The sequence below is a fragment of the Anopheles arabiensis genome, chromosome 3 (genome assembly GCF_016920715.1).
Source record: "Anopheles arabiensis isolate DONGOLA chromosome 3, AaraD3, whole genome shotgun sequence".
NCBI classification, from domain to species: Eukaryota; Metazoa; Arthropoda; class Insecta; order Diptera; family Culicidae; genus Anopheles; species Anopheles arabiensis.
The window spans coordinates 22,552,098-22,811,220 of record NC_053518.1 but is presented as its reverse complement, the minus strand read 5'-3'; the positions used below and the strand labels follow the sequence as shown (position 1 = coordinate 22,811,220).

The 259,123-nt window shown below is 44.4% G+C and overlaps 8 protein-coding genes across 40 annotated transcripts; 2 read left to right on the top strand and 6 right to left on the bottom strand.

The window, feature by feature from the left end:
* Window positions 1-11,952: 11,952 nt before the first annotated feature.
* LOC120901534 (transmembrane protease serine 9-like) lies at window positions 11,953-19,777 on the bottom strand. Its single transcript, XM_040309552.1, has 12 exons — window positions 19,497-19,777; window positions 19,270-19,311; window positions 19,000-19,207; window positions 18,768-18,932; window positions 18,558-18,643; window positions 18,073-18,473; window positions 16,674-16,766; window positions 16,257-16,357; window positions 15,868-15,993; window positions 13,261-14,166; window positions 12,935-13,096; window positions 11,953-12,368 (listed from the first exon to the last, which is right to left on the bottom strand). Exons 1-12 carry the CDS (start codon window positions 19,594-19,596, stop codon window positions 11,981-11,983), a joined length of 2,778 nt encoding a protein of 925 aa, XP_040165486.1. The 5' UTR covers window positions 19,597-19,777; the 3' UTR covers window positions 11,953-11,980.
* An 11,164-nt stretch (window positions 19,778-30,941) lies between these two features.
* On the bottom strand, window positions 30,942-65,509 carry LOC120901535 (zinc transporter 2). 4 transcript variants are annotated; one of them, XM_040309554.1, is made up of 10 exons: window positions 65,349-65,509; window positions 64,385-64,435; window positions 62,594-62,891; window positions 44,126-44,319; window positions 39,250-39,354; window positions 38,785-38,905; window positions 37,192-37,371; window positions 34,579-34,831; window positions 32,114-32,261; window positions 31,051-31,193 (listed from the first exon to the last, which is right to left on the bottom strand). In XM_040309554.1, the coding sequence occupies exons 3-10, from the start codon at window positions 62,626-62,628 to the stop codon at window positions 31,051-31,053; spliced, it is 1,179 nt and encodes a 392-aa protein (XP_040165488.1). In that variant the 5' UTR covers window positions 62,629-62,891; window positions 64,385-64,435; window positions 65,349-65,509. The 4 variants fall into 4 exon arrangements, with proteins under 4 accessions (XP_040165491.1, XP_040165488.1, XP_040165487.1 ...); XM_040309557.1 differs by lacking the exon at window positions 64,385-64,435 and having other exon boundaries at window positions 30,942-31,193; XM_040309553.1 differs by lacking the exon at window positions 64,385-64,435 and having other exon boundaries at window positions 65,269-65,509.
* A 2,660-nt stretch (window positions 65,510-68,169) lies between these two features.
* On the bottom strand, window positions 68,170-75,164 carry LOC120901847 (HEAT repeat-containing protein 1 homolog). Of its 2 annotated transcripts, none has more exons than XM_040310171.1 (5): window positions 73,861-75,164; window positions 73,523-73,785; window positions 70,952-73,450; window positions 68,641-70,909; window positions 68,170-68,523 (listed from the first exon to the last, which is right to left on the bottom strand). In XM_040310171.1, the coding sequence occupies exons 1-5, from the start codon at window positions 75,024-75,026 to the stop codon at window positions 68,331-68,333; spliced, it is 6,390 nt and encodes a 2,129-aa protein (XP_040166105.1). In that variant the 5' UTR covers window positions 75,027-75,164; the 3' UTR covers window positions 68,170-68,330. The 2 variants fall into 2 exon arrangements, with proteins under 2 accessions (XP_040166105.1, XP_040166106.1); XM_040310172.1 differs by having other exon boundaries at window positions 68,641-70,903.
* Window positions 75,165-77,461: 2,297 nt separating this feature from the next.
* Window positions 77,462-80,083, top strand: LOC120901800. Its single transcript, XM_040310062.1, has 2 exons — window positions 77,462-77,565; window positions 77,676-80,083. Exon 2 carries the CDS (start codon window positions 77,724-77,726, stop codon window positions 78,561-78,563), a length of 840 nt encoding a protein of 279 aa, XP_040165996.1. The 5' UTR covers window positions 77,462-77,565; window positions 77,676-77,723; the 3' UTR covers window positions 78,564-80,083.
* A 114-nt stretch (window positions 80,084-80,197) lies between these two features.
* LOC120901799 lies at window positions 80,198-102,258 on the bottom strand. Of its 4 annotated transcripts, none has more exons than XM_040310059.1 (13): window positions 102,122-102,258; window positions 98,843-99,113; window positions 97,821-98,710; window positions 95,290-95,422; window positions 95,020-95,183; window positions 93,362-94,456; window positions 84,973-85,111; window positions 83,555-84,906; window positions 83,156-83,476; window positions 82,940-83,087; window positions 82,618-82,826; window positions 81,580-81,763; window positions 80,198-81,152 (listed from the first exon to the last, which is right to left on the bottom strand). In XM_040310059.1, the coding sequence occupies exons 3-13, from the start codon at window positions 97,939-97,941 to the stop codon at window positions 80,882-80,884; spliced, it is 4,137 nt and encodes a 1,378-aa protein (XP_040165993.1). In that variant the 5' UTR covers window positions 97,942-98,710; window positions 98,843-99,113; window positions 102,122-102,258; the 3' UTR covers window positions 80,198-80,881. The 4 variants fall into 4 exon arrangements, with proteins under 4 accessions (XP_040165993.1, XP_040165994.1, XP_040165992.1 ...); XM_040310060.1 differs by having other exon boundaries at window positions 97,821-98,337; window positions 98,914-99,113; XM_040310058.1 differs by having other exon boundaries at window positions 97,821-99,113; window positions 102,112-102,258.
* A 5,365-nt stretch (window positions 102,259-107,623) lies between these two features.
* Window positions 107,624-113,311, bottom strand: LOC120899540 (protein deltex-like; the record flags this gene model as incomplete). Its single annotated transcript, XM_040305507.1, has 1 exon — window positions 107,624-113,311. A coding segment is annotated over one exon (387 nt), but the record flags the coding sequence as incomplete, so codon positions are not given.
* On the bottom strand, window positions 113,284-227,385 carry LOC120900080 (probable nuclear hormone receptor HR3). Of its 18 annotated transcripts, none has more exons than XM_040306644.1 (13): window positions 147,495-148,341; window positions 144,358-144,694; window positions 131,989-133,657; window positions 126,818-127,045; window positions 116,845-117,010; window positions 116,580-116,761; window positions 115,572-116,165; window positions 114,972-115,145; window positions 114,652-114,755; window positions 114,429-114,575; window positions 113,770-114,013; window positions 113,511-113,661; window positions 113,312-113,435 (listed from the first exon to the last, which is right to left on the bottom strand). In XM_040306644.1, exons 3-13 carry the CDS (start codon window positions 133,016-133,018, stop codon window positions 113,312-113,314), a joined length of 3,144 nt encoding a protein of 1,047 aa, XP_040162578.1. In that variant the 5' UTR covers window positions 133,019-133,657; window positions 144,358-144,694; window positions 147,495-148,341. The 18 variants fall into 18 exon arrangements, with proteins under 18 accessions (XP_040162582.1, XP_040162584.1, XP_040162585.1 ...); XM_040306645.1 differs by having other exon boundaries at window positions 144,358-144,691; XM_040306643.1 differs by having other exon boundaries at window positions 144,358-144,691; window positions 147,499-148,341.
* Window positions 227,386-233,346: 5,961 nt separating this feature from the next.
* LOC120901262 (histidine decarboxylase) lies at window positions 233,347-245,296 on the top strand. Of its 9 annotated transcripts, XM_040308966.1 has the most exons (13): window positions 233,347-233,404; window positions 233,493-233,588; window positions 233,676-233,889; window positions 236,032-236,160; window positions 237,208-237,494; window positions 237,578-237,979; window positions 239,626-239,855; window positions 239,948-240,038; window positions 240,127-240,559; window positions 242,009-242,154; window positions 242,237-242,408; window positions 242,702-242,731; window positions 242,891-245,296. In XM_040308966.1, exons 4-13 carry the CDS (start codon window positions 236,133-236,135, stop codon window positions 243,874-243,876), a joined length of 2,805 nt encoding a protein of 934 aa, XP_040164900.1. In that variant the 5' UTR covers window positions 233,347-233,404; window positions 233,493-233,588; window positions 233,676-233,889; window positions 236,032-236,132; the 3' UTR covers window positions 243,877-245,296. The 9 variants fall into 9 exon arrangements, with proteins under 9 accessions (XP_040164900.1, XP_040164899.1, XP_040164898.1 ...); XM_040308965.1 differs by having other exon boundaries at window positions 233,366-233,588; window positions 236,048-236,160; XM_040308964.1 differs by having other exon boundaries at window positions 233,366-233,588; window positions 236,035-236,160.
* The last annotated feature ends 13,827 nt before the right edge of the window (window positions 245,297-259,123 follow it).

Here is a 259,123-nt window from a genome sequence, read left to right as displayed (position 1 = left end):
CGCCCACTTGAGCGTGAACGAAAATCGCTTGTAATCGTCTTGCGGTGCGGATTATTTATTTGAGTTTGATAATAACTTTTCCCAGGGCTGGCGCGGCTGCGAAGGTGCTGTAATTAACAAAACATACCGTTCGGTGGCGCCGTAATTGTACCGATTGGGATGGGGTAGTGCAGGGAAATGAAATCTTAAAACCGAAGTGAACGAAGTCTTACCTTGCTGGTTGGTGGTGTCTACATTGCAAATGCAAAGCGAAGATATGATGTAGAAGCACTTCAACTCCATTTTTCTGGTGTATTATTTCCGATTTTGGGCCTGTTTTCTTGGATATTCTATTACTTATGCTGGGGTGTTGGTAAGCGGAAATAATTTCGTTCCTAATTGTTTTGCAGACAGCATGCTGAACACTTGTTTTACGTTAGTCTTACTGGTCATAAAATTTTACTATAATGTTGTTCTTGTAACATCAAATATGTTAAATGCATTTAAAGTCTATCGAACTAATTGAAAGCTTTTACTTTCTAGTTTGAAAAGTCAAAATTTTATTCTGTGCAGATGTTGTGAAGAACAATCTTGAATGAAGAACACTCATGAAAGAATAGTTATTCGTAATAATGGCAATTTTTGGTTTTTCAACCCATTATAGCTTAAGCTCCTATCCTTTATTCATGTATATGTTCTTGTCTCACACTGGGCCAAGGTTCTTGCCAATTTTCCATTCCAGATCTCTTTTGTGGCGTATGTCTGTATTGCTGTTCCAATCCCTGTCTTGTGTAGTATGTATATCGGTTTATGTTCTCGTCCCTGTACCAGTCTCTACGATATAGCCAGGTCAACCATGTCTCAATATCAGATACGGTTTTCTATCCTTACTTCACTCTCTAAATTTTGCACAGAGATCTCTTAAACGATCTTAAAATACGAGCTTAGCAAGCTTATTATTACTATACACTATATAGTCACTATATATTACACTATATATATATAAGAATATTCCGGTGTAATTTGCAATCGATTCTCTCTTCCCTTCTAGGAGCCGATGCATCCATCGCTAACACTAACTGGCCGGTATATTACATCTTACTTTAAAAAACCCTTTTAACACTAAAATATGTTGTAGCATATCTGCTAAACAGAACTTATAATAAACCACACTATCAGGTATAGACACATTGTAATACACTTCGGAATGCCAAACCACACTGTTGAAACACATTCTTTATAACACATCATCAAATCAATCCACATCATAGCAACACACCCAGACCATTATAAGTAAAATTCATAGAAAAAAACAAACAATTACACACTTATCTAAAACAACCAAAACGCGCAGCATAAGCAATTCAAGCGTTACTGTAGCAAAAAAGACAAACTGAAAACGCATAGCAACTTATCGCTAAAAACGCAGCGAATGCAAAGATCGACCAACGCACCCGTTCTTTGGCTACAACAATTGAAACTTTCCTGAACATTCGTAAAAAAAACACTAAAAGCCCAGTATAGGCACACAATGTCAGACACCTTACTCCGATACAATGGTTCAATAACCTTAAATTGGGACAAAAACACAATCCATAACATCTTTTGAGTATAAATAAAACCAACTCTGACCGTGGTAAGACAGATTCGTTCGGACTGTCAAGATAGGACGTTACGCTGCCTAAAAACTTCACCTTCCAACTTACTTCAAGAATTTAGTTGTGTCCCCCTACCCAAGGTAAGGCTTCTAAACTCCAACGTTTCCAGTAAGGGAAACTCCTTCTGGGTTTCTATGATCGCCTGGACGATCAAGGGTTGTAAAGTCCGCTTCGACCAAAGTATTATTCTACTTCGATACATGTTAGCGAAATACTGACCTACCGCGACGGCAATCGGCGTCTAGTTGTGACGTATGTACGCTCGAACTTACTACACATGGCGAACGTAGCTAAAATCGAACATACTATAACGTTATATTCCAGAAAAATACATGTTTAGTTCATTACAATACAGAATTTAGTGCGCACAATATGAATTAAATTGGACCATAAAGCACAGCAAAGCTTATTTGATATATTTGTAAAAGTTAGTTCAAGGTTTCGGTAGCGTTTTTCTGTTTTATATAGAAATAGTAGTGCAAATTATTTACCAATTCTGACTAACGGAATTCTTCAGGCAATATATTAAATTGTACAAAGTACAAAATGTTCAAAATAATTTTATAATGCCGTTGCCGATAAATATCCGCTCTAAGGTATCCATTTTTGTCTGTAAGTCAAACAATTTTAACAAAAAATGTTTTCCTTGAGAACAAAATTGATGCGCACTGTCATTGATTGATACCTTAGAGGCAAAAAATGTATGATTTTGTCCAAAGTTTTTACCTTAGAGAAAACAAAATAAGCAACAACAACTGTAAGTTGCATCGCATTTCGATAAATCGATTCAATGAAGAAATAAGCTTGCTAAATAAAATCATCTTCGTCTTCTTCTTTGGAACAACAATCGTTACCACTAGTGGGTTTAGCTTTCAGTGACTTCTTGATTACCCATAATAAGATAGTCAGTCCTCCACGAATAGAAGGAGGAAACTTGAACCCATGACGGGCATATTGTTAAGTTATGCCTCTATCCACTGATATTTCGTAAATTTCGTTTATCACAATTAAATAAGTTTGCATTCTATAAACAGGTAATGCTACCAATTACAACGTACATTGCCCCAGTATGGAGCGGAAACACGCCTCTGTAGACTACAGATCATGCCTAACAAAATGTTTCGCATGATAGCTGACACAAGCCGCTTCACAGTGAATGCAGATTTATACACCGTTGATAGTGTCCTTCCCTGCAAAGAAAAGTATTAAAAAAATCGGCAATCACGGTTCGGTCTCCAACTTCCTACTAATTAACAGCCTCATTGCATTGCGTAAAAGGAAAGACTCTAATTTCTCTAACACACGCTTACAGTACATTCTATAAAATATTAAAAATTAAAAATCAGCATCTCATCTTCTTGTTAAAATATCTCATACTTTTTCAAGTTATAAATCAGTAACAGCTTTCATACAAAAAAAAATACAAATATTTGCCATGTTTAAAAAAAAGTCGCATCTGTAACCACATTCATTCACTGCTCTCGTTTCATTTCGTGTGTAATCTTTCAAAATTATTTACACTCCAGACCGATCAAAAGTTGACACCGTCACCATTTTCTCATGCACACACACACACACGCTAGATCACACAGTGGGTGCTAACCATATGTTTTCTTGCAAATAATGTTTTCTTTCAAGTGGCAAGCCATCGCAAAACACGAAAGCTCATTAAAGAAAGCCGCACTAAGTACACCGAGCTTTGTCATGAATAAATAATCACTGCTAATCATTCGCCGCCAAGATCCGCTGTCTGCCTGCCGAGCCGTTCGTATGAATAATTTAAACGCAAGCCCCTTTTGCCGTGCAACATCTTGCCCATCGCATTCCCGCACTGATTAGCATAATCGTATGACAGTAATCGTAAAGTAATTCTATTTGCGCGACGACGCACAACCAGCCCGAAGATATGGTTCTGTTCTGTGCAGAGTGCCCTCGCAAAAAAACACAGTCTTGAACAGCAGCAGCATTCGAAATGATAAAAATATGTACCAGAAACTGAAACCCTATTCCCTCGTGCGCAGTAATTACACACACTCACAAACACGCTACCAAATCAACAACCACCACCACCACCGCCATCTCCGTTTCTGCCCGTGTGTGGGTGAACCTATGGCCATGATGTCACACCGAGGTGGCTTGTTTTCCCATCCATTTTCACACCTTTCACCACTGCTGCCTTCTGCCCCTGCGCTTATCATTGGCCCACGCTGCCCTCGCTGTAGGCTCATAGAAATTTTTCGGTGGCCTAATTTTTTGGCTCGTTCACATTCAGTGCCGCCCAGTGTCGCCTGTAAACAAACATGAACCGTCCGTGGTCGTCATCGTCGTCGTCGTCGTCGTTCGTGTCTTTCTTTGCTCTAGGGGGTCGCACACCGCAGTGCACCTCTTACACTGATCGCACGCTCGGTTTGCTTGGTTTTTTGCTGCCTTTCTTCACCCAACCATGTGCCATTCAAATCCCACACTTTGACAAACTTTGGCCGAAACAGTTTACCATCCGGGAAACGCAACGGATGTATGATGAACGCGGATGGTCATGTGGCGTGTTATCGTGTCATTCTGCCTGCTCCAAAACCGTACGGCGCCCGCGCTCACACACATACACTGAAACACAAATTTTGCCGCAGGACACACTCCGTACGCTCCCCGTCAGCTCACAATCTACCCCATACTGGCTCTGTTTGACACCCGTGACCGTGAGGGCGGGTCTTTTTTTTGCTCTCCTCCCCAGGACTAGGCCGCCACGCCACGGACGTCATGTGGACAGAGCCCAGCCCAGGTGTCGGCCCAGGTTCCAGGCGTGCACCGGCAGGGGTGAGCAAATCGACGTAATTATTTTCGCTCTTTCATATTCAGCGCTGGTTCCACATTTACTCCCGAGCACATGCTGCTGCCCAACGAGCACAACGTACCACCGTACAGGCGGCTCCTTTTTGTCCTGCACTCAACTCTCCCTGCTCCGGCTCCGGGAAAAATTATCAGCCACACCTTCTTAGGCCAAAAGCGGACACTTTTACCACACCTGCACGCATCCGTTGTGGATCCTCTCTTCGCAAACCGTCACCGCCGGGGAAGGCTTTTCAAATGAATAAAAGCGCTCTTTCTCTCCCCTGCCCGAGCCGTCCCAACCCCAACTGTGAACGTGCTTGCCCGATTGAAGTACAAGTTTTTACATCTTACAACGCCTACCAAGCTCCAACATACATCATACATCGTTCCAGAGCGGGTGGAAGATGCACGAAACATTCATTCCGGGATCCCCATTACCGTTCTCTCCAAGACTTACCAACTCGGATGGCCGGCTTTCGGCACGTGAGGACACTTCGTGATGGAAACGGTGCCGTCCGAAACGCCTGATCTGTGCTGATTCGGCCAAGGGGCCCCTCCTCGGCCGTCCCCGGTTCGCTAGCTCATCTATAATTCAGCGAAGCCTTCTATATTTCATGCCTCAATCTGCCCCTTCTTAATTTTCGACCTGCACCCGCCCAAGTTTACCCTTTTTTCGTGACCCTCCACACACACACACACACACACACACACACTCACATGTTTGTTTTGCTTTTTTTACGTTACTTCACTACTGCTATTTTGTGCTAGTCCGTGTCTTTCATTTGGCAAAGTTATGTCCACGGTTCGCTGAGCGAAGCTTCTGAAAAGGCGTACCCGGTGCTGTACGTGTGTAACGTATGGGACGAGCTTCGCCTGCACAAACTAGACCCCGCAAGAAAAGGGGGATTTTTAGGGGGAGGTTGGAAGGTTAGGGCACTCAAAGGACAGAGAGCCTGCTTCACCTGAATGGTGCTTCGGGTTTTACTTTCATTTTAAAGGGCCATCACACGCTACCATCTGCCACCGTTTCACTCCCACAGTCCATTGCCGAGAGCTGGTCTGTTTTTAACACCGGGTTAAACGAGCACGAGGCCCCTTTTGGTCGTCGACCCGGGGACGCTCGGCTGGCTTGGTATCGGGACCAGTGCAGGAAAACAAATATTGAGCTCACGCACATTTTAGAATGATGAGATGAAGATTGGAATATCGAAAACAATCTCCTGCCATGCTGCCTGCATGCATCACCACCACCACCAGCATCAGCATTCGTCTGACAGTTTCAAATCAGTAACAGCACAGCACAGCGACCGCCTTTCCCCGGTAACATAAAAGCAAAAAAATAGACTCGCAATCGATTCGACTGCAAAAAAGGCGAGCAAAAACGTTCAACCTGCGTCTCGATGCGAGAATGCGTGCCGACCTCCGCCTCGCAGCACGCCTGCCAATTCCCGCGTGCTTTTACGATCGATCTCCGGCACTCGGCAGTAGGTTGGGTCGAGACCTGCAGCATCTTGGGTGAATTTATGCATGTATGTGTGTATGTCCTTTTTCCCCCAAACGGCAAAGGATCGACTTTGATATGTTTATTTACATCAAAACGTTTGCAGCGCACCGCTCCCATGGCGCTTTCTCTCCTTCTTTTCTCCACCCTGTTTATGTGTTGTTGTTGCTACTTTCTCCCCCTCCAACCCTTCCCCCGTACAATTCTGGGTGTGTGAATTTGCACTTTTTTGTTGCCTCTTCCAGCGCACCGGGAGTGTCGGGCAGCAATCGAAGCAAGCAATGCTCGGTGCATGTTTATTGCAGATCGGATTGAAGTGGAGTGTTTATGGAGAGTCAATGATGTGTGTGTGTGTGTGTGTGTGTGTGTGTGTGTGCGAGGTAGGGACTGGCGGGGTGCGTTTAGAGAGGAAGCATAAGAAGGATTACGGTCGATTGATGCTGCAGCACCGGTGGACGTTTGAGCGGACGAGCTTGTGAGTAAATATTTTGCACATATTGACGTACACGTGAGGGAAGTGGGAAAAATACACCGAAGCGAACAACACACGAATGATTGAAGTCGAATATTTACATGGAGCGCTCGAACCCACATATGGGTGAGTGATTGAATGGTGTAGAAATGCAGCATTGCTATTGATTTCTATTGCAGGAAATGTTTATGCATCATTTTGACATATTTTGGAAGGTATTGGCGTAGAAGGGCGCGCATTGGACTGTGATGGATGCAATGAGTGTTATAGCAAACAGTCAATTTTCGATGGCAGAAGTTATTAATTTTGGAATATTTAGAAATTTGATGGAATCCCACATTTTTGAGGGGGAGTAGAATAAATCCAGGGTAGCATGAAGGTTTTCTAAAAATGAAGCATTTACCAAGGGATACTGGAGTTTATACAGACACCATACCAGGCCTGGAACTGATGCTAAGCTCGAAAATATTTAAGAATTCATAATGAACCTAAATAAGTCCTGAAACAGATCTGTAACTCATAACGATCCTGGAATTGTGATCGGTCCTGGAACTAATTCTAAACTCGCACCGGTCCTGGAACTGATTTCAAATCCTGGAACTTATACACATCCCATACAAGCCCTGGAACTGTTCTTCGACCAAAAAAGGGTTTAAAATTGATCCTTTACCTTCTGATGAAACTGTTCTTGAAGTTGAATCCGAACTCTTAATGGACGTGGAACTAATTCTGGTCCGATATTGGTCTGAGGACTAAACATGAAGTCATACTGGCTCTGGAACTAAACCTAAACTCATACTGGTTCTGCTACAGATTCTGAAATCATTCTGATCCCGAAACTAATGCTGAACCCAAAAAGATCCAAGAATATATCCTGATTCCCTACTGATCCACGAACTGATCGCGAGCCTATACCAAACATATAAATGGTTCCAACCCCTACTGGTCCAGGCACTGATCTTGGAACCATATCGATGCTGAAACTGACTCTGAACCCCCATAATGTCACAGAAAGTGATGCTGAACCAATACTATTTCTAGAACAACTATTGAGCTTATTTCAATGCAAGATCTTTCAAATCATTCCAGGTCGAAAAACCGATACAAACTAACAAACCAAATGCCTGTTACGCCTAAAGAGAATGTGTATAGCGAGATGCTAACATTGATTTAAATGATTTGCATACACAATTTATTAAAGCCAACCAAAGATTGATCCAAATTTCTATCCACAAAAAGTGCATCCCTTGGGACTAATCAGCCAAACCCTCCCATCAATACATCAATTCCAGCCGCCTACAGCAGTGCACATAATTTCCACAATTATCTCGGTAGCGTGAGCTAATTATAGAGTTCACTTTGAACCACCACCACTGGACCGGCATTGATATTGATTCGTTTAATTTACAAAGACCCTGGCATCCCTGGCATTATGAGTCGCCTGAAGGCATCGCTCTCGCCCCGTTTAAGGTTGAAGGCCTATTTTCCAAGCTTAAAGAATCCGCCGCCTATCTCAATGTATACCTTTCACCCTACCCTATCGATTGTACTGACCGGGACAGCCATATCGATAACATAAATATCGATTTTGGCATCACACAATACATCTGTCCGCCCTGCACGGCACGAGTTTGTCGCTCAATCGTTTAGGATGCCCGCTCAAGCAAAAGGATGCGGCCAGCCGCACCGGGGGAGGCTGAACCGTGGGACTATTTTAATTGCCAATCATGTAATTTGCTTTGATCAGATTGCGCTATGATACCGTCTTAAAAGGGATGCGTCGCATCGGACGATCCAACAACAGTCGCAATTATGAATAATTTCCTTCAATTTAATTTATCATTATTATTAATGCTGCATCGGATATGGATGGGGCTATTTCTATGCATACGCCCTTTCCCGCCACATTACAGGCCGCGACACCGTTTTGCACCCACAGACGGTGGTCCGGGCCAAACTAAACATCCGCTGCCTATTGGAACATTCTTCCGTGTTTCCATCAGCGATAACATCGCGCGCCCGAACACAATCGAACGTCTCAATTTGCTTGACACATAGTGGCCATCAATGTTGGAGCCAGGAGCTACGGCAAACCAAACGACAATCGTACGCTTTTCAGCACGATGCAATCAGATGCGATGGCATACGACGCACGCCACCGGTTACGGGGTTGGATGGTTATCCGCAATCAACTTCACCTGACCGCACCCGCCCGAGAATTCCTGCGAAATAATTATTATCCTTTGAAATGTTAATAAAGTAACACTATCATTAACCATCGGGGCAGATTTAATTTCAAACGGCAAACGGCCCTACCACTAAATTGACTACCGGCGCGTGGTATCAGCAGAAGCAGCAGGCAGCAACATCATTCTACTCAACGTGACGAAGAGATGACGGAACGGTTTCGTTCCCGACATCCGACATCTGACCGCAGCACCGTCGCTTGGTGCGAACGTGGAAGACGGAGCGTTATCTGCTGGGATGATACGGCTAAACATCAAACAGTTAGCTCAAGTGGTTGAATAAATTAGGATTCTACTGACAGAGATTTCTACCTCGCACTCCTACCTTCCGACCATGCTCGTCCCCCTTTTTGTCCAATAAATCAGAGAATCATGGAAGGAAAGACAATTCTCGTTCGCAACCAACCGACAAACGGCAAACGGATACTCGAATTAGTTGTCGTCATAAAATTATCCCGTTAAGAAAGATGGCAGAGTGCTTAGCACGGGAGAGCATGGAACCTTGTTCCAGGAAGATATGGATTCTCTGATGAAGAGATTTACTTCAAACAACGATCGGAGAAATGAAGAGCGTCCTTAAACGCATCTTGTCACCATGGTTGCTTGAAAATGTTGTTAGAAAACAGGTTTCAGCAGGCTACGAACGACGCATCCAAGAGCTTGCTGTATTTAACTACCGAGGGAGTTGTGTCACACCAATCAACCGGTATGTATGATAAAAATACAGTAAACAGTTTCGTAAATTATATTCAGGCTAAAACCATCACCAAGATGAAATAAAATAAAATTGATAAATAAGTAAATCATTTTTAAATCCAATGATTAGGTGTATCAAATGGATTCACAATCAATCAAAACCAAATAAATGCTTAAATAAATAACTTAAAGAAGTATCACAATTCAGCCAAATACAGTTTTTAGCGTTTTTCAATTGTTTGTCGACACAAGCTCAAGTGTTATCGTTGAGTGTCTGGTTGACAACTATCCTCGTTATCTACATTGAGAATCGTATTAGACCGCTTATGCTTCACTTAATCGGTGCACTCAACTGCTTTGCTCTACTTGTTATCTTAAAACTACAAAAGATTGTTCATAGAAATTGTTTTCTAGGAAAACTTGTTCTATTCCTCTGATGCCGAAACGTAACGACATAAAAGATAGAGATACGCATTGGGAAAGAATTCAATAAGTGAGTATTTAAGCCCTTTTATTATTTTTAATTATGAAACAATAATTGAATTGCTAAAATATTAACAAAAAAGGGTAAAAACTAACCACCGTTCCAGCTTAAAACTGTTTACATATTCAAGTAAAACAAACTTTAATAACGTGTCTTTTAAACCTTGAAAGATAAGTGAATGATAAGGGTAAATATGTAATATTAAAACCATTGCCATTAAATTTTACCTCTAAGCACTTCTTTTGACAGCATACTTTAATGTTTGCCTTTAACTATTATATGTTGTGGTTTATTAACTGAACCGATGGAATCGCAGCTGATATGGTCAAGAATGGAGGCGCACGACTAGAAAACGAGATTAATCAAATTGTTACTGAGGTGTGGGTTAGCGAAACGATGCCTTGTGATTGGAATCTCGGCATCATCTACCCCTTATACGAGAAGAGAGACAGGTTGGACTGCAACAACTACAGGGGTATTACGGTGTTGAATACCTCCTATAAAATATTCTCCCTGATCCTTCAGGATCGCCTTGTCCCGCGCGTCGAAGAGATAGTCGGAAACAATCAAAGAACATTCCGAAATCGGAAAATCAACCACTGACCAGATCTTCACCCTTTGGCAGATCTTGGAGAAGATGGCAGAATACAGACACGACAAGTACCATCTCTTCATTGACTACAAATTTGCATGTGATAGCATAGCCAGGGTAAAACTGTATGATACTATGAGCTCTTTTGGAATCCCGGCCAAACTGATAAGGCTAGTTAGAATGACTATGACCAACGTCACTTGCCAGGTGAAGGTGGATGGAAAACTGTCAGAGCCTTTTGCCACCACCAAGGGTCTGCGGCAGGGGGACGGGCTTGCCTGTCTCCTGTTCAACCTAGTGCTAGAGAGGGCCATCCGCGACTCGAGGGTGGAGACTACGGGAATCATCTTCTATAAGTCAACCCAGATCCTGGCATACGCTGATGATATAGACATCATTGTTCTGCGGTTCTCCTATGTAGCAGAAACCTACCAAGGATGTCGAGCAGGCGGCAGATAACCTCAGATTACAGATAAATGAGACAAAGACCAAACTGATGGTAGCAATATCAGCGACCGTACCAATAACAAATCCAACCCTATGTAGGTGTGACGTACAAATAACGCACTTTTGAAGTTCCCAGAATTCACCTATTTCGGGTCAAAGGTCAGCAACGACAATAGCATGATAGCTAAGTTACGTGCAAGGATACTGGCTGCCAACCGATCATTCTACAGCCTGAGAAAGCAGTGTACCTCAAAGAACCTGTCGCGATTGACGAAGCTGGGACTATATAGTACTTATATAGTGCCAGTACTCACATACGCCTCTAAGGCATGGACTCTGTCCAAATCTGACGAAACCCCGCGGTACCTTTGCCGCTTTCGAGGGGAAGATGCTCAAATGGATTTCTGGCCCCGGTATATGTGGAAGGACAATGAAGGAACCGCCGATTTTACTGATGCATACGCCGAATTTTACATGTATGCATCAGTAAATGTTCGTTTGTAAATGGTAACTTTTGTCACGATATTCTGATAAATTCACCATCAAAAAACCCGGTCTTAACAATCAACCCAAAATAGCCCAATTCAACGGAAGTCCCAAATAAATTAATCGGATTGTGTGGAACAGCTTGCATACCATGAAATACAAAGTGTTAAGAAAATACAAATATATAATTTTATTCCTGTCCATCTGCACGTACATCCACACGCCGTGATAAGGTTGGCCAAACCAAACCGAATTCCATCACCCACACGACATCACGGCTACGGTCCAGGCCACACGAGCAATCAACAGTCTTCCACGAAAGGACATGGCGCGTTTCTATTTGCGTGAATTTTATTGCCACGTTCAGGCTCACTACACCCATCCGCGCTAGAATTGGTGTAACAATTTAGCAGATAATTTTCGTCACATTTGTTCACGGGTGCCATGTGCGCCATGGGCGGTTTTGGACTGGGCGGTTTGATACCACCCTCGCTTTTGCAAATAGCAGTACAATTACGCTCACCACTGGCCATCCAAACCGCAACGCATGCAGCCCCCCCCCCCCCCCCGTAATGCTCTGCCCGGGCCCCCTACATGTACAGACTAATCCAATTGATGTAGGACGAGATGCGCGTGGCAACGATCGGTTCACCGCCGGCACACTGCCGGTCGTAGCTGTACAGCCCGACCAGATATGGCAAATAGATGTTGTTGGTGCGCTGCAGCGTAATAAACGGATTGCCCTTGCGCCCACAGTTCGGTGCGTCGGCACCGTCCGGTCGCAGCCGGAACTCCTGCCAGCAGAGCTGATCGTTCGTCAGCTCGGTGTGCGAAGTGAACAGCTGGCAGTCCCGGTTGTGTACCACGTTCTTGTCCCGCGCCGTCAGCGATTGACCGTCGAAGTGTACCTCCTGGCCGTAGTACGGGGTGCGGTTCAGGTCGCGCCACAGGCAGGCCGGAATTGCATTTTCGTTGACGCTGGAAGAAAGGGGATGGAAAAAATAAAACAAAATGTAAAGAAAGAATTTGAATTTGCCTAAAAATAACTAGAATTTAATGTGACTCCCACAAACACTGTTTAAAGTGTTGGGTAAAGGAACACATATTCTACCATAGGATTGTGTCCTTCCTTAATGCAATCAAACCTTGCCGTACGACCAGCCCCGTGCAACAAATCTAATCAAATATTAGCTTTGTTCCGTTCGAACTCGGCATTGGGTATAATTTATTTAAAATCTAATTTCAAGTATCATCCTTTTGCCCATGCACACACTCACGCTGGTCTGAACAAGGTCCGACACCATCGAAAGCTCAAAAACCACCGCAACACACAGTGCACAGTGCCCGTGAGCTTTGATCGTTTAGCTCTCGTCGGTGCATACCAGCACGCCTAGGTACGTTCGTCGCCACACCACACCAGCAATCCGTAGTCCGTATTATTAGCAAATGATTGAACCAACATTGATGGTGCATTCGCTTGCTTGCATTGCTAAGCCACCGGTTGTGTCTGTGTAATTGTGTGTTTGTCTATGCCTAGTACTTACAGCACGTCCGATTCCAGCTTCAGCACCGCAATGTCGTTGTCGTGCGTTTTCGCATTGTAACTCGGGTACCGGATCGTTTCCTTCACGCGTATGATCTGTGCCGCACCGTCGTAGATTCTGGCGACATTCGTTTCGCCGACACTGACCACTTCCGGGCTGCGTCTGGAATGTTGCACCAGCAACGAGAGACAGAAATCGAGGAAAGCGTAATTAAATTATCATCGCCTGACGGTCGAGCGAAAAACGATTCCCGGGGACACAACAGTCCCGGGCTCCGGGATTTACTGAGAGCTCTTGAAGAGAGCTCAGCCGCAACACACCAGTACCTTCGCACACTGTTAGCACAGCCCGCCGTCGTAAGCACCGTGTTCAGGTTAATTAACGTGCCCGTGCAGTGCCAGGCGGTGGCCGTCTTGTTGACCTTCCAGCCAATCATCACCGAGTGCGGATGGGCACCGTCCTCGAGCGGCAGGGCGGTCCCCCGGTCGCCTACAAAGTCGGCGTACTTCTTGCGGAACCGCTGGTAGTTTGTTTCGCACTCGGTCAGCAGCGGCAGGTGGGCGGTCGCGATGAAGGAATTCACCGGACAGCACACAATGGGGGCCGTCTCGTTCGTGCACACCTTCACCACATCCTTGGCGAGGGCCCGGTGCGAACAGTGGTCGATGTGGACGCACACGCCCGCCTCCCGGTCCGACGCCTCGCAGATGTAGTCCAGCGCCAGCTCCTTCTCCATCAGCACCTGCGGTACGGTCTGCACTTTAGTCGCCTTGTAGATGACCGTGTCCATCCAGTCGCGAAACGCGATCGCTCGCGAGGCAACGAGCGGCCGCCGTCCGAACCCGCAGTCCGGTGCGTACGAGCTTACGCCCACGAGATCCTCCGGGAAGGGGTTCGGGTCGATGGGCGGGCGGATCTCGCCGAGCACCTCGTTACCGTTCCATGGTTCGCACGCGCCCGGCACGAGATGATCGCCGCCCGAGCCGAGACAGAACTGGGTGGCGTTCAGTCCGCTCTTCAGTATACCGTAGCCCTTGTACGCTTCGGTACAGTTGGCGTTTTCCACCCGCTGCAGCGTGGCCGTTACGTAGCGTTCCGTGCCGTCCGCATTGCCATCCGTGCGCCCGTCGTCGTTCAGGTTGTACGGGCCGATGCCGAACGTTAGGTACTCGCTTTGATCTTCCTCGCCCGGTGCTCCGATGCATGACACCGCCTTCCAGTCGTATCGATTACTGCCGGGCAGTGCGCGGTGGTTTGGGGAAGCGGCAAATTTATGTGCGGAAAAAGGTAAAGGAAAGTTTAGGTTAAAATTTAATGCTTTGAAGTACGATGGAGCCATTCCAGAACCTGGAAAGGAATGCCAAATTCACGGGTTTGTTTTGGTCCTGCTCTGTTTATCTTTAATTGAAGCTTTTGATTCGAAAAAGAAAGTATCCTAGAAAGAAGACCCCCTAGAGCGGAACCTTTGTACACCCTTTTTAGTTAATCTGACTCTGATGACTTCAGTAAACGCATCAAAACTTGATAAATAATTTTAAAATTTTCGCTTATTGCTGGAACAATCTGTTTGCAGCTAAATTGTAAAACGATAACCAATACCATTGTCGTTCAATTTCAGTTCCAAAGCCAATAAAGGATCCTAAATAATTCATTTTTGAGGTGTCATCCCATTCTTCATCATTTTTATAGCTCAAACATACAATGAATCTGAATAAGAATGAGTTCATGGTCAACAAACTTATTGTTTGTTATTGGGATTAAATACACATGATAAGAGATGAAATAATGCTCAATGTATATTTATGTTTACGAATCTTTCCAATGCAACTGATACACCGGAATTATTGGCTAAATTAAAAATAACTGTCTGTCGTAGAATGTTTCATAACTACAATATACCGATTAGAACTGACTATGGAAGATGTGGTTATAGCGTGAAGTGTCGTATGACTGAGATTTAATCTAAGTTACACTTTTTTCTGTGGTTCAATCCTACCAATGTACACGAAACTGCTTGTTAATATAGTAGAATTCGTTTAATTTGCTATTTGTTGTGTCTCTATTTCTTACAGTAAGCTTAACTAAAATAATTATAAGGTTACATATTTAGTCTATCATTCTAATCAACAGTCAACAATACCTAATACAAAGCTAACTAAAATCATTGTCCCTGACTAATAGGTACTACCTTTCTGCTACCTTTAATGCCACTTAACTACAAACCAGTAAAGTAAATGATTGTTGGCAGAGCCTATTAACATCAGAAAGCATAAAATAGATTTCGCCTTAATTGTTATAAATTTGTTTGACGAATCAAGACAACCTTTTACAGGGTTTTACGAGTCACTTTATCATGTAAACTGAATAATTCATTTGTCATTGCTTTTTTATCCTTACTTAATATTTTGATGTAAAGATTTCCAAATTGTTAATACTGTTAAAGCAATTCTAGTCCAACATTATGGGTTTGTATTTTAACAAATTGATACATATTTCCTTAAACTTTCGTAAGCATACAACCAAAACAGAATGGCATAAGGTCGTCAAATTGGAAGAATGTTATGCGAAGGGAATAAAAGTCAACCACTGAACGCATATACACTTTAAGATATGTTCAAAAAACCCATCCCATCCTACCAAAGCTTGTTAAAAAATGTTATACTCGACGATCCCACCCAACAACTACGGACTAAAGCGACCGTTTCCGACATGGTTTTAATGGGCTTCAAGCAGCGGATACATCGAAACACAGCATAAACGCCATCAATAAACCCCCCCGCTTGTCTGCTTTCCACACCCGCCTACCGGTCAGCACACCGTTGCGGGTTGGTTGGCAGGAGCGACCAGCCAGAACAATCGAGCACAATGCACGACGGTCCAGCCGAAGAAAGCGGAAGGCGAACGAAAATAAATATAGCAACATCACAACTCACCGGTTGTCGGTTTGCAGCCGAATCAGTGCTAGATCGTTGTAGAGTGTCTTCCTGTCGTACTCCGGGTGGAAGATTACTTCGGCTATCTTTTTCCAGTCGTTGCGATAGTTCACCACATCGACATCACTGTCTCCAGTGGTGGTGGTGGTGCCCCCAGGGTCCAGGGTTTGTGCGATCGGGTAAGCCAGTTCAGTACCGAAGAGGACAGGATGCCGGCGGATGGATGGAAGCGGAAAACGAATGTTAGATAAAATTGTTAACATTTTCATTTGTACCCATTCCCAGTTTCCTCCCGTTTCCTGCCGAGTGGCGGAATGAAGCGGAGGGAACTTGTGGCAGGATTTGTCCGGAACCAAGATTCGGTTGCGGTCCCACGAGCTTCCACTTACACATCCTTGACGCATCGGGCAGACGTCAGTGCAAAGTCCTGTGCAACAATTGTGCAACCGCAAAGCCACTCCACGTTCTCACCATCCTTGCCCACAGCACACTGAAGTCCGGGAAGCGGGGATGCACCAGCATCGAGGCGTCCGTGTTGAGGGGGGGTCCGCAAAAATCGTACAACGAAAAGTCGAAAAGATGCTCTCGTTAGCTCCTTACCAGAAAACGCTCAAGACTCACCGTGCTGTGTGCTGGCCGTTGCTGACAGGGACGGTACGAGCAGATGTTTGTACAGGACGCACCTGTACCTGCACTGTGCTCAGAAGGAAGGGGAGAGGGGAGGATGTGGGAACTGCAGCCCGTCAGCGTCGTACCCACAGCCAGCAGGGGCCACCCGTGCCAGTAAATATCGTTGTTTAACTAACCTTAAATTCTTTGAATACGTGCAATTTAGCACGCAAAGGATTTGCCTCGACCGTTCCCTTCTTGCCGGTCAGATGAGTTTCCAGGGCGGTGGTCTGCAAAAGAGCACAGAGAGTCGAGTGAGCACAGCATGCACAACCACGGCGAAGTGTCTAGTGGGCGCGTGTCTAACGTGTGTACGTATCCCAGCAGCAGGAACACTGTACACACACACACACACACACACTGGTCGGACAGCTAAGCTTAAGAAGCGTAACATAACGAGCATTAAATCTGTTAACGAAGGGATCGATTTGTTACGTATCGTTTGCTTATCGTTTACACTGTGTGCCTGGGCCACAGTAGCGAGAACTTCCCTGGAAGCAAACGGGCGAGAACGAGAAGGTGCGGGGCGCGTGTCTATTAAAGATCAACAACAATTCTCTTACGTCACTGGTGCGTTCATTGAGTGTCCGTGCGCCTGTGTTGCTATAATTTCTCAAGCCGAAGTAAATAAATTCAATTAATTACGGGAAAACCGGAGGAGTTCTATTGAATCTCTTTCTTCTTTCTCTGTTGTCTTGAAACGCTTCAAATCAAACCAACTTGATTGCTGCACTGCTGTCTTGGGAGGATTGTTGCTGTCTTCACAGCAAACCGGGACACTCGATACGAAAGATGGGTTGCACGCCGGCACGATCCATTCATTGTCTTTTGCCATTACCGTTGATGCTAACTTGTCCCGGGCTTTAAATACAGGATTTTATCCGCACGGCTCAATTGAATTACACTAGATCTTTGTAAATGTGAATCTCGGCATTGCCAAGAGCATTACAGCAAAGCAGTTCAAATTACATCCAACACTCATCCTCATTCTATTACAGAGAGCGCAAGGTGATGGCAAGGTGTGCAACTTTATATTCTGCGAACTGTTCACCATCAATGAATCAACAACCATTATCTTCCAACAGCTCTATTTTTGCAGCTGGCTGAATTTTTGCTAGCTATTTTGATGAGGTTTTAAATTGCAACATAATCGAGTAACTGATACGTAGCATAATGTAGGGAACAATATACGGACGAACAGACATGGTAAAACTTGTTTGTGTATCAAATAACTTTAAGGAATAATAAAGGGTTCGTTGTCTATCAACGGATTTTAAATTATTGTTCACAGTCAAACATTGATTCAAGTTTTATTTTTAATTTTAAACTGCTCAACCACACCTATGATGTTTTCTAACTAAAGTTAACATGAAAAATGGAGTAAAATGCTTACTCCAATTGTTTAAAAATGGTAAAATTAAGAAAGAATTGACCTTAATAACATCATAATTCACTGCAAAGATCACTGAACTGATTTCCACTTGCGCGTCAATTTCACTCCACCACTTCCGACCAACTGCAATCACTCTGCCTTACCTTCAATTCCGGTGCAACGAGCGATGTGTCCAGCTCCCGCCGGGAGATGTGCCGAATGACGCACTCTGGCGGATGGTACACCAGCTTCGTCACGGCTTCTATCCACAGAATGTAGTGCGGAACCTTCGCATACACGCCGGGCGTTGTTGCACCGCACGGCACACCGAGCGCCGACACGCCGACAACGAACGGCGTGTACCGAGAGCTGGACAACAGCTTCACCTGCAGCGGACCGCCCGTATCGCTCGGGCAGCTCTTAAGCTGCTCATCACCCGCACACATCAGCATCCGATTGATACCCTTCCGAAAGGCTTCCTTATTGTCGCGGTACCAAAACTTGCAGCGATCTTGATTGATCGGATTGAGCGGGGTAGTTAGAATCGGTGGCGATACTTCTGCATCTAAAAAAAAGAAAGGCAAACCCAGGGCATAAAAATCAGATGCAACAAAACCTTCCAAACCCTGCCGACGGTGCGTTTACTCACAAAAGTCCCAGCCCGCAGCCTGTAGCTTGTCGAATGTTAGGGAATCGTTCGTGTACAGACAGGCCGGTGTGACGAAGTCGGTGACACTGAAACACAACAGCCAATGGATAAAACCGGTTAATTGGGTGGCTGTTGGTGCTTGTTTGCGTGCGTTCGCTTGTGCCGCCCCAGCGAGACAGACACAAGGCACCCGTGGCGGACCCCACTTACGTCACAGATTTCTTTAGCCGAAGCAGCGCTATGTCGTGGTACGCGCTGCTAAAGTTAAACTCTGGATGGCGGATAATTTCCGCTATCTCTACCTGCTGCGCATAACGATCATCCTTGGCGCTGTACAGATCGAGATCACCCATACGTACCACGGTGGGTTCAACGCTGCAAAAGAAAACGAAAGGAATCAGTTCTTTCCGGCACATTCGAAACACTGCACCCGGACACTAACCCTTCATCCTGCGTGCAGTGTGCAGCGGTTAGAATAAAGTTCTCCGCTATAAGACTACCACTGCAACGCCACTCAATGTCGTCACCACTTTTGGACTTCCAGCCTATCGCAGCCAGATGAGCGAACTCGCGAGAGTACGATGGAAACTCTTCCAACGGTGCTGTCGGTGGTTCATCATGAGCTAGCTTTTGCAAACGCAGTGAACAATCTGCAAAGAGAAGGAGAAATTGATCGTCTACTTTATCGCTTTGTTTTGTCTGCTTTACTTACCCTCGAGTGAACCGGAATCGGGAAGTGTATGAACGCTGAGCTCTGAAATGGAAGCCAAAAGCGAACCGATTACCGAGTAGAAAAGGGAAAAGGTGGAATCACTTGTACAATCGCTGTGTTGTAACTTTGGCACTACTCCCGTTACGGATTCTTTCCAAGCGCACTTCCTCGTGTGGTGTGGTTAGACCACTGCTAACCACACACTCACACACACACACTGAACTAACCTTCAAACGATTTGCGAAATGCCAGCACGGCCCACCGATCAGCTGACGAGACGAGCGCCAGCAACAGCCCCAGCAGCGTTATCGTTCCGCGTTCCAGCATGGTGCCCAAGCGACTGAAACGCCGGCCGTGCGGACCGTACGGAGCATAAGACGCACACAAGAACTTATGTAATGAAAAGGCCGATCGCACGCGAGCAAGTGAACGAAAACCAAAATAACGCACCACACCACGAAACGCACACCAAACAACGTGTGTGTGCGTGTCTTGATCGGGCACCGCGCAAGGTGGGAGAGTTCGTCGCTTGCTGTAGCCAGCGATCGCTCAAGTCTAACGTGCCGCGATTCCGCAGCAGTGGGTGCAGACTTCGATGCCGGCTTACTTTCACTTTTTCAAGCGACGCGCAAGGGGCGGTACGATACGTTGCAGTGTGTTTGGTTTGTTGTGCGACATGTTGGTGGAACTTTGAGCTGTAGCTGCGCGATGTTTATTCAACGCACTGATAACAATTTACAGGAGTTACTATGATGCTTCAAAATGGTGCTGTGCGATTAACAGCTTTGTCTGTTAACTTTAGCCAACCATATCTACAATGCATGTAATGCGTTAAAGATTTTAATCTAGTCTTTAGCATCATGCTTTGAAATTGTAGGTCTATATGTTCCAAAAGCGGGTTTTGCACACGCTGCGTCGAGTCAAAACCATCCCACGTGCTTATTCCCACGACCCTAGACGCGCTGCAGGTATCCAAAGATCGCACATGATACCGTGCAGGCAAACAGCATTATACTTACGATAGCATGCAATCATAACAAAGACATTAGCACAACAGACATCATCGAAAGCTAGGTAAATTAATAGTTCTAACCACAAACGATAGCTTGTTAATTCAGATTAGTTCAATCTGCACCTAGTTTCACTTGCAAAACCTTCTGATCAGTACAGATGAAATGTTGAATATCTTAAGAAAATTAAGAAAAAAAAAAACCAACAAACAGACAAATTACAACAAATAAATCTTAAACAGTTAACAACAGTAAACGATAGGAGGAAGTAAAAATCATTAGTTATTATCATCATTAGTCAGTCATCATTAGCCACTCTATTCAAAAGTAATTCTTTAGTATACTTCTTAAGAAGTTGGTCTGTAGATACAGAAGTCTTAATAAAATGCCCGCCATGGGTTTAAACCCAGAATGGCCCGTGTCCTTATACATAGGACGTACTATTCTGCTATGGGTAAATCAATAAATCACTGAAAAACAATCCCAGTATTGGTACAGCCCTTGACCGACAACAGTTGTAGCATGTGTTGTGTCAAAGAAGAAGAAGAAGATACTTCTTAGGATCTCACTTTCTCTCTTTCTCTCTCTCTATCTCTCTCTCTCTCTCCCTGTTTATACGTAAGAGTTAGGATCTGCGGATGAGACGATCTATTCGCACGAAACATTCGAAACAGCCATGCTATAATTAGAGTGCCATAATTTGGCGGCCATCAACTCGTTGGTTGGTGTGCGTGAGAGGGCAACAGGTGAAGGGTGATCGCCCGAATGGCAGGAACTCCACGAACGGCAACGGCCACGATCGGACGCGCGCGCTATCCGCATAGTTTTAAGTTATACGTTAGAATAAAATTAGTATACGAAGTAAAACTACCATAGCGTCCAGCCTTAGACGGATCACTTCCTAAAGCTCTTTCTCTTTCAGTTTGGTTTACTGTGCTCCCGATCTTCAACAGCTTTTGCTTCTTTCAGTTTGGTTTACTGTGCTCCCGATCTTCAACAGCTTTTGCTTCACCTGGTCCATCGAACTCGCTATGCACCTTGTGTAGATCAGAGGATTTCCTGCCACTGTCGTTGTCAAACCTTTGCCACCATCAGGAAATTGGGTCCATTCTTCACCTTCACTCACCATGCTCGAATACACCGCCAAAGATGATCAGGGCAATGCGTCAATAGAGCGCTTGCATCCTCTGCTCGGATGGTTCGAGACTTGTGTCCATAGAGGATCTTCGGTGGGACAGTGTGCCATATAGCTCACATTTCATGCGATATCAGCAGATTATAAGGACGGTAGTAAGCACGATTCTCCTGCTCAATGCTTCTCCGACCTCTCAATTGGGCCATATCACTGGCTGAGCGTATTAAGTACTAGTTAAGCGCTACAATCGAATGTTACAATTTTCTGTAATAACTTATGGTGCAAAGCCAATTAGTAGAAGTGATTGTACTTCTCAGGAATCGTAAACCAAGCAAAACCATAAATGAATCAATCAAGTTCATGTATTATTTCTTTATTTTAATTTATAAGTGGGATAGATTACACAATAACAATTCCTAGTGTTATGCAATGTTAGGCAACAAGCATACCGTTAAACTCTCACGAAAATTTCAATCTAAAATGTCGTCTCAAGGTAGAAGTAAAATTCAACTAATCGTCTGTCTTGAGAAACACTAACAGACTGTACAATTATGACACAACTCTTTTTGTTTTTCCAAATGTTAAAACTATCTTCTTCTTGGCAATCGATAGCAATCTATCACCTGTTTGCCGTAATTGGTCCCCGCTTTTCTTAATTTAGTCACCACTTGCAACGTGTGTGTTACGTTTTCTTTCCAGTGATACTGGTAATTAAAAAGTACCATGTAATTTTAACATCGACAGGGGAAATCAATTTTCCACATGAATTATCCAGCACACCCATGCCGGCAAACGTGTTGCCACGCAATCGTTCCTTCCTCCTTGCTGTACAGTCCCGTGCACAGTGTCTTGAATTTTCTTGCATACAACCATCACGCGGAGCGCTGTTTACAGCTCGGAATCTAATTTCAGGAAAGTGATTTTGTGCCATGTGCACAAGAAGAAAGCGGAACCGGGACCAAGCCCGGTGACGAAAGCCCGGACACAACCACCGGGTGAGGTGATACATAAAAAACATTCACACCAGCACGGTCCTCTAGGCGCACTCCGTGCGGGAACAACTAGTACACGCTCACTTCCGTTCGTGCGCTACGGAACACTGGCCGATTTCCGTCGAAAGTTCGCTGAAGTTGGAATAGTTACATAGCACCATACACCACCACAACCACACACACAACGGCACAACCCGGGAAGTAAAGAAGAGACCACTCTGCACGTGAGTGTGTGTGTGTGTGTGTGTGTGTGTGTGTGTGTGTGTGTGTGTGTGTGTGTGTGTGTGTGTGTGTGTGTGTGTGTGTGTGATGTGTCGGATCTGGTGAAGGTTTTTGAGCAACACTCCACAGTCAGATGTTGTTTCCGGTTTCCTGCTTTCTCGGTAACGTTGGTCCGGCTTTTTACCTTTCCCACCTTCTCTTTCTCTCCCGCTTTTTCTTACTATACACGGAATACCACCTGGCATATCGAGCGCTAAGCGATTCTCGTGTAAAGCTCTTTTGTGAAACCGTTTTTGACGCACCGTTAACTACGCGGGAAAGAATGGAAAATATTTTGTAACAAGATGCAGAAGCAAGGATGTAGCCAGCAAGCAGCATTCACTATTCACCATTTTCCCTGGAACGAACGTGTAGTGGAGCGTACTGCTTCCAAAAACCCCACCGGCGGATATTGTGATGCTATACAAGGCTCTTCCTCCGGAAGGTCAGCTTCAGGTGGGAAGGAAACAGGATACGAGCGGTCACGCCCGTTCTGCTGGACGACCTCGCTGCGGCTCCGAAATACTAGCCCCGAAAATGATCAAAGTTAAAAACCGCACTGTGTTCATCAAAACAGGTCAATGAACACAAGATGCACAGTGTTGCGAGACGGTGCCTAACCAGTCGTGTGGCAATCCTGCACCGTGTTGAGCAAGGTGCTTCAACTTTAGTCGAGTGCTTACGTTTTCAATTGTTGACTTCAATGCTGGTGCCGTTTTCAGTGCGTTATAAGCTGCACCAGAGACGTAGGTCAGCATTATGATTGTTCAACTACCAATATAGCTTCAAACATTGCCTCTAATTGGAGATGTGTGGTTTGCTCGATTGTGCAATTTTATTCACTATGAGAAGAATCGTAATATGTTGTACAATTAACATTCAGATATAACAAACGACAAAGAATCATTGATTCAAAACAGGGAAATTTTGTGAAATTGTATACATGACACCCATAAATTGCGTAACACTTTCAGGCTTAAGGGAAGGAATTTAGGAACTTTTAAGAACCATCTTTAGTAAGAATCTGTTATGTAATGTTAATAAATAACTAAATGCTCCAACAGCTGCAACTTTAAATAACTGCAAATCAGTTTTAACAACAATGAAACCAGTTTTTTATCAAAATAAAATCAAATTTATTCATTTTTACCAAATAAAATAACAACAAATATACCCCCAAGTTCTGGGTTTATGTTTAACACGTTTCATTGGAATACATTTTTATAAGGTGTGATAAGTAAATTCCAGAAACATTTCAATGTTACATTCCTTTTAATTGGGTGGAGGAGATAAAACAAAAATTGCGTTACGTAATTTATGGATGGTACCCTTTAAATGGGATTTACTAGATATTTTGAAAAACTGTTTTGAATAGAGCAACAATTTTACCGTTTTATTATATATAACAATTGTTTATATAATGATTTACAATAAATTGGAAAACTATCTGAAATGAAGAATGAAGAAAAATATCTGAGATTCAAATTTTTTAAATTTGTCTAATTTTGTTTTCATTTCTTTACACGTCCTTACAAAAGTAATGTAATATTTTAATTCGACACAAACAAAAAAGCAATTCAATTGCACAAAAGTTCATTCAACGTTGAGCGCACTCTCAGCAAAGAAACTAATAAGCTTACATCCTGCTCGGCAAAAGTACCATCTCAACCCCTGCCTCTCCCTTTGCCGACCTAAAATTCCGAACCTTACTATCAGATTGGCCGCTCTTCACTCTATTCACACGGTTGTATCTTCACCGCCTCTCATATCCATCATGCCCAAAGTCAAGAGTGCGCGGCATCATGGCATGATGCCGACCGCAACCTTGAAACATACTCCACAAACAACTACGCCCGGCACTACTACCAGCATAGACAACCGAAAACCGAGACAAAAAGAAAAGGAAGCCCACACACAGAGCTACACGATGCACTTCCGTCCCGATGCGTCACGTTCCTCTTATTATCCTTGAACTTCTCGGGTCACTGCCGGTAGGCGAACAGTGAGCCACGTGTGCCGCGAACGAACGCTCTCGCCCGCTCGTAGAAAATGGAATCAAATTGCTCTTCCAGCTTAGTGTTTCATCTGTCACTGTGTTGAGCTGTGCTGCACCACGGGATGGTTGCAACGCAAAAGAATTCCGCGACAACGCAGGCAACGATGTGTCGGTATGTCGGCACGAAGAAGTACCATTTTCCGTGCTTCTTCAGCTTGAATAAAAGAGAGGGCACAACACAAGTAGAATATTTGTTCGCCAACCGGCCGTGACAGCTGAAGTGAGTAATGGGAGACGACGAACCTGGAAAGACGCAGTTTCTACCAGCGAAGGAGATGCCGCGGTAGCGAAAGGTACTCGGTACGTACGTACACGGGGCCACTTTAGTGCATCAAAACAGTTTGCATGCTCGGTAAAGTCATTTGGAGATAGTGTTCCTGACCATGAGTGAGATGATTTGTTTTTGTTTCATTTGAAAATGTAGTAACAACGGGGGTTTCTTTCTGTGTGTCAATCTAAGCCTTGGTGTATAAGGCCAATTCTCTTGTGAAAAACCCGCATCTTCACTATGATAAGTATCAAACACAATAAACAGCAGAAAACGGATTGAAACTAACAATCCACTGTTTGAGAAGGCTTATTTTCAACCCTTGCGTTTCCAACTAAAGCCGCAATGTTTGTCGGGCGAACAATTCAATTGCAAGCAATCCTGTACTACACCGGCGTGCTGGCTTGGTGAAAGTTTGAAGCACACTCAAGGCTGAAGAAAAATGCCTCACTGTCAATTTACCCTGCCTGTGCACACAAGACAGCGCAACCCATTGCGCTTCGAACATCAAACCCACGGGTCGGAATTAAACGAATGTGTTAGTCAGGGAAGGGGTTTCTCTGAGCCTCCTGTTAGAGCGTGCCGAGCCGAGTTCTACATTGTTGTTTGTTTCCTTCAATTAGTCTGGCCGCTCATGCCGGAACACAGCACCAGATCTTCGCAAACCCTTAATAAGTTGTTCTATTCTGCCAACTACACTTCAGTGTATCCTCCCGTATCCCCCTATCCGACGGTGAATGCACGGCACTGCACGTGCCGTGGCAGTGTTCACGCAGCTAAAGCTTAGTACACGTAACGTTTAAGCAGCAAGCGCGCTGTTAGCTGCGGTCGGAAGAGGAATTGCAATTAATGTTTAACCTTATTAGAAAACCGAGCGACCGAGCGAACATGCCTGCACGTGTGTGTGTGTCTATGGCTCGGATGAACACCGCAGTGCCTCATCCCGACAGCGCCCAGTTTATTATGTCGCAAACGAGCAGGACGCATTGGGTGCGAACGAACAACTTTTGATTACCTGCGCTCGATGAACGCAGCGTAAGATTTTCAACTTCACACGAGTTAATCGACGGTGCTGGTTCGTCGTCCAAGTTTTCAACCCTTTTGGATGAGCACACACACACACACGTGAGATTGATTCTGTTCGATGGAAAATTAATTTATTTCTCGTGCAGTTTCCCCCACCACCGGTCGGAGCAATCTGCATGCAGAGCGGCAAATTTGCCACAGGTGCCCGACGAACTACGACGTCCCCACGTCGACGTGTCTCTCAAGCCGGGCGACGCGACTCGAAACAAATCGTCCCATTCGCTAGAAAGAAACGCCCAAAACCCCCTCCTCACTAGAGCAACCGCAAAATGGGGCTTTGGCCCAACAATGCTCGCCCAACTTCACAGATTACTTCTGGGAATGGGTGAAATTTGCGCCGGGACATTCGGCTGCACCAAAGATGCTGCTTTGTTTTTCCCACGCCACGAAAGACACTTCGCCCCGTGGTGGCCCTTTGAAATTTGGTCCTGTCCAACAGACCGAGCGTCTCCGTTCGCACCACAATTGAACACGCTTTGAACGAGGGAAGCGCAAACAACACACTCACCCAACGGGAGAGAGAGAGAGAGAGAGAGAGAGAGGAGCCCGGTTATGGGGAATTGGAATCGAAAAACAAATCGAATCCCATTGCTACACACTCACCTCTCCCGCAAAAGTACGTGCGCCCGTGCATGCAGCGATCCAGTTTTGCACCGCACGCGCCAAAGCGCCAAAAGCGTTCCTGCAGCGAGACTAATCTCGACGACGACGAATGTGTGTCGCGCTATCAGGAATCGAATCAATTTCGTTTCCCATGACGGGGCTTCACAAGGAAACGTGGCGGAGCACCGTGGCACGTGACTGACAACGGTGATAAGTGATTTTATCGCGCGCGTGCACCACCAAGCGCACCACGCCGATCCATCCATTGCTGCTGCCCTCCTAAATTCTTCGCCTTCGTTCGCTCTAGAGACTGACAGAAGGGCGCCAGGGACCCGTGGGTGAAAGCTTTGCGCGGGGAAACTTTGTTTATCGCAACAACAAGATGAAACGCTATCAATTTTCTTACACTTTTGCGTCGCATTTCTTTCCGCGTTTGGCCTGTGGGGGTTGAGGAAGGCGGGTTTTATTCGCATGCCGGACTGCAAGCGCGATGCCTCACTGCACACAGGAGGAGGGGCTGGAAGGGATGCGAGGACATCATGCGACGTTGAGCAGTTTGAGTCTTACGATCAGTTTGCTTTTGTGGACGGAAACGATTGAAATGAAAACTGTTGCCACGGGCGGACTGCCGACTGCTTCCTTTCTTTCTTTTCCTTGTGTCCTTCCCAACTGACGGAAGGAGCTTTATTAATCTTTTCCTTCATTGCCGACAAACTGTTCGCGCTAATAAACTTCTTCAAGTGTATTGTTGTGTTGTGTTTTAGAAAATAAAACGCACGAACCATCGTTCGCACGTGTTTGTCAAGGTTTTTTTTATGCCTTTTGGATATTTAAGCAAATGTTTTAACTACTACCATATTTTTAAGAATGGTGTTTATATTTATATGCCAAGCTTCCTAGAGCATAATCAGTAATATGTTCTATTTAAAATGGGTTTTTGCAGCATGTATAAAACTCAAAAATGTATATTTTTATAGTCCAAACGGTTTATTCATCAATGATTATTTCTTTAAAAAATTATTATAAATTAAGAAAAGAGGCAAAGCACAAAATGTAATTTTTTTGTTAAACTAGCCTACATGGTCTGCAAGAGCAACAAAAAATACTGTTTCGTCGCGAATAATTTTCGGATAAAGTTTCCTTTTCTTTCTTTGGTTTTTGCTGCTAATAATTACCGAAGCCGTTTTAAGAAATTGCTGGTGATGAAGAGAGAGAAAAAGCCTTTTCGCCCTCTATTTATTAATTGAAGATCGATAGAGATGTGTACATGAACGGGCACGGATGTGATCCGATCCGCAGTTCAAATCTGCACGATTCGCGCAGCTGCTCGAACAAATACTTTTAGTGTAAATTTAATTATATTCAAGTTTGATCCAAAAGAGCTTTAAATTTTCATTTTATTTTTTTTTATTTATCTACTTCTACAAATGTCCACCTCGAGGGCTTAACAATGTTACTTAATTACTAAGGAAAGGATAAGGATGAGGAAGAATGAAGACGAGAACGGAAGAGGGATAAAGGAGTTTTAAAATCGAAGAAATGATAGTATGAATTAAATGCAATCTGAGCTTTAAAGAATGGGTCTTTTTGAGGAATGGTCATATCGAGTTAGCCCGGTGGGAATATAGAGAGGTCGCCTAGCGCGAAGATGGCGGGAAGGGGCATAAAAGACAGTAAAGAAAGAAATTGAAATGCTTCAATTTTTAGAAACTAGTGAAACAATTTCAGGTCAACTTGAAAGATTCAATGCAACGCGGAGTTGTTTTCTAGTTTTTTTCGCTACAGTTATCTGTTTTCTTTACGCAAATAAATTGCCTTATTTTGTTAATTTTTTAAATTAATCTTGCTTTTTTATTATTATTTCTCGGTTTCCGTTTTCCTCCCTCTTCTCCTTCTACTTATTCTTTTTCATCTTTTTCTTCTTCTTCTTCTTCTTCTTCTTCTTCTTTTTCTTTTTCTTCTTCTTATTCACATTCTTCTTATTCAAATTTGTATTATTCTTCTTTGGCACATCAACCGTTGTCGGTAAAGGCTTTCCTGTAGTCCTAGCTTTCAGCGACTTATTGATTTACCCATAGCAGGATTGTTGCGTACGACCTCATTAGGAAGTAAAAGCATTTATGCGGATGTAGCGAAGTAAAACACTTCAAGATAAAACACCTCAAGTTAAAACAAAGTTCAAGCAAAACACGCCTCAAGCAATAGCGCGCGCTTCAGAAACGTAACAAACATAAACAGGTAGTCAACCGTTCTCACGGTTCAAACGAGGAAGTAACTTACGCAATTCATAAACCATAAACATGTCACATGTCGCATTAAATATAAATAAAACTTGTTATCAAAATAGTTATAGTTACAGTTAGCTGACCTATATGCGGTCAGCAACTAAATAGCATATAAGAGATGAAAACCTAAATAAAGTAAGCGCATTCGAACACAAACCTCAGAATCGCTCGTTTCTTAATAGTCGGAGGCACTCTCCGGTCGACAAAGGAAAAATATACCCGACTCGGTGTAAAGCACCGGCGTTGGGCGCTGCGACGGAGCAACACATCCGCCAGCAGCATTAAGGATAGTAAGTCCTATATATAAGGACACGGGCCATTCTGGGTTTGAACCCATGATGGGAATGTTGTTAGGTCGTATGAGTTGACGACTATAGCACGAGACCGGCTCAAGGTTCTATTTAACTTGTTTAAATTATAAAGCTGAACCAAAGTGTAGTAAAAAGGTTGTTAAAGTTAAATTAATTTAAAAATGATCACGGATTGTTTGAAAATTAAAAAACCAAATAACTTATTTTGTTCCAAAAGAACAGCAAACTTCTAAAAACCATCTCTTTCAATAGCATGGCTCATTTTGAATGCACTCAAAATATGATTTCATTTTTCACCAGCCCAACTGCATTTGAGCGCCGTCAACAACTGTATGCAAGCCGCTGCATAATGATAACAATCCATTTGTGATGGCAATATGCAAACTTCTGCCCATTCCACATTCCAACAAGAAAAAAAACTCGTTTACATCATTCGTTTGGGGGGCCCAAACAATCGCGTTCCGATTTGTAAAAGCAGCGATGTCGCTTAAAGAGAAAACAGTCATAAACATTCGCGATTGCCATTTTTATGAATCCTCTTCCTTGCTGCCGTCTGCCACAGCATTTATGCAAAAAGCGTTCCCAGCCCTTCTCCTTCCTGCTCACTTCCACCCATCAACAATCATCCCATTTGCCGGACTCTGTGGTCTGCCCACTGGTAGTTAAGCAAATTGAAAATAACTACTTTTCCATTAACTTCCGCCCAACTTGCTTAACTGCTGCGGATGCCCCCTTAGTGACCCCGTTCCACTAGCCTTCCAAGGGTGGCGAAACAGCGACAAAAGAACAATCTGCAGAATGACTCAACTTACAAATCGTGTGAAGACAATCCGAATCTTATATCGCTCGGTCTCAGGGCGTCACAGTATAATCGAGGCAGTGGCGCCACCGTCAAAAGCCCCGACAGCGCAAGAAAGGAAGAAAAAAACGCACCACCAAAGACGAACAGTGCCAGCAGACGAACGCCAAAGACATCCAGCACCAGCACAAATAGGCGAAATTAATCATTCAGATTGAGAAATGAGCATTGCACATCGGCCAGCGTCGGTAGGCAGCCCGTGCTGAATACAAAATGCCAATCCCGTGCCACCAATTAGGGGCCGGGGCAAAAGTTGAAAAAGCCGACCATCCATCCGCACACCGCAACGTTCTACCACCACATGGCTGGGGGAGGGGGTGCTGGCCGTTTTCATCGCGCTAAACCACCCTTCCCTCTCCCTCTTCGTGCTAGACATTATAAATATTCAAGCACTCTCTTCGTTCGCAGGAAAAATCATGTTTCTTCAAACAAAAGGCGGAATCGGTTTCGCTCCTTCCGGGAAGTGGCGTAAGGGAAGCTTTCTTCTGGGGCCGTGATGTTGTTTCCCCGTAACAACTGCTGGAAAGGGTCACTTTGCCGTATCTTTGCCGAACATCAGAGAAACTGTCGGTCATTGTGGGTCAATCCCTGGTGTTTGGGTTTGTAATGATCCATTTTCCATAATGGAGAAGATTTTTTCTTCCTTTTAATTTAATTCAATTTGTAGATTTCAGCCTAAAGAATGCAGAAAGAAATATCAGGAAAGATGTGTTCGTATTTACAAAATTTACCTTTCTGTTAAATTTCTCAGGATTTCTTTTACTCGCGCAATGTTCGCTCGGGATGCAACGATCAATAAGCGATGATGCTTTTTTTACATGTTTACAATAGTTTCTTTTATTTCTCAATGATCGTCCGGTTGGTGGCTTACTCTGAAACCGAGTAACGCGTTGGCTCCGCGTTACGTGCTTTACACTAAACTGGATTCGAACACTGATTGCAATCTTCCATATCCGGTTGAAATACTTCGATCTGCAGTGTCGTCTCGAAAAATTGATACTTTGCATGAACCGTTTCGGTGGCTTTATTCAGTACGAGCTCGGTGTTTGTCGATGGCTCTGAAATGAAAGAGAATTATTTTAAAAGCGCAAATTATGTCAAAATGTTGAGTTATTCTAAGATAAGTTTTTAATATAATAAAGCTTGGTAGCAAAATTAAATTAAAATAAATAGTTTAAGGATTATTAGCAAGGTAATTACCTAAAACTAATGATATTCTAAATTCAATGATAATCTTATCTTTTACGCAATAATGAGTGAATTCTTCCTAAGAAAAACTGCCTAAACTTGTGTTGAAAATAACAGCAATAATTGACAGTACATGCCCATTGAATGCTTGGCAATCAATCAATTTCTCTTTTAATTAGCAAACAAAATGCATTGATCCTAACTGAATTAAACCAAATTAAATCTCAATTAGAATCAAATATTTCCTCTTATTAGAATTAGTATTAAACTTTTACATGAATTCAAAAACGACATTTTGAAGGTGATTATGAGTTAAATTTTACTTGAAACCCCACCACAAATTTAACAAATTTACATAAAAAATAATATTGAAACAAACAACTGTTTGCTAGCGTCTTCATTTTCTTGGACAAAATTCAGTATGCCAATGTATTAATAAGGGAGGCTGCAGCGTGATGCCCCTTTGAAAGCATTCAAGAGTTTGCAATTAGAATTTTAATACCATATACACCAAATTAAACTTTTAATTGACCTGAATTCAAAAATAATAAACATTTTCCAATCTCTAACAGATCCCACATATTCAAGAGTAAATATCACTTAATCACTAAACACGAGACCGTTCCAAAGCACGGGGCTCCCACTAACCCTGCCTGCCCAATAAAAATGTCGACCCCTTTTTTTCGTAGAAAGCATCAACTAAGTTCCATCACCCCCAAAACAACCCTAACAAGCGAACCCACAAACACAATATCGCACTCGGCGCGGACGAGTGTTGCTCGTTGCTTACCGACAGCTAAATGAGCAGCGAGCGCTATCTTGTTGATACTGAGTGCCCAAATGCGCAGATTGTGTACTCTTACGACGCCCTCAATTTGCAGAAACGTTTGCATAACTTCGGTGTAATCGAGATACTTCGGGGTGCCCTCCATAAGAACCTGTGAAAGAAAAAAAGGGGGAATGAAGGGGATGTAAAAGAAGATCAGGCGCAAGAGGAAGGCTATGATAATAGCGCAACCGACATATCTCGCCAACACATGAAGCTGTGGGGAGGGGGGGGAGAAAGAAGGGGGTTGGTACAGATACGAGAACATTGCCACCGAGCGGGGGAAACGAACAAATAAAGTGCGTGAGTAAGTGTGAAGTGTTTTCCGGTGGGGCTGAATGGAATGAATGGGACGATGTCGGCGGTGCTGATTCCAGAAAAGTGGTTAAAGAATCCTTCGCGATTGAGCACAACGAACGGAAAAGCGCGCTTGATGGTGGTGGAAAGAGTAAAAACCTTCCCCAAGTAAACGGTACGGAGACCAGTAAAGAAACATAACTAGGGCCTAGCGGTGGAAATTGGCGCCGAGAAAAAAAACCATGGCCAACGCGCTAACGCACCATCACCGCTCGCGGTTTTGGCCGAGCCGTTCGTGTTGGGGCGTGTTGGACTTGTGTTGGTAATGGAAATAAAATCAGTAAGTAAGTGTGCAACCTTAAATCGGTTCCCGTTTTATTGAGCCTTTCTCGCACCGGCGGATCTTTCCCGATGGGCGCGGCCAGGTACTGCTGCCGAGCACACGGGATGTGTGCCCTAAGCTGAGGCAAAATTATGAAGCTCGAGCGGAAGCGAACCAAAACCAAGATGGTGGCTTAACTGTTTCAAATTGAAATACAATATTCATTAGGATGTTCTGCCTCTGCTTCAGCTGTGTGAGTGTGTAATATGAGGTTAAAGTAAAACATTGCCGAACTAGCAAAGCAGCTTTTCGACGAGTTTTTTTTTTTGTTTCCACCCTCCTGTTTAAGGGCCACCGTCGTTTCGGCTTCACTGTTATCTCAATTCCGAAGGCTTACTACTAGCCGATTGATAAAATCGCTCGAACCAACAACAACAACAAAAAAGCCAACCAGAAAACCAGGAAACGGTACAGCCGATCGGCAAGTTACGAACGAATTAAACGATACAAAGATGCGTGTGCGCGTGTGGCGTGGAGGTAGGATCCCACCTAGGAAGAAAATTGAATGAACCAGTAGAAAGCGAGAGCGGCTTTTCCAATCGATTTGAATCTCAACTCAATTTACTCCTGAATGCAGTCAAATCTGTTGCCCAACTCAATCATGACAAGTTGGGAGAAAATTGTATTGAATAAATTTGCTTGCGATAATGATACGATGGAATGTTTGATTAAAACGTTCCGATCGCTTTTGAAAAATTTCGATCTGGCGAAAGATTTGCCAAATCCTACCATACTAAACTCCTACAAGTATGCAATGGAGTTTTAAACAATACGGACACTTAATGCATTTTTGAGGTGTTATACTTTGTTTTATAGTTTCAAATTTAAAGTCAATTGCTCAAACTTCTGAATCACGTAAAGGAAGCAAAATAACCAAATTTGAGAAAGAATAGATTTACAATGATTTTAGTCGAAACACTACAAAAAAAAATGAAAAACGTGAACATGGACAGCCAATTCTGAAGATCAATGTCCTCTTGGAGCGACAGGACGATGGACTTACAAACAAAACTGATAATAATGGCTGTAGCGATGAAATGACCGACGGAAGATATTTATTTACCGTCACAACAGGCACTACTAAGATTCAGACACATTTTTTATCGATCCTACGACATCATGACAATCATGTTAAATTAAAAATCGGCATATCCTGGGACTGGATAGGAAGAAATGCAATAAACACATGATGAATATCCAGAGTTGGAAGCTGTCCGTAATTTAAATCTAAACGGTACAGTAAAGAATAATGTAGAATTGACACATTACAATAAATTTAAAGATTATATTTCTGCTTGCAAAAGCAGCATAGTGTTGTCAAGCAACTCAGTTAAGAAACGATGAGGTACTATGATGCAGTTTTTGGTATCCTTTGTCCATTGTTTTGACCATTTCAACAACCATTTGTTGACATTTATGACAGTGTTCATAAAAAAAGCAAAAGTCGAAAAACATGAATAAAATGCCACTACTTGATTATGTACCTTTTTTCACAAGTTTTCTGAAATATAAGAGTTTTCACATAAAATGCCTTTTAACTGGATTTTAGCTCAGTTAACAAGCCATCAGTGAGAAAAGCATCTCGGTCAAACGCTACCCAGTTAGCGAGCAATTGCTTGTAATATCGTAACACCTGATGGAGACGCCCAGTGATTGGTAAAGCGGCAAACGATTAGTAAACAAAGCGGCCTGTGTCCTGACCCTTTTCAGCTGTCCGTAAACACCTTCCCCCCCCCCCTTCCTCACTTACCACAATTGCATCACGCATGATGGCAAGCGTCGTGCCGAGCACCAGCACCGAAAACAGAAACGTGCAGATCGGATCGATGATGTTCCACTCGGGCTTGAAGTAAATCACCAGCGCCGCTATAAACACACCCAGGCTCTGCACAAAATCGCTCAGCACATGCACGAACGCAGCGCGCACGTTGATGTTTTGCTCCTCGTGGTGTCCGCCACCGCCCCCGTGGCTGTGGCCGTGATGATGCAGCGTGGCGCCCATGCTGCCAAAAAGCCGAGAAGAAAATAAAGGCATCATTAAAGTGCTGTGCATATGTGTGTGTTTGTGAAATCCCACACGCTACGGATGGGGTTTTGCATCAGCGGAAACTCAATCCATCCGTTGGTATGGGTTGCACCAACAAAGGGAATTGCTGGTGTTGCAGGTAAACCTCCTTATGCGCTTTGGAGGCGCTAGGGATGGGTAAATCTCACGTGGATTAAACTACAGAAATATGGTTAGTTGTGAATAGAAAGGGGTAAAATAGGTATCTTATAAGTAGAAATTGCAATCGTCACTATCGCAATGCTGTGTCCGTTCAACCCACTCAACAGATTATGGCACAACGAACGGAGAAGCCCCAGCCGCACAAGTTTACTGCACGGAAGAAGACAGCATACCACTCTGCTCGCTCACTGGAAACCGCGCGATGGAAACCTTTGCACTTTTGTCCCGCAAAAGCTTCCCACCAGGAAATCAATAAACTTACCTTCTGTGCAAGCGCAGAAATTCCTTCAGCTCGAAATGACTCGTTTTCCTGCGTCCGGAGCCGAATCAGCACCGGGAGTCGTGGGCACCTATTTCTATTCCGGCGGGGTTTTCAATCGCCCCAATTCAATTATCCGCCACGAACCGCCATGGGTGACCGTTGCCAACGAATTAATGGGCTACTGCTGTACCTTTTGAAAGCGGCTTAACTGGCTTGGAAGAAACCACTCCGGAGCCGGAGCCGGTAAAAGCAGCCCGACGTCCCGGTGCAAAATCATTCAGCGGAAATCGGTGTAAAAACCCACCGTACCAATAAATTCCTCCACGGTACATGGTAGAGTTTAAATCTAACCATTGCGCCAACGCGCGTCGAAGGACGAATGACGGTGACCCACACATCCACACAAAACCACAGGAGGTTACGATGGAACTACTATCGCATCTAGCGTGCCTTGCAAGAAAACCCTACTTGCAGTGCTTCCCGTGATCGTACGCCTCTCGCAAGGGCGAAGAAAGAACGCCACTGCGCTGGATTAAGATGGAGGATAATACCACCCATTAATTCTACGAATGAAGGATTATCTGCCACAATCAAATGACACTGACGCAACACGGGATTACGCCGGGTCTTGTACATCCGCGCGTACTGCGCTGGAGCACTTGTTCAGCCAGGCCAGCCCTTCAATGCAGTGCACGGGCGGTGTGTACCATCGTGCCGGAAGGCACTGCATTGCCCCCGCCTGCCGGTCAACACTACACGGGCAAATGATTAAAAGTTAGTTAGTGCTAGTAAGCACCACAAAAAAAAAAAAAACAACCGCAGAGCGCGACGATGTTGTACCCGGTATCTGTTTCTGATACCGCAAATGATTTAATGTGATTAGCACTTGCGAACCAGAAACAAAAGGGCATTGATATACGATACTCATTTTAAAGGAGGGATGGGATGGAGTGGATTGGATAAGGAGGGGAAGGGTTTGGATGGATTATCGATCGTAGCGTGGATCTATTTTTTTCACGTATTCAAGTACTTTTCAGAAAAAACAGGATACATTAGCTGAACAATTGTACTTTTGCTCAAGCACACTTTACTACACAATAATTTATATTAGTACTTGTTTTTTAGCTCATGAAGAGTTCCAATCATGGTTTTATTACAATAATGTTAATTTGCTATGTACTTCAAAAATGACCACAGAAGCATTCAGTTGATTAGTTGATTTAAGTTTCATCAATAAAAACAACCCCTTCGTTGCATTTTACCAACATTTTCAATCGATGCTTCATTTTAAACATTGAAATATACGGTTGAAATCTGACGACAATTAAATTAAATACAATTTTAAAATGTCTTCCCAATGAGTTTGTGTTAGTAACTGATTTAATTACTGGACTAGAAGTATTTACGAAACAGTAAAAAAAACTCAAAATTCCACATGACTCGAGATACAAATGAAAACAGTGTTTAGAGCATGCATCAATGCCATACAGCTTAAAATATATGAAATATATTAACATTGATGGGACCAAATTTACACATAGTTTTTCATTTGAGCCATTTACACAGGTTTTCCCATGAGTTACCAATAAATAAACAACATTGATCCCCGGTTAAATTTGTCTACAACATTGTAAACTGACTCGGAAAACAATGTAATTCAAGTTTCACGTTGCCTTTAAGCATTCCTAACGATGGATATCCCAATCTTTAGATTTGCTGAATTCCCAACACGTGACAAATGCAGTAAAACAATTGACTTAGCCTATCATCGTCATACAAATACAAAATTTCGATGCCCTACCACCGCAGCTCTGCTTACATTCCAAAATATGACTAAAAGTCATATAACAAATGATGTTTTTTTTTTCACTCACATTATATTCACCAATATTCCCAATCCAGACGTGACCAGCATCACTTCACCATTGAGCTCAAAATCTTTGTTGATCGTTCGCAGCACTGCCAGATAGAACAGAATGGCCGTCACGACCCAAATCATCAGCACGGACAGTAAAGCACCGATTACTTCCGCACGGTACCAACCGAAGGATAATCTGTAAAGGTAAAAGTAATGGAATGTTAGACAGCTATAGCATATATATATTTTTTTGTTTTGCAATTCTAATGCTTTTTGCATACTTTCCAGACTGTTTTGGCATGGAAAGACACTTTAAGGGGAACATTATGAAGATGTCATCGTTCTGAAATTTGTCTGCCGCGACTCTGGGGATGATTTTCTAGGGATGGATATAATTCACATTGAATTCCAGTAAGAATTTATCCCTGCATGATGATTGCGTACAGTGAGGCGCATAAGCGGTTGTCTACCTTTATACGCGTAATGAAATAATCTACAGAAATGATAATTTGTAAACTAGCGAAACAACTTTAGCTCTGGTCTTCTTTTTCTACTTATTTGGCTCAATATCCTCATAGAATACAAGCATACGTAAGTTATTGTTAGGCTTGGCGATCTGTGATTTGTTGATGTGCCCGCATCAAGATAGACAGACATACACATACGGGTCTTGAACTACTAACTCGACGTGATGTTGTAAAAAAGGTTCCACAAAGGTCCGAAGCAACAGTATGAGAACCGCCAAAAACCCCTGTAACATTGAGATGAAAGATTTGCCGAAAATGAAACATAGTTTTGAATTGCTTAGAAACCAACAACTATGCATTATCAAAGCCAAAGCTTCGCTGCAACTTTAACGCTTAAGTAACTGTGGTGCATCATAAACTGTGCCAAAGTATTTAACTTCACCGGAAAGCGTGCTTCAATTTTAAAGTTTTCCTCGATATAGACAATAAACTTTGCCCGAGCAGCCCGAGCAGCTTTGCTTCATCTTGCCTAGCCGAAGATTAAATGCATCTCCGCTAGCCAACCTGCGCCTTTGATGCGAGGCATAATGTAAAACTTCTTCATTCACCGGAAGCGTGTAAGTGCTGCGCCGCAAATAACGGGCCCGCTAACAGCACGCCCGTGAAACGCAACGGTCGACTCGATCCCCATTACACCCTTTACAAAAGGGCCAACGAGCGAGGAGGGCTACTTCACCCTAATTATATTACAACGAGTTGCGAGGTCACTATGGCAACAAAATCAGCCAGGCAAAAAATCTATCACTTGCCCAAGATCGCACGGGGCGCAGTCCGCACAGGGCGTTGAGTACAAACCATCCGTTGGATAATGTTCAACCTATTTACTTTGATCCGGAGCAGCACTGGCCCCCAACAGGGTGGAACCAGCACAAGAAGCTGGTATGCTGTGAAGGGATGGTTATTAAAAGTTTTTGCCCAACCCCGCCGACAATCTTTGCCCATGCCGGAGACGGCGAAGCACCCGGACGCTGTTACGTTGTCTGGTTTGAGATACAAGAGCCACTTCGGGGCTTTTGCCCGGCCACGCAACGCTTTCTCCCATAGTTTTGCTTTCAATGGACATTCCATGCCCGTGTACCTACCGTTTCGTCGACGGTCTTGCCGCTATCCACAGGGCAAACAGGGATATCATAAAGCTGGCAAGGTCCGCCATGAGATGGGCTGCATCTGTCGCGATAGCGAGACTGTTCGAGTAAATACCACCTGGAAATGGAAGTGCAGCAGCAAACAGAAACGGAATGAGATGCAGTAACGAAGGGAAACGTAGTACGTTCGCCAGATTGCTGTTAATCAGGACTGCGACGAACTGCATTCGGAACCTTCTTTACGTCGTTCTGTGGCAAACAATTCCGCCGTTTGCCGCACTGGGTTTCTGCAATTCTGCGTCCAACAAGTGGAAACAATAAAGCATTTCCGTCCAGCGTGCTGCCGAGCTCCATGGTCAGGTCCATCGATGGACCTTTTACTTGGCCCGTACCCGGGGCAGCATTGGGACCCTGTTGCATGCTTGAATGTGGGGCTCAAACCCGGTTAGCCCGGTATCTTACCTATTATCTCGGCAATCATAAAAATGATGCAAAGCATGCTCGCTAACATGAGCTTCTTCCGTGCTATCTTATCGATCCCTTCCGCCCGTGGTTTGTGACAGTGCGCTGAAACGAGGAAGAGAAACGACGGAGTCAGATAAGGTCGGGTTGTGCAATGAGGGGGGTTGGGTGAACAATTAGACGCCGGTAGTACGTGCATACGTGTGTTTGACACGGTGAATTACCAAGGATTATAAATCAAAGCTAAGCTACTCAAGTATGCATATCGTCCGCGATTAGCAGCGGTACTGCGTTGTGTTATGTAAAGCTTCCAAGTCGCTAGTAGTGGGGAAGTATTGCTAAACGCCTAAGCTGCAGTAATGTACAGAAGTTGTTTCTTTCTTCAGTCACAACACATTCGTACCTGTCTCGGAAAATCGAGAATGAATATTATCTGCAACATACAGGCACAAGCCTAACGTAGGAACGAGAGTATGACAGAGGTGCGATACGGAAAATTGTAAATATATGTAAGAAAAGAAGGCTCTAACATCCAGGGCGGTCCCGTGGTACAGTCGTTAACTCGAACGATTCAATAACATGCCCATCATGGGTACAAGCCTAGAATGGACCGTCCCCCGTAGCAAGGATTTGACTTATCCGGCTTCGTGGTAATGAATTAAGTCTGCGTTCCGCGTAGTCGGCGTCGGCATGTCCGCGCAGGACGTTACGCCAAATAGAAGAAGAACATCCACTTCGGCCGTTATGCCAAACAAGAAGAAAGAACGCTAACCTTTTTTGTACACTTATTTTTTGCATTTCGAAACGAAGATACTTAAAACTACATTAGAATACTAATTTCTACTATTATACTATAAGACTATGTAGTTAATATAATGCTTCTACCATTATTCAACAAATTTTTAATCACACTGAGAGTGTACGTAATTTACTCCCAAAAGCGTTTATGTATATAAATAAATGTTTTCCGTGGATATCCACGGATAATAGTCGAAGAAATGTCTGTTTCTTATAAAAATTAAAAAAAAAAGCATTGGTTAAATTAACAATAAACTTAATATCAAACGATTCACCATTACTAGAAAACGTTTTCAGTCAATAAACTGAACTGCTGTTTTTAAATGTTAATGTTCGGCACTGTTAAACTAAGCCACCAGTCGGTTAACTTGCTCCCGAATAATCGACGGACAATCGTATATAACAAACATTTCAGCTAGTATTTCTTGCACATACGACCGTTGTTTTGAAGCTTTTGTAGAGTTCAGATGTACAGTAGAACGCCATGTTAAGAATTTTAAGATGATTTAGGAAAACAAAAATAGTTTGTCGTAAATTCAGTTGTTTATTGTCATTATATTATGCTCTGACAACCAACTTTTTTTACCTCGCCCTCTTTAAATCATGCCATATTCGTATTAACTTTTTTATAAACAACTTTCATGTGTTCTCTTTCCAATTTTTATCTAAAGTTTTGAATTTTTCCTTCGCTAAATCCAGTATCCTGAGAAACTATGTTGGTGTTAGGAGTGTCCGTTTATACTGAGAGAATCCAACGATCCGTCATAAACGTGAGAAACTATTGCTGGACGCTTTTCTACTACTACACTACTAAATTTTGTTTTGGTTGTTCGTTTTCTGACGTTTTTTCGAACAAATGGCTAGATTTAAAATCACGAATATCAACTATTTTATGCGCAACTTCTTTAACGTATCTTCTATAAATTGGCTCAACTTTATACGAGGTAAGAAAAATATGGATTTAACGGTGTAATTTTCTAAGCGTTGTTAAAAAATGTCTTTTATCAAAACATTTTACATAAACAAGTCATTATATTTTGGTAGACAAAAACACAAAACAACACACATAAAACATATTTGTATCAATAAAAAATACCCAAGTTTACAAAAAACAACAAAATGAACAGAAAAAGTATGACCATGAGAGTCACAAAACATCAACAGACAATTGAGTTCATAATAATGATTAAAATAACCATGAGAAAATCCTCTTTTTGTTTCTATTGCTCAATCACTTCGGCAATTAAAACTAAACACAATTACACATCCACACACCCACACACATTCCCCAAACTACCCAAGCAAATGGGGAAAATTTTAATTCCTCTTCTTCCCCAATCACCATTGCAATGCTAGTGATGGCTGGATGCTTCAACACTTCACGCAAAAAAAGGAAGAAAAAAATAGCTTCCAAACGGAAACAAAACAAAAAAACGCGCATTCTTTCACACACAAAAGCGCACATTTAACCGCAATCCAAAACTTCAATCACAAAGTCTCGATCGATCTGGCTCTCTCTTTCTCTCTACTGCCACTTGCTATTGCTCCCTATAGTTGCCCTTACGCCAATATGCTTCCAATACTTGCGCCACCGTACTGCGCGGTACGTGGCCGTGTTGCTGCCGTGATTTTCTCCACTCTGCTTTGCCCTCAACTTTTGCTTCACGTCACGCTCTGTGATGGAAAATACTTTTCCGATCGTCTTACGGTTGCGATTTTCCAAGCTGATTCCTTTTTATTTCCTATCGCGCATTTTTTTTCTCTCTCTCTCTCCTGTGAATTTCACTTGCCCATTTCATTTTGTATTTCCTTTTTTTTCCTTTTCGTTTGCTTCCCCAAATACGAAATCTCTTCTCAAGGCAAATAACCGTTTTTGTACCCCAGGGCATTTGCCATCAGTGAGCTTGAAGCAATCGCACCGTTGTCGTTGTCGTCCTCGTCGTCGTCACCGTCTTTGTCGTCTATCGCAACCCGTCAGTCTTGGTTAGCCGGAAAAGGATTTGACGAGCGGTAAGCAACGATTTTCGAATAGCTCGTTTGGTTTTTCGATAGGGAAAGAAAGAACGCACACACAAAAAAATACCGGTTCGTCTACAAAATTGCATACTGTCTATCACACCGTGGCACTGTGTGGAACTTTTGCTCTGTTGCAGTTTTGAATGCGAAATGGCGCAACACACATACACACAAAAAAAACCCCTGGATTCAAATCCGTGAAGATAACCAGAAGCAAATTAACACCATTGTTGTCGAGTCGGCAAAGTTTAGTTGCGGAAAGTGTTTTGCGCTCCGCATTTTGTTCTGCCGTTTGCTGCTGCTGTTGCTGCTGCTGCTGCGGCACACTTGGCTCAATAAGACTGGCTCCTTTAAATGTGCTTAAAATCGATCCATTTGTGGCAAGTTGTGGTGTGGATTCAGGGGAATCTTCCTCATCCTTCTGTGGATCAGAGCTGTATTTGTATCCAATCTGTGCTAAAACCGACCGCCTGTCCAACCAACCTCTTTACAACCGCAACAAAACTTCAATTTACACAACTCCTATCATAGCTCGGCATTAAGTCTTTTGTAACTATTGCTTGTTTGAGAGGCTGCTTGCAATCCTTTGCCAGAGCCACTCACACACTCTAGTGTCTAGCCGTTGAAAAGATTATGTATGGATTATATGCTTACCGAAACCAAACGGCTCAACCATCGGCTCGGAAGCCATCAAGTGAGTGGCCAAAGCACAGCGCCTACAAATGAGGCATCATTGGACAAGTCAGCGTGAAAGATTAACCATAGCTTAGCCCAGCCTCCGGGTACTAATAAACCACTCATGCATCGTAAAACCGGCCCCAGCCCGGGCTGATGCCCGGTGGATGGATCGGATGCCAGCCGAACCGTGCATATTGTGAGGAAGCCAGAGCACAAGCACTGTCCGTCAAGTGGACGCTTGACTAAATCGAGACAAACACAGCCCCAAGAAGTGGCCTGAGACTGACAAACAATGTGCTGGTAAATATTTGCAACCGGCGTCCGGCAGGCTGGCTGCTGCATAAAGACTCTGTGGAGCTGTGCTTCAGCTGAAGTAAAATCTATTTTTCCCATTAATCGAAATCCTTACCTCATAAGGATGCTATCTTGTACAGTGAATGTGTGTGTGTGTATGTATGTGTGTGGCTAGTATGTTCCGTTAGGCCTGTGGCCGTACAGAAAGCGATGGAAAATAATAATAAAGCAATGTCAAACGCAACGACAAGGGCATGCTGCACCTGTTTGCTCCATCGCTCCATGTCCATCAACCCAGCGACATCTTCATCGGCCATGTTATTCGCTCAAACAATAACTGTCCACTCAATAGCTTGGCGGAAGGTACAGTACACGTCTTTCATTCACACTTTGGGGCAAGCATTTCCACTCCGAAGAGCAGCAAAACAATGCAAAACGAACGAAAGAATGAAAGAAGTCAACAAAACAATGGAAGTCCAAAGCCCCAGGACCACCCCAGGAACGATTTCTTCGAAGGCAAATACACCGACAAAGCCGGCCATTATGGCACAGGGCGATGAAAATTCAATTACCGAGCGTTTAAGAATGAAATACATTTAGACGCATTGCTGCCAACATTCCATCCACAACGGTAGATGTGAAAGGTCACCGCTTGGCAGGGTGTGTGTCATGTACCTTTTGCGAGAAAGCTTCATCGTTCGGAAGGTTTTTTGGATTCTCTTTCTTTTGTGGAGTATTTGAAAAAAAATAACAGCAACAGCTAGCAAAAACAACCACTTCTTCTGCTTTGTAGCTTTACACAAAGCGGTGCGTTGAGCTGTTCTAGAAATTTCTAAGAGGCGAAAAGGACAGGAAACAAAGAAACATTCACATAGAAACGCGAGTACTAAAGTTATCTTGAAAAATTTTGCCTTTTTTGGTTCTAACATTCTCTACTCTCTTACATTTACCATTTACACTATCACGAACGAAACAATCGCGAGTAACATAAATATGGAGACAGAAAGTTTCAAAAACAAAAAAAAACACATACACACATAAACGCATCAAAAGCTCCCCGAAAAAGGTAAAGCTAACGGTCAACGCTTACAGTCAATCTTGCGGATGCTGAGCTCGTTCGGCAGCTCGCAGCATGAGTTGGCCAGCTGGCCGTGCACGCAGTAGATGATGGACCGCTGCTGGGGTAGTAGTGGCTGCTGCTCCGACGTGCCGGCCGGTTGCGAGGCCGCGGGCGCGAACGGTTGCTGCGAGCTGGCAGACGTCCCATAGTTTTTCCGGTATTCGCTGCGAAAGAAACAGAAGAAGAAACGCACACCAGAAGTTAGTTATGACGGTGGCACAACAATGGCGCCGAGGCTTAGCACCGCTGCTGCTGCTGCTGCGGCGTAGCATCTAGCGAATTAAAATCAAACAAAAAGATTCACTTCCTTCCTGCGTCCGGGTGCAGGAAAAAGACTCTCCCCCCTTTCCCCATCCTTGTTTCTCGTTCCTGATCGACTGCTGCTGCCGTTGCAATAACGAACGCGGCGCAAACTGGCCAAGACGGGAAGTCAAACATGGCCATGGTTATAAATTGAAAATGAAGCTGGTTGGCCTTAGTTACGCCGTTGTTTAAGACGCTCACTTTACACTTCGAGGGATACGAAAAGAAAGAAAGAAAAATAGGCGAAACAAAACGGCGAATACGTGCGTGTGTAAATGGCAAAAGGGAACAACTATTCTGAAGCGAGGAGCATCAGCGGAGAGATGGGCCCAGGATAGGAAAGGTTGAGCTTTACACAAAAACAGTAAGGACTGCACTGCAACAAAGGAACGAAAACGGTGCAATCAGAGTGCAAATATGCTACAGCAGGGCGAGCCAAATAGATATGAATCTGCATCTTTCTTAGGTGAATGGAGGGCAAGATGCCATTTTTTATCTTTTCAGATGCTTTTCAATTAAAATGGCTATGCCGGCTTCAAAATGGTACCTTGAATACATACCACGCAGCCCAATAAGAATGCGACGTGCTGAAAATCATATCGACGAATTGGAAATGCATCGTGACGGTATTTAATTGAAACATAGTCGTTGAAAAATTGGAAATTGAACTGGAAAAAATCTGTAACCCATAGCAGGTTTAAGTTAGATAAGTTTAAAGCATTTAGAGATTCTATGGCTTCCTTTTTATGTTAAAATGGTAACATATTGAAAGTTAGGTCTTAGACATTAGAAGTATAAATAAGTTCTCAGCGTTTTAATCGTACTTTGAACCTGTTTTGTCGTAAATTGCTTAATTATTCATTTAAGATACCGTATCGAAACTGAATATTATTTAGGCGCTACCGGAGTATCAATCGATTAGTTGACATAATATTAAATATATAGACTTACAGGGTTTCTCAAGCCAGCTCAACATCGTAACACTATTTTTCGAACACGTTAAACGACTGTCAACATCGTACATACAATTCGAATCCGTAAACTCTTTTCGATTTGCTAACACTAGGTTTTGAACGCGTAAAATCCAACTCGAATCTGGAAAATGTATAATGGGTCATCAAAGTCAATAAGACAGCCAACATACAGTTTCCAGTATGTATCGGCTTTTCAATTTCAGTTCTTATGGAACAGAAATTTTCCGTGTTACTTGATCATTCCCAATGACTTGATCGCTGGAAATGTCTTGCTGAGATACTTCATGTGTCTTCTTTATCCTCTTTATCTAGATTTTCGCAGCAAACACATTTTCTCTAATCTAATCTTCTCGAATAATCGAATAATAATCTCGAATCTAATGTAATCAAATGTCTGATAATGGAAATGAAACCTACAGAAGACCCTTAAAATAATAGTGTTACCCGATGAAACAAAGATACATTACACTAGTGGCGACATCTACAGTCAAATCACAGGAAACTTTTAGATAATTCTAAGTTTCTTAAACTAAGTATTTGACTAGAGAAATTATAAATAATTAACATGACAAGCAGACATTATTCTTAATAGACATTATGAAAAATAGTCTGTTTGGAGCTATCGCAGCTGTAGACAGTAAATCTATTTAAAGAAGAAGACATGTATTCTAAAATAACTGTTGATGTCACTGTGATAAAAATTACATCAGAGTTAGTGTAATTCTTGTTTAATTAATAAATGTAGATAGTTTTTTCTCTCTTCTGTTCTGGGACCGTTTGGCCCCCTTTTCCCTGTTATTGAGACTGCATAAAATGGTTGCCAATATACATTACACTGTTTCATCACCGTTTTCCTGCACACTCCGTAATCTCGTTGCAGCATCAGAAGTAAATATTAAAAGTGTTTGTTTCCCCTTATTTTTATTTATCCGTCCTGTTTTTTTACTCCTAAAGGCAACTTTCATAAAAGCTTCAATAATTTCAACCTCCACTGCCAACGCAACGGTAGGAATTTTCTGTCCTGAAAACCTTACAAAAGAACTTTACCACGACGGTTGCCAAAAAATGGATTAGAAAACCCGAGAGTTTTCCGGGAAAAATGGAAACTATTTCATTCGCAAAACGGCCCGCTACAGGCTCGATCGTAAATTTGGCCACAGCATTTTTTGTTAGTGTGTGTGTGTTGCTGTTGTTGCTAGATACACCAAACCTACAAACGAAACCTGGCAACCTGGGTTCTTTCGATCCTGACTTCATCTTCTCTCTCCTCCTCCTGGAACGCCCCCCGGAATGGAGGTTCTATTCGATTCCCCAGTCCACGGTTAGAGTCCCCTATCTTTTTTTTCCTTTTTTACAGCTCGCACCAATGGATTTGAGTGCTGCTGGGTTGGGAAATTATGTTGTTCCCGTTGGTATGCATGCATGCTTGCGTTTGGCTTCCACTTGAACGGGCGAATGAAGCACACACCTCATCCTGCTGCACACGGACCCGGGTCCCTCCCTCATCCGCTGGTTTGGCTCGGAAATGTAATGAATGCAGTTCGGCATACATTCGACAAACGATCCTCGAACCCATTCCGGGTGGTCGGATGGACAGTAATTTACTGCAGTGGCCATAAGTTTTCGCCAGCGTTTGGTGGCCGGCCTGACAACTGGGACCGACTCCGGGCAGCCGAAAAAATCCACTGCACTGGAGAGGAATTGTATCCCTCCTCCTCCTCTTTCTCCTCCTCCTACTCCTCTCCTGCCTCAGAATGCACGATCGAGACGTTTCTTTTTAATGAAATGACTTTGGCAGCGGATCTGCACAAACGGCCACAGCTGTGGTAATAAATGAATGAATGTAAAAATGGTGCCACTGCTAATGGTATTCCGTGCATTGCCGTGCACCGGGGCCACCACTGTGGCACCACGCAGACACACATACACACGCAGATAGACATTTTTATTTTCTACTTCTGATTATTCCATTCACCGATGCTGATGACAACGGACATTTCCAGTTTTAATTTCGTTCGTTCGTTCGTTCGTTCGCTTGCCCGTTCGCTGCACTGCATTTGCACTGCGCCCACACTCCGCATGACCAATGAACCACGACAAGGATCACGAACACGAAAGATAAACAGAGAGAGAGAGAAAGAGTGAGAGGGAGAGAGGTTTTCGCAATGACGGTATGTGTCTCATAAATCATTTTAAAACATTAATGAGCACATTCGTTGGTGCATCGGAAAATGGCGAAGAAATCAAATAAATCCAATTACCAAATTCAACAATCGTTTGAATTTTGATGAACTTGCAACACGCAATCACAACAAACGGGCGGCTGTAGTGCACAACACAACCTGGCAGTGTTTTTTTGTGCACTTACCCGTATTCGACTTATCTGAGCTTGAGCATTTGGCCACAAATGACACTTTTGCATCAGCACGAGTACGACGACGCTGAGAAGCTGTCGAGCTGTCAACTATTTTAAATTTAATTTGCGTCACCTACTTTTTTTTGTAGGTTCGGAATTGCATGTTATTAATTCGCATTTGTTGTGTTTGTGTCTCAGCGCATACGCACCATGGTAGGTAATTTAAACACATTAGCGAACATCAGTCAATCACTGTTGATCGATCATGGCTTGGAAACACATTCACAGGCTTGATGTAAGAGTGCAATGTTGATGTTGATAAATGGGGTTCCCCGAACTGGAGTTGGCGTTATTTACGGTGAGCTTATTGAAATATTAAATGAAATTTTAATTATTTTTTTTTTCAACACTTCTTACAGCAGTTACATTGTTTCATTAATTTGCTTTCATTTTAACAATTGTGTAATGCAATATTCAACGTTTTGTTGTATTTTATGGCTTAAATATAGTTTAAAAAAATTGAAAAAACGAGAGAGAAAAAGATAAAGATAAATAATGTTGCATAAAGTATCAAATATATTTAAACAGGGATTTTCGCGTAATTTAACTCGTAACTTTCTATTGTTGGGGGCCTTCACGGTTCTAGTTAGTTTTTTTGTATGGAGTTTGACAGTTGGAGGCTGAAATCATGTAAACACTCCATTCAAAACCACACAAAAAACTAGCCTGCAATTTTCAGTCTAGATTATTCTAGCCACAAAGGTAGAATTAGATTCGAGTACCTGCTCGAAAATACGGTTTTGTTTACATTTATCCCAAGGTGCATTCAAGAGATCAGGTGGTGGAATCTGGAATCAAAGTGTATGTAGTCCAGGTGGTCTCATAGCATTTTTTCATAACCAATTTTGAACATCACTTTTTGACAGAACGAGTGAAAACTTTTGCTCCAACGAGCTTTCTAGAGGCTTGACGAATACTCATAACACTCTTACAATCTTCATTCAGAAGCAGAAGCGATAAAAATCAGCCTTCGAAATTCATACACCTTGGGATAAGCCCACCTGTATATTATACTCACTTAGATAGCTGCTCGAAAACTGCTATACAATGCAAACAGCTGACAGGCTGAAATTTCAGCCTACGAGCTTCAAACGGAAAGGGCCCCGTTAACAGTTTTATTCAACCATATTGACATATTTTGGAAAAAGTTTTGGAACATCTGTTAAATATTATATTTGCATCGGTTTTATGGAACTGAATTCATATGGTGGCGTGTTGAAAATCATATGGAAGAACAGAATAAATTCAGAAAGAACAACCTTTAATAGTGTGTTTCTTAAAACTGAAATAATTCATCTCACGCGCGAGTCGAACAAACTTATTTACCTAGCTTAAGCTTCACTTTAAATGGTTTTTTATATGATGTGTTGAAAGTCAGGAGTAAGAATTAAAATTGTATGGGGATGCAAACACAATGGGTGACCGCTGTTGAAAAATATATTGCAGCCGGTGAATTATGCTGTTTTCACTGCAAACTGCCTCGGTAAACCCTGTAACTGGCAAACATTGTTGTTTCACTGCACCAACAGTAAATTGGAGCTAGGTGGTTCTAAAAATTAAAAGCAGTAACGCATTACAAATAAAGTTGAGCGTGTATAAATTCAAATTCAACATGTTAAAATAGCTGCGGTGCGATGAACAATTCAACGTTTGACATTGAAACCCCTGTAATACCGTTTACCGTAGAAACTGACACATAACATCGTATAACGCTGGTCACATTGGAAACTAATTAAAAAACCCCTGTATTTTCAAAACAAAACACTAATAGATGTCAATTATGTTGTTGATGTATTTTATGTAGAAAAATTGGGTACTAAATACATTTTAATTTATTTTTGCTCATTAATGTGCTTGTTTTTTTAAAGAATGAAAGATTGAATTAAAGTTCAAAACTCAACGTTGAATTTGAATTTAGCAAATAATAAATGTTACCAATAATCATTACCAGTTCTTCATAAGATTACATAGAAAACCAAGATTTTACAGATCAATTTTTCGCATCGAAAAGGAAATTTGAATAAAAGTAAAAAAAAAACTTTTACATAAAATTGCTGGACCTACACAAGAATTCTGATTTTTCAAACCCACCTATATTCTAGTTGTTTATCCTTTCCCATCCCTTTTTCTACACTCGTATCACTATTACCTCCAAAAACACACACACACCCAGTCCTTGAGTATCTGAATAGCCTCTACTCAACCGAAAAAGGGAGTGAAGCTTTTATGTAGCATCCACTTTCTAGCATTGGAAAGACGCTATCCACTGCCACCAGATGAAATCTAATGCTCCCGTAATGAGGTTATGAGTCAATCCCATCAGTGTAATGATGCCCGAACGCAGTGCCCGGGCCAACAGGGGGAGGGCTAGCACCATTCAAGTGTCGAGTGCGCTAACAAATTACAGCCCTCCGAAGGATACCCAACGAACGGTACAGGGGCGGGCCAGCAACATCAGGCCAACGTGCCTCCGCGCCGTACGAGCACGGATAGCCCGGAGCAAATATAGCTGGCAGAGCTAAAATACCGAAACCCTCCATAATCAGTGTGAATGTAAAACATCAACGGGCCCTCTGGGGGGCCGTTCGGAAATGGCTTTCAAATGATTTCGCCTTCGGCAAAAAGGGTTGGCCCGGCACTCCCGACCGCTTTCATCCGCCCGTGATGGTCTGAAAAAGCGAACGAGCTGCCAGTCAGCCAGCACATAAGGATTCGGTTTAGCCGAGAGGCTGTGCCCAGGTGGGTTGGTTGGGTGTAGGTTTTTTGGGCACTCTCGGCCCGGAGTCCAGTTTTTGACCCCGAGTCTTATTAGCATTTGTTTAGGATTATCCGAATTTTATACCCTCCAATGGGTCATAAGCGTGAAGTTGGTGCGCTCTTGGTCGACTTACTTTCAAAGGACTTCGAGGTTCGAAATGGTTTGGATGGTGGCATGCACACTCAACTTCTTGAAATAAGCAAATTGGTGCTTTAAAAAGCGTGAGAAGCGTGAATTTTAAAATGAGGTTAATTTAAATCTAACATCAGTATGGAGCTGAGCTGCGCAAGCCTTTCTTTACCGGAATTAATTAAAATAACTTCTTGTAACATATTTTTCCCTCAAAACAACACCTAATGGCGCAGGGAAATCGACGACCAGCTTGTACACCACCGTAGATAGCGCACACTTACAGATGAATAGAAACATTTGCAGATGCTCACGTTTTATGCTAATGTGTACGTAATCTCGTAAACTAGCAACCCTATACGATGTCCCTTTTCTTTCGCGTTTCGCACGCCGACGCATCAAAGGCGGCCACACGTGACCCAACAGCCCTCCCATCCACCATAGTACCCAAATGGATGCTCCGGCGTTCTCCTGCTGGACGAAAAAGATTGTCAGCTCCGGCGCAGAAAAAGGGGCAAACGACGATTTGAGAACCTCTTGGAAAACTATAAACCTTTTAGTATGATGGGGAACGGTAACGATGCCTCTCCCGGGGTTCGTACGATCCTGGGTCGGTGTTGACAATGGCGACGGACTGGAACACACACCCCCAAAAGAAAAAGAAAATCGCATGGAAACAAAACTATTCCTTCAGATATTCATCCCGGCACGGTTTACGATGAAATGATCCATCGAAATCCCACCATTGACCGACTGTTTGAGTGGAGTCAGTTTCGCAGAAGCAATCGAGGGATAGGGGGAAACAGGGTCTCGAAGATATCCACTGCTTTGCTAAGCAAATTTATGAAAATGTAATCAATTTGTTGTAACACGCGTGGAAAGCGTGAGCCGAGTCAGATTATCCACACCGTACACCGTTGAGCGTCCGAAACCGATGGAAGTAGGTTAGGGACGGCAGGAATAGTTTTAGCGACCGAGTCCGTGGGTGCTTTTTACCGGCGAGAAAGGATGCGTGGAAACGTGAGATGAATGAAAGCGTGTGTTGCAGGTATTGTAAGCATAGTTCGATTTGTTTCGATAGCAAACAAATAGTTTACATTGCGAAACATAGACCATAAAATGCTGTAACGGTTGGGGTAGAGAGCGCGTTGTGCATGGTGAATTCGTGTAACGTTAATCAACAAAAGCGAGATTACTGGAAAATGATAGTTTGTATCAGCGCAAAACACATCACTGGCACAAGAGGTAGAATGAAATTATTGTCCAGTAATTTAAAGAAAATATTGAAAACATACCATACAACAGTAAACAATTATTCCTCATTGTTAGATATTTTACATGCGAGCGATATGCAGAGGTAGTTTACAACTGATCATGTTGTGAAGCTTATGGTTTTGTTTGTAAAAATATTTTAGTTCATTTATACCTATTTATCTTTATGTTCGTATAATTAGGTTAAATTAAGCTTCGAGATGAATTAAAGATGGGAAATGAGATTAGATTGGGGCAGAAAGAGGATTAGATTGGGTTGCATTATGTTTGAATTCGCCTGCTGATCAGTCTGCCTTTGAAAGATTGTACCGAGATGTTAAAGTCGAACAGTGTGTAAACCTCATCCTGAATGATCTGCTCATGGATGTTGCAGGGTCGCCTAATCAATAATATTTGCGACGACGAGAGATCGCGAGCAGTGGACGTGTGCGTAGTGATACCGTTAGGGCATATAGGTCATAGGCTGTTGCAGTATAGGGCTGTCAATATTACCAGTTAGTAAGCCTGCTACGAATAGTTGCTCACCAATTAGGCGTCTATCCTTCAACTGGTAAAGGCCAAGGAGCATGAGACGGATGCTTACTGCCAGGATCCCATAGTAGTAGGGCAACTGCATAACGGGAGAGTTTACGTAGGATGGTTTCCAGTCGATCTGGTAGGCGCTGGGACAATGGCTTCCAGAGCAAGTTGGTATACTCGAGCACTGGTCTTACGATACTGCAGTAGATAGCCTTAAGACACATAGGGTCCTTAAAGTCTTTTGCCAAATGGAGAACATATCTGAGAAGTTCATTGCCGCGAATGATGACTTCTTCAGCGTGACGGTCAAATGTTACCTTTGTGTGCAACACAACACCAATATCCTTAACATAGTTTGCACGTTGGATACAGACTCCACCGATGTTGTGGTTGTAGTGGACGGCATAGCGAGATCCGCGAAATGATATCACTTGACATTTTTCGATTCATTCAAAGAGTAGTGGACCCAGATTACTGCCCTGGGGTACGCCAGATAGCGCGGTGAATGTTGTCGTGTTCACCTTAATCGTTACAGCCATGCAGTCCACTCGAGTCCATAGTGAAGTGAATGTACAACATTAATGATAAGCTTTTCGTTTAATCAGTTCTATAAGTCATCAATTAGTTTCGTAAATCTCGTCAATGTTACGCCTCAAAAGATTTTTTTGAGTAATATACAAAGGTGCAAGTCGTATCTCTTAAACCCATCTGCAAGCTTTTACCTAAGCACACAGTATTGCCTATCACTCATTTCACCTTTTTAATTATTTCATTGCACTTTAGATTTCACTCGTCATTGCCTTGTGGATACGGTATTTATACGATTGAAATGTATTTAAATTCCAAGCAAACGTTAGGCTCACAGACATATGGCAAAGATGATTGTTTAGAATTTGAAGATCGTAAATACTTTCAAGAATTGGGCGCAAATTGTCTTTCGCTTTCTGAGTTCTGGGTTTTCGATTGCTCGTACATAGCTGACTACAACTAATTCGTTTACATTGCCATATTTGTCTAATTACAGTATTTTTACAAATATCTCAACAAAGGCCAAATGTGCATCAGTTGCTTCAGATTCACTGAAGTGAAATAATGTTTAAATACCGTATCCAAGAAGAAGCTCACTGCGCACTAGTACAGCTGATTGATAAAATATTCCCGGAAATGGATGATTTAGGTTGCAATTAATGTGACAGAATTCCTGTTTTCCCACGCTGTAGCATTATTTGTGGATAATGTAATGCATGATCATTGGAATTACTTACCCAGTAATCCATTCGATAAAGCATCAATCAAGTATCAGTTATTTCTATCAAAAAGGAATACCCAGAACAATGATCAAACATTCTCACAACACGAACTCGTAGTACAGTGTTCGTGTGTACTTCATTAGCATTATGGAAGCTCCGACTCACGTCAGGGTGCATGCAGCAGCACTATGAGCACCGTGTCAATGGAATTCCGAAAAAAAACTTTACTAGAGCAAACACTCTCCATGTCCCAGTGCCGCCTTACCACCGTTAGTTGACAACTTCCTGTTCACACAAGCACCAACCAGCCAGTCAGCCACCTTTGCCCTCTAGAGATCGAACTGCAGAACCATGCTCAAACCATTCCAGCAGAGCCTGCAGACCTTCCTCCCCTGGACACGCTAAAACTCACGCGATAACCCGTTGACCACGGGACCACATACCGGGCGCGGGCGTTTTTATGTGTTTCGCTCGGATCTTGTCAACAACAACAAAAACTATACTCCTCGTGAGCGAAGTACCAACCGTTAGCCCGTCTGGACCGAGTTCGCGAACTTTTAATCCATCCTCAAATCCCGCAGAGAGTTTTCCGCAAAACAACTTTGCACGCCCGGGTCAGCAAAAAAAAACAGGGAAACCTCCCGGCATGACTCTCGCTCTCTTCGCGTCAAACGCCGCGACTGGTACTAGGAAGAGTGTGCCCTGTCATGTTTCGTGCTGCGTTTGTCCTAAATTAAAAATAACTTTGAAAACTTTGCACGGTTCGGCTTTCACTTCGGCAATCTGCTCCCGGCTGGCGGCGTGTCCATGATATCAGATCCTTGACGTCGCTGCTAAAAAGGATTCTCCACTGACCCGCCACCACACAGCTGACAGTTGCTTCGAACCGAAGGAGAGAGAGAGAAAAAAACTGTTCCCTTCCCCCGAAAAACCAACCGTCCGCAGCGGTAAACGTTGGATAAACGAAACCGGAAGATGAGATCCGTTGCATTTTCGGTGCCATTTCCCGTTAGCGGTGGCCGGTGTGCTCGGCGGTGTCCGGGGTGCTTCCGGGCGTCCTTTTGTTCCCAAGTGTGAACCGCCCGACAGCGAAGCGCGGCGACCCAACGCCCAAGAAAAGGGACGAAAAGTTTCATTTTCATTTACTCATTACATTACTTTGGGACTTACGATACGCGCGGGTGGAAACTTGAGACTTGCTTACCAACCTGTGTGACAAAGTGGTGGAGTCGCGAAGGGAAGTGTTGCCCAGAGCGCCCCAGTTGCAGCAAAGTTGATTTCGCTTCGAGTCAACTACGAGAACACTGCGGAATTAGTTCCATCGTAGCAAGTGTGAGTACAATTTGTTGCTTGCCTGGATCTAGTTGGGGCGACCGCAGCGCCTTCAAATAGTGCACCCGACCGAACGAGTCACTTGACTTGTAGCAGCAGCAGCAGCAGCAATAGCAGCAGGAGGACTTTCAACGTACGTTCACTCTATATCGATACATCGAAAGTGAACGGCGGCTGAAATGAGTTCTCGGTCGACTCTGTCCCGCTTGGGGAGAACCGGAACCCGTTGCCACTAGCAAACTACTGATGCACTTCGCTTCGGAAACTGCATTTGTCCCATACGGGGGGTCGCAGTGCGGGAAGGTGGTACATGATGCGGTGCAACGGGCAACTTTTGTGGCATGCAACACGAAATGCTCGACGGTTCTTCACGGTGCGCTCGCACATTTGTGGCCACGGCAACAGGGGCACACTTAATGGATACACGAAACTGTCGTAAACCATTGAAAGGACGTATTTCGCCTCAGGGAGTTGAATGTACACATTTTTCGTGTATGTTTTCGTGGCACGGGTTTCTGTTGCTTTTTTTTTGCCTCGCCGTGCTATGCCTTTCCTTAGCAATGAAGTCTGTCGTGTTGTGTATCGCTTCACCCATGTGTAACATGTGGCAAAATGGCTCTGAACAAAGACATTGTTTGTCATTATTGTAACTCGATGTGGTTGAAAAAATAGCATCAAGAATGCGAAAGACTATCTAAAATTAATTCCATCATAATGGTGTATCGTACTGAGCTTAACATGGCTCAATAATAGCCATCCAGCAGACCTACTTTAGCTACTCATATTCTGTTTTAATTTTTTTGTGTATTTATGTCAATTTATGTTTTTGTTTTTATTTATTTTTAGTTTTTAGTTTTTATTGTTTTTTTTGCAGTGGTTGAAACATTTGCAGTTTACTGTTTTTTTATAAATATTTTGTATACGTAAGGTTGAAAATAATGTTTTGGTTGGTCGCGGTTTTCAACAGCAACAATTCAGACTTTTCTAACTAATCCCACAAACAACCTTTTTGTATTCTCGTATGTTGATGATCAACGCCTCAAGGTATGCTATTTGAAATTCTAATTTAATCATGGGATTATTATCATAATTAATGCTATACGCTCATTTGTTATAGTCAGTTTTTACTAATCAACTGATCGGCTCAATGTTTTGACGCTTTACTGAACACACTGATATATTCAACACTGTTGGGTCCATGAGAGAGGTGAACTTCCAAAAGAATACTTTGGTTCAAGGCACGAGCCAAGTTCAATCAGACCTTTCGTGCACAGGAAACATATTGTAAATTCATGAATACTTAGAGTCTGAAGTATTTTTATTGTAGTTTATATCAAGAAATCAAGAAGAAGCAATATTGGGTGCTAGGTACTTTGCTGAATATTGAAATAATTTCAGCGATAACAGGTACACTAATGATTTCTCGTATATCATCTTATGTCTTATGTCGCTAATGATTTCACAAAGTTTTTTGAAGGCTTGAGTCGTTAATGCCAAAATAGGATTTGCACAACTTCAAACTTATGAAACATATTGAAACGTGTTTTTCATATTGTTAACTATGAAGGCCATGAAAGTAAAATCAAATAACTTCCCAGCATCGGCCTAACAATGGTTTTGTAACGATAGTGGGCTCCCCAGGTAGTGTCACACATTAAAAAAAATTAAATTAATATTCATCAATAACAATTCATTCATAATATTATTCTGGCAGGAAACCGTGATATTCGACATGGAGGGGATATTTAAGATACGATAATGTCTTCGGAATGCATTAACGGCGTTACTCAAGAACTGAGTGAAAGTCAAAGTGCATCAAGTGATGATACAGAAAAACTAGTGTGTTGTTATTATTCAAACAAATAATACGTTGTGAAGTATTGTGCAGTCAATAGATTCCTCGAATTCCTCGAATTATATTAAAATTTATAGCAAATTCAAAGAGGTCTCTTGAAGGTTTAGCTGAATATCGTGGTAATTAGAGTTTGTGTCTATATTGGAATAGCGGGAATGTCATCAACCGAAGATAATAAGATAAGATAATTATGTTTTGTGTCCATTACCTGTAAATTCTTCATATCATTAACTAAAGACATGAACTATTCCCAGAAATTCCTAAAATAGGCACAAAATCTAATTATCACAATGAACTTCAATAAACCCTTTTAATTATAATCTTCTTTGATTTCTTCTTAGAATTTATAATAAATGCAAATGTTATCAAATCCAATTGGTTTACTGCTAATTATCGAAACTTGTGGAATCAATTCGCTTCACAGTACCGGGAAAAGTATAAACGAACCGAAACTGTCAAGCAGAATGTTTAAAGAGCAAACTCAACATATTCCGTCAATAGGCAAACTTTGCTAGAGAATTGTAATTATAATTTACTGAGCGCGTGCTTAAACGTTCTGCCGCCCAACGCCAAAATCCAACCCACTTCGTATCACTTACAGACCACTGCACTTCCGTCCATCCTCCATTCATCTGCTCATCGGTTTCGTGAGCACGCTTTCGCCCATTCTGCCACCGCCAATTCAACCCTTCCGGACCCGTCGCGACCCTCCCCGGCCCAAGCGCGTGATGCGGTAGACCCACGCCCTGAGACAGTAGTAGCACATAGTTCCAAAACTTTAATTAATACCCGTGCCGTACGGCGATGCGGTGCGGTTTTGTCGCACAAAGCGTTTGACGCAGCCGTTCGATGGCCGTTGACCGTTGCGCCGTATTCAATAAGTTTTAATGCGCCAGCACCGTTAGACAGCCGGGGGACCGGGGCGGCAAGATCACGGGCATCGATGACGGGGTTTGTGCGGCCGCGTGTTTGGCGAGCGTGATTTATTTGGTAAGACTTCTGGGCGGTGGTGGGCTGACTTTGGGAATTTGCTTTGCTCTGCGTCTATTGTCTATTTGCATGCTCTGTGTGGGTGTGTGTTTATGTGGTCAGCAAAGTTTCAGTCGTATCCGAAATGTGGGGAGGGCCGACGACCCTTTTGCGTGCGAAAGCAGTGCCATCGAGCGGCTGAGAGAGTCCATTCGGAGGAACAGCCAGCGGCCGTGGAAGTTCAGTGGAAAGCTTCTCTTCCCGCTATCGACGAATAACGAAACTTTCTAATGACTTCTTGATGTGCAGCAGTGTTTGAAGTACTGCCCGGGAAGTACTCAAAGTGGTTGGATTAAATCGCACCGAAACCCGACCCCAGGACGACGACCATGGGTGGTGGCCAACATGTACAGCAAAAAAGGAGCAAAAAGCAGCAACATCAACAACCATACGTACTTCTGCAGCACTTGAACAACAACAACAACAACCACTACGACTACTGTAAGGTCAGTCAGGTTTAGATTATGTATCAAGCGTTCACATATCGCTGTGGCTTACCGCCAACAGGAGCTCCGTTTGCTTGATGAGGAAAATAAAATGAAGAAAAGTTGGGTCTACTTTTTTTATGCTGCTGTTGTTCTGTTACCCTGCCAATCCCTTTCCTTCACCTGTGTGTGTGCATGCCGTGAGTGCATGCAGTTGAAGAGAGAAAAAATCCTCCCAGTGGGCGTTGCATCCGTACCGATAGATTTACGAGTTCAGCTTTTGTTTCGCAACAACCCTCCATCCACCCAACCACCGAGAGGAGAGCTCAGTTTTGATGAACTGGTCTCCTTTAGTTTTGTTCGTTTGGTGAGGTTTTTTTCCATTCTCTCTCTCACTCTATATGTTTAAGGTACATATCAACGAGGAAAGCTTGCTTTCTGGGCGAAGGTGTTCAAGGATGTATGGATAAGTGCATTGCCTCGATGGTATTAGTGCTGCAGGAATTAGTGCCGCAGTACGGCCCGGCTACCGGTGCTGCTTCTGACGGGTTGTGTTTTATTCTACAGCATAATTACAGCACGCGCATCGAGACACAGGCCGCGTGCTGAAGTGTTTTGGATTTTCTCCGATTCAGCTATCAGTTGCTGCAGTTTTGCCAGTAATTAATGCCTTTGCCATTGCCATTCCCTCCTTTGCTTCGGTGTGAAGGTCGTGGGTGGGTGTTGGAGGGTTTGTTGATTCTCATTCACAGAAGCCTCGTAGCTAGAAGAAGCGAAACCTCTTTCCCATAAAAGGAGCCGAAACGTAGGGGAGTGTAAAGCCGAAATGGTGTGGTCATTGATTTGATACCTTATTTTTGCAATAAATGAATAAACGAAGAATTCAAATTAATACTCCAAGTGACGCTATTATGATGTTCTAGCAAATGAATTTTAGTATGAATTTAGTAAATAGAGAAAACAATAAAGCGTCTCCAGACTTTTTCTTCTTCATTGGCACAACACCCATTGTCGGTCAAGGCCTGCCTGTACCACTAGTGGACTTGGCTTACAGTGACTTATTGGATATTGCCTTATTGGTTACCCATAGCCCTTAGGACGATAGTCAGTCCTACGTATGGGAGCACGTCTCATTCGGGTCTTGAAACCTTGACGGGCATATCGTTTAGTTATATGAGCTGATGACTATACCAGAAGATCGGTCAGTGTCTCCAGACACAAGACATTTATTCAAGATTGTCATTAAAAAAGCATTTCAATGGTGTTTTAACTATTGTAATTACTATTTGTAAAAAGTAAAAAAGTTCTATCGGGGCCTAATGGTCCACCTTACGTGAGGACCTTATTGACAGAAGAACAGTTATGAAGCTGTGGGCTGTAATGGCAGCAATGGTTGACAGATAGGAATATGTTTTTCGATCGTTTTGAATTCTTTAAAAATAGTCTCTGTAACCTAGGTGGCTAGGGACCTAGGGACCGAGCATCTTGGAGATTGATTGCTGGACGGGTCATGTCACGTCGATGTGCTCTATCGTGAGCAGGTCAACAAGAGATTGAAAGAGAGAACCTAATTGGCAACTAAAATACAAAAAAGTTGCAATAATTAACGTTTTAAAGGTTTAATAAAACAGTGTATAGATATTATACTAAATAATAATTCTCCAAGATATATTTCTTTATATTTTAGGATATACTTATCCTTTTTGTCATGTTTTTTTGTTATGGTTCGCTATAGTGCAACTACAATTTCCTTATGTTTTGTTGACATGTATGAAATAGGTAATATTAATAATTATATCAAAATGAACAGGCAAATACGACCAAAAATCACCAGCGTTTAACATTTTATGAACGTTAAAAATTTTTCAGTTTTTAGACATAAATTCCAATTTTTAGATACTGCTGTTAGTTTCATTTCATAAATAAAGTGTTACTGCCTCGTTTAGACAGTAAATGCCTGCGTTAAGGTATTTACTCAAACAGATATAGAGCAAAATTCCTAACATGACCAGTAATCCCCCATGTTCCCTTACTATCGCTTGGAAAATGGTTGCCGCCGCTACAGCCACTACTTACAATCCTTGTACAGGTAAAGGCCTTCAGATATATTCCTTTTTTACTAGAGAACCACCCACATCTTTGGTAAAGAAGACCCACCTCTTTCTGTGGGCTCAAATCGTACACCTGGCGTAGCCTTCACCAGTGGAACTGTTATATATACACGCCTCGTCATAGGCGTACGATGTATGTAACACTCAGCCCAATACCATCTCTACGAGCTAATTCACTAGCCATTAATCAACGTTTCGAATCGAAAAGACGTACTCGTAGCACCAAATGCTCGCTCGGTATGGAGGTCACACGCTGTCCGACTTAAGGGAGGGAGAACTACTTAAAGCAATGCTGCAGTACACTCCTCTTCTTCAAGAAGAGCAGCCAGAATTCCTACAGAATCAGACAGAAATAAAATTGAATCCCATTCTTTACGGCAAACCAAGGACGACACCCGTTTGAAGAACGGACCGAAGATCTTGCACAACCATCAGATTCGTTTGGATTCGGCGCGTGTGTGTGTGTGTGTACGTGTGTTTTCTCCAGGTGTATAGCAGAGTTTTGAAAATGCTGTGATTGACCGATTGGCCGCATCAAACCGTACAGCTACAGACACATTTCCCGTTCCCCGCAGCTCCACTGACTAGAAAGAAACCCAAAAGCGCCCCAAAAGTTCAGCTCCAAAGGAACGTAGGTATCTTTGTAGTAGCTGGATAGCAGCGCTTACAACGCTGTTTCGCACACTGCCGACTGCTTGCTGACTTTTAAAGTGATTGGCCACGGCAGCACCGTCAAGAATGTTTGATTAATCAATTATCAAGCTTGATAAGGGTTTTCGGGCAACGAGTTGTCGAGCAACGGTGTTGGATCTCGTGCGGCTTTTCGTCTTCAGTTTGTACTGCCTTCGTTCTGGTGGATTGATTGATTTTCGGACGCTTTAAAGGTACTGCCTCCCGTTTGCACTTTAATGTTGGTGAATGTGATGTATATTATTGTTAAAGTAAATAATTATTCCCAAATACGATTAATTTGACCACAATTTCTAAAAAAAAAAACAAGATAATAATCAGAGAAATGTACACCATATTGTTGTTTCCCCTAAGAAATGAAGCTTTAATTCCTTTGAAACCCATGATTGATTTCAACTCTCATGGAGGTGTTCGCACACGTGCCTTAAAAATTTATAATCACAGAACTCATCGCAATCGATTAATTAATGCACAGAAATGTAACTGAATTTTAAAAACCCTTCTACCGAGAGTTGCGTACGCGCTTCGTAGGCATGCTAGGTTTCCCTGGTTCTCCGAATTGCTGCCTCATTTCGAGAAACAGAATTTCTAATAAATTACCGAGTTACACCGACCACAGTGAGTGCATCCCCAATTTTCCAACACCCTCCCCTATCTTACAACCGTTTAGCTTGTGGTGGTGCATTTACGTAAATGAAATTTTCAAGGAATTTCTATTTATAAAACCAAACGACCCCTAGCAGACATGCTACTCCACCCCATTACAGGTGTAGCGAGAAACCAACCGGCTGAGCCATTAGTGCAAAAAGCTCACTTTTGTGCCGGTAGCGCTAAAATCAAATCATAACCGCTACCAAAGTCCGAAATCGCACGGCGTGGCGCGAACTTCCACGACCGACCGTTCCCGCAGCAGGTCTTGTCCGTCCGCGGCTTCCCTTTAATGAAAATCAATCACCGATACACCACCATCGCCACCGCGCGCACACTTGCCACAACTACAATTCAGGCGCGCGCGCGCGAGCAAACGGAAACAATTTTCGCAACTTCATCCACCCCCGATGACCCAACGCGGGCCCACGAAAATACCTCCGGTGTTCGGCGAAAAGTTTACCGACCATCAAATCTGGGAAATTTTACCTTTGACTTCTAGGGAAGCAGGCCCGCCGCACACGGAACCAATCGATACGGAAGGGCTCAAGCGGAACCGGCGAACCCGTCCACGATGCGGCCATTCCAGGAGCCAAAATTCCGCTTCCGAACGAGCGCGGGCTTTAACTCTCCGGCTTGCCTGCACTCGTTAATTAAAATTTATTTATTTACAACTATTCAAATACCGCCGCCACCACCAGGTGCGCGGTGGGGTTTGAATACTTACATTACCAATGGTTGCTTCTGCTGTTCCTTGTCCATGGTTAACACCGCTCTTCAGCCTTCGGGAAGGGCAACAGCACGTCAAATCCTTCCGATGCACGATGACGTACGGGCGCGACCCGGTGTACGCGGAATTGTTTGAGCAGATTATGGTCCAGTTTCGTGTGTCAAAATCACATGTGGTATACACGTACAATCATCACTGTCACACAACAACGCTACGTATACGTTACAGTATCAGTCACAGAACAACACTAAGTATTCATAACGGCACTACACCGATCACAACTTGCTTGCACTGGCTGTATGGATGTATGGAACGTTTGGTGGGTATGAGAGTAGTTTGAAATTTAAGGCAAAACATAAGAAAATTAAAGTACCCGTTAAAAAAGATAATAGTTGGTCAATAATAACCCTTATGTGTATAAAACGCCGCTTAAATTTGGTATATGAATTACAAATCCTATATAAAATTAAAATAATAATAATAAATTGTTTGATTTATGACATCAATTTTACTAGCGTTCGATAAAAAGGAGAAAATATGGTAACAGAGATAAAATATACAAATGAGATTTAAATAAAATAGAAAAGGAGATCGTGCGTAGTAAAAACTCCAATGTATTCAAAAGTACAAAAAACGTGAAAAAAGAATTGTAAAAAACAGGAATTTATTGCACATCAATCGTTGTTGTAAAAATAATAGCAAAACTTAATTTGAAAAACTTAAATATTTGTATGAAACATAATAGTTGTTACTAAACCACACGAAAACTTTGCACAAACATTCCTTATTTAGTTTTGCTTGTGTATTGAGTTTGCAACGATGTTAGAGGTATCTTTACTTAAATTGATATCATATTTAGTAAGATTAGTTTATCAATAAACCGCAATATGTGTTTAACTTTCAAAACTACATTCTGCTCCCGAGTTACGCGATTTGTGCGTTCCCGAGGAATCCCGATAGCTAGAATATCAGCGTAAGTCGAATTTCACGGTTTTCGGCCAAAATCCAATTGATAACTCGGTAATTTTTTTTAAATTTAGTACTTTTATATACTTTATCTCTTCTTTGATACGATTCGTGCCGAACATGTTGATATTTTTAGCTTTTAAGTGGAGTAAATTTTAAAACAAAAATGCAATTTATACTGCATTGAACAATTCTTGAAGTAAATTATTTGACGTTTGATTTGTCAAATTTATAAAACTGCGTTTCTTTGAATCCACGTAAGTCGAGAGCCGCGTAGTTCGGGGACAGACTGTAGTCATATTAATTTCTGTCAAGATCGTAACAAAATAAGTTTACGATATTGATATTGATATTTATATTGAATTTCTGTTTGTTTTATTTTTATTTCTTGAAGTTTCCTAACATTGCCACACAACAAATAATCAATGATAAGAAGCAAATTATCTATCAAATCATAACAGCCTATTTGTGGACATGCTTGTGTCTAAATTGGTTTATTTGAATTGTGAGTGAAAATAAGAGTCTCAAACTCAACATTCACTGTCCGCTGCGGATCCAGATGGGCAACGAATCTTGTTCGGGGCCCAGGATATAAGCCGATCGCCCTAATAACTCTAATAACTGCAAATAACGTGGTCGATAAGCCGTAAACAAATGAGCTAAATAAATCCCAACAAGAGCTTAATCTGTGTTTTTTGCACAAAGTCACTTTACACGTTTTTTCACTGTATTACACACACTCATACACTACACACATTTTCAATCCAAAATCTCAGTATCACTGGAACCGTTGAAACAGTTGGTTCGCAGCAAAATTATTACCATCTTTGTTTATACCACATTTTAGTAGGATTCGCACTCACTACCACACTCCTAAAACAACGAAAGCTCAACGCAGCAGCGTTATTTACGGGCAATAAATTGCTAAACAGTAATAAATATTTAAATATCACAACCGCATAAGTAATGACTGCAACTGAGTCACCTATCGCCCCGCTTCCACCAAGCAATTCCTACGTCTCTTTTTCCATCTTTACAACACACACACACACGCAGAAGGGCCGGTCGGAACCGGAACCAAACACCGGGAAAGAAAAGAACCCTAACAATTGACCAGTCCAAAGCTAAGAAAGGCACAAAAAACGACGTTCCTCACGTACACTGAAACACTGGGGGCAACAACAAAAAAAGACGATGGACGCGGACGCACAGTGGTTCCAGAAAATTTAGGAGCCATCCAGTTCCTTCAGGAGGCCCCGGCTCCAGGTGAGAAAGATAGATCGTGAAGCCCCGGGGGCGGAAATATATTAGTTAGCTCCCTTCTGGCCGTGCTGGCTGCGGCCGACTCGGTCAACCCGAGTGTGATAGTGTGTTTTATTGTGTTACTGTGCACTTTCGGAAATATTAATCTATTTTTAATGGCTCCCGAAGAACGGTTACACAGAGTCGCGGCCACACACTAGGGCACTCTATAGCGTGCACTCTCTTTCGCTCTTTCTTGTGTCCTTTTGCGGGCAGGCAAAGCATAGTAAAACACACCAGAGCGTGCATAATTTTGCTGGAGTCCGAGGAAGGACACACACATAGTTTTACGACGGGACAGGGCTAGCATCGATCTAATTCACTTCACAGCACTGACTTAAAGAAAGATGCTGTCCCCCCTCCAATTTGTCACTTAAATCGGCATAGAACCGAAGCATCTTAACCTTAACCCAGGGATGATAATTCCCTTCCTTTTCGCAGCACTTTATCGACTGGTTGTTGGGCAGCAGTGTATAGAACCTACATGTTTTCTTCACTCTTGTTACAATTTACAAACTTTTTAGCACAAACAAACAGGCTGTTATCAACAACACACGGGTACACTAGAATCTGGCCACATTTCGCTCCGCACAGCCCCGCAGTAACAACGGTTCGTTCCGGGCCGGGTGCAGCAGCGTAACTGAGCCGCTTAAATGATATCGCACAATCCTACAGCTTCCCAACCAACACCACCAACAAACCCTTCACACACCTAGACGCGCTTGGGACAGAGAGACAGATTAGTGGTCAAATTTCTAAACCATGTCAATATTTACAGGCCACAGCCAGGTGGCCTTACGATACTTTGCTTCATTAGTATGGGTGTTCCTTCCCGTAGTGTGAAGCTACTACGGCTGAGTTGTGTTATCGTAAAGCAAATCAGCAGTAGACTCCGTGCAAGTACGTTGATCGCATAGTACGCTTTGGGCCCTGGGGACATGATCACCGTCTACGACGTCTCTCAGGCTAGGCAAGAACACCAACACAACTCCTGCGCGACTCCCGTACAAGGCTTTGCATTGAAGAGCTTGGGACAGGTGAAGGTGGCAAACGGACGGGGGTGTGGTTTACTCATTTTATTTCCCCGCTTCGTCTAATCATATAGCCCTGGTTGTTATCTGGATAGCGAAGGTGCAATGCATTCTTTCGCCACCGTCAAAGATCACCGTTTCATCGCTCGGTGTATATACACGTTAGCTCATCATTACGATGAGTTTGAGTTGGTGCAGAAACAAAATATGTGCTCACACACACTTCGCAGCAAACAGAAAAGGGTTTGTTTGACAAAACATTGGTACCGAGTGAAATTACACGCGTTCCTTCAAACCGGGAGAATCGGGATGGGGTAGACATCGTAGATAGATGTGAGATTTATCTTATTGTGTTTCCGAGTGAGTAATGCGAGCAGGGTTTCCCGAGATTATATGCAATTATTTGTACTACGTTTGGAATTGGAAGATTCAGTTGTTTTGTGTTTATGATTGTTCAGTTGTTTCCAATAACTTTGTTGATTGATTTGTTAATTTTTCATTTTTTTTTAATTTTATTTCTCTTATTTTTTCTTAATCAGCTCAATTCAATACTTCAGTTTATCAGTTGTTTATTTCTTATTGGATACTTCAGCCTTTAATTGCTCCATTCTTCCATTATCCATTCCATTTCTTTTACACTTTATTTGGTTTGTTCTTTCGTTATTTTTTATAAATTCTTTATCAGTTCTTTACCTTTTCAGTGCTTCATATATCTAGTTTTGTTATTCTTAGTTTTTTAGGATTTTGGTTGGTGTATGTGTATAATTCTTTCATCAACTAGTTCAGATTGTTTTCAGTTCTTCAGTCTTTCAGACCTGAAGTTCATTCGTTCTTTAATATTTAAGCCGTTTTTTCACTCTCTTTTCTAGCTCTATAATAAGCTGTTTTATTTATTAGTGGTCTTGTTTTTAGTTAGTTAGTGTATTAGAGTTCAATTCTTTTTTATTTTATTCTTGAGTTCTGTTATTATTGATGTTATTCTTGAAAGTAGTTTGTGCTTGTCGGAAATGTGTTTAAGTCGTCTAAGCTTAACCCATTTTTACTAAACAACTTCTACAGGTCATATAAATCATCATATATCATATAAACTTCTACAGGTGTTCTAAGATATTTAGGGTTTAAAAATAGTAAAACATGAATTGATGAGTGATAATGAATGATTTGATAAGTGCTATAGTTGTGATCAAAATTATAAAGGAATCCTTTGTTTTCCTATGTCTGCTCTCTATAACTCATTTCTAATGACAATTAAATCAAGAAATGAAATCACGTCCACTCCTGTTGGTATCAGCGCAGCTTTAAGCTACGAGATACGTAAGCTGTTCCCGGCACTCGTAGGAACGAAATTAACAATGAAAAAGCTTTGCACAATTTCAGGAAAAAGTAGAACATTTAATATTTAATTAACAATGCAATGCAATTTAACATACAGCAACTGTAAATAGCTGTTCGCTGAAACGCTAACATAAATTACAATACAGTAGAAAAGCAGTGTACGCGTGAAATGCAATTTTGTATCGCAGCAGGGGCTATATGTTAATCATTCAGATAACATTTTTAATTGTTCTGCCAAGCACCGGTACAGCGATATTCCGTACACAATGTGCTAATTTGAACACAGCATACTAATGAACTACAGCAATAATGAATTAGGAATTTAACTGACTACTAGATCCTTAAGATTCCAAATTCGAAAAAAGAGGAGTTATTTCAAAGAGCATACAAGTATAATATTTATAATTTGACTTATAATTAAAACAATACACTGTTTTCCGGCTCAGTTTTCAATGTGAACAGCATGATTCAAAACATTCAAGATGTTTTTCAACAGCTGTAATTATTTGTGACAGCTGGACTGTTGAAAAAACTTCGGGCGATTGTTGAATAATGCCGTTCACATTAGAAACTGACCCGGAAAACAGTGTGATGAGTACAGATAAAGTTTTTATAACAGAGTTAAGCTCGTTTTGTGCAAGAAAAAGGAAATTTCCGTGATGGCATTGAATAACGGAGTGAAAACACTAAAATTTCTATTTAGTTTTACTTGATGTTGAATGTTTAAATTCAAAAGGAGCGATTTCAATCAGCTTTAATGTTTTATAAATCAGCAGATAATTAACACACCTGTCTCGACCCGAATGCAAGTTGAAAATTAAATACTTACTTACCGCCTGTCGTCCTGCTACTTCATCCCGTTGCACTTCTTTACACTTTAATTTCTCATCCTTATCCGTGGACGCAAATCTTCTCAGCGTTGCAACAACTTCGTTCTTCTCATGCTTTAGAATTTTAATCGATTCTTTATTATATCTTGACTTTTCTCGCACTGCAACGCAAAGTAAAACGTTTCGCCCTTTCGCGCCAGAAGTGACGGAGTTACTTTTCCTCTGACCTCACCCTCCAGGTCTCCCCATCCATCCCAAATACATCTTTTTCTAGAAGTATTTCTGCAAATCTTCACCTGTCGCACGGCCAATTTCACGGCATGAATGGTGCACCGCTTTCTCAACGTCCTCATTATCGTCCTCCATCAGTTCCGCCAGGAATGGAATCGTTTCCGGCAGCAGCGGCGCGTAGCTTTCGCCCAGCTTGCGCGCTATTTCCGTGCACGCCTCGAGCGCGAATAATCTACCCGCGGGAAAGAAATCACACACAAACGAAGAAAAGGAGATATAATAAAAGTCGGTAATGATTATTGCGCCCACACTAAAGCGTACCCCACCCCGGTCCGTGCTTCCTGCTTACCTCACTTGCGCGTCGTTGTTGCGCGTTTTCATCAGCACCTGATAGTTGAGCTGGCGCCACAGCGAATCATCCATCACGGCCACCGCCATCTGGGCGAGACAGTCGATCACCAGCGTGCGCACTTCCGGCACCCGCACTATCAGCCCGTTCTCCAGGTGGTCCGAAACCGGCCCGAGCAGCATATCGAACCGTACCGCGTTAATAAAGTTCTGATTGTCGTACAGCACGATGCTGTACAGCGTCTTCAGCACGTACCGCAGCAGCGTGACGTTTTTCGACTCCACCTCAAAGTGCAGCTCGCTCACTGCGTCGTCGTCCCCCTCGCCAACCTTCGCACTGTTCGTTGCGTTCAGCAGCTTCACCGCGATCGCGACCAGATCGCTGGCGAACAGCACAAACAGCGACTTGAGCGCTTCCGCCACGTGGCAGCACAGATTGAAGAACGTTATCGCGCGATCGTTGCTAGACGATTCGCGGATCGACCACTCAAACACCTGGTAGAATAGCGGCCGGAACGTACTCTCCGACAGCTTCAGAATCAGCACGACGAACGCCTTGATAACGTGCGCTTCGGCCGCATCAATCGCGTCGAGCGTGTACGTATCGGTGGCCGAATTGTAGCACCGGAACTGTAGCGCCGTCAGGAACAGCTCCGTCACCTCGCTCCGGATCGCGTCGAAGCTGCTGGACTTCATCTTCCCGAACATGGTGGAAAGCAGCCCCATCAGGGGGCCGATCGCGCTCAGCTCCCCTTCGCCGATCAGCGTGTGGTAGCATTCCTCGATCGCCGGCAGCAGCACGCGCGGCGTTATCGTCGTCGTCAGACTGTCCCAGATCAGCACCAGCCGGGACAGCATGTTGCCCAACCGTGGGTCCTTCTTCTGCTCGATCATCGCGTACAGCCGGGCCAGCCCCACCAGCATCGAGCGCAGGTAGGGCGATATGAAGCGGGCTAGCGTGTCGACAATCTTCACCGTCAGCAGCACGATGCTCGAGGTGAGTATGTCGAACGGTTCGCCCGACTGCAGCTGCGCGTGCAGAAACTTGCTCACCATCGGCATAAACCTGGGCAGGAAGTTGATCGAGTACGGGCCGAGGTGGCTGCACAGCTCGCCGATGCACAGGATCAGCGAGGACAGTATCTGCGTGTTCGGGTTCCGCTTGTAGCCGTGCAGCTCCTCCATCAGCGCGGCCAGCACCGACTGCACCTTCTTCGTGTCGTACTGCGTCAGTATCTTGGACAGGTGGCGCACCGCAATGTAGCTCAGCTGCACGATCACCATCCGCTCGAACGCGGTGCCGACCACGTGCTGCTCCTCGTACAGGCCCTGCACCAGCTCGACCAGTGGATCGAACAGCTTGAGCAGCCCCGGATAGTGGCTGTCGTTGAAGTAGTCCTGCTTGTACTGCAGCTTGTTGTTGAGCAGCTCGATCACCTTGCGCCGCACCATCAGGAAGCGATGCTTCAGCAGTCCATGCACCACGATGATCAGCGTGTCGGCCGAAAGCAGCGAGATGGTGCTCTCCAGTATGTCGTAGCAGTTGTTCAGCATGGCGCGCCAGTACAGCGGTATCTTCTCGTCCGAACCGTCCTCCTTCAGCTTGTCCAGCATCTTCGACACCGCTTTCACGTACGTCAGTATGCCCACGATCAGGTTCTGGTAGTACTTTTTCATGCCGAGCGTTTCCTCCTCGTTCAGCTGGGCGATCTTGTTGATCACAAACACCGTCGACAGCAACCCACCGACGAACTGCACCAGCGAGTACTTAAAGTGCTTCAGCTGTCTGCCCGTGTGCGTTTTCACGTTAAAGATCGACCCATCCACCACGTCCAGCTCCATCGGGCCCAGGTCGCTCTTGCGCTTCTCAATCTCCATCGGCAGATCGCGCAGATAGTCGACCAGGTACGTGCACGTCTGTATGATGACCGTCGGTTCGAACTCGCGCGCAATCAGCAGCGCCACCTCCATGCGCTTGGACAGTTCGCTGCCGGCCAGCTCCGCATCCGCCCGCGATTTGGCCGGATTGCGCCGCTCCGCCTTCTGGCCGCCCTTCATCACGTCCGACTCGATCAGCACGCCCAGAAACACCCACAGATACTCGGCGGGGCCGAGCGTTTGCAGCAGCTTCACGTACAGCAGGATGCGCCGATGCTCCGGCACGTCCAGTATGATGTCGGAGAAGATCTTCAGTATCGGCACCACCTGCTCCATCTGGGCGGCGGTGGGCGCTGCCGACGTGGCGGCTCCCTCCCCACCACCACCACCACCACCACCACCACCACCACCACCACCACCACCACCACCACCACCGAGCGCAATCGTCGGTATGATCGTTTCGATGATCTTCGAGATGATCTGGAAGCTGTACGCATCGTCCTGCCGCACGATCGACGACCCGACGAAGGTGAAGATTTCCATCATATTGTGCAGCACCTGGTCGGGCACGTAGCGGGCCACGTGCGCCAGCAGCAGCAGCGCGTGATGGTGCGTCTGCGGGTTCTGCGTCCCCCGGATGCACTGCACAATCTGCTCCACCTTGAACGTGCCGCCAGCGTTCGCAAACGGTGCCGACCCGACGGCCGGGCTCTCGTGCTCCACCTTCTGGATGCAGTGCAGCAGCAGCGCTAGGACGATCTGCTTCACGTACTCCACCGCCGACTGCTCCTCAAAGTCCAGACAGTACTTCAGGCACTCGAACAGCTTCGGCACGAGCAGCTGCGCGTTGGCGAGCTTGCGCTTGTTCTGCAAATGCTCCAGCAGCGTCACGCCACACTTCCACACGGTCGAGCTGAGCACGCGCTCGGACGGTGCGATCGCGATCGATTTGCGCCCCCTGCCCGGCTGCTTCCCGGTCGCGTCGTCCCGCGCCCGCCCGTCGTACATGGCGCACAGCATGTCGACCACCACCTCCGCATCGATCGCGCTGCTCTTGAACAGCTTCCCGGTGGCGGCGTTCGTTTCCGGATGCTCGGACAGCGTCGTGGCCGCTACGACACACTGCAGCACCTCCTGGGCGTACGCTTTCGGCAGCGTTTCGAAAACTTCGCCCGCGAGCGCATCGATCATCGCGATGGCGGGTGTGCAAAGTTTCCGCTCCGACGCCAGGCAGAGCGGTTTGTCGCACCGAATGGCGAGCGTTACCAGCCGCTGGCAGATCGCACTGCCCGGCAGATGCGCCACTATGTCCAGATTGAAGCGCGTCAGCAGCAGCTGCACCACCCGCGACTCGTACGCATCGAACACGGGCTGGCTGGCGGCGGCGTTCACGCGCTCGATGATGCTGACACCCTTCGAGGCGCAGCTCAGCAGCACGTGCGGATCGTCCAGCAGCTTCAGCAGGTCCACGATGCCGCACACGATGTACGTCGGGGTGCTCGGGTCGACGATGCGCGCCACGAAGCTTTCCATCACCGGCTGCAGCGGGTGCCCGTCGCCTTCCTCTTCCTCCAGCGAAAAGATCGCAAACACTACCAGCGCCAGCTGCTCCCCGTCCATCGTGAGCTCTTCGCGCCGCTTGTACATTCGCTTCACGAAGCCGTTGAACGCTTTCGACAGCCCGTTGCGCTTGCGCAGCCCCACGATCAGCTGGAGCGTGCGCATGGTGCATTCGCGCACCACCGCCGAGCCGGACGTGAGCGACAGGAGTACGTTTATCAGTGCGCTTTCCGTGACCGTGCAGCCCGATTCCTCCTGGCTCACCTGCTCGAGCAGCGTGTTCAGCAAGCGCTGACAGCGGATCTGCAGCTTCGCGTTGATAAGAAAGTTGTCCGCATCGTCCTTCGAGCCCGGCTCGATCAGGTGGGCGGTGTAAAAGTGGGACAGAAACTCGATCCGATCCACCAGCTGCGGGTACAGCCGCGACAGGTAGCTTTTCAGCAGCTCGCCAAAGATGGACCGCACAGCCCCGTGGTGCGGATCGATCGTGCAGTACTGTTCGAGCAGTACGGCGAAAATGCGCAGCCGCAGCTTCAGCGACACACACTGCCGCCCGAAGTTCATCGCCCCGATCGGCTCGAACTGGACGCGCTCGAGGATGTACCGGATCGGCACGGTAAGCAGATCCTGCGGCAGCTGATTATCCTGCAGACACTGAATGTCCGACGTGGGTGCGTATCGGAAGCGATGGTTTTGCAGCTGCCGGACCGCATAGTCCAGCACACGGTCCGCCTGGCCGACGGTGCATGGGGTGGGCAGCGCGGACGACAGCAGCAATATGTTGAAGCACATCTGCACCGGATTGGTGCACTGGCCGGCCTCGAGCAGCGTGCTCAGCATCAGTTCGCAGTTCTCCTTATTGCCGTAGAACCGAGCGACCAGGTACTGCTTCGCAAAGCTCGTCGACAGCAGCGCTTTGGCGTTCCTCTGCCCGACGGGATCGTTTCCAATTGGAAAGAGCAGCGGATACAGTGCGATAATGATCTGATTTACATTCCCCCGCCCGTACACCACCCTATCGGTCAGCAGTTCGATTACGCGCGGCGTTACTTTGGCCCACCGTGTCTGATTGGCCGCACACTTGAGCACCAGCTGGCTCAGCCGGCTAATTAGCTCGTCCGTCCCGACCACCACAATCAGCTCTTGCGGATCGATCTTCAGAAGCTCCTCAATCACCTCGCAGCTACTGTCCGCCAGCCGCTCCCGCACACTGTCCCGCAGCAGATCGACCTGGCCCGTGCTCTTCAGCTTCATCGCGCGCAGGTTTTCCACCAGATACTGGACCGCGTGCGCCCGCCGGTCGGCATCGTAATGGAAGAGGCTTTCGAACACGTTCGTTTCGTTCTCGTCGTACGATGCCTGCAGCAGGAAGCCTTAAAGAGTGGACGAGCAAGCAAAAATAGCAACCAATTGCAACGAAACACAAGAGCGTGTAACACACTTACCCAGCACGTTGCGCAGCGCGTTCCGCTTCTTGGGCGAGTACTGCTCCTGGCCCTTCATGATGCGCTTCACGACCTTGTCGAACGCTCCCGGGTACTGGCGCTCGAAGCTTTTCAGATACTCCGAGTACCACTGGGTCACGTGCTGGTCCCTGCTCACAAAATCGTCCTCCTCCTCGCTGTCCAGCTCGATCGTATCGTCGCTGTTGGCGGCGACCGCCTTCTTCTCCGGCACGTCCTTGTGGAAGTATGAGTCCAGCACACATCTGCAACGAAACGATTCAATCCAATCAAAACGCGCTTGCAATGAGAGCTGCTTACAAACGAATGCTTCCACTTACTGTACGATCACCTCCGCCTCCACCTCAGTGAGCTGAATTTCCAGCATCAGCTGCTCGCAGAACCCGCTGTACAGCTTGAGCGCACCCTTGGTGCAGCAGATTTCGTTCAGACACTTTTCCAGAAGCTTCCGGTACAGCACGAGCACATCGACACCGTCCGCCTTGACGGTGCACAGGGTCGGGGCAAGCCATTTGCAGCGCCGGATCTCGCCCATCAGCTCCCTCGACAGCGTAGCCAAGCGTTCGTGCTGCGTCTGGAAGATCAGCACCAGCAGCATGGTCGCTTCGGCCGTCAGGGCCGGCAGCTGCACCGCTATCACCCGCCGGGCCAGATAGTCGACCGTCAGCTGGGCCAGGCTCGCCTTCATCACCAGCTGCCCGACGATCATGAACGAACCGGCGGCGAAATCGATCGCACGCGACGCCAGCCCCTTGCCGACGGTGTGTAGCACGGCAGTGACGTGGTTTTCCGACACCGTCTCCGCACTGTGCAGCATTCCCAGCGCGGTGGTGCAGTAAAACGCGAAGGTGGCCTGCAGGGCGTTCGCCCTCCCGGCCAGCTCCTCAACCGCACCGGTGAGGAAGCTACCGTATTGCTGCAGAAACCCCGGATGGCTCACGCAGTGGTCGATGATGGTGCGCTTGGCCGGTGGTACGCCCGATTTGCCCACGGCCGCCAGAAACGCTAGCCGGTCGTTCACCTCCTCGATCTGCATCGTTTGCACGCAGCGCACGAAGATGCGCGTCTCGTGAAACGGCAGAATGAGATGCACGAACAGCTCCCGGTTGTACTTGTGGATCTCGAAGCGACGGATCAACCACTCCAGGCACTTGTGCGCCGGCTGCAGCATAAAGTACGGCGAGAGGTGGTAGAAAAACCGCCGGATGTTGCCATCGAGCTGCTCGTTCACCTCGCGGTTTTCGACGGAGCGTTGCAGATCCATCGCGCGCTTGTCGAACAGCGTGTCCTCGAACTGAGCGAACGCGCCATGCATTTGGGTAAGCTCCTCCAGGCCGCTCACACCGATGTCGTAAATTACTTCCCGATCCTTGGAGGCGGCTTCCTTCGCGTCGAACAGAATCGAGGCCGTGCGGCGCGCGTCCACCGGGGCGGACGTTTGCGGTGCGGCCAAGCGTTGTAGCTGTGCTGCTAGTCCGGTAGCCATCGTTGCCGTACGGTTGGGACTAAATTACAATGAAAGACTGCCAATTACACCTTTCTTTTTTAATTGAACTACACTCACTGCCGGGCTACATGCGGCACATTCCAAACACGTGCTATTTGTTTATGTTGTGCTTTGACGTTTCCACCAGACGATGCGAGCTGACAGTTTACGATATAACCCAAGAAAGAAAATAAGCACAGTGGGAAAATGGCTGGTTAAAATTTAATTCATAAAATTTTAACTATTTCGACCAATTATTGGACTTAGCTGTGGCTTCCAAATTTTTTATATCGAAAGTCAACAACCAGGTTGAAAGATTATTCACTTCAGACGATTTCAACTTCACGAAGAGTAACAAATCGTCTCGTGCCAGTGGCGAATAAAATCGTAAAACTTTTTAAAAAGCTCAAATTATGTTATCAAATAAATAGAAGTGAATTAAAAAAAGTTCCATCATAGAAACATACTTAAAGTACAAAACAGATGCGTTATGAACAAATGTGTTTGTTCGAGAAAAAAAACCCGGGTATGTAGGGTAACAATCTTCTATGCGGCATACAACGAGAGATTCCATGCAGAGTAATAAAAATGGTTAAAATAAATAAATAAAAAAAACTAGCATCAAAATAGCACCCGCATCACCACGGGTAAATTTTTTGAGGTAAAAGTAAACGACCGCAAAGCAGTTGTAGCGCCGGATAAGTAAGTAAAAGTAAATAATACAAACATTAACACGCTACAATATCAGTCGTCTCTCAAAAAAAAAGAGACGAACAACTTTGGGAAAACCGTGGGACACCTACCGAGCCTAAATAAATGACAATGATGAGAACTCGAAATCAAAATTAAATCAATTATTTTATCGAACAGTTTTTTTTAAATCTTCAACCGCCAACGGTGATATTTAAATTTAAATGATTTTTTTAACGATCAATTCGTAGAATCAGCATAAATGACATTTTATTCTTAATATGGAACGTTAAAGTTTTACGGACACATTTTTTGGGTTTCAAATAACCAAATCGCTCAAAACCGCGTGTTGCCTATTTGAAGAGTACAGCCCGGGCAAACAAAAAGCTTCGGCACGATAAACAAAAAACGATCCTTAAAACAGCATAAGTCTAGGAAATTAATCACGCATCTAGCATAAGCCGAATTATAGGAAATTAATCACGCATTTGGTAAAGGTAAAAAAAATATCGCAAGCTAGGTGAAATACCAACTTACAAATATTAGGAACATTCATGCAGCTGAACAAACTTTGAGCAGAATAAGAATTCATTTTATAACACACTTCAACATAGGAGATTTAAGACATCCTTGAAATCCTTGATTTAAGACAATCTAAAATAAATTCTAGCGAAGGAAAATAAGATAAACACAAATGCGCGATCGCCTAACGTATGTTCGCTGTGCAATAAACAGCATCCACTAAACATCCAAATGCAAAACCTAAATAAATTTTGGCTGTAAAAGGTGTTTTACAGAATGATGCCATGAACGATTCGACATACACACGGCACAGCCAAATACCGGCCAAGCGAGTCAAAAAAAAAAAAAGAAGTAAAAACAAATCTATCCAACATAAAGGATAAACCGGGCAAACATTTACAACATCGGTTCTCGCGCAAAAAGAAGGAGAAAACGATATGAACGGCTACGAAGATAAGGAAAAAATTACCCGGGAAAATCGGGAGAGTATGCGAAGAAAAATAGAATATAAGGAATTTTCGAATTGTTTTTAAACATTCGCTATTAAGATCTCAAACCGTAAAGATCACGTGTGGCTGTGTCGAATATCTTTCTTTAAAAATGTTTAAAAGGTGGTACTAATATGGGCATGAAGATAAGGAAAAATTTACCCCGGAAAATTGAGAGATCGTGGGAAAAAATAGAATATAAGGAATTTATTAATTGCTTACAAACATTTGCAATTCAGATCTCAAACCGTAAAGATCAAGTGTGTCAGTGTCAGAAAATCTTTCTTTAAAAATATTTAAAAGGTGGTACTGCCAGTGCGTTGGCAACGGTCACGCTCAGTCGTCAGGTAGAGCCAATAAGGTCTTGCAAACGCCTCGAAGTTTTATAAACGGATAAAGCGCAGAATGAAATATAAGACAGAGTTTAAGTTTTAAATCATGACTTACTATTCAGTTTTCAAACCATACGGTCACGCTCGTCCAACTCGTGTAGGAATATTTCCTTGTGCATTGGAAATAATAAGATCAGCCTGTAATGAAGCTGATGAGCATAATAAGTAAAGTCCCAGCGGTGTTGTTAAATTTAATTTTATATAAAAACCTTCATTGCTTGAAACACAAACACATACTCAATCTAACGTCAATTTTGAATTTCGCGTGACATTTGCACTTTGGGAAACACCGACAGTTTGTTTTGCACCGGGAAAACACCGACAGCTCCAGTTTGACAGGTGAAGTTGTTTACAAACCGCGTATGCGGGTTACTGCGTTCGCCATTGCTGTATCAGCAAGAACGCCAAGTTCAACCAATATTTCATCAACTCCTGTCGCATTGCACGGTAATTATAGCTTATATTACACTTTTCCCATTTAACTGTGTCTGCCCTGTTTGCTAGCCTGCATAAACAATTTTGCCTTTAATTTTGTTCCATCTTAAACTGCGTCACAGTTCCGTGCCGTTCATCTTGCCCGTCCGCATTCGACAGCCACCACCAACATGATCGACCGTACCTCTGCAGAGGAAGAGATCAGTCGGGCGATCAACAGTGCGATGGGCTACACGATGAACGCGACAGAGTACTTCAACGGTTTGGACAATGGTTCGTTCACGTCAACCGTGGCTGGTGCTACCGCCTCAAAACCGATGGGCCGTGGACGTGGCGTTGTCGACGTATCGCACAGCCGGCTGGAGGAAATCCGTCTAGCCGCACGCATCAGTCGTCTCCAGGCGCAAAACTACCCGATGGGGCATCTGCCAACGACGCGTGAAATATTGGCCGGAGATCGGGCGGCCGAAATCACCGCCGGTCTGCGTACGCTCGGTATCCACAGCACGGACAGCCAGCTTAGCAGCCGTACCACCATACCGACCGTTGTCAAGGAAAAGATACGCGTCGATGGAAAGGTGCCTTTGATCCTGGACGGTGATTTGTTTCACCAGCGCTACTGCTCGGAAGAGGAGGATGAAGATGACGAGTCACAAAGTGCGTCACCGAAACCGGTCGAAAACATGAAATACGATCCATCGAAACCGCTCACCGTGCTGTTTCCGACGATTGTCGAATTTCGACAGCCGATACACGACCCGGAATCAAGCGGAAGTGAGCTGAACACAAGCGTCACTAGTTCCGCCAGCTCCAGCTCCTCGAAAAACAGCTCAAGACGAGGTAAGAAAAAGAAGTGGACCAAAGTGCCGGTAGACATGGTACTGTCCTCCTCCAGGCATATCGGGCGTGAGGATGGGGATGTTGTTTGCGGTGGTCCACCGCTGCCGCCCCACAGCACCTACCGAAGTCGCACCGTGTACAGTGCGGAAGGGATGCGAAACATCAAATGAGAAGGGCACGGTGGGTGAGCCTTTTTTAATGGAGCCTGTTCCAGTTTTTTTTTTACAGAAATACTAGAGTAATAGATTTTAGAATAATGCCGATAGCAAGGGATAGCGAAGAGGAAACGGAATAGGATATGTTCAGCGATTTATTCGGCGATCGCGTATTGGAAAAGGGTTTTATAAAATTACTGGGCAATATTATTAAACATTATGATGGTCCCTGCTACACAGTTAGGCAACATCCGAAGTGGTTTTCAAGGTGATTGTTCTTGAAAGCAAGCCCCAAAATAGCGTGTAAATGGGTAAAGAAGCGAATCGATGTCTTGTGATTAGAATTTTGGCATCGTTTGTCGATAAGAAGGTGGATTAGGTTGATACACAGGTTTACAGGTCGAAAAAATGAACTCCATAGAGAACTTTTTCATACAACTGAAGCAAACAGCAAGTATGAATTCGATTTTTGGATGTGTACATCGCAAGAATATAACATGCCTGATATATACCGTCTTTTCAGGGCCGTTTTCATACATAAGGAGCTATGCTGTCTATCAAATTCAGGCCTTATTGGACAGCAGGCTCAATACAAGGACACTGATATTAGTGAAACCGATCAAATAAGCATAAAATTCACACCATTATAAGAATCCATGCAAAGAATGCCAATATTCAGCCATATACAAGGAAAATTCACTGTCAATACAGAACAATAACACTTAGTTGCAAATGAAATCGTTTAATAGGCCAACAAATAGGGGGATTTAAATTGTAACGGTCCCGTAGTACAATCGTCAACTCATACGACTTAACAACATACCCTTCATGGGCTCAATCCTCATATGGACCGTCTCCCCGTAGCAAGGACGAAACTAACTATAAAATTCGAACGCCTCTATACAAGTCCGGCAAGAAATTACTCCAAATAGAAGCAGAAGAGAAGAACCAGGGCACTGCTCTAAGCGAAACCGAGCAAAAGATTTAAAATGTCATATCATAACAAGAATTCGATGCAACCATTTAGCCATACACACAGTGCAGAATCACTAAAGCAATAGCACTTTGTTGGGAATTAAATAGGAGAATAGGCCATCTTCAGAATTGGATCAATAACACCCTTCTACAGGCTAAAAGGGAGCGGTCCCGTGGTACAGTCATCAACTCGCACAACTTAACAACATACCCATCTTAGGTTCTCAAGCCCAGAATGGACCTTCCTCCCCTTGTAGCAAGGACCCTGACTATCCGGCTGCGTAGTACTGAATAAGTCTCGAAAGCGCCTGTCATGTCCGCATATGACGTTACGCCCAAATAGAAGAGGAAGTTCATGTAAAAACCGAACCATTTGTTCATGTTCATCATGTAAAATCACAGAGAGTTTATATAAACGTTAAGCAACGAAAGAACCAAGTACGGACTGTGATTCGATTCTTCCATGTAACGTTAGGCACTCTTCTAGTTGCTTTGAAACGGTCCCAAATGAATTATCTGAAAATAATTGTTTCTGAATTATATTACTATTGTCATGAAAATGTAAAGCGTCCAGCTTAATTCGTCCAAAAATGCATATCACAACTTCGATGAAAGCGTTGTAATTGTCACAAAACCTCCCTCCTAAGAATTGATTTTGAAACCAGTTTGTAAGGTTTGCTGTTTGAAACTGTCCGACTAAATTTATTGTAAGAAATGTACGATCATCCACTAAAAACTACCATTTTTTTCTTTTACGCGTTACAATAAATACGTTAAAATGTCCACTCATGCTTAATGCAATCGAATGCCGCGTCCGCTCCGTTCGTCTATCACAAGCCCAGCCCCAGCGGAGCTGTTTGTAATGGAATCTGCTATTTTCGGGTTTCGTTTTATTACCTCACACAAGCTGCTTTAAAAAAAATCCAATTCGAAGCACAATAAGAATATTAGCTGTTGGACGAAACTGGTTGGATCTCTCCAAAATAGAATAGAGTTTTCAGACGAACGGGCTTTGACCGGGCGGTACGCTAAAAGTTTAATAGCTAACGCTTCTAAGACCTAGCTCCTAACTGCCGCAGTACAGCAACGTGTACCGTGTGTTTTTGTGTCCTTCCCTGCGCCTGTCGCAAATGGGTCGCCTTACCGCCAAGCATCACCAGAAGACCCCCTTTTGGACAGCTCTTACCCTAATAACCTAACGCTACCATTACTTTCCAATTACTACTTCGCTTTAGTCGCTCGTTCGCGGTGCCCCATGGAACACGGTTTGGCCGAAGGGGAATGGGGGTTGGGGAAGGGTTGAAGGTTCGTTCGAGTATGAGTATGTTTGCGGGTGTGTCCTCCTGCAGGGCGCACTCTCAGCACTTGTCCTTCTTGCAGTCGATCACGTGGTTGCTGATCTCGGTCGCGTTCGGCGGTCCCTTCTCGTACAGGTAGGTGACGGGCCACAGTTCGGCCGGTGCGGTCACCCCATCCCCGTCCAGGTGTCTCAGTCCTCCCGGCTTCGGTGGTGGCTGATAGATTTCACCCTTTTTATTCGCGTCTTGATAACGCGTATCGTGCTGTTTCTTGGGGAAGTACTTATCGCTGCACTTGCGCCACTGATCTGGGGCATCACCCACGAAGCACCTGTGTAGGGGTTTTCGGGGGGTGGGGGGGTCGAGGACGAGATGGGAACAGAAAGAGTAGTGTTTAGTGAGTACGGCTGAAAGGAGGAACCACCTTTATGGAGCGGCGCAATGCAAACCAGATACAACAGGACAAGGTACACACTAAGAGACACGAGGTAGACTACGTGTATACTAAAGGTTTGTTTTTTGTTTTGTAGGGTACAACACATACACATAATGATTTGGAAAACAGAACATTGAGTAACAAATTAAGGTAAGTTACAATAAACACATGAAATTAACAATGATTCCGTAAACACACGTGCCCGTGTACCGAGAGCGGACGCTTGTCGTGGTGCGCTGTGTTACAATAACCCGCATCGGGCTGTTCCCGGGGTCTTTTTGAAGGAACAGTGGGTTTTGGTTGTTGTTGTTGTAGTCCTTACCAGGGATAGTCGAACCCATGCGAGTAGCCGCAAGGATGCTCGGTCTTACAGCAGTAATCCCACGAACCAATCTCACCACCCTCGATCTCGCAGGAGTAAAATCCTGTGATTTTGTTTCGCTCGCACTTGGTACCGAGGCGGCAGGGTTTCCCCGACACGGTATACTGGCGCCGACTTCCATCACCTTTATTGGAGCGAAGGGGTGGTAGGAGGAGGAGGAGGAGGATGGTTTGATAATAACAGACAATGAACACAGATATAACGTTATGTTTGCTTTTTGTGTTTGTGTGTGTTTTACAGAGGTACACCAATGTGAAGGTTTTGCAGAAAATGAGTGTGCGTGTTTGGAGGTGTTGCTGAAGACAGAAAAGTCTGATGAGTGATGGTGATGGAGTACCACACACACGCATAGGACGACTCCAAGGTTGATGGCAAGGTTAAGCAGTACACACTACACTGGGATGGATGAAGAAGTATCGGAACATATGCAAGCATGAGTACGATCGTGATCGAGAGGAGCATCACGTCCACTAACGACTAATGCAGCTGGGTAAGCAACTAAGTAGCACTAAGCCTTGCTCTACTATTAGCTAGTAAATATCTGAAGCTGAGCCTAGCGATGAAGATGGTCTAGATGTGTTAGCATTAAAGCGTGACCCCATCATCTCATCCGGCTCTATCCGGTTGAAGTGGGCGCCAGTTTCGGGGCGCTACTACCGCGTCTACTAAAAGTATGCGACGACGATCGTGCATCACTACCGTCTGCGGTGCCGCCTGCCGTCCGGTTGGCGGGATGAAGCAGTATGATGAAGCTGGAATTGGTGGAGTTAGTGGTCGGAGTGCGGTCGATGGTACGATTGGTGGCAGTGTTGGTAGTAGTGAGCATGATGTTGTCGGTGTTCTTGTCTCTTTCGTCCCGGTGACGGTCGACATTGGTGTTGGTGGTGTTGGTAAGGGTGGTGGTATTGGTGCTGGTAGTGATGATGATGCCATTGGTGCGATTGCGAGCACCAGCCCGACCGTTACGGCCCCCATTACCCGGTTCGCGCAGGACGTCTATCCGGCGGTCGTGATTCGCCCGAGTGCCACCGCTAATCGTCGTTATCTTGTCCCGGCACGTGTAGTCGAACGGGTTCCACGCGAACAGCCAAAAGTCCCGATCGTTCGTGTGCGCATAGTGCACGCCCAGCTTCAGCTCGCTCTGGTCCAGGTCCGACATCTCGCAGTTGTACGTTGACGCTTGGGCGCTACAGAAACGAGTCAGTCAAAAGCGGTTTAGTTTTTTTTTTTATGCGGGCACTCAACATTGATGCTAAGCACAGTTTAATTGCCCTCAACCAGGGAAGAAAGTGCTGTTTACCTAAAGCTGAACGAGAGGCACTTGAAATGGGTTGCCTCGCGCAAGCGGACGCACTCGTTTTTGCAGTCGAGCTCGGTGTTTACCGACGTGACCTTCTTAATAGCGGAAGAAAGCAGCTTGGCCGGAGATCCATACCCAAGGTAGCAGACTGGAATGAGCAAACAAAAGCAAAGCGTGTAAAATCGTTCTTCCAGATCCCAAAGCTACCACACTTACACTTCTTGCTGTGCTTATCGTCAATGATGGGCTGAATCTCGCAGCCCTGCCCATAGCTGGCCCGCTCGAACACGTCGAAGCTTTCGTCCGGCACCAGATGCCGGTCCTTGTCCATATCCCGCACCGGCCAGTCGGAGAGCTGACAATTGTCAATTACCGCATTGACCGCGTTCGGTCCGAAGCTGTACGTAAAGGCACGGCACGTAAACTTGGCCGCCTTGATGCACTCCAGCTCACACTCACCGATCGATCGGACGGTGAGCGAGTCACGCACGATCGATTTGAAGAATCGTGCCGAATCAATCACCCTTATAAAGCACTCTGGAAAAGAAAACGGAATAGAGCATACATATAGAGCTACAATTGCAGAAGATCTAATTCCGGAAGGTCCCAACTTACGCGCATTATAGTCTCGCCTAGGATGGTTTAGCTCGGGATGGCAAGTTTTCGCATCATCGCTCATCGAGTAGATGTCATAGTCCCGGTCCGGTTCCAGGTCGGCGTAAAAGTCCAGCAAATTGAACGGCCGATCGCACAGCAGACAGTTTTCACGCGACACTGCCGAATAGCGGTAGCTGAACGTGTGACACCGGAACCGCGTCTCCGAGTAGCACATCCGCTCGCACTCGATCACGGTCGGTGTGTTGAGGGCGTACTTCACCACACCCTTGTGCAGTCGGAAACCTTCACTCGACTTTACCGAACACTCTTCGTGGCTGGGCCGGCGTATCCACTGCTGTGGACCAAAGCCTGACGGTCGGTGATGCTCCACCGCGTACGGATGCTGCAGCAGATGATGATCTTCCTCGTAGCCATACTTGCTACCGCCGTAGCTCCAGACATTGTTGTCATCAAAGTGATGATCGTTGCGCAGCTCGAAGTAGTTGAAAGATGGGCTGTCGTAGCGTTTGATTTCATTCCGTAGGCCCCAGTAGTCCGAGATGGATTTGTACGAGTCGACGTTAAACGACGGCCCGTACGAGCCACCGTAAATGCCACCGTTTTTGTGTATGTTCTGCCCGATCAGGTACGGTATGAAGGTGCTCGGCTTGCTGCCATACTGTTGCACGGTAGCTACGTGCGATGGTGGGCCTGGGGGTGCCGCATGTCCTGCTGGTGGATCACGATCTTCGTACGGATGGCGTGGACGATGCGCCGGGCGGATGTCTTCATGATGGAGCGGTCTCGTGTAGTCGGGACGCGTTTCGTACGGTTTGAAGAAACCATGATCTAATGTTCCGTAGCGATCGATGTCACTGCCACCGTACGATGGTGGTTTGTAGGGCGGTGGGGCCGGTCGGTAGGAGTCGAGCGGGGCTGATGCTGGCGGTGGTAGCGGTGGTGGTGGAGGATAGTAACTGGAAGATGGACTGTAACGCTCAAACTCCGGTCTGCTTGGGTACATCGGTGGTCGGTACTTGTCGAGCGCTGTGATGACGGACGGTTTGTACCGGTGGTCCTCCTCGTACGCATGATGCTCGGATGGGTAGGGTTTGTAGCTTTCTGGATGATGCGGCCGGTACGTCGTGGGTCGTACAAACTCCAACGTCGGTCGGAAGGGTTTCAGCATACAATCCTTACAGCTCGGCCGACAGTTGGAGCTGGCACTACGATCGCGCTCGTAGTAGTCGTAGTCGGCATCCCGAATTAGGTTGGAGTCACGTTGATGCGGGCTAGAGTACAGATCGATCTGAGAAAGCGGTTGATCGATCAGCTCACAATCGCCCTGTCCACGGCCGGTAGGATCCAGCCTATTGTTGTTGGAAAACAACCCAATTTAATCTCTTATCAGTGTGAAACTCTTGAAGATGACCTACCGATAGTTGAAGCCTTCGCACGAGAAGCGCCTCTCGTCACCGCATTCACGCTGACAGTCCTCCACTCGCTCACAGATCAGCGTCCGCCTTACCCAGTGCGGGGCGACCCGTTTGCCGGCCAACACCCGACGATAGCACGCTGGTAGGGGAAGATAGAAGCAAAACGTCAAAATTGGCACGAATTATCTGCAAACTTCATCAACTTCCCGCGGAAGGTTAACTGAGGACGCTAGAACTACCCTCAAAGAAGCTTGTACCAGATTTTTCTTTCCGATTTGCGACCGGTGATCATGTATGATCGCTTGGAAATCATCATTATGATCATTACTATCGCCATTACACCATCTCAATGTGTCTGACGGAAGATGTACACGGTCAGTCGATGGGGGAAGGCTTTAACGGGCCACCGAGTTTTAGGTCACACAGCTAGTGAGCTAGGCCCAGTAATTCATGGCCAAGATCACCAAGAAGAGCGTTTTGGGGCGTTCATAAAAAAAACGTATTGTATTCATAAGACATCCCCAAACAATGCATAACAAGAAATGTGAGAGCACACACACAGCTTGAGATAAACTTGAGGTAGTTATGATCGTTGATGTGACGGCTCTGCCCATACTGTGACCTCATCTCATGGAGCTCGGAGATTTGGTGTTTTTAATGCAGTCTGAATTGAAATAAAAAACCCGGAAACGACACAACCCTTCACGGGACGGGAAGTGACTGTATTTCCTCTTTTGGGTTTGTTTTATGTTCGACGCGTTCGAAGTGTTTGAGAATAGAATAATTCGCTGATGGCAGTTGGCACGCTTTTGTGCGACTTGAAGATGCTACCGGATAAAGTTATGCCAACAGCAATACACATGTCTCGTAGTTTGTGGTTGCGAAAACACCCAGTCACCCCCTCGTGTCATGCATCGTTGATGACCTCCTCTCTTGGAAGGTTCAACTTTGTTGCGTTTTTTTGGCTATTCTTGCTACCTCTTGGATGCTGTTCATATACTTGCGTGGCTAGAATTTATTGTCCACAATTTGGGAGGGAGTAACGCCTAGCGCCCGTACACGCGATGCCACGTATGAGCTGTCGTGCAATGTCGCAATAGTTGCACACTCGGTTCTGCAGGTTCGGTTGCAACAATGCAATTTCGTTGCATGCATCTCCGACAGATGGGGTGGTAGAGCGCACACAATGGGCGTATTGAATTCGCGCTCATGTTATTCATGTACGGGTACGCAAAACGGTATGGCAACGGTTTTGTTAGCCCGATTTTTGGACCACCGGCCGGTTTGAAGTTTCTGTTTGTTCTCGGGCGACGGCGGTGGGACGGTACAACAACACAAAAAGGGTTCTTGCGCGATCGATTGTTTTTGTGCATCTTGTCATGTTTGCTTTTCTTGCTTGTCACCGTAGCCATTCTTCTTTGGCCGGAGAAAAATGGTACTAGCTCCCTGTGCGAAACAATTTGCGAATAATCAGCCAATCAATCAAAACACACGGTCTGCCACGTTTGTACAGATTTTTATGACGATTTCAACACCTTGCTTCGCCCTTTGCAGGAGGTTCAGAGCGTGTGTGTGAGCAGTGTCAAATGCAAACATGAAATATACTTTTTACTGCATTAAGTCATGTTTTTGTCTAGTCTAAATCTTGTTTGGAGACCAATATGTTCTCCTTCTTTCAAAAAGGTCTCTTTAGAACATACAGACTTAAGGCAGTTTTTATCAAATACAGCTTAACAACGCAAAGTGTGAACGATTATAGCCAGGTTTAGAGGATTTACTATCATTGCAGTAACTCCAAAATGTTGTAGACCATATATTTTGTGCTAGATATGAATACGAAGCATAAGCATTCTAGTGGTGTCAAAGTGGTAGATTGATACACTAATCATTTGATGAAGGAGATACGTTGGACTTTGAACTTATCATATAAGATGCAACATTATAAAAGGCTAAAATTCACGAAACTTCATTTCTCAGTTGAAAATATACCCTTAGAACCCAACCTTGGAATATCCTATTCTCTTACCCCGATTTGGCTTCAGGATTTGAAGTCTTATTTCGTAACAGTTCTTTCAAACCTCAAACAGACATCTGGCTCTAAAAATATGAAACCATTTTCATGACTCAGTAGAGAAATCTATTATTTTGAACAAATATCTATAAATCTGGGTCTATTTATGCCACTTATGACTTGGAATGTTTTGCCATTTGGCTTATATTTTTCACGCGTTGAAATTCCGTTTTTTGGTTCAGGTCCAAATTTGTCAAATTGTGTCTAACAAAAGAGGATTCCAATTTGCTTATTGTTCAAAAGATTTCGAAGATTTTGTGGCAAAAAAACCTTTACAGTTTGGTTTTAAAAGATGGAAGACGAGAAGCATATTTGAAATAAGACGAAAGACGAGAAAAGCAGATTTCAGACGATAATTTTTAAATAAGAATGACATGCATCTTCCAGAGCTGATTACTACTGACCAGAGATAGCTACTAAAACACTTATTTCGAATTGAACATTTGCAACGGGTTTGATCAATTTCGAAAAAATAATTATCTGGAAATTTTGGGAACCTCCAGCAGTTAATACTTTAACTCGCAATTGTTACTATTTGGGTATATTGTGTAGTTTGGCGTCTTTGCCAATATTCAAGGGAGATTCAATGGCTTAAAAGAAGGAAAACAAAAACTTAAATCAAAAATATTTTGATAGATCTAAAAATTATGCCATATTCTGAAAGTTTGTCAATTAACTGATATTAAAATTATCTAAGGAAAGTGGCAATTGATCACGTTATTTGAAGATATATGAACCACATCTTTAAGGAACTTGTTTGTCGATTTCAAAGGATTTTAGAATGTACATATGAAGATTGTATCATCGATATCGGATTTCAACAAACAGGTGTTGAAGTTAGACAAGTTACCGATATTATTCCGTCAAAATTACAACTTCCCTTTTTAAATAAATTGAAAGTGTAAAATAGTAAGAATGTGATTGCTCGTAACGGCCTTTCACATCACCATTGTGCAGTATAATTATGTATTTTGGTTTTATTTTAATGACTATAGAAAACATCAAACAAAACTTGATATTTTTGTTGCAAGCAAAGAATAATAATTTGGAGTTTAAAAACTATGCAATTTTGGTCGACGGGCTCCTTGTGCTAAGCAACATGACATATTTCAATTATAAACTTCATTTACTGAGGTATCTGTTATGAAATGGTAATGATTTTGTATCGCACGCCACGCCGTTGTGAACAATGTAATGGAAAACCTCTGAGATTAATCCAAACGCAATAAATTAAGTATTGAAGGACATGAAAGCATTGAGCCATTAAACCAGACCAATTTCGCTAACCTTTCGCATCTTCCACAATGATGATCGTCGATGTAATGTACTCCGGTATCAACCCCGATATGGTGAGACAGATTATCAGTGCCTTTGAAACGTCGAACACCATTATCACAGATCGAGACGGGGTGCGCGCACACAATTCGACACCTTACAGAAGCCTGGCCGTTCGTTGTAACGATCACAGATCACGGATTCACTCTAGATCAGCACCAGCTGCACTTTACTGCACCACATTTGCATACGCACTACGGGCCAGCATCCAGCAGCGCAGTTACGGCACAATCAAACTATGATTTGTATTCTATGCACCAATCGAATAGAACGACCTGTGTGCGGTAGATGCAATTGCTTGACGGGCGATAAGCTGGACAAACGGTTTCACCACACAACGAGGATGTCGATTGTCCACTGAGTTTGATTTTTTTAGTGTATAAATGCAGCACTTGGTACACTGTGCGATGGATGCATCACGTTTAATATCCGGTGCACACAGCCCAATCACTGGATCTGTAACTGACCACTGCAAGCAGAGCTTCTACGCAGCTCCTTCCCTAGCAGGCTAACACAAACGCAAGAAGCTGCGCCAACCACAAACGGCTGCTATGTAGAGAAGCGATGCGAACGTCTCCACCGCTCATACGAAACTGTGCAACCACCTTTGCGGTCGTTGAGTGAAGTTTAGGATTTTCGCGAAGCAAATCTGGCGCAAAAAAGGGCCCTTCTCCTCCCGGCTCCCCCAGCGCAATTTAGAATGGTGAAAATGGCGTGTGGTGGGGATCGAATCGTTCCGATCGTTCCGATCGTTTGGCGGGGTAGTACACAGCGTGCCACGGTAGCACGCCAGTTCCCACCCTGGGTGGTGGAAAATTGGACGAACAAAAACAGCATCGCCGGGCACGGGTGGAATTCAGCTTTCTGACAGCTTCAAAAGCTGCACAGGCGTGCGAAAGAGATGCCTAAGCAGCGGCGAGTTAGGTGCTTGGCGCGTTAATTAAATTTGTACCAAAAACCACACACATCAAGGTAAATTTTGTTGTGAATGTGTGAATCTCTCTCGCTCTGTTTCTCTAATACTGATCGTGCGTTAATCTCTTTTACATTTTTGTTTCTAGCTCTCTCTCTCTTGCCACCGAAAAGCCATTGAAGGTCTTTGCCGAATCGGTTCGGTTAACCGTAAATTTGAATTTTTTCCATGTTCCAAACGATCGAGTGGTTTGTTTTTCATGTGTTTTGTTTTCATACCAACCATGGAGACATTGAATAATTAATTTTCCTGCACTCGTGCATAGTAACGATCATCCCTACCCCCTTGTAGGCTAGCCGGCGTCAAACTGTGCGTTTCGAATTCAGCATGTCAGCATGACAGTTACGGTTGAGGAGGCTCAAGATGTGGCTTCGGAAATCGATTACCTTCTCGATGAGGCGTCAGGCGTCCATGAGTACTATAATTTGTCATTTGCTAATGACTGATTTGAGCAAAAGATTAGACATTGGACGCCTTAAAAAATGAGGATCTTATGTCTAAACATTAATAATGATCACACTACAAGTCGCGATTTTGTCTGCTTTTCGTACGCTCTGTGGATGATCTTCAAACATCTCCAATAGTTAAAATCTTTCAACTAATTTGGTAATAAACATTACAAAGCTTATATGTCAACACCCTTCACAGTGGCTCGCACCCTAGGCAGAGGCCGGATGCCCTGTCGCCCTCACTAGTCTCACCGAAAGCTCGCTGGCTAAGCGGGGCGAACCATTTGCGTGCGTGGTTTGCGTGCGCGTGGTAATGAAAACACGAGGAAGATACCCATCTGTATCGGAACTGTTAGAGGTTAATGATGGCGGGTAGGTATGTATGTATGCATGCTTTTTTTTGTACGTGTACCACATCTCGATCATGCTCGGACGGGGCAGGGCAAACGAGGAGCTAAATTATGCTAATTTGTATTATTTTGGGTGAAGGTCCATTGTTTTGTCTCACCAGCGTTGGTGCGCCTTTTTTTTGTAAGTGCACATACATACAGCTAAAATGTGTTAGAACAGAGCCGGTCTTTGGTTTTAAATGTAACACAAAATGATAGAATTTCGTTTATTTTTAGCACCCTTTAACCTAACAAAAATGTGCAGATCATTGTGCAGCAAAGGATCGTCAGTGCCGGGTGGCCATTGTTTCTCCTTGCTCCCGGATGTAGAGTTTATCAACCTGTTGTGTGTCTTTCAAGCAGATCCGCGGGCGAACAGAGTCTCTAATAGAGCCGCTTCAGTCGCCACCCAAAGTAATGACCCTTTGTGGCCGTAGGACGCACACTAGGACGCTAAGACAACAAAGAACATTGCACGCTTGATGCGTACCCCGTGCGCCTCCGAACATTGGCCACAGGAGAAGCAATCCGTGGAAAGCGCGAAAATCTCGCTTAGCTAGAAGACGAAGCAGAAGCAGAAACACCAGCCAGGTTGACTTTTCCGGTTCACACCGCGCGTAGTGTAAGTGTCGTAAGCGAAAACCGGCATCACGCTGCACTGGCTGGCTGGCAATCGTTCGTTTGGTGCATGCAAGATGCGAGACACGCTCGTGTGCCGCTGCTCGGGAGAGACTTCAAATTTATGTTTCATTGCGGCTCATAAACTCATCAAACAAAACACAAACACATATGAGCCCCGAACGGTCAGCTGTTGGGTCGAGAGGTCGAGAGCGATCAAACACTGTCGGCTGCATTTCTTACTAGATGCAAATGATGCACCGTTGAGAAGAAAGAAAGAGGAGCTAACAAGCTTCCCTTTAGTAACGTAATAGTATTATCTGACCGATGATGAAAGTATAAGAAAACGCTAGATGAAACTGTTGTCTCGCAATTCGCTCTGTGGCCGGTGTGACGTGATGCGGAAGTACAACGAATCCCTGGGTATGCATATTTTACTTTCGTTTGTAGAAGTGATCAGTTTCTTTGTGCTAGTTATATACTAGCCTAGACCAAAAAGAGGTCTGCGATGACTCTTTTCGTAAAAAAAAAATCAAATTGAAATAGGAAATGACCCTTCATATACTCAAACATCCTCACGATCTCACAACTGGACACCACGCATTACAACAACACTCATTTTCCCTTCAATTCACATCTTCTCACCTCTACACCCTCTACTGAATGCTACCTAACTTCATAATTATGTCATAATTGAATAGATGTGCTCTTCCTGTCCCGAACTAGTGTACATCGCTCGGTCAGCCCTTCACTACGCCACTATGCAGGTGTTGGATGTGCACTGGTTTTCTTCAATCGTGCAGGGTGTGAACTCTAGTTCATACCGACCACCGGTAATGGTCGAAGCAATTACCCTGCTTAATGGCAATGAAATGTGTGTATTCTGGATTGTGTGTGTGTATGTGTGCTGCTCTGCATCGACGTTGTGTCAAGCGTGATGCCCTTGCTCTGTTTTGCAGCCGACTGTGTACCGAGATGCTTTGTTGTAGAACTTTTCGTGTTTGGTGAGTGTCTAATAGGCATGGCGATGTTTTGAACAATTTGAGTAAACACTGTGTTAATTCGATAGTGATCTACTAAAACTATAAATCATTCAAAACGTAAATAATTATATTGATAAACCCGGTTACGCTGAGCACAATGTCCAGGGGAAAAGATCAGTATGTTCTAATTTTTAAGTAAATGTTGAATTTTAGTATGTAGTTTTTATCTATTTTAGCTTTGGACTTAATTTGAGTCAAATAATTATGCTTCAGTTTACAAAAATACATCAACCTAATGTCTGATAGTCATTATTTGCGATATTGATCACTATCAGGACACTGAGAGCTCCCTCATTCGACTCAAACAAGTTCCTTTACGTCTTCACAAAGTACCTCAATCATGATAAAAGTTGTAGTTGGAGACAAGGAGACTTCGAAATAGATTATTGTGTTTTAATATTGTTGTCATTTTTTACCTCTACGATCTTGTTGTATCCGTAAGGCAATATGAATGAATAAATGAATAAATGATCTGTTAGCTAGACTTTTGAGATAAACATGCCGATTTTATTTTATTAAACAGGTATCTCTCTATAATGATCTACAGAATGAACTTCAAAGAAGACATTTCCGATCAAAAATTCAGCCAATTTTTGGAGCCAATAACATCCGTATAATATTGTATGAAGGGCCCCTAACATTACAACTTAATAGGAATTTAGATACCCCTGCTAAGCTCGTAAGCAATTGATCTAACACTTGTCAAATCCAATTTTTACTGAGTCATTCTAGCAAGTATAAATTATTTATATATCAACATTGAAGCTTATTTCGGCTTGATACATTTACTAGTTACATCTTAAGGACTTCTTAATGTAGCCTTAAGAATGGAAAGCTCATCAACTTGTTATATAATTGTCTTGAATAGGCATCAGATTAAAACCACTTTTCTCTGACCAACGCTAAAGCTGGTAATGAACTCAAAAGCTCACCAGCGCTGCCCCATTCAAAGTCACTTCCGTTTGGTCCAATTCATCGTACCTCTGCGTGCAGACCTGTTTGTGGGTCACTTTGCACCTGATCGAGTGTACGGCAAACCGATCGGCTATGCAGCATCGAACCCGCACACACTGCAATATCGCATGAGATGCAAACATTAATCAAACAACGAACCCCCTGAGCCCGAATACTCCACCATGCACCATCACACATGTGCAACATGGCGCGACAAATGTCACTTTATGGACAGATGGATGAGATTTTTCAAACCACGTGGTCCGGGTAGGTCGACTCCCGCGGTCGGTGGTGAGAAATGGGGGAACGAATGTCGCACCGGTACGGTCCAGTGCGCTTAAAGCGATGTTCAGCAGCACAGAACATCGGAACCCGGTGTGTGGTAATTATTCTACTCGTTGTATGCGCCCAACAAGTAGCATCATAATTGTGCAATCGGTGATCAGTGGTCGCGGTGTGTGTGTGTGTTGCTGTAAATTTAAATGTTTTTGTCTTCTTCTATGGAGCGTCTATCTTTGTACACCTTGAATAAAAAAGAGGATAAAGCAGTAACTTACGGCGTTTGGAAATGGTGAGTGGATGTAGATCGAGCTTATCCTCGTGCACGTTGTATCCTGCTCCCGCTGATGGACCAGACTGAGCTACAGGAGGGGCTGGAGCTGGACGTACCACACCGTACCCCGATGGGCCGGAACTAGGTCCTTGTGCCGAGGGTCGTACCGGTTGCCCACCGTACCCGCTAGTTCCCGGTGAAGACGGTCGATGTATTTGCCCTCCATCATTTCCATAGCCATTCGATGGACGATGGCCCGAAGGATTGTGAGCACCATTGTTGTTGTAATCACTACCACCAGCACCACCTCCACCAGTGCTTGGCCTTTGCACAACTCCACCATATCCAGAGCCACCGGACGATCCTGCCGGCGGTGTACTTCCGGCCGGTGCCGAAGGTCTCGTCCCAAAGCTCGTACCGCCGTACTCTGGCCGCAAATAATTGTTGTCCAGCGTTGGAACATTCTGGGCGTAAATCTCCGGATAGCCATTCTTATCGTTTGGCAGTGGGTAGTGCGTTTCGTACAGCATTGGGAATTGATAAGGATAGTTGGCGGGTTTCGAAGGACCACTACCACCACTGTACGTGGGCCGATAGTCTGGCGGGTACTTGGTGGCACCTTCACGATCGGGCATTGTTGCACCGGGCTGGGTTGGTGGTAGTCGTTCCCCAGTCACCAGACTGTACTGTGGTCCGGCGGCTGTACTTGTTGGAAGGTATGGGTTACCTCCATTGCCACCACCACCTCCGCTGGACGGATTCGAGTGATCTTTCGTGGTGTAGAACTCTTCGGCCGGTGCCGTTGTTTCGGGCAGTGTTTCACCGTTCGTTTGGCCGTATCCAGTCGTACCCGGTGCGGTTGTACCGTATTCGCTGGTAGGTCGTGATGTGTCCACAAACCCACCGTTCGCAGTGGTTGGGGCGTCGATGCCAGCGGATGATACGGGTGGACCGAACACCGGTGGACCAGGACGTTCAATGATGCCTGGCGGAGGGAAACCACCACCGCTCGGTGGTTGTGGTGCAGATGGTGGTGGTGGAGGCTGTCGTTGTGGACCGCCGCCGGGCTGGAGTTCACCATTGGGGAAGATACCCAGGCCTAAAATCAAGGAACAAAGTTTTAGTATACATTTTTAGAAGGATATTTACTTTTTTGTGTCATGAAAGAAACTTTGAAAAAGTCAAGTAAATCAAACTGTGATTGTTTGTGAACTATCAAGTTTTCCAGGATTTACATGAAGTAAATCTTTGAGCGTACATTAAAACGATAGCTCTGAAAGTAATCTCCGATTTTAGCAAATGTTAAATGGTCGTTTGCGGAATTGTATAGCTTTTCTTCAATATTTTAAGACTATCGGATGTCTCCTCTGACCAGATGCTTTGTAGTTTACAAAAGATGATATAATCATTTAGATTTGTTATCATTGTCATTGCCGCCTAATTTTGCCTCCAAGTCTTCAATTTTAATCTCTAAGACTTAATCCGATAACAACCAGTATCACTGTCTTCCTCTAATGCTCTAATTATCTTAAGGCATCGATTGTTGAATTTGTCTGAATAAAATCATTGTCTCTGATTTCTATATGATCAGCTTTCTTCTGTTGTCATACTATTGAATTCCTATTCGAATTTCTATACTAAAAGATTATTATTACTTCTTACCTCCCGGTTTGGGCGGCGGGTTGGTGGGTCCATCTAAAAAACAGTTGTACTTGCGCGCGTACAGATCAAAGTCCGGATCGAAGATGGTACCGACCGGGCGCGATTTCGTCGCGTCAATTGTGTTCGCCGACAGCTGGCACGTACCATTGCCCCGACCGGAAATGCTGCAAAATTGAAAGCGGCACACGAGCAACCACACAAAACAGGAAAAAAGCACAATTAGACAAAGATTAGGCAGCGGCAAACGGTGCGCTTTTACACTTCACCTACCCGAAAGCGAACGTTTGACATTCCTTGTCGTTGAGGCAGAGCGTTTCGCAGATCTTCAGCGAGTTGGTGTCCGAGTTGCGGAACGTTTTCTCGAACGGCAGCATCGCACCGAGCGCTATCCGCTCGAAACAATCTACAATTTGACATGGTAGGGGAGAGAAGAATACAAATGCAAAGAATGTAGAGGGTACGAGGGAAGGAAATGATTGTAATTAGCTCGTCAAAGTGCATCATGCGTGCGCAATTAAAGCTCTTCAATAATCGATGGAAAACGTGCGGGGTTTGCAGAGGAAAAAAAGGCATACAAGTAGAGTAATTATGGGTTAATCTATGCTTTTTCTAAGCACCGACAGGTAACAAGGTCCATAGAAGCACGAATATTTCGTCTCATCGCTATTAAGCTATACTCGAAACGAAAAAGTCTTCTCTTCTAAGCGAAGATACACACCCCAAAAAACCTAAGTATAAACAAACTATTGACGCACATTCCGCACGGAATCGAATTGAACCCTCCCCAGCTGGCGAATTATTATGCAATCGAATTGAATTCCCATTCCGATCATTGTTCACCTGCCACCGACGCTGCCACCGGATGTCCACCATTGTTAGGGCGCCCGCAACACCGGGGCACACGCCAAACGCACTACGTAAGCAGACGGTGTTCTGTTGCCGTTTTGGGGTGTTGGTTGTAGTGCTCCGGACGATACTAAATGCGTACCCTAATGGTAGTGATTGTGCCGGTAATACGGGTGCTTCTGCTGCTTCTGCTGCTTCTACGCCACGTTAGTACGTACGTGGTGGGGCAAGAGTTAATGAATCAGAACGGTGGTGCTAAACGGTGCAGCGATAGGACGCGTGGAACGATCGAAAAGTGAAAGTGGCCCACCGAGCGGTGTTCTATGTTGTAATGGGCGCATTGTGTTTATGTTTACAGATGTCAATTACATGGTGCGCAGATGTAATGGATACAAATGTTTGCTTGCAGAATGTTAGTCGTGGGTAAGGAGGTTGATTTTAGTAGTATTATTAGTAGTAGTGGCCCTCAAAATTTGGGATATGAAATCGTATGATCCATTTTCTTAATTAGGACTTTTAGGACACTATCATTATCTTCTTTTTAGAAGACATTGATTACTTTTAGTATGAGATATTTTTAAGCATTTTAATGTTTTAAAAACTTTAAAGCTTTTTGAAACTTTTTAAGAAGACTTTTTTATTGATATTGAAATTAAAAAGCCACACAAAAGTATATTTATAATCATACTTTTGCTACATTTTAAGGGAAGAAATAGGGATCTACATAACTGTAGGTTTAGGAATCCTAACTTAAAGGAATTTTTTAGATGATACAAGCTGTTTCCATTGTAAAAGCTGCTTCAAGTACATTTTATTTCCTATTTCCATAATTAATACTAGACCAGGGGAAGGTTTTGTATGAAGCGATGTTAATGTAAGTCGTTAGAAAATGGGGCCCTTTCCGTTTGAAGCTCGTAGGCTGAAATTTCAGCCTGTCAGCTATTTCCATTGTATAGCAGTTTTCGAGCAGCTATCTAAGTGAGTACAATATACAGGTGGGTTTATCCCAAGGTGTATGAATTTTGAAGGCTGATTTTTATCGCTTCTGCTTCTGAATGAAGATTGTAAGGGTGTTTTGAGTATTCGTCAAGCCTCCAGAAAGCTTGTTTGAGAAAAAGTGTCCACCCGTTCTGCCAAAAAGTGATGTTCAAAATTAGTTATGAAAAAATGCTATGAGACCACCTGCACTACACTTTGATTCCAGATTCCACCACCTGATCTCTTTAATGCACCTTGGGATATATGTAAACAACACCGTGTTTTCGAGCAGGTACTCGAATCTAATTCTAACTTTTAGGCTAAAATTTTCTAGACTGAAAATCGCAGGCTAGTTTTTTGTATGGATTGTTTACATGATTTCAGCCTCCAACTGTCAAACTGCATACAAAAAACTAACTAGAATCGTGAAGGCCCCCAATGTTAGAGAATAAGAATTTTACATATTTTTAGGGTGATTTTTATCAGAATCAAGCAATTTCTATAATCAAAAGACTCGGTTTTGATTTCGTCCTCTACTACTCTTTAATAAGGAAAAGGTTAAACTAAAATGGTTAATATAAGGCTTATAATTTGATTTGTTCTTTTCTTATCATTTAAAAATCCTAACATGGATGCAAACAACGATAGCAAAATCTATGTTTTTTATTTCTTTATTTGATCGTTGATATCTGCTAACAGAAGTGCCTTAAGAAGTGCTAAGCTAAAAAGAAGTAATTATTTTTTGTGTTAATTTGTTAAAATTTAAATGTTTTTTACGTTTTTTAAATATTCAATAATATCAGTATAATTCCATGAAGCATAGACAAACATAGTATAACCAATTACATTTATTAATATCCCGATATAAATACTTCAAAATCAATTTGCTACTTTCCTTTATTACTGTGCGCATTTTTAATCCACCTTAGCAGTGCACTTGTTAGGTGTATCCCGAAACGATGTCAAACCAAACTTACCGTGCTGTGGCTGTACGAGCCGATTATCGATCTGGATGGCTGTGGCGAAAGTCACCGCTAGCAGCAACAATCGCAGCTGATAGCCGACGATGACTGCCACTTTCCTTTCCATTTCCGTCATTGCCCAATTGTGCTCGATTCTTCTGCTGCGCTTCGATGATGATAATGAGGTAGGCCAAAAATGGATCAACCAGTCGGCAGGCACTGGGCTCCCGTGCCACCTGCACACACCTGCTCACATAGACAACCTCTCCCTGTCCGTTGATGCCCACGATGGGATCCCAAGGAGGCTGTGCTGGAGGCTAGACGGCCGCCGCTAGGCGTTGTGTGTTGTTGTGCTATTTTAGATAGTTCTGTTTTGCTGGTTTCCTTGCGATTTCACAACTTAGTCGTACGGGCTCGCGCAAAAGTCGCGAACTTTCGGGACACGGGCTAGCAGGGCCCTTGGCTCAATACAAAATACTCTTTTAATTGCTTCCTTTCGGCAATTCGAAACGGTTCCTCCCCTGCTGCGTGCCTGAAAACGGTTCCAGTCCCATTAATCTTGCTTCGGCACTGCTCACACGCACACGCGAAAACTGTCCACGAAAGTCTTTCTTTTTTTTTGGAGGTGGGTAACCTTTTTTCCCAAAAACCGGGTCGGTTGGGGGAAAAGGTTTTTGAGATTTTTTTAATGTTTTTTTTTGCTAGCTGCCCTTGTTTATGTTTTCCGCACGGTCAAACCACTTTCGCACACTGACCACCCTGGGCTCGGTACACGTGATCAAGGTCAGGTACGGTGCGGTAGCCGGAGCGAGCGTGTTCCGGATATTACTGTACGACGTTTGCGTCCGGTTATGGGGTCGTGATGGGTACGATTTCTACGATCAAACGTATTAGGCCCACAATATCTGCACGAAACAAAAAGCGGCACGCAGCGTTCTCTAAGACACACGGCAAATAGTCTTAACAACTGCCCAATTCCCGTTAGGCCTATGGGTGATCACATTTCCAGATTGCCAACTTGGCGCTCCTCTGCTTACCTTGTGCTGGCAAATCTCACCGTTGAGACATTGGGACGGATGGGTGGTAATTATGATTTTAATTTACTCACTATCTACGGCTCTATCTGTTTTTATCTCTCTTTTTGTTGTTGTTGCTGCTGTTGATGTTTGCTCGTAGCACGCAAAACGTGGTCGCATTCAAACGATGTCACCGGGCGATAGACGACGAACCCGTTCCTGTCGTCGGCATTACGCCTGTCCCGGTCGCAGTTCGTTTGCTTCAATTTTGTTCGCAATACCGTTGGAAGAGCTGTGGATGAAGCGGGAAACAGAACGGGAGACTAAGTAATGGAAAATCTTGGGTGGTTTCAATTAACACGCTGCGCTTTGGGGGTGAAAGATGGGACAGCAGGAGGAAGGTGAAGTAGGAGAAAAAAGAGATTTAATTAAAACTGAAGTAAGGTAAAGGACCTTTTTGTTCCCTTCTGAGCTGCAAGTTGCTTTGTAGTAACACATGTAATATGATGTTTCAATTTAGAAACTATTGTCCTTATTCTACATTACAGCTCTTCTTTTTTCGGCTGTGGGAAACCCTTCCAAGTCAACGCTGCTAAAGCAGCTTACGGGCTCGAAGCCCTACAGAATTGTTTGCAAATGGGATCGTGCGAACTCTTGTCGATCCTATCCCATGACGAATTGACGTGGTGGCGATGGTGATAGGTTGTAAATCAGCGCACTAAAATGAGGCCATCACGAGACGTTTCGACGTCACTGCGAACACCGAAACCGGACTAGGGCTGAACTCCCAATTTTGGTAGGATTTGGAAGGGTTTGGACAAAATCGACTTCCCTCATTTCAGCGTGATGGCTAAATTGTGGTACGCGAAACAGTAATACAAAGAGAGAAAAACCAACAAAAAGAGACCGCCCATAACTTGGAGTGCCATCGAACGAGGAAACATTTGGAGGTCAGACATCTCTTTTGATATGTTAAAATTTGATGGATTGTATTTGTTTTTATTCCTCCTCTGCGGCACTTCCACCAGCGCTGGTGACGATTTTCGTTGTTTTATGTGGCGATCGAAGCAGGGGGATATAGGATTACGCATTCATTATGACAGGTTCGCGGGCTCAACCGGTCAATTATGGCATGGATTTAGGGTACTGCTGAAGGGCATATACTGGAAGGCTTTGTTACGATCTGCGTACGGTCGCATCCGTATTGAGGGTTATAAACGAGGAATTGACGAAGTGAACTCTTTGTTCCTTTGACATTTGTTTGTGAAATTGTTTCTCTTCCCTGTTTTGTTCAGAAGGATATTCTTGGGTTAAGAATAAATGGTAATCTATTACATTAGATCAACTATTCAAGCTAATCAACTCCTACTGGTATTCTTGGTAGTCTTGATTTTGATTTCTAAAATATGTTAAGAACGATTTAGACTTGTTGTTTTATTCGATAAGCTCTCCAACACATTCTAATCGAAGAATATCCTGTATCAATATTATTTACGTAGCTCTCTTCATATTTGCTGCGAATCTCAAGAGTGATTCATGTACCTGTTAGAAATTCTACACATTTTTTCATTATTTCTTCTGATATTAAGATAGCTTTCAATAAAGCTAGTTTTAAAAATATATTTTGAATTAATAGTGTATGAACTAGAGTTATTTTTTTATCTCAATGTTATGCTTCATCATTTTCAATCAAATAACATTTCTTCAAGATTTCCCGTTATCGTACCGACAGTGAGATATAAAAAATAGATAATCACTGTCTTGATAATCACATGATTTGAACGTATTTATACTTTTATTTCTGCAAATTATTGCGCATCGATGGCAAAATGCCACCAACAACTTCTAGTTTATGCATAGCAAACGCTACAATTACCGGCCCATATTGAATCACTTGCACCTGACCTCCAACCTACGAATCTATTTTGCTCGAATCGTCCCCATTCACACCCTGATGATTTCTAATTTCTAGAATTTCCAAACTCTTTCCTAATCCTGTCAAGGTTATTCTACACGATTCCACACAACAGCATATTCCACCGTCCAGCATTGACCCCAATGTGGAAGAGAAAATTTCTCAACACTTCCAAAAAATGCTGGGACGGGGCTCGAAATGTTTGAAAAATTTTCACTGCCAAACATTACGAAACGGTGTCTTAATTCTTCCGTTTCTCGTAAAAAATAGTACAGAAGCTAGCAACGGTTCGTGTGCCCCCTGTGAGTGTGTGCACCATTGCGCTCGTGTTACGTGTGATGCGCTAACAACAGAGATCCCTCCACCTCGGCTTCCCCCCACGGTTTTCCAACGGTTGCGGTTCTAGCCGGGTGAAACGAACGAGCTCGCGCTCGCTTGTTGTCGTCCAATGCTTCTAATTATCATGTGAATAATTGTCGTTAAATTCGAGCAGGGCGTTGCGGTGGCTTCTGTGTGTTGCCTCTCTGCAATCTCGCTCCATGCCTCCGTACGCAGAAGGGTGGCGCAAATGCAGAGGCAAGGTCAATAAAACCTTCCCATCTCGATCGAGCCCGTGCTCGGGTCGGCTGAACGGGAGCGGTTGGCGGATAAGCAAGCGAACGTACGGGCATTCTCATTTAAATCGGTTGTTCTGTTAGGCGAATTGTTTTACATTTCAAAGCACATTTTCAGCTACTGCTGCTGATGCATCCCTGTGCGTTGTAGCACCCTAAAATGTCCGATCGAGTGGAGTTTTGCCAACCGTTCGCTGTTTTTAAAGCTTTTGCGACACTTTGGCAAGAGGTTCTAGAACTTCAAATAATTTGTTTTACAATCTGATGTTATGGCTCAATACATGGAAATTGTATTAATTGCCTTAAAATATTCTACAAAATCAAATAAACTATTATATTTGTTCTAGTTTTGTATCCCTAAACTGTAAATTACCAGATACATACAAACTTTAGGACAAAAAGGACCTTTACAATCACTAAAACACTCAAATGTCCACTCACAACGCCTTCACAATTGCACATACAGCGATTTATAATAGACAAGTTTCGCAACAACTAGTGCACTCGTTTGGGCAATCGCATAGCAACACATTCACCACAGTAACATACCATGCCACAAAGATTGTTATTCAAATGTGCACCCACATTTGGCCGTGCTCTACCAAATCCCATAAATCTTGACCCACAGTGTTCCCGCGGGAGTTTGTCCGGTGGTTTTTTTCGGGAACAATTTTTCCCACGCCCGTAACACGTATTAGATTAGTAGAGCGGTTCGTTCTTAGTCACCTGTTTTTTATTTCATCTATCCACAAAACACACACCAATGCTTACTCTGTTCACTGAACCGCACTGTGTACTGCACACCCGGACAGAAGCACCAGCAACACCAGCAGCAGCAGCAAAACACAGATCTAATCCGCAATGCCAACTAAAACTCACGCGTCTCCGGTGCGTCCGCGCGCTAGCGAATGACGAAAACGACTGAATTATTCGGACGCCGTCCGGGGTGATTTTATTTTTATATTTTAACATAATTTCCACCCCAACGCCTGCCGCCTGCCGCCTGCCGCCTGCGCGCACACGCCAATAGCAGAGCGCTTTCGGTCGATGCTTTCGGGTCGGTTCCGATTCGCGCGCGCGCGCGCAAAACTCGGTGTGGACTCGGTACTGTGCGCACCACGCTTATCGTACCGGTAGGGGCGTGCGCACATTTTGTTCCCGTAGGCGAATGTGTTCTGCGGGGCGGTGGAATGTGGGAACGTTTTTTGGTGGAGGAGAAGCAGGAGCTTTTGCTGGAGCATTTTTAAAACTTTTTGAATTTATATTTTGGTTAAACTGATTTCTTAAAGAAACTATTTTTTTTTTATAAAGGACTAACAGTTTAACTTTAAATCATAAAATCTATTTAGAGAAAAATTACTTATGAGTATTTTTTATCTTTAAATCTGTATTTGTGTTGAGATAATGTAATGAAAACAAGGAGTATTATGTAAACTATTGTTTTCTGTTCATTTCGTCTAATTTAAATATTTTTAAGTTAAATTTTGCATTGAAATTATTTATGTGTATTATTTATATAAAATAAATAGATCGCCTCTAAAACAAATAAATTTTAAAAATATTAGAATAACATGAAGACCAGTTCAAGTAAACGGCTTAAATTTATATCACTGAACCACGACCACAACAAACTGAAATAATTTATAACGATCTTACCCAGTTTTTGCACGATTCCAGCATGAACGTTCATTCTTCATGGTAATAAAACAAAATGGATACAGACACATTCCTTAAAAGAAAACGAAAATTGTCTTAATCTGTGGAACATCCTGCATTTACAAAGAAAAGAAAAGCATAAAAAATCCTTTCCAACTCGCCTGCCTGTATTTCCTAAATGTGTGAAATCTCAACTTCTGCAGCAGTATGTGGCACATAAGCGGGTGGGGCAAGAAGCAGCACTCGCAAGCCAAATTCAACAACCCAAAAACTTGATAATTAATTAAGCTTCCAGTACGCCTCGTTCGTGAGCATCATGTGAAGAGAGCATTACAAAGTCACAACACAACAAAGAAAAGCTGCTGTCGTTTGTAGAGCTTGATATTGACTCCCTCCCGTGGGTGCGGACGTACGGAAGATCGAAACCAAAGGTACTTGCGTCCGTGCGATTGAATCGTTTCAAGAAATCATCACAAAACCTGTTTCGTTGGTTGCTGGGAGCTGGGAACATAGTATGTGCAAAAAAAAAGAAACAAAAGGATTGAGAAAAGCATCACCCGAAATTCTTTTTAAGGGCCCACAAACGCGCCCAACCGCTCGCCGGACGGTGGATGTTGGGTTATCTTTCCTTCCGGTACGGGACTGGGGAACCGGGAGCGAAAGAAAGACCGCGCAGTGAGGGGATTTAACTTTTGCGGAGCGATCGTGTTCACCGTCATGCTAATAAGCTTGTCGAAGCTTGTGGGCTTCGCGCTGCTTCCGAAGGGTTGGCTGTATAGTTCCTTTGCAGCGCAGGATTCTTATAACGAAGAAGAGTTATCTTTAAATCTATTGAAATGAAGTCGTAATTACACCCGCTTAGTCGCTTTCATGCTATCAAGTAATTCAAATTATCGCATTTGCCTACGCTGCCCGTGCAGACTGATTGGGAATCGTGCACCATCATCACTTTTGTGCCAACCCTCATCAATAATTGTGCTCGCCCAATTAAGAATCATTCGGCGGCTAAAACCATCGTACGATCGTACCGACCCGTCTGCCCAGCATGTGCGATGTTTGCATCGTCCCTTTTGGGGTTCGGATTCTGAGCCGAGATGACTCAGCGGTCAACAAACCACACGACACATTGGGAACGATGGTGTTTGCGTGCCTGTAATTAAGCCATCGGTGGCTGTATTATTGGACGTTTTCTTTCCTCCCCGGCACAGTGTAGTGTGCCCACTTAGGTATGAATTGTATCAATCGTACCAAAGTGTAGAAGAAGCAGATTACGCACGTCAGAGTGGAGTGCTGGACTGAGATCAGGTATCGAAAATAGATATGTTGTCATGTTTGGAACAGATTATTGATATGTTTACGGGTTCTAATGTGCTGCTAGCCTCACTAACAGGTTTGTTGCTTGGTCGCTTATTCAAGTCTTTCAATCTAAAATAGGTCTTTTGTAATATTTTACTTCCAAATCGCAACGGAATTTTCAATGTTTTCAAACAATAATGCAAACAAATCGTTGTAGATTATTTTGAACGATTAAAAACACGTTGTCAACATGATCATAATTATGTTACGGTGCGAAACACCACTACGATGCGATCATCCGAGTGGCCGGAGAGCCACCATAAGCGACTGCCCTTTTAAACAATTACAAACCGTCCCCATCGGTGCCTAATTCAAATTCACTGCCTGAGCATTGCTAATCGTCTGCGTAAAAACAACAAAACCCATTTCGGTTGTCCAACGCTTCCTTCCGCTCCTCGGCCAGAACGGTTGACTATTGTTTTACGGAAGCGCACTCTGTTCTCAGCACTGCAGGTGTTTGCTACACTCAGATAGGTTCGTATTTTGGACGTGTTTTGCAGTGTTTGTCACCCGTGGCAATAGCAACTGGTGAACAAACCATCAGTAGAGTATCATAATGTTTTATGATGCTCTAAGCGCTTCGGGTCGAGTGTATGTCGTGTCAAGGTTACTAAACAGGTCGTTTCGGGGGAAAAATGAAAAGCCTCTCCCCCGGACGGTAGGGAGTGGCTTTTTCTTTTCCGGAAAACGGAAGCGTTAAATTTGATATTTATTGCAAAGAAGTACAACCCCTATAATTATGCACATTTCCACCGTTTGCAATTAAATTCCTTGGAAAGTCTCAGGGCTACAGTTTCTGCAAAACAAATTTAACTCCAAAAAGAGCCCAAAACCTTCAAAAATCCCGGGCCGAGGTCTAAGAAAGTAGTCCATAATTATAGCGCTGGCCCAAAATAAGATCAGAGCATGAGTTGCCCCAAAAAGCAGCGCCCCCTCAAAATAAGCGTTCTTAACGGGACAAAACAAAGGTGGCGGTTTTTGGGGCTTGGGTTCGCACGGATGGATACGGATGACCATCCCTTTTGTTAGCGCCCGTCGGTTTTACGGTTTGCAGATTTGGATAATGGGTGGATCTGATAAAACACGGCGGCTTCTCTCGGTGTCTATCGGTAGGGCATGTTAATAAGATCGTTGAACTTGTTGTTCGTGCCTGTTTCATGTATGCTGTGCTTTGCCACTTTTTGCTTGGCACCGAAGATGACAATACAAAGACACAGCGCACTGCGCGCACTGCTTCCTTCCGTGCTTTTCCCGTGGTGGGAAAAGCAGCGACAGAATGAAGTCAGCAAACGTTCTTTACTTCGGTCGGCTTTGTGTCTTTGTGGCATTTAATTAGCATAATTTAGGCCCTTTTGAAGTGATTGTCGAATGTAATGAAGTTGCTGGGGTTTGAGTTTCAACGTGCATAAGTAATTTAGTAGTTAAGCTGGGAAATATCTAATAGGATTTTGCAAATCACGTTCACTTGTTGTTTTTATTCTCCTTCGCCGTACTGAAAATTGAGAAGAAAATGAATGAAATTTTCAATAAAATTACAATAACTGATGGAAGAGGAATCTAAAGTTGATTGGTTTTAGACACGCTAGCATTATTTTAACGGTGTCGATTATTATCCTCTCATTATTTCATCCGCTAACACACCCTACTGTCATCATTCACGTTAATCAATCACGCGGCAAGAAATAACTGAAACCCAACAATTTGTATTGAATTTGACTAATTATGCATCTTTTTCTTTGTATTTTTACTAGGTTTCGATTTTACTTCTTCACTTGTTGTGGGCTAGTTGTCTTGATACAGAGTTCTGAATGTTTTGTAGATGGTGTGGTATTTTACCAGCTTGTTTGCTTTTCATAATCCATTTTTCAAAAATTCACTATGTTTCCAGGGATCGGTTTTTCAAGACAGTACACGATCTTTATTCTGTATAGCGCTTTTTGTTTGTTCGCTCGTCCTATACGACGTACAGATCGCATTACGGTACACAGTCCATCCGGTGTTCAGGTCTTTAATTTATAGTGTTTTTTTGTATTGTTAGAAATTCAGAAGACAAAAAAGAAAACATAATTTAACAATGTACAGCACCGAGCTTGCAGTCTGTGTTGGACAGCTTTGGGACCAATTCAGAATGATTGTTGTTTCATCTCGCCAGCTCTCGTTTCTGTATCTGTGTGTGTGTGTGTGTGTGTGTGGTTGTTTGCTCAAGTCTTTTAACTTCTTCACTAATGTTTCATTGAATTAATTTAATTAATTTGGACCAACAATTTTCATTATTCAATGTACAGAACATGTGTGCTTGAATCGTTGAATTTGTTTTACATGAATGATTGTTACATCAAACTCCAAAGATGATACAAACACAAGATGTGTGCAAAATGGATTGCATTCCAATGGAATTCACTCATGTTGTACACCAATCAGCTCATTCAATGTTTTTAGATTTTGTTTTGGTTCAAAATGCAACTGTCTGGTGCTGTAGTATAAATTTTTTCCAAAAGGATCAGTTCTTGGTTCAGTTTTTGAATTTTCCGTTTCCCAATAGTGAACATCACTCTACCTCTCGCAGTATTCCATCCCGAGTCGGGGTCTTATGCTAACGTACAAATTTCTGAAATAAAAAAATAAACAAAAACGAATCTTACCGACGAACGTATGAGTTTGTTTATTTTATTTTGGAGCAATTTCACGTTCCATGCTATTTTATTTGAACTACTCTTGCGTTCGTTCTCTGTTAGTCATGTTTATTCTCTTCTGTTTTTTTTCATTGTTATTGATTGGTTTTTGTTTGTTTCTTACTGTTTCGTTAAACTTCTACAAACTTGAAAATGGAGAAGAGAAATAGTCTTTGCTGTTGATGAAACGGTTTACCTTACTGCTTGGTTGATGGGGTTTTGAATGTGTTTGTTCGGTTTTTGTTTATCTTAAGTAATTACCTGTATTGTACATGTACGTGGTATGATCGCATAAATTGTGCGCTAGAAATATGCTCCTATTTGAGATTGAGATATTGCAGCCTGTAGTAGTTCCGCACAACTGAGGGAAAATGTTCAACAACTTTTGTTGCAATAACTTTTGTTATGCCTTACCGAAAATGTTAAGCAATCGCTTGCCTTTTCTCACAAACCGCTTTTGATGTCAGAAAATAGACATAAATTAGGGCACCTAGCTTCTCACGTAAAATTAAACTCTAAATAAATCAAACAATACCTTATCCGAATAGTTGTATACTTATCTTCGCAAATAATAATAACACATCACTCGTCACTCGTCAAAGACTGCTCGTACAGTACTGCTTTATTTCCAAAACTTCTACGATGTGAAACCACTGCACCGGTGCCTCACTCGATCCACACATCCTCCTTGGCAATCGTTTCACCAAACACCTCCACATCCACAACCGTATAAGCAGTGAAACAAAACGCAACACAACGTTTCATAATAAGGATTAATCAGTTTATTTCAAAAAGGCTTCGCTTCATTCGCTCAGTGAATCATTTATGCAATATTCTCATTAACCGTGTGTCCCTTCTGTGTATCTTAATGAGAGACAGAAGGATGTGTTTCTTCCGACGTTTTTGTGTGTTGTGTTTTTTTATTTTTTATTATTATTTTAACCTTGTTTTTTGCCTAACCGCCTTCCTCCTAACTTGATCTGGATGATTATAGAATAAATGTTTTCAGTGAACTTAAGAGCTACCCGAAATTTTGCTATTGTGAGTTTTGTTTTGTTTTTGTTGTTGTTTATGTACTATCATGTATCAACTTGTAGTCGCGTTCGCAAACTTTCGCATTATCTTCGGTATGTTTTGTTTTATGTGTGTATGTGTTTATTTGTTGATTTTATATTAAACCTTCGCTTTCAGTCATCTTATCGCATTGTGAATGTGTTTTCTATGATCTTTTTGCTTTGCCTGTGTATACCTGAATTTACTTTCCTCTTTTTCAGATGTATTCTTCTCTCTCTTTCTCTCCGAAGTGCGAAACAAAAATGCAAAACGCAAAACTCCGACCTGCCCATTTTCACTAGTCAAAAAATTATTCGTATCTAAAGTTTCTCTCACATCGCGTTTTAAATTAATTTAAATTATATTAGAGTTCATCAACTTTGCCTATGCCTATGTCACACCCGGACAACGTGCCCTCCCCATCTGAACCGCGCGCGTAAACCGTTGCCGCGTGGTTTTTTGTTTTGTTTTGTTTTGTTTGTTTGTCCAGACTGCTTCAAACCTCTCTTAACTCATCATTCTTGCGCTCTTGCTTACAACTATTGTTACCTTTTCTTTCCACTAACGTCATTATGTATATAGTCTATATGTATAGAATTATAGATAACCATTTAATCATCGCGCTTTTTTGCTTTGTTTTGCTTCCTTTTCTGCTTTCGTGTTTGTTTGTTTGCTTTGTTTGTTTTGTCTGCTAACGTACCCGTGTCGTACATGAGTGTTTCTGTCGGTCTAGTTTTTCCTTAACTTTGTGTCGCGTCGTCACCGTAATGCACGGTTTTGCCTGTGCCATTTTCTCGCCGTTCGTGCCGTTCTTACAAAAAACAAAAGACTGGAGTCCTTTACTAAAAACTAAATCATTATCTTAACACCCACCAGTGCAGCACGGTCGCGTAATGTAACTGCGCGAATTGCACCGCTGTCTAACGTTTTGTCTAACCGCTACTCAGCAACGGGAATCATGTCCTGCGGCTGCTGCTGCTATGATCTAGTTTTCTGTATTACTGCTTTGCATGTATGTACGTTGTGGTTTGTTTTGTGTGAGTGTGTGTATGTGTGTTTGTATTCAGTTTTGTCTCTGCTCTGACGTATGGATATTCCCCTACCGATAACAGTTCTGCTCGTACTGGGTTGCTTGGTTGTGCCCCCACGCTTTAAATATATTTTTATTGTATATTTTTATGCAATTTATATATGTTTTTTTTTGTTGTTGTATATATCATTTAAGGCAATTAATTCATTACATTCATGAAAAAGTGAAGATGATCAGGCGAGTTAAGGAGTCTGATTTCAAAAAACTGTAACTGTGTGTGTTAGCTTCCGTGTACACCGCGTATGCTACAGTCATTTTTACTTTGTTTTACATTATCGTTCCACAGAGTCTTAAGTTTGTTGGATTCATACAACTTTCCCCCCCCCCTCTCTCTCTCTCTCGCTATCTTTCCCTCCCTCTTTGCTTTATTTATATCCACAAAACGGTTGTATAACAGTTTCATTATCTCTCTATACGTGTAGGTGTGTCTATGTATGTGTTTTGTATGTGTGTCTATGGTTTTGTCTAGTGTTTGCTTTTTTTTCCTTTTTACCATCATTCTTTTGCTAATCTTTACACTTTAACCAATTTGCTACCAACGGTCAGTCACAGTCAATCTTTGTGTGTTGTTATACTAGTTTTTTTTTTGTAATTCTTTTGTAACTTCCTTATTCTTTCTCTTATTTCTTCGATCGCTTTAAGTTTTGTGTTTTTTTGTTTTTCTTTTTTAAATATAGATGTATATATATGTATATCATTCTGTATTTGTTTTCTTTCCTTTTACGCTCGTTACTATCTTTACTCTTTCTTTCTCTTTCTTTCTCTCTTTCTCTCTCTATATATATACCTATTTATATATATTTTTTTGTTTCATATAGAAGCACCCATACATTTATAAGTTCTCATTTCATTTTCGGTTCGAATTTTTGTAATTACCGTTTGTGTGTCTGTGTGTGTTGCTTGTGTGTTTGGGAGTGAGAGAGTGTGTTCTGTGTCAAACAACAGTCTCCAGTTCGATTTACGTTGCTTTTGATCTATTCTGCACCTTGGTACATCTATGTCTTGTTAAGTTTGTAATCAGCATTCGACAGCCACACGTTGAAGAAATGTGTTTTCCTTATGTGTGTTTGTGTGTCTGTATCCATGGTCATAGGATGACTTAATAATGGCATACCGGGGGCATACTGAATAATGCAATCCAAAGAGGACACCCTATTTGCTAGCCTCCATTTTTGTTGTGCCAACAAAACAATCGTTAGAAATAACGCTCTAAAACGCGTCAATTAACTATTACTCATTTGGAAGTGTGCGATTTGTTTGTTCTTCTCGTCTGATTATAATTAAACAACAGTTAAACAATTTGCAGTAGAGTAGCAAACAGAAACATGAAGCCGATTTCGAAACAAATAAAGCCAACGGCAATGTATTGGTGGTTTAGTACATTCTACAACTGTATTTTCTGATAGTGTTTTTCCCCCTACTTTTTCTGTTCAGTATCTGCTTGATGTATGTGTACGATTTAATAGCAGCCCTTTTGCCTCGACTGAAACCCCACTAACAGCGCTGTGCTCTCAAATATGCATCATAAAGTGTGCTAGAAGATGTGTACGGGTGTGTTTTGTTTTGTTTATGTGAGTAAGCTTAGAGAAAAATTGTTCTACAATACCTTATCCATATAACTTCAGTACGATTTTTTGAATTTTCTCTCCTAGCATCCTTTCAGTCGTCGGTGTCGGATTTTGTTGCTGCTTTATATTTTTCCTACTATTTTTCCTCGCTATGGTTCAAGACAAGAAGCGTTCTTTTTTTGCAAATTATCCTCACTTGCTGATACACGCAACAACAACAGTAACAACACAAACATCGACACTGGTGACACATTATGACACAGAATAGCAAATAACGAACCAAACAACAGTAGAAAAGTTGCTTACGCAAAAAAAAAGGAAACTGGCAAACAATTCCTCAACAGTTAATAGGTTTAAAAATCCTTCACAGGGTCTCCAATCGAATCTTTTCGGATGCCAAAAAGGGTCGATTATTTGACCAGCTTGAAGTTTGTGTTTGAGTGGGTTTCTTCTTTTGATAAGATTCCTTTTTCGTTAGCGATCTAATACTGAACCGAAAAAGGGAACGTCCATCCTGAACCAACAAGGACTTTACTGGGCTAAGAATTTGGTGGTTGTTTTTTCCCTAAAATGTGGAATCTATTTTTCGTTTGCTTGATTTCGTCACACGTACACACACACACACACACACACTCACACGCAGTGTTTCAAAATGTTACTTCGGCCAGCAAGTACCGGATGAAGGAAAGGTATACTTAGTCACTTACTCTAAGGAAAGGACAGTTAGAAATAGAACGGAAAAGTAAAAAACAAAAGGTAAAACACATACACGTTAAGCAACCCTAAACGAAAGAGAGAAACAAAGAGAAGAGATTCTGTTCTGTTCGTGTTTTGGTGGCCAAAAACAGCTTCGCGTATAACAAACACGCCACACGCTGCGTTTACTTCTGTTCCATACCAAAAAAAAAAGGTTTCTCTCATTCTCTATTCGGACAGGCTATATTAACTAAAGAAATCAGACTATTCAGTTGCACAGGAGCCGGGGCGGGCGCAATAACGCACCCTCCGCGCGGGTTCCAAAATTTTCCTAACGCCCTACTAATCGCTTCGTCTTTCTCCATCCGTAAAGAAAAACAAAAAACAAAAACAAACAAAAAAAGTAAAACAAATCATATTTGTACGTTAGCCGCGATTACGAAGAAATAAGAGAAGAGAACTGCTTACAACCCTCCGCCAGAGAAAAAAAAACGGCCAAAAGACACAAAACAAACAAAAAACCGTGCCACAAAACGCACCTTAAGCCTAATCCAAAACTGCACCACGGTACCGTTGTGCTAAATCATACTAAAGCGCACTGCAGCGCCTGCTCCTTCTGATCGACTGATCATTGCACTTTTTTCAAATTGTTTGTGTGTGTCTGTGTATGTGTTTGTGTGTCTGTGTCCTTGCCTCAACTTTCTTCTATCGGTACGGTCCTTCTATGTGCTTAAACTTCACATCTTACACCTTGTGGAACGACAACGACACAGTCTACAGTCGCTTGGTTGAGTCCTCGTTTGTATAAAGGGGTGTACTTGCGTCGTTTGTGTGCGTGTGTGAGTGTGTTTGTTAAAAAATAAAAGAAATAAATCTTGTTTAAAAATAGACAATAGAAAACAAACGATCAGTATTATGATCCATGATCGAGGCACAAATATACCATGTAAAAAAAAGTAAGCGGAAGGAAAAAGCAGAAAGGAAAATAATTTAAAATACATTTCCTTTCCCACCCCCTCCACATCCACTCCGGGGCGTCCTGTCTGCCCACACGCGGCACAACCTAGCCATGCCACCTCGCACTCCTAACCCCCGTTCCTTCCCTATGCTTAATCGTCAGTGTTTATCGACTTACGCGTTATTAAAATAATATAACAAATCTTGTAAATTCATTTACATCAACAATTGCTAAGGGTGCATAACTAGGCATTCCTCGTGTGTGTGTGTTTGTGTGTTTGTCTCACCAAACTGGACACTCGCGCGTTTCGTCCTCTTGCTTTTGCTGTGAGTGGATTTCCCTTCCTTATCTTTATGCTCTTACTATTTGCTCTCCTACATTTCATGGGTCTTGTTCCGCCAATTTTGTGTTGTCTGTGTTTTGTCGTTTCGTGTTCGACCTCGGCACGCCCCAGCCCCAGCGCGTCTTACTAGCTAACCGCGTCGCACCCGTTGTTTTGAGCAGTTCAGTTGAGGGCTTACGCCGCTAGACGGGTCCCTCGCCAACGCCGCCATCGTTCTGGATGATGATGATGAACGTATTGTTGCCATTGCTCGTATTGCTATCCGTTACCGACGCGGGTCCTATTGCTTCGTCCAGCTCGCTCGCAACGAGTGTGTCCTCCCGGCGATCGCACGACGATAGCGAGGAGGCTGATGATGCCGACGAGGAATGTTGATACGGCGGCGGTGGCAGCGACAGCGGTGGCTGGGTAGAATCGTGCGATATTGTGCCGATTGCCGACTGCTGCTGATAGTGCGTCTGCGACGACTGCTGATGGTGTAGCTGTTGCTGCTGCTGCTGATGGTGGTGATGGTGTTGCTGCTGCTGCTGCTGTTGCTGTGCCGGCTGATGGTAGCCATGATCATCCTGTTATGTCATCAGGTCCTGCTGCGAATCGATCGAGAACAGTTCCTTGTAGAGTGCCGGGAAAACGTACTGCGGGTGATCCTGTTTGAACTTCTGTAACGCCTCCATGTGCATGATCGAGAGCTCACTGTTGGAAATGGGGAGAAAGAAATGGGATTAGAAGAACCGTTTGAGCATTACAGAGGAGGCTCAGTCCACTTACCGGAAGGTGGGGATTTTGTTGAGCAACGTATCGAGCACCGTCACGTCGCCTTTGAGCGGTGCATGGTTCGCTTCAATCTCCTGCCGGATCGCGGACATGCTCATATTAAACAGCCGCTGGATTTCCGTGTTTCCTCGTACGCCATTTCGTTCTGCAAAAAAACAGTCAGAGAAATTGGAATGTGTATAGTTGAATGCTTTTCAAAACATCTCTGTCGCTATGCAACAACATAAAGCGAGACACAATTGGACGTTCTTACCAGGCCACAGTAGCACCAGACTTTGATAGAGCGCCAGCTCCGTTTCGGTCAGTTTCAGCTCCGTAATACTTTTCGCCGTCTCGAATATGCACGCGACCAGCTTCATCTCGAACGAGTCGGACGTGTAGAAGGCTTCCTGCGGCAGCATAATGTCACCGTACAGCACGGAGTTGGTTGAGAGATCCATCAGTCGAGACATGCGCACGATTGCCAGCTCGAACGAGCCCGTTTTGAGGAGCAAAATCTATCGAAAGGGACAACAAATTGCATAAGTAAGATGTGTGGAAGGAAGGATGATGTACTATCCTGGTAAGAGCTATAAGTCATTGAAGGGATACAGCTCTTCTAGGTATCTTGTTGTGATTGATCTCTACTGCGAGCGCAATCTGAGATGAGTAAAGTCTAGTCTTATTCTTCGAACCAATATTAGTTTGCAGATGTTCCTTGAGATCGTTTACATCCCAACCTCCAACTCAAGTGATCTGAGGAATGCTTCCAGGGTATTTCTTTCTAATAATTGGACGTCAAAACTAGACCTTACCCACCCCGTGAATGTTAGTTGTACTTTCATGTTTGCCTACAGCTAGATCATTAACTTCTGCAAAATCCAGCACTACGCGGCGTAGCGCACCAGATGCAAAAAGATACGATCTACTTACCTGATCGTCTTGACTTAACCGCATGAAGCCCGGTATCAGCTTGGCGAACTCAATGATCTGCTGGATCATGGCCGTTAGCTTCTCCGCACAGTCCAACCATAGCTCCTCCTGGGTCATGTTCTTGTAGTAGAGTAAGCGGGAAACATCCTGAAGAAGATGTCAGAGTTGCAGAGGCAGAGTTAGACAGTGATCCAAGAGAGTGAAGAACGCGCTGTGGTCTTACCTGTGGTTTTCTGAACATTTCGTGCACTATCTCTAGCTTGTGGTTGGTGTTTGCGTGCGCTTCTGCAAGGGTCTTTATCAGCACGTCATTGATATCACCTTCGGCTGAAAGTAGTAAGAAGGAGCAGACTGGTTAAAACATCATGTTACACCCTTTTTTAAATTGCTTGAAGGAATTGAGTCCAGTCGGATGTATAACAGTATGTTGATCTTCATCTTTTCTAGCAGCGGAGCATTCTGCAGGCAAAAGCTGTCTACAGGTTAGTGCTTGTTAGTGGATTACGGTCTAGTACATACTAAGTAAGGTTAGTGGCCCATTACCCCATCGTGTGTGCGAATCGCAGGAGCTATCATCCTCGCCGAACGAGACCGGCGTGTTCTGGTGATGGTGATGGTGAGCCTGTGCAGAGTGCGCAATACCATCCGACCCGGTACCACCCGGTGCGACCGCAGTCTGGCAGCAGTCGTTCCGTCTAATGCTACTACCAGTGACATCTAGAAGGTGTTTGTTTTGTCCAGGTGACGGTAGAAGTAGGATCGTGCATACCAATCAGTGTGTTTACAGTGTGTAATACAGGAAGTACAGGTTAGTTTTGGGAAGGGTTCGTGTTAGGTGTTAGCACACATTGCGGTGTAAGTGTTCGATGCACAAGTGTACAACAGGGAAAGAGAAAGAAAGAAGAAAAAAGAAAGACACAGTTCGGTTGTTGGTTAGTAACGCGGTGGTTTGGATTAGCAGTCTACAGGGAAAAGGGAGGCACGGACGGGGGGAGGTTGCAAGCTAAAAATCGCTCAAGCCGGAAGGTTGGTTGTCTGCGTGATGACTTGAGGGGCTGATGAATTCAAAGGGGCAGTAATGGCTTAGCGGCTGAGCAAGTAAAAAGCATTTCTGTTTTTGTGTCCGTCCCAAAAAAACCGCACCTGATCCAGTGACGGGCGTTGGGACGGTGGTTGCGGCCACTGCCACCACGGCCGTCGCCGTCGGTACACCGGCCAGACCGCCGACCCCATTGGACGTCACCATCTGTGCCGCACTGCCCAGCTGTTGGTGCTGATGGTGTGGATGTTGCTGCTGCTGCTGCTGCTGCTGTTGGCTAGCCGGTGGCGATGGCAAGAAGGTTGTTGAATCGACAAAGCTACCAACAAGGCTATCAACGTTGGTAAGCTGCTCCTGCTTGATGGTGATAATTGTACTATTGCTGGTAGTGGTGTTGCCGTTGCCGGTGGTTTGATGGTTTGCCAGTGCCGCAGCCGGCTGCGGCTGTTGCTGTGGTGGGAGCGTATGCGTGGCCGTTTGTGCCGGTTGATGCGCTTGCTGCTGCTGCTGCTGCTGCTGCTGCTGGGGTGTCAAACCTCGGGGACCACCACCACCACCATCATTGACACCGTCGGCGATCACATCACTACCGCCCTGCCCGACACCGGTCGTCGTGGTGGCGGTCGTTTGCTGTACGCGCGCCAACCGGATATCGTTGAGCGTGATCGCTCGGTTCTGTTCCGGCGAGCCATCCTTGTCTGCAAGGTGAGGTGTTAGTAGCACACAGAGAAGAAGACAGAGTGGGAAGTACCGGTTATGGGTTATGTACAATTTTGACCCCGTCACACCGGGAAGGGGTTAGTGGTAGGCCGTCACTATGGGTGGGATAGGGCAGGCAGGATCAATGAAAGGAAGATGCTGCTGTATGTTTTTGCCAGCTAGTGCACTACGGTAATGACATGCAAAACCCATCACCCTTTTTCACCAGTAATGTGGATGCGTTCGGTGTGTTAGTGAATGATTATTTTAATCTCCATCGTCATAAATGGTTTCTTTTGCTCCCACAAAAAAAACGAACGAAATGACGAAACCAAAAACTCAAAACGTAGAAAAGCAGGACAGGTCGTATAAAACGGGAAGGCACGTAAAGCCACGCGGACTGCGATACTCACTGTGTCCACTTATGAAATCTGAGTCTATCATCGTACTTCTTGGTTCATAAGTTGTTGTACTATCCACGTAGTCGGCCGAGATGTCGTAGCCCATCGTTTGCTGCGGCGTCACCGAGGTCGAGTAGCCGTACGGGCTGCTGTAGCCGACCTCGTTCGAATATGTGTAGCTGTGGGAAGAGTTTCTAAAATTAATGGAAATGGTCATTTCGAACTTTGGAACTTTTGCAAAATGTGTGCCCCCGGGCTGTTTTTTCCGATACATTACCCATTGTAACCGTGATGCAACTGATCGCTGCTGGAAGGTGTCTGCGTGTCGAACACGGAGCTGTCCGGGGCGGCGTCATTTTGTGCGCGCATCTGAGCCCGGTGAAACCGTACCTCGTCCTCGACCTTCTCCCGTTGCTTCTTGGACATGCGTCCGAATTTGACAGCTGAAATGATAAGAAGCGAATGTTTGATATTAGAGTTTTTTTTGAGTTTTTACATAAAAGATATGACTTTTATTGGAAATGGAATGTCAATTTATAGGAGCTACAACCATTTCCTGCGCTCATTTGTCTAATGAATGTGCCAGATGTAACTGTAATCGATCCTTTTCGTTAATTAAACTGAATCCAAGATAAACATCGGTAGAGAACCTACACGCCCTGCGGGTATTTGACCGAATCGATCCTGCTTTTGGCAAATGGTTTCGTTACCAGCCGGGGACGCTGGTTTTATCCTGCAATGGCGGAAACGTATCGATAATTTTCCTCTCACACACACACATGATCGCACAGACACACACACTCGTGCATCATGTCATATCTCCAGACAATTTGGCAGCCGTCCCGGTTCCGGCGCTCATACGGTGGGCACACAAATGTTGGCCCAGGTCCAGAGATTATCGATTAAAAAAGCATCCCAACGCTATGTGGGGAGCCGACGGGGGTTTGAAATCATGGTCGATGCTCTCGCCTTCCCCCAAATCCCGGCACGTTTCCGGAAAGGTACGTCTGGTGGCATCGAACGCGTAACTCACACACATACAACAGTCCCCATGAGATCCTCATCAGAAGGAAAAGGATACCATGCAGCCAGTACCAGGAAGTGCCTGCGATGAGCACGCTTGAAGCGGTTGCAGAGCTAAAAGGGAGAGGAAAGGATCGGTTCTCTTCACATCCGTTCCACGTCGCAGCACGCTAGATTGTTGAGCTTTTTTTTTGCGGATTCTTTCTCATCGCATCTTGTTCTTAGTTCGTTTCCCGCAGCAACGCTGTTGCCAGACGGATTTCGCAAGATAGGCGAGATGGAAAAGGGAAATTGCAAGCCGCACTTGACGGCTTTCGCTTCGGCTTTCGTCCTGTTTCGCTGTGGAGGTGCGGAAAAGCGCCAACCAAGTCTACATGTGTGTGAGTGCATGCATGGTTGGAAGCATTTTGGGATAGGTCAGGTACGTTCGATAAACATGCACACCCATTCATTAGAGCCCGGCTGCATCACGGGCACATATGCTTGTGTTCGTGGCGGAAGGGTTATTCCAGTATGTGTGTACCGTTGATGAACTGTTTTTAATTTTGCGCTTTAGCTTTTGTCCCTTCTCCGCACGAAATTCGCTGCACTATTCCCGCTCTCTGTCTTCGTTTGATTCGTTTTTGTGGGATGTCGTGCGAGGGTCGATGTGCATGCAAAAAAGTGCATCAGACGACGAAGGGGGAAGTGAAAACGGTTACGGTTTTATGCGCACGCGTTGCATAATCGGCTGCTCGGTGTACATTGACATCGGCATGATGAGCCCTTCGTGTGGGGCGGCGGCGTTGGGGGCGGTGGCGATGCCTGGAGCAGTCGTCGTACATCGACCCGCCGGCTCGTTCTCGATTGCTCTGGCATTTTCTGGCCAGCATGGAATGCTTTAGAAATTGGCATCCGTGGTATGGCGTGTGCCGTCGATGCGAGCGACGGAAGCGATGCGATCTCGAGCGTCATTTAGCTTTTGTGTTTTATGACTCTTTCTCTGCACCGGCACTGGAGAGGCAATGTTTGCGCTAAACGGCGTGTGCTAACGCTGGGATTGAAAATGGAGAAAATGGTCTCAACAGTGAGGATGCTTTCAACGCTGGGCCAGCTTGCTTGGAGCAAATGTTTACAGCTGGAAATTCCAGCGCCGTGTTTCTTTTGATGTACAAAAAAAAACAAGCAAACTCTAGCAGATCACCATAACTGCTCTGGACCACCATTGCGTTGAGCAGAATATAGCAGGAAATTCGCAAAAAAGACCAACACAATAATTACTATAATGAGTATTTTTGGAGACATTTTATGTATCTCTTGCTCCCATGCATTATGAATCAAAACACACTACTTGAGCGGGTTTTTGTTTTTCGCCCTTTCTCTTGTTGCACACACGATCAATCGCTCCTAATTACGATCGATTATTTTGCTCTGCTTCGTACCACTGCACTTTCAAGATAATGCAAGGGGATGGGGGGAGGTTGCATTATGCCTGCTATCATTCCATCAACGCAACGATGTCTGCGCCCTTCGAAAAAGCGGGCCAGACGCATCAACAACACTTCGCCGACAGGGGTGTCGGTAACTTTCGCTTTCCATTAGGAAAGCGAGCGACACACAGTGCCGTGGGAACACAGGTCAGACAACAAGACGAAATAAAAAAACAACAACAACAACACAACAACTACCACACGAGGTGGAGGAGGACGGACCAAACAAGTACGGACCGTGCGGTACGTATGCAAACTCGCCGCTGACCTAATTTTACCGGCCCGACCGGCCGGCGTTTATGCCCGTTGCACATTTGGTTCTTTTTTTTGGGAAGTTAGGGGGGGGGGAGTGATACCGCCGAGTACTGGCGGGAGCAGGGTGTCTGTTATCAGAAGTGTTGCTTCTTCGCAGCAACCAATTTCGGCGTCGTTCGTACACCAATGTTCGAACCTACCCCAACGCGAAACCTCTAGCCACCCTGCCGGTGTCTGGAAGATAGGAAATTCAATCCCCCAATGTGTGTGTGTGGAGGAATTGGGCCTGAATTTAGGTCAAAATGGTGCACCATGATAGCAGGGGCAGAGAGTTGGAGGGAGACAGACAAAAAAAATGGATCGCAAAATAAACAATATTCTTCTGGCAATTCTCCGTGTGCAATTACGCACGCAAAACACCGACACCGGCCGTCTCGAATCGCACCGAATTGATAGTCTAGCGGTGTTTGTTTAGGTGATAAATTTTGCTTCTCTCTCTCTGTTCCTACCCCAACGTCAATTGCCAAACCTGCCGTGCCGGCCCCAGGGCTGTTGTTGCTTGGGACGGTATCAGACGATAACGATTGCAATGACGTGGTGCTTGAATTGCCGTTGAATTTTTAAGACAGTTTTTTTGTAAGGTTAATGGTGGAATAGAAGTGAACAAAATAATGTATTGTATTAATATATTGTACAACAAAATTTTAACACTTTTTTAATGAAACTCGTTAAACTAATACTCTGTAAGAGTATCATTATTGAACGATACAAAAAAAGTTTTTTTCGTAAAAAGGTTATTCCCATAATATTAATTCAAATTTAAATTAATTATTTGACTTCAAAACCTTCTTATGAAATGTAATAACATAGCTCCATTTAGACGAAATATCTTAATAGAAGAGTTGCAGTAGAACGCCATGAAACGCTCAGTAAAACACAAACGCACAAACAAATAGCAGACAGCAAGATAATGTGGCCATTGCTTGTTTGCTTGCTGCTGCTGCCGCCATTGCTACTGGCTGCGACTGATGCGCACTTCAATAAACGTTGGCTTAGGTCAGGAATGGCGACCGATTCGCCCGCACTTCGTACGGCGATTGCGAAATTCGTACGTCGACTTGCAAATAGACGCCATGCGGGCGGCCAGCACACGTCGCTGTGTTAATGCGCGCTAGCGTTGGTGCTGGTGCTGCATCAGTTTATCAGCTTTGGCATCGTGGCAAAGGGTGGTTTAGTGATGACATAAATATGTAACAAAAAGAAAAGAATTTGGATTTAGCATTATACAAGAATAAAAGAAATCAAATTAGTTATAAAAAAACAGCTGCCACTGACAGTCTTGTGCGAAGTTGAATGATGTTGTTGTAATAAGCTATTAGTTATACACTCCAACGACATGGAAGACACTCCTCCACGCGTCTAAATGACTCCAACTAGTTCGTGTTAGTAATTCCATCACGAAATAAATCACCCAGAGGGAGTGTGTGTTTAGTGAGCTTGTTTGGGGATTCTTTTTTTCTCTTCTCTCGCTTCCGTCTACTCCCGCGGAACATCAATCATATCGCATTGCGTCGGGAGCGTACCGTTACGGCAGCCAGGGTGGTCGTCCAGCCCAAACATACGACCGTCGTTCGGTATTCTAAAAATACTGCACCCCTTTTTTCCAAACCCCAGCCTTTGGAATGTCCAATCGGAGCGCAACAACTCGTCGGAAGTGCGTATGATGCCATTTCTGTGATGGCCATTCTCTCGTGCCCGGCCCTCTGAGGGCCATGACGTCATGGCAGGTGAACAATGGGTGTACCGGAGGAGTGAACGTGTCAAACGAGATGAAGCTGTAGCAGCAATGGATGGTCACAGGTGAGCTGGGAGGCTGACTATAAAGGCTTATTTGTATTCGATTCGGGGTGTGTTTGTTGTTGGCGATACGATCGTGGCGCGCAGTTGATCGCGGTGTACTTAATCATGGAGTATTGCATGTAAATTTTGCTCCAAACATCTCGTTGTCTAGGTGTTTTTATAATTAAATTGATTATGTTGCTGTAACATACCAATATATATGAAAAAATCAGCTATGAAGACCTCATAAAGCTTTTCTTCAATTTCCAACCTACGATCCAATTCTTTCACGCAACTCACGGCCCAACCCAGCTCGCGCCACAGCACACCTGCGATTACAGCTGACGCGTATGCGTATGGTATACGTGGCACGATTTGTCACACGGCATTTGCAATGCAAAGTGCGAAAGTGTGACATTTCCGAAACCCCACAACTCCCCCCTCCCCCCTTGTATTGTCAACCGTCGACCCACGGACGGGCTGTGGTAAATCTCATTGCCGCCATTGCACCACAACCACACACTTCATTACGGTGTGTGCGAGAGAGAGTGTGTTGTATCCTCCCACGCTCCACGGTCCATGCACGGTGGGTTGTGCACAGGTTGCCCGCCAGAGAAGGGACAGACGTTTGCCTTTTGCAGTTGCACACATACACTTGATACCCTGCTGGCAGCAGCCGCAAGGAGCAGCAGCGGCAGCAACAACAGTAAGGGCATCAGTTAACATTCACAAGCATTACGCCATCGTTTAGAGACGACGAATGACGATACCGCACCATCGCCCCCCTTTCCCAATGCCAGAGGTCACTCACCTTCGGCACCTTGAGGGACGGGCGGGGTCTGTTATTGAAAGGAAGCCCCCGGGGGGGGCGGGGGGGTGGTAGGAGAAATGATTTGCAAATTAAAAGCGCAAATGCAACCAGTCGAGGGGTGTGCGCGTGGGGGTGAAGCAGGCACTAACACATCCCATTTACATCCTCGAAAAAAGGGGGTGATAAAGGGAGGGGCGGCGGGATGGGTTGTAAAACTTTACAGAATCCCCAGACGAACGTCGCCTGGTTGCAGACGTGCGAAGTGAACAAGAGCCAGCCCGGGAACATCCTGATGAACTAATGGACTGCCGGCACTGCCGGCCACCCACCGCGTGCCGGCAAAAGCGGGACCAGGAGGCTGGCGAATTAATTTATTGCTCTGTTATGCAAATAAATGCAATTTTCATAGTTTTAATTATAAAGATTCATCAAACGGAACGATGTTTACCGATTGTTTGGGGCGCGGTGCGCTGTGTGGCATCACTTGTGTCGCTTTCCATTGGCACGTCTGTGCTCGCCAGCCGGCTTACTAAAACGAACCCCGTGACCAGTTGGGAAACCGCAGGGAATGGAGTGCGGAATTTGTAGCGCAATAAATCTAAGCGAAGTGTGTTTGCCATCCCGGGAGGCGATATAAACGCTGATTAACACTTTGGCTTTGAGGGTTTTCATTTTTATGTTTAATATTTTTCATGTTTTTTAAAATAAATTTCTTTGTAGGTTCATTAAATGTACAAATTTGTATAAAACTACCCCAATCTACCCTGTCCTTCGTTTTGCGCTGCAAATCAATTAGCACACTGAAGCACGCAGCAACCAAAACACCTTTCCTCCTACCCACCATGCACAGTAGCAGTCAGTGCATCCTTTGATCTGAGTGACATCACTACTGCACTACGGTCGCATGGCGGTGGTTGTAATTAAGTGCGTCTTCATTACGGCATCCCTGTGCCACTTGAGAATGGACAGAGCGACAACCTACCAAGACCCTAGGAACGTTCTACCGAAGCACCGGCCGAGCTGGGCACGTTGGTAAATTGCGTTCACTTTTGCACGATACGATAGCGCTGTTGCATCTTCCTCCACTGGTAGCTCTTCCGGACAGCAAGCCAACAAGCACTTTCGCATTCGTTAACGTGGCACGCTTTACAAAGTAGCCACTTGCCTTGCACTTGCGCGAGAGGGTTTTGTGTGGAGCGTAAAACAGGAAGCTATTAAAGGAATGCAGAGGGCAGGGCTGCTGGCTTGGTGGCTTGGGAGCAAACACGGGATGTTAAGATGCAACGCTTCGCATCGCTTCCGGATGAACTGACCGTAAATCATTCGGCAAATCGTTCCCGCTTGTCCGGGAGGGTAATTTGTTTGGTAAATTGGCTCCACGCTTCGATAACTCGGGCATGAACTTTCATGCTGTAATGTTGCACAATTTTTTGGAATTTGTTGAAATGGGGAGAACATCATTGCTGGAGAAGGAAGTTTTAGATATTACGCATGGTTTGGTAGTAAATATGAGAATGTATGTGAAGTTATACAATTGTTTGTTAAATAACACAAACACACTATGGTTTACTGGGAAAAAAGGATAATAATTCAATAGTTGAAACGGTGCAATTCCCCTGAACTGATTCGTGCAATATCCGGCTGTTAGTGAAGTCGTTACATCTAGCACTAGACCAGCCGGCCACTTTCAAGATATCAAGGATTGAAAGTATTTTATAAATAACTAGCATATCAGTATGTTGTAACTTTTTGATATTATTCAATAATCCAGCTCATGTCTGAAGTATACACATAAATCTGATTTAATTGCTCAGAGCTACTCAGGAAGTTAATAAAACAGTGTTACAGTCTGCTCCCGAGATACGCTGGTAATGGATGTGCTATGAAGACATCAGCGTGGATCAAATATCCCTTTTTGGTAGAATTTCGTCCAATTTTTACTCAAAATGAAATTGAATTGATTGTTTTACATTAAGTTCTTAACAGATCAAAATAACAAATTCGTAAGTTAGATCGATACAATTTGATCGAAAATATCTCAAATTTACAACAATGCATAAGTCTAAATCCACGGAAGTCAAGAACCAAGCTGTCTACAATATCAATGATAATTCAAGAATTCTGTCATTGGTTTTCTGGACTACAGTTGATACGCATTAGTTTCTCAAGATTGAGTAATTTCCAATTCCAAGAAAATTCTTGATTTGTTTTTCAAGTTTTCTGACCGTTTTATGAGTTGAACATTACATTACTGTGACATTTTCAAATGGTAAAGGCACTGTTTTAGACCAAAATGTTCGTTTTAGTTTAGATGTCATTGGTTGTAATAAATAAATTACCATTTATTTCCATCATACCCTAACTAGAAAATGTTTTTCCAACAGCACGTATGCGTAACGCATTGTAAACCAGTTTGGTTAGCTTCCTGTTTCCAGCACGGCAAACCATTTCCACTCATCCGATGAAGTAATGGTAGAATGAAACAATGACACAATCACGAATAGTTAATCTATGCCAATGCTAAATACCCCATTCCCCGAAGCGCTTTATGCAAATTTTCCCTCATACACACCACACACCTCATAAAGAAACGCTCCGTGACCATGGCGCAATCTAATATTTTGTCAGCACCCGACGCACCCGCTCGCGACCGCAACCCGCTCGCGACCATCACAAACCGTACCGACCACCCTCTCGAATTACGCGGGAATACGTTCCGGTGCGTAGCGATCGTTCGCTCCGCACGCAAATCGTTCGGTGTGACGTGCGCATTCGCTTTTCACGTTCACGCTTGTGTCGCGGCTATCCCCCAAAAATAAAACTAGCCCTTCTCGCCGAGCCCCTTAGGGCTTTGTGGTCCACCCGCATGCGGGGCTGGAAAGCATAAATGGTTTGGACGCCCTCCCGCGAAGCACTATCGCTATGCGCTGGCCCGTTGCTGTGTGTATGTTTGTGCTCCTCAGTCACCAAGAACTACATGCCTTGCCGCCTAGAACCGTGCGCGAACCCCGCTTGAAGGGCCTCCATTGCGCTTACCGCTCCACCGACCCGACCCGTACCACGTGTGCACAAACTATTCTAAGTGGCAATGTGCGTGTGCGCGCTGTGTGTACGTGTACGGGTAAGGTGAATAAACTCTGGCCGCGCCACTGTGCGCTCTCTATGCTGGCGACACGTGCGAGCGTGCGTGCTGCTGCTGCTACCCCTCGTTATGCTGCTTCTAGTCACTCACGCTGTGCACTGCGAGTGAGCGCCTAGCATCGGAAAACTATCACCCAAAACTATCGCTCAGTGAGTGACGAACGGTTTTGGTGTGCTAAGAGCCGGACGATGAGCTAACGAGGAGTTGAACGATTGGCTCCAAGAAAAACTGCTCACTGCTTGCACAGCAAAACTTCTTACAGCGTCTTTGAAGCAAATAGTAGACCTTCCAGCAAAATGGAACCATTAACCATTGGGCATTAATTTGGGGCGAAACTGTCAGCAGCAGCATAATGCTAATGCTGCCGGAAAATGAGAACTAATGATAAACCGTGGGCCTTTTAAAACGTATTGCAACCATCTGCCACGTGGGCCCTCAAGAAGTGTTAACGAACCCAAGTCGTCGGCAGCTCTTACAGGTTAGCGCGTTAGGGACAAAAGTGTCCCTTTTGCGCCCTGCACAAAAGGCGGCACACAAAAGCCACCCCCCACCCGGCCAAAAACGGCATTGTGGAGCGTTGCTGGAGCTGGATTGTTAAATATTTACACTCGCTTACTTCAAACCCTGACAAACATAATGGTTGTTTGTTCTATCAGGCCAAGTCCAAGTTTCGGGGCCCAATGCCGGAACCGGACACACGCGTTCTTCTTTTTTTGTTCGTTCCACTTGCTCTGGTGTATCTTCAGCTTTGGTGTGTTTCGGGGTGATGGTGGAGCAGGGGGGGGGGGTTTAGCTTTTGACGGGAAGCAAATATTTGATAAGCCACAAATGCACTTGCGTAGCAGATATGTTTCCATATTAATTGTACCACGCGAACAAAGAAGTGCGTCGAAGCGCGTTTAGAACGAAAACAACAACAAAAAAGCACAATACAAACAAAACAACATTGTTGTGGTGCGCCGTATGGGATATGCAACGGCACACATGGTAACACATTTGCATTAGAATGTTTTATCCTCTTACACATGCACTAATCCTCCTTTGTCTTCGTACTCTATTGTCCCCCTTAGAAAAAAAGGGGAGAAACAAAATAGCTTCAAGCCAACAAAATAGTTTGTTTGATAGTGAACGTTTACGGCTCGATCTAGCCGCGTAAGTTTACAGCTTGGCTGTGACTATCACCGAAACAGCTTGAGCTACTCTCACGTTATCGATTATTTGCCGTTCTTTTACACGCTAGAAACGATAGCTTCCGTCTTCTTGACGACCGCACTACGGACGGCCAGGCCGGTCACGGGGTGCCATTACCCTTATTATGTTTTTCCTCTTCCGGCACGGAACACGGACCCTTTTATTCGGTCGGCGGAAGTCAACCGACTTCCTTTCGCAGCAGCGGCAGCAAAAATTCTTAATGTCCTTTTGTGTGAGCCGCCGCGAGTGCGCTGAGTCACGCTGTGGTAGGGTTTTCGAAGAATGGTGGAAGTGATTTAGAAGAATATTACGCGGACAGAACAGACAGAACCAGTCGGTATGCTAAAGCTGGGTTCAAATCCATAAAGGACTAACTATTCTCCTACACTTTTTTTCTAAATATTTTTGATAAGTTATTAAATGACGCACATTCAATTTCCAACCAATTCCAATTCCAATTTCCAAAAGAATTAATTTTAACAGCTGTCAAACGCGTCCCATCATTTTGACCGACACTTACCGTCACGACTCATTCCCAGCTTTAGGCACTTTTGCAGTCGACAGTACTGGCATCGATTTCGGTTGACCCGATCCACCACGCACTGCTTGTTACGCGGGCACTGATAGTTGACGACGGAGCTCTGCGACCTTCGGAAGAAGCCCTTGCAGCCCTCGCAGGTGATCACACCGTAATGCACCCCGGACGACTTGTCGCCGCACACCTTGCACGGTATGATCTCGATTTGAGCTGTGGAGGAGATTGGAAGGAATGGGAAAGGTATTAGTAAGCTAATATACAACAAAACTAGAAAAAATATAATTTAAAATGATGGTTCAAACTCTATTTTTCACTTCATCATTTTTTTATATTTATCTTAAAATAGTCTGAATAAACATATAAAAGTAAGGATGAAAGAAAGCATAATTAGAGCACTTTGTACCGTTTAACTTCAATATTTGTGGACCTCTTAACTGCTTCGTTATGCTCCCCAGTAAGCCAGTAATCCCAATTTATTCCGCAGACTTACAACAACCTCGACAGCAACGTAAAGAAGTCCCCGCCTCATGTGACATTCTCCATCAGCTACATCAATACAAGATGGGCACCCCGAAAAGGGAGAATTGACCGCTGTGAGTGATGAAAAATAAATCACACCCCAAGCAATACACTCCCACAAACCCGGCCTCCCACAGTACGTGATGTGTGTCCATCGTTTTCGGACAGCATTTGCTTTTAAGGCGTGCGAACCCCCCCTGGCCACTCCGTCAACAGCGTACACCTCTCCCTTGCGTTCGGGTTCACATTCGCGTTCTGACGCGTGCCCACCGAACATCGGCCAGGGGGGGGAGGCCGTTCATCTTCCATGCATAAGAGAATCAAAATAAATATTTGCCAAACTGCCAAAGTCAATAACCTCGGCCACACATCAGCTGTAGCTGTGTGCGTGTGTATGTGTGCCTGTGTAGTTTGGGGTATATTGCCGGGGCATTGCTAATCAGCCCCCAAGCCGTCAGATGCTGTTCTGGGTGTGTGTGTGTGTACACGTTTGAAATAACAAAACTGAGGAAGAAAAAAAAAACGTGAAGAAATATGACTTTCGCAGAATGTACTGCAAGGGAAGAAAGTTAATCGCGCTCGTGGAACGTACCAGATGAGGTTTGATTTATTTGTGAATTTCTTCGTTAAGAAAGTAATGGTTCACATGGTTTCAGTTTTGCTGATTTTTTTAGGAAACGAACCTTTGCTGATTGGTTTTTTTAATGTTTTAAAAATAGTAAATTTATTAAAATATGTTGAATTTTGAAGAATTATCATTAACCAGATTATAGTAGAATTAGTTTAACCAGTTTCATAATTGTGTGTAACATCTAATGCTTCTAATTTCACTTATGAATGTATCCAGCATGAAAACAAAATGAAAATTTCCTTTAAATTTGTAAATTATTTCCCTTAATTTCAAACACTTATTACTCTAACTCCATAAAACATCCTTTATTTTGGAGACAAACTTCAAACACAAGCTTGCTTATTGTAATGTAATGTTACATGACACTTCCCGGTTGATTGGCCGGTGACGGTGGCGTGCACGGACCGGTGGCACATTACCATTTCCATCAGGGCTGCCCTTTCCTGGTACGTCCTGGCAGCAGCGGGTGGCTTGCAGATGTACGACTAATGCACGCCCTGTCACATACACCAACACGCCAGCACGCGTGCCGTGTTGGCCTCCAACACCGATTGAAAATTGATTTATAATTCATAAAAAGTTTAAAATAAATATTTCTACCTATTTTCTAAGCCACACCAAACGCTCGTTAAAGCGTTGAGAAAGTATATAATTCAAAAATAAGCCTTCATAAAAGGCTCTACCGTACGCTCGGTTTACTCTCGCAACCGCTCCAGCCCCACCGCGTACGTTAGAGGAGTTTTGCGATGCAAATGCATGCTGATGGGACGTGTCGCTGCAAGCGAAATGCATTCATCCCGCTCTCGCACTCCAGTTGCACCCCTTTTGATGCTGCTGTGTTGTTTTTAAATTTACAAATTCACTTCGCCTCGCTTTGTCAACCCCCTTTGGTGGGTTTTGTTTTTCGTTCGCTTTCGTCCGGACCCGAACGGCTCACAATCACCCATCAATTCACCTTGCAAACACGCGTCATCGTTGCAAGCATGATGTGACCACTTATGGTAATGGTGATCCGCCATCACAGCCTAAACGGTAGCTCAATTAGGATCGAGTGTCTGGTTTGCCAGCTCAAACAATGAGACAGCACTGTCTTCGGGGCTTTTCAAACGTACCTTTCAAATGCTCGCTGGCTGAGAGGAGTGAAGCTTTGTCAGAGTTAAATATGCTGAAAGAACACTGTACATATTTGCAGGTATAAAGCTACCTTTTAGCTAATTTTTGTCACCTCCAATTGGAAGCTTACTCATGCAATTGTCTTATCATTGTTGTTTACTTTAAATTTTAATCACCTACAAAAAAAAACCAACAAAAAGTCTGCCCTGTCCCATAGTCTGCCACACCTTACAAACATTGCAAATGCGTTTGATTAAAGCTTGCACGTACGCGGTTGAATAAGTAAAAAGAAAAGCAAAGAAACGAAAACAAAAAACACGGAAGAGAAATCACCCAAGCCAAAGAGTCGACGAACTCGAGTGCATTTATGACACACTTTGATGCGAAATATGCAAAATTGCAGTGCGTCATAGGTGTCGGTTTGGTATTCGGTTGTGTGGTAAAAACGGGCGAATGGCAGCAAACCGGGGACGCAGGAAGAAAATATGAAAATCGATACTTTATGGGGCGTTCGATTCGAATTGTGTGACTGTAATGGTTATCGATATTTGCTGGCGTTTGTGCAATGTTTTAGTATTGTTTGGCAACAGTTTTGATGCGCCTTTAAAATAGCATTTGCAATAATTTGGAGTTTTAATATTCATTACCAATCAATACGATATCGATTGCTAATAGATAAAAAGGCTGAGTCTCATGTAACTCGTTCTTGGAAGTGTTGGTAAGCCGATAGCTGGTTCGTAATATCATATTTTTAACCGTTTGCCGTTTCCCGGTACCATTCACCTACCCTTGCGTCATATTGCTGCCATCCAAACAGCGTCGTTGGCAGTGTATTTGTGCTGAATCAGCAGCAGACGGCTAAAACTCAGAATTGCAAACACCTTGCACGCTGTTTGTAAGGTTTTATTTTCAGTTTATATTTTAATGCTTTATCAATCATAAAAATAGGTACTAAAAAAAACATAAATACCGGCAAATCCCTTTGCCCAATGTGCAAGAAAAGAATACGAAACAGCGCCAACGCTCTTTCGCACACACTCACACCCAAACCAACCGCACACGAAATGCCATTGACCCCGATTTGTTGGTCGTTTTGTTGTTGTCGTTTGTTGGTTGTTGCTGCTGCTGTTCCGTCCGAACTACGCAGCAAATGCAATTCTTACCCCGTTTGCTCTTGCTGCTGCTTTGTCATTGCTGTTCTTTTGCGCTCTCCGCCTCCCCCCCCCCCGTCTCTTCCATGCGCGCGAAAAGCGAGCGAAACGATATCAACGGAAAACAACGTTGCATAGGTCATGTACCGGAATCATGGCAGCAGCGGGGAGAAATCATGGCAATGACGCCAGCCAGAAAGGCACTTATGTAGTGTGCAATCTTTCCCGGGCCGGGTGGGCGGGATGATTGCGTGTGTGTGTGTGTGTGTGGGTAGTAAAAGGGGAGGAGAGTGCAATTTGCAAATTGTGTTCGATCGATAGAAGGAAGCTGATGCTAGCGGGTGGGAAGGGGTTAGATGAATTAGTTGGCGAGATATTTGGTGTAATTTGATTGCCTTTGATGGGAATAAATAACGTTTTGAAAGGATTGCAAAATAGATGTTCTATTACGCACGGAAAGAGGCTGAGCCGTTGGAGACTGTTTGTGTAATTATGTACGTTTGTGATTCTTGAGTGCTTCTGAAATAGACTATTTGACTCGAAAGTTAGTATTTTAATTGAAAAAAATATGTCTTAGTTTAAGCCAGAAAATGCCAATAACGAGGTCCTTTCCGTTTTAAGTTCATAGGCTGAAATTTCAGCCTGTCAGCTGTTTGCATTGTATAGTAGTTTTCGAGCAGCTATCTAAGTGGGTATAATATACAGGTGGGCTTATCCCAAGGTGTATTAACTTAGAAGGCTAATTTTTATCGCTTCTGCTTCTGAATGAAGATTTTAAGAGTGTTTTGAGTGTTCGTCAAGCCTCCCGAAAGCTCGTTGGAGCAAAAGTTTTCATTCGTTCTGTCAAAAAGTGATATTCAAATTTGGTTATAAAAACATGCTATGATACCACCTGGACTACATACACTTTGATTCTGGATTTCATCACCAAATCTCTTTAATGCACCTTGGGATAAATGTAAACACCACCTTGTTTTGCCAGTTTTCGAGTAGGTACTCGAATCTAATTCTAACTTTGAGGCTAGAATAATCTAGACTGAAAATTGCAGGCCAGTTGTGTGTGTGGTTTTGTATGGAGTGTTGACATGATTTCAGCCTCCAACTGTCAAACTCCATACAAAAAAATGACTAGAATCGTGAAGGGCCCCAATTTTGGTTTGTTGTACTAAGACATAAACAAAAAACATTGAAAAGGTTTGAAGATCTTTGAGAGATTCTAAGATATTTTCTTACAGTACATAAACTGATTATAAAAATCTTCATGGAACGATTCTTTTTTCTGTGGTCACATGATGCTATGTTTCAACATTTGGTATAGTTTGTTTCCTTATCAAGATGAATGTCTCTCTATGTTTTAAATTCCTCTAAGGTTCCCAAAGAGAGTTACCTGAATTCCGCAGAAAAAATCAAATAAGAGTTAAAGGATCTTTTGAAGATCTATCTATTGGAATTCAACAACAAATCTCTGTAATGAGCATAAACGATGGAATAAACAAAGAAATATTTTCTGTGAGTTTTTGCTATTCTCCAGTGCACTAGAACTGAAACACCGCTTGAAGCTTGTCAATCGATGTTATGTGACATAATGAATGTTTCCTACTTCTCCCATACATTATTCAAAGTCACGTCTGGTACCCATCGCACGAGCCAGCTTGTTAGGCGACCGACTCTGTACCGCTGTGTTGTACTAATACTCCCAACAATAGGCATTTCCTCCGACAGCATCGCCACAAACTTACCTCTAATTGAATTGGGAGTCTTTTTCTCATGCTGATGACCGTTCAAACCCAACAGTTCCCCGTTCGGGCCGAGATCACCTTCCACACTGCCACCGTTCGCGTCACCGGCGCTGCCACCACCACCGCCGGTACCGTTGCCTGCCAGCCCGGCCGCTAGCAAACCCCCCGAGGTGAACGGTTGCGGCGGTGGCGTCGTACTGTCCGCCAGGTCCTCATCCTCCATCGCCAGCGAGGCGGCCGCCATCGACGCGACCGCCGACAGCGTTGAGCAGAATGCGTTGTAGTCCTGTTCCTCCTGGCGTACCATCGCCGCGTGGCCGGAACCACCGGACCCGCCCTGGGCCGGGCCCTGGTCGAGCGTGTGGTTTAGCGGCTGCAGCAACCGATGGCTCAGCTTGGGAAATTCGCGCGTCTCACGCGCAAAGCTACTGCCGCCGCCCAACAGATGCTGCGCACCGTTGGCGTGACTGTTGCTGGTATTGCTACTGCTGCCACCGCTGCTGCTGTTGTTTGCCGCACTGGTGCTGGTGTTGGTTGTGTTGCTGCTGGTACTACTGCTAGTGGTATTTCTTAAAGGCCCTAGGTTTGTATCACGTAAATCAGTCGTTTGGGCACCGGCCGGGGGTACACTGAAGGGTGACGGTGCCGCGTGACGGCTAGCACTGGCCGTCGATGCCGCCGCGCTCGTGGCGCTCGCAGCGCTCGGCTGCTGCTTGTGGTTCGGGGGCAGGTGCGCAAGGAAGTGTTTGGTGCTCGCGTACAGCCCCTGCGATCCGCCCGCCGTCGAGCCGGGCTGGGGCTGCATAAGCCGCGTGGTGAGCTTGGGCGCGACGGCCATGGCGGCGGCTGTAGCGGCAGCGGTGGCGGCCGCTGCCACCGCCGCCGAGTTGGTGTAGCCGGCGGCGGCACCTGTCCCGCCACCCGCCGCCGCTCCGATGCCGGCCGGTTCGTCGCCTGCACGGTTGGCCGCCGCGTGGTATTTGCCATTCCAGGATTGACTGAACAGGTCCAAAAATTCTCCGTCATCCATTTGCCAGCAAATAGCGTTTGTTCGGGAGTGGGCGGGAGGTTGATGATGTGTGCAACACTGGTGAGGTAGGTTAGGTTTTCTGTTGGCGTTGCTTTACGCACTACAATTTCGGAGCGGTACAACCGCACGTGCCACAAACCGAACGGTTCGGTCAAGGGTTGTAGGCCCTTTTTTGCCCACAGCTAATCGTTTCGCACTAATTTGGTTTTATTTTATTTTTCTCTTCACTTTGTAATCGTATTCGTCTTCACACGGTCACAGTCGCTCCACACTTTGCGCACAGTTAGTGGGTTTACCCTGTGCTGGTAGTACGCACCAGCTGGACAGGGGGTGGGCTTAGGTGGGATACAAATCCTCAATACATTCGACAGTCATCCTTGCAGCGGGTTTGTTACTTCCCGGTCGACGAATTCTGAATGGAAGAAGGAGCTGCGACGCACGAAACTGTTGACTGCTGCGAGCAACTCTTGGTATTGGTGCTCTTATGATGCACAGGGTCTTATGAATCACTTTTTATAATTATATACATCCACCGGACACTGACACGATGTTCTTTTCTACTGTTTTATTTTGTTGATTTATAATTGATTTATAATATTTATTCACATCACACACTCACTGAGAAGGGTTGTACGTTTTCTTCAAGATAAAAACAAAACAAAACAAAACGAAACAAATTTACTTTCGAGCACCCTTTTCCATTGTGGAACTTTCACCTTCATTCTTCGCCGTTTGCAAATTCACGCATCGAATCGAATCACATTACCACCAACCGAACGCAAGCCTCGCGCGCAGTCTACCCAATCGACGCCGAAAACCGAACGATAAGAACGTGTATTTTCCCGCTGGAATGGAAAAACGCACCCACCAGAAGGATGAAAAAAAAACAAACCCCGACGCTTCTACCGGAACCGTCGACCTTAATCAGCACAGACGGACTGACCTAAAAATGAGCATCCCATCCACAGGTATACCCGATATCGTGCGCCGTGTGTGTTTGCCGTTACCATTTGCGGATATTGGGGTGTAAGCGTATGTGTGTGTGTGTGTTTGGGGGATGTTTTTTTTCCTACTTGTTTCATTTCTTTGTTATTAATACACCGGTTACACGCTGCAATCTAAAGTATAAAGGTATATAGCTAGACCGCTCACACACCACCACCACAAGGGCGAGCAGCAGCAGTGTGCGAATGTGGTGTGGGAACAAAAATTCGTCATCCCGCCCCAAAACGGGTTGGAAATGGGGTTTTTTTGTTGCTGTTTTCGATGCAGTTGCAATGGCAAGATAAGAGGAAATATGACATTTATTGATATGGGCGTGCGTGAACCGAATAAATCAATAAAGTGCACATGCATCAGATAAAGGCCAACTGGCCAGGCTGCTAGCATTTAATTTAATAGATTTTCTAGAGTAAAACATTTTGGAACATATCCTGACATCTTTCTGTCCTCCTTTTGAAAAAAATCCTATTGTTTTTGAAGTAGTGTATTTATGAAAAAAATGAAAAAAAAAATTAATTCTAACAGGAATTCGTAACTTTTTAATTTTGAATAGTTTGGTGTATTTGGAACAATTCGCTTCTGACGCCCACAGTGACCAAAACATCGTAAAACAACATAAAAAAGAAAGCTCTATTAAGCAGCTTCAGCTATTTGCTAAAAAAAAATAAAAAAATAAAAAGATACAAGTGCTGGCACAGCACATCATCAAAGCAAAACGGTACCATTTAGCAAAGACAAGCAACGAGACGACCGTTTAGAAGTGTAACACAACGTAAAGTGCTGAAAAACGAAGAAGCAGCAACTTCTGCGCTAAACCACACCGGTCACGATTTGTGCAGATGCAAGTAAGTGTACCGTTTGATGCAGTTAAGATGCAGAAGACAAGATACAACTTAAAAACAAACACACACACACACACACACGCCGTGATATTGCGTTCTATCCCCACGCTGCGAATCATCCATCGCTGCACCTTCCCCAGTATGTGTGTGTGTGTGTGCGCCTTCTGCCATTGCTCTGCGTGCGTGAAAATGGCAGAGGCAATGGCCGCGTCGCACGCTGTGCAAAAATGCATCGAGCACAGTGGCAGAGCAGACCACAGCACAACAAAACAAAAACACAGAACAAAAACACAACGACAACAGCAAAAGCAAAAAAACAAACAAATGGCAACGCAACGCCATTACCGCACGCACACCACAGCGAACCGCAGTGGGATAGGTCAAGAAACGGAAATCTATTTAAAATGAGATTACGGCAGCAGAATCGGCACACATGGGCGAAGCGAAGTGAGAGAGCGAGAGAAAGAGAGGGCAATAGAATGAGTGAGCGAGAGAGAGAGAGAGACAGAGCGCATCGGTTGCGTTTGCAGAAGACAAAAAAAAACCGCGAAACGTGCCCAGTTGTATATGTGTGTCTGTTTGTGTGAATGTGGGGATGGCGACCCGAGTGTGCGCCGTCGTCGTGCTGATCTACCCTTTTGACCCTACCTGCGCGCCACCTTTTCCACCTACTCAGCCCTTTCCCTCCCTGCTTCGCTGTAGCTCGCAGTTGGATAAAGTTTCGATCAAACGAAGGTTTTGTGTGACCACGGTTTTTGTGATATACAATACAATGTCCCACCCCCCTTCCGTCCCGTGCCGTCTTCTATTGCTTTCCGGCTGCACTCTGGGCTTGGAGGGGATGAGCAGGGCACTCGCACCGTTAATATTGTAGTATAAGGTTGCACAGCGAGCTTGAAACTCTTTGCTCAAAGACACGTCTTTTGGTTTCAGCATTTTAATCACTTTGCTATCGGTTTCAATCGATTCTAATAGCATCGTTACTGTTAATGGTCTCATTAAATACCTTGACAACAAGCACATAGTAAGATATCAAATTGAATCATAATAGCTGAGCCATTGTTTTGGAGTTATCTTCAAAAACAGCCTGCAATTTAATAGTAAATATAAAATGTTCCCCCCTTAAAGTCCATTTTTAGTATCGTACAAAAACAAATAAAATTACGAAACCATCGCCAGTCGGCTATAAATGCATTAGGGAGCGAAACACACACACTTGAATCTATCACTCACTTGCCCACGCCTTTGCGCTGTCCCGTGCCACCCGTACAAACATTACGCATTCCTTCCCCGTTATCTGTCTCGGAAAGCGAAAGTGCAATTACACGACATCGTGCATCCTGATGCACCCTCGCCCACACTCCCCCTCGTTCCTTTTGACCCCACACAGCTCCCTTCGACGCAGTATTGCATCTTGTTGCGTCCGCTGTGATGATGATGATGATGATTTGATTCTTAATGATGCACCGCGGTATGGGGGGGAAAGCGGGTTCGCGCAGTGCGGAGAGTGATAGTTGCAGTATAAATAGAATCGCCACATCGCATCGCATCGGCAAGTAAAAACGAAACTCCTACTCGAGCGAAGCTTGTGTTGCGTCTTCGCTAAATAGCAAATAGCGTAAATTGGCTGAGCTCATGATTCCCACCCAGACATGCACACACACACACATACGGAGGGCAAATGAACGTTATAATGATGGCGCTAATGTGCGATAAGAAAGGTGCATCGCACTGGGTGGTGGTTGTCGCTCCTGCAGGAGTCGCAGAAACAGGCGCGAGCTCCTCGTGATCATGGTACAAAGTTACTCCTTTTGTGCTCAACTATTCAAATTTTTCTCGTGCATGTACGAGCACAAAAAGCACACGAAAGGAGTGATGAATACGTGACAATTTTAAAATTGTGTTCTTTTGATGGGAAATCAAAGTTTTTTTTTGTGAAAAATGAATTTTGTACCTTATCCAACATAAATCATTAAAACAGGATTTTTAAGAACACAAAATCATTCAATTTTGTTCAAACGGTTGTTGAGAAATCAATCTCATAGATTTGAAGTAAGAAACGATTGAATCGTTCAATACAACATTCATCCTGCAAAGTTGTATCGAAATTACATTTTGCTCATTGCAGCTTCTTGAATCATTGCCACAACCCATGAACTCATCGTACGTGTGAGCCAACGTCTGTCTTTCGCTTGCCTGCGGGTACGTGACTTCAACCAACGCGGGGTTTAAAAACGCTCCCCGTCCAAACCATTTCTCCCCCGCCCCTCCTATTTACTGGCTCCCCATGGGGAGCATTTGCATTTAATCGTAAATCTTCGCTCATCGCACCCCAAAACCATGGCCGCGGGGTGAAAACGGTGTATGCATTCCCGGGCAAACGCAATATTTACTGGAACGGTAGCGAAATTTGGTCCACCTCCCCGCGTCCCGATACCGCCGACAGAGGGTTGCTTTTGCGGTGCAAAGTGCACCTGCTAAATTGAGACTCCCCTTTGGCTGACGTTTTCGGGAGAGAAGGACAGAAATAAACGCAATCCAACAATATTGCAGCAAAAAGAAAGAAAAAAAAACACACTCATGCTAAAACAAACAGACGGTAAAAAAAGTGTGGAAAAAAATGCACAAAAAGAAGAAGCAACGTATCGCCAGCAACTCTTTTAGAACCTTCCCGGCACACAATCAGCACGTACTGCTAACCGAGCGCGCTCAGCGAGCTTGGCCAAAAACATCGAAAAGTACAGACGCTGCAACTACTGTGTGCCTCGAAGCCCGTTGGTAATTGTTGTCTCCCGGGCTGTGTGTGTGTGTCTGTATGTGCTTTTTTTACCACCCAAAGACCATTAACCCCTCGCAAAAAGACGCGGCGGTGGTCGCTGTCGTCATCGGGCACCCGGGCCCGATCGTGTCGATGGTCACGCTTGAAGTTTGCTTCTTGTCGTCTTTTTTTCTTCCTTCTCTTCACCATCCATTTTTTCTTAGTTTCGCAACAGTGCTCACATCACGTACACGCCCGATCGTATCGTTCGATCGTACATATCGATCGACGAGGGGAAGAAGAAGTATGCCATCACATTTGCTTTCGATAATGAGTGGGTTTTTCTTTTCTACATACTGGATGTGTTTAATGTGAAGTAATATTGGCAACTGGCCGGTCTCGTAGTACAGTCGTCAACGCGTACGACTTAACAACATGCCCGTCATGGGTTCAATCCCCAAACAGACCGTGCCGCCATACGTAGGATTGACTATCCTGCTATGGGGGGGAATCAATTAGTCACTGAAAGCCAAGCCCACAAGTGGGTACAGGCAGGCCTTGACCGACATCGGTTGTTGAGCCAGAGAAGAAGAAGAAGAATATTGGCAACTAGAATGCCACTGTCACAATGCAGCACCGAAACCGAAGCGAGCGAAAGAAATGCGTCCGTGGCATGACCTTGGCCTTGGCCTCGGGCTGCTGCCGCAAAAGGTGGCTTGAATTTGTGTATCCCTTTTTCAAAGGACACAGTGCTGTATCGCTCTTTCTTTCTTCTCTCCCTCTCTCACTTGGTCTGTTGCTCACTTTCTTTTACACACTCTCTCACTCACTCTCTCCTTCAGTCTCACACACAGGAACATAAAGTGAGCAGTGTCATTGAACCGGCAAGAATTGCATCATGATGCACCCATATTTACATATGTTTGTCGCAGCTGCTCCAGTGCCACCCTTATCAGCGCACCGTCGCTGTGTCTGGGCCTGGGTGGATGCTGGATGACTGAGACGTGTGAATCAGCATAGTTCATTCACCTTTCCTGTGGTGGTTTTGTTTGCTGGCTCATAATGAAACAAAAAAAAGCAACAATAAAAAAAACCCCTGGTAGAAGAATTCGCTGTGCTGGAACTCATTTGGCGTGCTAAAGAACGTTCTACTGGAATTGGAAGCCCTTTGATGCCTGGGTTGAGAGGTGCGATGCGCATTGACAGTGTGAAATTATGCAAAGCAGCAGTTTTGTCTCGCAAAATGGTAATGTACCTTCGTCAGGACCGAGCAGCATCAGCAGCAGGTTGAGTTTCCCTTGCCCTTTAGCATCGATGTAAATTATCTATTATTACAACGATTGTTATGTACAGTGTAGTGTCGCTATGCTCTATTTGCTGGAAGGCAAACAACACACACACACATACACATACGCACATTTTTGCATCTGCTTGTGTGTGCAAAGTTTATTAACCTCATCAACCATATGGAACACCTTGGTGCGCTTTTCCATGCATCGTTCTTGTAAACAACGGGAGGTGAAAAAGTTGAAGTTTGTAATGTATATTTTTCAATTCCAACCATTCTCTCTTTCTGCAATCTGTTCAGTATGTGCTTTTTTTAAATGTGTGTGTGTGTTTAATCTTAGCTCAGCCAAGCCTTCCCAACCACCCGTTCCGAAGAGGTTCTAACTAGACCGATCGTAGCGAGGAAGTAGCAGCGGGTCGAAAGAATGCACCCCCGAAGCCGTACTACCATCGCTGAAGGACGTACAGGCCACACAGAGGGAAAAAAGAGAAGATGCAAACAAAAAAAAAACAACTATTCGTGCAGCGGGAAAAACCTGCAGCAACAACAAAAAAACAACAACCTCCAAATGCACGCACAGAGAAGAGACACCGAAAATTACGTCACATTGGTGGCGTCGCTAAAGCAAAGTACGTGGGAGAGGAGTGGAAATGAAGACGAAAGAGAGAGAGAGAGAGAGAGGAAGTGCACGGGCGCAACGTACCCAAGCAAAACGCCAAGCGCAAACTACGTCGTCGTCGGCCGGCCGGCTTCGAAAGAACGGGGCAAGAACTGGGGAACAATAAAAATAAAACCATCTGCGCGATTCCGACGACGACGACGACACCAGAAGGATCATTAACCTCAAGGTGCGCTGACTTGGTCGGTCTGTTTGTGTCGGGGCAGGGGTGGAAAAGGGTGGATTGGGTTCTAGCGAGGTGGTGCGTTTTAAAGGGAAGTGGCGGAAAGGGAGCCTCGAGTGACTGAGTGCTGAGTGCTTGCGTAGCGGTAAAATGCGGCTGCGAGTGCCGTACCGGTGGAGTTGAGTGGCTTGCACACACAGGTGCCGCTGGGGATGGGGAGTTGTGTCGGATCGAGAACCATCCATCGCGATCGACGCGTTTTAATCGATTTGTTAACCAAGTGTCACTTTTAACGCTCCAAAACCAAAAAATAAGTCACTCCACAAACATCATCTCCCCGCATTTCGAGCCTGCACAAACTAACACTTGTTCGCATAATGTAAAGACCATTCGGGAGAGGAATGCATCATCATCATCCCCTTACTTCACACGCATTGCGAACGGCAGCTCACAGCCGTCACTCACGGCGTGTGAACGAACCTCAACTAGCACTCACTCGGTGTGTGTGTTTTTCCCCACCCTGCTGGTGTTTTGGAGCTCGCACTCGTTGCACTCACTCTCGCTCTTGCTTTCGCTCCCACTCTTTCGCGCTGTCTCTCACTGCTCTCTTTCGCAAAAGGGTCAGTTCTACGAACGCTCAGCGCTCAGCGCGTCACAATCTTTAGGTTATTGAACTAAAGCAAAACATACTGCCCGCAACATACGCGGAGGCGCAGCGCCAGGGAGCGCAATGTCTCGCGCGCTCTTAGACAATCCCATCCCCTTTTCCCTCGCACCGGCCGCACTCTCTCTCTCCCGCGGGTGGTTCCTGCGCTCCCACAACCACCCCGAGCATTGGTGTGTGCGCGCGTTAAAAGAGCGCGGCAAAACTCACAACAAACAGCCGCAAGCCCCGGTACCGATGTGCGGGTTCGATGATTTCAAACCCACCGCCGCCGCAGACCACAGCGCGGTCCCTAGATGGAGAGCGTTTTTTTGGTTTTCGATGAGAAGACGCCGACGCCAGGTTTGGTTTTACTCGAGAAGCAAGCATTTTGGTGGTGTTTTGGAACGCTCTTTTTTATAATGGTTGGTTAAACTGCCAAAATTTTGCAACCGGCACAACTTTGTTAATAATTTTTGACATGGCCTGTCCCTTTTCATGCAAATATTCCCTGGCTGCTCGTCAAAACGCGTCGCTTTCCAGCAAGGCAGTGGGTAAGGTTTGAGATTTTTATAGCATTTTTGGTAATGTTTTTGTGCTTCATTTTTGAAACGCTCCAGACAGGGGCATAAAACCGAGCTTTGATGATCATATCCAGGGAATAATGTCACCGTGGTTCGTTGTCCTCCGGTGAAAAGGTAATAAACAATAATGCTACCTTGGACAGCATTGTTTAGTTATTACCAAATAGCAAGCAATATAAATTAGGAATGTTACGCAATATGTCATTCAAAATCTTATTGAAGAGGTTTGTCACACTAAGAAAATGTCAGTAACATTGAAAATTATGCTATCAAAAATTCCGAATGTTCAGAATCAGAATGTCTTATAGTTGATTTCAAGATCGTAACATTATTTGTACAACTTCTACTCACAAATGCTTATTTAAAAATCAATGGAAATATCTTTTTTTCATCAGTTGATTCTACTGTTTTGGTTGCAAGTTTAATTTCATTGAGTATTTAATCGGATATCATTTTTAGCTCAATCTCCTACTCACATGATACTCATCTCAACCCCAAGCAAAGCTTCATCGAAAAGCGATAGGAATGAAGCTGTCGAACCACTTCGCAGGGAATTAGCACCCGTAAATCGTGCGTATCAATTTGAACGTGTATAAAAATGCATCTCTCCACTCTCCGACACCCTCCCGCCAGTAGAGCCTATCGATTTGGATTGACAGGACTGTACAGCACTGGAGAGTATACCTGAGTACACGCACCTGCCACACAATTGACACCATCAGAATGGCAGAATTTATCGCTTTCGGTGTGAAGTGTGAAATAAATAAGTCCCCTTCAGGCACACACACACAGCGCTCCCTGCGTCAGGCACACGCGTGGTGTTAATATCGATTCACCATTAATTAAGTGCTGGCCGAACACTACCGGATTGTGGTACACACGGGTGCAGCCACCATTACCGGGCGGTTCAATGACCGCAAACCCGACACTCGCGTCTTATCAACGGTTTGTCTTCGTTCGCTGCCATCCCGCCCCATTCCGCTTCGAGTGTCTTTGGCGCTAACGCTTGGGTGAGGAGAAAAATGCGTGATAGTGCGCCCGGTGAACGGTGGCCACGGCAAAAGGGGTATAAAGGGCAGCAGCAGGAGTCTAGGAAGGCGCCAGCGTGATCGGCACGATCAGACGGGTCATTGGTTTCCCTCCTTTCGGCCCAGTGTGTGTGCGGGCAGCCAACGGGACGGGAAGCCTTCTTGAGAAAGTCCGCTCTCCAAGGCGTAGAACGGAAGAGACATAATCAACCATCGATTTGCACTATTGTCACGCTGGGGCGGTTTTGTGTCGCTTAGCTGGCTTGAAGAAGGATCGTACTGTATGCTGGGGGGGGGGGGGGAGGGTTGCGCGGTAGCAAGGTTGAAAGAAAGGCAAATTTATGTGCGAAACTAGAAGATGAATCCGCACAAGGATGCAACCATTAATCATCGTTAGGTGCGTGCGGCTTTTTGTCTCTTCTCTTCCCTCTTCCTTTCTCTCTCTCTTTCTCTCTCTGTCTTGTTTGGCTTTGCGTGACGCAAAGACGCAATCACCGAAAAAATTCGGATTCAAGAAAAAGGCGACGACTGATGGGCGACGCGGGACGATCATGCTGCCGATGCTGTGCTGGCGTGAACGATTGTATTGGGGAGTGTGCGAGAATGTTGAAAGTGGGGAAAAGGACCCCTCGGGAGGGGAGATAAGCAGAGCGAGCAGAGGGAAGAACATGCCAGTTTTTGCCCCGATCTGATGCTATTAAGACACAGAACTCGATGCTGGTTTTTTCTCTTCATGTCGGATTTTTTCATTAATTTTCTCATCTACCACCTCGGTCGGTCGACCGGTCGAAAAAGTAATGTGCTACGACATCCGTTTATTCCCCCCTTCACCCTCTCTCGGGCCGTGTGATGACCTATCCACTTCTCCCTCGGTCGCGGTCTGCTCCGCGATGTCAACGGCCTACGGGATGACACACCCGGCGTGAGATGGCGCAATTTGTCTCGGGAAAAGTTTTGTTCGCATATTTTCATATCTGTTTTTTTTCTTCTCACCATTCCCTCATTTCTCCTACATTGACTCTTATTTCCGTTTCAAGTGCGCCCTGGTGGTAGGTGTAAAAACATAAAAATTAAGAGTGAAATAAACCATCTGCATGTCTGGTTGTCGTGGCCCTGCCCGGTATGGAAAAACACACACACACATACACACAAGTTTATTTTAAGATTTATGTTATTCTTGAGCCGGTACATTGCGGGAGTGGTGCGGCAGTGGCCATTCGTAATTATGGTCCATTGACACGGGATTTTGGCGAAGAAAAGCCATGCCAACCCCCATTGTGTCGGGCGCCGGGGCCGGTAAAGATAATTGCAAATAATTTATGGACGACATTTTCGCATAGTGAGATAAAACAGGGACTAAAAAGCTCCAGTTTAAAGTAAAAGAAATCTTTAAATTTAACAAATTTACAGCAAAAGTTATTAAACAGTGCAATTCATAATGCGTAAAAAGGTCATCATGCACCTTTGCACTCGAAATGTAGAGCGGACGCCTGGTACTTTATGCATTTATGAATCACCATGCGCACGCTTATTGCGCCCCAGTGCACAATGAAGCATTTAAAAGCGGGTTTTTTTTAAATCTCAATTCTTTCCTCTCCAACGAACACACATTTCTCATCCTGATTTCAATTGCGTTCTGAAATAATGTAGCAGCGTATGAAAAATTCATCTATAATAATCGACACCTGCTCGATCGATATGGGATAATTTTTTTTTCCTCATTTTCTCACTGCCATTTGTGCAGTGGAAATCATATCTAGATGATTGCAAAAAAAAAAAAAACAATAACACATTTCACCGGAAGTAGTATGCGTTTGATGTGTGCAGTAGTGGTGGAGTAAAATTTAAAGCAAATAAAACAACCAACCCCGCATGCCTAATGAAGTACAAACAAACAGAGACCGGTAATTATGTTGGAACTTCCCTCACATTCAAGGCCGCAAATGGCACAGTAGAGGAATTAATTATGAATTTGTGCATTGGATTGTTCACGTGCTGCATTCAATGAGTGAATAATGCAACATTGCATACTTAACACAGCCACACAGCAAAATAACAACCCAAAAAACACACACACGATGGTGCGCAACACAAATCAAAAGTAAATAACCTTTAAACACCTTTTTTCCCCTCCCACAAATCACCCAACGGTCGGTTACGGTCGATTGAATAATTCGTCAACGATTAACGGTTGGCGCTGCGTGAACTTTGCCATTCTAGTGGTGGTGATGTTGGTGTTGGTAATTGGCTGTCGGGTCATTTCGGTGCTGATAATGTGATTCGATTGATGCGTTTCCCTCCAAAAAAAAGCTCTGTTTGAGCTGCAGAGAACTGGGAGGGGAGGGAAAATACCTGTGGAAATTATGCAATTCGGTAAATCAGTTCCGCAATCGCGAGCCGGTTAAAGCCCCGGTAAAGCTCATTTGCATCTCAATTTGAAGCCGCCGGGTGTTGACACAGATGTTTTCACGTTCGCTAGGCACTGGTCGCACACGGAGCGCGCCCTTCCGGCTTTTACTTTGGCCGGGGTTCGTTTCGGTGCACTTTTACCCTGTTTCTTTCTCCCTCTTTCTCTCTCTGAGGGCCGTCACTGCACACGAATGCCCCCGCGTGGATGTTCAGAATGTAGCGCGATGCGTTTCACTTAGCACTCTTAGCAGGACCGATGAACATCAGAGCTGGCAGGCTGCTAGGATCCAGGCCGCCGAGGATCACCCAAACCCAACAACGAAGGAACAACAGTAAAGAGAAGGCGAGAGCGAGAGAGAGAGAGAGAGGAAGAGAAAACAGAGAAACGGAGACAGTGCGTGACTCGATGCGAGACAGGAGGAACGGCGGTGGTGGTGGTTAGTGTAAAAAGTTGGGAGCAAATTTTTGGGTAAGGCGAGCGAAGGCGTACCGCGTGTTTGCGCGAACAACCCACCGGCGCGACATGCTGAGCGCGAGTTCATTGACACTGTGGCGAGAGCACGCGCGATCGTGTGTGTGTGTGTGTGTGTGTACATGTAAAACCATATCCTGCGGTGGAGTGCGGAGACAAAAAATCCTGTAAAAATTCGGCAACGACTACAGAAGGACTCCCACTCGGGAGGGTTGGGGCTTGGGGAGCTTGAGGCAAGTGAATTTTCCCAAAAAGACTCTCATCAAACGGAAAATACCGAAACCAAAACAAACCCATCGGTCAAAACTGTGTGATTGACTGTCAAAATCAAGATGCGTTACGGTGCGTTACGATGCGTTAGGCACGCTTATTAAAAAGGGGATTTAAATCTTTAAAAAAAACACCATGTGAGCAGGTTCCCTCTGGTACTGGGTCCAGTGTTTATGCGTGCCCACGGGCCAGACCAGCTGTGTTTCGATGTGTTGTAGTGTGCGGGTATTAACCCCCCCCCCCCTCTTCACCCCACTATCTCTGCCCTAATCGAACCAGCGATTCCGATATCAGCGACGATAAGCGAACAGGTACAGGCCGGCAAATCACAGACACCGACACAGCCCCGCTAGGTGATACGCTTCCTAGCTGAATGTTCCATTATCAACGCCCAGTGACAAACGCTCCCATTGGGGTGCTCCCCCCCCCACCCAGCTTTTCACTGTATGAGTGTAGCCTCTGCTCACTGCACTTATCAAACGCTGGGTCGGCCTGAGGTAAAGCCTACCACCACAGACAAGTTTAAAGCGTGCCTCAAAAGGAGGGGAGTTGCTGGTGATAATTGTTCAAGCGAGTGTGGCCACGTTTGGTCAGCCCCGTCTGCTTCCCCGACTGACATCCCGAGCGTGTTAGAAGCTGTCCGAACCTGCGCCGCTCGGGGGATGAATATTTGGTTAGCGTTTAGCTCAGTTGATCTAGCAACCGATGGGTTAGAGCGGGTTTGGGAAAAAAAACGGGGGGAGCGGATAAGGGATGCTAGTTTCTCGCGCTCTCTCTCTCTCTCCGTCTCTCTTTCTCTCGCGTTTTGCCTATTTCTATTGCTCTCGATTGCTTGACGTTTGACGGTTTCACTATGGGAACGCATCGTCTGTCTGCGTGGATGTGTGCATTGTTGGAGCTTGCTGGTCCATGTGACTGTGCTCTGCGTATGTGTGTGTATGTGTGCTTCTTTCCTTCAATTCTCTCGCTCACGATTTCTGCTGCCTCTTCTCTCTTTCGCTCACACTCACAGCCCGCCTGCTGGTCAATCGCGCGGGGGGCTGTTCGTTCTCTTTCATTCGTGCTGCCACCCTTGGAAGGAAGATTTCAAAGGCTGATTCATACCACACACACACACACACATACGGCACACAGGGAGAAACAAAAAAAACACGCACCCATCTCACACTACCGTTCTCTCTCTCTCACTCGTGTTCGCTCACACCGCATGACGGGCCGTGTCATTGAACCTATCCATTTTTCATGTAACAAGAAAGGGATCCACAAACAAACACACACATGCACGCACACATACAGACGGGTAATGCCGGGTCGTGGGAGGCTCAAGTGTCAAATCACGCCGCCCCGAATGGGTGGCGAGCGTTTCCGTGCATGGATTTTCCGCGTGCACTATTATCCCTCGCCTTTCAAAATACTAAACACACACACGCGCGCACAACAAAAAAGTGAAAAATTTGTTTGCATTACATCTCTCTTCGCTCTCTCTCTCTTTTGCTTCACGTTCCTGTACGATTTACACCGCCTTTTCGCGCTCACCCGATTAGGCGGCGAATTTTTTTGACGTTGACGTATTTGTCACACGTTGCAGCGTGATTCGGCTGTAATCGATCATCAATCAGTGGGCTTGCACACACACACACACACACGTTCACTACCATGCTCACTCGCGCGCAAACAAACACACACACACACACTCACACCTACACTTGTGTGAAGATGGGGATGAAGCATGGAAATAAAGTGAGATAGGGGGGAAAAAACCATCCGTCAACAAATGCTTCACACATATGCTGGAAAAATTGGGCAAACGGGGCATTATTTTGCGTCGGTCATCATCGGTTTGCCGCGTATCATATCCATTGGCATTACCGGGAACAAATACATACACACGCACACACACGAACACAAACGAAAACGCGCATTCGACCAGCCGGCGACAAGTAAAACAAAAGAATTGATGCATTGGAACAAACAACACCATCATTTAAAGGTGTAAAAAAAAAGATTTAAAAACACACACACACGCACACAACCACACAACCTACACACACTCACACACACAGACACACAACACGCACATGCACTGATAGGAGTTTCAAAAAGGGGAATTGCATTGAAATGCAATTGACAAAAGTGCATCAGCCACCGTTCCACTCTCTCTCCCTCTCGCTCTCCCCCGCGTGTTACACCTGTTCCTCGCTTTCGTATCGCAAATCTTTACTGCCTTTTTGCTCAACAACTTTGACCACCCAGCATTGATGTGTAATGTAGTGATTGTTGGAAATTGGGGAAAACAAAAAAGCAATGGAAAAGCATGTGAATGCAAAATTTTCAATACAAACGTAGAACGACACGTTTCATTCTCGGGTGTGGTGACACACGCATTTGTAGACGACGGCGAAGCACGAACCATAAACCGAACGGAATGAAAAAAAAAAACACACAAAAACGCACAGAATCACACACACGCACAATCTGCGACAGGGCAGAGAATTGAACTCGCGCGATCTCGATCTGCACGGACGAGAGGCGATCGCACGCCGAATGCCGAACCGAAATGTCGGGGAAGGGAAGCCCCCTCCCCCAGGGGTAGCAACAATAACAGCACTAACACACGTCGTGGCGTTAAATTCTCCGCTTTCTTCTTTGCTTGCTTGCGTATCACTCTTTCGTGGGTAGTAACAACAACAAAAAAAAGCCACACCACTTTACAGAAATATCATTCGCCAAACCATCGACACCACTGCACGAGGGCGCAAAAAATCACGATCCCGTGAGGATCGGTGCCGAACATTTCTCTCCCACACAAACACACGCACACACGCAGAGCTCTTTTTTTTGCTTCCACACTTTCAAGCTCTCTCTCTCTCTTTTCCTTTGCTTCTTTTGCCGTCGTTGATCACACGATCGTGTCACTAAATCGCACACAGGCGTGAACGCTCTGGACGCGCTGGACGCTGATCTTTGATGCACCACAGACCACAGCAGTGTCACAACGCACGGGCACACTACACTTTCCACGCAGAAAACACAGTGTGGTTCGTGCGAATCAAATCGAATCCCGCAAGTTTTTCCGCCGCCGCAGCACTGACGACTGGGGGGCGCCGACCGGGAAAAAACTCAACAGAACCGCTCCACACTAGCGCACGGAATGCGGGATGATGGGATCTCTCCGGTCGCCGTGTCCCCGGCGAACGGTACACTGGCCGTGCGTTTTTGCCTACGCGACACTCACACGCCACGCGAGCGAGAGAGCGCTGAGCATCCCGAAGGAGCTCACCGGTGAGTGTAAGGTGTGGGAGCGCATGAGTGCGTGGACGCGCTGTCAATGAACGCTGTCGACCCGCGTGGTTGCGGCGTAATGGCAATAACATTGCGTATCAATTCCAATCCCTTCCCGAAACCCACCCCTGCGTGTGCCACTGTGTGTGTGTGTCTGTTCTTTGACACGAAAGGGAAGCAAGCATCACAATCTCCCGATACAACGATCCCACCAGCTGACTGGGTTGGAATGTCATCTCCCGGTGTGTGTGTGTGTGTGTGTGTGTGGTGGAACGCGATTCGGTTGCCATACCGATTCCGCAATCCGCTCGCTTCCTTCTGTTCCCATTCCCTGATTCAAATCACAACCATCGGGAGAACCGTGAACTTGATTTGTCCTGGGCGGGTTGGCTTTTTAAGGGCAACTAGAGGGGGTGGGGGGGGGAGCGAACTGAACCCTCTGCAAATGATGCAAAAGCCCTTTGAAATGAGTCTATCGAGCGAAATTGTCGTATTTTGCCCTGGTGGAAATCGAACGTTTGTGCCATGGTACGCGAGAGCTCAACTGCAAGCACACACCGTCACCACATACACACACACACACCGTATGGTGGCTTGCGGTCATTGTCCTCCGGCGGAAGATGGCTAAAATATTTCGCACTTCTTGCTGGGGCCGGCGACGCAAAAGTACACGCGTCGTCGGCGGGACTGTGGACGAACATGATGGTTTGAGCGAATTCCCGCAGGATTTTGTTACATTTTTAAAACACAGTTGAGTGTCAAAGCATGACTAAATCTCAGCACGCTTTGTTGCTTTATAATTAATGTTTGAGGGATGCTAAAGGAATGGAATGGGATGGGTTTCCCGGTGAATTCTTGCTCAGACGCTCCGGATGTCTGGTACATACCGTTCATACATTGAACATGAAACGCTTACGCTTTTAAAATCAATGAAGACTTACAGCTAGAAGTACATCGTGACATCATCATACCTGGAAGAAGAATAAAAATGATAAATTTTATTAGAAACTTGTTAAAACAAATAAACAATCAAGTTTAATGTTCAATTATCGACCCAAACAATTATGTTGGAAACATTGTTTGGGAGCAATGTAAGATGTTATGATAAAAAATGAGAAATTTTATAATTTAAGAATGGTGCGAGGCAAGTTTGTTGAGTATTTTAATGAATTGTGTAATATTATGAAATATTTCACACTGTAAACAAGTAATAAGCATGACAATTGATCCTTTTGAACAAAAATAAAGCAAACAGTTTTCTTTAATCAACCGTACTTAAAACCGAAAGACACATTCAATGATCTCAGAATGGATTAGCAATTAAAAAAAGTAGAATATATTAATTAGTAGCATAATTACTATACATGTAGCCTTTACTTTTGCATCATTGTAAGGTTTTTTTTAAATTATGTTATGACTAAAAACGATGTTTTACAAACATGTTTGTGTTAAATACTTCTCGATCCATTTGATTTTAATGATTGTTGTTTACCGATCAATCATAAGCGCCATATGCTTAAAAACAAGGATTGTTATAAAGGAAATTCGCAGGAAGAAAGAAAATGGTTTGGAAACTGAGGAAACAATTGATCTCACTGCCTCTTTAAATTGATGATTTAAGTTCATAAAAAGGAACCACTTAAGTATGAGGTCAAAAAATAAAGCTCAGAAAATACCAACAGAATCTGCAAGTAAACTGACTGTCATGCAAATGCTTGCACAAGATGCACGAATAAAAATGGGGTCTGAATCAAATTGGCAACGTGGACAAAATTGTTTTTAATTTTAAGAAATCGAAGGATTTTTTCCCTAAAATACTTAAGAAATCATTAAGGTTGTTATACAAGAGTGCCCATTTTAAAAGATAAATTACGGTATTTTAAATTATTGTTTGTTTGCATGGTCCATCGTAGATTTTATTGACCAAGTTGACTTGATTTTTGTGGAAATGCCAAAACGTATCTTTGACTCGTTGAAGCAATTGCACACATACACTCGTTTACTGCTTTCCAGTTGTCCAGTTGTCCAATCGTTAAAATGGAATGACTGCTGACAACCAAGTCCTTCGACATACATTTTGGAAGCAGTAGGTAATAAAGTTGTTTCGCACTTAAAAACGTGATTGCCTTTCATGAGAGGTACAAGAATGGATCAGAATGCGTTTTTCTCCCCCTTCTGGTTGGTATCAACCAGCGCTGTTGGTGTGAGGGAAAGGGATGGCCATTGCGAGAAGGGAGATAGAACGAAACGGGCAGGCGTCTGAGTGGGGTTAAGTAAAAGTCGATGTACCCGTAGCACCCACCGCACAGCACCGAGACTGTTGCCTGATAAGACAACGGGCCTTTCGACTTTGACTTTGCGAGTGCTGAACGCCCAAGAAAGGCCCGACGGTGGAGGAGGGTTGAAGCGGGAAGCGGAAGAACCACAGTGTGTGGAGTAGGGGGATGAGGGGAATGGACGAAGAGGAGGGGGAGGAGGAGGCATTTTGCTGCGGTTGGCGAGAAAAATCGCTGCCCGCGGAAGCAACAGGATAAGTAAACACGTCCAAATCAAACCCTTCGAGCGTGTGCATGCGCTATCGTGTTTGGGGAGAGCCACCTTTGAATAATACCCACCATCCCACCACCCGGACAGCAACTACCACCCTCCGTATCTTCTCCGTATCGGTTGGGTGTGGGGTTTTTCAACTTTTGGGGGAGGTTTTTTTGTTCGTTCTTTTAAACTTTTGGATTGATTTCGACGCGAGGAACCTGTCTGTGTGTTCGTGTATCACCTGCCTAGGGGACGCGAGCGATGAGTGCGCGCATCTTTGGACGGATGTTTCGATGGACGTTCTGTCCGGCGGGTACGAGGGAGGAAACAGAAAAATCGTACAAAAAAAGCGCGTCAGCAACCCCAGCCTGACGCGCGTACATGTTGCGTCTGTGGAGGTGCGCGACTTTTGGCGGATTCATCTTCAAACTGACATTTCCCTCCCCCGGTTGAGACACACGGTCACGTCTCTAACGAGATTCGTTTTGACGCGGGCGGAAGAAAACCAAAATACACACGCGTACGCGCACACATGGCGTTTGTGGTCGCGTACGTACGCAAACCATCCCGTAACCACACACACATGTACAAGCCAACCGAGCTGGCCGTTTGCGCTTGCCGGCGAGCGTTACGCGCACCCGAAAAGAACGGACCAGTTTACACACTGTAAAGGGGGAGGGTAAAGGGGAGTGTGTGAGTGTGTGTTACGAACGCAACGGGAGGGCAAATGAACGGATAGAACAGGAAAAGAAGCGCGCGCGCGCGCTCCCGAGTCCCACTGGGTCTTGGGCGGTGTGTACGCGCGCGTGTGTGTGTGTGCGAGAGAGGGGCAGAAAAAATTTGTTTGATAATAATTATATTGTTATCTTTGTCACGCGGTCGGTCGTTGACCCCTTTCGGTCAGCTGTGAGCGTAAGCGATGGCACGCGATGGCACTCACTCCGTTCGGCCGTTCGAGAGGATGGGTGGTCGGGAACTCGCGAGCGGCGACACCTGCGCGCGCGCTCAGTAAACTGATAAGGGGAAGGTGAGTGGCGTGAGTGTGTGAGTGACGCGTGTAGGGTATTGGGGCACTCAGCTCATTCTACGCCAGACTTCGTTGCGACAACATCGACCGATGGAGCTGTGTCTGCTGGGCGCGCGAACAATGAAGCAGTTTAATGAAGACGATATGGCGAGTTGAAAGAATTTGGTTTAAATTAAATGTTGATCAAACAGAAATCATTGCCAGTGTGAAATTAAATGCTTACAAAGTATTTAAATACGTTCTTCCTGAATAAAAAAAGTATTTAAATACACCAATGCCTAAGGTCTGTAATCACAATCTTAAAGCAGTATTTACAACTAAACTTAAAGTACGTTTGAATTCTAAAACACAAATTTGTTTATGTAACACAAATGAACGAGTGTAAATATTGTCGACAAGTTACCTTAAGTTTAAAGGGATTATAAAATATAGTTTCTCAGTACGGCTGAACACATAAATAAGCCATAAAAGAAATGCAGTCCGAGGTGCGGCTGCAGCACCGCATGATTGATGGCATGCCGCGTGAAATTGGCTTTCGGAACGACAAGCAGAACAAGCAAACGTTCGTTCGAGACAAGCCAAAATCCAAATCGAAGGAAAGAGAAAAGATTAAAAAAACACCCATTCAGACACAAAACCATCCCAAAATAAACTGTTTCCAGTAGCAACCGTCGTTGCTCGGGCGACACGTTTGGCTCTCGCCCCCCATCTCGCCAACGGGTATCCCCATGGAACATGGAAAAACACATTCCCAGTCCCCTTCTCCCACACACACGCACGCTAAGCCTTGCTTCCCAATAAATCGTCCGTAATTAATCGACTGCCTTCCTCGGTTACTGCGTTTGCCTGGGAGGCAAAGGATCAACCATGGGGTTCCTGCCGGGCAAGAGCACATTACTCAAACCTCGTGTTTGCGACGCACCGGATTTCGGATACAATGATTTAATTTAGATAAAAGCGTCAAGCTGTCTTGTGGGAAGAATGGAAGGAAGGAAGGAAAAAACAGCGCAAGCAAGACACACTCGAAATGTCCTCCGTTGTGGTCCGCTTTGACGAGGAAGGGTATTATGGAGGGAAATTGTTCAACACCCCATGGTACAGTGGGTTTTCGTATGCTTTCCCACTACGGTTATGAATTTTGGTTTGTGACAGCCCTGTGTTTCACTTTCACTTTTGATTGTTTTTGGAGGTGGAGAGGTGACTGTTTTGTTTTTTTTTCGACAGCTGTTTCAGCTCTTTCTTTCCAGAGGTTCAACCCGGGCTGGGTGGTCTGAACATAGACAGCCCTTCATTGATTACAAACACAAGCCGCTCTTATGTAAGACAATTGATAAGTGGCCACAAACATGATTTGTCAAGTATCGTAACTCGAGAAATCGTTTCGCTTAGTTTTAAAAATGACTTACCAAAAACTTATAAAAGAGGGGACTATGATTGCGTATTTTTATGAGTTCCCATCCCATGGCACACGTATCCGATAAGAGCGCATTAAAATATCTCCCATCGTTCTATCGTCCCCAGTACCACCCGTAAAAAGAATCCTTCGCGTGACAAAAACCAATTCACGGTAGCGTTTGCTACCCCATCTTGTGTAGGCATTCTTCCACATGGCATGCGCCGGTAAGAAGCCGATTGAACGACCGCGCTAGTTCCCCGCGGAAGTAGGCTAATTGTATGCATTTTCACGTGCTACCGTACAGCGAGAGGTTGGAATGTAAATCTTAATAATGAAATTTATTGACGATACGCGGCAAACGTGCAATAAATCACCGAAAGTTGTCGAGCGTTGCCTCAAAAAGCCTCGGGAGTTTAATGGTGCGGTAACGCGGCATTGCGGAACAGCCACGCGTAAGTTCATATAGGGTGATATCATACCGCCAGCGTGAACCAGCGTACCAAAAGTTCTGTAAAATAGAGGTCAATACTGGTCACGCTTGAGCTGGTGTACTCCGCTCCGGGACAGGGGAGCATAGGACACCGACCCGGCCGATGACATGGTTCTAAAAGTTTCGAAAGTGAAACTTCACCCTTTGATAGTCCTTTGATCTGTTCGGCCACCGACACCACAACGGTGCATGGCTGGTGTGCGATGCAGTTCGGCACACCCTTCGGCATCTACTTTCTGCTCAAACGGTTGAAGCCGGCCCAGCTGTTTGCTCAAGGATAGGAAGCATTTCATGGTCAGATCGAACGAGCCAGCGAAAACCGTACCTACAGAACGGAAACGCACTCGTGGCGTGGGGGCGGCGAGTGTGTATGAAGGGATGAAGAGAAAACGTGTAGTAAAGCAAAGAATTGGCTGTTTTTTGTGTGGTGTCCCCTCTGACGCCTCCAATCGACGACTCCGGTCAAGTGAAACCGTCGGCAATGCACGTGCACAAACAAAACCCAAAAAAGAAACATAAAACGGATATTAAAGAACGGATACCATCGAGCATGCACGCGTACGTGCATCCTTGGAAACACACACAAAAAAGGGAAAACCGCGTGCAAGCAGACCGTTGCAGTTAAGAACAAAGTTTCCAATTTGTAGCATATTTCGGTCGGTTGCACTCTGGCGGGTGGGTAGTTAATGCTATTTTCTTTAGTTTGCTCAGTGACAACGGGGCAACGAGGCGGTTCGTGACATTGGGCGAGTGCACTTGCTTGAAGGTCGTTCTTGACGATCCGTCGCTCGGTATTGAATTTCTCCCGCTGCAGACAAGTGATCATTGAGGTTGCATAAAACGCGATCGATCGCAATGCGGAGGATCTTTGTTAGCAGATAGCAAATAAATTGGGATTTCTTTTGACGAAAGTCACTGTTTATACTGAGTTTTAATGTTTTGATTATGCCTAATGAACTAAAATTTAATAAACCATATAACGTCGAGAGTAGTTCCATAGATGTTTATCAAAAGGCTTCGGAAAAATGATATAAGTTCAATGCAATACATACCAGAATGATTAATAAATTTTGAAAAAAAAACGCAAAGAAAATCTTCTGATTAGGTATACAATAATTTAAATTTTTCGTAATTCTTCGATTGCTTAAAAAGTGTCATTATTGTTTATTCGTTCTTGATTTAATAAGCATTTTTCCAAAATTTGTGAAGGCTTCAATGTTTCATCTCAATGATTTTAAACCGATCTTTGTATTTCTCTACTTCAATATTAACTATTTCAAAATATGTTACAAACTCAAGTTAATAGAATTATGCCCTGAACTGCTTCTTGTTTTCAACTACTGTCAAGATCATACTAAGAAGAAATACATGCTGTGATGTATGTTGCTCATGCAAGAAGCAATCAATTGATTGTAAAAACTATTTTAAAGACAGTTTTAAAAATGGTTTCACAAGTTTTCAGCGTCACATCACACTTCCGTTTGCATCAAAGTTTAGGCTGGTGGTTCGAGTAATCAATCATTTTTAAATTAACCTTAATATTTATCTTTTCGCTAGCTTGCTTTATTGCATTTATAAATCCATTAACAACTCAGCTAAGCACTTTTTTATCTTGTCGCGAACCACCACCCTCCGGGTAGGCGGGATAAAAGCAAACTTCATTTTCACCATGCCAATTACAAGCGGCGTTCAATTTTATCATATACCCATGATTTTATAGCCACCGGCCCCTGACAAATGCACACAACCGCCCAAGGACACTGCTCGAAGGCTTGTTGCGTGCATCGTGATGCACCGGAATCATTGGGGTTGAGGAGGGTTGCTAGTACGACCATAGGGGCAGGCTAGAACAGACTAGGCACGCTTTCCATAGCGCGTGTTCCACCGGTACATTGACACTTTTGTAGTTCAAGGTGTTGCGGTACACCGTACCCATGTAGCGCCCCTATAGAATCCACCGCTACCTGACTGCTGGCTGATTAGACGTTGCAAAAACAGCAAACAACCGCACCATAAGAGAAGTTCTAGCTTCTCTCGCACAACCCTTACCCTTCATGACTTCTACGTTCTTGCACCGGGGCAGCAGTGGGAGTTCAGCGGGGTCTGAGGGCACCCAGCATTTAGACAACTTTAGAAACTTGCATCGCATACTTGCAGGCAACACTGCACAGGGTCTGCGTTACGCAATGGTGCGAAAACAAGCAACAACAACATAGCAGCGGCCGCAGCATGCAGTCGTGGTTTGGGGCCAGCAGCATGGCTAGAAAACGGATAATTAGTATCAATTTAGTTTCCCATCGCGAGACGCTTTGCCTCGGCTGCCGTCGCCCAACCGCACGAGTCATGATGGCGATGACCGGGGGGCCATTTTGATGGTTAGCTGTCGATTAGATGTATCGATGGTGGTTAGTAGCGTGTTTTATTGTGTGCTAAAGATGCAGAAAAAAAAACACGATACGATGCCATACAATGGGAGAAGATGGAGAAGGGAAGGTAAGTGTGTGAGTGTGTGTCGGGATAAAAGAGAGGATTTTATTCAAATTAATTAAGCAGGCGTTCGGTAAACTTTGCGCAATGAGTCGCAGTTTTAGCACTTTATTATTGAATTAATTGCTTCATTTGTTTATTAAATTTCATGCAGCAAATACTGTGTTTGTAAATTCCCATTTTCATCACTGCTTGTCCTATTTTGATCATTACATGATTCTTTAACACAAGCGAACGTAAAGATGTACTGCGTTCGATCTACGACCGACGATGGTATTCTGTTGAGCAAAAAAAGCTAATTCTTCCTACGCAAGGAATGTGTACCTTCGCCGATCGCGCCCGCTGACCATCTATTGCGTCCATTACGCAATACAGCTCACCGTATGTGTGTGTGTGTGTGTTCGTGTGTTAGATTTTTTTCTACACCCCTTGCTAGCCGGCAAACGCAATAGGTTGCCTTCGCCAAAGATGTGCCACGCAACCACGCACGACAACGACAATTTCCTTTTTCCCACACTTTTTCGCCGTCTTCTGCCCGATCGTCCGATGCCGGATGCCTCTGCCGGTGGAGCGGTGTATGATTTTGTCGAAACTCACGATTTACCGTGATGATCGTTCGATTGCACCGTGGCCGTCGTCGATCGATCCTCCGTAACGTGGCGAAGATACACGCAAGCCGCACATAGAGCCATTGCCGCCGCCGCAATAATCATTAGGTTAAGCTTAGATTCGATTTTTGCGCTCGATTAGTGTCCGCTCTTTTTTGCGGAAGACAATGCGAAGTGGCTTTCAGGGGTATTAGATTGCTTTGGGCCGTTAATTACGTGCAGATTGCTGTGATGCAAGCAGAATACGTTCTGTAAGGTCAGCGCGATTTCATTTGGAAGGATCGATTGCATCACTAATGGATCTGATAGGGGAGAAATAATGGCTAAGTTTCTTGCATTCTTATCGAAGGTTTAAGCAAACGTTTGATAGGTAAAATTTTCTATGTTTCTCCCAATGTTTTTACGTGCGTGATACGCATTTGCGTGCTTCTCAATTCTAACGGATTGCTCACATTAAACGGCCGTTTGGAGCGTTGCCACATGATAAATTGAGAGATGTTCAGGAAAGAGCACACAGCACTTGGGGGAAGCAGCTGAGAAAGCAGCGCTACATCGCGGGAGAAGTATGCTCGCAGCATAAACATAGAATGTTGCGTTGCTTCTCGTTAACCAGAGAGAGAGAGAGAGAGAGAGAGAGCCGCGATTGCTACTGGCGAAGAACATGCCGAAGACGTTGCACTCTCATGCGGTGAGCCGTTCTTGTTGGGCGTGTGAGTGAGACGGGACAGGGGCGCGCGTGTTGTGTGAGCGGGAGAAAAGAACAACATCGAGCAGCGGGTTCATTCGCACCTACAGTCGTTCTCGAAAGTTGTGATGCGTTGTGGATTATTTTTATGTAAAATGTTCAATATTGGGAATGTTGTAAAGATTTGGGAACAAAAATGAATTGAAAAAGGCATTGACAGTGATATAATTATTACATTTTCATGTAATTTAAAATGTTATGTAAGATTGAAAAGGGCTATAGTATTTATTTAAATTAACAAAAATTGAATTCAACTTTTTAAAACAATAAAAAAATATTTAAAATATCGTAAAGTTAGAACAACAAATGCTTAAATGCTTTTGATTAAATTGTTCATAAAAGAAAGTAAAAAAACAAAACGTTCTATTCAACACCATATGTCAGCGACTGTAAGTGCATTGACCCAGCATGACGATGACCCACTTACGAAGCGAAACGCGGTATGCATCTTCGTTCTTTTTCGCGTTTCGCTCTCGCACTCACCCCTCCCAGGGGGGGAGTTGCCGTCGTGATGGTGGTAGTGTTTTTATGACTCTGAATGTGTGTGTGTGTGTGTGTGTGTGTGTGTGTGTGTGCGGGCGCGTTGCTCCGATGGGGTGGAAGCATCGTCATCGAATCGATTGAAACCGTAATGGTGACGCTGTGTGTGAGTGTGTGTCTGTGCTTCGTGCTGTGTGTGTGTTTATTTGAAGTTGAGAGACGGGGCGCACGCTTCACGACGTCAGCTATATATCGGCTGTCGCCATAGAACCTCCCGTACCCACCTTCCACGCCCGCCTTGAAGCTGTTGTTTTGAGAATGGGAATGCTTACAGCAACCAATGAGGGAATTAATTTCAAATGCTGCACCATTGAAAGCTTTGCAGACGCTCCCTTACAACCCGTACTTAGTGCGGCTTGGACGGTGGCGAAGGAATCACGAACAATCACGTGCCAACGTAATTCGATTCGCAGTTTGCAACAGAAGGAAATAGAGGAAAGGAAGCAAAGCAGAAGGTACGGTGACGTTGTTGCTCGTGATGTAGAAAGGAGTTATAAGGACGTTTGTGAGTGCTCACAAGAATGTAGTTTATTTGTTTTACTATTATTATTATGTTTATTGTTGTTATTATTATCACTATTAGTTATGTTTTATTATTTTTTCTTGTATTATTATTTGGTTATTATTTTATTATTATTATTGTTATTATTATTGTTATAATAATAATAATAATAATAATAATAATAATAATAATAATAATAATAATAATAATAATAATAATAATAATAATAATAATAATAATAATAATAATAATAATAATAATAATAATAATAATAATAATAATAATAATAATAATAATAATAATAATAATAATAATAATAATAATAATAATAATAATAATAATAATAATAACAATAATAATAATAATAATAATAATAATAATAATAATAATAATAATAATAATAATAACAATAATAATAATTATAATAATTATAATAATAATAAAAATAATATTAATAATAATAATAATAATAATAATAATAATAATAATAATTATTATTATTATTATTATTATTATTTTTATGTTTATTATTATACTTTTATTATCATGTTTTAATAATAATAATACAAATATTTAATTAGAATAGTTTTTAATGCAGAGAGATCATAGTATATTACTTTTCTTTTCCAATTTACTTAAAAGAGTATTTGAAGATTAAAATAAACTTTAGAAACATTTTTAAACAATTCTGAAGAACAGTGAGAAACAATTTAATTCTGAAGAAAAAAGAGGCATATAATCGAAACAATAATAATATATTTGAAAAAGCTACAAATCTTGAAAGTTTCAAAGAAAAAGTAAAAACAGCTAGGGATAAACGAAATAAACCATGACAAATCCCCAAAGTAAAATATCACACATTGTGTTCAGCAACAGACTGACCATATGTTATCATCACTCATGTGCCTTTACGAAGAAATTTGCGCAACCACTGACCTTTTGAAAGGAACAATAAATGCGATTCAAGCACACACACACAAAACTCAACTGCATGATTCCAATCCTTTTACGTACAACAGTTGCCAAATTTCCTGGAAGCGAATTACCATACAGTGCCCATCGTTTGCGCACTACCTTTACGCACGCGTAAACAAATGCCATGCCATCGGTTCGATTGCACCGCGCTACAGGAAATGCGACTATTTATTGCATCTGATTGCGCCCCAGTCCCTTCTTTGGTGGTGAAAGAATGTCGTTCTCCACCCCGGGCACGAGGTTCAGTCAAGCGCAGACACAGAAACATATCTCATCCCAGTTATCCTTGAGTATTACCACCCCAAAGGGGGGGAGGGTTGCACGCGAATAAAGGTGGTATGCAAATCATTTACGAATTTCAGCGCCACCGGGGGCTACATTTTTGGGGAGGGCGAGAGGCGAAGCCTGACAGTCAGTTTGAGATGAAATGTGTCAAAATTTGACAGCTGCTTTCCGAAATCGATTCAAGCGGGAGAATGTTGCCGCTGGATGATGTGTGATGGAAGTGCTTTTGTGGTAGTATGACGATACATATACACTGCTGACTGGTGCAAAACACATTAATCGATAACTGATTGTTTCTTCTACGTGAAGTCACTATTTACTATTGTTTTTTGAAAGCGATTTCAAGGAGGGTAATACAATCCCAACGCCTTTAAATCCACACTTCTTAAACAACCATTCCATCCCTCAGTCAGCCACAACAATGCCAGATAACAAGGTGCAAATGGAGTAACTTTAGCGCGTACTGCACTCAACCGATGCAGTGATTGCACTTGATGGTGCAGTGTCGCACAAAGCCGCGTCGAACGGTGCAAATGAAGCGCACACACTTTTCATGCGAGCATCATCAACCGACAGTCGCGCTGCGCTCCCAGCGCTTTGGCTGCCTTTCTTTACAGAAAGGGGGCTTTTCCAATGGCACGCTGTAGGGCACTTTTCTCCCTTATGCTACTCCCTGCCGTCCTAACCGTTCCGTTTCCTCCGCCTCTTAGTGTTGGATATTGTGCGTGTGTGTGTGCGCGCGCTGCGTATAAAACACAAATCATAACACAAACATATGGCGCGTTATGAGCGGGCGCGAAACTGGAGCTGGATGATATAACACGTGTTACAAAAGCCAATTAAAAGTCGAGCCAAGCACGCGCACGAATGGCTTCATTACACTCTTAGCACGACCCACAGTGCGTACCCAGTGCAGTGCGGAATCGAAATCGAAAGGGGAAGAGGCGCGGGGCGGTCAGGTGGTATCTTGAAATGCACTTTTTATTCACCACGCCACGCCAAAGAGTCGGAAGCAAGGCGTGGCCCTCTGTCTCTGTCTCTGTCTCCTGCTCTTCGTCTCTGAGCTAATGTTGTTGTTCGCGTAAAGTGCCACTCCTGCCAAAGGGTTTGGATGGTGTTGGGGCGGTAGTGAAAGTGATTTATTTATTTGTTTGCGCCCTTTTTTTATATGCGACAGCATCCTTGTGCAAGTGTCGGACTACCAGGGCCGACTACACGTGTGCTGCACTTGTGCGCTGATGGTGGGGCGCTTCGAAGCAAACGGATGATTTAGCGTCGTAACCTAAATATGTTTATTGATGAGATCAGTTTGTGAGTTTAAATCATCAACTTGAATTGGAAAAACAACAACGAAACAGTTAATGTTTTTCCTAAAATCTCAGTGCTTATGACGTCATACGTATTACTTATTATGACAAAGTTGACATTTCGAAGCTGCCTTCGGTTAAAATGTTCAATCATCATAAGTAAGAAATTAATTAGTTTGTTGATCATATCGTTTCTAGAATAAATATGACCTTTTAAAAGCTGCTCGCATGCGAGTTTCATCCCCATCAAGCTCTAGAAGCTCACAAAAAAAACAACTCTATTAGCACAAGAAGCCCTCAAACATGAATGCGCAAACATTGTGTGCATAATTGCAAGGAAAACACCACCACCGTGGTTAGCCTTGTCATCGGGCGTAACGATGTCACCGTTGCCATTAATCTGTGTAGAGTGCAGCGCGTGTGCAGCAGCACGGCAAACTGGGCAGCAAATCGCTACCGTGCCGTGGTGTGGCGAATTTCGAATTCAATAGCTCCATGGACGGATTCGTCCACCGGCATTCACCGGAAGCAGTGGACAGCGCCGGGACATCGGAGCAATCGATCGGAGGGAAGGGAAATGATTTTCCTCGCACCAACTGCACCGAACAAAACGGCACCGTTGACGGCAAGGGGTTTTTTGCAGCCGTTTTGTCGTCGATGGAAAGTGGTAGCCCTTGCAATGCGATGGAAGTACGGGCGGGTAGCAAAGGGATACAAATGCAAACCGTGGCAAGAGTGACAAATAGAAAAAAGCCCCACCAACTAACCCACAGCTCACATGTATGGGGGAGCTCACGGAGAGGGAGGCAAGCTGCTAGTACCACGGCTAGTCAATCCATCAGCGCACGATCGGCTACTAAGTCAACTTTTCATGTGTGACCAAGGTTGCGTTGCGCAAGAAACACACTGCCTTAGCTCAAGAGCTCGATAGATGGAGGGAGAAGAAGAAGAAGAAGAAGCAAAACAACAACAACAACAACAACAACCGAAAACCAAGCAACCAACCTACACCGGTATGGACAGTATCTCGCTCTCTGTGTGTGTCTACAAATGGGCAGGTTGCAGGAGGCAATTGCAGCTCGATCGAGCCGTATGCCGAGGGAGGTGGTGACAAGACGACGACCGGTGGAGGAGCGTGTGCTACCCGTGTTTGGTGACGACCGTTTGCCAAACGATCGCGCTTGAATTCGATTAGCATCGGGGTGGTTGATGGTTTATAATGGAGAGAAGAGGGAAAAAACGCATAAAAGCGCTCTTGGACGCTTGAAGGGTTCGTGTCTTGTGCACGTTGTACGGATGAAACAAAACAAAAAAACCCACCCCGCGTGTTCACGCCATGGGTAGAAAATTTGCGTACGAAGGTTAACGGTTGTCGCCTGTTCGTGCCCCGCAGCATGCCTCACTGCTCGTCCATTGTTAAGGACAATTGGAAAGATCTTTTTGCAGCAACGAAAAACGCGCCGTTTGAAGAATGACACTACTTGGCGGTGGTGCAGCCGTTGTGCCACCCCTTGGCCCTAAGGTTTTTGGGGTGGCCGTATGCAAGCCCAAAGGTACAGCCAGCCAGCCGTTCCGTGACCTCCGCATCAGCAGAAACTGCACACAGAAAAGTGCATTTGAGAAAGGGCACATGCACTGCGCTGCTGCTGCTGCACACATATCCAGCGCGTATCGTAATGAAACCGGCCGCTGGCCTTGATTGCTGAGAATGGAGGGAGCTTGATTTTCTCTTGCCCTCCACGCTTCTAAGCGTGGTTGAAAGTTGCCATTCGGAAGGGGTTTGTTTGGTCTGACCGCTTAGGCTGTCTCTAAACCGCTCGGTACGTTCTGTGGGTGCACGTGAGCCTGGCGCATGATCGACGATCGTATGCATGCATGCATGCATGCAAGTACGAATGCACCCTACCACTCTCTGTTGCTATTCGAGCGGAGAAGGGGTAGGTTCTTTTGGGGTGGGTTTCGCCAAAGAAACGCCACCAGCAAGACCTTGAATTGAACGCTCGAGGGTACAGTATATGCAGAAGTTGCAGCATAAGCAACATAAAGTATGAGATGCAAAACAATCACTCACAGCACAGTAAGTGACAGGGGCAAGGGCTAGCGCTTTTAGGGGGGGATTTTTTTTAAATAGAATTTAGCGGACACAGGGTGGAGGCGCTTGGTAGTTTGTAGTAATCTTGATGATTAATGGGCGGTTTCTTTGTTTACATTCTATCCTGCTAGCGGTTGTCAAAACATCAAACAAACGAAACACGAAACGAAACAAAGCAATTTTATGTTGCTTTGTTATGGTGGTTTTATTGCAGTCAAATTTAAATAAAGCGGATGTTTGTGATTGATTTTAAGACATCCAATACACTGATTTGTACTTAAACTGAAAGTGTTAGAGCTCTTTCTAAGCTCTTGTAGAAACTGTAAGAACCAAGACAATATTTCGCATTATTTATTGACGTAAACTGCTGTATAATCATACAATAGAATTTGTCACTTATACAACCAAACATTGTATGCAATTATTCATTCGTTTTGCAACAAGCTCACCGGCACTGTCACACTGTTTCAATTGTCAGTAAGCAAATAGCTCAAAGCCCATTTGCTGTCCAGCTGGCATGACCGGCGCTCTCGCCACTTGGACCACCTGCGTTGTGTGCGCAGCGTCACACTGTCCCGTTTTTGAATTCTTAATTGTTTTCTGCGCAAAAAGCATTTTGTTGTTTCTGGCGCTTGTGTTTCGACCGGTCGACAGAACGTGTACTACAATGTGCTTTTGCGCACTTATGCTTACATGCATGCGGTGCGCCACGCAGCATGACATATTTTGGTCGCGCGATCTACAATCCCCTACTAAAGCTACACGCTCACACATTGCCATTATATATGCGTGTGTGTGTATAACCATAACATAAACACCATTTGGCACATCGTGTTTGCGCGTGAGGGAGCAGCATTACGATTTTCGGCAGTATGTGATCACCGCGACGCGCATACCTTCGTTAAGCCTGATTGACGTATTTTAATTTTAGACATCTCACCCCGCTCATACATTCTCTCCCCCCCCCCCCCCCTAAGCGACCCGGTACACATCCCCGCCTTGCCCATCGTTTGTGCTTTTTACGTGTTGGGTTTTAGCTTTACTTTTACTGCCTTTCAGTCGGTGTGTGTGTGTGTCCATCTCACCTTCGCTCCATCTATGGTTGACATCTTCAGGGAGAAGACATCCCTCGAAGAGGGGGTGGTGAGAGCAGCAAGGGGGCAAGCTTTTTTAACGAGCCGCACCAACGATACTTGCGCACCGGGGCAGGAAATGTGAAAGCATTGACGCCTCGCCTGGTGCCGTGCGGACAGCAGGGACGGATCCGTCGGACACGGAAAGCGAAAGTGAACCGTGTGTGTATGTGACCGTTGTCTGTTTTTGGCAAATGGTGCGCGTTGGCGAAAATAAAATAAAAACAAATTTTGTTTCATTTGCCTCTCTGCTCGTTACTTTGCTGTTATTTTCACCCGGGGAGGGTCGTCGTCGGGTTCGGTACGGTGTTTTGCCGGTACGACATGATTAACGATGTCATAAATTGGTGGATCGGAGTAGATTAGAGAGAGAGAGAGAGAGGGACAGAGTGTGCGGGGTGGCATTTTGGCCGCAGGATAAACACGCGCCTTTCTTGAGTTGCGTGGGCTGGCCGGGACTGGTAAGCGCCCTGTTTCGAACCATGTTAGATTGGTTGTTCACTGCGGCGATGATTGTGTAGTACATTATTCATGGATTGTAAGAAAAAAGAAGTGACAATAAAACAATTGCTGTTGAAATTGAAAACACAAAATTAATCATTCAGCTGCATGTTACTGAAATTGGCATGTTGGTTTGAGTGCCAATTGGTAAGCAAATCTTAAAAATATCAAAGCTTCAATGAGACAACTCTTAAGCATTTTAAGCTAACGTTTTAAACAAAACGCTTAGGAAAAAATAAAAAATGCAACAAATTATTAATTATCAAATTAATGATTCAAAACCATTACCAAACAAACGATTAAATGATCAAATAGTTAAGAAAAGTCATCAATCATTGCAAATGAGTCGAACAAATAGGATAATATTTGAAAAAGTATATTTTTCATTTTGATATTAACTTCAAAATAGATTGCAATCGCTATTGGTCACTTCAAGATACATTGAAGATGAACATTTTGATGGTTCCGTAATACTCAAACATTGTATGTCTCTTCAAGATGAATGACTCCCTAGGGCGAATATTCTCAACGCCGCATATGGGCTTATGGTAGCCTAAATTTTTAAGGATGAATGTTTGGATGGGTTTTCAACCTGAATATCTCTCTTAACTGACGGTCCCTTGAAGAATCCATCATTTCAAAATAAATAAAGGTAAAATGCATCATACATAACATATTATCATGTTGGAACTCTGTTTATTGTACTCTGTTTGATAAGTTCTCTTTGAATAATCATTTTTAGACATATTTTATGGTAATTTATGAAGATTTGTGTGCTACGAGCAATACATCCCGATCATTTAGTCTCTTCTTCTTTCAAATAAAACATTCATCATTGCAATCCTTCTCGCTCTTCGACAGAACTATAAAATGCAACTGGTAAAGGAAATTCATCCTCAATAAATGGCCAAATAAGTGTACGCAACACCAGAAGACCATCTGCATTCACGGGTGTAATTGTGTCTGCGAGGAGCAAAGTGTTAGTGTGTACCTATCGCTTTGTTGCAGAACTGAGCAGAGAAACACGCTCCAACTACTAACAAAAAGTAGCAAACACAGAAAGAGAGAGAGAGAGAGATGGAAAGAAAAAACGAGAGATATAAAAAGGGAGAGAGAGAGGGAAAGCGAGAAAAGCTCCCTCAACAAGGGAATACGAGTGTGAGCGGAGGCCTACCAAACCGGTACTACTAACATAGTTTTGCGAAAAGACGTCTCCGCCTGGCGCCTGCTTCTTGTCCCGCTTCGCCCCCGTCTCCCTCACCCCTCGCAATGGCTTTGAAAGACAGGCAAACCCCACCGGGCGCTATGGCAATGGGTCTACGGGAAGGGGTGGTTTATTAGGGGTGGAGGAAAAACTTGAGCGTCATCATCGTCAGCGAAGAGCCGCCATCGCCAAATGCACTGCACAAATGAGGGGAGGGGAGGGGAGGAGCATGGCACGGAAGGAAACATCACCCAATCGCGGAGGGAGTTGAAATAGGAATGGAAGGGCCTGGGCCTGGTTAGAGCGGGTTGATTGTGAGCACCGTTGTGATGGTGCGGCACGAACCCTGCTGCCAGCGAAGAGCCAGCGATTTGCGAATGGAAGTGGAACAAAGTTGAATAGACCGTACCAAGGACGGTGGGTCTGTGTTGGTGTGCCATGTCCGACTGCACGTTCTGCAGGCCCGGGCTCTTCCCGCCGTACCAAACCCGCACCATCGGTGACTTCTGAGCGGAGGTCGCTACTAAGCCCACTGCTGCCACTGCTGCTGCTGCTGCTTGTTGTCATCGGAGTAGTGTTTTATTTATTTTTCTCTTCTCCTTCTACCTTTGTGTGCGAGTGTTTGTGTTGGTTTGTTGTGAGCTTTGTGCGCCCAGGTTCAAGCCCTTGCTTGCAGCACAATTCCTTCCTTCTTTCGCAGGGCTGCAGGGCATAGAAGATGGCCATCTTCCCATCTCCGTGCGATAAATCTCCCGCCGGGGTCATCTAACGTGCCCAAACACCGTCTGGCCGGTGACGTGGGGAAGACATTTTTGCATAATTTTCTGCAAATGAGCACGCGATCACTGCCCAATGGGGGATGTAAGTTGGGAAGATGATCATGATCACGTTTTGTGTGGAAAGGTAACGGGCTGCGCAAAACGCAAATGAGAGTTCCATTGATCCTGCGCTTGAGGAGAAATATTTCTGCTGGAATAACTTTACCCTTAAGCAAATTCATACAACCGATGAAAGGGAAGCGAAAACGATTCAACTGGCAATGGCACATTCTTCATTCATGGATGGATTCTGTTTTCCATCTTTTAAAACATGTCTGTTTGTCGTTTCGTTTCTAGTTTAGAGCTATCCCTAACGGCACGTGATCGATGCAGTTGCCTCGAGGCCTTTTCGGGCTTCGCTTCAACCAGTTTCGTCTGTCTGTGGGCATGACCCGGCCAACCACCGTTCCCCATGCAAAGATGAATGTTGTCCGCAGTTTGCCTCAGGGGTTGCGAGGTTGCGCAACAATCAGATAGCTGATCGCGTGATGCAGCTCATCCTAGCCAACAAGCAACAAAAAAGCAGGGATTCAATAGATTCTAGCTAGAGGTTAGCAAACTGTGCGCCCGTCATTCACACAAGGACTGGCAGCGTCTGCCGATCTAATCTGAGCGATGGCCGTACCTTCCAAAAGGGCCCATTGTGTGTGTGTGTGTTTCCCGGGACAGCGAGACGTCTTTCCGGGGCGATCGCACCCGATCAGTATCGCGGAATGGTTAATGGGTGTATTGTGTCGTTTGATCACCGCCCTTTTCGGTTCATAATTCATCGCCCTCGGGCAAATGGTTTAGCTTAGAGCATTGGTGATGCTTGTTCGAGCAAGAGGATTGTTTGAAAGGGTTTTGTTTTTGAGTTGGTATAATGAGTGTTAATAGATGGATGCAACACGCTAGTCAATTGTGCGATCTTGTGCAGATTGAACTGGATTGAAGGTTTTTAGGTTTTGATTTTTTAACATTTTTTCTAACTCTTGATGATGAAGATATTTTAATTTTGCGGAATTGAGTAGTATGTATCCATTTGATATCCTTCAGGATACAGTCTAATACTGCATTTTAATCTTTTTATTACAATCAGTGCAAAATCTTCAGCGAAAAGATGAGGTAATACATTCTAATTTTGTCACATTCAATCATATTGCTCACCCAACTGCCCCGTCTCTGAACGGTTAATTAGTTTAGTTTTCCTCTTATGTTGCACAACGAAGTGGAGGATCGTTCTTTCATCGTTAGAATGCCAATTAAATTATGCAACGCGTCGTTTAGCTAACAAGCTTTGCGGCGCCGTGCCAGTTGCATCGCAAGGCGTTCATCAACACGGAATAGAAGGAATGGAAACTGCACGAACTCCTTTACCCGCTGGTGCAGCTCGTGCCAACACCTACACTCTTTATCAACAACAAAGCAAACAGAATGTACCCCTTCCGGAAGGAGAGCAAACAGAACCGAGCGAATCATAATCGAATCGGTCGATTGCACCAAAGCAAACAGTCACAGGGACCGGTGGCTATTACGACCGGTGGTGGAAGCTAATTGCACCCGCCCGTTATGAAATTGATTAGCAGCCCGTTCGGTGAACGGTAAAATCTAACGCCGCTGACCGCTCGCCCGTAAAGCTGCGTGGCCGGAACGGGATGCAAGTCACAGCGAACAGACACGCTGCGTACGGACGCAAATGAACGGGCAAAGAACGGAGCTTCATGCTCGGCGTTAATTGTTTCGTCGGAAAAACGTTTCCAGTGGCTCTAAGATCTTTTCCGATTCGACCTTTTTGGGGCAGGCCGAAAGTGCATTGCCATTATCGCTTTGAGTTTTGCCACGGTGGGAGCCATTTGCGCACTTTTTGCCCACTAGCAGGCATTGCACGGATGGTGACGGCTTGCGACCGGAAGCTCGGAAGCGGAATGTAGGTCATTCTTTGCCCGTCTTGCAGTTTGGTGCGAAAGAACAAAGCAAAAACCAAAGCTGCTGCTAATGCTAACGGGTATTTCACTTCCTGCGCGATTCCGATCGATCGGCCGGTGGTGGGTTGGTTCAGGTTTTTCGTGTTTTGCTTCTTCTTGCACTGCTCAGTTGGTTGGTGTCTCCCTGGCTTAGGGATGCTGTGTGCTGACTGTGACTGATTAACTCATCGAACGGGCACCGAAGAACTGGTTTAGCCTGCCGTTATGATGGTGCCAATGGGTTAGTAAGTGAGCAAGGGCGAACCTGGTCAGCGTGTCTTGTGGCCGGGCCCCGGAACTCTCTTTGCCCGCAAGCAGAAGGTACGATGCTCACCGCCGCAGAGCCGCTGAGTTTGTATTCACTCGCGCAAGCTTGCGTAACTGCTTCGTTGGGTACGCCTCCGTGCGTAGTTGATCCCTTCACCGCTCCCTTGCCACTCTTTCTTCTCTTCCCCCCCAGCAATAGGCCACCAATAGGGGCACGGAACTTGTTGTCAACGTTGTCGTTGGCACAGTCACAACAAGCAACAGCATTTCTCTTGCGTGACAGAAACCAAAAAAAAAAACAAGCCTCAGACTATTAATTGCACACTGCGCGAGGCAAGGCGAAGAAAGGGCCCCCGAGGTGGAAGCGAGCGGAGATAAATGAAATAAAATGAAACAAAACCCGTCGATCGAGTGCTTGCTGATAGTCGCTCAGTAAATCCATAAGGCGGCAACAGCACCACCACCAGCTGGTTTGTGGCTTTCTCCCGTGCGTGGCAAGGGCTTAGAAATGACAATTTGCATAAGTAGACAGTGATGCGTGCGGGGAATCGTCAAGTCGATGGCGCACTTAACGCTAGCCGCGTTTGGCGCACAGGTTGGTGGTGGTGGTGATGCCGCGCGCCTATGATAGAAATTGTATAATCAAGGTGTTGCATAAAAATCCTCTGATTAGCAGCGTTTGATAAGGTATGAGTGATTCGATCGTTTACGCATGGGCGATCGGTAGGTCGGTAAGGAACAGGGCGAGATTTATTGCAACAGGTTTTGGGGTTAGTCTTTTGGTACAGTGCGGTGCGAGCAGGAAGCGAGCAATCACCGTGGGGATGGAAAAATTAGATTTCTACTGCATGCAAATAAATGCACGCGTGGTTCGGCAGCGGTACGATAAAAGTAATTTTCCCCTTGCGAAAGCATGCCATGATATTTAACGTAGTAAAATAAATTCATTATGATTATGTTTGCCTTTGAAACACTATCTGAAGGATTGATATTTCATGTACCTTTCTTCTTGAATTATAACATTTGTTTAACATTTTGGGACAGTTTAAATGTTATAAAATGATGATTCACCTAACTTTATGATGGACTTATTGCACTAAAAGCTTGTTGATCTTATAAGTTTTACGAAGCTGTAAGTTCATATTCATTGAGTGAAGAATTGCAAACATCCTCTGAAATCCCAATCCAGTATATTTAATGAGAGTCTGAGTGAAATATTATTGGAGTCTTGTCCAAAACCTCAAAACAGTTTTACTGTAATCTAGTAACTCCACAGTGATATTCTATAGACGATATTAGTGACAAATATTAGTGACATGCCAAGACCGCAAAGTGGTTGTAGCGCCGAATAAGTAAGAAATTAAGTTTTTAGTGACGAAACATGATCGATTATCGATTCTGTAAATTATGTAAATTAATTCTGAATATTTGGAATTATTTTTTATGACAATGATTTGGCTCAAAGGTTCTTCTCACAAGGAATTTAACAGTTTGATTAGCTTTGGATCTACTTGTATTTACAAACAACAGTGAATTTGTACGATCGACATCACAACAACCCCAATTTACTATCAACAACTTGTTACTATTAACAAAGTCTAGGCATTCAATGTTTTGCAACAACTCATGTACCAAAAGGGGAAAGTCATCCAACGAACGTTTATTTAATAAAAACAATCACTTCAACGATTGAAGCACACATTTATTGGTACCGTTTCCGTTCTCATTAGATAACGCTTCCGATCGTGTTCCGAGCAAATAGGCGTACTGTTGTGGCCAATAAAATTGCTGCGGCGAAAAAAAAAGTGCGTCTTTGAGAATCCCGCACACTGTCGTGTGTTTGTCCAGCGCGGCTAGGTGCCTATTTTGGCTGCCAAATGTGTCACCGATGCGTAGTTACCTTTTACTTCCCCGCCGTCCCGTTAGTACGACCCAACTCGTATAGGTTGGGCCAATAAATGAAAAAAAAGACAAAACATCACCACGCTGATTTTGTATAAACCATTGCCGTAAAACAGTTTGGTGATTGTGTGTCTTACTTTCGATTTTGCAGGCGCAAGAAAGCGACGCCCGACGCGTGGGCAGATTGGGGACAAGCGAGCTAGGCGAGTCCCGTTCTCGCGAAATTGTTTCGTCATTAGGTGAAGCTTTTCGCAGGTGTTGCAGCAGGCGGTACACGCGGGTAAACAAATCGTACACTGCGCTGCCCCAGGTAACCGAAAATTGTACGTAAAATTAGAGGCAAGAAAAAAAAAACCGTTCCCGCGTGGGCTCTCTGTCTCTCTCTGTACTTCTGTGTTTGCGTTGTCGACTTTGGCAGCTTTGACGACGCGCTAGTCGATATGGTGACGATGGTAACATTCGCAAAGTAGGTCAAACCGGTGCGAAGAGTGCGCAAGAACTTGAGAAAAAAACGCGCACACACAAACTGTACGAGAACCGGGCAGGCGTATGATTCCGGTTTCGATCCGCGACAAATCGCGACGAGCCGGATCCGACCGACCGATCGAGTGATGTTTGCAAAACGGGGGAAAAAAATCGTTGCTGTGTCCGACGCTGAGCCCTGACTTTTGGACAATTATTTCGTTTGTTTTATGACCGGCTCAGACTGAGATTGTAATCTATGGTTGGCTTCTTTTTGTCGGCTTTTCCCCGTCTTGGTGGGAAGTAGGGACTTATTAATATTTCGTAGATTTACTTTCAGACTGAGTATGGAGCTGGAGGGATAAAGTGTGGAAGAGAGTGTTGTGGTACTCGCAAAGGAAAGGTCGACTGACATGAGACGTTCAGGAGTGTGTTTTGTGCGATGAATATTACCAATATAACTTATTCGTTCATTGAAATGACTCAAATAAGGCTCAAAAACAAGGCAATAAATTTATGACTTTGAAACAGATAAACCCCAATAATTGGATTTTTTTAATTAATAAATTAATAATTGCTTATTTGAAATTATCAGCAATTGTTTTGTGCTCAAAATAATTTTTCAACCTTATTAAACAGCGTAACAAGATGGTAGCATTGTACATAATACCAAATCATTAATATTCACCAAGACTATCATGCATTAGTTTCAATTAACATACTAATCAAACGGTAGCTGCGATCAACAAAATAAATGCACCACCTGATGACGTCTGAGCGTATGAGCTAATTGTCGGGAAAACAGACAACCAAAGAAAACCACACACACACACACTAAGACAGGCCCGGCTCAGTGCGGCCAAAAGCCCACTAAACTATAAATGAGGCAGAGGCGAATTAATGAATCGTGGTTGATGATGGTTGGTGGCGCACGGTGTGGAAAAGAAACCGTAGGAAGTTTGCAGGTGAAACACCAATCTATGGACGGGAAGGGGGGGAGAGAAGAGGAGGGTCCGTGGGTAGCAAGGTAAGCTACTAATACAACGCGGCTTATGGAACCTAGCTTGCCAGCTTACACGCGTTTTGCTGCATATTACAGCAGAAAGAGAGGAAGCGCAGCCAGCGAAAGAAAGTGTACGCAAGAACTGAGCACCACTGCTGGGAGTGAATGTGTGTGTGCGTTGCCGCGAGACGAGGAAAACAGTTAGGTAACTGTACATAACTTATGATGTACGCGGATCGACGGAATCACTCGATCGAGCGCGAGGGGGTTTTTATTCCTTCTTCTTCGGTGAATCTAAGCGTGCGAGCTGCGTTACACGAGGGAAGTGCTGTTTGAATGGGTTTGATTTATGGGTAAATGGTAGATTTGGTCGATTCTGAGCAGCGGCCTTACTCAGGATAGGGTTTTAATGATGGGTCTATAAAGGAGTTGTTTAAACATCTCAAGCACACTGGAGCATGCGGTTTGGGCAGAAGAGTTCAAATCGATCTTCACCGAACCCTTCAAAAAAGCTCGCTGCAAGTCTATCAAGCATCGATCGAGATCGAGAACAGTTCTTTTCGAGACATTTATAAAGAGTTCTTTGCTGCGTCTGCAATATTCAACTTGTGGAAACAAAAGGTGTTCCTTTTCAAGAGCTTCTCAAATCTCTTTTAATTAATCACTCTTATTGTCCATCAAAGACGGCATCTTGAAGCAAAACATCTCCAATAACGAATTACGTTTTAAAGCACTCTCTAAATAAATTGTCTATTAATTTTCGATTGCTCATCATCCCTTACGGGCTCATTGCGCAGTACTTTTAGCGATACGAAAAGGTTCATCACCGATGCACCCTGCAGCGTCAATCGATAGTGCCCGAACAAATTGCTGTCTGACACGGTACTGATGGATTACTCACGATAACCGTTCGGGTGGCTTTAAATGCGAAGTCTTCAAGAACAATACTTTGCTCGCTGCAACAAGATTGGGACGTACCTGGAAATGAAAGAAAATGGGGAAAAAATCATTAGAAAAATCTTCAACTGCAGTAGGAAAAGAGCTATGTTTCTTTAAACTAGCGAACGATTAGGTTCTGCTGCAATAATTCATCGTTACTGAAGAAGCAAACCAGCAATCTCGTTTGCCGTCGATCATAATTGTCTTGCGTTGGGCAAACTTCGACGGACAATTAAATATTGTACAACTTCTTCCAGCAACGTCCAGCATGATTGGCTAAGAATGAAACAACTCTAATTCGTTGCTGTAGCATCGATCAGTAGTAGCGGCAATAAGAACTATTTGCATTCAGACTTTTCTCAGCTCGTCTTATCCTTTCCCAAAAGGTTTGTAGCTTGCGGCAAGAGTGGTGTCACTCCCTGCCACAAAGAAAGCGCATCGGCTTTCCGACACATTTTTGTGTTTGCTCCGTACCGCGGGGCGTTCATTTTTAGCGACTGTGATGAACAACATAATCATCTCCCACACCGCACCGCGGTTGCCTTTTCCAATGCAATGCAAATGAGAAGCAAATTTTCATTCATTACCACACGAAATAGATCGTTGCAATAGCAAATATGCACCACGCTCGCGGCCCTGGCGTGGACGATGTAGGCCGGGACTGATAGACAAAAGCCTGCCCGGGCGTGCTATCCGGTAAGAAGCCCTTCATCCCTCTGATGCCGTGCTGATTTATTGAGAATGAAGTTCGTGACAGACGATCGCTTGCAGGCTTCGTTGGAAAACGGGTCTAGTTTTGAATTTGATTGGATTAGCAAGAGTTGATTTTCGCTAACGATCGCTAGAGTTGGTTCGCTTGTTTGTGCGGTTGGGCATGATTTGGCTCAGGCAATCGCGTAGCGTAATATTCTGGAAAACCAAAGAACGACCGATCTGGCAGTGTTGCCTCCGGAAGGGTGGGAGAACCCGCCTCAATATCATGATCTTGAGGTCGTGATTTTTCCCCCTCCTGCACAGCACTGGGGGCATTCTTTAAGGCATTCGGGCAAGAGCAAAGCCGAAACGAATGACTAATTTTGCGAAATTGATTCGCCCGCCAATGCCCGAGTGGACCAATTCTGCAAGGGTAAGTTGGGCTAGAACTGAAGCGGCCCGAGCGTGGTTAATGTCGTATCAGCTGTGGCGTGGTCAGTCAGGAGGGGGTACTGGCGAATGAGTCATAGAATAGAACATTAGTTGTTGCGGTCCGAGAGGAGAGTTGCTGTAAGGAGCGCGTGGCACATGTGTTGTTTGGTCTAGTTGGCCGATTGGGCTATTCGTCAAGGGAGGACAATTAGAGCGTTTGTCAGTTTGGGTAACATTGATTGGAATTGTAGATCGAGCAATTTAGCTGTCGGTAGAGGTAATTTATTTTATCGATGAAATGATGAATAGACTTAAGGAGAGACTGGAATAGAGTGGAGTACAATGCGCACTGTAACTTACAAAAGAGTTTGACAAATGTACATTTGTTCTGTTTGCGGCGTTGTCTACGAATGTCCATGTGAATAAGAGAAGTTTATTGTGTTGAGTAGTTTGTGCAAACTAAAGAATACATAATTTTAGGACTCAGATTTCCATCTCTTAGACATTATTTTGAGAATTTTTAAATTTATCCTTCTCCAAAAACCTCCGAGATCTGTTTATCATAGAACCAAAGGTGAAATATTCATAATGGCAATCGTTTGCACTCAACACCGACGCTTTGCCGTGTTGCATTTAAAAGCAGCAGTAAATGTTTGTCCCTTTTCCCTTTACCCTTACCATTTTAAACGTTATCGCTTCCCACACACCGCGACGATGACGCGCAGAGGAGTAAAACACATTTAAAAAAACATACTCTGTTTTTTCATCACTCACCCATCATACCATTGTTCAAGAACCCGTAGTTCATTAAGATTTTACGCGACTTTTATTCAAATTTCAGCCAAAACGACGACAACGGCAAGAGCCCTCAACAATCTCTCGCAGGTTGGACGTTGGCAAGGAAAAGCATAAGAAAAAGGTTTATCCAGTTTTAATTGCCACCTCGACAACGCTTTGCATGGGCGCTTTTCTCGGCACGGGCGTACCTTTTCATAACGACCGTAGAAGAATAGGTGGCAATTAGTTGCTTTTCCAGCACTGGCGCATTTGCTTGGCTGGCTGTTGGCAGCGGAAACGGTTAAAGAATTTTTGGAGCCGTAGCAAAAAAATTACTGCAACGAGAAGTAGTTTTACGGTGAAGAAGCTTTCGAGTTTTCCGTTTAGGGTTAGTTAAATTATTAACGTTTTATTTCCGGCAAATTAGCTTCAAAGCAGCCACTACTAGTAAAGCTATGGCGAGAAATGTTTTAAAAGCATTTTGAAATTTTTCTTATTAAAAATAAGTGAAATTTTAAAGAATTAATATCATCTTTTTATGTTTGTTTATCTTTTATTGCCTCAAAAGTCTGCTGTAACAGATACAGATCAATTTATAATAAAAGCTTTTAAAGTTAAAATTCTAATGCGTCCAGTTTTTTGTCGTTTACTTTAAAATCTACTGTCAGGTAAATTACCGTTGTCTCAATTCAATGTACTTGTTATTTGCTCAGCCTGAACATGAGAAATGCAAACAACACGGAGTTCAATTGTCTCCAAAGTATAGTACGTTACGTTGCTAGAAAACACGCATCCACACGGAGTAAACTGTTCGTTTTTAATCCACGCCCCACGGAACGGCCCCAAAACAACATTGGGTTTAAAAATGCATTCCAATGTACCTATATTTGTGTTTGGTTTGATGTACCTAGTTGCTTTCGAAAACTTACGCCAGCCCAAAGTCAATGCCCTCCCGCGCACTAGTGACAGGCGGAGGCGCCAGTGCACGAAACTCGAAAACACGTCGCCCTGCCCAAACCCAAAATCATCTGTTTAAACTGTATCGCAAGCTTTTCCACGTGCAACCGACCAGAAGGGGTGAAACGAGGGCGAGAGAGAGGTTTAAAAACAAAAGAAAGAAATGAAAAAAAAATCAAAATAATACACAAAACCCTCGACTTCGGTCAACAAAACAGAGGGAATGAGAAACAATAAACCTGCGTCTGGATATATAGAGCTAGAACAAAATCGAATCAAATCCGCTTTGGATTTCCCAATTCGTCGGCTCGTCGCAAAACCATTTGCTGACTGGGACTTCGCTGGATAGACAGGTGAAATATGGTTCGTCAGCCATCTTTCGCAATGCTGGCAGAATGAGGTAGCACAGTATGTGTGTGAGTGTGTTCGAAGGGAACAAGAAGGGTGACGGCGGCGGCGGCGTTGGTAACAAAAATAACAAAATGCCAATTGGCAAACTTATTTCCAGCGATGCCGATCCGTCGTGCGACGAAGGACCGAGGAACGGAAATGGGAAATGGGAAGGGGAAAAAGCTGCAGCGCAAAACAAACGCGAAACGAGACCGACAAACGCCATTTGATTACACATGGCAACCGGTACCTGGGCTTGCTGCCGGTGGGGAGGTTCCGATGGGTGGGTGGCTTGTGCCCGAGAGCCAGGCGGGCTTTGCACTTTTTCCCGACTGACCTATATTCCGCGCCACGGGCATGTGTTTGAACAGCGCACGAACCGTGCGTCTCCATTTCCTCAGCGTTTCGTTCGGTTGCGTTACGTTTTCCCGCCACGCCATGTTTGTGGTGCGGCATGTGCGGGTGCTCACACACACAGGCACACAACCAACCGAGGCATCGAGCAATCATTCTCTCGTCTATCGTCACACGAACCCACCCGGGAGGGGGGCGGGGGGGCTGTAGCAGCACGGTCGGGGGTGGTGAAGAATGGTTCCGGAATGGGAGTTCTTTTCATATTTCCATTTAGAATATTCATGTGCCTGTGAGCGCACTGTCGCACCCGCTCACGACCCGACCGTCCCAGTGTTCTTTGACACCTTTCCACGAGGCGAAGCTTTTCTCTTTCCCATCCATCAATCCTACATACACACACACACACAGGCTGTGAGCACACTGGGTGCATGCCAGCACATTCGTGCACATTAAAGGCCGGGCTACATTGATCGTACTCGCAAGCGTAATTTTGATTTTCACTAGCGCACCTGGCGGCGACTGGTGGAAGCTATTTTTGGTCATCCAGGGAATGGTTATGCCGGATCTCAAAATTAAGTAGTTTTTCCATCGTTTTCCATTGCAAAAATGGATGCAATGCGTGCAAAACATGTGTATCTACGTTTTACAAAACTTTTCTCCTCCGTTTTTAGTAAAAAACATGGAAAAATAACGTATTTTCTGAAGCGGCTCCAAATTGTTTGGCAAAATGCTTCGGTCAGCCGCCGCCAGATGCGCTAGTGAAAATCAAAATTACGCTTGCGAGTACGATCAATGTAGCCCGGCCTTAATGCCCGATGACGAATGCCAAACCATCCGACAGAGGGTGGTGTGAAGGTGTGAGAAGAAGCAGGCAGCAACAAAAAACTCATCATTCTCTGCACCCCGCCCCATTCGGCAAATGATTTTTCTTTCGCCATTTTCATTCCCTGTCCTTTTCCCTCTTTGCTCTTCCTATATTTAAATTGATGCTTTTGCATTAACAACATAGCAGCAGCAGCAGCAGTAGGGCAGGGCAGGGAAAAATCATCGACACCCTGCGACTTGGGAAATGCAAAAATGCTCCTCACCCACGAGAACAGCAAGCATAGGGAAATTAATTTATTTATTTTTTCACTGCGTTTGTTTACTGTTTTGTAGAGCCTCTTTTTTTACGCCCGCTACGAGATAGTGCCGTGGGTTGGCGCGAGGCAACAGCATTACAGAACCGGGGCCGGTTGTGGCCAGCGAAGCGCAAACTGCCTCCGGTCTACCTGCGCTTTGGCTGGGCGCTTTGAGGCTTTGAGAATCGGGTGTATGGAATTAAAAAGGCTAAGCATAATTATGACCGACCCAGACTGTAATGTATACACACTGCTGCTGCTGCTGCTGCGGTGCATATCGCGGGAAAGATTCGCGCGAAATGTTCTTCTGTCGTGGGGAGGGATAAGAATTAAACTCAACCACGAACAGTATGAAACGGGATGCCGCTGCTCCCGTAATTGCGTTTCATAAGATAATTGCTTCAATCTGGGTTCTGGTAAGGGATGAAGCGAACTGGCTAGGGGTAGGAAAACACTTTAATGAAAACGGTGGCTTAACGCTTCTTAAGCCTGTGCTGCAGGGAGTGTGATGGTGATGGTACTTTAGTTTCGCAAAAGGCGAGTTGTGTCTGGATGGTTTGATACTGTTTGGAAGAGTTTTTGTATGCTAAAACAAGAATGATTAATTTGAATCATTAAATAGATCGTTAAGGAGCTTCATTTTGATTTCAATACTAGATCATTAGTTCATTCCATCTTCTAGAATTTTGTTCAATTTAATTCGTCTATTACGTAGTACCTTAAACCATCAAAGATGTTATAGTGGTAGTTTGAAGCAGGCTTGATTCCAGTTCCTCATTGAAAAGCACTTGAGCCTCTAACTATTTTTTTAACCAGCTTCAAAACGGGAGTTATAATTATAATAATAATAGTTATAATAATAGAGCATTTTTTTGTATTTCATTACTTTAATGATAAATTAAACAAAGTTACATGTTTGTTTACGCCAGCAAGGCATTGAAATGATGCCAGTGTTGTTTGAATTAAAATTACTAACAGTGCTTTCAAAATAAAATTTTAAATGAACGTAAAACCCTTCTACTAACTCCACCTTACGGAGAAAATCTAGTAATTTCAATGAACTTTATTTTGTAATTAAAAAGATAGTAATTTTTCATCGCTCAGCCCCGGATTTGCATCAGAATGCAAATGAAACCAGCAGCAGAGCCAGGTTTGAAAGACAACAGGAAAAAAGCACCACCGAGCAGGGTATGGGGCGGGGGAAAACAAAACAGGCGGACACTAAAAATGTCGGCAAACAGTCGAGCGCAGGCATAGGCAAATGCTAACGCAACGGTACATTTCTATTCACCAACACAGAAGCGTGAAACGGGAAGAAGCGAAGCAAAAAACAACAACAAAAAGTAGAAATAGAATAAGAGGGTAATGGGGAAACAGGGAGGAAGAACATAAAAGTAGTTAGATAAAGCCGCGGCTTGGAAACGAAAAGCGTCGAGCGCGAAGAAAGCTGGTGGTTGTGTAAAAAAAACAACAACAACACATTGAGCAAGAACCGGGTAAAGTGCAGCAGAATGATGTTGGGAAAAACGCTAGCTAACGGATCGTGCGTAAAAGAGAGGGAAGTAAAACATAGTAGATAAAAGAGAAAAAAAAAACAAGCGTTAAAGAAGCAGACAGAGAGAAAGAGCTTAAAGAAAACGGGAAAACTAGAAAATACAATCGGAAATCAAGCAAACGAAGCGAGCGAACGCGCGAACGAAGAAAAGAACAAGAACAAGTTCTCAGGTGTAACATATTTGTTAATAGCCACCAGACAACCGCTATGTGGCGCGGTTCAGTTTGTTCGTTTCTTGTTCTCTGTTTCTTGCTCTTCCTGTTTTCCCCTTCCTTGCCTTCCCTTCCGCTAAGCCCCATCGCGTTGGGAGGGAGAATGTAACGGTGCTGTGGCGAGCTGAAAGCCTGTCCCGAAACCGTCCCGGAACGGGACTGTAGCTGCCCGTTACTATTTCGCGTTTTGTTTCGCGCGCACGCCCGCGGCCGGAGAGAATGTCCGATTGGGGCAGAGAAAGCAGCGGGAAGGTCGTCCCGACCGAAACGGCTTGGCAATGGCATGGGGGAAAAGCTCGGCCCGGCTTGAGCTTAGGCGAACGCACACGCACAATCACAGAACCGCACAGAAGGTCGAGAATTCTGCGTCCGAGACTACCGTTAGCTACTTTTGATTTCAATTATTTCATTACACCCGCCATCGTCATCACGATGACTGTGGGTTTTTAGGGGTGCGCGTGCGGGGAGGGGAGTTTTTGTTGCCGTGCCTTTCGTACCCATCAGCCGGATACACTCCCACCCTTCCAAACCAGCAAACCTTCGAGTGGGTTTCGTACTTAGTTCCCATAGCAATCAGAATGCTTCCCGGGGTACGATCTGTTTAACACAGAGGCGCCTTTAATTGCCGCTTAAAATGCCGGACCTACGCTGCCACGGGAGACTTGAATGCCGGCGATGAAACGGTGGACGACAGATGTGGGCGCTGGGTTTTTGCGCGAATTGAGTTGTTGCGAACTACACATAAAACGTTGTTTCCACACTGAAGAACATGTGACATGCTTACCTTTTATCGATCCGCTGGACGAGTTCTGTACGGTCGACGCTTGCACATTCGTTTGCATGGGTATGTGCGCTTCCAGCTTGGACGTAACATTGCTCCACATCTCAAACATCCTCGGTGTAAACATTGGTCCGCGTGTCCCGTACGCGGCACTACACTGTTGCCTCGGTTCCCTGGTCCGAGGTGGTCTTTACGAATCAAACTGATCTATTCACCACTGTTCAAGTCACTTGGCTTTAAGTTTACGTGTGCTCTTTCAAACAACGCTCCTACTGGTGAGGCTTAGTGTCACTATTATTTTACTTAGAATTGGGCGTTTTATAACCTTCAAAAACTGTTAGGCACCTTTAAACGTTACGGTTGGTATAACACAATCGGTCAGAAATTTCCCGACTCTCGCAATGACCCATCGAACGCCATTTTTAAGTAACTGCTTTATGAAACCTTTATCGCCCGCAAAGCGAATGCTATCTCGGTGGCCCCACAATCAGTCCATCAGTGTCTTTACCATGCGAGGTGGCAAAAAAGGCACACAAAATCCGTTTCAGTTCCGAATTTGGTTTTCCCCTCCGTGTCAGCGGGATTGTAGAGACAATGCGACCGGGTTAAGGCGTGTGGTGGGTTTGATTTATCATACGTTGCGTCCGGTTTTGTGTTTCTCTGCTGCTCTGCTGCTGTTATCGCAGTCTCAGTCTCCAATAAATGTCATCTAAGCAGATGCTCTTTAGCGTTACCTTCTTATGCATACGTGAGCATTTTTTGTTTTTCTTTGTAATCTTAAACGTGAGTTTTTATTTCCTTGTTGAGCAATTTTTTTACTCCAAAACAACAACAAAAAAGTTTGAATGATCAGCACCAGAGTGGTGGGGCGAAACGGGAAAGAAACAAATCTCCGTACAGCTCCCCGTCCGCGTAAAAGGAAACGGCGTCGGTCCACTCGAAGAAAGCTTTCTTACGTAAATCGCAAGCTTCCTCTACGCACACACACAAACCCGCTTGCGTTACCAAATTTTGAACCGCGAGCTTGGGCAGACTTTCACGAATTTCGGTACTTTGCCGACGCTTGGTGGTGGCCGGTCGGAATCCAAACCGAAAACGCGTTTTTTTTGTTGTGCTTCGTTGTTGCCGTTGCTGCTGCCACGGGACTGGTGATGGAGTTGGGCAGTCACTTTGGTGGTTTTGGTGGAGGGGGGGAACGCGTTTTTGTTGTTGTTGGTTGGTGCTCTTTCACTTCATTAGCAAATGAAAGGTTGCTATTATGATAGGTCTGTTTTCGGGTGGAATTATGCAACGCGACGCTCGATCGACGCGACCGCTACACACGAACACTATTTTAGGGGGAGAAAGGGAGGGGACGGAACACCAACTCTTTCTTTTTCTCTACACACACAGACACGCACACACACACGCAAACGAAGATCGAACGCACACTAACGCGTTGTTGGATAGATCACTTCAAACATTAATCGTGGCGAAAGATTTTGGTGTTTTGAGGTAGGAATCACTAACAGGCACGAGAGAAAACTGCACCGAATAACAAATACACACACTTTTTAAAGCAAATGCCTACGCCGATGATGTATCCTTTTTTTTGGGGGGGAGGGGAAGGCAGTCTACTTACTGCCTGCAAGAACACAACGCACTGGTGGTGGTAGAAATAAAACTTCGCGATAAAGCTAGCTGCCCTTTTGTCACATTCGGCGCAATAAATCCTGCCCAAAAACAACACACACGCACACTACACTTTCTTGTTCACATTCACACACACACACGCTGGGGTTGGGTGAGGGTAGGAGAAGGGGGTGTTACTTTATCACCACACTCCACCGCACTCCGATGCACTTGGGTTCACTGGCGGTCCACGGGTGCTGCATTCCCACCGGCGGCATTTACACGACGACGAGCCCTGCACTCGCGAGCGGGTTTTTTTTTTCTCTTCTGTTGGCACGGCACCAGCACGAAAGAAGAAGGGAAAGGGAGGAGGGGATTTAAGTAAAACAGTGGTCGGAGAGATATAAATAATTTTATAGCCCTGTTATGCGAGAGGATCGCAGTCGTTTGTTTGCTGGTTCAGGGGAAAGGACGATTGCAGCGGAATCGATGCGTATGTGCGGCGTGGCGAAAGGATTTCCGCGGAAATTGTCTCTGTTCATTTGATATCAGCGTGATTGTGATGTGAGTTGTGCGTTGCGTTGCGGCAGACGGTATCTGATACATGGACGGTTAAAGTGTGATTTTAAATTGCTTTTACTTTTACCTCATATCGAAACAGTTACATGAGACACTTTACCGGTTTATCAGTTTGATCGAATACATAATGACAGCAAACAACATTCATAAATATTTCTTGTGATGGAATGAAAGCCATTATTGCTTTATTGCAAGTCCAGGAAACTGTTTCCACATGAAAATACGTTCGTTTTAAGCTCAATTTAATGTTGAAGTATAAAATAACATCTTTAAAAAAAAAAACTAGACAAGCTGTTTCCTGTTTTTCTTTTGTCACATAATTCCTGTATTTTGTCACATAAATCCTTTGCATAGTCGTTCATTAACATGTATCACTGCCCAAATCGATATCAATCTGTCTACTTTTGGGGGTTGCTAAACAGCACTCGTTACCCATATCACATTGTAGCACAATTCTTTAAATCGTTTCATTTGCTTAAAGCAGTTTCCTGCTCTTCCGAAAACAAATCTCCCAACCCACAGCCACGCACGATACATCGCGGTGGCAAATCGGGGCAACAATCTCCGTCGCCACAGCGGGATGGATATAATTTTCCATCAACCTACGCCCCATATCGGCAGCATTGTTGGTTGTGCGCATTTTCGCCCTGCGGTCTAATGCAATTTTCTTTCATTGCTTCGGTTTGTTCCGCCCCCCCCCCCCTCCGGACGGAACGGCGTCTAAGCAGGAGGCGGGCAAGCGGTACGATGCAAGCTATCATATTCTATCACATTCCCCGCTCTTCGCTGCAAACTATCGGTCTTCGTATCGGAGCGAAGACATTTTGCTCCTAAATATGTTCGACAAATCGCGGATGGGAAAGGAAAACTTGTTCCAGCGAAGTGTAAGCTACTTGGAAGCGAGGAAAAGTTCTCGTAGGAGGCAAAACATCGCCCAGCGAATGTACGGTGGCGGAGTGTGCTGTGTTTTGTGAGCGAGCTTGCATTTCCTGCTGTTGTTTCATTCACTCCTGCACCCGCGCCCGCGCTTATCGGAGAAGGAAATGTTTTCCCGCTTTTTCTGGCACTGATTTGTTGCTGCAAGCGTAAAGAGGCAGGCTTTACTCTACGTTCTCATCCAGCACATGTAGGGTAGGATTTTCTTCCACCATCATCACTGCCACCACCACTACAACCAAGCAATCCTGCTGGTGGAACCTCGGAGCATAGGGTTTCTCCAGTGGCAGTGGCAGCGGAACCAAAAAGCCAACGACCAGCAGCGAGCGGAGTTGCATGTTTCAAAGTCTCGCTACAAGTCAGCAGCATGTGTGTGTGGGTGTGTGTGTGTGGCCGCTGCTAGGGAATGGAAGATAGTACATAAAAATGAATCGATTATTGCCAAGGGGATGGCTTCCACGGCCATTTCCTCCGCTGCAGTTTTCCTCGCTCGGGGAGGGTGCCCATTGAGGAGACAGAGACAGAGGGCGGCGTTGGCAAGACAGCAATGCTAGTGATGGAGCGTGTACAGGGGTGGCGGCTCTTGCAAGGCGCGGACAGCGTGGAGCCAAGCAGACGAGCCATTTTGGCGGTCTTTTGTACGAACACTGATAGCGACCGAGCACGTTGAAGGAGTGTTGTGTTGGTAAGAAAGGACCGTAAGGATTCGGTTGCAGCGACTTTAAAGGGAGTAGTACTCTTAAAGATATTAGAAGCAAGTAGAACTATTCTTAATGGGATATTTGGATGTTTTTAAAGGGATACAATTAGAATTTGATTTAAAAAAGCAAATTAGAGAACGTGAAGTAAATGGACGTTATATTCAAAACGTGCCATGTCAGAAAGAATTATAAAGCAAAGGTCAAAAAAGATTTCCAAATTTAATTTTGTTCATTTTACTTTCGCAAACCACCGTGCGATGGCTCGATCTGCCTTCCCGCTATTTTATTTACCCAAAATGCTTTATGCACTTCGCTTTTACTACTCTCCAGCGCGGGGAACGGCAAAGTGAAGAAGCGGAAAAAGGACCTGCCAAAACCGACGACCGCTATCGTGACGGCCCCGCCGAAACCCCTCGTGTAGTATAGTATAGTAGCGCACACGAAATATCGTAATTCATTCATCACGCAAACGCGTGTCTCGTGTGGTATTTTCGGACTGTTGGGCGGGAAATTGTGTGTTATTTGACTTCCGGCTTTATTTCTTTTTTGTTTTGGAAAGGTGGAGAGAGAGAGGGCAGTTTGCCACCGTGGATTCCCTGGAGGGGAGGATTCTAACAACCGCGCCAACCCTTAGCACGCTGTCTCGCTGCGCCACCCTGAACGAGCGGTTGATGGTTGCCTGTAGATTTGATTTGTAGAAGTTTTTGCTCCAAGGGGCGAAGGGTTTTGGTTTTCGGTCACGTGATAGTGTGGTTTGTGTGTGTGTTTTTGTTCTTCCCTTTCTCCCTTTATGACAAATGGAATCTCGCCCCTAATGCATTCTGATGGGTTATGGTGGAATCGTGAGCACTCAAACAATACCCCGCAGCAAAGGGACAGGGAGCGTGAAGGAAAGGTGCAAACCAAAGAAAATTGGATTCCACCAGTGTGCGGCAGGAGTCGGAATATCGTCAATCAACATATTTGCTGTTATTGAATGCAAAATATTTCCATATTCGAGGGAGCAAATAAAGTCATATACAAACAACGGCAACGGGATAAAGAGAAGGCAAAGATCGTCGCTAGCGTTGTAAGGTAAAGAAATACTGGTTTGGTGCCAGTTCGGCACCATGCAGGTACACACAGACACTGGCCATTCACCGGACCTTTAGGCTGCAGCTAAACTGGAATGCAGTAAAGCAATAAGGGAGAAATACGTATAAATACTGCACGGCACGATGGGCGATACTAATTTTAGCGTGCTCCCGTACCATGCAGATGACTGAGATGATTGAGGTTGCACCGCTTTTTGCACACGAGGTCACTGGGACACCGGCACACACACACACAGACACATACAGTGCTGGGATGGAGCACGAGGAATAAATCCAATCAGAGACGTCTGGGACGTTGCAATTGCAAGCGTGCATCTGCATTCATTCCGTGCTTTGCGTGGCTGGCGATGGAAGGACGGATCCAAAAGAAGCAGCACCGAGACGGCACTGCAGTTCGAATGCTGCATGTTTGCTTTATTATAAAACGTTCGCAAGCAGCACAGGCAATAGAATAGCGCGAAGAAAGCCTCGATGGAAGCGTGATCGAGCGCCCGGTTTGCAAAGTGTGAAGATGCCAAGTTACATAAATACAAAACTAACGCTCGCAGCTTAAAGCGCACAGCGGTACCAGAAATAGTGGTGTGACTTTCGCTTTTTCTTTTCCTGACGGTTGGGTGGCTCACCCAATTCGTACGCAATTGCAATAAAGCGCAAACCAAAGTGCAGCGGAAGGAAGAAGATGCAAACAACAAATGAAAAAAATCACTTTCAGAATAAAACAACCATTTGGTGTCAAAGTACGGCAGCCGAAGGCAATCAGATGTGCAAGTGACGGTTTGAATTAAGACCGGTTGGGTTTGCTTTTATTTTTAGTCAATTCAATCAAGTGTGATAGTGTGTGATCGTGTACTTCGATTGGATGGTGGATTTAAATGAAAACGATCTTTTTGGAATGAAGACTTAAATTACTTTCAATCACAAAAATGTCTTTTAAAAAATGAATATGTATTTAAATTTAAGCATCTCATAGTTGTGCAACACTCATTGTTGTCAACACAATAGCTCGTCACACTCAACCTAACGGCGAATGAATTCTAATCAATAAACAGTTGCACACTGCTTGCTTGGGATGCGACACCGTACCGCCAACCCAACCTAGCCCAACGCAGAAAGTGCCGCTTCGCTTTTTTCTTATTCCTTGTGCGTACATGCACGCGTACACCATCGCCACGCAATTGCACTACGTGCAAAGGGAGTGCAGCGGTGGCAACCCTTTCTACCGAATACCGAAATCAAAACAACATACCCACTGACACACTAACGGCGAAACAGTGCACGCACATATGTTGCACACTGGTACACCGTCCCCGGATGCAAACGGCACCGGCAAAACAGGAGCGAGAAAGAGAGGAGGAGAGCAAAATTGCATTGCAAAAAAAACACACACACAGCATGATGGAAGCTGATGATATAATACCGTTTCTGCCTACTCTTTCGTACGGTGGAACATCGGGGGGTGGGAAGCAAATGCAACGGAATGAGCCTCACCGGGAACAGGTTTCAATGACGCTGCTCGCTCATCGCTCAGACAAAAGGATGCACATGCACAGAGAGCCCGGCTTGTGTGTTGGTGAGGAATTAGAGATGGAAGAAATTGCAATGCTACAGTTAAGTTTGGGAGAGTCTTTGCAGTCGGCAAGAGAGGCTCTTGAGTTTTAACACGCCCGTCGAGGATGAGAGTATCATCAGTTCGGAGCTGTTGGAGATTATTACCTCATCGTCGTGTGCAGTTGCATTCGTTGGTTGAACATTGAGAAAGAGAGAAAGAGAGTGAAATGCTCTCTTTACAACAAATGCACAATAAAGAGAGTGCAGCAGGGCAACGACATCGTCTCGGTGCAGTGAGTTGCGGGTTTCTGCCTTTTTCGTTTTTGCTACCTTTCCTGCTTGTGTTCGTGATGCCCCACCATGGAAAGGGGGAGTTCCCCAAACGTGGAGAAGGGCGCATAGAAGGGGGAGAGCGTCGTATGCACAAGAGCGCTGCACCATCACCAGCACACAAGGGACCCGGGAGCAACTCTGTGTGTCAGTAGGTTTTGTGTGAAGAAGCATCGTTAAGTCGACATATGGTGCTGGTACCGTTGTGCAATTTGCGTTCTGAAGCAGCCCAAGGCGTTGGGGAGTGGGAAGGTTGTTAGAATCCAACTTGGAATAGAAGGGTTAATAGATCGAAATGCATTTCTAAAGGTTGTTGAATTGAAAAGAATGTTTACGGTAGTAATAGACTGAGTCTATGAAGCATCTATCTTTTATGGTCTTCATTAAATTGGAACCAAGTCTTTTCGCGTCTTCACCAGCTACGATATCAATCGAAACATCTTGCTAGCAGGTGCTACAGCATAGCACTCCTACATGAGAATTTGAAGAAAAGTGGTTGCTCTTGTACTCTCCCCGTCATACCCAATTAAACCTTCCAGCTCGGACAGGATTTCCTCCACGCACACACAACAACATTAAAAAAGAACTCCACATCTTGTAGCTATTTGGCTGGTGCTCACATGCCCACCTCTTTTACGCCATCGCCCATTGAAGTTGTCTTAAATTTAGAACAACCACCTTTTTTCATGCCATGTTACGATGTCGCGCCAGCTGCCCAAAATAGTCCCCGCCGCATCATCACTGGGGGGACTGTCGATCTCTCTCTCTTTACTGGAGGTCCCGTGTCATCGGGATGAATGTGCCTGTTTCTGATGTTGGTCGTCTTCGGCACAACGCCACAGCTCAATAGCTCCCCACCAGTTGCATGTAAGGGTGTTTTTGTTTGGTTCCAGCAACTGCAGCGCTCTGTCCTGTATTTATAGAACGTCGACAACATGCTTCTTGCTGTCCGTGCAGCATAAGAAGCAGGAAAAAATCCCCTTCAACACTAGCACGATGCACGAGTGGAGCATTAAAGATGGAGCTGATGTGCGTGAGAGAGAGAGAAACGGGAAACAATCTGGCCAAATTTGGTACTAAACCCAACCGGGCTTGGGAAAGATGTGTTGCCTGGGTGTCGTGTGAAAGACTTGAAGTATTGCATTTCTAGCCGGGAACGGGTGGGGGAAGCGGCATGTTTTGGAAAACAGACATGTAAGTCTCATCACAGCCTCTGTTGCTGCTGATTCCATGGTACATCAATCCCGTTGCGATGTGAACATGCAGCATACCATTAACGGGGGGAGCGAAGCCTCTGACCGAGTGGAGCTCCCATCGCCGCATTCTAGCCGCACCATGAGTCGGAACATGCCCGCGTAGAACATCTTCCCAATGGGGAGAAATGTTGGGGGAACGGTTGCTGTGGCTGCGGAAAAGCCAGATGGAAATGCCCTCCCGATCATCATGATCCGATGATGAGCTGTACCGTAAGCCGTCACGGTTGGCTGGGGCCACACATAAACAGAGTGTGCGCCCAGTGGAAAGGAAAGCATGCAGCACTTACGCGTGGTGGGGCAGTAGTGGGAAGCGTTGTTAAGATAAGTTTTTCTCGCTGCTTTGTGTGTGCATGGGTGCCTGTGTGTAAGTGTGTAGAGAGCCCATGGTGCGCGACGGGTGGTAAAGTTATGTGTGTTATATCACCGTTCCACCCCCACCCCCTTCGTCTCGTGCATCTTTCTATGGTCTACCACCAAAGAGACGACCGGCAGCTCCCCAACGTACGCATCGTAAGGCTTTTCACTTGGCCACGGTTCGGGGAGGGGACCTCACAAATGGAAAGACACACACACACAAACACACACAAATGGAAAGGGACAATGAAACAAAACGTGAAATGCATTTCCCTTTATTGTTTGCGTGATACCGAAACCGAAACGAACCCGGCTACCGTTGTGGAATGAAAAGCTTGCGAGGAGCGCGTCGTTCGGTGCCTTTTTTGAGAGGTGGTTGTGTGAGGACTTTATTTTGTTGTTGCTGTAATCTTGTAATCGAAGGAAGCTTTTAACAACCATCAACGGCAATCAGGCTTGTTAATGAAGATTGAAAAATTGGTTACATGACTGTTGGGCAGAGCGTTTGGTAGATAACATCTTGCATTTTATCGTTTGTTTATATCTTATTTTTCAACTCAATAAGGCTTTATTTAGCCCCTTGAATGAATTTTGCTTTATTATGTAAAATAAAAATTATTAAAATACACCAACTTATGGATGCTTAAATCACTCGATTGATAAAAAAAATGAAAATAATGAAGGATTTTACTATTTTGATTGTAAACCGCTGGATCAAACACAAGATTCAAATTATTTAGCCAAACTGTCATTCAAATTACCTTGAATTATCCAAAATTATTTTCGATGATAATAAATCTTGACGAAATACAACATATTTAAGGTTCCTTTTTTCCATCTCCAAATTATCAATGTGCAAATCGTCTTCATCTGTCAACGGAGCAATTACAACTGAAATTAAGTAACATACGTGATGAATGATACTCCTCACGCGCTGACACTTATCATTAGCAGCATGACACGAGCGTATTGCTGAAAATATGCTTCATCCTGCATTCAGTACTAATACCTTTCAACGTTCCCCGCAAAAAAAACAGCAACATTAAGTGTATCCCAATCGACCAGCGCATCATCATTTCATAAGGAAACTCCCCCATAAGACCCTCCGGTTGCCATCCACAATAGACGGAAAGCAAAAGAAAAAAAGACGAACGATGGTGGTCCGATCCGGGAGGAAGCTACTTCTATCGCCGCTGCGTCCGGTCCGATGCGATCATCCATTATCCATCGCTCGTCGCGGCCTCTCACAAGCGCCAAAGCAACCCGAAGTGGCTGTGCAGTTTTCCTTCAGCGTGGTGCCCCCATCGACCCACCCCATCAGTATCGAGGTGCGGCATCGGATGCGAAAGGCAATTGCTCACGAATGCCGTTAGGATGCCGATTTTGGCCACGGGAGGCAGGCAGGCACGCTGACTGGCTGGCCTTAATTGGCCTACATTTTCGGTTCCCCCGCATAGTGCATAGGCGGGAGGGGAAGGGGGCGAGATGGAAACCGACCCCGGGAGATGATGATGGGCAGTTTTCATGTCGGAGCCGTTGCTCCATCACTTGCTCCAACTTCGTCCGATTCCCCTAATCCGATGCCCCAGCTGATCCCCTCAATGCGTAAGGCTATTATTTCGAGAAATTCACTCCCACTCCACGTCTTGAGGGGGAGAAGGAATGGCGCACACGTAGAAGTAGGCAAAAGTACCGTTGTACACTCCCCGCGCGTGGGAGATGCAGACAAGCTTGAAGGGAACGAGAGCTCGCGAGAGGCGTGGAAATGCCGCACGGAAACTCACACGCTAGCTGCTCCCGAAAAACTCCCGATGCACACAGGGCGGGAGGGAGAAAAACAGCTGGAAGATGGAGTGACTTCTTAATTCATTTACGCTTTCCTCCCGTGGGGTGGCCACCGTGGCGAGGGTGCATTTTGGAGTGGTGTGTGCGTGTGTGTGTGTTTGGGCTTTTCCCCTATCTTCTGCTTCTTCCGGACTACTCAAACGTCACGCCGGGACGGAAGTGGATGCTGCAGAGAAAGGTCATTGCAAAATTTGGCACAAGGTGGTTGGGCCCCTGGCTACGGGGATGGGGCGTAATGTTTCCATTATTATGGAAAGAAGGCTCAAAATCACTCACTGTTCGCACTTATTAGCTCACCAATGGATTAGCACCAAAGCAGGGCGCACAGGCAGGATTGCGCTGGCCGCTTCCTGACCCTGCGTGTGGAGGCTAAGGAAATTATGGTGCCGGGGGTAATGCAATTTTTCCTTCCAATCAAATTATGCTCCCCTCGGCGGCCGGTCGGAAGGGAGATTATGCGCGAATGAGGTCGTTTCGGTTGCGTTCGATGGCCGGCCGCTCCGGGGTAAAGGATGGTTTCAATCAATCACAGCCCCTGCAAATGAGCTATCTCATGCACGCGAAATGCGTTTGGGAAGGGTAGTGGTTTAGTTACTGGCGGCGTTTGCTAATTTTGTTTGCCTTGAATGCTAAATCTTTTCCGTTGAGCCATTTATCATATGGGAATAATAAATCACAAATTTGCTAGCAAAATGAAACGCTAGTAAGGAAAAGGAAAGGCTTTGTTCAACTCTTCAAAAAAAAAAAACAGAGATAGATGTTTATATATCAAGCATTGCTGTTTGGGCATTGAACCACAATTAAAAGACTGATAATTCATAAAGTAAGTTGTAACTTGTGATACATCCTTTATCTTCTGTCTTAGGAAGATTTCTTCAAATAAGGTACTCAGTAAGTAAACTTTTTTCTTCTTTTGATAAAAAAAACTACCCAGGAGGACGTGTTCATTCAAGAGATGGAATGTTCTTTGAAAAGAATTATTTTCTAACGCCTCAAATAGTAATTGTTTTACATTGTTTCGCATGATGTGTCGACCTCTTTAGTTTGTGAAACACAATAAAGAGTTCTTGTCATTTGAAAGCAAAATGCGACAGTTGCGAGTCATGCAACTTCTTCTTGTTCTTCTTTCTTCAAGAACTTTATCAATAAACAGTCCACAGCTCCACAACAACAGCAGGTTTTGACCAGGTTGTCTCTTGTAACAAAAAAACAATTATTCGACCATTTCTTATAAGACATATATACATCATAGTATATCTAATTTGAAATAAATGGAAATGGTCTAATAGGATCTATTAAGCCCTTAACACATCAAAATAATTATAGATAAATTCAGATTCTTGTTCATCTTGGAGAATACACATCTCGTTAAAGTAAGATCTCTGTGGAAAATCACTTCAGTTCAAAACTGAATCCAATGCTTTAAGTTTGCGTCATATAATGAACTATGTTTTTACTTTTTTTTGATGATCTTTAGACTATGATCCAGAATGCAAAGCTACTAGGAAATAATTTCAAATACTCATCGAGATATAAGTAGCATCTTCAATCAACTTAAATCACACTCTACGTTCAAAAACAACCGTAGTCTCAGCAATACACTACCCCACAGTTCAGGTTTTAAGCGTCACGCACGCAACGTCCTCACCAACAGATGGTATTTGGAAACCCATTTCACACGGAATCTGCATATGAAACACTAATCTAATCACGTATCGATTCCGCCGCATCATCCAAATCTTATCCTGTTTTGTGCCACTTTCATTCGATGACATTTGTCTCGGTAGCATATATCACAACAACTTGTAGCGAGGTGCAAAACGCGCATCCGACGCGATTGTCTTTCTATTTTCGGTGACATTTGCGGTCATTTCTCGTTTTTATCCGACCATTTCTCCGAAGCTCTGGGGATTTCCGGAAATATTCCGGTGGCGTCTGTTTTCTTCTTCTTCTGCATGCTGCTTTACGTTATGTACACATTAACGGTTGTCTAACACACGCTTTGCGAAGAGAGAAACGATCGCTAATAGCAGCGCCCCAACAGACAAAAAAAATCCACCAAAGATCACCACGACCACCAGGTGGGCTTCTCCATCTCGCCGTGATGATTCGTGCAATAAACGAATAGCCACAATACACACAAGAGCGCGCGCGCACACACACAAACACAGCAACATCCCACCCGTTTGGACTTTCGCGTGGTGCAAGAAACCGTCACGATTGCGTATGCGTAATCATTCCTTCTGCGGGACGGGTGTTTTGGTGTTTCCGGACGGAATGCATTCAACAAAGATGTATCAAAAAGCAAAACGGTGACCCGCGCGGCCGAGGATGGATTCAAATTTCAAATCACATTTTCGCTGTTATTATGTTAATTTCGTATCAATCCACTATCTGGTGCATTTCCTACGCACCAGACGGATCAGAAGAAGACAAAAAGCATACACACACGCCACGCACACACACACACACACACACACACACACACACACACACACACACACACACACAGTCACAGAAAGCTTCAACGCACAGACACCGTGATTGTTGCGACCCACCAAACACCCGCTGTTTGGCGTAGCGGGGCGAGCATGGGCCGGGGATTGTCCAGTCCGGTTCCGATCAGACGCCGCAAATCCCCCCTATACACACACTCACAGATGGGCACAGAGCGGTCGGGGTGGCACAGGGAAAGGGTATACGATTCGATGTGTTAACTTAATGTGACGTTATGTAAGGTGAAATTTTTTAAAGCTTCTTTCACTTCACTTTTCACCGGGCGAGAGCCGCCAAACAGCGGCCGAATCACCGCCGACCACACGGGTACGTACGGCTCACGATCATCAGCCCGCGATCGTCATCGTGGCGGCGTGGTGTGCGGCGCGTGAATGACAATCATCGTTCAGGTAGGCCTGGGCACAGGGGGTATGGCGCAGCCCAGGGCAGGAGTTGCGTTCGTGCCCCGAAAGTGCAAAAGAAATGACGAACGTGAAATTCACTGCTTGCGATCGCTCGCGCGCGCGCGCGCCCGCTAGATCGTGATCGCGTCGACGAATTGGGCGCCTTTTCTCAGCCAGCGGAGATCGAATCTTGTCCGCGACCGGATAAGCGGATGCAGCGCAAGGAGACGCAGTAGTAACGCACGCCATCCACTTCCGTCGCTTGCCAGTGGTCTCCACCCTCCCCACGAAAAATCACCGCTTGTGGTAGAGGTATTTTTAATTTTGTTTTCAGCTTCTTAAGCAGCTACCCTTTTACACTATCTCTGTATTGGTTGACTTTTTCTTTTCGCTACTTAGGTTTGTTGTTTTTTTTACACTGTCTCACCCTCGACAATCGGCGACAATGGATTTTAACGGTTCCTTTAGGTTGGGCACGCACTTTATTTTTCCATTCGTTTGTCTTCGCACTTCTGATGATGTCGTTTGTCGTTTCTCTTCTTTGCGGTTATCTCTCTCTCTCTCCTTTACTCACTTGTTAATATTTCATTCGAATTTTGTTTTGCACAAAACTTTCTTTTACTTGTTGGTCGATTATCTGGTCGATCATATCTTTTTACTTGTTTATTCGGCGGGTTTTTTTTTCTTCTTTATTTCCTGCAACCGGTTACTATTGAGACACATCAATTTATCACTTCTTTTCATTTCTTTTGAAACATTTTGCTACTTCTTCGATGGGATTTGTCATTTTGTTATCCATTTTGCGTTGCTTATCTGTTGTTTATTTTGCTTGCGCTTACTTTTCACATATTGTTATTTAACTGCAATATTTCCCTTTTTTATTTTCACGATTCTATAATTTTTAAAAACTTTGAGACATAATTTTCAAAAATCCTACACGAACGTTTTTCTTAACTTCAATACACAGACGATTTCTTCAAAACATCGAACTTTGCTTAAAACAATCTCACACTTGCTGGTCACGCGATAATCCCCTCCAGCAGGAATATTCATTCCAGAACCTTCCCACCGTCTGGATCTGGGTTCGTATCGTCACAAACTTTTGCGATCCTCTCACACGACCTCCCCGAGCTGGTACACACAAAACACGCTACTGGGTCACCGCAAAGAACGAACCTTGCCTATATTGGCTTATACTGCACGATCAGGCACTAAACACTGCCACGAAATAGAGGACAAATACCCAAAAATGCACACACGCTCACACACTTGGCAGAACCAAAACCAAACAGACGTACGGTGACGTAACGGAACGTAGCGGACGATTTGATGACGACGAAGAAAAATCGGCGGCAACGACGAAAAACGATGACGACGACGACGACGGCGGCAGCGATCGATCGCAACCGCTCGATGCGTTCGATACGAGGTACGGCTTAAGACTGGTCCATAGAGAAAATACAAAACATAATATTTCCACCACCATTCAAACCCGACCATACTCGGGGGCCACAGTCCGCCCGACCATACGAGCCAGCCAGCCAGCCAGCCTGCCTGCCTGCGCGCGCTCTCTCTCGCTCTTCTCGTGTTCCGTGGCTTTCCGCTCCCTGCCCTCGCAGACGGCACGCACAAGCTGAGGTTTTGCTAGCCCTCTCTTGCTCTCTCTCTCGCTCCGTTCCATTCATAGACCGTCTTTGGCTCCCCTTTTGGCACATAACACCCGTTACTCGCGTGCAACATCTCTTCGCTTCTCCGTTTTTTCGCCCGCTCACCCACCCTTCGCCAGTCCGCTCACTGTACCTTTCCATCCAACTGAAACAAACTGTACGCAACAGCAGTAGCATTTTTTTTTATTTATATGCTTTTACGGCGGCGAGTGTATTTTCTCCCGGCTTTTCGGCTCTCCTGCTCTCTCGCTCGCAAACCGCTTTTATGCTGCAAAGTGCATTCTCGCATGCGAGTCGCTTTTCAACGCGCGCTCTCTCTCTCCTTTTTATGCTGTGTTTCTCAGCTCAGCTCTATGTTGATGTGTTATGCTGGTTGGGTTTCTAACTAGACATTTTTATGTTGTTTTTTTGTTTAATTATTTTGCACCTAGACAACAGTAGCTTTTCTTTGGATTAAATTTTAAACAAGAGAGCATCACTTTACTCACTTTATGCTCTCTTTTGGACGTGTTTTTCTAACTGTGCTTTTTTACCACTTTGCTAGACGAAGAGAGCAAGTGAGAGAGAAAGGGATGGAGATGCAGCATGTTGTTTTATGTTGACATTCGAGCAGTGAGAATTCTCTTGCATGCAATTTCTCTCTTTTTCTATCGCTCTACGGCGCTCTCTCTCTCTCTGTCTTTCTTTGGCTGGGTGACTTTTCCATCTCAATCAACTCAATGTTCTTTGGCGCTTTTTGAACAGCCCAGACCGGCTAGATCGTAGAGTTTTTCTAACGGATTCTATCCCGCTACCAGTGTTTCCCTCTTGCCTTTCCCGCACCAACATCAGTTTTATGCTGCTAACAGCACTGTTCTATGCTTCGATGGAGTACCAAAGTACATGTATGTGTAGATGGAGAGCTAAACTACTACCACTAGCTTCGATAGCAGCGAGCACATTAGTGCACGTGACACTAAGTTAGTATTAGTGCACGTGTGCAACGCCACTGACGATGATGATGATGATGATGACGGTGGGAGGAATTTTGTTTCTTCTTCATTGTTTCTTCCTCTTCTTCACCACCCCATGAAGAGTCAGTTTCTTGTACTAATCTAGCTGCTTCTTTCCCCCTTTTTCCGCTCGGGATGCATCGCGTGCAATTCATGTTCGATCATCTAATTCTATTTCTTTTTTTCTCTCCCCCCGGAGCTTCGCTGCTGCTTCGGCAGCAAACATCTAGCATCGTTCTTTTTTGTTCCGCCATGCATCTATCGGCTGGTTCCGTTCGCTGTTCTACATTCTAGCCTGCACGCGGAGCTGCATAGAGACGAGCTAGTACAGCAACGGCAAAAAAGGAGTGTCCCCGCTTTGTGCGGAGATGTTGTGGTGAACTAACTCGCCGCCGCCACGCCAAAGCAACGCAGGCCAGGGATGGGAGCGGGCGGAACAGTCGTTCGCCTATTCCTCATTTGGGCATTAATGTGCTATGCTCTCGTGTGGTGATCCCCTTGTGTGGTGCATAAATCAATGCATGCCTGTGAGCGATCTGGCCTGTGCTGCACATGTTGGTGTGATTCATGCGCGCTCGTGAATGTGGAGGTGTGTGCACATTTCTCGTTCGTTTGAGCCTCACCACTATGTTCTATGTTTTTGTCGTCGTCTAGAATCAGCACGCTGCTGCTCCTATGAATTACATCCAAGCTCTAGTTCTGGCTGCATCATAACGACACAATTGTTATTTTTTTAATAAAATTCTATAGACGTTGGCTTCTAAGTTTCTTTTTTCCAGCAGAGATGATCAAGCAAAAGAAACACAACGGCCCAGGCTAGCGAGCAAGTACACCCCGCTACCGCCACCGTGTACGATTATGATCATGATTATGGTTATGAGATTGTTCTTCGTTGTGTTTAATGTTGCTCCCCTCCAACCCGTGCCTTTATTTTCTTCTTCGCGTTGCAGCCCGTACCATAAATTTCATTACACTTACACGGTGGAAGCGGTGGCCCACAAGAAACAGTGCGCTGAAGCTGAGGCCAAGCCGTGCGTGTATGTGTGTAGTGCTGTACTATGTGCCGTACAATGGGCGGGAGTGGTGCGAGAGTACCGTATGGTTTGTAATTGACGCATGATACGGTATTGTTTTGTGCGAGCTTACGCGGGCTTCAGATAAGAAAAGTTGGCGTGATGGAAAAAAGCATCAGCCGTCGTTTGCTGATGCTTTGCGTTTGAGTATGGGGGTGAAAAATGCTGTTTTTTACAGTCAACTTGATCGTGTATGATGATTTGTACACGAACATTGCATTTGATCAGTTTAAAATATAATTTTATTTATAACAATGTACGATGATTGAACACCTTTCGACGGACATCGCCGTTTTTTGCAATTTTAAAACAAAAGATATTTTTTTAAAATAAAATACAAGATAACACATAAATAAAAACAAGAATAATCATATTAAAGATATAATTTGATTTTGACAACTTCGAGACAAATAAGTACCAAGCTTAACCAGAGAAAGTACAACCATCATCGTCGTAGTTCAATTTAAATCTTAATCCTAACAATACACGTGAAAAGATAATATTTTTTATTATTTTGTTAAAACCCTTCTTATTACTCTAAGCTTTTAATGAGGTCTTCTAAGAACAATACTATGTCATTTGTACTGCATCAACATTTTAAAATCTGGTTAACAATTATACCAACTTGCTTTCAGCTGATGACCAATCATAATTTGCTTGACTATGAATTATCTATTTTATCAAAGGCAGTCCATCCAATTTTCTATGATTTTCGATGTACGTTTAATCAAGCACAAAATCATGCTGTCAATATTCTGATATTAGAGTTCTGCAAAGTTTATAGAAATTAACCTTTATAGAAGCAAGCAGTACAAAGCCTTCAGAAACACAAAGTCGCAACCATTTCCATCTTCAATTGAACGACCTTCTTTCTTTCCCTTGATTGCAGTTCGATCGGAATTCCTACGTCCATTCTGTGGCCATTAATTGAGCTGCAAATAAAGTTGTTAATAAAACTTCCACCTTCCCTTCCCTTTGGCACCAAAAAAGCCGACCGTTCCAGTCCCCCATGCGGCAGCACGAAGAAATGCGGGAGAGAAATTTCAAATATTATCGCACACTGCCTACCGTCACAAAAGCGGGCCACAACGATTGCATTTCAATGAGCCGCGCGGCTGGGTTGCATTTCGCGGGAATGTGCATGTCGAAAACACGACCATTGGGCGTGTGTGTGTGTGTGCTTGTATGTGCTCCTGTGTCGATGAGACCATCCATCTTATTACCGATTCCGCTCACGTGAAGTCCGCCCGACGTGGTGGACGCGGCGAATCCCACGGAAGATTTCGGCTTCCCCGTTCTCCCCGTTGACGGTTGACCCATTTCTTCTTTGCTGGAGACGACGCCGGTGTCTTCCTGGCTTTTGGGGCGAGTTTTGGCAGCCACTAACAACAACAACAACAAAACCCCCTCCTCTACGATAGCTTTGCACAAAAAAAAACGGTAGCCGCAGATTTCTCACCATCGGCAGTACAGCGGACGATTGTTTGTCGCCGGCCGAAACCGTTACCGTACGACGGGGAACGCACAATAAAGAGTACTGTGTGAAGCATCGCGGCTTCATGATTTAATTTTCGTTCCTTTCCGCGTCTATCGGTGTGTTTGTGTGTGGAGCAAGGTTCCCTAACTTAACGGGATGTTGAATGTTTCACACTTTCTGTAACCTACCCTACACGGGACACACTGCAAAACGGTTCTCGGTTGTCGTTGCATAAGTTTCATTTATGTTGTCGCTCCTGGCATGTGCGACCCCGGCGTGTCGTACACTTTATGTTCGGTTTTAATGTCTTTATGAGCAGAAAGATTTTCGGTAGTTGAAAGCAGATTTGGGTCAAGCCAGGCAGGAACGGTACTAAAGTGGCTTGCCGATGCTTGGGGCGGGCAAACAAGCGTTATTATTGTTCTTTCGCGGCACTTTGCAAGAAACAAATGATGGAAAAGCGAGCATCGTTTAACATCGATCAATGCAAACAGTCATTATTTACGCTTTGCGTAACAGGTGTGAATAAATGACGGCCTTTTAATGCCCAGAATAATACAAAAAAAAACCCTTTTTCTATGTGCGAAGGAAGTGATCAGCGTTTGATGGAGTCAATTGAATGGAAATGTTCTTGATTTTCCCGTGCACGTGTTTGTAAATGGGCAACAAAAAACCATGCTTTCATGCCCATTCGAAGCAACTTCCGAACGCTTAATGCACATGCATGGAAAATGGACGCCACACACCTGTAAAGAGGCAAGCCCGAAAAAAAGCGCTCAATTAGAAAGCCAGTCCCAATAATGTTTTCAAACATCATTACCGATACCGCGGGTGGAGGCAAAAATTACACATCCAAAAAGTGATTTCCCGCCTGGTAAAGGCCGGGAATGACGCCAATGCTGCTGCTGCTGCTGCTGCAACTGTTTTTCTTACGGAAAAAATGGATCATGCTGCAGACAATTAAAGCGATTACCCTACAACCGCGGCGCTCGGTGCTTCCACCATTTTCTCCGTTTCCTTCGGCTTCGGCCCCTTCATTCGCCGCCTTCAGCTGTGGAAGCTTGTGTGCAGCATGGAAAATGGTTTCGAGCGAAGCTTCTAATTGCAGAATAACCGTACGGGTTATTAGCGTTCGCTATTTGATCCCCGTACGCCTTGCGCATGTTTGGTTTGGTACCGAGCCAAATGGAGCACACGGTACCGTTAAGCCGATAAATTATCACCAGCGCATCCCTATCACTCGGGAGCTGGCAGGTCCCGGCCAAACGTCCACGATCCGTGTGTGTGCGAGTGTTGTTTTTGTATGTTTGATTTGTTTAGCCGGTTGTGGCAGTGGATGAGCAGACTGTGCACTTTGTGTGCTGTCTACGCTACAGGTGGAAAGAAATGTAGTCCGAGCGTATTAGCAGCTGCAGGGAGGGCATAATGTTTCCTTTAAGGATTGACTACTGAATGAGATAATGATGCCCAGACTAAGACTGCCCAAGAGTGAGGTAAAATAGGGTTAATTTTGAGGCATGCTGTCGAAAGTTATAAAATGAGTTATTTCAAGGGAAAAGATAACATTGGGGATCGAAGCGGAGCATAATAGGTTTAATAATCTAATTCAACTATTGATTACTAGAGCATAGTCTTTCAATTGTTTATCGCCTTCTTCTGAGAAATTTCATAGCTCATAGTTGAACAGCAAATTTACAAGAACTTTGTAGATTTTGTAGCATTTGTTTTGAATATTAACTGCCGTTTTTATTATTGCAATCGGTTTTTTTTTATAGTAGATGGCTATAGATGGCTTCATCTTGGAACATAAAATACATCTCGTTAACTTCATCTTGGGACAACATACAATAAGCAACATAATTCTTGATTGATGCGATAATCAGTTGTTATGCGATTATGCTAAGACATCAAATTTTTATTCCTTAGAAGATTCCTTGAAAATTCTAGTTAGTGTCTGAATTTTTTTATTACAAAATTAAAGCTAAGAAATTAATTATTTAATTGATAGATGTATCTTTTTATAATTCTTTGTAAATTTATCATTGTTTATTCAAGAGTAAATATATTAACTTATAGAGGAAATAGTTTAGTTAGAGTAAAAAAGGGAAAACGACTATAAATAGTTGTTTTGATAACCGTAACTGCATTTGATTTTCAAATATTAATTTAAGTTTAAACATTTATCAGAAGAAGTTTAGGAGCTGAGCGAACGAAATGTCTAGCTACTCGTAAGACTAGTTATCGGTAGCAATGCTGTTGCAAGTTGGCAGCAGCTTCTTTGGCACCATATCCAAATCGAAAAGAGCTCCCTCATTGTAAGCGTGTGCCATTTGCCGATCATTAGACATGTGGTTTGGCAACATGGGTTTTGTGTTTTCTGCGTCTTCGCTAGATCAATGTTTCATCCCAAACACTTTTGGCATTTCTAACGGTAAGAGAGCGCGCGCGCACACGAGCAAGAATGGAACCGCTTTACTGCATCCAGACACCGTTCAATTGCACCTCGGTACCATTTCCAGTGACAACCGTGCGCTTCAAAAAGGTGTAGAAGCAGCACAACAAAAAACAAACTGAAGAATTGTTGTTTGGCAGTAAGAACGAAACAGCGCTGCAAATTACCTCGTCAGCCCTCCGGCAAAGGTGCTCCAGATGCCGTGCAAAAGAACAGCTGTGTGCAGGCAGCCCTGGGTGCAATGTTGCGCTATCGCATTACATCGCACATCGCTCCGGCCCTCGGCAGCACAGCTCGTTTCTGCCATTCAATGCTGGGCAGGTTGCGCAACAGTCGAGGATCGGCTCTGATTCGGTGCAAGAATCAAGCTGAAAGAAGGATACACAGAAAAAAAGGTTCTAGCTACGAGCTAAGTAGAGAACCGTTCGAACAAAAAACTCCTTCGACTACGTTTGCAGCGGTGGATATCCTTAGAGGATGCACCTTCTTGGTGAATGACTGGCGTGATGGTTTATTCTCCCCTGCACATTGCATCACTCCGTTATGTGGTGGTTGTTTTTCTCCTCCTCTTTCAGTTTCTTGCGGTGGTACGTACGTCTTGCGATTTATCCACATCCGCCGACGCGCAAACACGGGGAGTTTTGCTGTCGACGATACACGGTGCAGCCCGGCCGTTGTGAAACCGACCGAAGATGCTGTAGGAGTCGGTTTCCTGCTGTGTGCTGTGCATGTAAAACCGTTCGCTTCAACCATTGCAGCAGCATGTGTGCGGCTACCATCAAGTGTGAGGCTGCCATATAACCGAATCGATTTCAATCGATCCATGAAAAGTTTCCGTTTTAGATGATTCTTAGCAAGTTTTGTTTAGCTTTAAGTACCAGGAAAGGGTTAAAACGATAGATGGCAGGAAACCAGCAAGTGCATGCTTTAATTTCTCCACAATAGAAAGGATTATTTTCTTCCCAGCTCAAATGTATCGTGCATAATCGTTCTCACGGGTCGTGTATGGCTGCAGCTGATTGAACGCATGCTTACACTCAAAACTGTACTTTGAATGATAATAATTATGCGCCTTAATTGGTCAACAGTGATTATAGAGGCAAACAAATTAAACAAATCAATCATATACCATTACAAATGAAGCAATTTCTATTTTCAAGCACAACAAAAACGAGAGCCTCACATGCAAATTGCCCATAAAATGACTAAATTACATCAAATTTCATCCATTGTTTGGCTGAGGATAAGCTTTGCTGCCGTGATGGAGTAAGTAGCCCCACAAAAAAAACATGTTTCCCGCTCAATCTCCTTTTTCTTCTCGATTCGCCAATCGATCGATTGCCGCCACGTCCGTATCGATTGGTTTCATAACGTACGGATCTTCTTCGGGCCATTTGTCTCCGGCTTTTTCTGCACAAAAGCCCAGCTTCCCGTAAATGGGCACAGGCGAAAGGGAGCCTTGGGGGGTTTTGGACCTCGGGAAAGGGTTAAATGTCGTCGCATCTTCACCAGAGAGTGAGCCTCCCAGCGAACGAGAGACGAATGGTTTCCGCACCGTTGCTTCTTTCAATCAATCATCAAGCCAGCATAGAGGGGTTGAAGTGTCTGCATGCTTAGACGACGGGAGATAAATTGCGCGAGACAATAGTTTTGCTGGGTGGTGGAGGGAGTCACATGCAGTCTAGAGGTGAGTTTTTCGGTTTGGGAAATATTGCCCACTATAAGATGTAATATTAGAAGTTTAAATCAAGATTTTCGATTATTTTACATAATTATGATCGGATCATATAGAATAATCGGATTAAAATGTGAAATCCTGAGCATAAGCCTAGAACAAATGAATGCTTCGGGGAAACTAATGAACGGACCTCGAAGTTGAATAATGAGTCTTATATTTCAGCTCATTATAATTCTTGACAAAATTAAAGGAAACGATTAAAATGGTATATGGACTAGGCCTAGATGAAGCATCAGATCGATTGAAAATTCCTTTTACGTTCTGTGATAAATATTCGAAGAGCCTTCGAAACTGCACTCCCTGGCACTAGTAGCAGTAGTTATTGCACTTCTTTATCTCCAAATAAAACCTCTTCAGACTCTTCGTTTCTCCCTCTTCCGTTCCTAGCGTTTAGCTTGTATCTGAAAGACAGAAGGAGAACGAACCAACTACCCTCAACGAAGCAGATACAACCATTAGATACACGATGGTGGTGGAAGTCGGTACCGATCGGTGATGCGATCGTACCACCGCATATATGGGGTGGTCCGATGCACGTTGGTTTGCGTTTGCCGTGTCTGTGGATGTCTGTGCTACTCTCTCGCTCGCCCGTGAAGCAGTCTCCAACGTTCTAAGTGCGCAGACGACGCTGGCCTCGACACGCTCGCGGTTCATCGATCTATCAAACGCGACAAGGACGGCAGCCCTATCGTCGTCCCCACCCTCGCTGCTGCTAGACACCCAAGAGCGAGAGACATTAGCTAATCAGCGCTTTATTAGAATAATTACCTGAAATTATCTAAAGCTGGCTGTGGGGTGTAGCGCGATACCCGAAGCCCGTTTGCAGGTGAATTTTGTACACGGCGGGCAAGTGGTCACTGCTAGAACGCTGTTCTGCACAAGCATATATCACCCGAAAGGTGTTAGAAGGGTGTTTTTTTGTTTTCTTACAACGTTCTAAGCCTTACCATACGCTGCACCACTTTACGACGGAAACGACGGCGTGTCTTACCCATTGCTTCTTGATCGAAAGTTAGTTTGTCCAAATAGGTGTCTTTACAGTTCACCCTTACCCTTTTAACTCAAGCTAGCCGCAAACGGTTTTTTTTTTCTTACTTACTGCTTCTTGAGCTGCACCGAAGGTCAACGAGGTGCACTCGATTTGGTCGGTGCTAATGTACACACACACACACACACACACACACACACACACACACACACACACACACACACACACACACACACACACACACACACACACACACACACACACACACACACACACACACACACACACACACACACACACACACACACACACACACACACACACACACACACACACACACACACACACACACACACACACACACACACACACACACACACACACACACACACACACACACACACACACACACACACACACACACACACACACACACACACACACACACACACACACACACACACACACACACACACACGTACTTCCACACACGCACACGGCACAAGTAGTCACTGCGAGGGATGGAAATTCTAGAAATCAGAGAACGCAAACGCGCTTTCGATGCATCGCTACGGGCTTGGCGCTGGTCAAGAATCCGAAGGCCACCAACGCTGCATACGGTGCGCCAGCGTCGGCGAAACGCAACTTTCTGGCCGGGCCAGCCGATGAAAAATGGCCACGATCGAGGCACCCAGCACGGGCAGGTTAGAATCGATCGGGCGAACAGGGTCTTGGCAAAAACACACAGGACCCGCTCTTAGCGCTCTTTGCTTTCAGCGAACACCAAATTAACCATCCTGTCCAAGGTTTACCAGGTTTGGCGATCGTATCGTAAACAAAAACGGTCTAACGCCGAGCACATTACAAGCTGGCTGGGTGGATAACATAAAGAAAATATTAGTACGGTAATTGCAGTTCAAGTTTGATGCTTTGAGCCGGTTCGAAGTCTTGTAGTGATTGAAGCAATCGGAAGTAATAAAGCATTGCTTGTGACGCCTGTCAGAACTTTAAGATAGTTAGCAACGTTTACATTGTTGTTCTCCACAGGATGGAAATCTTTTTACCTTAAAATAATACAATGTAGAAAGGTTAAAGGCTCAATCATTAACCCCCATCATCACTCGGGAAAGCAAGTTATCCACAAAATTGACCAATAAATTGATTGCTTGTAAATGAAAACGTTATTACCACGCATAATACTTCCTCCAATTCGCTTGCTGCACCCCACTACTGCAGGAATTGCATCCAGTTGCAGTCGTCCCGCGGTGCAGTTCAGTACGGCACGATCGAACCCGTTCTACTAAGAAACCAAAAAACCCATCCAACAGTGACGGGTGGAATGAACCCCCGTACTGTTATTTATCGTTCACCCACCTCGGCCCGATGGGGATGCACGTAAAGAAGGGATTGCGTTTCAAGTGCCCTGGATGCCATCCCGCGTACAGCACCATACTGCACCACCACATTGCGCATTTCTCACGCAAATAGTGCGAAAAAACGCGCAAACAAAATGCATCCCGATAGAGAATATGTGCGTGTGTGTTGGAGGGATTGTACGCAAGGGAAGGGAACAGCATTCCCTTAAACTGATAAGAAAATAGTGCAATAAAGCGAACGAAGGAAGAGTGCGAACCAGCGTACATGCAGTTGTAGTGCGTGCAGTGAGCTGGAAGCTCGATTCACTTCGATTTGTTTCGTTTCATTTCACCCAACGGGGTTCTGATACGTTAAGGAGGGTGCATGGTACGGGTGAGTTCGTCTTAAACCGACCATATGGCACCAGGGAGGGTGAAGAAGGGAAGCTACAGAGGCGCAAGGGGTGGTGGTGCATCTTTTGCGGCTGCAGCAAACAAACAGACGAACGGTACACGGTGCCTGCGAGAGCTGTTTGCTTGTTGTACAAACATGGTAATAGATTTACGTTGCTTTGCGTTTGCACATGTAAACAAAGATTGCGTAATTGCAAGTGCATTCACACTGCAACCTGGGGCCCTGGGCTGGCAGTATGAGCGGGTTTGCCGTGAGCGAGACGGTTGGGCAGACAAGTGGAGAAAAAAATAGCTTGATCTATGGCCTTTAGAACGGCAGCCTGGAGTGTTTTAGTGATTAATTCACTGGATGGTTACTGGAGAGGCGATTGCACTCTGCGAGATGTATGTTTGTGATGTTACTAGCGATATTAAATAATAATTTCCTTGGGAGAGCTGCATGTGCACGTTTGGTGTTGATTAAGGGTATGTAATGTCTAACCAAATTACTTTAAATAATTAATGTATGTATTTAAATGTATCTATTTTCTCCGACTTTTTCACTTGACAGCCTTCTCACCAGCTTTATCATGTAACGATTTCCCAAAAGCAGTAGCCAACATACTGATCAATGATAAATTAATTAAACGAACATGAAATGATCGGTAATCAATCAACAAGCGCGCGGGCGCGCAAATTATGACCCACATTTCCAACAGCCGCTTGATGCTGTCGCGTACTGAGACGTAATAAACACATCGCGAGGCGTAGAAGAAAAAACCGGTGCCCAAGGTTTGTAGAGGATAAGTCTCTCCGGTCTTCCCACATCCTTGCTTAACCATTTGCCATGCTTATCGGCGCTCGAAGTATCGGGCCGACATAATTTGCTGATTATCCAAGCGACAGCAGTAACCCTTTACCGGAGACTTTAGCCTCCAGCTGACAAATGTCCACTTTGAAAGATGGCTGTCAATGGGTAATTTTTTCTTGATCGTTCATTGAAAGCCGTTGCACCTTGGTAAGGTTTGATCGATCCCAGGCCGCACTAGGTGCCGATCAGTGCACAGTCGAGCTGCACACCAACCTGACGATCGCTCCGGCAGCGTGTGCAGCGGTGGCTGGAGGTGCATTAGCACGCTAGTAATTAAATATTCTATGATATAATAACATCGAATTCCGGTAGAAAGTTGACCATCCTGGCCGGCGGCGGTTGAGTAATCGGTTGAGAAGGGAGTGTAGCCTGCTTTCCATACTGGTGCGTTAATCGATACAGCTAGGCTAGGTGTGGAGGCGTGTTGCACCTTACATGACACGCATTTCTCGGGGCGGTTTCTTTGGTTCGTGGTTCGTCCAGAACGGCGCTTGAATGGTTGAAGAGAAAGTTTGGTTTTTTGGGTTATGGTGTTAATTTTATGGATGTTTTATTAAAAAAACTATCAGGCATATTGATCGATGGAACTTATTTTATGATGTTTGATATTTTCAACAAATCTTGGATGATATTATTGATAGATCTAGATTTGTTATTTGCGTTACAGAGAGAAGAAAGTGTAATCATCTATTCATTTCATCATTCTAATAATCATTTCATTTATATTGGATAACTGACATCGAACATCTCTTTTATGGCTAGTTATATTCTTCACGACTTATTAAGTTTCGTTAGTTAATATTGTTAATATATTTCAATGCGATCAATAGAGGAACCGTTTAATAGACTTCACAAGACTGTCTAATAAATTCGATGAAGCTCTCCTACATGACAATTTTCCATCAGTAAGCGAAGTGATAGCATTTCTTTACCATAAACGAGTGTCAATTCCATGGCAATGTTTGTATAAATCCTTTTTTGTTTTTGTTTGTTTTATGTTATACCTCAATAACTTGAAAGCAAAAAAAAACGACTAATGGTAAAAAATCGCTTGTTTATGTTTGCCTTACTCATGTCCATAATTTAAAAACAAATTTCAATCCCTCCAACACTGCAATAAACAACAAATGCACTTTAGCGCATCGAATTGCACCGTACCGTGACCATGGACGCAGGCAGCGCTGTGGATGACAGTCAAGCAGGGTGCCGCTTTCTTGTGCGAAACTCTCTTGACCATCTAACACACACATATACACTGGTACTAGCTTGCACTTAGTTCCATCGATGCACAAGTACGATGCGCGCGCCAAAGAATAGAATGGTCCATTCGCACCTTCGGGCACAGACAAACATCGCCATAATGTGGCCCTTTGTTGTTGTGCTGAACAGTCGATTCGGATTTTGTATCTTCATGGCGCATTTGATCTTTGTTCTCGGTACGGTTGATTCGCGCCAAACGGATGGATGTGTAGAATCAAAGACCATCCATCAGCTTGCGTACGCTCGCGCCATGTTGCATCCTTGTGCAGCCGACCGCGGTACCCGCTTCTCGCTTTCCGATTTCTGACGCGCAAAGATCACCGGCAAAGAGTTATCGATCGGGTGTGGATCGATGCATTTTCCCCCAGTACCACCACCACCACCACCACCACCCTTCTCACCCCATTTCACGGGCTTCGATTGTTTCCTTCCATTAGCTAGCTTTATCGCCGGTACGAAATCACACTCTTGAGTGGGCCTGGCGAATGAGTTGGCCGTGCAGAACAATCCGCCTGCCCGTGGACGATTCCCCCAGAGCGGTGGGGCAGCATGGCACGGTACCTTCCTCCGCCCGCCCGCTCATTGAGCGTTTATTGATTTATGATTATTTACACAAACCAACGGTCTAATGCTCGTTCTATTGCGTTCTTGGCTACCCTCTTGGTTGATTTATGCAAAAGGCCAGCGAGGTTGTGCACCAGCCCCTACACCTTCTCGGTGTCCTTCTTGCGGTCACGAATCTGCAGTTCTGGCTTCGGGTTCGGGAGGCACCGATGGAGGCACTGTGGTTTTTCTTTCATTACGATGTAACTATTGTTTTGTTGCCTTTTTTGCTTCTTCTTTAGGCTTGCCCTGCTGGCCAGCGGCAAACCATAGATGATGGATTGTCCATGCAATTAAGGTACAATAAAGAGAAACATTCTTCGGTGGGAATGTTTATCTCTTGCAGCGCGGCTAGACCCACCGACGGAGGCGTTTGTCAAAGATGAGGTGTGTATTGCTGCTTGCTTTGTATTCACACTTTTACTGTTTGTCTATTGTATTTACATAGATTGTAATTTACACCGATGCAGCTTCGTGTTTCTATGACTGGAGAGCAATTTAATCTTAAATCACGATAACTTCAAATCTGAAATTTTACTTGAAAACTGAGAGGAATTAATATGTTTATTGTTGCAAGAAGAGTTCATGATAGAAAATCAAGTTATATTTGAATTTTAAGTTAAACATCTAGACAAATCCAATCTTCTTAAAAATACTTTGTGATCCTAGACATTTGAGTGTAGTGTTATTAAATTTATTTAAAGAAACAACAATATCACTCAAAATTAATGTAATTGCTGTTATCTTTTATAATTTGCTTTGAGCAAACTGCAACACAATTTCAAAAAAAAATGCAAATTTATTTGGAAGTCAGAGCACAATGTATGGATCTGTATAATTGAATCTTCTTCCAACGAAAAAGAAACGTCGTTTTTTGCATCACATTTGCTCTGACATTCTTCCCATTAAAGCATCCAAATCACTTAAACTCGCCGAGCGATGAAGATGCCCAAAAGACAGGACAAGAAAGAAAAAAAGGCCCAAAAGCCCTCCTCACAGCCAGTCTGGAGCCGCATCCATTCCGATCGAACCATTCCTTCCCGAACCATTCGTTCTTGCACGTGTGCTGCCTCATGTTCTCTACCTTTAATGCTCCGGTGCGTTACTGTCCCTTCCCTTCCCACATGCCGCCAAACCTTGCTGCACGTTCGATCGATCCTTTCCGCTTGGTCTAGCCGGTACATCGTAACATCTTGGGATAGATCTTGCCTGCGTTCCCGAGCGCTCCGGTCTAGGTTTCGGGTGATCTCATCTTTTCTCTGCTTCGGCCCGGCCCGAACCATGCGCTACAGCGAGGGCAACGACCTCGTGACGTGTGCGATTCATCATCTCTTTCAGCTGCACCGGGTGCTTTCGGGCACCGCCACACCTCTCGGCGCTGCTTTTGGGATCCGAATCTTGTTGGCCTTTCGCGGAGAAATGCAGACAGCACCGATCGAGCCGCATAGTGGTGATAGAGGGAAAGAAAGAGAAGATAAAAAAAACGGCAAAGGAAACCCCCCTCGCATGAAAAGATCAATTCAGATGCGATTATGAAATGCCGTTTCTTCGTTTTCTTTGGTGTTGCTTTGGCGTTGTTTCTTACTTGCCATCTTCACCTAATGCCACGGGAAGTGGTGAATCTTCGATTCGAATGGATTGAAAGGTGTTGATGAGCCTGTTGCTATTTATGCTGTTGCTACACTCTCCCATCCAACTGACCACCGTTTGCAGGCGCATACAGTAAAGCGCAGTTTTTTTGCTGTTTTGCTGGCAATTTCTTTCCTCCGCCTCTCGTTCCCTCTTCCTCGTTTGGTCGGGAGCCAGCCAGACGTATGGTTACGAAAGTGTGCACCGAATATTTTCCATATTTTCTGTACTTCCTCGATGCGCTCAAACAGGTTGGCGCTTGGATGTGGGATGATATTGGCTGATTTTTTGTTTTCTTTTGCTATTTTGGCCCACATTGCATCATGCAATCGTTGGTGGGCAGATGAACCCGAATGACCTTTTCTATGTTAGATAATGAAGAGTCCTGATGCGGTGGAAAGGGAGGAAGGATGCTGTGTAGTGGTTGATATTGGCAGTGATTATGCAGTTGTAGATTAAATTAGAAATAAATGAAGATCGGAAAAGCAGTCTCAAAAGGCTCAATAAATAATAAACAATAACACCATTGGACTGAATTGGTCTGAACACCATTGGACACTTTTTGCAACAGTTTTATACAAGCACAGAAACACAATTGCTCCAATCCATAAGGGATGTTTAATGTAGCTAATTTATTCCGTCCGTAACATTTAAAAGTGTTGCACTTTGTCGGCATCGAACCTATCCAAAGCTTGAACTTTCAAACATGTTTCAAGTCGATCGCTTGACAAAAGTGCCTCACCAAATCGGTATTGTTGTAATTCATGTTTCACCTTGGGTTTAATGTCACGAATTTTCACGCTACGTTCGACGAGAACAGGACTGATCGAAGGCGTGCAAATCGGCCCAATAACGAACCTCTGGGAGGTTCGACTCTGTCCTCAGCAACCTAACGCTACACCATGCTGCGATCTTTAATTAAATTATTTACATAAATCAATAAACCATAAACCTCACGAGCGGCGACACTATTCGTGTGCGATGCCGCAGCCTGCCGTATCGCCGATAAGGGCTGCATTGTGCACGGTAAGTGTGGCTTACATGCAGAAAAGCGTGTTGAACACAGCATGTTGTTACCTGTCCAGCCGGGGCTGCCAGCAAGCGAAATGTTTACAGCGACAGTGCGGCAGTGTGTTCGGCTCGAGTCCGAGCAAGATCAATTCGGTCACCGCGTGTGTAAACGCATCCACGACGGAAGCATGAAATTTCACCGATTCCACCGATTAACCGCGCGCTGCGCAATAACACACCTCCGATGCTGTGCCGCTGAGATTATGATTTATGCTCCATTAAGTGACATTCGGTGGCGTTTCGCGTTTCGCGGGCAGCGCCAGCCGCCATGTTTGAGCCTTTCTTTAGGTCACGAGCGTGGAGCTTTACATCCGGGTCATGCGGCCAAAGCACGTGTCGGAATGTGACCCCTTCGGGGAAGTTGGATGCAAATGGAAAGCTCACAATCGGCATCACATACGAGTGTTTCTTTTATTCGAATGGAAGAACCATATGGTTGGATTATGTTTCGGAATTGTGAAACATTGGTTTGAGATGAGTGTAGCATTGAGCACTTACCAATAATAATTTAACAAATGTGTGTTACATACCTGAAACGAGAAAAGAGAGAAAGATGTTATAACTGTTTGTGAAGTGTTTATACATAAGGCTTACTTTAATAAAATGTCTATCGTAACTATGTAGAGAGTGTTTTTCCCAATTTTGGAAAGTTTGGAAGAGGTAGATAACAGGTCTGATTTTTAATTGTTATTTCACATCCTTGTGTATTTTTTTCTAATTTATAACATCATTATTACACGAATTTAACAAAATAAAAATGAAATTAGGGTCGTATCCTAACTATAAGACCTCAAAAACTAAGTTTTTTGTAATGATTAATGTATTTAAAAATCCTCCAAAAAAACGCACAACACATCTTATAAGATGTATACAGTTTATTTAAAAATCCTCCAAAACTACAAGTATCACATCTTAGGAGATATTTACAGAAATAAATCAAGGATTCACAAAATTGTTTTTAATATCTTTTTTAAAGCTTTATGAATTTTGTTAAGGATAATTATCAGCCTGTAATATAAACAAATAATAAATTTATTTTTAAAATAATTTTTTGATTATTATTATTATTATTTTTATTATTATTATTATTATTATTATTATTATTATTATTATTATTATTATTATTATTATTATTATTATTATTATTATTATTATTATTATTATTATTATTATTATTAATGATAATTTTTTATTTTCAGAAAATAATTTTAATTAGCCATGTGGACCTTATCAATTAAGTAAATAACTGTTCAAAACAGATCTGATAAGATACAAGCGAAACAAAAATCTCAACTACGATGTTTAGCAGAGCTCAAATGTGTCCGTACTCTTTTGATTGTAAAGTTTGGTTGTGTGTTCGCAAGGTAGTTTATGAGACAAAATAATGACTGTATCAGTTAAAATACTTTAAGATAAGTTTAATTATGGTAAAAATATACAAGTTAAATATAATTTTGTTATCATCATACAATTATTTTAAAATTTATTTCTTCCTTTAACGATCCTTTAAAGAGGAAAACAACTGTCCGTATAATTACGGTAGGCGGTGTATAAGAAATCTTATTTCAAGTTGCTTTTTATGCATGTTACAGGTACCAATAATGATTTTGCTGTATGTATTGTGAACTTATAAAATTATCATAGTTGTTCTATAAAGAAAAAGTAAGAAAAAAAAACTCTTCAATTTGAAGTATAAATCATCGCAAACATGATGTAAATAACATTACACTCTCTGAAGGAGTAGTTTTGTTACTATTGTCATGGGTAAATGTAAAAAGCGTAAAGGTATTTCGGGGTATCGACAAATCGATACTTTTATAATGCCAAATTGTTTCCACCCCATAGAAACGGGGGATGAAAAATAACCTGCCCCCATGTCGAGAATGGTAATAAACAGATGAGCATTGATGCACGTCCGAATGCAAACAGCACCAGCCAACCAGAAGAAACATCAACAGCAACAATGGTAGCGAAGCAAAGCTTCTACAGACACAACACGCTGGACCCGCGCTGTACGAGAAGTTAAAATTCTTAACGACCAACATCAACCTTAAGCCAAGTGCGATCATGTAAGAACGAAGGGCGACGGGTAGGGGTAGGAAAGGTGAAAAGGAATTAAAGAAAAGTGCGTAGGGGGTCCACGATGAGGGGTGGGGTGAAGGTGCACCGGTGGAAAAGCAAAAGAGATTTCGAACGGTACCGAGAAGCGAACGGCGCAACAACGCGCGTCGGCCCGGACGAAGGAGAAAATCAAGCTAACAGTATTATTTGTATCTGGAAAGATCCGTTATTCCGGCTGCCCCACCACCTGGGCCAGGGCGGAGCGGGCAGGCTGGAAACAGGGGCGAGCCATGGGGAGTAGTTTGGGGCTGTTGTTTTGCTTCGATCATTTCTTCGCTTCATTCTTTGCGCGGCCGTTCGTTCATGTTCGCTCGCTCGGTGCTTTCCTCCCATTTTTGGGCTTCCTTCGGCAGTGACGCCAATGTTGTTGTCGCCGTTTGTCGTCGTCGTCGCCGTCGTCATCGGTGTCGGTTGGCCATGTTTCCCGTTTTATGTTTCACACACCGGCCTTGTGTGCGTGTGTGTGTCTCACCGTGCGATTGTCATGCCCGAGCTTTTTAATCTATCTCAATCCACAACGCTTTTTCTGTGCGCTTTATTCTTCTCTTTCATCGTTCGCTTTTTTGTTTGCTCATCTCTCTCTCCCTCACCGTCTGCTTAACTGCAGTGAATGCATTTTCAAATGCACTTCTGATGTTTTTTTTCTGCGCTTCGTTCTTCTTTCTAATCTAGCAGAGAGCATGGTGATTCTATGCATTGGAAGAAAAAAGCTCTGTGCAAAGGCATGCCGAACAACAACAAAAAATCTACATCCAATCATGTGCTCGACGTTTGTTTGCCGCACTTTGCATTTTCTTCCAATTTCACCGCACAGCACCCCGCCCCCTGCTACGATTTAATGCTCGGTTCAGCTGTGATTAAAATATGTAGTAGGCATGCAGCTTCCCAACTATCGTGCCCCAACCGACGCTCCGCTAAGTAGGAAAAAATATACAAGCTAGCAAAAAAGCATATGAATTCCTTTCCTTATCGAGCCTCTCCATTTCCATCATCCCATTGCAGCACCGATTAGCTGTTGCAGTGTTGCTTCAAGAACATTCCTGCACTCGGTGCATGCAGTGTGTGTGTGTGAGGAGCGGGATGGGGAAGTTGTGGCAAGAAAATCGATTCCCGATGGTAAATACACGCACACACACACACACACGGGCATGGATGTGGGGTAGGGCTGCAGGCTTTGACAAAGTGGATTGGGAAAAACTCCCGTTCGCTTCGTTTGGTTCGTTTGTTTGTCGGTTGGATGAACATCTCCCCGTAGCGGATAGGGACACGCGATACAGGGGGCGAGGCATCAATTGCGAAGTGCATCGATCGGTGGCTGGATGGAAGGGGGAGATTTTACAGGGTGCGAAGAAGCGGTGGGTTGCCATAGGCAACGGAAGGTCATTTAAAAGCTATTTGCAGCTTCTGCACACATTGCCATCGGTGCTTTCCTTTTAGAGGGTTAATGACTATGTTTTCGGTGGGAAATTAGCGTGCATGTCATGTATGTTTATGGTGAAATATATGTTTCATGCAAGTCTTGCGTTATTGCGATTAAGATATGGTTTATGTTATGGTACAATGAACCAAAATCAGAACAACAAATTATTTTCTCATTTGAACAGGTTTTTTTCTTCCTAAAACCCCTGAATCATACACACATTTTCAAGACGCATTGTAAACACAAATTCCAAACTGGATCATTCGATTAGCTCACTTTAGCTGCACACCTATGTGCACAACTATGTAGCGGACTCCAATCAAAAACTCCGCTCTCCACATACTGGAGGATGTTTGCAAGGGTGATTAGAGTGGAGGTCCGTTTTGTACCGTTAGCCGGAGCGGGAATGTCTTTTGCATCGGACATACCTAACCACTTGCCCCAGTATGGTAATCGAAAGGAACGGGCATCTCCGACCACATATTTTCCGATGCAACGTGGGGTGGTGCTGCTGCTGATATGTTCTAACCCGGACACATCCTTATCCAACGTCCCATTAGCAGTGCACACCGCCACCGCCAAGAACCGCAATACAAATAATACAGTTAAGAATTCCGGTCCTTTAGGTGCACAAACCCCGGAAAGCATCCCTTCTTCCCGTTCCTGGCCAGGGTTTTCCGGTTTTGTTTTTGCTCCCCTCCCGCACGCGCTCTTTCCCGGGTTTGCCTTAGGGAGAAAGAAAAAACAAACGAGAGATAAAGAGAGATAAAGAGAGAGAGAGCGCGGGAAAGAAGCGAGAATCAGGTTCCGCTTGTACGGTTACGCCTTGCGGAACTTGGCACGGTGCAGTGTTGCAGTGTTGCAAGATGCAATCTAGCAGGATGCTGGTTGCGATGCAGCCGTTACATCCTGCTCTGCAGCTTAGCTCTCTAGAGATTGTTTTTGTGCAAGAGACAGTCGCAGCGAGGCAAGTGAGTGGGTAAAAAAAATAGGCAGATGCTGAGATGGAGGATGATTTTTTAATGCGAACCGCGAAGAGTAATAAGTTTACAATTAATAAAACTCAATCGGATGAGCGCACGTGGCCTACGAAGCCTAGACTTTTTGATTTTTAATAGTTGGCAGACAGTTGTTGCGAATGAATAGACTGATGAACGAACTAAAAATCAGAAATATGTATGCATAACCAAAGTTTCGAATAAAATACTAAAGTTTAATGAGTTGTGTTTTGTAGAATCTTGGGTTTTATCATATATTTCATAGAAAAAATAGTCCATTAAATGATTGAAATTGAAAAATAAACATACGATCAGGGATCTACATTGGAAATTGGACTGTTTTGGCATTGTAGCATTAGTCTTACAGAACCAAATCGGATTCAATTTACGATTTGTTTCATTTTATCACCTTGCGTAGAAAGATTGAGGATCATAAACTGAACAAGAGTTCTATGAGCTTTGAACTACAAAAAAATCATCGAATTCTTTGTTTTGTTGTTCTTAAATACATTCCGACTTTTTCAACCGATTCAAAAATGTTATGAAAACCGGTCAACAGTTTTTGGAGAAGCCTGTTTTATGTGTTGTAGCAAAGAGATTTAATGTTTATATGCAGTGTGTGCATATATGTGCTATGATTCTACCAAGTCTTCGAAAGTTGTTGAGCATGAAACCTGTTATCGTTAGTTATACCATATAATGAACTTTTCACTTACAAAAGTGCTAATGTTTAATGCACGCTGCACTCTTTCTTAAGGTTCTTAGTGACACCAGTTCACTAAAACTAGTGTAATCATGCAAGAACCCGACAAGCCGTTTCCATCTTAAAAAGCAAATCAAACAGGTTCGAAAAATCAGTACGCCAAACGTCATTACCATTAGCCGTTGTAGCCGTTCTTGAGCAATAGAAACGTGCATCTCTACGCAGCCTGGGTTGTAAATTATGCATCAGTTGTACTATTTATTTTCTACGATCTCTAATGAAGTGCTGACCACCGGGGTTACTCCACCCAACCCAACCCAACCAGCCGTGGAGGACGTGTGAGACATGTTAAATCCGTGCGATCCCTTTCTCGAGCGAGCAGATGGGTCCACAAAAAAAATCGGCCGGACCTATCAGGAAGGCACATCACGTGCGTGCCGTAACATTTCAAGCCGTACTGCCTATAGAGATCCTACGTTCTTCTTTACACCGCTCCTCATAAAGGCTGCATACGAATAGCCACCAAGCTCATAGATGACCGCGTGCCTGGACGATAGATGGATAGGCCTGAATGGGGGGGGGGGGGGGGTGTTGGTTACATTCGGGACCCGCCATTCGCAGAGTGTCGATTTGATGACGAGTGATGGTTTTTCGGTGCGACATAAATTCTCATCCCAGTCACTATCAACGTCAAAGATCAATCCGATTTGTGCCGTCAGTCAGTGCTGGTGGCGTTGGTTCGGCTGAGTGTCGTCGCATGACACAAAATGAATGTGTTTTCGTAGCCCCTGTTCAGCCGCAGCTGAAGATATAAGCTTTTGCTGCAGTATTTAAACAAGCACGCGAGTGCAAGGATCGATGGGATGAAGAATAATGTGAGTGAATGGTAAAGAAATGACGTTATTTACAGCGCAATTTAACATGGAACAAAGTCACAAACCCACACACATACACATAAACACGCTCAAGAGCCGGCAGTAGTTTTCGGCAGTATCTCCTTTCTCTTCTGAGTCTGAGCTGAAGCTGCGAAAAGAAAGGATGGAACCATATTCTGTTTATGTGGTTTAAAGTGAAAGACTTCCAACGAAACGATCGGTCGGTTGTAGGACATAAGTGGTGACCAGTTTTTTATTGCAATAACTACGACTCGCGCGTAGCGGGATAAGATTAAGCTCACTTTGTTTTATAGCTCACAGCATTTCGATGAAAGTCGTACTTTTGGTTTTTTGGGTTGAATTTTCAACCGATGATGTACTTAGTTTCACGTCCCCGGCTCAAAGTTGTACACGTTGAAAGCCAAAAATATCATTTTATGGTGAGAAAAACGGCATGTTTCAGCAGACCGATTTCTGTGTTTGTTTGTTTTTATATTAAAGCTAAATTTAATGATATGATGTTGAAAGGGAAATGAAAGGAACTAAACCACACGTTTTATCACTTACAATTTATAATCAAATATCGACAGAAAGTAAAGATGTTTTTGACATCTGTACTTCAGATAAATGTTGGAATCTCTCCAAAAGTAAGGATTAATTGACAATGAGTTACTTCTTATCTTATCTGAGCACGGAGACACCTTGTCTCGCATGTTTACTGTCGTTGTGACGAGCTGTTATGTTGTGCTGATGTTATGACATTCTTTTACATCGGCTTTTAAAGTTTCGGCCAATAGTATCAATGAAAAACTATATAATTGTATTGAAATGTTTTACGTTAGCTTAAGTAGCTGGTCGTGCAAGACACTGTGTATTTTGAATATCTTCCGTGTATTCTTTCGCAATTATGCAAAATGTACAACAATATTGGAAGCCTCTACCAATTTGTTGAATTCTTGAAATAACAAATTCAACTTTGACTTAGTATCAATTGGCTAGACGTACAAAATGCGGTGAAATTTCTTGGATAGATCATTTCAGACATACCTTAAAAATGTATTCCAGGATTTCTTTAACAAGATTATTCAATACCTTATGCACCATACAAAATTCAACAGAACAACATGCTAAAAACATCAACTTCAAACTTAACTCAAAACCACCTCTGACTCCTCGAACACAATTCATATTTATCCATTTCGCCCGCCCTTACCTGTCATGACGCTGGAGGATGTAATATCTCTTGCGCTGCGTACTCCCGCCGCTCCTGCCGGTGCCTGCTGCTGCTGGTGGTGCTGTGTGCGTACTGCCAGCTGCGGACAGGGCACTTCCGCCTCGGTCAGGATCAGTACGGGCGTGCTCGGATCCAGCACTATCGATGACGGCACGGTACGCACGGCCGGGCCGCCCTCCGGCACGGCCTGCAACGATGACGTGCCGGCGCCAACGTCCACCGTCGTCACGGCGCGCAACGTCGTGAGCAGTATCGCCGACGATGACGTTGACAGCTCGCCGCCACCCGAAGACGCCACTTTGCCTGCCGGTTGTTTTGGGGTGGGCGGTGTCCTAATTGGTGTGTTTCGTCTGCTTTCTGCGGTGAGCGCTTGCCCACCCAGGTCCACCAAGGGGTAGGGATTTGTTGGGTTGTTTGCTGGGTGTGTGTGTGCGTTAGATTTTGTTATAATATGACGAGTAATGTATAACGTATCACGCTTGTCGCACACTGTTTAGCACCATTCGAATTATTTGCCTATTCATATTTTTACTAAATATTCTAGTCGTTCTTCTCTCCTGTCACTTAATATTCTTTCCTATCGGTAAGCTACATCTAGTTACACGACTAACGAATCTAACGCAAGGTAACACATGGTAACTGTTTTATTCGACTACTTATCGTATATGTTTCTGGTAACTATCGATCCTATTATCTGCTAGATATACTTGCAAAGTACAATCAAAGGGTAACATCAAGTAAATGCTTACAAACGAGGGATAGCAAATATTTGTACTAGAGAAAAATTGTTCTATCTATCTTACCCTCTAAACGAAGAGTCGTTTGCTTACATGCCTAGTTCCTTTCCGGAGCGTTACTAGCACGACTAGTATACTAGTATAACTTTACCAATGCTCCTGTCGTTTGCTTAATTTTTACTATTCAATAATACCTTTTACGCTTCACGTACATTGAACACAATCTGTTTCCTAATGTGACTGTCGATTGCCTTTCTCAACGCGGAGCACTTGCAAAGGAGATATATTTTACCGTACAGAAAAAATAACACCTTGACAAGGGTTCATCTGCGAAAAAAAAGTAAACGCAGGTAACAGAACGAGAAATCGGGAGAATCCTTTTCCTCTTTCACCGCAGCTCTGGGGGATTGGGATGGTAATGTTGGGCCTAACGCTATCGATCGTTGTTGGAGCACCTTTTTTTAAAGCTATTCCTGCCCATAAACGTTGGACAGGGACACAATCTTCTTTCCTTTGCTGTGTGTAGCAAACTAGCAAACCCTGTGACGGTTCTGGGTTGAAAATTTCCCTATTCACGACACTCGGAAACACACACGCACACTACGATTTGGTAACTTTTCGATTGCAAACTATTGCAACAGCAGATTCGCCATTCCTCACTAGCACCGCTCAGTTGTTGTGTTGTCACAAAAAACCGAACAATGGCTTCGCATTTTTCACTTCACTTTTCCACCTTTCAGTAAGCGCTGCACCCAGAACGCTGTTTCATTTTCAATCCTTTGCAGTAAGCTTTCCAATCCGCGCCGGGAAGAGTTTTCCTTCACAGTGGACAGCCTGCACCTGGCTGCAGATGCACTTGCAGCACTTGCAGGAGAGCGAGAGTTCTGCAAGACACACACACACAGCCTATCCACGGCCTCGGAGAGCTTCACACTGTATGTGCTCCGAGGGGTTTGGTGGCGTTTTTTTTCCTTCTATCGGTTACTTTGCGCTCTGCTGCACTCGAGATTGCGCCCCGTACTTTCACGGAAAACCGTGCTCCTGCTGTCGCTTTCGCCAAGGGTCCTTTAGCAATGCCTAGAACGAGTTTTTCCTCCTCTTTTAAGCCTTCTGGGTCCCACGGTGTGCGCGGTGGTGAATTGAAAGATTTAATTTTCCACACTCGCTTTCCCACCAACAGGCGGCGACGACAGTGGCGGCTTCAAGTGCAGGTGGTATGCGGCATTTTCACCGCTGTTCCCTCGCACTAGCCACAGCAGGGACAGGAAAAACTGTGAAACGGCGTTTGTGCGTGTCTGTGTATTGGTCCTGCGCGGTGTGGTGTGCGTGTGATGCGCCGCGAGGACGCGTGGGCTCGTCCGGCTCGTGTATGACGGAGTTGTGCTTCGCTTTTCCTTCCCCTTTCCTTTCCGCCCTCCGCTCAAACCGGCACCAGCGCTGCACTGGGGGCAGGAAAAATCGATCCCAACACAAACACAGCTGTTTGGTTCGTCGTCGTCGTCGTCGTCATTGTCGGCCGCGTGTGCGTACTGCTACTGCTCCCGTCGACTACCCCGTCCTTTTCCGGAGACAACAATACACTCACACATACACTTTTTAGTCTCCGTCACCGTTTTCACCGGGAGCACAGGCTGTCTTGAAGTGAATTATGTTTCTTTTTTAAACTTTTTCCATCTAATTTATTTCTTTATTTTATTGCATTATTCCGTTTCCACTTTTTTTTCCTCCCTACAAACGACCAACGAAGCCGGAAACGAGCACTATTTACTTCCGGCAGCACAAATCCTCCCGCTAGCACACCCACACCGTCAGTCCGTCACGTCACCGATCGATTTTATCCTTTTGTTTTTGCTCTCTAGAGGGAGTTTTCCACCCCATTCCCTTGCTCCAGTACACCAATACGCGTGCAACGATGACGGCACAGCATATACGTACAGGCGCGGTGGCTTTTCCAAGATGGCGAGCTGCGCTGAATAAGTTAAGAAGAGAGGAGAACTGAGAGACAGGGAGAGCTAGCGCACGTGTACGCAAGAGAGTGTGCGAGAGAGAGGGAGAGAGAGCGTTTGTGTGAAGGAATGGGTTGTGTTGTTTATCGCTTTGTTTTTATCAGCGCCTACTCCACCGTTTCGTAGCGAATGCAACGGTGCAGACACACACACACAGACGCACACACAGATGCACACACGAATTATGCTGCGAGCGAATGCAAACTGCTGGAATTTATCCACGGCACAAACCAACTGCTCAACTGCGTGCTCGAATCGGGCAGTTTCTTCGCGACGCACACGCTCGATTGCTTTCCTTAACTGCGCCAAGGGAAAACCCTTTTTTGCAGAGAGCACTACTTCACGCAACCGGAACAGTGGCACAAACACATTAGTGCTATTCTTTTTTGTAGTAACATCAACACACACACATAAATTGAGTTCACAATAACACCGAACGACATGAAAAACTATTCATCCATCCAAATATGAAGCGGAGATTGCCGACGCAAAAACTTGGGCTACTGGGCGGCTGCACCTTTCGGCTGCACTACAAACTAACGCTACCAGTGGGAAGTGCGTCCACCTACTGCTGCACAAAAAATCACAAAACTGACCGAAAAATTCAGACTTTTCAAAGTTAGCACGAGTTAGAACGGGCGCGTCCCCCGTTCAGCATCCTCGCCGTATAGCTCGATACATTAATTGCTATTTTGCGCTTTGCTAAGTGGTGTGTGATACCGCCACGGGCGGGAGGATGTATTGCTTTGTCGAATGAAAATTATGGATTGCTGTGTACCGAAACTGCGCCGTTTGCACCCTCACTGCGATACTGTCGCTGCACATTCGGTGCAGCAGTGCTGGTAGGAGGCTGCCTTTGGATGCGTTTTCGCATGCTCCCGGTCCGGAGATGAGAGAGTGCGCTCCATTAGCACGTACTCACGAGACACCGGACGGCATCCGGCCGCATGCTCAAACTCGTGATGCCATTTTCCTTCCGGGTGGTGCGGTTTTTTCTTTTCTTCTTGCGACTGGGGCTTGTTTTGTCAGGATGCTTTACTCCGCTGATATTAAGACCGAGCAACGAGTGATGCAATTTTTAGCCTCACAATTAGAGTTTTAGATTGGGGTTTTCCTGTATAGTCCTCTCGGTATGCTGCTGCGAATGTGTCGAGCGGTATTGTTTGTATACTTTTTCACACTGCTCTTTGCGTTTCTCTTAATGTCAAAGAGAGTCGAGCAGGTTGATGACGAAGGGAAATGGATGAGCGCGAAGGAGTGCGAGAGTAATTGTTAAGCCAATGTTTGTGTACAAACATCAATGTCAGGGCTGTTTCGTGTTGGTAATTGGTGTTTTTTGAATGAAAATTATTGATTTAAACCCAAATTTCCCATCGCAATGAAAATCGCCAAAATGTAAATTTTGGTATTTTTTCTTATTTTTAAGAAATTGACTTGTTTTTCCTAATTCTTTAAACCGCCATACTATTTTCCTTCTCTACTAGGTATTAAAGTGAAATCATGCATGCAGTGTAAAACTCAACCCTGTCCTTTGCTTAAAACGTCAAAGAAGTCCTTTGGCTTGAATGGAAAACAGCGCATGCGTTAAAAATAACTTGTTTTTTAGTCTATTTGGATGTCAAATTCAAACGATTCAAAAAGTCGTCGTTAAAAGCTATAATAAAATCGTAAAAACGTTTTTTTGGTAAAATCGTTCTACAATGTTCAATAAAAGACAGTAATTTAAACTTAAATTAAGCGTAGGATTTGTAAGCCATTTTTGTAAGTCAGGAAGGATATATTGTACAGTTTGGTACAATAATTAAGTTGCATAATCTAAAATATGCTTAGAATGAAAAATTGTTTTGTTTTTGAAAGTTCTACATAAGAATTGTGATAATTGAATGTATTGATTGTCAAAAATGATTAAAAGAAAATTGATAAGAATTCATTTCGTCTACACAAAGTTAAAAAATAAACACAAATAATCCCACACAATGTCACTGCTTTGTGCGTTCAATAAACTATCGTCCATCATACCACTAACGATGAGCAAACATTGCACAGTTAGATGAAAAGGCTTCCATTCAAAAGACACATGCGTCTCTAAAACACTTCAACACATTCTCCATACGCTCATTCATCAATTCATCGGTTCACTGAACCTGCTGTTAACATAGCTTGGAGTGTGTCACATCACCAAAATACTATCGTTTCCCCTAAAAAGATGACAAATTACCTTCAGTGAAAAGCCAAACCCCCTAAACAAAACGAGATAGAAAAATGAATAAATAGCAAAGAATTGTCAAGAAATTCATTTCGGAAGACGCTTCAAATCGTCCGCAGATGGAGAAGGATGGGCCGGAAAATGGTTCGACAACTCCCTCCCGAAATTGCCAATAATGGAGGATTCAGCGTTCTTAGCGCGCCTTTAAAGCGAGCGAAAGGGAGCGAAAAAAAAGTTACAAAAATCATGCAACCAAAAGAACGCGGGCCGCACACACTCGCGTGGCCCCATGATGTCAGCGAGGCAAAAACCGCAGCCTAAACAGCACGGCCAAACCTAGGGCTAGCGAAAAGTTCATTGGCTTTTTGCTCCAGAACCGCACCAGCGGGGCCAATGATCGGAGACGCGGCTTTGCACGCACCGTACGCACCGTTTTGGAGCGGTGATTTCTGGTGCCAGCGGAACGGGCGAGAGGCGGATTGGGGTGGCCCCGGTGCTCCCCCCCTGCCTTGTGTGCGTGTGGTGCGCTTCTAGCCGCTGTATCGCTAGTGTTGCCAGCCGATTGAGCCGAAGCATCAAACGAGCATCGGTTGGGAGTGACGGGCAACATTAGAACTACAAAATGCGAAACCGGTGTGGTCGCGACGCGAGAATCCGACGCGGGAAACGGTCTATTCGAGAGCGCGGAAAAAAAAGTGCGTAGATGGATTGCTAATGGACGAAGAAGCGAACGCACAAAGGAGAATATCAAATCGCTCGCGAAGGCAACGGAGCCAGAGTATAGGAGCTATGAGCGAGAAGAGCGAAACGGAGATACCTCCGAAAAACGCGTTACGCACAATGTTGCCAGTTCCCGAAAGTGCGTGCGCCTTGATCAGGGCGCGAAGGTGCGTACGATCGATTGAACTAGGAGAGCGAAAAAGAGAGGATAGGCGTAGACAAAGGAACGCAAAAGCTACGCACCGATAATGCCTCCAGCGTGGATCTGTTCGCCTGGTTCGCGCCCATGCCCGAAAAAGTGCGTGAGGGCTCATGATAATGAAGATGAGCCGCTCATGCTCTACTCATTTTTGGCGTTTCGCGTTTGGACGGGACCGAGCCGTTTGGTGATCGCGGAAGAGAGCTACGCACTTTTGCACTCGTTGCCTCTCGCGGCGGGTTTTGAGCGTTGAAAAAATATTCGCGAACAAAGATCGATGCCCTTTGCTGGCCGGTGTTCGGTTACGGAAGATACTAGCCGGGCTAGGTTGATATCAATAGCGCCGGAGATATTTCTCTCTCTCTTCTGTTTGGTGCGTTTGATCATGGCGGAGCTAAGGTGATGAAAGGGATCATTTTTCACGATCTAATGGGTTTCGATTGCTATCGAGGAGTATTATCTTAACGATTCTGACTAGAACTACGGGCTCGAGAATATTCTGGGAGAAATTTGAGACCCTTTCTAAAGAGGTACAGATGAGTTTAGTTCGTTTTTAAGAGTATTTTGAGTATAAAAAATCGTTTAGTCTTTTCCAACATTCTGGAACGAGTTTTAGCATTTCAATATATCTATTAAGATAAAAAAGGGTAACTGTCATTAAAACAATGGTACTGGAAACAGGGCTTTAGAAAAAGGGGATATAAGTTGACGCTGGTGGTCTCTATCCATGAGATGTTGATGAAGAAAATTAAAAAAAATATGATTCACATTAAAATAGATTGCTCAAGGACGATATTTTTTTATTCATTGTTTTAACGCACAAAAAGTTGTAGTACTATAATTTAAGATAACTTGAGTTAAAGCATAATAAGCATATTTTTTGAGTTTTTGAATAAAGTTTCAGTTTAAATACTCTTAAAATGAATTTGTCGATGTAAAAGAATCATTCTAAAATTATGTGTTTTTTATTTTAATTCTCTTCCAATAGTAATATTTTATGAAACATTACAAAGCCTCACATAATTTAAACAGCATCTATTTTTGCTCAAAATAACCCAAACCCACGAAAGCATGAGAATAAAACGTGACAATTAGAACGCTACACCTTTCCGTTTGGAACGGACCATAGAGAGCAGTTACACAAATATAACGGAATGGCTTTGGTCTTAATACATTTCCCCGAACGGTCCGTTATGACGCATTTCACTTTCTTTGTCGGGAAAGTGGAAACTTTGTACGAAAGTGAACCATCTTCGTAAGGGAATCAAAATATTATTTAAAATTACAATCTGTAAATTGTAAACGTGATTTGAAAGCAATTTATCTTTTTGACATGTATTAGTGGTGTAATTTTTCGAATTATAAAAATTACTTTTTTCAAAATTTACAATTTTACATTTGGACAACAACATTATTTTCAAAATATGTATCCGAAGAGTCTAATTTTTTATATTGAGAATAACTTAACTATAAAGGCAGTTAATAGTTAGATTACTTGTTCTTGTGAAGATTTACAATGCAGCACACCAAAAACATGCTGAAATGCTAGCTAATTAAGACAGTTTTCCTTTAAAGCATACTTTTTCTATTAATACCTCCACGTTGTCCTGTTGTTTAGTTTGCTATAATGTTTCATACATATTACATTTAATATAATGAAAAATCATTTTGCATGTCACAATAAGTCGAATGATGCAATATCAATTTTCACTGTCAATAAAAATCCTAAAATTGATTGTAACTTTTAACTAATTATTGAAAGCCAAATTCTTCACTTACCTCTGATAGTGCTGGGCATTTTAGTGTATCCTGAATGCTCTGGTGCGTTAAAGACTCTGGCTCCAAAACCGATGCTGCAAATCAACCGTTGATTTCAAACGGTTTCACTGTTTTCAGACTCCTTCAAATACGCAAACAGTAACCACTCCGTTTGCTTCACTTTCTCAAACACGCACAATCATTAGAACCGCACAAGCGTGTACTATTATTATAAATTTCCCGTTGCTCAAATTCATCAATTTCTTTCACGGTGGAGCGGGGCTTTTGTTTTCGTTTTCCCTCACCAACGCACTTTTTCGCACCAGGATCGATTTAGAAATTAACCGCGCCTCCGAAGAAGCGTACGTTTCCTTTTGTCGACAATGCAAAACGGCACAGTGGCTCCTAGAATGCTGGCTGGCTGCTAGTGCTGGTTGTAATTACACACTTTGTAACGGATTTTTATGACCACCCGCATCATTTTCATCTCCTTCGCATGCGTACGAGGAGGGAAATGTGTTTGCTATCACACACCACATTAATGCGCACAGGTAAGGATCGTTTCAAGCACTCCGTTGTATACGTGTTACTTTGTATTAATTATATTTTTTTTTTATCTCACTTCTTCCTTAAGAACACAAAAAAAAACACAAGCACAGGAAATAACCTTTCACAATTTGCTGATCACCAAATGGCGAGGTCAGTTGAGGGTCGTCAAAATTGCAACTGAACAAGTAATAGTAATTGTGAGTAATTCAATACAGCTACACTTCAACATGTGGAATCAAACTATTAGCACAGGAACTGGAAATGATGTAAAATCACTTTAAATAAGGAATATTATTAAATTTTTTTACAAATAAATGGATTCGAAATTTTATCCAAAAACTAGATCGTCACACACAAACACACACAAGTACACTCACAAAATCCAAGAAATCGTCACGGGAGCGCACACGATCAAAACAAAAGCTCGCGATCGAGTTGATCCTGATGCTCGGAAGATCGATCGACTGTCGTCCCCCGCGCAGAACCAACGCCGAAATCCGTGGTTGGCCTCGCTGGTATTACGCGGTCCACCAAATACACCCGCAGAGACAGCAACGCCAGCCCAGGTAGGTATGTGACCTCGACAATGAGCGCTCCGATGATTACTGAAAAGGTGGCACCAAAACGCGGAAAAGAGAGTCCACCGCACGGGCAGGCCGTAGCCAGGCCGGGCGCGGGATGATGAGAAGGTTCTGATCGGGCGGGATAAAGCAAGAAGGAGGAACGAACAAAAAAAAACCAAGCACGAAAAGGTGACCAACCGGTTGGGGGTGAAATGTTCTTCGCAACGACCGCAAAGCGGGAGAACGGCCCCGAACGACAACAAACGGTCAACCGAGGAGGAGAAGAAGAAGAGGGAAGCAAAATATAAAAACAACTCTGCGAAGGGGAACTCGTCACACACACACACACACCGTCCGATGGGTGGATGTACATAAAAAGCGCGAGGTTCATTGCTTTGGGGTCTTTCCTTTACGGGTTCCACGACTGCTTCCAAGCCGGGCGCGGGCGACTGCTCACACACCCAAGATAGGGGAGAACGAAATCTCTTTCGTGGCTTTGCAGGAGGCAAAAAGGTGGGGAGGAAAAACACACAAGAATCCTGAATCGAAGTGTCTCCCGTCCCCGGCGGAAAGCTCGCGCAGGAGCTCACAGCAAAACACCGAGTGACCAGCGAGCAGCGATCTTCGGAAGCTCTCTTGCATCATCGTCATCCCCTTTAGCGTCTTCGAGGCGTGAGTTACCCACCCTCTTGATTTTTTTTCTATCCGGCGTGGAACAGTGGGGTGAGTATGAGGGAGGAGGGAAGGATCGGAAAAGGCCGTAGCAAAATAAAAATACGCACACAAAGGCACGGCGAACGAGCGGCCGGTGACTCCGGCCGTGTGCGTGACGTCCCGGGCGAGCTTGAACCCGAGCCGCAGAGTTCATTCCTCCAGATTCGGGCCGCGAGTGGGTCGCTGGCCGGTTTTTGAACGTGGGGTTGGGTTTGGGAGGGTAAACAACGGGGTGGTGGTTGCAAAGCGTGTGTGATGGTCGTTGGCCGGTGGATGAAGTGTTCTTGCTTGTTCGGGACGCGCAAAGGAAGTGGAGGGGGTATGAAAAAAGACTCCGTCGAAGAAACCGGTCGTAAACTCGGTTCTGTTCTTGCAAGAAAGAAAGAGAGAGAAATAGAGAGAATGAAAAATAGCGTTGAGAGGAAGCGAGAAAGAAATCAGAATCTTTTAACCGAGCTGCGGTTAATTGCGAACAGAGCCGAAAGAACGTACGAGAAGTTAAAAGCGCTTTGCGCTTGCAGAATGTTTTGTCTGCGAAGCCGGAGTCACCGGACGACCAGCAGAAGGGAAAATGTGGGGGGAGGGAGGAAACATGGGAAGCAAAGACAGTGCAAAACGTTGAGTACGGGGAATACGGCAACGGGAGAAAAAGCCCAAAGAGAAAACATTAAATTCACACACTTCTGCTTATCCCGCGCAGGCAGCGGGGACGACACGAGCGAATTGGAATGAGGAAATGATTTCGTTGCTGAAGGTTGTTTAGCGCGACGAGTGCGACGGGTGTGTCTGTGTGCGTTTGAGAGAGTGTTAAAAGAGCTTAAAGCTTCCTTTCAATTGCTAGGTACCATTTGCACATTCCTTTCCGCTGGCTAATCGGTTACCATCTCGTCATCGTGATTATCATCCTCAGCCCGCAAGATTTCCTGCAGGAGCGTTAGAGATGTCGCTGTATGTAGCAGTCCACTTCCACTAACTCTGCATACAAATGCGAGTCTATTTTGGGCTGGCACGGAAAGCACAGCATTTAATCGATTAACAGCACACTCGCCACGAGCCGCCGAAAAAAGGCAAATATTTATCACTGGCTTAACGGTTTCGGAGGTTGTTGTCACCAACAGGCACCATAACCGATTGAGATTGATCGACAGAAACAGCAGGGGGAGAACGGAACAGAAAAACACTGTAGAATAAAAGAAGAAAAAACACACGACAAACCTGAGATGATGGTCCCAGCCATTGTGACCGAAGAAAGGGAGCGAAGAGGAAAAGAAAGAAGACGAAAAACAGAAACAACAGCAACAACAGCGAACGGCAACGACGGGCGAAGAAGCATCATCACCATCATCTGATCGGTGATGTTGAGGTAGAGAATGAAAGCGATCTTGGCTGGATCTCGCGCGCAAGGTTATTGAACTGTACGATACTCGCCACACTTGCTGCATCCGTATGTGCCCGGTTTCCCGGGGCTGGGGAAGGAAAACATGCACCGCGGTGCATCGGGTGTTGCAAAGTAACTGTTATCCAAGTAGCAAACAGAAAGTAAACAGCCTCTTCCGACGGTGCATTCTTTCAGTTTTGCGGGTATAAGCTTTTATTGAGGATGTTTCTTTCTTTTTCTCTCAAAATCGATGTGATTGGATCCGCAGTAAATATGATGGGTTTATTGGTGCTTCATAAATTTGGGATTTTAAGCTGTAGCTGCACTTTCACCATGCCTTAAAAAGGAGAAAATGCAAAGTAAAACCCCTTCAGGATGGCTTAAGAGACCGATTAAAGACATTCACTTCGCCCCAAAAAGTCAAATTTCTTAACAAAATGACTTTAACAAAAGTGTCTTTTGAAGTTGTATAAACATGTCCATGCACGTTTTACCCCAAAAAAGCACCAGCTACTGATTAAGCGCGCTTCCGAGGCTGTGTCATGCACACGAAACGAAACAAAAAAAAAGCAGAATTCGCGTGTAAAGCTCCCGCAACCGATGAGTTGAAATGAAAGCAAACAAATCTCGCGCATACTTACACACGCACACAAAGGCAGCGAAAAATGAAGCCAAAGATCATCGAACGATACTCGGTGGGCAGAAGCGCGAAAGGAGAAAAGCGGCATGGAAGCGATGGAAAAAAGTTCTACTGCCAGAACGAACCCAACGGCAAGATGGAAGCGACTGAATGCTACGGGAGATGGTAATGGCGATGAAGATGGCAAGAACTTGAAAAACGAGTATCGAACAAAGCAGGAGCGAAGCGGGGGGCAGAAGGCAGCCGTAAAGGGAAACGAAGATGCGAAAGGTGTACGTGACGATCGGGTTACAGACGCTGGGCTCGGTGCGCGGAGAGCACCCGAGGAGCGCGATGAACGGGAATGGAGGAAAATAACTTGAATTTACCGCTATAACGTGATCCAGTCCCGTGCCGCTGTGTCGATCGACCCACCGGGTTCAACGAACGGCCGCGGCCCAACGCCACAAACCACTCACCAAGAACGCGCGCGCCTCGGTTGGGATTTGTTTACGTAAAGCTCGATCACCTCACCAGCGAACGGGGGCTACCGGACGGTTGAGCGTGCGAGAGCGCTGAGCGAGAGCGGAACGGGCGTGGAACTCTCGCCGCCCGTAGATCTCACGCATCCCGCAAGCGTGGATGGATCATGGCTGACGATCACAACACGATCGGGCGAGCGAGCGAGCGAGAGAAAGGGAGTGAGAAAGAGCAAGAATTTCGCAACGATGCCTTCATTCGCCAGCGCGATGGTGTAATGGCTACCGGTTAGGGGGCCACCCTCTCGACACTTGTCACAATGGCGCGCGCGCGCGTACCATCGGCATGCGGCTATCGGAATGTGAGTGCTGCTCCACCATACACACACACACTCACCCCCCGCACGACGATGGCGTCTGGTGGATGGAGCTTTATTCGGCGAACAGGTGAATTTTCCCTGCGAACGCGGGCGCACCACTCACGCCACGCTTTGTCCGGGCTGCGTCACTCACGTGGTTTCGGACCGCTGCAACCGTAGCCGGGAGGGTGGACGGCAAAGGGCGCATCGCTCTACATTTACGGACGCCAAAGCGTAAATGAAAGCGAGAGTGAAAAGTCGGAGAAAATTATAGTTTTTCTTCGGCTTCGGCACTGGGGGTCGAGCACGGTAGACCCTGCAGCCGTTTCTTGCGGCGTATCCTTTGCTGCCGGGTGTCAGGACCGACTAACCGTGCGAGGTGTTGGTCGGCTGTGTGCGGCTAATGGTGGTTTGCGTGCCGTGCTATGCTAATTGCAGGATGTTGTCCCCAATGTGGCCCGGGGCGGTGTGTGGATAAAACCCGTGAGTTCAGCCACGAAATGAAGAGATTTTCGGCTGACCAATCAAGTGGCTTTACCGCGAACCGGCTAGAAGATGGTTAGAAACCAACCGGTACCTTACTTTTGTGTCCTTTTTTGTGTTCTTCTTTTTCGCTCGTTTCTCTTCCTTTTGCGCCTTGCAGCACATTCCCATGCGGGGTTTGTGCATGCTTTGAGACCCGTGCACGTGCCTTATGAGCCAAAAAGGAAGCGGGTTTGAATGGGCCGCCGGGTGGAAGAACGTTTTTTCGGCGAACGAGGGGTCAAAAAGCGAAAGTAAAGCGAACTGCCACCGGGCAAAGCGAGTGAAAAAAAATGCGACAACAGTTGAATGAACGCAAAAGTAGGTCTTTGGCCGCAACATTGGGGTGAAACAATTTTGGGGAACTTTCTGTTTCGGAGCAGTATTGATTACCGGCCCTCCCTTCGTGAGCCGGTCAGTTGGTGTAAGGATATCGCACTCAGATTTTTTTCTGTGTCGGCTTGAAGGATGTAATAGAAAGAAGGCGGCGTGTTGTAGGAGGTTGTGTCGACAGGTGAGGTTTTGCGGTATGTTGAGAGTGCCTTAACGGCGCATAATTAATGCTACTGGTTTGTGCTGTGTACCTTACGCTGATTGACCCGTTGACAGCAAACTGGGGTTTGTTTTATCTGATGCACGGTCGCGGCTGGAGGAGGAATAAAACATTTTATTATTAGCTGTAGATCTGGGTCAGATTCAGTGGCGCTGGTGTGTGTGCGTGTGTGTTATTGATACGATGTAGTCAATCCAGAATAACACGACATTGCGAGATGTATCACATTGCCGGTGATATGTTTGGATAAATCTTTTTTTTTAAATGTACTCATTTAATGTGGTATTTATTTCGTTTTTTTAATTACATCGTTTTCAGTTACAGGTACAGATTATTTATTTATTTATTATAAGAGATCATTTAAATTAACGTTTAAACACTAACTGATTTACCAGAAATCACTTTCACAAAAGAGTATCAATATTAAAAGTCAAATCTATTACAAGTTTTTACTCAATATACTCCAAAATATACATTAGCATCCCGAAGGTTTCATACCTGGCACTTTCCATAAATTCTAAAATTTATTCAAAACAATGTAAGTTAAGGTTTCAATTAAATAAATAACTGTCCAAACTTACTCTACACATAATTTTGTGTTATTTATTTATTTCATCTGTTTCTTTTTGCATATTGTAGAGCATGAGTTAAATGGGTATTGACGTAAGAACAGGGAGAAAAAACATCCCAATTTTAAAGCCCAAAGCTTTGTTTCTCATTTTCAATATGCTTTAAAATTCTAACTATTTTTTTGGCTTATCGAAATGCTACAGCGAAATACAAGATGTTTAAAAAATTAATTGAAAACAGCTCTGTTTTTTTCATTTTCAATATGCTTTAAAATTCTAAATAATTTTTGGCTTATCGAATTGCCCAACAGCTCGAAACAGCTAACGAATCAAAACAGCTTTGTTTTTCATTTTCAATATGCTATAAAATTCTAATTATTTTTTGGCTTATCGAATTGCTACAGCTAAATACAAGATGTTTAAAATATTAATTGAAAACAGTCATTTATTTCACATTACAACAACCAATAAATGAATGTATCGCTACAAAACTAACTACACTCCACGCAGTGGATTTCAGGAACCTCAAACGTACGCAAGTTATCCCATAACTCCTCTAGACATAATCCCATCGCGAAAGATTTTAACGATTCATTAAAAGACGAACTTACCATCCCAGTGTCATGTCAGCTTTCGTACGCCGCAAAAGAGCAAATCGAAAAGCATCCAGCAAATGCATGCAGTGACAGAAGGAAACAGTGTCTTTCGCTCGCTAGTACGCATGACTCGTCCTTTCATTCAGAATACTTTCGTTTAGCTTTCGTACTTTTCTTCTTTTTTTTTGGTCACCCGTCCACCATAGCCAATTGCACTGGAAATTTTTCGCAAGGACATCTGTTGATTTGAAACCTGAAGGGATGCTGCGCGGAAATGGAGATACAATTTTCCACCCGCTGGAGACTATATAAAGGCTCGCCATCTGATAAGAACGCTATCAGTTTGCGTTAGTTGGCGATTGGCATAGCTGAGCTTGTCCCTCATCGGGTCGTTCTATTGCGGTGCTTTCTATTCCTAATGTGAGTGTTGTGAGTGGTGAAGTGTGATCAAATGGATAAAGCTTGGTTTGCTGCTTGTCCAGCATCCCCCCAAAACCGGTTCTTGGACAGTGATCGACGGTGACAATCTATCGAACGACCTTCCGAGCGAGCAAACGGGTTTGGGGGAAAACCCAAACCAACCCCAAACTGCGTGTATTCATAATGCTTGTGTTTAAACGCGGTGGTGATAAAACTCTCCAGTGCTATTTTTGGACCTCCACTATAAACCCAACCTGCCGTGTGCTGTTGGGAGTGTGTGTGTGTGTGTGTGTGTGTGTGTGTGTGTGTGTGTGTGTGTGTGTGTGTGTGTGTGTGTGTGTGTGTGTGTGTGTGTGTGTGTGTGTGTGTGTGTGTGTGTGTGTGTGTGTGTGTGTGTGTGTGTGTGTGTGTGTGTGTGTGTGTGTGTGTGTGTGTGTGTGTGTGTGTGTGTGTGTGTGTGTGTGTGTGTGTGTGTGTGTGTGTGTGTGTGTGTGTGTGTGTGTGTGTGTTTTATGTATCTTTCACGATGCTGCCCTCAATAGTTTCCGTCGAAAAAGGAGTGACGCACTACAAGTGAATGGACTAAGGGTGCCGAGATATCGAAAGCTGTTTGATCCTGTATGAAAACTCGCAATAAAATGTTACCTCTCCAGTCGTTGGGTGAAGAATTTATGCAAATGTGTAGCTGCTTTATGAGCGACGCGTAGCCAACTTCATTATAGGGAATAAATGTTCTCGATTAGGTTGCATCTAGTCATAGAAGGACAAGCGAAAAGCATACAACCACGAAGCTATCCAATTAAGATACATCGATACGCATTAACCGGTCGAAAGAAACCGTTGCTATCGATGTGCTGTGCTTGAAACTCGAAAAAATCTACGACATTGCTTGTTAGTTGTACTGCAATCGGGAGAAGACGGAAATTGAATTTGCAAGAAAAGGTTTTAGTGTTTATAGCCTCACACGGGTTATTACATTATTTTAAGTACCATAAAGTGTCATGAATATATTAAAGACGCTTTTACGTTAGCCTCGTGGCTTCGTAGCAAACGATTTGAGAAAAAAGGGCCATGCTAAAAAATGATTACACAGTAAAATAACATCTTGCTTGTTAACGACCATTTACTTCTTACCACGGCACGCTGTCGGGTGCCTTATTTGAAATTAGCGTGATGTGTGAGGCTAGTTAACGCACCTGCATTGGACAGTGAGACAGAGCAACAATTATAAAGTTGTGTTTGATGATGTTGTGCGATACAAACCAATTGTAAGAACAAATTCAGAAGGATTTAAGTGCTAGAAAAGTTAATTGATATTAATATGTGTTTAAGGATTTCTATCCAAGATGCATGAAACTAGAATATTGTATTTAATACAGTTTGTTATTCTTAGTCATTGTTTGCTCCTTATTATGGAAGTTAACTTTGAGCTTGGCGGTAATGAATTGTAGAATAATTTTATTCATTATTTTAACAGCAAGTAAAGAAACTTAATTTAAAATGTTATATTTTATTTGCACCACCTTGTGGAACGAGATCCTCAGAAGCAATTTAAGTAGCACTTTTGCATGTAAAAGATGAACAAGATGAGAGTAGCAAATATATAAGCAACATTCGTTTGAAATAATTTTTATGGCACTTATTCCATGCTTGTCAACGAGCAGAACCATTTGGCTGCCGTTCTATCTGTCAAGACAGTCGAACAAACGAACACAGGTACGAAACGTCTTGCTAGGAAAGACAGGAAGGAAGCCCAACGAAGTCACACGTCGCTCATGCATACACAGACACCCTAGATCACCCTAGAGCACCGAATTACGTACCTTTTCCCCACCGAAAGTGCAGTGCGCGATGTGTTGTGGTTTAGTCGAACAGTTAAAACCTTTGCACGATTGCAATTTCCATTCATTCCACGAACCGTCATACTTAAGAACCGCACTGGTGGGACCAACGCGGTCGTGTTTCGAACCGTAGGTTTTCAGTTACTTTTCACATTCCATCACTTGTGGTAGATTTAACGTGGTAGCAAGGGCTTTCGGTTCGTACATGGATTGATAATTTTTACTAGACCCTTCCCGTTTAACACTGGGAAGCTCAGTTTTGCCTGTTGTATTCGCTCAACAGTTGCTAATTACAGTGAAGAAGTACGTCTTTTCAGGGAAACGCTGCTACTGTGGTGAAGCGTTGCTTGAGCAGTGGTTTTCTGTTTTAATCAACAAATCAACGAAGAATCACCGCAGAAGATGGATTTTGACGAATATCGAGTGCGAGGTAAGTAGTCACTAAGTGGACGGGTAATTAATTGTGACAGCGCTGACCGTCGAGTAAAAAAAAAAGACCCGAGCGGGAATGGTGATGGTTACGCACCTGGGCACCCCTTTTAGGTGGATTACATTTTGTGTTGCAGGAATCGTGTAGTAATTAAAAGCATTACAAAGTATTTCGATAAGTGTTTCATAGAGATTAAAGTAAGAATCCTATTACAAATGGTTTATGAAAAGTCGATTGGAAAATGGCTTATATTTCACATGATTTGGTAGATTCATCAACTATAAATATTGAAATTTCTTGAAGTAGTTACTCTAACCGATTGCACAATCTTACGTAAAACGTTCTTTGATATTGGTACTGAAGATATAGCCAGTGCAATGAAAAGCTTTCATTTCAGTAAGGGCTTCATTAGCCAAAGATAATCGTTCCAAATCCGATTTGAATACGCAATAGAATAATTCACATTTTCGGCCTGTTGTGAAATACTTTGGTGACGTTTAGACGTTGTTCTTGTCGCTAAACTCAGTAGTTTCATGTAGTTTAAAGAAGATTTAAGGAAATGTGACATGTTTTGTTCAATATACAATTCTACTGAGTATCTTTCAACCGAGTAGTAACTTTCTTCCCACACTTCCAATACAACAAAGGGCAAACGTCTCCAGCTCAGGGCTCCATAAATTCCTTACGTTTAATCCACATCGAATGCAAAAAAAAAAACAAAAAAAAAAAACATGTGTATAAACTCCCAACAAAACACAGCCAGATATTGATTTCGTTTAGGTCCGATTTGTCCGAGGGACAGCAATAAAATAAAACACGCTACACACATTCCACACCATTGGGTACGTGGGTTCCGTCGTGGCGATAAGCTTAAGCCGATGCAAATCGCCTCAATCGCCAATTTGAATCAATTTAGAACTCCCAATGCTACATCACCCCACCGTTCTCGCTTGTCTTGTACCAATTCGATTTATGACCTTCAATAATGGAAAACTTCTATGCACATTGACACCCGCCCAAAACACTTTGGCTGGTTTGTTTTTGCAGGCAAGGAGATGGTGGACTACATTGCGGACTATCTGCAGAACATTCGCGAGCGGCGTGTCCTGCCAGACGTTCAGCCCGGGTACATGCGCAGCCTGATACCGGAGTCGGCCCCGCTCGAGGGCGAACGCTGGGAGAACATCTTCGCGGACGTCGAGCGCGTCATCATGCCGGGCATTACGCACTGGCAGAGCCCGCACATGCATGCCTACTTTCCGGCGCTTAACTCGTTCCCTTCGCTGCTCGGCGATATGTTGGCCGATGCTATCAACTGTCTTGGATTTACTTGGGTATGCTGGGCGGGCGGCAGGATATCGATTGGCGTGCGTTTATGTGCTTGATTTGCTTACCCAACTTCGCTCCCTCCCAACAGGCATCATCGCCCGCCTGCACCGAGCTGGAGTCAATTGTGATGAATTGGCTGGGCAAAATGATTGGATTGCCGGACTCGTTTCTGCATCTGCCCGGCACTAGCATGGGCGGCGGTGTGATTCAAACGACCGCCAGCGAGGCAACGCTCGTGTGTCTGCTGGCCGGGCGGACGATGGCCATTACACGGTTTCACGAGCATACGCCCGGGCTGCAGGATGCGGAAATCAACGCCCGGCTGGTGGCGTACTGCTCCGACCAGGCACACTCCAGCGTGGAGAAGGCGGCCCTAATCGGCTTAGTCCGGATGCGATTCATCGAGTCGGACGATCAACTCAGCCTCCGCGGCGATGCCTTGCGCGAGGCAATCGAGGAGGACATCAAGCAAGGGCTGATACCGTTCTGGGTGAGTACCGATGGGAGGGTGGGAGAACCATTGTCCCTCCTGCCCCCTTATTTGTGGGTAAAGGCAACTGTTGGGCAGAACCTTCTAGTTGAAAGCAGTCAGCATGCGGTGACAAATCAGCTTAGCAAGTTGTCGGTTAGCGTCGTCCTCGGGGATCTCATTAGCCACGAGTGAGAACTCGGTCACCGAAGGGAAGTTTTGTCGGTTGGTGCACTGGTTTGGCTCGTGCAATCGTGTTGCTGGGAATTGAAACCACCGCCAGAGTCTCAAATTACATGCGGTGGTGTGACGGGTGTGACTGTCGGTTGGATTTTTGGCCGGAGGATGGAGAAGCGGAAACAAACGAACTTGTTGATTTCTGGTGTCAATGAGTGGCCAACGTTTGTAAATTATGCAAGGGAAGTAAACAAACTTTACGATTGGATGTAGAGGAAGAAATCGTTGATATTTTTGGAAAGTTAAAGCTTAAGGCGATAGCGACTTTCTTCATGAAAAAGTAATACGTTTGAAAGTAACATTTCATGCTTCTTAAAAAGAATTTTACTAAAGTCAATTCCAATGAGTTTTTCAAAAACAAAAAGGGAATTACTCTTGTTTACAATTTAGTTGTTAAGACTTTGAGATTACAATCAATTTCGAGGTTATTGGGATTTTTTTTACACAGTATTCATTCACTCGTCGATGCATGCCAACTAGAAGCGCTCAAAAAGCGCCAATAGTGAATGATAACAAAAATTTTAAAGAAGAAAATACCAAAAAATATAATGTTTGACCTATTGAGAGGGAATTCGAGATTTGAATGTATATTTTTAGGGTTGAGCAGGATGACTAATACTGGTTATACCAAATACAAATACGATAGATAGCTCATTATTTGGGGTCTTATTTAACGGGGGCCTGATTAACTAGATCGTCCTGTGGTACTGTCATCATCTCATATTTCTTCTATTTGGCGTAAACGGCCTACGCGAACATGCCGGCCTATACAGGCTTTTAATACTTAATTCAATACCACGTAGCCGGATAGTCAGTCCTTACTACGGGGGGACGGTCCATTCCGGGCTAGAACCCGTTACGGGTGTGTTTTTTGAGTCATTCGAGTTGACGACTGTACCACGGGACCGCCCCCCGAGATCATCTCATACAACTTAATAAAAAATAACAGCTTAATAACCGTGTTTACCGTATTCTGGTAACACAAATAACCTGTTAAATCGTTTTATTTTACCAAAAGTATGTCGATACTTTTGAGGATAGTTATTAATTAAACAAATGGATAATATAATTAAAGATTCATTCATAAATATCCAAATTAGCCAAGACTACGACTAATAATTTTGATCCAGAGACTAGTGAAACAACCTAGGCTTGATTTATGACTCCTATTTCCTATTTCTAACTAGGAAATCCAGCTAATGATAATCAATGTCAATCATAATATAAGGATAATCAAGGTTTTAATGAACGTGTGATGGTTCCAGGCAAATATTGAGCTAATAGATTTAAAGTATTTTAATGTAGTAAGTTTCTAAAGCAACTAAATAGGCATAGCTGTTGCCCGTGGATCCACTTGGGTGGTTTTCGACCTCCACCACGATTCTTATCCATTGCCGTTACCTGAACCTGAACGCTCGTCATCTTTGTAGGTGTGTGCCACGCTCGGTACCACCGGGGCGTGCGCCTTCGACCATCTGGACGAGATCAGCGAGGTGTGCGCACGCTACAACATCTGGCTGCACGTGGACGCGGCCTACGCCGGCAGTGCGTTCATCTGTCCCGAGTTTCGGGTGTGGCTGAAGGGCATCGAGAAAGCGGACTCGATCGCGTTCAATCCCTCCAAGTGGCTAATGGTGCACTTTGACTGCACCGCGATGTGGTAGGTGGCTTACTGCCTGGTCCGTCCGGTTGATAAACGGCGATCGCTCTAATGGGTTGTTTTGTTCACTCTGCTTCACTGTGGGGATCCAGGCTCAAGAACAGTGGCGCGCTGCACCGAACCTTTAACGTGGCTCCGCTGTATCTGCAGCACGAAAACTCGGGCCTCTCCATCGACTACATGGTGAGTATCTGAGGGGGTGGAGTAGTGAGCTAGAATGTTTGCGCGTGGTTACAATTTATTGAAACTTCTATTTCTCTGTCTTGCACAGCACTGGCAGATACCGCTGAGCAAGCGGTTCCGGGCGTTAAAGCTTTGGTTCGTGCTGCGCAGCTTCGGCACCCGGGGACTACAGAAGCACATTCGCGAGGGCGTCCGGCTAGCGCAAAAGTTCGAGGCACTCATCCTGGCAGACCATCGGTTCGAAATTCCGGCCACGCGCCATCTGGGCATGGTCGTGTTCCGGATCAAGGGCGAGAACGAGCTGACGGAGAAGCTGCTCAAGCGGCTGAACCAACGCGGACACATGCACGCAGTGCCGGCCTCGCTTAAGGGTCGCTACGTTATCCGTTTCACCGTCACTTCGACGTACACTACGAACGACGACATTCTGTCGGACTGGAACGAGATTCGCACCGTTACGACGGAGCTGCTGAGCGACCTGAACATACAGCAGGTCGATAAGCAGCGTGTATCGTTGAAGGGTGAGTACTGGAGGAGTCTGAAAATATTAACATCTGTAGAGAGTTTTCATACTATCTCATTTGTACATTTTATTTCGTTAGTGTTTCATCAAGAGCTAATTCTTTAGTTTATTGCACAATTGGTTTTCTTATCTTATAAATCTTCAAAAATCAAATACTGAAGTGCCACATAAGTGTTCGTCGCAGGATCTTCTTGGCTTATTAGTGGTTCATATTTATAAAGATTCAGTCCTGCAGTCAGTAAAGATGAGAGACACCAGCGCAGCCCTTCGGGAAGAGATATATGCTGGAGTGAAGCTGGTACTTACATGGAAAACAGACATTCTCAAGTAGTCTCATGATGAACAATCTTGCACCTTCCCTTTCATAATGGCCATCCACCCCGTAATTTCCATGATACCGTTGTGCACGATGACGTATTGAGTAGGAGGGAATGGAAGACCTGTTGTAACCTCTCTATAAGGTTACAATTCCCTTCCATATCAGCGAGATATGCCAACAAAATTACAGCCTACAGAACAAGAGAGAGCAACAGAGAAGGCGAGAGAAGAAAGATTTAAAAAAAATAAATATCATTTTATCGTAATTGCATTTTATTATACACCATTTTTCCACAGGAGCTTGAATGTTGTTCGTAGTTTCTATGGTTCCATTTGTTTGAAGAAAGAAGTGGATGTTACTAAATAAAAGTTTATTTAGACATTTAGATCTCGACACCATTTGGCTTGGGTCTTTATGGTCGAGATAATCTTGGAGCGTCTGTGACGCGTGAAATACCAACATTTCGACATTTTTTATGGTTGTTTGCTGATATTTTTGTTAGATTTTTTCTGTGGTTGTTAGCTGTTATTTTTGTTAGATCTTTACTCAACTCGATGACGTTTTAGTTCAGAATTGATACTAAAATGCAAGATATATAGGACGCCATAACGAATTGTTAGTGCCTCAAGTTCAATTTGTCTCTCTGTTGTTACTGTCGTTCTCCTGTCCTGTGGCGGTAAAGTCGTCAACTTGCACGACTGAACAGCATGCATGTCGTGGTTTCAATCCTTGAATGGACAGTCCTCCCCAGCTAGGACTGACTGTAGGCCGGCTTAACCACGTAGGTCGTTATGCCTAGAAGAAAAATTTTCTGTTGTTAGTATTGACAAAAAATCAATTATTGTTTAAACTGTATGAGCCGAACCGTTCTCCTTCGATCTGCACATTGCTAGAGAGTTTGTGTACATCACTTAGTTAATTTCGTAAGGTAGTGATGCTAGTGCCCCGTCACAGCTTTGGGCAGTTAGCAACACGTTGACACCTGGTAGTATTAAAGCAGTTAACATTCCAACATGGCAATAATGTCCATCCGCTTGATCACTTCCTTCGCCTCACCTCACGAACGACCTCATCCACATCGCACCCAGCCCATTTGTTTGAAACTATCTTCCCGTTTTCTGCGTTTAGATACGCGCGAAAAGAACGAAGCGTTCGGATCGAGCCTTCTGCTCGCCAACTCGCCGATGTCGCCGAAGATCGTGAACGGCTCGTTTGCGGCCATCTTCGATGCGGACGAGTTCCTGGCGAAGGTGTACGCCGGCATACGCATCTCGGTAAGTGTATTCCATGGTCGGTGTCGGTCGGCAGCCACGTTGTGACACGGTATGGGACTTTCCGCACCTTCCGCACTTGCAGAACCAGGACTCACCGGCGATGAGACGGCGCGTCCGGGGCATCCTCATGTCCGGCAAGCAGTTTTCGCTCGACTCGCGTATGGATCTGGTCGTGCACGGGATCGGTCCGGGTGAGGTGCGCAACGGCATCGAATCGAAGGCCATTACCGAGGACCTGGAGGAGGTCTGGGAAGGTACGAAGGGAAGGTAGTGTAGGCTTCTAATTCCTTACAAAATTCCGTCGCTTTCCTGCACTTGCTCGTGTATTTGTGTGTGTGTGAGTGATTATGCGTTTGAATGTATGCGATGTGTGTGTACGCGTGCGTGTGTGAGTATAAGCTTGGTAGTGCTTGTATGCTAGCAAAAGCTCCTTTACCTCTGCCAGCGCTTGTTGAGGAACGCTTTTGCCGCCGACGCTTGTGCACTTGCATGCAATGTGGTACTCGAATTTGTTTACAATTTTTCGTGCATTTTCACATTCGAGCAGCTTGTGAGCAGATGGAGCTTTCCGACCAAGGTGAGTATAAGCAGCGTGTGAACTAGAGCAACACAGCGAACTATGTTTTATGTGAACAAATATTTAAAAAAAATCGAAAAGAAAAGATCGTTAATTTCAATTCAATTTCATTGGTTTTTGGTAATCTTGTTCACACTTTTTGACATCATCCTCCCGCAGAGAACACACCGGAAGACAGCACCCTCCATCAACAGCGTCACCGATCCCCCTCTCCCCAACCACCACACTTCATCGAACCTCTCCCGATACTGCCTGTCGTCGGCCCGTCCCGGGGTCGCTCACAAAGTGTGGACACCGGCATTCTTCGTGTCCGTGCTAATGCTCCCGACGCTAGCTGGTTGTTGGAGCGCGAGGAAGCCCTTACCCGCTCCGAGCCGTGCGCCTCGACCGACTCCCTCACCAGCGCACCCTCACTCACCTCCCCAACACCCATTCCTCCTCCTACTCCACCACCCATCACAGGCACCCCTAAAGTGTCCTGCGAGTCCCAGCTCGACAGTATCGACGAAAACCGGCCCTCAGAGAACTTCCCGCGCAGCAAGCGGCGCTGCTCGGACAATTCGCACCTCTTCTCCCTTACCCGGCCCAACGTGTACCCCGAGAAGCGTCAGTCCGAACCGGCCATTCGGTGTGCCTTCTACAACCGTGGCTTCGAGATGCTCTGTCCACCGCGCCCACCACCACCGAAGCGGGTGCTCTCCCAGAACGATTTACCCCGGGCGCGGCACCTGCGACGACAAATATCGACCGTATCGGAATTGAACCTTACCGACCCGGACGACGACTGGCGTCGGGCGAAACTGCTGGTCCCACCGTTTCGCTACTGTATTGCGGACGAATCTGGCCATTGCATCGATTTCGACACAATTCTGCCCTGTCCGGTAGCATCGATCGACGATGAGGCAATTTTGCGCGATGCGTTGCGGTTCGAGGAGAACTTTGTAGAGCGCTGTGAGCAGATCTGTCCCGAGCCGGATGCACTCTGTCTGGAGACGATCGAGGAGCGGGTGCTGGACGAGCTGACCTCTTCCGGGGGAGCCAGTGGGGGCGGAACCAGTTCAGACGATGAGCAGCAAGGTGAGGAAGTTATTTACGAGAATGTGAAGCATTGCAGGAAGTGTGGACATCAAAGGATTAAATTATAATACAGAGCGAGTGATGGGAGACGCGTACTGATGGGGTTTCGAAATGCGGTGTGGTCTTTGGGAGATAAATTGCTTCATATAGAAAGTTATAGGCAGCTTTTAAGCGAGCGGTAGCAATTATTCAACTGTTAGTTATGTGTGCCAAAGAAGACTATTTAGATGAAAACGGAAGTTTATCAGGATTTTGTTGATTCATTGAAAGGAACCTTGTTGGTGAGGTTATAGCCATTTTCAGAAATATGTAAAGTCACTGATAAGTTGAGTTACTGATTGATTATTTATTTAATTTATTTATTTAATTTCCATTTGAAAGGCGAAATGCACACGATATACACTATTATTTATCTTTTTTATTTATTCTGAATTTTATCTTGTTTCAAGAGATTAGTAAATGTATTTGTTATCCTGTGAGGGGTATCATAATGCTTTTATTTATATAAAAATAGAATGACACATAGCACGTACTGTGTAGGCTATTATCATGGAGCAGATAATTTAATATAGTAATTTTTTGTTAAATTTCAATGTTTACATACTATCTACATTGATTTTGCTTTTAAAATAGTATAAACTATACATGGTTAAGAGCAAGCATTACCAACAATATAAAAAAAACAGGTACGAATCAGCAAATGTAATAGGCTCTTTGAACAACAAATGTTTATTCATAAATTTAATGAAAAATGCAATCTATAAAATCTATGCAGCATATTCTAAAACCGTGTATAGTCCAAGAAGACAAGAGTAGTTCAGAAAGTATACAACGATATTTTTGTTACCGTAATATTGATGTTGTTGCTAGATACAAAACCTATTAACTACGTAATTTTACTGTTGAGAATATTACTAACAATAGTTTAAACTAAATCCACTGTAAACTACAATCAATACAATCGGTTGAAATTTGTTAAGAAGGTTTTACGGAATTGATTATCTACTGTTACATTTCATTTATTCGCTATTTCATATGGAATGGTAGTTTAAAGATAGTGTGCGCAGATATAAAATATCATTTAAAAATATAGTTGCTCCCACTCTTACCATATACCGTATGATATTGGTGTCTAAACAGCTATAGAACAGTTTTCACGTCAATCGTAACATGTAAGAAAAGGCACATGCAAGCTTGCTATGAATTATCGAATGGCTTAATAGCTGAATGCAGCAACAGATGCACCAATAGCTTAGCCAACTCACAAATCTGCTGTGTATGTCAATAATACAACTACTAGATACAATGCTCCATCCAATGTTATGCTATAACCTGCAACCAAGTAAACAAATACGCAGGAAATTAAGTGTAAAAATCCTACCAAGCTAAATCCAGCGCTATCGAGTGAGCAAATGTACTAGAGCAACCTATCAGTCGTCGGTATTTAAACAACGTGCAATAAATCAAACATAGTATCAAGCATTAAAATGAAAAAAAAAGGCGTTAAACAAATTGCTAAGCCACACAGTATACTATCCGAAATGTTCGGTAGCGAAGGAATCACTTTTCCCGAAAGCTTCATTAGCCCGTGCGCGTGCACGTGTTTCTGCCAGCAAAGGGCCAGCGTGCTCCCTGGGTGTACCTTCGTTAGAGGAAATTGCAAACTTGAAAAGTCTGCACAAATCATCCAGCAGAAATGCAAACATGACAAGGCTTTGTTGCATCCGCAATCCAATTTTCTTCCGGCAGTGCGGCTAGCGCAAGAGCGGGAAAAGGACACAGCAATGGAAATGCGGCTGGGGATTGCTGATAACGGTGCGATGGTGAAACAGCAAAGCAAAAGCACCACCTTAAAGAAATGTTACCCCGTTGCCGTGGGTTGTGTTTCCACGTTTTGTTGCCGTTGTCGACTAAATTTCGGACATGCACCGTACGAACGAAATGGCACGGAAATTCAAGTGCAACGAAGGGCACAACACCTAAGCAGCTCAAACTGTGTCTGCCGGGAGGGGGCCGCGGGGAGAAATGAAAAACGACCAGGGCGAATGGAAGGCAAGAAAGAAAGCACAAACAAAACAACCCAATCCGAACTAAAACCAAAGCCAAACGGTGCCCAACGCTAACCCTCCGACCGAGCTGCACCGCATGCAACAAATAATAAAAATTCACTTTCGCTTTCAAGTTCAAGCCGGGAGCAGCGCACAGCAAAGGCGAAGGGGGGTGTGCTCAAACGTGTTTGGTCGCTACCGCACCCAACGCGATGCCATCGTCTCCCACGATTCTCCCGGGCTGCATGCCCCCGGTGCAGCACGCGCTTGCACTCTCGCCCGATGGTCTTTCCCGGCCCGATCACCCCGCCCCCGCCCTCACCGGGTACGGGACGAGTTCAACGAGGGCGCATGCGGCGACGGATGTTGTTATGATTAGGTGGCGTGCGGGGTGGTTTTGCCAAGTGCACGTTTTGCACGATCGCAACGATAGAGAGAGGATGGAGGGATGGGGTGCGGGATCGGTGGGATCGTTGCACTTGCACGGTGCTTTCGTGTAACGAAATGTGTACCGGGAAGGTGTAAGCGTGGTTGAACATGGACTAAGTGTGTGTGTGTGTGTGTGTGTGAATGTTTTTGTTTTTGTTTTCGGTGATTGTCGAGTCCTAAGGCTAAGTCTGCCATCGACGAAACATTCGACTCGGTTTCAGCCAGTGCGGCAGCCTTTCTAAATGGCATTCCCGGTGGTGTTAGAAAATTAGCAACGCGTAAATGGAGCCACGGTGCTCTAAATTGATATCATTTTTAATGCCATTTTGCTGAGAAGCACAGCAATAGTTAACTGAATGCAAGCAGCAAAATGGTAAACATTCTATTTCAGAAGCCACAGCACAAAATAATCTTATTGTGCAATATCTATGCAGCTTGAAAGCTTTTTCGAAACAATTCTCCTACTCTCTATAGTGTGCAGAGCTACTACGAACCTAGAATCGATGATATAACAGACAGGCACAGGTAACAATATGCCTAGTGGTGTAGCCTACCGTATCTAGCACTAAATTGGTTTTGATTTTAGTAAAAAACATGTCGGTGCAGTTATACAGCTTAGAAACTTAATCAAAAATTTAAATTTGTTGTCCATCTTTAATTGGTACTCATCAAAGGAAGGGTCACGTGATCAGAAAGAGTAACAGATTCATGACTAGTGTTTGGAAATTACAAGGTTATGGTGGCTGTGATGTAGGGGAAAGTGGGGTAAAAAGGGCATGTGGGACAAAATGGGCACCCTCTATTTAAGCATTATTTCACTACAAAGATACTTTCCAATGCTCAAAATGTATTCATTAGAGTGTTCTATGAACGCCATGTAAGTTTCATAACCCTTACATAACAAATAACGAAGAAAATGCAAAATATGGTTTACTAGCATATTGATGTAATTTTTGCCACTTCGAAAATAAGCTTATTTATTTATTTATTTTATTCTATTTATTTATTTATCTATTTATATTTATTTATTTATTAACCAGTGTCACAGGGATGCGATGAAGTTTTACATGATATATTTTTAAAGATATGATATTTCTATACAATTTGTCTCAAGAAAGCAAGGCGATTGAATGCGTATTTTTACTAATAAAACAAAAAATACAAAAATGCTTCACGTGGGACAAAACGGGCAGTTACGCTTTGGGCCAAATGGGCAGATGCTTTTGACATACGGCGCTTGGTGAAGTTTTGGTGTTGTATTTGTCGCCTCAATAATGATAACAGGCACAGCTTCAAAACATTCGATTTTGTAGATTAAAACGTGTAAAAACTGTTTTAATTTTGATAACATATTTTTGGAAGAACTTTAAGGGCTTTTCTGACCAGCAAAATAAAAGATAGAACGAAAATACATTTCACGAAACGTGCGCATAAGCATAGACCATTACCTAAGCGCAGTTGTTGTGGCCCATATTGCCCCAGTGTATTGACGTTTCACAGATTGTTTACATATGCCCATTTTGCCCCAGGGCTATGCCCATTTTACCCCGCGTGTCAAAATAGCTTCTAGTAAAACATCAGCTTTTATTTTACACTGTTCTCATGATTTTAAGTTGTTTTCATTCTAATAGGTAATTTTAATCCGTAGATAAAGGGTGAAGGCATACTATAATGAAAGAAAAATTGTGTTTTGTGGCATATTCAAAGGAATATTCCGTAAACTGCTTAACATGCCCATTTTGCCTCGCTTTCCCATACTAAAAAATACAATTAAGAAATAATTTTCAACCCCGATGAAACATGTTTTTTTTTAAATCACGGACTAATTCAAACAAAATAATTTACTGGGTTTTTTTAAGTTACAGTGGAGCGCCGTTTATCCGGGTACCTTTTATCCGGCTTTCCGTTTATCCGTGCTGTTGAGAAATTACAGTTCAATACAAAGGTGACATTGCGTTATGAGGAGGGTATTTAAAAAAGCGGTTATAAGAGCACATTATCATAACAAAAAATACTATAATTCATGGCAAAATTCAAATATTCTCATGAGAAAAACGTGAAGTTAATAGAAACTGGGTTATTTTTATTAAAAAATAGGAATTTTTTAAAGAACTAATCAGAAATTGATGATAAAATACATCATTTGACTCATTATCCGTGTTATTCGCTTATCCGGTCGAGGTCAAGTCCCGAGAAGCCCGGATAAACGGCGCTCCACTGTACTTTCGATAGTAAACATCATTGTACACTGCTCTTCACCCGAAAAACCCTGTAATAACTAGATTCAATTTCAAATACGCGATACGCGATAATGGGTACGAAACTTTGTTCTCTCCTCAGTGAATTCTATGCTTAATTGTAATCTTGGCCGGTAGAACTGAGTACATTTCTAATAATTGCAAAATTAAGGAATAAATAAATAAAGGGGAAAAATACAATTGGAAATGAAAACGCCTTGGCTGAACGAATACAAGGAATGAAAAAGAGGAAATGTTCAATGCTTAGGAACACTGTCATTCCACAGGGGCTTAAGTGACTGGACATGGATTTAATTCACACGTTACCTTTGTTTATTATTAATCAAAAAAAGAAAATTAAAGAATGTGCATCTTTTTTCAAAAACAGAAAAACACGCTGCTTTAATGAGTGCTGTGTGCACTTCACTCAGTAAGCAAATCTGAACCCAAAACCTCTTTTGCATTTCCAGCTTAAATTATGAATAACTTGACGCCGATTGCGAAAACTTATTCAACAATGCACAAACAAAACAGTCCCTGCTTAATGATTCCACGAATTTCACTACCACGAACTTCCGCGGCCGCTCTCCTCCTACTCCTCCTTCAACGCACCATCTTCCCAGTGCGGTGGCAACAAACTCCCACCCAACCAAGCCTGCCAGCGATTCACCGAACCGAATGAAGCTGGCAAATAAATCAACGGAAACGGTATCCGCCCGCCACCGAAAGCGGTTCCGGAAGGCCGCCAGTATCATCTCGGCCGCGTGCGCAGTGCGCAGTGGTGTCGATTGCACAACTTCGGGATGCGTGCTACCCCGTATGCACGTCCCGAAGCAGCGCAGACACACGAGCGGCCCTGCAGTTATCAACTGTCCATCGAACCCTCATTAAGGGTATTAAATTAATAAAGAAACTAACTGCGCGGTCGAAACAAGCGTGTGTGAGTGTGTGTGAGTGTGTGCTTAGACATACCGCATACGTTTGCTGAGGGTGAGTGGAAGAGCCCCCCCCTCTGTTTTGCCACCTCTTCGGCGGTGCAGCAAGCTGCTTGATCACGAGCGTTAAAGCGCAGGCATGCACATACTGCGCTCGCATTGAAGAAGGTGCAACCGCCCTTTGGCGGTGCAGCAGATGCAGCACCGCCAAATGGGGAAGGACCTGTGGGGAGACGAAGACGAAGTGAGCGAGTTCATTGATCGTGGCTCGTTGATTAAATGTTTTGCGTGAAGTGATACGCAATACGAGGGCGAAGGAAATGTGCGAAGGAGCGCAGTGTAAACATTGCAATTGCATGTTCGCTCCCTTGGGCATAGGGCCGCAGAAAACTGGCTACAGAGGCCTAAACAATGGCGCAATTGTGAGCTTCTGTGTTGGCGTGTGTCGGTGTGTGTGTGTGTGTATGCGCACACGATACAGTGCCACTGTCATCTGCCCGGCGCACCCGTTTTATCACCCGCCGATTTGAAGCGGAACCGAACGCGGTCGATTCGGAAGCCCGTGCGCCGTCGGGCCTGGCGCAAAGATTAATGAGCATCTTTCACGATTGGTCGGCGTGCAGCCAGCGCGGACCCGGTCGGGTGAATCCTTTTGCGCACGTTTTACTGGCCGTTTTTTTATTATTGCAGGCGAAGCGCAAAGATTGAGTCATCGTGTTCAGGGGGTCCGTGGTTCAGAGCCGTTTTTATTTACAATTCCGCGCCGGTTTGATAACGCAATTGCTTCGGCCGATGCTTCGACAAGGGTCGTTTTGTCTAGCGTGTGTGTGCTGAATGTGTTTTAATTACAACATTAAAAATAATTTCTGGTTGCAGAAAAATAAATAATAAAAGCGTAATCATAACCATGTGCGCTATTTGCAATGATTTATGGCGACACTGTTCATGCTTGAGCTGTATGCGATCACTGGCAAAGTGTTAGTTCAAATTTAGTTAAAAAAAGGAGTATTATTAGGAGAAATTTTGAAATATTTTCTTTTATGTCCCCAACATTGAAATGCCTAAAACAAACATATCTTGTAACAAACTTTAACATATGAACTATTTATATGTACAATAATGTTATATCAAACTTAACTTAAAGTAAAGTAAATCCAAGAAATTGTTGCATTTGTGGATGTGGGTCTTTTTAACCACTTTTTTATTTTTTTCATAGCCCTACAGGTCCTGAGTAAGGTCCTGGGTGTCTTGGGCTCGTTATATGCAAGATTTGAACCTATGTTTATACCCGCCCAACCTTAAAATACTGCTAGAAAATATTTGTACAAATACAATTAAAACTTTTGAGCAACACATTAAGGGCAAGGCCAACAAACTTCACGTCGTTGGAACACTTATCGCTGAATTGGTGAAAAGCAGATGTGTCAACAGCAAACTAGGCCATCTATTCTTGTCTTCTGTGTTCCACAGACACAGCCTAATTGCAGTCCACAAACGATCGCTTGTTCCGGTTGAGTGAATGAGTCATTTAACCTTGTTGCAGGTCGTTTAAATATGGTAAATGTGCATCAAAAATGACTTTGCTCTTTTTTGTCAGTACAAAAGTAATCATGGATTAAAAAAGCATAGTTGTATAGATTATTATAAAGAATAGGGCTTCAACATGGTTCAATGTCTCTACATTTAAAAGATTCTTCAGAAACAGAAATAAAATTCAAAAAAGACTCCACAGAAACAACGCAACCTCACTGCAGCTAGAACGAAACTGATATTTTTGAATATTTTTTTAATAAATTACCCTCAATTTTTCATAGCAATTATACAGCATGTTCTTCCGAAACAAAAGGGAAAGCAAAACCACACAAAAAAAAAAAACACAACCAAAGCAAAGCATCACACATCACCATCATTATGAGCTGCATGCTCATCATTGTCTTGACCTCCCACTAGCCGTCCGCCGTGCGCCTTTCGCTCGGTCCATCCGAAACCGTCAGCTCACATTTGTAAACCTTGCACTTAACCGTCAAAACTAGCGCCCCCCGCTCGTTCACTTCGCTCAACCCCAAGGTAACCGGTCAAACGCGCGCTGGCACGATCAATCAATCGATCGATTACACTGGCCCAATGGCGTGTGTGTGTGTGTTTATTTCCAGCACGTTACGTGTGCACCGCCGTCTTGAACATGAACGAAAAGACGGCTGCAGAATTTGGAGGAAACCGGGCGAAATTGGTGGTGACCAGTCGAGATTACGTCCTGCTTTCAGAGGACGCGAAACCTCTTACGAGGGGGGAAGTTCGGAAGTTGGAAGTTTGCTTGTGTTGCGACCCGACCCGGCCGCAACAAACAAACGGCAGCATCCCCCCCTGCATCCAGTTCCGGGGCAAAGTCTTGCCGATTGCCATCCATCACACGCAATAACCTTCAATTTAGGTGCGGTGTGCTGGTGTTACCCGGTACCCAATTACGGCGCCGTACCGCGATTGTGTAACACCTCGTGTAACGGCCTATCGATGATGGCAGATGGATGGCAGCGAGCTCACTTGTTTTGGACGATGCGCAAAAGCGAAAGTTCATATCGGTAGAAAGGCTCTGCCGGTGCGCATCGTGCGTGTTGCGTGAGATGCTGATGCGAGGGGGCGATCGAGACGGGCCGAAGCATCATCGTTGCGTTGTTGTGGTCGAGATGACAGCGAGCATGTTACCGAGAGGGTAAACGAAATGATGCGTTATCGAACGGTGGTGATGCAAAGCGGTAACGACCGATAAGAGCTGTCCGGAAATTCACATGTAGTGCGGCAAGATAGGACGGAAGTTGAACGTTGAGCTTTTTATGTGTCTAAGACGTGCTCTATTGTGAAGAATTCCATTTGAATGGTTCATTTGAATGTTCAGCAGGGCTTATTCTATTAAATTCAATAACGCTTTTATTGAACTAAGCCTTACATTTCAATTGTAAATGAAACATCGTACAAAACTATGCTTGGTATCAGTTTTTTTAGCATACCGATGTTAACAGATTCATGTAATGTTGTAACCGGTGAATAAGCACTCGAGTTTGGTACCATGAATGGGCGGATTCCATCCCACAAACAGATTGCGGCGATGCTCGACTCCAAACCGTAACCGACAGGCCGGACGATCGTCAATGTAAAGGAAAATAAGACAACCTCTTCTGAAGCCTCCACCTACTCCATCATACGATCATATGCGCCACCATCCCCCTTTCTGTTGCCCCTTTTGTGTGTGAGAGCTGGCGGGCGCTTTCCGGCAATTACCAAATTACGGCGTGATAAGATAATTTCCGGTACATCCGCACAACAGTCGAATCTTCGCCAGTCGATCATGTAACCATGTGTCGTGGACTTCCATCGTATCGTGGCTGAGCCGAGCTGTTCGTTTGTTCCCGGACGTACCTTGGTTTGGTTCCCGCTTGAACCCTGCCTCGAACGATGACCCGACGATGGATGGGTTAGCTGTCCGGGATGGGCACGGGCACTGTCAGTTTGGCTTCGAAAGGTTCGATACTTCCGACTGCGGCCACGGGCTCTGGCTAGAGGGAGTGTTTGCCGGTTCATTTCAGCTGCGAAGATAATCGAATGCCACCACGAGCTTTTTCGTCAGCTGGTGAGCGGCGCTGATGTTGTTGGGATGGGCATCGCTAAGGATGGTCATCGTGACCACGCTGGCGTAATTAGGTGCATTGTGTTTAACTGCTTATCCACACTCTGATTTGTTCACTGAAATTGTAGCGATTTGCTGAACCATTATCAATTCAATTACTTGCAGAGATGCAACCAAAATGATCTTGAAAAGAATTAAACGAACTGTTAAGATAGAAGCATTGCAAAAAGAACTAAAATAGAATGATGATTTTGAAGATGTTTAATAGTTATTAAGAAAAATAAGTGTGTTTGAAATTAGAACTCAGAGTCAAATAATCAAACGTTGCTTACAGTAAATATACGATAAATCCAAAGATTGATGTTTATCACTGTTTATCAAAAATGAACATGTTGTTCAGTCTTTTTAGCAATAAATAAATGATAAACTCAGAATTTCATGCTTTCGAAGGATTGTCGAAAAGAAAGCGCTGGAATTCCTTGCTTAAACAAACAGGCCCATACCCATGCCTTACACTCTTTCTGCAGTACGGGCCCAGTGAACATAACAAGCAAAGAACAAGGAAGCGGCCAATTATTTCTGCCAGCAATGTACCAGCGAGCTTCGAGCGAGTTTGAAATCGATTCCGAGCCCGAATTGACACGCCACAAGGAAACGACCATTATCGTCATTAAGTACGTTAATTGACCGAGCGCGAGCCTCGCACGTGGTGGAACAAAGCTCCACCCTGCAAAGCGGTGGGTGGCTCATGGACGGACGCACCTCGGCCACAAATTGCGCTGGGTGTGGGTGGCACTATTGCTTGTGTATGTGTGTGTGTGTGTGTGATTGTAAGTGAAATTGTTGGGTGGGTGTGGGAGGTTACTGAGTTGCGAGGAATGTGTCAGACGACAGAGCACCGGCGCGAGGAAAGCATGAGCAGGCAGGCAAAGCTTCTAGGCAAATCTTCGCACTTAAGCCCCATCGGAAAGGTGTTGTTTTCCTAATAGTCGAAGGAGAGTGTCTTAAGAAGAAGAAGAAGAAGAAGAAGAAGAAAGACACAAATGTCTACAAAACGTATAAAATGCTGAAGAAAAATGGAAAACGCATTAGCATGACAGGTGAAGAAGGAACAAGAAAAAAAAACCAGCAAGCTCCACAGTGTGACCCTGCGCTGTGAAAATGACACCCACCCATCCCCGCCAGACAACGGTCACGGCCGTAGTAAATCACACCAGCCCGGCTGAATGAGTCGCATTGTTTCGGGTAACAGGGACAGTGCGCTGGTATGTCGCGTTTGGACGAGGAAGGAAGAAACGCACCGGGTGATTGCACGCAAGAAACGCACCTTTGGCGTTGTGATTTACGATGTTTACCCGCCCGCCCTCGGGAATAAATGGCGACCATTTTAAACGCGTGGCTTTCGGTGCTGGCGGTGGCAGGAAGCCGGAGGAACTCATTAGCCAGCTGGCCAACCGCAACGCAACCGGGGGAGGACCGTGTTGGCATTGTTGTTATCACCCACCACCCGCAACCTGTTGTGATCGTGAAATCGAAAACGTCTTCGTTTCCGCACTGCCAGCAGGATCGGTCAGCCGAATGTGGCTGTGCTGCAGTGCCACATTGCCGGTGGAAAACTGCAAACCTCCCCCAGCCGCCCTTTGACGGACCATGGGCATTGGAAATTTCACCAAACAATGGGCTCGTCTTGCCGGTGCTTTTCTTCCAGTGCCGCCCGGGAGGACACAAAGCAGACAAAGCACACAGGTGGACAGAATGAATCGCATGCCCTATCGAGCGGGCAAATGCAAACAGGCCCCTTGCAGCGTGCTTTCCCTTGGCGGTGGCGGAAGAGAAAATTAAAATTAAATTAATTTGTAATTGTTACAAACACGCTGTGGCGTGCGTTGCGGGTAGGAGCTGCTGGAGAAAATTACGCCACACCAACATAATGGTGCGCGGAAGATGCCGGGCGTTTGTGCATCTGAAATGTCTTTGTTAGCTCTTGATTAATTTTTATAGCGAAAGAGTAACGCTTGCTGTTTAAATGCATATCTTGATAGCATCAAACGGTGCTTTTTTGATTAACCTTTGCATTGATAACGTTTTTATTAGCGTTTGCTTGACTGAATATTCATGAAAAACTGTTAAATTCATAAACATTAACCTGTTAATACAGTTGGAAAGAATGGTTTCGCTTTTGTTTGTACTGCACACTCGATACATAGAGCATCCTGCAATGATCCTTTTGTATCATAACTCACAGTAAGTTGTAGGTTTAGTTCTTAATCTCTTAGAAGAAGAAAGATAGCAAACAACAAGATTGACTTTTGAGCAATACTCCAACATGAACAATATGACTTGAAATTATAACGATTCTTTAGTTATTAATGAGCTAATATCACTGATGTAACAAACCTCATAGTAAGAAGGTACGAAAGCAAAGAATTTCCAAATGTTTTAAAAAATCAGGTGGAATTGAAACTACAAAGCGCTAAACTGACGGTTATCACTATTTGCTACAATATTACTATGAATTTATTCATTCAACGTGGTATGAAAACATGAAATCAATATAAAATTTAATGTTAAAAGGACGCAAAAGTGCATCAAGGGACCTCTCTGATAAATTATTCAATAAAAAAATAATTTTCTAACTTTTTATTTTGCAAAATAAAAAAAAATTATCTATGTTTAAACAAACTCTATGTAATATTATAAAGACCAAAGACCATTTCTTTTTATATTCGTGCTTCTAGTATAAAGGTTTTCAACCATGTTGCAGCTTTTCCTCTCATGTAGGGTGCATGTGGGATTTCATTTCCCCTCTCACAAGTTCATGAGCGGGGGGAGAGTCAAATCATGGTATTTTGCGATTTATTTTGATCAAAATCCTCCTCCCCTTCCATATCAAAACTCTTTCCTTGGGAGAGAATTCCCTACCGGTTGAAAACCGCTGTTCTAGTACATGCGAATAGAAGGCTATTAGTTTAGCTTTGGATTCTTTTGGTATTTGCTTTGCTTTAGTTTTTGATTGCATGCTTAAGTGATTCCTTTTTGTGAATTCAAATAATCAATTTAAAGTTCCTGTAAGATCGATTGTTTCTTAAGATTCTAAACCTCTTTCTTTTTCCTTACGCATTTCCTAGGTAACACTCCATAGCTTTTCTAGTATTATCTTCGTGGTTACCCATGCATCAGAATATCTTTGTTTGTAATCGATTGTTATCACTGTATATAACAATACTTCTTCAACTTGTATGATCATTATTATTATTATTTATTGTTTAATATTCAACGGGCCGTATGGCCTAATTAAGATAAGTAACAGTACATAAAAAAATTACATAGCAAAAACAAGATTTGTATCGCAATTCACCACGGCAGAAGCCGAAAACGTTCCTTGAAGCACTGAGCTGTTGAAGTCGAAGCAATCCGAAACAGTGTTGAAAACAGCCGACATGCGGAACATAGAACGCAAACTTGAATCAAGAAGAACGCCCAGATCTTTGACATGATTTTGTCGATTAACTGCAATGCCGTCCATGAAGTAGGTACCAGTAACTGGGCTCCTGCATCGACTAAAAGACACACAGAAGCATTTCTCGATGCAGATAGTCAGTCCATTGCGCTTGCACCACGAACAGAAGATTTCGATGCAGTCTTGCAGGAATATACAATCACCATGCCATGCTGCTCGAAATAGTTGAAGCTGTATTCAGCATACGGCGCTTAGCTTTATTAAAAAAAAAAAAAACTCAGCGAAGCTGTAAGTTCAGTTGGACCGAAAATTGTTACCTGCTAAACCTAGCGCCTACCTGTCACTAAAACTGTCACTTGTCAACAAGCTTTCCTGACGAGCGATTTGTTGGCCTTTTTGTACACAATGCCAAAGAATCAAACTTTCTCCCCGGCATCGTTCACCTTAAGCTGCATTTTTCTGCATCGGAACATGCATCAACTGCTCGTGTTTTTATTTTAGAATGGATAACATCAGCTCTACACAGACTCTTCAATTCAGTTCCAAACTTTCTTCCCAACCGGCGGTGCAAGAGTTGCCAATTCAAACCCCAGCCGCTCTGTTTCAAAATAAACGCTTTTCTCTCCACCGAAACACCCATTGTCTTGTCAGTGGTTGCGCGGGAGAGTAACCGTGGTCTCCGCTGCTACAGCTGTCAAACGCGCGAAAACAGCCGGGCACGTTTTCTGAGCCGCGCGGCGCAAGCTGCCCTGATAAATGTTTTATCGAACGCCACAAATCTCCGGCCGCTGGACGCTTTGCGTGAAGGGAATTGTTTGCAGCGAAAGGGGAATGTGGTGTGAGATCGGTTGTTTTGTGTTTTTAGCTCCAGCTGCATTTGCATTTATCACCGCGTGCGCTATAATTCTTCCGCTCTGCACTACATTTCGGGCCTCGACCCAATCCGCAGTGAAAGATGGTGCCCTGAAGGGATGAGCGATGGCGACGAATGTATGCCAAATTTCACTTTCACACTGCCCCCGGACGATCGGCACACGCGTAAGTGTGTCGCGCGTGTGCGTAGGAAGCATGCAGGGAAAATCAATAGTCCCTCCGTCCTCCGCCGTCGAGCGTGGACGTGACTGTGCATTGTGGAAGTGACGTTTCGATTTGCTTCATCGTCATCTATTTCTCTACCGTACCACCCTTATTCCCCCTCCAGCGGGATGAAGTGGACGATAGAGAATGGGAAGCACTATTTGCACTACTTTCTTCGCTGGAGCATACGTCGCGGAGCGATTATGAAATGTACTTGGCCGGTCGTTTTTTTTCCTCCGTAACTTGTCACAGTGCGGAACAAGCTGAAGCTTACATACGCCAGACGCGTGCTCGCACCAAGTGCGTACGCGCAGTTGGTGGGGCCTGCGCCCCTTTTCGGAAGCATTGTGTAACCTTTTGTCACCGATTTTGTGTGCGATGAATAACCGATCGAGTTAGCCAGGGAGAACTGGGGGGGGGGGGGGGGGGGGCTGTGGTGTGTGTGTTTGTTTGGCCGTAGCTGGAGTGCAGTGATTACTGTGCTTGCTCTCGCGCACGAAACGACACACTTTTCGTGCATAATGGAAGTGCACATAACACATATCGAGCTGTTGTGATGTTGTGCGGACGGGGCTTCGTTACACGATGTAGGGACTATGTTATAATCCTGATGCGTTCAAATACACCAGCGACATTAATGTTGATGAGTTATTGTTTTAATGAATAGTCCTTATTGATTGTTCGATAGTTTCTTGTGTATTGTGAATTTTAAATGAGCATTACACGCTGAATTGGGATAGGAACAAGGTAACTTCCTATTGTTACTTGTCAACAAAAATGATTTTTATATGATTCTTATATGGGATGTGACATTTGCTCGTGGTGAATGATAACTTCAAATTAATCCGATAAAAGTCATACATTTTGCAACAATTTAAGCATTATTCGAAATGCTTTCTTATCAAATTTATTTCAAATATCATTTATAATCACTATTTTAATAAATAATCTAAGGACTATTATGTTCAACATCCTACTCGTTATCTCTGCCTTGAGTCGCTGTCAATGTTGCAATATCTTTCAGTTGTAAAAAATAGAGTTATTCATTTTATTTTACAGCATTAAATTTTTATCCATGATTTCTGTTTTTGGATTCGTCCCACGATCTACTGGTCATTTCACACATAGTTTCGAATTACTCGAATTACGAATTACAAATTATTAGAAAAATTTAAAATCGCTCAATAAAATTTCTCAAAATTCTGAGACAATTTATTGAGCGACGCCTCCTCCGGACCATCGTTGGCGGTGTGTTCGAGCATGGAGCGTGGAGGAGAAAGATGAACCACGAGCTTGCTGAGCTGTACGGCAAATCGAGCATCCTGACGGTGGCGAAGGCTGGTAGGATACGATGGCTAGGGCATGTCATGAGGATGCCGGACTAATACCCCACCAAGAAGTAGTTCGACAGAGATCCTCAGTTAGGTATAGAGCGTAGGGAAGCTCAGCGAACTCGATAGCTGCACAAGGTGAAGCGAGACATGTCGGAAATCGGGTGTCTACACGG

Excerpts from the sequence above, each read along its gene's own strand:
- LOC120900080 (XM_040306644.1), bottom strand. The coding sequence starts at position 133,018 with ATGGATGACGGAGAATTTTTGGACCTGTTCAGTCAATCCTGGAATGGC. Across the intron at positions 114,756-114,971 it reads CGATTCGCACACACGATGGG|CCGAAGGTGATATCAATGAC; the intron begins GTAATGGGCCAC and ends TACTACTTTCAG. Across the intron at positions 114,576-114,651 it reads AAATGTTCAGAAAACCACAG|GATGTTTCCCGCTTACTCTA; the intron begins GTAAGACCACAG and ends CATCTTCTTCAG.
- LOC120901535 (XM_040309557.1), bottom strand. The coding sequence starts at position 62,628 with ATGGACAAGGAACAGCAGAAGCAACCATTGGTAAT. Across the intron at positions 39,355-44,125 it reads CAGCATCCGCAAGATTGACT|CGCACTGTCACAAACCACGG; the intron begins GTAAGCGTTGAC and ends TCCTCGTTTCAG. Across the intron at positions 34,832-37,191 it reads GGAATATTGGTGAATATAAT|CATGGGCGCCACGCTGCATC; the intron begins GTGAGTGAAAAA and ends GCTTTTTGGCAG.
- LOC120901847 (XM_040310171.1), bottom strand. The coding sequence starts at position 75,026 with ATGGCTACCGGACTAGCAGCACAGCTACAACGCTTGGCCGCACCGCAA. Across the intron at positions 73,786-73,860 it reads GAGGCGGAGGTGATCGTACA|ATGTGTGCTGGACTCATACT; the intron begins GTAAGTGGAAGC and ends GTTTCGTTGCAG. Across the intron at positions 68,524-68,640 it reads AACAACGACGCGCAAGTGAG|ATTATTCGCGCTCGAGGCGT; the intron begins GTAAGCAGGAAG and ends TCCCGCGGGTAG.
- LOC120901799 (XM_040310058.1), bottom strand. The coding sequence starts at position 97,941 with ATGACGGAAATGGAAAGGAAAGTGGCAGTCATCGTCGGCTATCAGCTG. Across the intron at positions 94,457-95,019 it reads CCCGCCGCCCAAACCGGGAG|GCCTGGGTATCTTCCCCAAT; the intron begins GTAAGAAGTAAT and ends CCTTGATTTTAG. Across the intron at positions 82,827-82,939 it reads TGCCTCTCGTTCAGCTTTAG|CGCCCAAGCGTCAACGTACA; the intron begins GTAAACAGCACT and ends TCGTTTCTGTAG.
- LOC120901534 (XM_040309552.1), bottom strand. The coding sequence starts at position 19,596 with ATGCTGGAACGCGGAACGATAACGCTGCTGGGGCTGTTGCTGGCGCTC. Across the intron at positions 19,312-19,496 it reads ATTTCGCAAATCGTTTGAAG|AGCTCAGCGTTCATACACTT; the intron begins GTTAGTTCAGTG and ends CTTCCATTTCAG. Across the intron at positions 16,358-16,673 it reads ACGTATTCAAAGAATTTAAG|TGTGCTGTGGGCAAGGATGG; the intron begins GTTAGTTAAACA and ends CCCGGACTTCAG.
- LOC120901800 (XM_040310062.1), top strand. The coding sequence starts at position 77,724 with ATGATCGACCGTACCTCTGCAGAGGAAGAGATCAGTCGGGCGATCAAC.
- LOC120901262 (XM_040308966.1), top strand. The coding sequence starts at position 236,133 with ATGGATTTTGACGAATATCGAGTGCGAG. Across the intron at positions 237,980-239,625 it reads AAGGGCTGATACCGTTCTGG|GTGTGTGCCACGCTCGGTAC; the intron begins GTGAGTACCGAT and ends TCATCTTTGTAG. Across the intron at positions 240,560-242,008 it reads GCAGCGTGTATCGTTGAAGG|ATACGCGCGAAAAGAACGAA; the intron begins GTGAGTACTGGA and ends TTCTGCGTTTAG.